The 226,742-nt window shown below is 52.1% G+C and overlaps 18 protein-coding genes and 2 long non-coding RNA genes across 108 annotated transcripts; 12 read left to right on the top strand and 8 right to left on the bottom strand.

Annotated features, from left to right (window-relative positions):
• Positions 1 to 1,888: 1,888 nt before the first annotated feature.
• Positions 1,889 to 6,269, bottom strand: KLHDC8B (kelch domain containing 8B). 4 transcript variants are annotated; one of them, XM_086846941.1, is made up of 6 exons: positions 6,124 to 6,269; positions 4,811 to 5,275; positions 4,090 to 4,254; positions 3,664 to 3,888; positions 3,307 to 3,420; positions 1,889 to 2,524 (listed from the first exon to the last, which is right to left on the bottom strand). In XM_086846941.1, exons 1-6 carry the CDS (start codon positions 6,140 to 6,142, stop codon positions 2,328 to 2,330), a joined length of 1,185 nt encoding a protein of 394 aa, XP_086703067.1. In that variant the 5' UTR covers positions 6,143 to 6,269; the 3' UTR covers positions 1,889 to 2,327. The 4 variants fall into 4 exon arrangements, with proteins under 4 accessions (XP_086703067.1, XP_023791039.2, XP_086703066.1 ...); XM_023935271.2 differs by having other exon boundaries at positions 3,319 to 3,420; positions 6,124 to 6,194; XM_086846940.1 differs by lacking the exon at positions 6,124 to 6,269 and adding an exon at positions 5,952 to 5,998.
• Positions 6,270 to 6,493: 224 nt separating this feature from the next.
• On the bottom strand, positions 6,494 to 10,618 carry LOC147650985 (uncharacterized). The gene is made up of 5 exons (XM_086846943.1): positions 10,388 to 10,618; positions 9,929 to 10,314; positions 9,177 to 9,337; positions 8,648 to 8,780; positions 6,494 to 7,195 (listed from the first exon to the last, which is right to left on the bottom strand). The coding sequence occupies exons 1-5, from the start codon at positions 10,539 to 10,541 to the stop codon at positions 6,989 to 6,991; spliced, it is 1,041 nt and encodes a 346-aa protein (XP_086703069.1). The 5' UTR covers positions 10,542 to 10,618; the 3' UTR covers positions 6,494 to 6,988.
• Positions 10,619 to 10,712: 94 nt separating this feature from the next.
• Positions 10,713 to 21,013, top strand: CCDC71 (coiled-coil domain containing 71). The gene is made up of 2 exons (XM_086845540.1): positions 10,713 to 10,839; positions 13,212 to 21,013. Exon 2 carries the CDS (start codon positions 13,273 to 13,275, stop codon positions 14,455 to 14,457), a length of 1,185 nt encoding a protein of 394 aa, XP_086701666.1. The 5' UTR covers positions 10,713 to 10,839; positions 13,212 to 13,272; the 3' UTR covers positions 14,458 to 21,013.
• Positions 21,014 to 22,522: 1,509 nt separating this feature from the next.
• On the top strand, positions 22,523 to 36,698 carry LOC111935032 (laminin subunit beta-2-like). Of its 9 annotated transcripts, none has more exons than XM_086845373.1 (36): positions 22,523 to 22,662; positions 23,063 to 23,175; positions 24,681 to 24,863; positions 25,348 to 25,523; positions 25,628 to 25,751; positions 25,850 to 25,923; positions 26,030 to 26,218; positions 26,297 to 26,360; positions 26,433 to 26,638; positions 26,715 to 26,835; positions 27,043 to 27,231; positions 27,357 to 27,536; positions 27,907 to 28,019; positions 28,127 to 28,206; positions 28,432 to 28,588; positions 28,768 to 28,920; positions 29,019 to 29,177; positions 29,254 to 29,375; positions 29,499 to 29,619; positions 30,170 to 30,356; positions 30,536 to 30,679; positions 31,096 to 31,327; positions 31,684 to 31,847; positions 31,935 to 32,159; positions 32,562 to 32,776; positions 32,862 to 32,958; positions 33,399 to 33,777; positions 33,859 to 34,043; positions 34,115 to 34,344; positions 34,431 to 34,634; positions 34,985 to 35,129; positions 35,215 to 35,422; positions 35,515 to 35,656; positions 35,870 to 36,046; positions 36,137 to 36,293; positions 36,439 to 36,698. In XM_086845373.1, the coding sequence occupies exons 3-36, from the start codon at positions 24,833 to 24,835 to the stop codon at positions 36,570 to 36,572; spliced, it is 5,484 nt and encodes a 1,827-aa protein (XP_086701499.1). In that variant the 5' UTR covers positions 22,523 to 22,662; positions 23,063 to 23,175; positions 24,681 to 24,832; the 3' UTR covers positions 36,573 to 36,698. The 9 variants fall into 9 exon arrangements, with proteins under 9 accessions (XP_086701499.1, XP_086701497.1, XP_086701496.1 ...); XM_086845371.1 differs by having other exon boundaries at positions 22,548 to 22,662; positions 24,814 to 24,863; XM_086845370.1 differs by having other exon boundaries at positions 22,548 to 22,662; positions 24,631 to 24,863.
• An 80-nt stretch (positions 36,699 to 36,778) lies between these two features.
• LAMB2 (laminin subunit beta 2) lies at positions 36,779 to 47,093 on the top strand. Its single transcript, XM_086845530.1, has 33 exons — positions 36,779 to 37,063; positions 37,228 to 37,391; positions 37,483 to 37,618; positions 37,800 to 37,873; positions 37,962 to 38,150; positions 38,226 to 38,289; positions 39,164 to 39,366; positions 39,454 to 39,574; positions 39,886 to 40,074; positions 40,145 to 40,324; positions 40,401 to 40,513; positions 40,601 to 40,680; positions 40,758 to 40,893; positions 41,067 to 41,222; positions 41,335 to 41,462; positions 41,543 to 41,660; positions 41,777 to 41,969; positions 42,044 to 42,187; positions 42,293 to 42,524; positions 42,600 to 42,763; positions 42,843 to 43,064; positions 43,588 to 43,802; positions 43,895 to 43,991; positions 44,062 to 44,434; positions 44,505 to 44,689; positions 44,763 to 45,004; positions 45,071 to 45,274; positions 45,367 to 45,511; positions 45,814 to 46,021; positions 46,102 to 46,243; positions 46,333 to 46,509; positions 46,586 to 46,745; positions 46,830 to 47,093. Exons 1-33 carry the CDS (start codon positions 37,006 to 37,008, stop codon positions 46,964 to 46,966), a joined length of 5,349 nt encoding a protein of 1,782 aa, XP_086701656.1. The 5' UTR covers positions 36,779 to 37,005; the 3' UTR covers positions 46,967 to 47,093.
• A 280-nt stretch (positions 47,094 to 47,373) lies between these two features.
• USP19 (ubiquitin specific peptidase 19) lies at positions 47,374 to 68,491 on the top strand. Of its 50 annotated transcripts, none has more exons than XM_086845473.1 (28): positions 47,446 to 47,543; positions 51,254 to 51,353; positions 51,501 to 51,745; positions 53,463 to 53,522; positions 54,601 to 54,729; positions 55,279 to 55,412; positions 55,725 to 56,132; positions 56,457 to 56,724; positions 56,854 to 57,010; positions 57,112 to 57,183; positions 57,689 to 57,804; positions 58,123 to 58,337; positions 58,623 to 58,824; positions 58,911 to 59,044; positions 59,235 to 59,393; positions 59,474 to 59,584; positions 59,749 to 59,859; positions 60,011 to 60,112; positions 60,289 to 60,429; positions 60,611 to 60,729; positions 60,954 to 61,091; positions 61,181 to 61,545; positions 62,205 to 62,315; positions 62,824 to 63,040; positions 63,360 to 63,512; positions 63,620 to 63,783; positions 63,864 to 64,042; positions 65,859 to 67,009. In XM_086845473.1, the coding sequence occupies exons 3-28, from the start codon at positions 51,637 to 51,639 to the stop codon at positions 66,090 to 66,092; spliced, it is 4,308 nt and encodes a 1,435-aa protein (XP_086701599.1). In that variant the 5' UTR covers positions 47,446 to 47,543; positions 51,254 to 51,353; positions 51,501 to 51,636; the 3' UTR covers positions 66,093 to 67,009. The 50 variants fall into 50 exon arrangements, with proteins under 50 accessions (XP_086701628.1, XP_086701647.1, XP_086701645.1 ...); XM_086845477.1 differs by having other exon boundaries at positions 47,466 to 47,543; positions 58,129 to 58,337; positions 65,877 to 67,009; XM_086845474.1 differs by having other exon boundaries at positions 47,466 to 47,543; positions 58,129 to 58,337.
• A 769-nt stretch (positions 68,492 to 69,260) lies between these two features.
• Positions 69,261 to 75,005, top strand: SLC6A8 (solute carrier family 6 member 8). Of its 3 annotated transcripts, none has more exons than XM_086845527.1 (14): positions 69,261 to 69,475; positions 69,746 to 69,961; positions 70,313 to 70,444; positions 71,011 to 71,284; positions 71,362 to 71,494; positions 71,746 to 71,880; positions 71,967 to 72,070; positions 72,174 to 72,298; positions 72,378 to 72,490; positions 72,570 to 72,707; positions 73,017 to 73,119; positions 73,193 to 73,293; positions 73,507 to 73,677; positions 74,495 to 75,005. In XM_086845527.1, exons 1-14 carry the CDS (start codon positions 69,370 to 69,372, stop codon positions 74,624 to 74,626), a joined length of 1,983 nt encoding a protein of 660 aa, XP_086701653.1. In that variant the 5' UTR covers positions 69,261 to 69,369; the 3' UTR covers positions 74,627 to 75,005. The 3 variants fall into 3 exon arrangements, with proteins under 3 accessions (XP_086701653.1, XP_086701652.1, XP_086701654.1); XM_086845526.1 differs by having other exon boundaries at positions 69,743 to 69,961; XM_086845528.1 differs by having other exon boundaries at positions 69,263 to 69,475; positions 69,839 to 69,961.
• On the top strand, positions 74,999 to 77,669 carry LOC111935030 (epidermal differentiation-specific protein-like). Its single transcript, XM_023935253.2, has one exon. It carries the CDS (start codon positions 76,422 to 76,424, stop codon positions 77,478 to 77,480), a length of 1,059 nt encoding a protein of 352 aa, XP_023791021.2. The 5' UTR covers positions 74,999 to 76,421; the 3' UTR covers positions 77,481 to 77,669.
• A 431-nt stretch (positions 77,670 to 78,100) lies between these two features.
• QARS1 (glutaminyl-tRNA synthetase 1) lies at positions 78,101 to 84,851 on the top strand. 2 transcript variants are annotated; one of them, XM_086845525.1, is made up of 24 exons: positions 78,101 to 78,736; positions 79,090 to 79,237; positions 79,315 to 79,424; positions 79,531 to 79,606; positions 79,886 to 79,950; positions 80,178 to 80,231; positions 80,428 to 80,485; positions 80,590 to 80,661; positions 80,831 to 80,916; positions 81,133 to 81,219; positions 81,322 to 81,421; positions 81,540 to 81,618; positions 81,741 to 81,849; positions 81,931 to 82,061; positions 82,190 to 82,282; positions 82,411 to 82,548; positions 82,622 to 82,709; positions 82,787 to 82,930; positions 83,002 to 83,106; positions 83,462 to 83,554; positions 83,830 to 83,957; positions 84,166 to 84,232; positions 84,438 to 84,563; positions 84,666 to 84,851. In XM_086845525.1, exons 1-24 carry the CDS (start codon positions 78,443 to 78,445, stop codon positions 84,714 to 84,716), a joined length of 2,502 nt encoding a protein of 833 aa, XP_086701651.1. In that variant the 5' UTR covers positions 78,101 to 78,442; the 3' UTR covers positions 84,717 to 84,851. The 2 variants fall into 2 exon arrangements, 1 of the variants encoding a protein (XP_086701651.1); XR_015274822.1 differs by having other exon boundaries at positions 78,478 to 78,736; positions 84,357 to 84,563.
• A 492-nt stretch (positions 84,852 to 85,343) lies between these two features.
• On the top strand, positions 85,344 to 108,556 carry QRICH1 (glutamine rich 1). 9 transcript variants are annotated; one of them, XM_086845457.1, is made up of 11 exons: positions 85,344 to 85,584; positions 87,011 to 87,071; positions 90,529 to 90,858; positions 99,133 to 100,149; positions 102,346 to 102,523; positions 103,113 to 103,267; positions 104,029 to 104,143; positions 105,457 to 105,565; positions 105,921 to 106,072; positions 106,765 to 106,855; positions 107,623 to 108,556. In XM_086845457.1, the coding sequence occupies exons 3-11, from the start codon at positions 90,550 to 90,552 to the stop codon at positions 107,813 to 107,815; spliced, it is 2,319 nt and encodes a 772-aa protein (XP_086701583.1). In that variant the 5' UTR covers positions 85,344 to 85,584; positions 87,011 to 87,071; positions 90,529 to 90,549; the 3' UTR covers positions 107,816 to 108,556. The 9 variants fall into 9 exon arrangements, with proteins under 9 accessions (XP_086701583.1, XP_086701586.1, XP_086701580.1 ...); XM_086845454.1 differs by lacking the exon at positions 85,344 to 85,584 and adding an exon at positions 85,857 to 85,956; XM_086845453.1 differs by lacking the exon at positions 85,344 to 85,584 and adding an exon at positions 85,882 to 86,027.
• LOC147650984 (uncharacterized) lies at positions 87,221 to 93,084 on the bottom strand. The gene is made up of 2 exons (XR_015274818.1): positions 91,862 to 93,084; positions 87,221 to 89,862 (listed from the first exon to the last, which is right to left on the bottom strand). It is a non-coding gene; the product is annotated as an uncharacterized LOC147650984 (long non-coding RNA).
• Positions 108,557 to 108,644: 88 nt separating the features above from the next.
• IMPDH2 (inosine monophosphate dehydrogenase 2) lies at positions 108,645 to 127,721 on the top strand. Of its 4 annotated transcripts, XM_086845464.1 has the most exons (15): positions 109,716 to 114,277; positions 114,361 to 114,409; positions 114,505 to 114,606; positions 114,801 to 114,875; positions 115,324 to 115,530; positions 119,679 to 119,766; positions 120,345 to 120,544; positions 121,593 to 121,683; positions 122,365 to 122,460; positions 123,805 to 123,876; positions 126,050 to 126,193; positions 126,383 to 126,527; positions 126,613 to 126,756; positions 127,128 to 127,211; positions 127,464 to 127,721. In XM_086845464.1, the coding sequence occupies exons 1-15, from the start codon at positions 114,180 to 114,182 to the stop codon at positions 127,483 to 127,485; spliced, it is 1,617 nt and encodes a 538-aa protein (XP_086701590.1). In that variant the 5' UTR covers positions 109,716 to 114,179; the 3' UTR covers positions 127,486 to 127,721. The 4 variants fall into 4 exon arrangements, with proteins under 4 accessions (XP_086701591.1, XP_086701590.1, XP_086701592.1 ...); XM_086845465.1 differs by lacking the exon at positions 123,805 to 123,876 and having other exon boundaries at positions 108,645 to 114,277; XM_086845466.1 differs by lacking the exon at positions 115,324 to 115,530.
• A 1,168-nt stretch (positions 127,722 to 128,889) lies between these two features.
• On the bottom strand, positions 128,890 to 134,225 carry NDUFAF3 (NADH:ubiquinone oxidoreductase complex assembly factor 3). 4 transcript variants are annotated; one of them, XM_086845471.1, is made up of 5 exons: positions 134,070 to 134,225; positions 129,891 to 130,083; positions 129,738 to 129,804; positions 129,508 to 129,608; positions 128,890 to 129,387 (listed from the first exon to the last, which is right to left on the bottom strand). In XM_086845471.1, the coding sequence occupies exons 2-5, from the start codon at positions 130,038 to 130,040 to the stop codon at positions 129,295 to 129,297; spliced, it is 411 nt and encodes a 136-aa protein (XP_086701597.1). In that variant the 5' UTR covers positions 130,041 to 130,083; positions 134,070 to 134,225; the 3' UTR covers positions 128,890 to 129,294. The 4 variants fall into 4 exon arrangements, with proteins under 4 accessions (XP_086701597.1, XP_086701596.1, XP_086701595.1 ...); XM_086845470.1 differs by lacking the exon at positions 134,070 to 134,225 and adding an exon at positions 130,938 to 131,148; XM_086845469.1 differs by lacking the exon at positions 134,070 to 134,225 and adding an exon at positions 130,209 to 130,301.
• DALRD3 (DALR anticodon binding domain containing 3) lies at positions 131,102 to 139,424 on the top strand. 2 transcript variants are annotated; one of them, XM_086845462.1, is made up of 15 exons: positions 131,102 to 131,504; positions 132,972 to 133,301; positions 133,421 to 133,956; positions 134,083 to 134,372; positions 134,456 to 134,727; positions 134,844 to 134,902; positions 135,000 to 135,122; positions 135,246 to 135,316; positions 135,419 to 135,477; positions 135,808 to 135,890; positions 135,992 to 136,115; positions 136,204 to 136,262; positions 136,369 to 136,482; positions 136,698 to 136,766; positions 136,953 to 139,424. In XM_086845462.1, exons 3-15 carry the CDS (start codon positions 133,621 to 133,623, stop codon positions 137,070 to 137,072), a joined length of 1,779 nt encoding a protein of 592 aa, XP_086701588.1. In that variant the 5' UTR covers positions 131,102 to 131,504; positions 132,972 to 133,301; positions 133,421 to 133,620; the 3' UTR covers positions 137,073 to 139,424. The 2 variants fall into 2 exon arrangements, with proteins under 2 accessions (XP_086701588.1, XP_086701589.1); XM_086845463.1 differs by lacking the exon at positions 131,102 to 131,504 and having other exon boundaries at positions 131,741 to 133,956.
• Positions 137,399 to 142,288, bottom strand: WDR6 (WD repeat domain 6). 2 transcript variants are annotated; one of them, XM_086845451.1, is made up of 6 exons: positions 142,194 to 142,288; positions 139,710 to 142,125; positions 139,337 to 139,432; positions 139,028 to 139,144; positions 138,715 to 138,833; positions 137,399 to 138,633 (listed from the first exon to the last, which is right to left on the bottom strand). In XM_086845451.1, exons 1-6 carry the CDS (start codon positions 142,258 to 142,260, stop codon positions 138,146 to 138,148), a joined length of 3,303 nt encoding a protein of 1,100 aa, XP_086701577.1. In that variant the 5' UTR covers positions 142,261 to 142,288; the 3' UTR covers positions 137,399 to 138,145. The 2 variants fall into 2 exon arrangements, with proteins under 2 accessions (XP_086701577.1, XP_086701576.1); XM_086845450.1 differs by having other exon boundaries at positions 137,399 to 138,833.
• Positions 142,289 to 142,388: 100 nt separating this feature from the next.
• On the bottom strand, positions 142,389 to 160,111 carry P4HTM (prolyl 4-hydroxylase, transmembrane). 2 transcript variants are annotated; one of them, XM_086845448.1, is made up of 9 exons: positions 159,832 to 160,111; positions 159,680 to 159,761; positions 150,110 to 150,300; positions 149,038 to 149,134; positions 146,832 to 146,994; positions 145,037 to 145,222; positions 144,549 to 144,639; positions 143,990 to 144,113; positions 142,389 to 143,792 (listed from the first exon to the last, which is right to left on the bottom strand). In XM_086845448.1, exons 1-9 carry the CDS (start codon positions 160,078 to 160,080, stop codon positions 143,749 to 143,751), a joined length of 1,227 nt encoding a protein of 408 aa, XP_086701574.1. In that variant the 5' UTR covers positions 160,081 to 160,111; the 3' UTR covers positions 142,389 to 143,748. The 2 variants fall into 2 exon arrangements, with proteins under 2 accessions (XP_086701574.1, XP_086701573.1); XM_086845447.1 differs by having other exon boundaries at positions 142,389 to 142,710.
• Positions 150,407 to 157,359, top strand: LOC111935023 (secreted frizzled-related protein 5-like). 2 transcript variants are annotated; one of them, XM_023935247.2, is made up of 4 exons: positions 150,407 to 152,753; positions 153,497 to 153,669; positions 154,593 to 154,682; positions 155,845 to 157,359. In XM_023935247.2, exons 1-4 carry the CDS (start codon positions 152,428 to 152,430, stop codon positions 156,177 to 156,179), a joined length of 924 nt encoding a protein of 307 aa, XP_023791015.2. In that variant the 5' UTR covers positions 150,407 to 152,427; the 3' UTR covers positions 156,180 to 157,359. The 2 variants fall into 2 exon arrangements, with proteins under 2 accessions (XP_023791015.2, XP_086701575.1); XM_086845449.1 differs by having other exon boundaries at positions 154,596 to 154,682; positions 155,845 to 156,273.
• Positions 160,112 to 160,240: 129 nt separating the features above from the next.
• On the bottom strand, positions 160,241 to 196,933 carry ARIH2 (ariadne RBR E3 ubiquitin protein ligase 2). 7 transcript variants are annotated; one of them, XM_086845443.1, is made up of 16 exons: positions 196,627 to 196,925; positions 193,889 to 194,022; positions 192,101 to 192,448; positions 179,318 to 179,385; positions 177,586 to 177,649; positions 172,784 to 172,931; positions 172,146 to 172,267; positions 171,146 to 171,255; positions 170,207 to 170,324; positions 168,886 to 168,936; positions 168,764 to 168,785; positions 167,108 to 167,259; positions 165,897 to 166,040; positions 165,463 to 165,531; positions 164,420 to 164,503; positions 160,241 to 163,948 (listed from the first exon to the last, which is right to left on the bottom strand). In XM_086845443.1, the coding sequence occupies exons 3-16, from the start codon at positions 192,347 to 192,349 to the stop codon at positions 163,877 to 163,879; spliced, it is 1,473 nt and encodes a 490-aa protein (XP_086701569.1). In that variant the 5' UTR covers positions 192,350 to 192,448; positions 193,889 to 194,022; positions 196,627 to 196,925; the 3' UTR covers positions 160,241 to 163,876. The 7 variants fall into 7 exon arrangements, with proteins under 7 accessions (XP_086701569.1, XP_086701571.1, XP_086701568.1 ...); XM_086845445.1 differs by lacking the exon at positions 193,889 to 194,022 and having other exon boundaries at positions 160,241 to 162,511; positions 163,852 to 163,948; positions 196,627 to 196,878; XM_086845442.1 differs by lacking the exon at positions 196,627 to 196,925 and adding an exon at positions 196,242 to 196,515.
• Positions 196,612 to 207,841, top strand: SLC25A20 (solute carrier family 25 member 20). The gene is made up of 9 exons (XM_023935246.2): positions 196,612 to 196,742; positions 197,384 to 197,476; positions 199,412 to 199,539; positions 201,674 to 201,764; positions 202,717 to 202,834; positions 203,951 to 204,023; positions 204,620 to 204,729; positions 206,054 to 206,178; positions 206,679 to 207,841. Exons 1-9 carry the CDS (start codon positions 196,638 to 196,640, stop codon positions 206,739 to 206,741), a joined length of 906 nt encoding a protein of 301 aa, XP_023791014.1. The 5' UTR covers positions 196,612 to 196,637; the 3' UTR covers positions 206,742 to 207,841.
• Positions 207,842 to 220,493: 12,652 nt separating this feature from the next.
• Positions 220,494 to 221,427, bottom strand: LOC147650983 (uncharacterized). 2 transcript variants are annotated; one of them, XR_015274920.1, is made up of 2 exons: positions 221,245 to 221,427; positions 220,494 to 220,880 (listed from the first exon to the last, which is right to left on the bottom strand). It is a non-coding gene; the product is annotated as an uncharacterized LOC147650983 (long non-coding RNA). The 2 variants fall into 2 exon arrangements; XR_015274921.1 differs by having other exon boundaries at positions 221,329 to 221,427.
• Positions 221,428 to 226,742: the final 5,315 nt, after the last annotated feature.

The raw sequence follows: 226,742 nt of genomic DNA, 5'->3' as shown, positions 1-226,742 counted from the left end.
GAGATAGAAAAGAGTGAGAAATCCACACTTAATGAGGATTTTAATAAGCCCATTCCACTCAACTGGAGAAGCCAAGCCAAAAGGTACTCCTGTGGGTCAATGAGCCAGGAAAGTTTATACAGGAGGCAAAATGCTGTTGATAGAGGGGCGAACCCCTCCGGGGCAGGGATCATCAGCCTCACTGCTGGAAACACCTTCCGAGCTCCAGCTTCCCCCTCCAGCATCCTCCAGGTCTTGCAGCTGCCACCACCTTGAATTTGGAAAAGTAGCCTTGGGCACCCCATCAGCAGCAGGGAGCTTGTGAAGTTGGCACATAGGGATGTCAATTTGCCAGTGACTCAGCATCTTGATTTATCCCATTCATGCGATGCTCCTGCGGGAAAAGCTTATTAATCAGGCTTCTGTTTTCAATGCAGCTCCGTGATTTAGAGGCCCCCATGACTAAAGTTTTAGCAGGAGTGGAATTATTACATGCCTTGGTGGCTTCTGGAAAGAGCTGTCAGGGTGGGGAGATGTACCAAAGTGGCAGCAAGGGGTCTATCACTTTCCAGGACCCTGAGAAGGACAAACCCACCAGGGTTTGAGCACAGGCCAAACTCACAGAAATACTCACAGAAAGCTGGAGCACATTGTGCTCAGAGGAGGTGTCCCTCTGTCCAGCCCCCGACCACAGCACAAACCACTGACCTCCCTGGCTGCCAGCGCATCCTCCCAGCTCTAATTTGGGGCTCACTGTTGATGCTGGCTCTGGCACAACAGCGGTTTCTATGGAAACTTCAGAGGCAGATGCAGGGATGCTTCCAGCTGAGGTACCACCAGCCTAGGTATCCCAGGTTGTTCCTCCCAAATCACAGGCAAACACTCATGCAGCACATCAGGACGGACCCTGCAGTTACTGTGCCAGGTGGGCACCAGAGGCAATGGAGCAGCAGCAATAAAAAGTCTTCTTTTATTAATTTATTAATGTTCTTTTATTAATAATTTCCAACCTTTCCCATGCTGTGATGCCCCCAGGACATGGCACAGCCTGCCCCAGCAGTGTGTCAGATGCTGCCGCACTCTGATGGGATTCAGTCTTCTGTCTCTGCAGCCTTGCAGCCCACCCAAGACTCAAGCTGGCTGTCTTCTCTGAAAGGTCAGGCATCTGTACGTGATATTTACCTGGGCTTGTGAGATCTTTCTAATGTACCAATGAAAGATCAAATCCCACACCTACTTTCTGCTTTGGGTGTGGGACTGTGTGGAGCCAAGAGCAGCAAGGCTCAGGTGAGCCCATAGCAGAGGGTAATTCAAGTGTCATCTCCCCTTGATCTTGCAGTGCACCCCTAAACAGCACCCATAGACACCACCAGTACAAAGCTTGCATTCCCTTCCTTGTTGCCAGTAAGCAGGACTGCAGTGCTCCTGCCTACAGAAGCTGGACACAGCTGGACTCAGCTCTCCCCCACACCAGCTATGGTCCATCCTTTGAGATGGGGCTGTGGTGCTGGATAGGTCCCACAAGCCCTGACATTAGGCATCTCTTATTTCTTCTCAGCATCTTGGCAGCCCTCAACATTCCCTTCCTCTCTCACGTTTTGGGTCCCTTCAAAAAAGTCCCTCTCCTGCTGCTGCCTTCACCCCTCACAGCCTCTTCACCCACAGGAGGCCAAGCAGGAACAAGGCTGTGCCAAGGCAGGACAGCCACTGCTTAGTTCCACCTCTCCAAACAGGGACTGGATCTCTACATCACATTGCTCTGCTCACCCTGGAGGTGGGGAGAACTAGAGTTACCCCTGCTCCACAGTATGGGGTCACTGAATTCTGCCTTGGGAGGGATTTTCCTGACAGGCTGCAGCATGTGTCTGCCTGGAGTAGGATAACCAGAAAAGACATGACTCCAGTGGGATAAAATTCCACATGATTCATTTATTTGAGGTGCTACATCACCTCCCAGGCACTGAGCTACAGGCCACCTCTGTGCTACATGAGACATCGACTGGGTCTACGACGACACAGCACTCACTGCTACACACACGGCACGGATACGCCGTGGCACAGATGGGGCCGGACAGGGCAGTGAGGCCAGCGGCAGTCCTGCCACCACTGCTCCCTCCACACTGCCGGCGATGGCCATCCCACCAGGCAGGAGTTTGCCCTGGGCTTCATTGCCACAGCGCTGCAGGAGTTGGGAGTTCCCAAAACCTCAGCTGCTCTGATGCCTGGCATCATGGAACAGAGGTTTTTTTGGAGCCAGGTCACCCTGGGTGAACACATGGGTGCTCACACACCCTGTCCCTGTCTTCAGGCACTTGGTGCTTGGCCAGGGCTGGTCCGTGGGGTCCCACTCAGGGCACATCACGCAGGCACAGAGCCTCGACAGCGCCACTGGGACCCTGGGCCACACCGCCGATGATGAAGAGCAGGCTGGGCGCTGGGCAGCTGGAGCAGGAGCAGCGGCCAGTGGGCATGGGGGGCAGCGGCTCCCACTTCTTCTGCGACAGGCTGAACCCTTCCACTGAGTCCAGTGGGCAGGACTGGTTCCCTGTGGAAGACACAACAACATCAGCCACTGTTCAGCTCCCCACCCCCCACTCCAGGCTTTGCCTTTCCCCCTCCACAACCCTTTGATGCCTCAACAGGAGCCCTGAGCTCCACAGGCTTTGAGAGCCCAGAGGCAGTTAGTGGGGGCACAAAAAGATTAGCAGAGTCCCCATAGGGATAGCTGCTGGTACTAATGCCACACTTGCGGGCTCTGCCCCCTCAAACACTCCTCACTCTCCCCATGCCAGGATTCTGCAGGGATAAGAGAGGGCAGCTCCAGCTGCAGCAGGACTCAGGAGCAACACCATACTGCAGGGAAGCAGCCAGCACCATTCCCTATTCCCACAGCAATCCTGGGGGTCTGGCAGCCCTCACTGCAGGGCTGATGGTGCTGTGGCTGGCACCAGGCTCCCCAGGCAGCCCTTCCTGCTGTATCCCCTCTGCTGAGTGACGGCACTAACCTTTCCCCAGATCTCTCGGGAGAGGGATGCAGCACTGCAACCCTGCACAGCAGAGCTGAGCCACCATTGGCTGTGTGAGCCCAGCATGCTGCACATGAGCTGGGAAAAGCCTGACTGGGGGGTGAAAGGGGCAAGGGGCACAGTGGGTCAGCCAGTGGGACAGGGCAGTAGGGTCTCCCCAGCACTTGTGAGGGCACGGAGAGATGTTGCTGCAGACAGTGTTGCAGTAACCCCCTGGCTTTGCACAGCCGACCTCCCTGCTGCCCTACAGATCACTGGTGTGCCACAATGAATGGGGATGGGAACATGGCCACAAGCCTACCCCCAGCATTACCAAGGCCACCCACGGCCACCACTCTTCCTCCCAAGCACCCAGCCACGAAGTCGGCCCTCTTCTCTTTCATACGGATCGTGCGGTTTGGCTTTCTCCACACACCTGGGTATAAGAGAGTGAGCATCACCCACTGAGGTTTCCCCTTCTACCAAGGCCAGAACATCCCCAGGTTAATCACTCCCTGGGACCAGGGAGCACAGGGCAGGATTCACCATGGGTGCAAGGGGCTGATGTTCAGAGCCCAGATAATCATGTCCCTCAGGCACAGACACCCATTCCCAACCCACAGAGTCATCCTGGACCCACAGAAGATGTTCCCACCTCACCCAGAGACATGGAGCTCACCCTGTGCAGGATCAAACATCTCCACGGTGTTGACAAAATGGGGACGGGAATAGAAGTTGTGGGGCCCTGGCTGCTGCAGCCCACCCAGGCTGAAGACAACCCCATCAGCCATGGCACAGGCGGCGAAGGCGCGGCGGCTGGGCACACTGGGGTAGCGTGTCCAGCTCCTTGTCTCCAGGTCAAAGGCCTCGAAGGCGGTGACAGGCAGCTTGCCTTGCCGGCCTCCTATGCACAGAGGAGACGTAGCTGCCAGTGTCCAAACCTGGCACTACTGGTATGCTCAGCAAGCAGGATGGGGCCCACTGGCTGCAGTGCTGGGCAGCATTGAGCCACCCTGGGGTGCACCAGGTCATTCTCTGGCCTGGGAACAGAGGAAGGAGAGGGCAGAGGCACAGGGGATGTTTGGTTTGCCCCAGCAGCACCTACCCAGGACGAAGATCTTGTTTCCCTGCAGGAAGGCAGAGGCCCCATAACACGGAGTGGGCATGGAGGGTAGGGGCTGCCAATGGTCCTTTGCTGGCTCATAGACACGGACCAGTGCCTGGGGAGAGGTGTCCGCACCCATTCCCCCCAGCGCGTAGACAGCCCCATCTGGAAAAGAGGCAGCAGTGAGGCAGGGGGATCTGTGGGCAGCACCGAAGGGCTGGGAGTCCCCCCATGACCTCCAGGGCAGGCAGCATGGGTACTGCTGAGCCCTACAGCCAGACACTGCTCCAAGGCAGCCAGGGGACAATACGTACAGTCAAGCCTGAGCCTGGCAATGCCCTGACTGCAGTGGGACCCTTCTCACCCCCCTCTCCATCCCATCCATCAGGCACAGAGAAGAGCACAAGGCCATCCTCTCTAATTATTCTCGGCAGTATCATCTCCCTGGAGACACCATGGCAACACAGCCATACTGCCAAATCCTGCTCTTGCCTCCAGTGCGGCCGGCACCCCTGCCCGCTCCCACCACTGTCCTGACATCTCCTCTGCCCTGCCCACCACACTGCAGCCTGGTCCATGCCACAGCATCCCTGTCCAGGGTGCAGACATGGCTACTACATACAGGGACCAATCCTGGCTCCTGGCATGCTGCGTTGTGCCAAGACTCCAAGGATGCTCAGCAAACTTTGGGCAAGAGTCACAACATGCTCCTATCCCTCACCTCTCTGCACAGCTGAGATGCCCATGGAGGGCTGAGCCAATGCCGCCTTCTTTTCCCACTTGCCCTCATCCACGTGGTAGACCTCAACAGAGGCGAGTGGGCTCTGCGCCGCATCCACACCGCCCACCACCAAGATCTGCTTGCCCAGGGCAAGGGCGGCAGCGCCAGCCCGCGGCGTCGGCAGTGGTGGGAGCGTGGTCCAGCGCTGGGCTGGGACGTCGAGCACCTCAGCAGTTCCCAGGGCTCGCCCGCCGCCCCCGCAGCCGCCCAGCACGAAGAGCTGCCCGTCGCGGTGCGCGGCGCTGCAGTACACGCGCCGCGTGGGCATAGCGGGGAAGGTGGCCCACGCGAAGGCGCCCGCGCCCGCCGCCATGGGCCAGCTCAGCCGCCCCGGGGGTCTCCGGGCTCTGGCCCTGCCGTGCCGCCCATCCGGCCCGGCTCGCCACTGGTCCGGCCCACGGCCTCCTGCGGGGAGAGCATCCGAGTCAGCGCCCAGGCACCCACTGCTCTGCCAGTCCCAGCTAGCCAGCTCCCCTTGGCGGTGCGACAGCTCCTGCTCCGCGGGGCTCCGCACTGCATCCCGGGGCTGCTTGCCGACCCCCTCTGGGCTCCCGATTGCGCCCCACGGCTCCCTGTCCGCCCCCTCCGGGCTCCCACTCCCTGGGGCTCTCTGCCCGCACGTACCGGTGCTCTTGCTTCCCGAGGTTCCCGCACCCCGGGCTCCCGCTACCCAGTGCTGCTGGTACACAGCCCCACTCACTGGGACTCTCGCCCGCCCGAGGCTCTCTTATCCGCATCCCCGGCGTCCGTACCCCGCAGAGGCTTCCCCTTCACAATCCAGACCCCGCCAGGTTCCTGCTCGGCGCACCGACCTTACCCCTGGCGCTGCCCGCACTCCCGCCCGCAGCCCCCGGCGCTCCGGCGCGCTGCCCCGCAGCCCGCACCCACAGGGCTCCCGCCCACAGCTCGCAGGCACCGGAATCCCCCGGGCTCCCGCTGCAACGCCCGCGCCCCCAGCGCTCCCCGGACTCCCGCCCGCAACCCCGGACGGCCGCTCCGCCGTGCCCGGACTGCCTGCTCCGCTCCGCACCGCCGCCGGGAGCGGGACAGGGGCAGGGACCGGGACCAGAACCGCGCTCACCTCTTCGCCCGTTCCGCCGTTCTCCCCGCCGCTCCGCGCCTCCGCCCGCCCCGGGCCCGCCCGCTGCCGGTGGGGGCGGCGCCGCGTCCGCCCCGGCCCCCCTGCCGTGCCCCGCTCCCCTCCGGCCGGCCCTCCCGGTACCACCGGCCCGCCGTGCCCCTGCCGCATTCACCTGGCCGGGAAGGAACCATCGCAGAGAGAGGGGCTGGAGAGACCCTGGCTCTGCCCTCCCTTGCTGCACACTGCCGGTGCCAGAGCCACACAGTGCTGGGCTCAAGGAGTCGGGAACCCACCGTCCTATCCTGAAGAGAACCCCTATGCTGTCACCACTGCAGGGACAGAACATGAGCTCAGCCCTATTCTGAGCACGACCTTGGTGGGGTCTCTCAGCAGCGTCAGGAAAGGTGCACATGGGTCTAAAACCCTCCACCAACACTTTTGTCCCCACTTGGCTGAGCCAGGCAAATGAACACGCTGGGAAAGGCGCTTCCCACCCACCAGCACAGGCAGAGCCAAGGGCAGGCAGGAAACTCACACAGAAATGATCTAAAAAGATTTGCTTTAAAAACAGACAGAAGTGACAAGGCATCCGCCGAGAACGCCACACCACAAATGCCACCTGGGGATGCTGCTGATAACACTGCACTCATCCTGGCACCTGCTTTGCACCAGCCATCACTGCAGGAGCGGGAAGGGAGATGCAAACACTGTGAGGCTGCCTGTATCACAGTGTGGTGGAAGGGACCTGCCTGGTGACTACTGGGGTATGGTGAGCCCCAGCCCTCATGCAGAAGTGGGCACCACGGGCAACGCTGCCAAAGAATGGAAAACCATTTCCCCCAAGAATCCCATCACACAAGCTCCCAGGACGCTTGTGTTTGCTCATGGAAGCTCCTGATAGGACTGAACACCCACATTGCACATTGCACACTGGAGAGGTAACAGCTTGAAGCAGGAGCCCGCCTGGGACTTTGCCTGCATGCAGCAGGAAGCGGGTGGTGTCACAGTCTGGAGCCACTCTGCCCCATGAGGTGATATCACTGTCCATCCCACTGCTGGCTTGGAGTGTCCTTCTTCATGCAGGCCAGGTAGCGGTCGTAGTTCTCCTCGCACCTCCTCACACAGCGCAGAAAATAGTCCTCATCAGCAATGGCCTCCAGCAGATTGGTTTGCACCAGGCAAATGTTGTACAGCTCCGAGGTGGGCACACTCCTGGGACTGCTGCTGCCATGCTCCGAGAACACCTGCAGAGAGAGCAGAGCCTGGCAGCAATGTACATGCCCCATGGTGTGCCCTGCCTTCCCCTTGCCCAGGTGCCTCCATGCTGGCTGTGTGCTGGGGACAGAGGGCAGGGTGATCCTATCTCCACTGCAACAGCAGAAGGTGAAGTTTCTTGAGATTTTCCCCTCTCCCAGAAAGTGCCTTTGACTCTGAACCAGCATGTCACATATGTATGTACCTGGTGTTTCCTTAAGGAAACAGGCCATACCATGCATCTAGAAGAAAACAACTCTGTGGAGCAGCTGAGTCCAGGCAAGCATCTGCCGATAGCTTTTCCTTTAGCTACCACAGGACAGAACAGGGCCTTCACCTTCTGATCTTCACCATGGCCTGCTTAAAGCCAGGTGGCAATCTGTTTCACTCCTAGTGCTGCTCTGTCACCATCACTGACATGGGGACAGCCCTGCAGAGCTGGTGGTGCAAGAGGAGGGAAGAATGGCATTCTACCTACTGATCCTGGCTGCAGGACAGCAAGGTCCCAGCAGTGACGATGAGCCCTGCCGGGAAGATGCTTGGCTGCTGCCCAGACTCCCATGATGTCTGCTGCTACTATAACTGGATCCTACCTGTGTGATCCAGCGTGGGAGCAGCCCCAGGGCTGGCTGCATGGCTGCCATGAGATTAGCAGAGAGCCTGACCGACCAGCTGCGCAGGCTACCAATGCCAAAGGAGGAACTCCTTGATCAGACAGACAGCCTGAGGCTGAAACGCAGCAAGTGAAGCTGTGTGAGCCACGCTCCAGCTGCTGCAAATCTGTATGCAGCAGTCATTGCAGAGGTTCCCCTCAACCAGGCATGGCACAGACCAAAGCCACCTATTCCTGACAAGTCTGTCCAGGCAGTAACAATTCCTGCCACCAGCTACAAATGTGCAAGTTGTGAGAGCTTGTATGGAAGGGAATATCCAATGAGCATCCCACCCCTTGCCATTCCCAGGCAAACACTCCAGACAATTCACTGGCTGCTGCGTTTTCCCCCTGCACTGTCTCCATATGGATGGAAACAGGCAAGGGTTGAGGCTCACTCATGGACTCGCAGCTCTTGTTTGAGTATTGACAGCTGTCCAACGGCCAGTCACAGTTCTGTCTGCATAAACATTATGTTGGCCAAGTGTGTTCCCCACTAACACTGCCCTTTCATTCACATGGGAGACAGGGCTGGCAGCCCTGATATCATTGCTGCTGCCTCCAGGCACGGGGCTGACTCAGCGGGGAGCAGAGGCAGCCAGCACCTGCTGTGCATTGTTGATAGCTGATCTCACCCTCCCTGTGCATCGCTGCCACCGACACTGGTGGCACAGGATGTAGTGATACCAGGGCTATGCCTTGACCTCCCTTGGTAGCCTCATGCAAAGGGGACAAAATATGTCTGGACTTGCAGGGACACCCCTAGGCTGCTGGGCCTTTAGCCACCTACCTGGGGGTGAACAATGGTGTCTCCATCATCCAGCCGGATGTTGTCGTCAATGAAGATGTGGTGAATGTCAGGATCATGAGGGTCTATCCACAGGGGCTTCCCACCCTGGGAAGAGAACTGATTTCTGGCCCACCTGAAACAGTAAGCAGGAGAAGAAACAGTCAGGGGAGGGAGACGGTAACAGCTCCTGGATAATGGCAGACTACTGCAGGCCCAGGGCACCCTCTGAGCCAGGTATGCAGGACAGAGGATGCCCTGTCCTGCTGCCCATGGCCTCCTAGGAATGAGGCATTTTGCATCAACGTGACAAATCAGGGAGTCTTTGGAGAAAAGAAGGTACACCAGGGGATGGGGACCTCAGGTAAAGTGTGAGAGTCCCATCAGGCTGCCCACAGGCAATATGGGGACTGCCTAACTGATAGGGACCCCAACAACAAGGCTTCAAAACTATGAGCTATCCCACAAACTAAGAGAATCGCAGGAAAGGAGATAATGCCCGATCTACTTCCTTGATGACCTCTTTTCTCACCAGTCAAAGTGGTCTTGGAAGCCTCCAATTCCCTCAAAGGAGCTGAAATAGTTGTAAAGCTTTCTTCTGTCTTCCCGTGTGGCCAGACGTTCTGCACCCCGTGTTAGCACCACCTCTCGCTTGCTGCAGCGTATCTGGCCAGGGGTAAGGTCCACAGGGAGCTGCAGGACCACAGAAAATGGGGAAGGAAAAGTTTCCAAAGCAGAGAGGTTATTTCACACATTGGCAGACCAAGCAGCAGGGTGGAGACTCCCCACCACCACAGTGTGGGAAGATGACAAGAGGAGGCATGGAATGCATTCAAACAAAAATCATCCCCTCCCCAGGGATGTAAAGGAATGACCTCCTAGCTGCACATTGCCCCCATTTCAATCTCTGCTACCTGGAAATACTCCAAAGAATAACTAAAGCATCTTCTAAAGCTCATTCCCAGCGCTCCTGCCCAGTGTATTGCCAGTGGGAGGAAACTGCAGCTGTGATCGGCTCTGGGCCAGGGAGCCCTGCTCTGCTGCAGCAGCCCCTCCTTGGGAGAAGACATGCTCTGTCCAACACGGGATCCTCCAAGAGGAGACCATTCCACATAGGATCTGCACACACATGCTCCCCCACAGCTAACAGCTCCATCCAGAGAACTCGATGCTTTTAAAAGCAGTCTGGTCAAGCAGTTGGAGAGCAGTTTGACGAGGGGGGGACTCCGTGGGACCATCTGGCTGCCCTTCCCCATCACGACGGACCCTCAGGGCGCCACTCACCGCCACGTCCCGCAGGGCAGGGAACTGGGGGTGCTGCCCGTCCAGAGCGCTGCTGACGGCCTGCAGGACGCGGGGCAGGTCGGTGCCGAAGGTCCTGAAGACAATGGCGAAGGCCCTGCCATCGCGGTGCAGCGTGTCCAGGAGGTGGAAGAAGGAGGGCAGGATCAGGTGGTAGCGTTTGCCAGGCTCCCCTGGCACCGACAAGGCGTCCTGCGGCCGGCCCGGCCACTCCAGCAGCCGCAGGTGGCGGGCGTGGAGGTCGCGGAAGTGCCGGCCCGGGCCGGCCTCGGTGAACGCGGGGTCCCGGCCGTGGCGGCTGTAGTAGCTGAGAGCGCCGGGGCACGGGGGGCGCAGGGACGGGCGGTCGCTCACCCACTCCCACTCGCCTAGAAGAGAGGAACGTGCTCAGCCCCCGCCACCGCCACACCGCATCCCCCGTACCCTGGCCCCGGCGCTCACCGGCGGCCCCGGCGCGGCCCCAGGTGACGGTGCTGAGAAAGGTGTTGAGCGCCGCTCGCGGAGCCTGCCCCGTCACCGTGTCCGCCACCACCACCGTGTTGTTGAGGTCCACGTGCAGAACCAGGCGCCGCCGTCGCCCGGCCCCGCCGCTCATCGCCCCGACACCGACCCCGTTACCTGGTGACGGCGCCGCTTCCGCCCGCTCCGCTTCCGCCGGCGGCGCCCCCTGCCGGCCCGGGGACGACCCGCGCCGCCGTTGCCACGGACACGGCGGGGGCGGGGCGAAGCGGGGCGCGGGGGCGTGACCGAATCCGCTCCGTGACTGTGGGCGTGGCCGTAGCCCGCGGAAAGGGACCGGAAGGGGAAGCGGGCGGCGCTTCCGGCGCCCCGCGGGCGGCCATGTTGGAGCGGCGGGTGCGGCGCAGCGGCGGGCGCGGGTCTGGCGGCAGCCGGTAGGTTGGGGCCGGCGGGCCCGGGTCCCACGCCGGCTCCCGGGCGAGGGCGCTGCCGAGCCGCCCGCTGCGGCGGCCTTGGTGCGCTGGAGGCGGAGCCGTGGCTCTGAGGGCCCCGCCCCGGCCCCCGCCCCCCCGGTCTCGGGAGCCGGCGCGGGCCAAGCGCGGGTGCCGCACCCCCTGTCTGCACCAATCACCTCCCGTAGCCCCGCAGGGAGAGCCCAGGCGGCCTGTCCAGCCCGGGGTCCCTCCGGCCGGCGGGCCGAGCCTTGGGGAGGGTGCAGCGGGAGCGAGGGACGGGCGCTCGGGAAGGGCCATCGCCTGCGCCGAGGGACGGGCCAAAAGGAGAGGTTGAGCGAGGACCTGGCGGCCACGTCGAGCCCTCCTTGGGACTGCGCACCGGCCTCCAGCTCTACAGGCTGCTCCAGCCCCGCATCTCGGCCCTGTCGGCAGCCGCTTCCCTCTGCGGTGCACTCGGAGAGCCCTTTCCGTGCTCGGACAGCCGGGCCTCTAAACCGTGCCAGCATCGCCCTTCCGGTGCTGTGCTTGCACCGTGCCGGGAGTGCTGTGTTCCCGTAGCCCCCCGGGCCCCCAGTAGTGTGCCACGTGAGGGAACCTGCTGTCGGGAGGACAGACTGTCCGGGGGTGCGTCTGCTCGTGGCTGCCTTTTCTCCAATACAGCTGGTACTGCACCAAACAGGACCAAGTGGATGGATGTTGGAAAGTCCTGTCCCCATGAAATTACACAGCCAGAACATCCACCCTTTCAGATGTCCCAGCTGCTGCTGGGCTTGCTGCAGCCTGAAGATGATCCATTTTGCAGCTTGTTGAGCACATGTCGTTACTTGTGCTTCTTCGTTGGGCTCTGCCTCACTACTAGATCAGAATTAACATTACACCCTCTCTGGCATTCCTGTGCCTGGCACTGCTTGGTCACTTTGCAGGTGGTGACTCTCACTGCTGCCTGGTGATGCTGGCTGGGGCTCTTGTGGGAATCGCTTCCCTGCCTGCCTCCCCTCCTTCGTGGGAGATCCCCCGCCTGCCTCTGAACAACTGCATTATCCTCCTCCAAATCCCTCTTTGGCCATGACGTCTGCAGAGCACTTGACTGAGATTAGTCTGTCATGTGGAGGTTCTTACTCCCCCACTGACCTGTGCTTTCCCTTCTGTGGCTGCTCTTGGCTTGTGTCTCTTCCCTGCTTGTGCAGCTGGTGGCAGCACGGGCTCTGCTCCTAGGCTGTGGTGAGACCAGAGTTCTGGGGGAAACATGGGACATGAGTAGTTCCTTGTTCTGTCTGCTCAGGCGCTAACTTCTCCATCACAGCTTCCTTGCATGTGCACTGCCCTCTCCAAAACTCTGACACCTCTGGCATTTCCCTGAGTGGGGAAAATGAATCATTAGTATTTTGAGAAGTATCAATAAAACTAAAGATTTTATGCCATGTTGGTCTAGCACCCAGCTGTGGAGCTGTGAGGCCACTAGGATCAGAGTTCTCCTGGGTGCATTCTAAATTCCTGCTTGGACTGCCCTTCAAGTTCTGCCTGGACTGCCTATTTTTTGTTGAAAGCAATAATTGATGCTTTTATGCTGGGCAGGCAGCTGCACAGTGCCCTGAGCGTGATCCCAGTGTTGTCCCTCAGGCCTTTGTACACTTGGCCCTGGTGATGTGTGTTTCCTTCATACCGCCCTGCTTGAATTTCCTGCTTCCTCCTCACTTGGCAGCAAGTGTCCTTGGATCAACACCAGTTTGCTGTGACAGCAAGTTGTGGACCGTTGTTCAAACAAGGGAACAGCAAGGAGCAGTGCTGCCTTGCCACAGCATTCAGCATCAATGAAGCACAACTGGAACAGCCTCCAGCCCTGCTGCCAGGTCTCCAGGAGGAAGCTGTGGCTTTGGCAGGGACTCAGAATCAATTTTTGAGCAGCATCAGTTAAGCTGAGAAATTGAAGGTGGTGCTGGGATGCCATTGAAGTGCTAGGCATTTCTTAGTGTTGAGATGGCTCAATGGTGTGTACAGGGGAAAGGTTCCGTTTTTCCCAGGGAAAATGAGATCTGGTTATCCAAAGCTAGGGTGGGTCAAACTCGAACTGAAAACGAGCTGCAGATTTTGCCGATTTAGTTGTTGGAGTCCTTCATCCTGGGGTGGATTGGATGGGATTTCTTGAAATCTTTGTTTAGGTTGGAGGATATTTTTGTGAGAGATGTTTTAGTTTTATTTCAGAGATAAATGAGTGACAGGATTTTCTTGATGATGCTTCTAACTTGGCTTGACCCAGTGCGACCATCCATGCCTGGGCTTAATGGTTTCAGGTCCCGTGTTAGAAACTTGGGTAATTGCTGTAAGCTAACTGTCTTCTTTCTCCTTTTGAGGTGTCAAGGGTTGTTTTTCCAGTAATTTGGACCTTTTTGAAGCACCTGCTTGCCTAATGCCATGAATATTGCAGTGAACAATGAGGAAGAAAAAGCTGTCCATTCCTGGTCAAGAATTTCCTCTGCAGGGCAGAAAGTGCTGGAGGAAGCCCTCCGAGTCTTCAACCCGATGTCCAAGGACCTTTCGGACACAGAGACCCAGCTGGTGGCCTTCATCCAAGGCCTGAAGGAGGAGGGCTACCAGCCCACGATTCTGAGGAGTAAGGATGTGTACGGGTATAGCTCGTGCACAGCAGTCACACCGAGTCAGACAGAAGAAAACACACAGTGCAACTGTGCCAGCACCACTGAGCCCACTCAGAGTCCAGCCAGGAACTCAGGGGCAAAAGTGTCCCCTTTGCCCACCAGCATTCCAGTCAGCTCTTTGAAAGTCTCCAGTCAACCAGTATCCAAAGGGGATTCCACAAATCTCCTCTTGAGCTCCTTGAAGCAGACAGGATCTGGCACATCCAAGGCAGCGGCAGTGGGCTTTCCTACAAGTATGTATCCTGACGTGTATCCAGCTATGAGACTGTCGGTGGTCCTGGAAGCCCTGGTGCCACTGAAAACCGCAACATCCTGTTTGGAGTCCAAGTACACACAAGGGCGTCTTGGGATCTCTCCCTCAGACCTTAAACTCCTTAAGACTTCAAGTCCACCAAGGCAGTTTTCTTCAGGCAAGAGCACTAAAATAACCGAAGGCAAGGGGTACAAGCGTTTGGTTAAGAAAGCACCAGATTCTGCCACGTGCGCTTTAAACCTTCTGAAGGGACCAAAGGGTGGAGTGCTGCAGGAGAGCAATGCCTGCAAAGCCTCTGGAGTTCTCAACGGGAGAGTCACAGGCAGCTCATCCCAGGACTGCACCACAGCACCACAGCCCAAGACCTTGAAAATCAAAGATAAGGAAGCTCTGGTGGGAAAAACATGGAAGGACCGCAGCACTTACCAGGAGAGCACTGGGCAGAAGAAGAGAAGAGCTACAGAGGCAAAAGAAGCACCACAGAGGAAAAAAGCAAATACCATTCCTGTCCGAAAGAAAAGTCGACAGGCTCAGAGCACTTTGAACCTGCTGAAATTCCGGACCATCAAGGTGGGCAACTCTTCCTCCGATGATGAAGTGAGGAGGAGAGCACAGAAGATTCTTAGGGTCAACCTCTCCCCTGTGATCCAAATTCAGCCCTTGTCCCATTCTCATAGTGTCCCCTGAGTTTCGTCACTTTGTCACATTTTTTTGTAAGTAAGTAAATATAAGCCTGGCACCAGAGCACAGAGAGGTTTAGGAGTGACTCTGTGTCTCTGGTGCCAATATGCCAACTAACCTGCAGACAGAGCTGCCCACTCTTGTGCTGTTCCTGCCTGTCTGCCACTGCTGTGCAGAACTGGCTGCAGAAATCCAGAACCCTGTTTGGGAATGTGGGACTGTCACTCCAGCCAGCATCAAGCTAAGCAGGCCGGAGAGCTCACTTCCCACCACGCTCCCCTGAACGTGGCAGGCTGTGCTCTTGTGCAGGGGGGAACACAGGACTTTCTTATTACATTGATGCACTGTGATATTGCTCTTTTTCAAGCTGTACATTTACTGGTTTTATTTAGATCAAATTTTATAACTTTATTATCTCTATATCTATATATCCATATGTGTGCATATGGCCCAGGAACTGTGGGAAGATGCACTTCCTCCATCCCTTTGGGATTGGGTTTGATAGCTTTTGTTTCTCCTTCCCTTCAGCTAGTCTTTTGTTGAAAGTTGCCAGGATTCCTTTGTGGTTCAGTGTTGTGACAGTCTGTCCTGGGCTCCCTTGAGCAGCTCAGAGGCAGCAGTGTTGTAGCCACTTGTTTGTCTCCGGAATGCCAAACAATTTGGAGAATTACCAGCTGGTAGTTTTAATCCTGTTTTCGGTATTACCTCTGCATAAGAGTGGGGGAGTGTCACAGGGCTGCAAGTCTGTCTGACGTCTTTAGGGGCCTCCTCCCTTTGTGGGTAGCAGAAGTTTTGAACTCATGGTAGGGATTTGCCTCCAAAGAGGATTCCTCCTCAGCACCTAGCATTACTCTGCTCTCCTATACCCCAGGTGCAGCTATGGATCATGAACTGTGACTGTTGGAGCCAAAGGGCTGGAATTGTTAGCAGGAACTGTGTAGTGTCCTGCCCACCATGTAACTGCTTTGCTGTTGCTGAGTGTTCCAGGAGCAGATTCCAGGTGCTGGTAGAGAAGACTGTTGGTTTTGGCTGGAGTTAAACCACAACAGAGACACAGGCTGTGTTTGAATGTATTTACTACATCCTGCCAGTCCCAGAGCTCAGTGGGACACTTGAGCTTGAGTTAAAGTAGAAAAGTGAAAAATTTGGAAGGCATATACCAGTACTTAAACAGAGAGTCACTTTCCATGGTTTGTGGAGATGAAGCAGTAGGAGGGAAGATGGGCACTATATTGTGGTGGGTGGCAGCCTTGCTCTGCTATCAGGGATGTGTGAGAGGTGTGTGGCAGGTGTGAGAGCTCTGTGTGGAAGGAGTGCAGGCTCTGCCATCCCCAGGAGGCACTGCATAACTGCTGCAGATAGTTGCTGTCACCTCCCTGCACCATGGGCATGCTGTGGGATGGGAACACGGCTCTGTGCTCTCTGCACTCCACAGAGAGGGATCTACTAAACCCAAGAGACACACCTCGTAGGAGCAGTTAGTGCTGCTGCTGTCACCTGGAAGGGACAACCTGGTGTCCTGGGGAAAGGAAGAGGCATTGTGCTGGGCACAGGCAATACTCCGTATACTGCTGTATGCTCAGATCTCTGCAGCAGTAGTGTAATCCACTCATTCTCTCACCAGCTCAGAATGCCAGTTGTCTGACCTAGTAATCTCTGTGGACTTTGGCTGAAGGGATGGGCTCCCCAGCTGGGAGTCCCAGATCCTTACATTTAAGCCCCACCCCCCAAGTACCTGGTTGGATTTCAGTGGTTTATGAAAGGGGTCAATGTCTGATCCCCAGGGCAGAAAGGAAAAGTGTGGTATGGAGAAAAGAGAGGAGGTTCATGACAGTGTGAGAAGGCAGGGAAATTGAGCATTCTGAGGAGCATCTGGGTTCTCTTCTCACTCACATAGGGCAGGGTGGAGGTTCTCTTTCACTGAGTAACCTAGTTTAGTGGAAAGTGTCCCTGCCCATGGCAGGTTGGTTGGAACAAGATGATTGTTAAGGTCCCTTCCAATCCAAACCCTTCTGTGATTTTATGATTCAGGGGATGATTGCAAGCTCTGAACCCCACACTTGGGTTCTGAGTTGCTGTTAGAGATCATAACTTGCAGCGTTTAAGACTGACCTGTGAATGCCACTGCTTGGCTGCCAAGGAGGAAGAAATATTTTCTTCTGCTTCTGTGTTTTAAAATGCCCTGGCAGAGAGTTCCCTGTCCTGACCTGATGCTGGATGAACTGGGACTCTCCATCACTGTCAACTGGCCAAAAATTGCTTTGTTCCTTTTGTTCCCACTCCTTCAGACCTTTCTCATTCCCACGCTCTCAAATGCCAGGTCTTGAAGTCCTGCACTGGTGTTTCTCTTTTGGGCTGTTTCCCGATGAGGGCTCTGAACTCCTGCCTGTGGTATTGCTGTCAGGCTGCTCAGCAGCTTCCCCTGTTCCCAAACCCTTATAAGGGCACTGAGAGCTGTCTTTGGAGCCTCCTAATGCAGCACAGACATCCCAGCTGAGCACTTGGCCTCCGCTGGGAAAAACAACGTGCATCGACAAGGCTGAATCCAGGTCAAGGTCGCTTTTCCACCAGCCTGAGAGGGAAGCTGAGCACCTGAGGCCAACTTACCAGGCCACATCCCTTCTCATTGCTGTGTGTCATCCCCCAGCTGCACTGCTGTCTGCCTCCCCACTCTTTTCCATCACCTCTTTTCTTTTACAGCTTGGGTCTCTGCCAGTCAAGGACTTGACTTGTACTGTTGCTTAACACATCCAGCACAGCATCCAGCCTTAGTGCTGCCATGCATTTCCCAGCACTGAGCTAAGTTCTGTGCGTGCTTGGTGATGACAGCTTGCCCTGTGTCCTTCCCAGGCCACCAGCAAAAGGTTTTCTGCTCTCCACTGGGAGAGACAAGCTTTGGAAATGCCACTGTGTCACTGAGACTCCCACCAGGAAAGTGAGCATAGCTGTATGCTCAGGGACTTGCTCATCACCGGTCCCGTCTCTGTCGGCTCTCCTGTGCATCTCTAGCAGACCACAGGGCCCTGAGCAACAGGGCAGTGCTGGACCTCCATTCTCTGCCTTCCAGTTGTCTCTTCTTCCTCTTGCAGGTGCTGTGGGAGCTTGACTGAAAGGGTTGCAGGTAACAACAGAGGGGCTTTACAGCCTCTGTGCCAATGCCAGCAACTGCTGCCCGTTAGCCAATACTGGCAGAGGGGGTGCCTCAGTCTGGCACAGGTTGGCTCCACTGTCCTTCGACTCATGCCCAGGTGTGGCTGCTCCTGGTGTCCTGGACATGTAACACTGATGTGCACGAGGCTGCAGAGGGGCTCTGTGTGGATGCTGCTCTCTGCTGTTAGGGAAGATGAACGGTTTGATCAAACCAGAGCTAACTAAAACCTGATCTAACCAAAGGTCTCCCCCATATGTCCCTTCCATCCTGTGTTATTCACTGGCATCTGAGTAACACTTCCAGGGATCTGTGCAACGGTAACTGGCAGGGCCCATAGAAATGCATTGCCCAGAGCACTGTGGTCTCTGCTGAGCATGTGGTATGCACCTTGTTCAGACCTGTTTCTGTATTAGTCACTTTGAATTCATCCAAGTGCCTAACCTGGCCTGTGTTGTTCTGGGCACTGTGACAGCTGAGAGCTTTGGAGACTCTCCTAGGAATGCTTTTAACGCATGGATTCGTGCCACTGTCACTTCTAGAAACAATTCAACTAGTGGTCAAAGGGCTGTTCTTCCAACTGATTTTTTGGAAATAATTTCTTCTTTTATTCAGCTGCCAAGAAGCAGTTTATGCTTCCCCTCCACCAGACAAGGTTCTTGAGCTTCCTGCATGCTTCAGATGTCCGTCAGCAAGGTCCATGGGGAGAGTAGTTTGTCCAGCAGGCAGCTGAAGGGGAAGCTGACATCAGATACCAGTTGAAATCACAATGTTAATTGGTAGAAATGTTCTGAAGCTCATGTCCACTGTGATCACATTTCACCATCTGCCACTGCTTATGGCTGTAGAAGTTTCTCCTCATCCTCTTCCCTGCAAGCCATGTAGTGTGTTGCTGCTGCTGCTTCTAAATTATTTGCATCCCTCCTGAGCCAGCTGCTGTAGCAATCCTTGTACAGAATTTCTTAAGCACTTTTTTGCAAAATAAGAAGGATTATTTTGTTACTCCTGCTTGGCAGCCCACAAGTGGTATTTCATTGTGTGGAGGAGATGTGCTCCCTGGAGTGCTCACCTCATGGGACAGCTCTCAGACCAGTTCATACTAACAGGGCTGGGGTTCCCCCCATTGCCTGGTGCTTCCTTGCATGGAGTTCAGCCAGTTGCCCACTGAGAACATGGCAGGGGAATCTGAAGCAGGACAGCACAGATTGGTGATGGCTGCTCATGTGGCTCCATGGTCCTGCTCCCCACCTGGCCGTGTTTTGCAGCCTGTCCTCCAGGTCCCCCTGGTGCACCAGGAGCACTTCACCCCAGCTCCAGCTGTGGCAAGAGGGGCTAGGAGGCTCTGGGTTTTGGAATTGAGCACAGAGTTTGTGCCCTTTTAATTGTGACTTGTATTGTGTTCATGGCCAGAACTTGCCAGCATGTTCAGCCATCCCAGCAGTTCTTCCCCTTTGGATCCAAGTTCCCTGCCCTGTCTAGGAGCTGGGCCTTTGGCCATGGCTCAAGGGATCCCTGGGTAGGGAGAGCAGGTTTGTCTTTCAGCTCCAGCTGGGCAGTGTGACTTGAGCTGGGCAGCTTCCCAGGCAAGAAGGCAGGTTTCGGTGGGAGAATCCTTTTTTTGGCCACAGTTGACAGGGTTGGTGCCGGGCTGTGGAGCACCAGCTGCTCAGCCAGGATGGTTGGTTTGTGTGGAAGTGACAGTTTCTTTTTCACCCTTCAAAATGGCACTGGCCTTTTTGCTCCTGTGCTCAGATGGGGATGGCCTTCCAGGAGCTGAGATGGCCCATGGAGTGGACAGCCGTTTTGGGGGTATCTGGCACCTTCCTGATGATGTGCAGCCCTCAGCTTTGCCATCTGGGTGGGCTGGTACAATCTGTGGTGGGCACAGCAGGGCAGGATGCTCCTGAGCCATCACATTTGGGACTCCACTAGAGAGCACCATGCTAGGGTTTCCCTCTCCTTGCAGCCTCTTTTGCCTGGAGGTGGGTGTTATTAGGAGGGTACCAGGTGCCTCAGAGGAATCTTGTTGCAGAAGACATGAGAGGCCAGGATGACCTTTGTCACCAGGTCATCCCTGAGTGTGGAATGAAGCTTGTCTGTAGGTCTGACACTGCTGGATCTTGCAGGTTGGCCAGCAGTTGTTTGTTCCAAAGCCGTGGTGCTGAGGCCAGACCCCTCCCTTTGCTTAAGAACACCAAGGAAGTCTGGTGAAAAAGTGAGAAGCTGGGAGTAGGGAAAGTTAAAGATGCTAGCAGCACCTGGACAGCCAGCAGCCTGCAGCTTCTGTGTCTGCTGCAGGAGATGTGCAAACAGAGGAGCCGAGGCTCTGGCATTCCATAGCACTGTCTTCCCTCCATCCCTGCCTGGCCACAGAGCTTCCTCTGCCCTGCCTGGTAGCAGCACACAGGCACTGGTGGTGCAGGTGAGCGGGAGTCTTTTTGGAGCAGGCACCCCCCCCAACCCTTCATTTCCATCCTTCATCGGTCTCACAATCTGGCGCTGCTCGCATGGCCTCCAAAATACCTTCCCCAGGGAGTCCCTTAAAGGCCTTATTACCCTCTGGGGCTCTCTCCTTATTGTCTTAATTAGCCATTTCTGTTCCTGTGTTCCTGTGGCTACAGGCAGCCCCTGTGAGTGTCTGGTGATTCCCACAGACACAGTCAGGCACATGCTGCTGTTTTAAAAGAGGTGCTGCAAAGCTACCCCCAGAAATACCTCCCCTCCTGCCCCTGCTCTGCTGCACTGCCCAGGCCTGGGTTGGGACAAAATAAATATGGGTGGGTGTTTATGGTGGGGAAGGCACCATATGATGCCCTCCCTCCTCCTGGGTCCTGGTGCAGCACTTCTGAGGAGTAGCATTTCCTGAGCAGAGGCATGGCAGCTGCTCTGAGTGACACAGGGGCTCTGGGTGGGCACTGCCTGGCTGCTTTTGCTACTCTCTGCCAACCAGCATCTCCGTGAGAGCCGTCTCCACGCCACGGCATGACCAACCTGCTCCGGCTGAGACCAGAGCCACGGGCTCCGCTGTGGCATTCCCTGGTGTTTGGGCATCCCAAGCAACTTCTGGGGAGCAGCAACTGCAATTCGTAGGAGGGCGAGTAACAAACTTTGTATGATGATTTTACAAATGACCATCTTGTTCTTGAGTGAACTTTTTACCATTTCATTTGTTTGTGTAGAATGTTTCTGAAGTTCTAATAATATTTAATGTTAATATGAAGCTGGGCTGTTCCACACTTCATGTTGTATATTTTGGAATGGCATTGTTTAGTGAAAAGACAGCGTTAGTATTATTCCACTCTTTGGAAGGGAATGGGACAAAAAACAGACTGTCTTTTTCTTAAATGAAGTGAACTTTTTGTTATGAAGTCCTAGCAGGTGTCCAGCCCTTCAATAAAATGGTGCTCAGAACCACCCAATGTGTCCAGCTTTTCTTTGGGCTATGACAGACTGCTCCTCCCTGGGCTTCTGCTCCCAGCTCTGTGTCAGCTCCATGGAATGGTGTCTCCCGTGTGCCCGGAGGCTGCATGCTGCATGGGGCACGCTCAGCTGCAGACCACACCCCCAGCTCGTCTCCCCAGTTCTCCCAGGGAAGTTTGGCATTACTCAAACTCCATTAAGGATTGCCTGGTTTGGGGTAGGAAATACCCCGGATGTGTGTCAGTGGTGCTGAACCGGGATAAATCCGCATTCCTGGTTAGTTCCTAGAAACATGCACACTGTGCTGGCAGGTGCTGTGCCAGCCCCAGCCTGCCTGCCCACCCTCCAGCCTCTCTCGGAATCTGCCCACTCTGCATCCGGGACCCTCTGGCCGGCTAATTCAACAGAAGCACCATTGTTCCACGGTTTGCGATCTGGATCCAGTTTGTGCCACAGGGCTGTCAGTGCGCTGACCCAGCACTAATGGTGGTGGGACTGTGGCCCTGGGCAGACAGCAGCTCCGGTGCCGTGCTGGAGCTCATTCCTTGAGAAGGGAAGTGGTTAAGTAATTCTTTGCTCACTAAGGATGTTCGGGCTGCCTGCTGTGCGCACGGAAGTCGGTCCAAGCAGGGCTGGCCAGGAGTGAGAGGCTGCCCCTGCAGCTCAGGGGCTCTGCCGAGCATGGAAGGAGGGCCTCTGTGCTGCTGCAGGAGTGCCCCGATCGCTGCTGAAAGGTGCTGGGGGAGCGAGGCTGTGGGCGCCCGAGGAAGCGGGGGATGCTCGGCAGCGTTGAAACGCTGGTGACGGAGGGGAGAGCTGCTGGCAGATCTTCAGCCAGTGGAGCTGCCCACGGACAGGCCATCTCTCCGGGCAAACCCGGACCACCCCCACGCGTTCAGCTCTGGGGCAGACGAGGGGATTGCAGCTTGGCATGGGAAGTCAGAGCAGCCTTCAGGGAAGTGCCTGGACATGGGCTCTCTCGTTCCTCACATCCCACTGAGGATCCCTTCCTCCCACTTCGCTTTTCAAGGCCAGAGATCCTGTTACAGTTGCCTTTATCAGGCCTCTTTGGATCTCCTTGGAGCAGATAAGGTTTGCTTGGCAAGATCCCTTGACATAGACACCCTGGCCACTGCTAATAGCACTTTGTCAGCTCATCTCCTGTCAGCTCTCCCAGCTCAGAAGGTGGTGGTGGTGGTGCCTGACCACCAGCCTGCACTGCTGGAGCCTCACCGGGCACAGCCTGGCCCTTCCTTCAGACTTCCAAGTGCCTTGCATGGCTATGGGGAGCTGGTAGGGCACTGCTCACAGCATCTCTTGTCCTGCTGAGGTGCCTGGCTGTCTCAGGGTGTCCCTGGGGGTGTGGGTTTTGGCATCCCTATGGCCGAGAGCTGCTTCTTTGTCTGCCCATGACCTTGCTTGGCGGCGGGCAGCCAGAGCATGGCCTTGGTGTGGAGAGCACACGGTTCCTCTTCCTTCCTTCGGCCTCGGCTAATAAAAGGCACTATCCCTACGTGACAGTGAGGTCTCTGTGGAACCCGGCCCTGGTGCACAGCCGTGCTCCCTGCAGGGCTCCAGGGCTGCTGGCTGAGCACCTAGCCCAGCCAGTCCAGAGGATCCCAGGCAGCACCGACCAGCACAGGGTGAGTGGTGCATGGTGGTGTCCACAGTGCCAGCACTGGGCTTTAACAGGATCCATCTGGCATGGGTACTGGGGTAGCACAGTGCAGGGCTCTCGGTACCGCTGCTAGGGATGTGCCCTGAGGAGGCACAGACGGGCCTGTGCAGTGCAGGGCGAGTCCCAGCCAGGCTGCCTGTCTCAGCGGCCCCACGTGCTGCACAACCGGGCGCAACAGCCCTGTGGGAATGCTGTGCCTTCTCACGACCAGCCTAGGCACAGGACACTGCTGTGTCACACGTGGGCCACCGCCAGCGTGTACCTTCCTCTGCCTCACCTTGGCTGAAGCTCGGTGCGGGCAGGTCCCTCCCCTCGCCTGGCACGGCTGCCGGAGGAGGAGACAGGCACCGGCCGCCCTCCTCCAGGAACAGCAGCTGAGCCCAGCCCGAGCCCAGCCCGAGCCCAGCGGGCCTCCGACTCCGCAGCCCACCCGGGCCACCAGACACCTGCCCAGCACCCGAGGCTCCCACGGGCACAGGTAGGCGCCGGTGTGCCGTAGGGGAGACCCTGGGCACGGCACAGCTCTGAGGCATGGCACAGCTCTTGGCACACGGCACAGCCCCATGGCACGGGCTGGGTGCTGGCAACTGGCATGAGGCAGCACACAAGGAAGGGGCTGCGGGGTGCCTTGGCAGTGACAGGCTGGGTACCCCCACCCCTGCCGTGCGTTTCCTATGGCTGACGTGTGCCGGACTTCGCCCAGGGAGCTGTGGCAGTGGGGAGGTACAGGTACCTTGGGAGGGACGTTCCCACCCGGCAGCATCGTGGCCGTACCCGGGTGAACTCCTGGTGGAACAGATGCCCTGCACGGCTCCACCCTGCAGCGGAGCCGTGCAGGTGTCTTCGCCGTGGGACATCCCCAGGTGGGGCAAAGAGTGGTGGAGTGACCCCTGTGTGGCTGCACCCGCCGGTTCCTGGAGCATCAGGCACCCATCCCACCATACCGCCCCCACGCCTCACTGCCAGTGGCAGCAGGCACGTTCCTGCCGCGCCGTGCCGGGAGCCCAGGGAACGCGGTGCCTCTGGCTCGCCAGCCCACGAGGCGCCCTTTTGTTTGCCGGCGGGGCCCACCGTGCCGCCCGGGGGCCGGGGCGTGCCCGGGCTGCCGACGCCTGGCCGGCCTGGCCTCCGCGGGCGGGCGGGCGGCGGGGGCCTCCAGGCAGAAGGAATCGGCAGTGACATTCCCGTAGCCTGGAGACCGCCGTCCCTTTCAGCGGGCAGCCCATTTGAATAAGAATCGTACACGGGGAAGGGGGGCCACCGGCCGCCATCCCATCGCTGCCCTTGCCCCAGCTCATTTCTGCGCGCCCAGCCCAGGGGCAGCGGGTCCCACGCCGCCCTCGCCCCTGGCCTTGGTCCCGCCGGACGCCGCAGGACGCCAGGTACAGGGGGTTCGCGGGGCTCGGGGACCCTCGTGCCAGCACGTGGCTCTGCACCACCTTGCCTATCGTCCTGGCAAGGCTTCGAGCCGGGCGGGTGCCAGGACAGAGTCGCGGCTCCCCCCGCCGCCCCCGAGCCCCCCTGCCCTGGGCTGGCTCCGTGCGGGGGACAGGAGAGATGTGTTTGGGTAGAGCCAGGACCAGGCTTTGATCCAGCACTTTCGAGGCTGGGAGCGGGAAGTACCGGGAGAGAAGGAAACACAAAAGGCTCCTCCAACCTAAATTTAACAGCGGGACCCCGGCCAGAGTCAGGGACGCCCTTGCCCAGCCGGCTCCGGCATTCCTGGCTCCCTTCCCATGCTGGCCCTGGCCCGGTGCTGGTACCCCCCGGGGGCACTAGCGACCCCCAAAAGGATAGATCCATTCTGAGCCAGGCAGGATGGGGCATGGCACAGTTTGTACCAGCTCTGGTGGGACATAGCATGGCTGTGTGCCTGGGTGTGTGTGTGACAGTCCCCCAGAGCTGCTCAGGTGGGCACTGCATGTCATCTCAGAGGACTTTCAGACCCAACTGCCCCTGATTCCTCGCGTTGTCCCCGGAAAGAACCATCATGCCAGTGCTGGGGGGTGCATCCTGAACTGCACGGTCGTGGTAGAGGCAGGAGAGGACACCAGCTGCCCTGCACCCCATGCCATACCCTGCACCCTACTGCAGTGCCATCTCCGTGTTCCACCAGGCAGATCCCGTGGCTGCCCATGGACCTCTTGGCACTTGCTCTCCTCCTGGGTAAGCAAGGCCTTGGGGGCACCCTGCATACCCACAGTGCTGGGAGCTGTGGTGGTTCAGGGACCCCAGTCTGGGGTGGAGGGTGCTGGGCAGTGAAGGTGGTGGCAATGGCGGCGCTCCCTGCCTGGCAGCGACAAAACCTAGCAGGGAATCCGGGCTGCACTAAGCCCTGTCGGGATTAGCAAGCGCCTGACCTGACTCCTGACTCCCCCCCAGCACTTGTCGGCACCCTGGGGCTGCCCAGGCCCCCAGGAGCACAGACAGCCCAGCCCCCCACTCACCCTGCTCCCTGCCCCTGGTCACGCGGCCGCAGCGCTGCTGCCAGCACCTTTCCGGATCATGGAGCTTCGTGCTGCATCAGTGGGTCGGGATGCAGGGATGGGACGGGATGGGACAGCTGGGGGTGGGGTGGGTGCGTGGAGGAGCAGGGGGTGCCCAGGCACCCCAGCGCAGCCCCCAGCCCATGCCCTCATGCTCTCTGCAGTGGGGGGACTGGTGGCAGGAGGTGCCCAGGCACCTGACCTGAACCATGGCTGCACCCGCGGCAGCTGCTACCCAGCCACTGGGAACCTGCTGGTGGGGCGAGCCACCCGCCTGAGTGCCACCTCCACCTGTGGGCTGGATGGGCCCCAGGAGTACTGCATCGTCAGCCACCTCCAGGTGAGCCCACCCAACCCCAGAATGGCTCCTGCATAGACCCACAGAGCCAGGCCCTGGTGCAGCCTCCAGTCACCTATTCCTGATGGTGCCACTCCCTGGCACAGGACTCGGAGAAATGTTTCACCTGTGACTCACGTGACCCGTCCCTGCCTGAGAGCCACCGCATAGAGAATGTCATCTACCTAAGCAGCCCCCATGACCAACGGACCTGGTGGCAGTCAGAGAATGGTGAGGTGGCAGTGGGGTTGCCCCACATGCATGTGCTGTGGGCTGCGTGGCCATGGGGGTCTCCCCTAGCCTTAGGCATCATTGTCTCTGTCTCCCAGGTGTGGAGCATGTCAGCATCCGCCTGGATCTGGAGGGCGAGTTCCACTTCACCCACCTCATCATGAAATTTAAAGTGGGTCCTGGCACATGGATGCCTAGGATGGGATGGAATGGGATGGGACAGGATGGATCCAGAGGGGCTGTGGGTCTGGCCACCACCCCATCTGGGTGTCCTGCAGACCTTCCGCCCCGCGGCCATGCTGGTGGAGCGCTCAGCAGACTTTGGGCGCACCTGGAAGGTGTACCGCTACTTTGCCTACAACTGCTCCAAGCTCTTCCCTGGAATCCCCAACCACCCTTCGGGGCTCGTGGATGAAGTGCTGTGTGACCAGCGTTACTCTGAGATCGAGCCCTCCAGCCATGGGGAGGTGCGTGGGGATAGGGCAGTGCAGAGTGGGGCCAGGGGTCTGGGTGGAGTGGGATCACCCATTCCTTCCTTCTCACAGGTCATCTTCAAAGTGCTGGACCCCTCCATCCCTGTGGCAGATCCCTATAGCCCAGACATCCAGAGTATGTGGCCGGGGTGTGGGGGATGCGGGGCTGGCTGGTGTCGGGGCAGGTGCTAACAGTGACACACCCCAGACCTGCTTCGCGTCACCAACCTGCGGGTGAACCTCACCAAGCTGCACACACTGGGTGACAACCTACTGGACTCACGGCGGGAGGTGCTGCACAAGTACTACTACGCTGTGGATGAGCTGGTGCTGCGTGGGAGCTGCTTCTGCCACGGCCACGCTGCCCACTGTGCCCCAGCACCGGGTGCCCCGACACCCTCTGTCCCCGGCATGGTGAGACACACACCCACCAGCACAGCACAGTGCCCAGTGGGACCCGGCAGCCACACTGAGCTGGATGCTCCCCCAGATCCATGGGCGCTGTGTCTGCGAGCACCACACGCAGGGGCTGAACTGCGAGCGCTGTGAGGACTTCTACCATGACCTGCCCTGGCGCCCGGCCGAGGGCTCCAGCACCAACGCCTGTCGCCGTGAGTGCCAGGGCTGTCAAGCTGTCCTGTGCCAGGGGTATTGGGATGCTGCAGGCTGTACTTTGGGGAGGTTTGGGGTTGTGGTGCTGCATATCAGAGTAAGGGGATATGCAGAGAATCCAGGCAGGGGAGGTTTGGCACTGGGGCTGCTGCCTGCCAGATGTGGGCTGTGGTGCCGCATGCCGTGCCGCGGTGCTGTCCCTGCAGGCTGTGACTGCAACGAGCACTCACGGAGGTGCCACTTTGACATGGCCGTGTTCCTGGCCACGGGGAACACCAGTGGGGCTGTGTGTGATGGCTGCCAGCACAACACCATGGGCCGCCACTGCCACCTCTGCAAGCCTTTCTACTACCGGCACCCTCGCTCTGACATCCGGTCCCCCACTGCCTGTGCCCGTGAGTGTCCTGGGACCCCAGCCTCATGGCTTGTCCCAACCCTGTGGCTCCCAGTGCCACCTGCCCCAGCCTCACAGCTCCTGGTGCCAATAGCCAGAACTCCTCATGATCCCCTCTCTTGGCAGCGTGCGATTGTGACCCGGCAGGCTCACTGGATGGAGGTGCCTGCGATGGGCACACGGACGTGGCGCTGGGCATGATTGCGGGGCAGTGCCGCTGCAAGGAGAATGTGGCCGGTCCCCGCTGTGACCGCTGCCGGCACGGCGCCTATGGCCTCAGTCATGGCGACCCACAGGGCTGCCAGCGTGAGCTGGGAGCCAGGGATGGGGATGGGAGAAGGGATGGGGATGGGAATGGGGGGATGATGGAGGGGTAGGGATGAAGGGATGAACTTAGAGGGATGGGGAATGAAGGGATGTTGATGGAGGAATGGGGATGGGATGGACGAGGATGGAGGTAGAGGTATGGTGATGGAGGGATGAGGATGGAAAGATCTGGGATAGAGGGATGGAGATGGAAGGATGTAGGATAGAGGGATGTGGCATAGTTGTATGGAAATGGATGGAGGGATGGGAATGGAAAGGATGGATGGATGTGGAATGGGGAAGAAGGGCCATGAAGCATGTAGGCTGTGGTCCCACTGGCACCCTCTCACATGTGCATGTGTGGGGGCAGCATGCAGGTGTGACCCACGGGGTACAGTGGCAGGCAGCTCCCCGTGTGACCCCATCAGTGGGGACTGCTACTGCAAACGCTTCGTGGCTGGGCGCTCCTGCAGCCAGTGTGTGGTGAGTGCCCCAGCCTGCCCCACACCATGCCTGTGGGCCTGTGGGTCCCCAGCCCCACGGCAACCCCCAGGGCTGGGTTGGCCCTACATGTCCCTTCCTCACTGCAGCCTGAATTCTGGGGTCTGAGCTACGACTTGGGGGGCTGCCGGCCCTGCGCCTGTGACTTCGGGGGAGCCTACAACAACCGGTGGGGCCCAGCACAGCACCTGGAGGGGCTCTGGGGTGGGGGTCAGACATGGGGGGAGGGAGGGATGAGAACAAGGCCAGGGAGATAAAGGAGCTGGGATGGAGGGAGAAAGAGAGGGATCTCTATCCCCAGAGGTGGAGGGATAGGGATAGAGATGGAAGTAGGGATGGATGAAGACACAGACAGATAGAAGGACAGATGAAGGGACAGGACGGTCACCCCCAGGTGTTCCATGGAGGATGGTGCATGTCCCTGCCGTCCCCACATCATGGGGCGGCAGTGTGACCAGGTACAACCCGGCTTCTTCTGTGCCCCCCTCGACTACTACACCTATGAGGCCGAGCAGGCCACCGGCCATGGCCACAGCCACCCTCAGCTCCCAGTGAGTTTCCTTGGGGGTCCCTGTGCTTGTGCATGGCTGCCACTGTGCACCATGCTGCATGCATAGCTGCCACTGTGCTCTATGCATGGCTGTTACCCTGTCCTGCATGTGGCTGCTACCATGTCCTGTGCATGGCTGTCCCTGTGCATGGCCACTGTCCCCTGACCCCGTCCCTGCAGGGTGCCATTCGGGCGGAGGTTCCCCAGGACTGCCTGGAGTATGACACGAGGGAGCCGGCAGGGCGGAAGGGACGCTCACGGCATCAGCACAATCCCCCCCGTGCTCCCCAGCCCCCTGTCCCCTTGCGCCGCAGCCGCCAGCAGCCCCCCAAGGTGAGCGCTGGGGTGGTAGGAGTGGGCACAGTGAGGCACTGCAGGGCAGAAGTGGCTGGAGTAGAACCAGGGCCAAACTGTGCCGATGCCCTGCCCAGCCGGACGTGGAGGAGGTGGTGCGGGACAGTGCCGGGCGCATGGTGACGTGGACGGGCTTGGGGTTTGCCCGGGTGCGGGACGGGGCTGGCCTGACCTTCCGTGTGGACAACGTGCCCTACCCCATGGACTACGAGCTGCTGCTGCGCTATGAGCCCGAGGTGAGCACAGACACAACCATGGCCACGGCATGTATGGCACAGCACAGCCCTGACGCTGCCTTACCTGTCGCCACAGTCAGCCGAGGACTGGGAGGCCGTGGTCAGTGTCAGCTCCCGTGTGCTGCCCACCAGCTCTCGCTGTGGGAACCTGCTGCCCTCCGAGCAGATGTACCGCCAGAGTCTGCCCCACAGCCAGAGGTGCAATGGGACGGGCTGGGGTGGGCTGGGGATGGGAACAAGGGAGGTGGTTGTGTTCTGCTGCTATCCTTTTGCAGTCTCCATGGCCCTGCTGTGTCCATGCCCCAACACCTGACTCTACAGGTATGTGCTGCTCCCCCGGCCCTTCTGCTTCGAGCCCAGTACCCCTTATGAGGTGACCATGCGGCTTCAGCGGGCCGGTGTCACCCAGCGCCACCCTGGTGCCTTCATCCTCATCGACTCGGTGAGGGGGGGTCACACTGCACCTTGCGTCTGAGGCTTGGCGGATCATGGGCAGGGATGGGAAACCACAGTGGGAAGTGTTCTCCCTCTGGGGATGTACGTGGGGTCAGAATGGGGATGGGGATAAGTTGGGATGAGATAGGGTGGGATGAAGATGGGGATGAGATGAAGATGGGGATGAGATGAGGATGGAGATGAATGGGAATGGGAATGGGAATGGGAATGGGAATGGGAATGGGAATGGGAATGGGGAAGGAGAAGGAGAAGCAGATGATGGGGAAGGGCATAATGAGACTGGGGACTTAGATTTGGGGTTGGCATAGGAATGTCACAATGGAAGGGGATAAAGAAGCTTTTGGGGATGGCAGTTTATATGGGAATATCAATGGGGTTGGGGATGTCAGTGGAGCTGGGGCTATTGAGGGAGCTGGGGTAATTGACCACAGCAGCACTGGGACTGTCCTGGAGCACATGGGTCCAGCTTAGTGGTAGGTCCCACCGTGGAGGCTGGCTATGCCCCCCCAGCCCCATCTCCTCTTCTCTTCCCACAGCTGGTGCTCCTGCCACAGGTGTCAGAGTTACCAGGGTTCCATGGGGCAGAGGCAGCAGTGCGCCAGGAGGAGCTGGAGCGGTACCAGTGCCTGGAGGTGTTTCGCATGGCTCCCCCTCATCCCCTGGCCCAGGCCTGTGCCCGCCTGATCTGCAGCGTCTCAGCCCTGATGCACGGCGGGGCACTGCGTGAGTGGGGAGCCTGCAGGGATGGGACCCATGAGTGGGCAGGGGTGGGGCCCTGCCCAGGCCAGTGGGTCAGTATATGCCTATGGCATGGTGGGCAGAAGAGCAGTGGCAGGGTGTGGGCAGCTGCGGGCAGGTACAGACCAGGCAGCCCTGGCCCCACACTGGTCCTGCTCCCGCAGCCTGCCAGTGCGACCCACAGGGCTCCCGCAGCAGCGAGTGCCAGGTACAGGGCGGGCAGTGTGAGTGCAAGCCCCACATCATCGGCCGACGCTGTGACCACTGTGCCCCAGGCAGCTACGGCTTTGGACCCCTGGGATGCAGCCGTAAGTAGTGGGATTTTCATCTGCCAGGAGTTGCTGTCTCTCCTGTCTGTGTGTCCAGCCATTAGCACCTCCTTCATTGCCCTGTTCGCTTGTCTGTCTGTTCATTTGTCTGTGCATGTGTCCATCTCAGCCCTGCTGTCATGCAGCCCATGGGTTCAGTCACAGTTAGGCATCCATCCATCCATCCATCCATCCATCCATCCATCCACCCACATGAGCCTCCTGTGAGCATTGTGCTGTCCTGCACTCACTCCTCTGTTTGTCCACTCATTTCCTTGTGGACCTGTGTGTCCACATGAGCCCTTCTCTGCCACAGCCCATGGAGTGAGCATATTCTGGGTGCAGGTTCCCTGCCTGTCTGTCTGTCTGTCCATCCCTGTGTCCATGTGCCTGACCTGAGTTGTGCCATCCTACAGCCTGCACCTGCTCCCCAGAGGGCTCAGTGTCCCAGCTGTGCGACCAGGTGAGCGGGCAGTGCCGGTGCCAGCCTGGCACCGTGGGCCGGCAGTGTGACCAGTGCCAGCCCAGCCACTGGGGCTTCCCTGCCTGCCGGCCCTGCCAGTGCAATGGGCACGCTGAGGAGTGCGACCCCCGGACGGGCACCTGTCTGCACTGCCGCGACCATACGAGCGGACGGCATTGTGAGAGGTGAGCCAGCTCCAGGAGGAGGGGATGGCGTGGCATGGCGTGGCATGGTGTAGGATGAGATAGGATGGTATGAGAGATGTTGGAATGGTGGGATGGGTTGAGGTGTGGTGGCATGGATATGATGGGATGGGGTAGAATAGGATGGGATGGCATGGTATAGGATGCGATAAGTATAATTGGATGGGATGGGATGGGATGGGATGGGATGGGATGGGATGGGATGGGATGGGATGGGATGGAAAAAATTGGTTAGGATAGGGTGAGATATGATGGTATGGGATACAATGGAATGGGATAGGATGGTGGGATGGTATATGATGGATGGGAAGGACCCATTGGGATTGTTGTCCTTTCAGGTGCCAGGATGGTTACTATGGGAACCCTGTGCTGGGCTCGGGGCAGCAGTGCCGGCCCTGCCCCTGCCCCGGCTACCCTGGCACACGGAATTACCATGGGAACGCCTGCCATGCCGATGCTGAGACACACCACATCGTCTGCCTCTGTGCCCCTGGATATGCAGGTGAGGGGCAGAGTGGGCACAGTGCAGCAGGACCCCCCCTGCACTGGGGCTGGGGGACACCAGCACGTATAGCTGCCCTCTCTGCAGGGCCCCGCTGCGACCGCTGCTCCCCTGGTTACTTTGGGTCTCCGGAGATGGAGGGGGGGGAGTGCCGGCCCTGCCAGTGCAACAACAACATCGACGCCAGCGACCCAGAGGGCTGCGATCCCCGCACGGGCCAGTGCCTGCGCTGCCTGTACCACACTGCTGGGCCACGCTGTGCCCAGTGTCAGCCTGGCTACTATGGCAATGCCCTGCAGCGCAGCTGCCGGCGTGAGCGGGGCGGGGGACTCTGTGGGGCTGGGGCTGCACGGGGGTTTGGGATGCGGGGTTTGAAGTGAGCCTAGGGCTCAGGGTAGGGATGAGGTGTGGGGCTGTGGTTGGTTGTGGGGTGATTTGGGTTGGGTTGAGGAGAATTTTGGGGCGTTGTGGGGCTAGGGTTCAGCCAGGAGAGATTTGGGGCTGTTAGAAGGGGCATGGGGCTGTGCCTGTGTTGGGGCTGGGCAGGGAACAGGGGTCAGGGTTGGTCAGGGGTGTTTCGGCTGTGCAGGTGTTTGAGGCCAGGCAGACTGGGGGGCACTGGGGTCAGGCAGATTTGGGGTGCTGGGACCAGCAGCACACTGCCTGGGCGGTGGGTATGGGCTGAGCCCTACGTGGCCACCCACCCTCCTGCAGGATGTGTCTGTGACCCACGGGGTACACTGGCCTCCCACTGCACCGATGGCACCTGCGATTGTGACCGTGGCACGGGAGCCTGTGCCTGCCGCCCCAACGTCATGGGCAAGAGTTGTGATCGCTGTGCACCCCACTTCTGGAGGCTGGGGGGCCCAGGGGGCTGTGAGCCCTGTGGCTGCCACCCCACACATGCCCTGCACCCTGCCTGTGACACAGTGAGTCCCCTGGCACCCTGGTATCGCTTCTGTGCCCTCCTGGGGCCCAGTGAGCTGCACAGTGAGCATGGCACTGTTGCTGCAGGTGACAGGGCAGTGCCAGTGCCGGCCTGGCTTCGGGGGTCGTGTCTGTTCCCAGTGCCAGGAGCACCACTGGGGAGACCCCGAGCAGGAGTGCCGAGGTGGGAGCACATCCCAGGGACTGGGGGAGCAGGGGCTCTGGGATGCATGGGACTCTGGGTGCATGGTGAGACTCTAGGGAAATGGGGACATGGTGGGAGACTCTGAACATGGGACGCTAAGGAGACAGTGAGACACTGGGGATACAGGGGACTCAGGAGATCTTGGGAATGTGGTGGGACACTGTGGGCATGGCAGACCTTGGGGAAACAGTGGGATGTTGGGGACGTGGTGGAACATTGAGGACATGGTGTGTGTCTGGGGATGTGCAGGACTCAAGGGACCCAAAGTACTTGGTGGAACTGTGGGGACTAGAAGATGCTGGGGATAGACTGGATTCTGGAGACACAGGAGAATATGGTGGGATACTGGGATATGGTGGCAGTCTGGGGGCATGGGGCTCCATGGGAAGGCTGGGACACACTGCCAACTGTCTCTGCAGCCTGTGAGTGTGAGCCGCTGGGTGCTGAGAGCCCACAGTGCGAGCAGGACAACGGGCAGTGCCGGTGCCGCCTGGGATTCGGGGGGCTGCGCTGTGACCGCTGCCAGCGGGGCTACCAGGAGCCCTTTCCCCACTGCTCTCCCTGCCACCCTTGCTTTGGGCGCTGGGACCTGGCCGTGGGCAGCCTGCAGGAAGGACTGCAGCGCCTTGGGGCACAGGTGCAGGCCCTGAGGGAGGGGAGTTCCACACTCCCACTCAGCCCCCGTCGCCTGCGGGAACTGGAGGAGGCTCTGGGGCACGTGGAACGGCTGCTGGGAGAGGGGGACAGCCCTGGTGGTCCCCTCCTCGATGGACTGCCCAGGCAGCTGGGTGGCACCAGGCAAGTGTGCATGTAGGGCTGGGGTGGAGGGACCCCCTCTTGTCCCCTCTGAAAGTTTGAAGCCCCCCTCCCTACCCAAAGGATGGAGCTGGACAACTTCTGGAAGCACCTCCAAGAGTTGGAGCAGCATCTAGATCAGCTGGTGCAGACGGATATGCAGCACCATGACCGGCTAGCTGAGCTGAGCCGTGAGCTGGGAGGTCTCAACCGAACCACCTCCCACCTTCAAATCCTCCTCAGCACTGTAGCAGCAGCTGGGTTCAGCGGTAAGAGCAACCAGCAAAGTCTGGGTTTGGTGGCAGCCATCCTGGGCAAACCCTGACACCTGCACCCGCAGAGTCTTACCGCAGCATCCTGGCATCGATGGAGACCTCGCGGCAGGCAGAGGTGGTGGCCAATGGCACAGCTGGCGAGCTAAGTAGGGCACAGATGACACAGAGGGCAACAGAGCGTGCTTTGCGGCAGCGGGGCGATACTTTCCGCCGTGGCACAGCCGCAGCCCGGAAATCCTTGCGGGAGACACAGAAACGGGTGATGGGACTCAGCATTACCAGGATCAATGAGAAGGTAAGAGCAGGACTGGCAGAAGGGGTGCAGCTGTCACCCCCCATGTAGTGCTGAGCTGCCATTTCCACCATTGGAAATCATCACAGATTTGTGGGGCACCCGGAGACCGGAGCTGCAAGCACGCATCTTGCGGAGGAGCCTTGTGCCGAGACAGTGCGGGGACAAGGCACTGCGGTGGCACTGGGTGTGCAGGGGTACTGCCTATCTCAGCTCGAGCCCTGAGCAGTGCTCACAATGCCTCACAGCAGCTGGAGGTGGCATTAGGGCAGCTGGGTGTTGTGACACAGAAGGTAGGAGTGATTGCTCTGTGGCACTTTCTGGGGTTCCCTTGTGTCACCTTTGAATGTCCTGTTTGTGCCCTTTCCATGCCACTTTTCATGACCCCCTTCAATGTCCTGATTTTTCCCTTTCCATGCCCCCAAGTATGTCAATTCTGCATGCATCTCTTATGCCCATTCAGAGATGCCCTTTGTGCCACCTGTGTGGACCCTTGGGCCATTGCTATACTCTCTGTCCCCTGGTACCCCCCCTTGCACGCTCCTTTGCAGGCTTACATCTTGTCCCCTCGTACCCCCTGCTCACCCCAAAAGCCCCTGCCCGGGGCTGCCCTGTGCCCCCTGCTCAGCCAGGTGCCCCTCAGATGCAGGAGGTGCAGGAGCTGGCACGGGGGGCACGCAGCTGGGCAGAGGAGGCACTGGGGCGCTCTCAGGCCGCTCGCAGCCATGCAGAGAAGGCAACGGCCCAGCTGAGGGACTTTATCCGCCGAATCAAGGCCTTCCTGGCAGGTAATGCCAGCACTGGGTGGGCACATGGGCATGGCAGGACCCAGCGAGTCCATCCTGAACCCACCCTGTTCCCCTGTCCCTGCAGAGGAGGGAGCTGACCCAGGCAGCATTGAGCTGGTGGCCCGGCAGGTGCTGAACATCTCCCTGCCCAGCAGCCCCGGACAGATCCAGGCGCTGCTCTTGGAGATGCAGGAGAGCATTGGCCAGCTGGAGGGGGTGGACACAGTTCTCAACAGCACAGCGGAGGGGCTGGCTGTGGCACGGGATCTGCTGGCACAGGGACAGGAAGCCAGGCAAGTGGTGGGGGCATGCTGGCAGGGGCAGGCAGGTGATAGGGTCAGTCCCCCTGCACTGGCAGGGGCTGGAGCTGCCTGTGCTGCTGCAGGGAGCGAGCAGAAGGCGTAAGGGATGAGCTGGCGGGGACGCAGCAGGCACTGGAGGTGGCACGGACACAAGTGAGGACAGCGGGGAGCACCCTGCAGAGCGCCAGGGATGCCATCCAGGTGGCTGAGAACAGAGCCAGGGAGGTGAGGAGCATGGGCTGGGGGAGTGGAGCTGGTACCTCTGGGAGTAATGGGATCAGTGCTGTGGAGAGTGAGACTGAGGCCTTGGTCACATTATGGGCAAGGAGGCTTGCACTGGGGAAATGTGGTTGGCACTGGGCAGGTGTCAGGGCAGTGGGGCTGGCACCATGGGCAGGTGGTGTTGTGCCTGCTGCAGCCTGTGTCCACACCTGCCAGGCGGAGCGCAGGCTGCGGGTGCTGGACAGGAAAGAGTTGCAGGCTCAGAGGCGGCTGCGGGAGCTGGCACAGCGCATCACCGCCCTGCAGGAGCACAGCCGGGATGCTCGCCACATGGCTCAGCAAGCCAAGGACGGGGCACAGCGTGCCACCAGCACCTCGGGGACACTTAGCCAGGTGAGCTCCATCCCTACCTGGTTATGCATGGCACCAAGCAGGTACTGGGTGCTGCGGATGCTCAGCCTCACCGTGTCCTTGTGCTGCCAGGACCTGGCACAGGTAACACAGCGTTACGTGGTGTTGAAGAACCGGGTGGGTATGCTGGACAGAGTGTCTGGTGGGGCCCTGCAGCGCCTGTCACAGCTGATGGCAGAGGCCCAAGACCTCCTGGATAAAGCCAGCAACAGCAAGAGGAAGCTGGAAGGTGAGGGGGAGCACATGGTGGTACATTTTCTGCCACCTCCCCATACATCTCCCTGTGTCCCCCTGGGCCCGCCCCACCGGGCGTCCCGATGGTGATACGGGACGTGGTGAGAGGCTGCCCTGTGACCGTGTTGCCCGTCCCACAGACCTGGAGCAGCGCTTTGGGGCCAATGAAAGGACGATGGCGGCAAAGGTGACACGACTCCAAGCTTTGGAGCAGCAAGTCACCGGGCTGTTGCTGGACATCCGGGAGAGGGCCAACGCTTACGCCACTTGCTAGGGACCACTGGCGGGACCGGGGGCCGGTCCTGCCCCGCCGCCCCGCAGGTCCCCGAGCCCGGGAGTCCCGTCCACTCTGCAGGTGCCTTTAGTGCGGGCGCGCCTGCAAATAAAACCCTAAACTGTGTGTGCTTGTGTCCGATGCCTTCTGCCTAGCCTGCTCCTGCCTCCTCCCGCCTCTCTCGGCCGGCCCGCTCCCCCGCTCCGGCCGGGATCCGCCCCGCGCTTTCCGCGCAGCCCCGAGCGCTGCGCCTGCCGCCAGTTCGGACGGGCCGGGAGGGACCGGGAAGGGGACGGGGACGGGGAAGGGACTGGGAACGGGAACGAGAAGGGGAACCGGTGGTTCGGGACGGGACGGGACGGGACCGTCGGGCACCTGCCGAGCGCCCCCTTTGCGCCCCTTTCCGTCCCGTCGCGCCCCGTCGCGCCCCGCGATGCGGAGCCCGGCGAAGCGGAGCCCCGCCGTCCTCCTGCTGCTGCCGCTGCTGGCCGGTGAGTCCGCGCCCCCCGCCGCAGCGGGGCCGGGGGGCGCCGGGGTCCGGCCCGGCCCCGCCGTCCTGTTTCCGGGCGGTCGCGGAAGGGGCCCCGGGCGCGGCGGGGGGAGCCCCGGCCCCCCCTGCGCCCCGCAGCGCCCTCAGACACCCGCCGCTCCGCAGGGCTGGGGGTGGCCCTGGCCCCCGATTCCCCCCAGGGCTGTGCCCGCGGCAGCTGCTACCCGGCCACCGGGGACTTGCTGGTGGGGCGAGCAGCCCGCCTAAGTGCCACCTCCACCTGCGGGCTGCGCCGGCCCCAGCCCTACTGCATCGTCAGCCACCTCCAGGTGAGGGGGACGGGACCTGTGGGGACCGGACGAGGATGAGGGGCACGGGACAGGGTTGGGGACACACATCACTGAGCTTCCCAACTCTCAGGAGGAGAAAAAGTGCTTCATCTGCGACTCGCGGCGGCCCTACGATGCCCGCACCAACACCAAAAGCCACCGCATCGAGAATGTGGTCACCAGCTTTGCCCCCCGCCCCAAGAAAGCCTGGTGGCAGTCGGAGAATGGTGAGCGATGGGTGGGGGTGGTGGGGCATCCTGTCCTGTCCCGGGGGGCTCTCCTTCCCTTCCTCCCACACTGAGGAAGTGTGACTCAGCCTGTGGCCGCGGCCGCGCCCCTGGACCACTGCCGGCTGGGGGGACGAGCCCCCGGGACCTGTGAGCGGGTGCTTCCACTTGTCATCCCCAGGTGTGGAGCACGTCAGCATCCAGCTGGACCTGGAGGCTGAGTTCCACTTCACCCATCTGATCATGACCTTCAAGGTGGGTCCCAGCATGTGGGACGGGACACGATGTAACACGCCCTCAGGGACTGTGGGACTAGCCCCTATCCTACCTGGGTGTCTCACAGACATTCCGCCCCGCTGCCATGCTGGTGGAGCGCTCAGCCGATTTTGGGCACACCTGGAAAGTGTATCGCTACTTCGCCTACGACTGCGCTGCCTCTTTTCCCCACATCCCCCATGGGCCCCCACGCCACATTGATGATGTCGTCTGCGAGTCTCGCTACTCTGACATCGAGCCCTCCACTGAGGGGGAGGTGAGGCCCTAGGAGTGTCCCAGGAGAGTCAGGGGATCCCCTGCACTGCTCTCATCACCTTGCTATCCCTTCCAGGTCATCTACCGGGTGCTGGACCCTGCCATCCCCATCCGGGACCCCTACAGCCCTGCCATCCAAAGTGAGTTGCCAGCCATCTGGGCTCCTGCTTGGCTGCTCTATTTTGGGCGTAGCTATTTTGGCTGCTCTCTCCCTGCTCTGGGCCCTACACAGGGGTCAGGACCTGATCCAGCCTTCAGGGTCTTGGGCTCCTCTGCACCCTTCCTTATGAGAGCAGCTAAAGGTCAGGCTGCATTGGGTTAAATGGAGGAAGATGGCTGTGCCACGGCTGAGTCTAACACCACCTGTGGTTTGAGATAGAGAATCAGGCTGGGCACAGGACACAGTGGGTTAATCACTCAAGGCTAAATTTAGACTGGGAGCAGGAGGGGAAGAATCTGCAGGGCAGGGCTGCTGGGAAACTGCAGTTCTGGGGAAGCCATCCTGTCTTCCCAGGGCCCCCGGCTGCATCCACCAGGCACAGCCATCTCCTGGGCAGAGCCCCCAGTGGTGAATGCCCCGAGACATATAAAGGTGCTGTGCCAAGGGTGTTGTTCTGCACTGGTGGAGTCCCAGCCTGCCCCTGCTGTGGGAGTGCAGAGCCCAGCCCACGCACAGCCAGACTGTACACAACTATGTGTGTGAGAGCTGAACCCCTACAGCTACGTACAGCCCAGCCTGGCCATGTACAACCACCTGCCTCTGAACCAAACCTTGCACAGCGCTGGGCCAATACTGTGCGACACAGAAAACCACAGCAGACCAATCTCGTATCGTGCAGCCCTACATAGACGCCCCATGCTGTGCACAGCCCATCCCAGCCATACCCAGCTTCTCTGAACCAACCACAGCCTCCTGTGCCATGCACAGCCCAGCCCACCTGTGCCTGGCAGAGGTGAGCTGTGCATAGATGTGCCCAGCCACCCTGTGCCAACTGGGGTCTCTCCCTGCCCTAGACCTGTTGCGTGTCACCAACCTGCGTGTGAACCTCACCAAGCTGCATACGCTGGGGGACAACCTGCTGGACTCGCGACAGGAGATCCGGGAGAAGTACTACTACGCGCTCTACGAGCTGGTGATGCGCGGGAACTGCTTCTGCTACGGGCACGCTTCTGAGTGTGCCCCGCTCAGCGGAGCCCCCGCCACCACCGATGGCATGGTAGGGCAAGCCAGGACTGTGTGCCCTGCTGGAGCTAGGTAGCTGTGCCGCCTAGTCCCACAGCCCCTCACCATGGCATCCTGGCAGGTGCACGGGCGCTGTGTCTGCAAACATCACACGCAGGGGCTGAACTGCGAGCGCTGTGAGGACTTCTACCAAGACCTGCCCTGGCGCCCGGCCGAGGGCTCCAGCACCAACGCCTGTCGCCGTGAGTGCCAGGGCTGGCACCAGCCCCTGGCACAGTGAACCTGGTGCCAGAGCTGTCAGGCTGTGCTTTGCCAGGGTTTTTGGGGCACTGTACAGTGGGATGTGGTTTGGTGGTGACTGGCACCGTGCAGACTGGCTGGGGGTTTTGGGGTGCTGCAGGCTGTACTTTGGGGAGGTTTGGGGTTGTGGTGCTGCATATCAGAGTAAGGGGATATGCAGAGAATCCAGGCAGGGGAGGTTTGGCACTGGGGCTGCTGCCTGCCAGATGTGGGCTGTGGTGCCGCATGCCGTGCCGCGGTGCTGTCCCTGCAGGCTGTGACTGCAACGAGCACTCACGGAGGTGCCACTTTGACATGGCCGTGTTCCTGGCCACGGGGAACACCAGTGGGGCTGTGTGTGATGGCTGCCAGCACAACACCATGGGCCGTCGCTGTCACCTCTGCAAGCCCTTTTACTACAAGGACCCCACCAAGGACCTGCGGGACCCTGCGGTGTGCCGAGGTCAGTGCGGGACAGGCTGTGCAGGGTGGTGTTTTGGTGGTCACAGTGCTGACCCTGCCTGTCTCTCCAGCCTGTGACTGTGACCCTGAGGGTTCTCTGGATGGTGGGCTGTGCGACAGTGCTGATGACTCAGCCAGGGGCCTGATTGCGGGGCAGTGCCGCTGCAAGGAGCACGTGGCTGGTCCCCGCTGCGACCGCTGTAAACCCGGCTTCTTTGGCCTCAGCACCAACAACCCACAAGGCTGCCGAAGTAGGTACCAGGGTGGCACCTACTGGGGTCAGGCATGTGGTTTGGCATTGCTGGAAACTGCTGGCTCTCCATGCAGGGTGCCAATGTGACCCCCGTGGCACGGTGGCTGATGGCAGTCGGTGTGACCCTGTCAGTGGGGAGTGCTTCTGCAAGCAGCTGGTGACCGGGCGCAGCTGCAACCAGTGCCTGGTGAGTGGGGCTGTGCCACAGCCCATGCACAGTGCTCAGAACTATAGTACACAGACTGCTGCTCTCTAACACCCTTGCCCTCTGCAGCCCGAGCACTGGGGACTGAGCCATGACCTCCCAGGCTGCCGGCCCTGTGACTGCGATGTGGGAGGTGCTCGCAACAACCTGTGAGTCTTTGTGGGGATGCAGAGGGCAAGGGACACCCCTCCTAGCATCAGGGCTGATGGTGCTGCTGGGGTACCAGGTGTGCCATGGGGACAGGGCAGTGCCAGTGCCGCAGCCATGTGATAGGACGACAGTGTGAACAGGTGGAGACCGGTTTCTACCACATCAACCTGGATCATTACACCTATGAGGCGGAGGATGCACGGCTGCATCAGGTAAGGAATGAAGGTGTCCCTGGGGAGGACATCAAGCAGAGCAGGGCAGTGTGTGCCCCTTTGCAGGGTCTCCAAACCAGCAGGCAGTGGTCTGCTCCCTACTCAGGGCAGAGCAGTTCCTGCTGGCCAAGGCAATTTTTAGTGTCCCATCTCAAAACACCTGCTTCCACCAGGGCTCAGTGGTGGAGCGTGAGCCCCCTCCAGATCATCCAGCTTCCTGGACAGGGACAGGCTTTGCCCGCATGTTGGAAGGTGGCTGGGTGGAGTTTCACGTGAGTGATGTGCCTTTCTCCACCGAGTATGATGTTGTCATCCGCTATGAGCCCCAGGTGAGCACCAGATGGTGAAGCCAGCAGTGTGATATATTGCCAGACTGGGAGGTAGTGGTGGGATGTTCCAGATGGTGAGGCTTTTTTGACACTGCCCCTTCTCGGCTGCTAGCACCCAGAGGCTTGGCAGGAGGTAGGGCTGAAGGTGCTGCGCCCCAGCCCTGTCTCTGCCAGCAGCCCTTGTGGAAACACCATCCCTGCTGATGACCAGCTTTCCACCAGCCTCCCATCCGGTGCCAGGTAAGCACCTCAGTAGGGCTGGGCAGTGCTGGGGCTCACTGGGGGCACATGGCTGCCCTTGCTGTTTTACCCCCATCCAGGTACGTGGTGCTGTCCCAGCCCATCTGTCTGGAGCAGGGTATCTCCTACAAACTCCGCCTGGAACTGGGCTGTGCTGCTGCTCATCAGGATCCCACTGCCAGTGTGCTCATCGATTCGGTGAGGGGCAGATGGGCAGTGGGATTGGGGACGGCAGCCCTTCAAGGGGGATAGGATGCAGCCATAGAGAACACAGGGTGAGAGGGACATGACATTCCACTGACTTTGCCCTGCAGCTGGTACTCCTGCCCCGTTACTCCTCACTAGAGATGTTCATTGCGGGTGACCCCAGCTCCATGGAGCGCCGGGAGACCTTTGAGCGGTACCACTGTGCCCAGCCCTTCTACGCTGCAGGACCCTCACCTGTGGCCGAGCCATGCTCCAGCCTCCTGCACAGTCTCTCGGCCATCCTGCATGATGGGGCGCTGTGTGAGTACAGCCCCACACCGTGTCCTGCACCCTGTGCCACAGCAGCTGACACTGATCCTGCTCTTTGCCTGCAGCCTGCCTCTGCGATCCTCAGGGCTCGCTCAGTGCCGAGTGCCAGCCCCAGGGCGGGCAGTGCCAGTGCAAACCTAATGTCATGGGACGGCGCTGTCACCGCTGTTCACCAGGAACCTTTGGCTTTGGGCCTGGCGGGTGCCGACGTGAGTGCCAGTGGGAGAGAGGCCTGGGCATCCCGTGGCTGGGTGTGTGGGAAGGGATGCTCTCTACAGTTCAGGGGCAGACACTGTGGGTGCTGTGTTTTCCAGCATGCCAGTGCAGCCGTGAGGGTTCAGTGAGCACCATCTGCGACAGCACCACAGGGCAGTGCCCCTGCCGTGAGGGCACCCATGGCCCACGTTGTGACCGCTGCCAGCCTGGCCACTGGGGCTTCCCTGTCTGCCGGCCCTGCCAGTGCAACGGGCATGCTGAGAACTGTGACCCTCGGACAGGCAGCTGCGTGCGCTGCCGTGACCACACAGATGGTGAAAGATGCCAGAGGTAGGTGGGGTGAATGCCCGGACTGGGGCAGGGTGCTGCCAGCAGCCCCAGCTCCTGCTGACCTCCTGCCTGCAGGTGTGCAGCTGGACACTTTGGGAACCCAGTGCTTGGCTCTGGGCAGCACTGCCGGCCCTGCCCCTGTCCTGAGGGGCCCAGCACCCCCCGCCACTTTGCTGCCTCCTGCTACCAAGACAACCGTTCCCAGCAAGTTGTCTGCCGTTGCAACCCTGGGTACACAGGTGGGTACCTGCCACAGCACACTCGGTGCCTTCTGGCGTGCCCTGTCCCCCGGCACTGCCCAGCGCTCTGTGTCAGCAGGTTCCCGCTGTGATGAGTGTGCCCCTGGGTACTATGGGGACCCTCTGCAGGGCGGGCGCTGCCTGCCCTGCCAGTGCCACGATAACATCGATGTGACGGACCCAGAGGCGTGTGACCGGCGCACAGGGCAGTGCCTGCGCTGCCTCTACAACACAGCAGGGCCCCACTGTGCTGAGTGCCAGCCTGGCTTCTATGGAGATGCCACACGACACAGCTGCAGGCGTGAGTACCCACTGCCATGCCAAGACAGACTTGCCTCCAGGGCCTGATATGTACTTGGGGACCATGTGCACCCATGGCTGCCCCTGCTTGTGCACAGTGCTGTGGAGTCCCTGCCCTGGAACAGGGTTGTCTCTTCTGCCCAGGCCCAGAACTATGGTCCAGTCCCTGTCCCCATGTCCAACTTATCCTATTCTTATGCCCATTCTTGTCCCCATTGCTGTCCCATCCCCACTGCCATCCATCTCTCCTCATCCTGTCCTTATTCCAGCTCTGTCCTGACCCTGGTCCCATCTCCATCCCATCCCCACCAGCAGTCCTCATGCTGCTCCCATTCCACCTCCATCCAGTCTCCACCCCATCCTTGCCCAGTCTCTGTCTCCATCCTGCTTCCACCCTCATCTGTCATCATCCCTCTCCCGCTCTGTCCCCATCAGAACTCCCATAACATCTCCATCCCAATCTCATCCCCATCCTTGTTCTTATTCCCTCATCTCTATCGCTGCTCAGTGCTTCTTGGTTCCAGGTTGCTCCTGCAACCCCTTGGGCACTGATGCCAGCACCTGTGGACCCCAGCAGTGCCACTGTGACAGGCACAGTGGGCAGTGCCACTGCCTGCCCAATGTGGAGGGCCAGAGCTGTGACCGCTGCAGCCCCAACTTCTGGAACCTGGCCAGCAGGCAAGGCTGCCAGCCTTGTGCCTGCCACCCCCAGCACTCCCTGACACCCACCTGCAACCAGGTGAGATTCGACAGGGAGAGGGGCTGGGGGGATGGGATGGTGGTGGGGGTGTGCTGCAGCAGTGCCAGCCTTGCCCATGCCACGTCTGTCAGTTCACAGGGCAGTGCTCCTGCCGGCCAGGCTTTGGGGGCCGGACTTGCACCGACTGCCAGGAGCACCACTGGGGTGACCCGCGGCAGCAGTGCCGAGGTGAGAACCAGTGCCACAGCGGGGGGACCACAGAGGGCCCTGTGGTGCCCTAACACTACTCTCCCTGCAGCCTGCGACTGTGACCCCCGTGGCATAGCCAGTGCCCAGTGCCACCGCAGCAGTGGCCACTGTGACTGCCAGCCTGGCATCTCCGGAGTCCGCTGTGACCAGTGTGCCCGGGGCTTTTCTGGTACCTTCCCTGCCTGCCAGCCCTGCCACCCCTGCTTTGGGGACTGGGACCGTGTGGTACAGGATCTGGCTGCCCGTACCCGAGCGCTGGCACAGCGGGCCAGCCACCTGCAGCACACCGGGGCTGCTGGTGCCTTTGAGGGCACCTTCCAGAAGCTGGAGGAAAACCTGGCCGCTGTACGTGATGTGGTGGCCACCCGCAACACCACTGCTGCTACTGCTGCCCACTTGACACACACCATGGAGGGGCTGCGGTGAGCACTTGGCACAGGGCACGGTTCCCAGGGTAGCCGGGGGGCAGCTTTTCACCCCCTTCCCTTGCAGGCGGCAGATCGAGGAGGCAACTGAGAGGCTGACACGAGTGGAAGGGGAGCTGACAGCTGCTCAGGATGCCAACTTCAATGCCAGCCATGTGCTGAACATGGTGGACAGGGGTGCCCGTGCCCTCAACCACAGCCTGCAGGACTTGGAACAGCAGCTGCACACCCTCAAGACCTCCAATTTTCTTGGTGAGCCACACCACAGAGCCAGCCCGGGGTGGTCAGGCCATGGCCAGGGGTCTGACAGTGTCCCTGCCCCCAGGTGCCTATGACAGTATTCGTCAGTCGTATGAGGAGTCGCGGGAGGCCGAGTGCGAGGCGGACGCCTCCACCCGCGCCGTGCCCAGCCCTGTCAGCATCTCAGCGGACACTCGTCACCGCACTGAGCAGCTCCTGGCCAGCCACCGGGATGACTTCAATCGCCACAATGCGGCCAGCCGGCGGGCACTGATGGACCTGGCAGCAAGGGCATCGGCGCTCAGCCTGCACCCGCTCAATGAGAAGGTGGGACGTAGGGAAGGGACTGGGGAACAGCACCCAGAGCTGCCCTGATCCCATGCTGCCTTGCAGGTCTGCGGTGTGGTGGGTGATGTTCCCTGTGCCGAGAGCCCTTGTGGGGGTGCCGGCTGCCGGGATGAGGATGGGCGACGACGCTGTGGCGGTCTGAGCTGTGGTGGAGCCGTGTCCAAGGCTGACAGTGCTCTGGACCGGGCACGCCATGCCCAGGAGGAGCTGCGTCAGGCTGCCACTGACATGGCTCAGCTATCCCACAAGGTGTGTGGCACATGGATGCTGGTGTGATCTGGTGGCAGAGCCACGCTCTGCAGCCCTTGGGGCTGGCACCAAGGGTCTCTGCCCACTCTCAGGTGGCAGAGGCCAAGGGGAAGGCAGACGAGGCCCGGTTGCGAGCACAGGCAGCCCTGGACAAGGCAAACCAGACCAGGGCCCGTGTGGAGAGCTCCAACAAGGAGCTGAGGGAGCTAATCAGCCATGTCAAGGCCTTCCTGAGCCGTGAGTGCCGGCATGCCGGGAGGGCTGGCCACCCCTGCCCAGGGCTTTATGGCTCTGCACCTGCACCACACTTCACTGACCCTGCACGGCGCCACACTGAATTGTCCCAACACTGCATGTGGGCTGTGCTACCCCTGTCCCCATGCTGCATTGCATGGTCCCTGCCCTGCCCCAACCATCCTGTGCCCTCCAGCCATCTCTGGCCCCCCTGCCGCGTCCCACGTTCCCCTCTGCCCTTTGCTCTGCCTGCCCCCTCCACCCCGGCGTACTAGAGGGAACACACTGACTGCTTCCACCTGCAGAGGAGGGGGCTGATCCTGAGAGCATTGAGGTGGTAGCCAGTCGGGTACTGGAGTTGTCACTCCCCGCTGCACCGGACCAGATCCACCGCCTGGCTGAGGAGATCAAGACGCGGGTGCGCAGCCTGGCCAGCGTGGATGCCATCCTGGAGCAGACAGCCGGTGACGTGCATCAGGCTGGGCAGCTGCTGCAGGATGCTCAGCGGGCCAGGTGAGCCCAGGGACATGAAGACGCAATCCTCCAGGGACCCCCAGCCCAGGCTATGCTGAGGCCTTTCTGTCTGGCCGCAGGTCACGGGCAGAGGGAGTGCGGGGCACAGCCGAGGCAGTGCGGCAGGCGCTGGAGGAGGCGCGGCAAGCTCAGGGCATGGCCGAGCAGGCACTGCAGCAAGCTGCTGGTGACATCCAGCACAGCGAGAGAGCCCTTAGCATGGTAAGAGCCCCATCCCTATGACCGTGGGACCCCATCCCCACCATGTGGTCAGTGCAACCACACCAAACTACCATGCCACCAACCCCCAGATGCAGACCCAGACAGGAAATGCAGAGCAGCAGCTGGCAGATGCCATGGAGCAGATTGGGATCCTGGACAGGCAGACCGATGTCCTGAAGGTGAAACGTGCAAACAACAGCCTGGCAGCTACACGTGCCCAGGAGGCAGCCAGCAGTGCGCGGGACCGGGCCGGTGAGGCCAAGCAGGTGGGTGATCAGGGGCCACCAGTGTGGCAGCAGTGCTGCCCCAACGATCCTGCTGACCAGCCCCACTGCCCAGCAGATGCTGGAGGGACGACTTCGGGACCGGTACCGGACAGCACAGGAGCTGGTGGAGCACCGGGCGCAGGGTGCACAGCAGGCGGGCAGCCGGGCACAGCAGTTACGGGAGGAAGCCGCAGGGCTGCTGCAGGATGCCCAGGGCAAGCTGCAGCGGCTGCGAGGTGAGGCCGGAGGGGGAATGCTGGGGCGGTGGTGGGGGCAGTGGTGGGGAGCAGGGTTGACTCATGTTCTCCCTGTCCCTGCAGTACTGGAGGAGGAGTACGAGCGGAACGAGCGGGTGTTGGATGCCAAAGCAGCCCAGCTGGGCGGGCTGGAGGCCAGAATGAGGGAGGTGCTGGACACCATCAACCAACAGGTCCAGATCTACAACACCTGCCAGTGATCCCCCGGAGGGGCCTGGACCCCCCTGGAGCACCCAGCTGCCTGCTGCCCACCCTCCGCCTGCCCCCGCAGCGGGAGGCGGGGTGGGGGCTGCAGGGTACCCCCGTGTGAATAAAGTTACAGAGCAAGACCGCCTCATCTCTGCCCCGTGCCGTGGGCCGTCTGCCCCGAGAGCCCACAGCGGCTTCCCCCGGGGTGGGAGCTGGCCGCCACCGGGTGTGGGCACAGCGGGGCTTGGGGTCGAGCGGTGGGGCGGGAATCGGCAGCGGGGCTGGGGGGGCATAGCACACCCGGGGCCCCTACAGACCAGCTCGGCACTCCCACGGATCAAAGCCGGGTAGCACAGGCAGACCCGGAGTCTCCGCGGGCAGAACCGGGACGGCCCCGCTCCCGTTGCCGCGGGAACGCGCCGGCACCACCCCCGTTCCCGTGTCACGTGACGCGCGCCCCCTGCTCCAGTGTCACGTGGGCGTGCCCGCCGGCTCCCGGAAGTGCGTCACGGGCTCGGGCCTGTCTCCGTTGTCGGCCCGCTCGGAACTTCGGCGCGGCACAAACAGACCGGAGCGGCGGGCGGGGCCGTGAGTGCGGGGAGGGCCGGGCCGGCCGGACCGGGGCGGCGGCGGGGCCCGGGGGCGGCGAGCGGCGCCTGAGCCAGCGTGGGGTGAGGGCCGCGGCGGCGGGCAGGGCCCGGGGGCGGCGGGAGGCCGGGATGCGGCCCGTGGGCACGGGAGCCGGGGCAGCGGAGAGCGAGGCAGCCGGCGGATGGCGGTGGCGGCGGCCTATGACGGGCCCGAGTGGAGAGAACGTGCGGAGCGGCAGGAGCTGGGGCCGTGGGGATTGAGAACGGGGCTCGGCAGGACGGGCCGAGCGCGGCAGCCCCGGGCAGGAGCCGGCGCGGTGACCTCGTGCTCTGCCTGCCGGGGCCGTTCATACAAACACCGTTCAAACAAACACCGTTCACACAAACACCGTTCACAGCCCCTTTCCCCTCTCTCGGTGCCTGGGGCCGGGCAGCAGCTCCCGGGAGGCCAGGGGCCGCCGGCTGCTGTCTGCACGCCCTCATCACTGTCCCTACCCATGGCCGGCGGGTTGGAACTAGATGATCTTCAATGTTTCCTTCCAGTGCAAACCGTTCTATGATTCAATGATCGTACCCACAGTGAGTGACTTGGGCCTGCCGGGTTCCCCACTCAGCAGAGGGCTCACTGCTGTCACGATGCGCTGGGGGCACATGGCTTGTGATTTCCACATGGGTTTGGAAACATTTTGTTGTGACAGTGCTGGCTTGAGTAGCTGCCCCAGGGGAGGGACTCTGCTTTCTCTGGCTCCACCCGTGTGTCAGGCATGAAACTCAAGTAAAAGTCAAGCTTGAGCCTTGGGATTTCTGTTCCCTTAGGGGAACAAGAAACAGAAGGTGATGAAAGTATTTGTGTGCACGAGTGATGTGTTTCTGTTGGCTGTGTTTAGGACATAGAAGATCCAAAAGCCCATGGAAAGATGATGCTGTTGGGATAGCCAACCTTCTCTGCAGCTACCCCTGTAAAGGCCCTTGTGCATTGATGGGGAGTGCTGTGGACAAGAATCAAGGAGCTCGTCCTGCTTAGTGCTAACCCTGCCCCAGACACAGGGCACAAATTGCATCTCATTGAGCACCTTTTGCTGTCCTTCCTGGTCTGGTGCTGCTGTGGGGAGGAGTGGCCCTTCTCCTTGGCCTCTTGCTCCCTTGCTTCTGGCTAGTCAAAACATTTGCAGTCTCAGCATGAGCTGGGGCTTGGGGGGAAGACACACATAGGAGAAAGCCCTGGCTGCCATCTGGATCTGGTGCACACCACAGCACAGAGGCAGGAAGAGCAGAGGACAGGGAGGCACATTTGTTCCCAGCAGCAGCATGGCTAGGCTTCCCTGGCTCTGGGGATTGAGTAAGCTTTTGTAGGAGTGCCCAGCTCATCAGGTGCTTCCCAGAGGTTCACCTGGCATCTAGCCAGAGCAGCCTTTCGCCATCTCTCCCCTGCAGTGACTCCTACTGTGCCAAAAGGAGTGGTGCCAAAACCGCTGTGCACCCAGGGGCTGAATATGCTGCCTGTATGTGTGTTTCCTGGTGGCAGAAAGGCAAAAACTCTCCAATTTGCCTGCTCTAATCCCTGAGTAACCTTTGCTTTGCCTTCACTCCTCCAAAACCTTGAGGTACTTGCAGCAGCCTCAGGCTGCCATCAGTCTGGCAGCTGAAATGGGCAGAGCTCCAGCCCCCTTGGTTCCTGCCTGCCATGAGGGATAACTGTCAGCAAAACACCCGAGGGAGCTGAGCCCTCAGTGAGGCATGAGAGCAGCGGGCTTCTCCTGGAGGAGTGACAAGCAGGCACGCAACCCTGTCTCTCCTCCTCACCCCTTCTTGGGTAGAGGCCTGTCCTTTCTCAGCCCTCCAGGACCCTTCTCAGACCTTGCTTTCACCCTGCCTAGCAGTTACCCTCTGCCACCTCTTTGGAGGTGCAGGAAGGAGGTGACAGAGCCTCACCTGACCCTGCATGAAGCAGTCACTGCGTCTTGAGTCCCATTTCTCCTGGGGTTTTCACCCTAGAGGCAAAAGAAATAGAACAAAAAATGCTTTCCCATGTTTGCTGAGCCCAGGTGAGCTTCTTCAGCACCAGGAAACGTCTGTAATCAACCTGTTTGGGTGTTGGTGGGGACTGGAGCTGAGTGACAGCATGCAGCTGTCATCAGAGGCCTAGCCTGGTGAATTACTGCCACTTTCCCTGCTGTGGGGGCCCTTCCCTTTCACTCTAGACCCAAAAGTGCTTCCGCATTTTGGAGAGACACAGTGTGTGCAGCAGCATGGGGATGATGCTGCTGCCCTCCCACACTATTTCAAGCTCTTTGGGATTGATGCTGGACCCTGCTCAGTCTCCAGGTCACTTGGGCCTCTCCTCCATGGGTGTCAGGAGCTGTCTGTGCCAGGCAGTTGGGCTGAACTCAGCTATTCACTTGGCTTCAGTGGCTCTTGGTGGTGAGGGTAGGTTGGCCTGAAGAGAAGTGGTTTGGATGCAACACTTGTCATGGGGCTTGCTTTGGCAGAGCTGAGGCCAAGACCAGGCTGCTTTGCTGTCTGGGGTTTCTCTGTTTGTGGCAACAGCTCCACATTTGTGACTACTTGTTGCCCTGAACATTTCTAGAACACAAATGCCTTGGCAACATGGGGCCAGCAGCACAGAACTGGCCCTGTCCTTCCTCTGTTAGAGGAACCTTGGAGGTGCCTCCTGCCACTGGCCATGCCCATGCACGGCAAGGGGTCTGTGCTTGGTACATGGGTGAAGGCAGAACTGAGTGTTCCCGAGGGACAGCTTGCCTCCTGCTGAGGGAGAGGCAGGCTCAGTGGAGCTGGGCTAGGCCAAGGTGCTGTTGGGCTTGGCTCCATGTCCTCAGATGAGAGCCAGGCCGTGGGATGTGTGTGAAACAGTGCATGGGAGCTGTGGCAGGCAGCTGGCACCTGGGGGTGGGCAGGATCTGTACGGCTGGGCCCATTTCCCTGCTGCAAACCCCCACCTGCTGCAAACCCCCACGGGCTGGTGAGCACTGCCAGGGTCAGGGTGTGCAGCCAGGGCAGTGAGGGAGGAAACCCTCCCAGCTGTCTGCTCTCACTGCCTCCATGGAGACACCTCCAGTGGGACTGTTTTCAGTGGGTTGTTTCAGCTCTGCTCTCTCAAAGCCCTGAACACTGTAGAGTGACACTAATGAGTGCAATAGACCCTTGGGCCAGCAGCTCCCTAAGCCTGTGGGGGAGCTGGCTTTGTAGGGAGGGCATGTCTGAGGGGGCAGGGGTGAGCAACTTACATGCCTTGCTCAGCCTACTCTCTTCCTGGGGCAAAAGGAGCAGAGGTGTCCTGTTTCCAGGCCAGACCCCGCTGACGCTGTCTGTAAACTGGCTGGGAGATAAATATTCAAGGTTCAGTCATGCTGGTTAAGCTCCCAGCTAGTGGGTGAAGGGGGCGGAACTCTCCTTTTGCCAGGGAGCTCTGCTCCCATCTGTCATAGGAGACTGTCCCAGGCCTGCTTCCTTCTTAGGGTGTTACTGGCTCCTATTCTGGCGCTGTTACACAGGACACTGTTTGACTGAAATAGCTGTTGCTCCAAGCTGTGTGACAGGCTCCTCCAGTTGACTCTGGAGGCTCAGGTTTGCAGATCCAGGTCTCATGTCCTTGCCCTCGGCTGTGTCTCTGGGTGTTGTTAGTGCCAGCAGCTCCTCTGGGCCAGTGTTGCTATAGTGGGAGCCATGAGCATGACACTTGCTTTCCAGGTTTTTAATGCGTGCCACATACTGAAGACCCCTGGTTGTATGTTGGGAGCTCTGACAAGCCTATGCTTTTGGCAGTAAGCATTGTAGCAGCTGTGATGAGGTAGGTTTCCTCACTGAGCTGCATGGGGCTTCCCATAAACACCATGGTGAAGGTCACGTAAGGGTACTGACCCTGAGGCAAAGAGCAGATTCTGCTGCTGTTGGGCCTTTTTCACCTCCTGCTATGCTTGCTCTTTCCTCTCTTTAGGCCATTACTTCCTTGCCAGAGAGTTTGACCACAGAGAGTCGCCAAGATAGCTGGGCCAGGAAGAAAACGTCGCACCCCTGACCCAGACTCCATTACTGACCCCGGCGGGCTGTTTGTGTCCTCCAAACGGCTGAAAATGTCCAGCAGCACAAATGCCCCTGGCCAGAGGAGAGTGTCTCGGGGCTTGGATGATGCCACCAATAAGAAGAAGCAGAAGGATCGAGCCAATCAGGAAAGCAAGGAAGGTGAGAGCCCCTCAGCATCACTGTGGCGAGCAGGCCTGTGGTGTCTCAGCTCCACAGCCTCGGAGCCTCTCAGCCATCTGCTGCAGGATAAGCAGATTTGACTAATCACTTCCTGCAGCTTATGGTAACCCGTGTGATGTGGGATCTTCTTTGACACAGTGTCCTCCCTGGACCTGTAACCTCCTTCCTTTGGGTGCTACTTAGCCCCAGCAATGTTAGAAAGGCTGGGCTTGTGGCCTTATTAGCTGAAGTCTGGAGTTGGCCTTGGTGTTTGTTTCTAGACTCTGCTTTGGACTGGGTGTGGACTGCCCCAATCCAGTGAGAGTGGAACTGAAACCTGTGGGTGCTCTTGCAGCTGGAGGCAGTGCTGCTTCTTTCACATTGGTTTGCTGAGGCCAGGTGTTGTGAGGCAGTGACTGGGTGTGCAAGGCCTGCGGGTGGGGCTGGTGCTTTAGCTTCTGAGTCAGGGCAAGGTGTGGTTCAGGTGAAGTAGTTGCTGTAGAATAATTCCTTCTGTAACTACCATGTATCCTTTGGCAAAAATGATGCTTCAGGTGCAGGGAATGCCTGCGGGCAGGATGCCTGCAAGAGTTTCTGTGGCTCTGGAAAGCTGTTTGATTTCCGTGCCTGCTCTGTTATGATTATTATAACCTCAAAATCACGGGGTGTTTTATAGGCCAAGGTAATTGAGTGCTTGGCAAGGTCTCTGCCAGAGCAGCCGGGTGCTGTCTCCGATGCAAAATCCCATAGTACAGAGCACAGCGCTGTGCTTTCTCATAGGAGGAGTATGCAGGGGCCTTCTTGAGGGCAGCCATGCTGCCCCTGTCCCCTCTGTGAGAGGTGGTGAGGGGTTGTAGGTCCTCCAGGCAGTGCCACTACTATGCTTCTCACACTGCTAGCCCCATCAGCACCTTTGCACCAGTGGCTGTTGTGGTCAGCAGAAGTTTCCTACTGATTTGTAGTCGATCAAGGGAGGCAGTGACAGCCCTCTGAGTCTGCTGGAGTGGAGACCACAGCTTCTGTTGCCACTGTTTCTCTGCTTCAGGAGAAAGTGCTGCCAGAGTTCACTGTCCTGTGGGGGTAGAACAGGCCTGGAGACACTTCTGGCTGTTGGAGGTAATTCTGTGGAGAACAGGGATTAGGTGTCAGGTCAGTTTGATTCCCCACCCTGATTTGGAAGGAGATTTTCAGATGTGGATGTTGGCAGCTTGTGCAGGAGTGGAAATGTTAAAGTGCAGCTGGGCCACGTGGTTCTCTGGTTACAGCAGAATTGGTTTGAGCATGACCAAACACCAGGTTCTTTCTGTCCGATCAAGATAGGACTCCTCTATATGTCTGGGGGCTGGGACCTGGTGTACTGAGCTGGGCCACACAGTGAGCCTGAGTGCTGCAAGCTCACAATGAGATGTGCCTCAAAAAAGTACTGCCTACATGGTGCAGTGTTGTTGTATTGCTCCCACTGTGGTGGGATATGGTGGTATGGCCATAGCTGCTGTTCTGGGGCTGACTTGCTGCAGTGCTGCAGACAGGACTGGTGAAGGAGAAGAGTGAGAAAGCAGAAGAGGGAGATGAGCAACACAAGCAGGATGAAAGGCCTGGACACAGATTCAGGGTAGAAGGAGGTGATGTGTGAAATTTTGGGCATCAGCTTGCTGGCCAATGTTGTGAGGTGACAGAATGACAGACCTGCCCTGCGCTCTGCTTCTCTGCCCACCAGTGTCTCGCCCTGAGCTCAAGCAGGCTGAGACTGCTGAGGAGGAGAAGGACTCAGAGGAGGGTAAGTTGAGGTGTGTGCCAGCTGTCAGTGCATGGCCATGGAGTGCCCTTGCCAAGGGATCTGAAGCTCTCACCTTGTTGTCCAGTGCTCTGGCATTGAGCAGAGCTAACCTGAGCACTCCCTTGCCTCAGTGTTTATCTTAACAGTATGTGGCCTTTCCAGAGGTGGAGAAAGGTTGTCTGCAAGGAAAATGCCCTGGATATGTGGCAGCATACTGCTTGCAACTCAGGTGTAATGGTGCCACTGAGCACAGCCCTGGGACACCTGCTCTGCTTCTTTCTGAGCAGCACATTATGCTGGGCTGAGAACATCCCGAGCTGTGTCACCTTGTGGGCAGCATTGACTGGTTTCTGTCTCAGTCCAGGCCTGCTTTGAGGACAGAATAGGATGTCCTCATGCCCCATAGGTAGAACAAACCTGATTGAAATCAAGGTGATCTAAATCACTTTTTTGCCTTGAAGACTTCAGCGCACCACAAGACCACACCTGGAGCCTGGCAGGAACACGATGGAAGCTCTGCCTGCACCAGAGTATCAATGCTGCACTCTTTTCTCACCCGTTACAGCGTACTTGCCCGGCTTGCCGGCCTGTCCATGTTTCAGCCATGCTAGCCACGTTCACCTGGCAGGGGTACAGTGCTTTGATGGTTCCAGCTGGGCTGCTTGGTTTGCATATGCAAAAGGGAAGTGGCAATTTCTGATTGTGGTCAGAGTCCACTTAAATCCCCCAGAGTAATTCTGTGGCTTCCTTGTTCCTTGGGAAAGCAGTAATTGCTTTGTCCTTGGCAGGAGCCACCCCTTCTTCCCAGCTGCCACTGCTGCGTGTGGCCATGCCAAGAGCAGCGCTGCCTTTCTGATCTCTCTGGTTCCCACCGGGATTCATCTGCCCTGCTGCAACACGTGCTCTTGTTTGTGGCCTATCTGATGAGGGCAGGTCCCATTTTAATTGTCATGATCTGTGTTCCCTGCACTGACCTCCTTAACTGCGTGTGTGTTCAGGCTTGCGTTCCCCAGCCAAGGAGTGGGCACTTCAGGCTCATTCCCCAGCAAGTGGGTAACACTTCCCTCCCTTTTCCTAGAGCTGCTGCTGGACTGGAAGCAGAATGCCGATGAGATCATTATCAAGTTGAACTTGGGCAGTGGAGCTCTGAAGGTGGAGGATGTACATGCTGATTTCACCGACACAGACTGTGTGGTCAAACTACCAGGTATGGAAATGGAGCAACTGCTACAAGTATTTCTCCATCTGGACTTGGCACAGCTCTGGGCCAAGCACGGGGTTGCTGCAGGCAGACATCAAACTTCTCCCTCAGAGGCAATGCCTTGCTCTCAGCTGGCACACACTCAGGCAGCAGGCAGAGCTGATAGGAGAGCATTGTAGAGCTGGGGCGGGCAGGAGCTGGCCTCTGTGCCAAGTGACCAAGTGCCCACTGCCGCGCCAGTGTGTCTCTGTCCCCTGCTTGCTGGGATGGCTGAGTGAGTCCCGGGTATCCTTTGGAAAAGTGACTGTGCCCCTGAGGGCAGGGAGGCCCAGGGCCTTCCCGCTGGGAAGGAGGCCAGCCAGATGTACAAAGCAAGTTCAGGGAAGCTGGCTGGAGCCCTGGAAGGCTTCTGGGGTATGGTGGCAGCCTGCCTGCAGCCTTCTTGGCTCTGAATGAGTGCTTCCTTCATCCTGGGGGCAGGTGAAAAGGGGCTGTGGGTTAGGTGACAGCTGCCTGGAGCACTGCCTGAGGCGCTGGTTCCCCTCTGCTTTACAGACGGGCGCCAGTGGAGCTGTCAGTTCTATGAGGAGATTGAGGGCTCCTGCAGCAAGATACAGTGCAAGAAGGGCAACTTTCTACAGCTTGTGCTTCAGAAGAAAATCCCACTCCATACTTGGTCTTCACTTCTGGTAAGGAGGGAATGATCTGTCTTTTAAGGGAGCTTGTGGAGTCCTGGGGAGCTGGGATGAGCTCTGAGCTCCCTGCTGTTGAGCTGCCCAGGGAGCAATGTGGGGCACATCCTTCATCCACATGCTGCATGAGCCATCTGCCACTCTCCCAAGGACTCTTAACGCCTGTTTCTGCCTGCCATGCATTTCCAGGTTCTGGAGTAGAGTCCTGGTGCAGTCTGGGAAGAGGGAGTGAGGGTGAGGGATTGATAGGGAGCCTGAAAGATGCTGCTACCTGAATACCTTCCCACCACGCTGCATTGCTTTTTACAGAAGAAAAGGAAAGATGGATCCAAAGAACTGGCCAAAGGGGCTGCGTGCTGGGAGAATGGGAAGGAGAAGGCTGCTTCTGCAGAGTTGACCCCTGAAGAGCCAAGGGTTGAAGGCACAGAGCCACCAAGATCCCGGCGGGAGCCCTCCAACCCCAAGCGTGCTCCAGGAAGAAGCGAGGCCCTGGGAGGGAAAAGCCCAGCCAGCCCAGGGACACAGAGTGGCCCCAGCGCCAAGCGGGCAGTATACCTCAAAGTGGCTCCCACTGAAGAGGAGCCAAATGCCAGAGTCACTGGGAACACAGAACCCGGCAAAGGGCACAGTGGGAGGGCCAGCAGCCGCCGCAATGGCAGAGCCAGCCAGGTTGATGCACCTGTGGCCCTTGCAGACCTTGCACTGCCACTCGAGAAGGTACCTGGGGACCTGGCTGGACAGGGTACCCCTGCTTCCTCTGCCCTCTGCAGGGGATGCAGAACCCATCCTTGCTGATGAGGATGAGGCAGGCTTCGGGATGCTGAGGCCTGACAGGAGGACCTGTGGTGGAGGAGAGGGTGAAGTGAGGATCCTGCTATTGCTGTGCTGTGGTGCTAATGGGGCTAAGCTGGCATGGGATGTGTGGGGGAAGCAGGTGGTATGGAGCTGTGCCTGACCATCTGGCAGGAGCCACAGTGGGTGGGCCAGGGCAGCTCAGGGGTGACAGTGTCTGTGTTTCACTGTGTCTTTCTGTATTGAAAGGCTGTGGTTTTGGCCAAAGAGACTGTTCCCGTGGAGATGCCACCTCTCGCAGCTACCACAGAGGTGTTTCCCCACCGTGTTGCCACCTGTGTTGAGAAGAGAGTCCTGCAGCCAGGCAGCCCTACTGAGACCTTGCGGGGCCGGGACTGCCTGCCTATCCTTGGAGAGAGCTCTAAGGTCATCCCAGTGGCCACCCCACCAATGGGCAGAGATGGTGAGAAGAGGGACTGGTCCAAGGACGATGTAGCTCTGGAGGCAGCAGCTGATGGTGAGTGGCTAGAGCCCATGAAGTGAGCCTGGTCAGGAAAGTCCATCTGCTCAGGACCTTTCCTGGGTCAGCTTGCAGCCTCAGCATGCATGGAAGATAACCTCTCTCTCCGTGGCTTTCCTTACTCAGAGCCAGAGCCTTTTGTAAGCCTGACCTTTGTCAAGAATGACTCATACGAGAAGGGCAATGATCTGGTGGTAGTGCATGTCTATGTGAAGGAGATCCACAAGGAGACATCCAAGGTGTTGTTCCGGGAGCAAGACTTCACACTAGTGTTCCAGACAAGGTACAAGTTTGCCTCAGGATGATGCTAGGCCGCTGCAGATCTCCTGATTGCGGCTGGGCTACTTGTTTGTTCACCTCTGCTCACTCCCAATTTCTCTGCAGTGATATGAACTTCCTTCGTCTCCATCCTGGCTGTGGGCCCCACACAGTGTTCCGGTGGCAGGTGAAGCTCAGGTATGACTCCATGTCATTCTAACCCACACCAGGACAAAGGAAGTGAAAATGCGAGCTGGAGCAGGAACCAGTCCCAGTTGGTGGTTCTGTGTGGGGAATGCTCGTGTCTGCATCTGGAGATTTCACTTAGATCATGCTACACTAGTGCCCTGAACCTGGTCTGCCTTGGCTGTGTGCTTCCTTGCAGGGGAGGAAATCCCAGTGTCTCCTTGCCTGCAGTTCACCCCAGACTGTTCTAGCGCTCTTGGGGACAGAGACCAGCCTGTGTGCCCTTTGGGTGGGATGTGCAGCAGGAGAGTGCCAAGCAGAATGCATCTGTCAGAAAAGGGGCACTCAGTGTGGCCAGGCTTGAGGGTTTCCACCCTGCTTTGCCAGGGCTACCTCAGGATGAGTGCTAGGAGGGTCCCTACTGCCTGAAGGCTGTGGGTCTGCCATGCAAAGGCTTTGGCTTATCTGAGGCTGCTGCAGGGTCTGGGGCCCCTCTGACTTGCTGTGTGCCTTGCAGGAACCTTATTGAGCCGGACCAGTGCACTTACAACTTCACTGTATCTCGCATTGATGTCTGCCTGAAGAAACGCCAGAGCCAGCGCTGGGGGGGGCTGGAGGCTCCAGCCACACGAGGTCTGCACCCTGCCTTCGTGTCCTGCCTGTCTGCTGCACTGCAGTGGGGCATGGGCCCTTCTCTGGCCCACTGCCAGCTGGGGCTGGATCCTCTGGCATGGAATGGTGGGGAAAGAGAGGGGCTGAGTGGGTGCAGGTAGGAGGGATGGGAGGCAGGGTGTGAGCTAAGCGATAGGGGAAAGGCACTGCTGTTTCCCTTGCTTATGGGGAAGAGGGGTAGGAGAGAGCCTGTGTGCAAGTGTGGACTGTGCAGTTCAGCCCCACTGTGGGCAGCGCGTGGTGCTGCTAACCACAGGCCCACCCTTCCCCCTTTTTAAGGTGCAGTGGGTGGTGCAAAGGTTGCCATGCCTACAGGCCCTACCCCTCTGGATAAGAACCCTCCGGGCAGTAACCAGCACCCCCTCTCCAGCAAGGAAGAGGCCCGAACCAGTGACAAAGAGAAGCCGCGTGTGGAAGATGGGGCTCTGGATGGCGTGGCAGCCCGTACAGCTCCAGAGCACTTGGCAGTGAAGCAAGAGCCACACATTCCTTCGGTGAGTGTGGCCACAATGGATCTGACCTGGATAGGGGAAAGAGGGACACCTCCTCAGTGTCACTCTGGAGACTGGCAAAGTATTCCTTTGGAGGAGGAGGTGGTGTCCCTCAGTCATAGTTGGCAGAATTAGGGGCAGCTGTTGACGTGTCTGTCCCAGTCCAAGCTAGAGATGGTGTGATGGCTCCAGCCCTCTCAGGGGGTTTTCTTGGGTTTCGAGTTCCTCTGGTGTTCCCAAAGAGACTCCCTGAGTGCCACACCCTCACACGTGCCTCTGCTTTGGCAGCCCAAACCAACATGTATGGTGCCACCAATGACACACAGTCCGGTGAGTGCTGAGAGTGTGGAGGATGATGAGGATGAGGATGAGAAGAAGAAGGTCTGCCTGCCCGGCTTCACAGGGCTGGTGAACCTGGGCAACACTTGCTTCATGAACAGTGTCATCCAGTCCCTGTCCAACACCCGGGAGCTGCGTGACTACTTCCACGGTAAGCCCGCACTGGGAGCCCAAGCAGAGCTTGGCCACTCAGATGATGAAGACAGCAGCCACCCTGAGCTTCTGTATTTCTTACAGATCGGTCCTTTGAGTCAGAAATCAACTATAACAACCCACTGGGGACAGGTGGACGCCTGGCCATCGGCTTTGCCATGCTGCTCAGAGCACTGTGGAAGGGTACACACCATGCCTTCCAGCCCTCTAAACTAAAGGTAGGACCCCTGGCACTGGTGCTCAGCAGGAGCTGCTGTGGGTCCCCAGCATTCCCCTGTGGGCACCTGGCTGTCCTGCAGGTGCCATAGAGAGCTGTGAGTGTGGGTGGGTGCAGCCAGGGTTTGTGCATGGGGCAGGCAGTGCTGCCAAAGGTCTGCTGACCAGCCCTGACTGCTGTGCTCCCCACAGGCAATTGTGGCCAGCAAGGCCAGCCAGTTCACTGGCTATGCCCAGCATGATGCTCAGGAGTTCATGGCCTTCCTGCTTGATGGCCTGCACGAGGACCTCAACCGCATCCAGAACAAGCCCTACACAGAGACTGTTGATTCAGATGGGAGGCCTGATGAGGTGAGGGTGTTCCTCCCCGAGAGTCAATGGGAGAGCAGCCTGGGTGGTTTAGTGAGTTGCTAAGCCCTTTTTTCCTGCAGGTGGTAGCTGAGGAGGCTTGGCAACGACACAAGATGAGGAACGACTCGTTCATAGTAGACCTCTTCCAGGGCCAGTACAAATCCAAGCTTGTGTGCCCGGTGTGCTCCAAGGTAGGGCAGCCCTGGAGGTTCTGTCCCTGTCCTAGTTGTGCAGAAGTAGACTCCTGACCCTCAGAGAGCACAGGTCACAGGGCGAGGCTGGATCTTGAGTCCACTGGATCTGCTACTCATCCACAAGCACTTCCCACAGCTGAGCGTGTTTTTGTTATCTGCAGGTGTCTATTACCTTTGACCCCTTCCTGTACCTCCCCGTGCCCCTCCCACAGAAGCAAAAGGTGCTGACTGTCTACTATTTTGCAAAGGAGCCACACAAGAAACCCATCAAGGTAAAGGATACCTTCTACCCTGGGGAGGAAGCCTAAGAAGGCTCCTGGAAGTGCCCCAGGCAGCTGGTCATGTGCCAACAGGCTAAGCCGTGTGTTAAGTAAAGGCATGCCTTAGTGTGGTGTGACTAATGTGGCACTTTCTCGGTGGCAGTTCCTTGTGAGTATCAGCAAGGAGAACTCCAGTGCCATGGAGGTGCTTGACTCAGTGGCCCACAGCGTGCGTGTGAAACCAGAGAACCTGCGCCTGGCAGAGGTGAGAGTGCTGGGCAGATACCTGCTCTGGAGGGTTAGGCCACCACAGTAGGGCCTTGTGAGGTGGTGAGCTGAGCACAGCATCCTTGAGCTGCTGCTCTTCCCACAGCTCACTGTGGCTCTCTGAGGAGAGGACACATAGAGCAGTCCTCACACAAGCCACTGCTTTCCTGGCAGGTGATCAAGAATCACTTCCACCGTGTGTTCCTGCCATCTCACTCACTAGACACAGTCTCGCCAACGGACCTGCTGCTTTGCTTTGAGGTGCTGTCCCCAGAGCTGGCCAAGGAGCGTGTGGTGGAGCTTCAAGTCCAGCAGGTAAGAAGGCATATTGGGACTACTGGGAGGAATGCAGGAAGGCTGAGCCATAAGTGTAACTGAGCAGGAGGGGCAGAACTGCACACAAGGGCGGTTGGCTACAGTGAGCATGGATGTCTACCGAGGCTGCCTTGTCCTGCCCAGGTGCCTTTCCCTGTCCAATGGGTCCTTTCTCCTGCAGCGTCCGCAGGTGCCCAGTGGCCCTGTTGCCAAGTGTGCAGCCTGCCAGAAGAAGCAGCTGCCAGAGGATGAGAAGCTCAAGCGCTGCACGAGGTGCTATCGAGTCGGTTACTGCAATGTGTGAGTTGGCTTGGTGCCTGGCAGGGAGGGAGGGTCTCCTGCTGTGAAGGGCTGAATGGGAGAGCTCTGCCTGCTGGAAGAAGGTGGGATGGGACTGCCCTTTTGGATGGAGCCTATTGAACTCCTGGTGTTCCCTTGTCCCCAGCACACCCCGCTGGCCCTGCACTGCTCCTTCCCAGGCTGTCCAAGGATGCTGGGTTCAGCAGGGGCTGTATGTGTTACAGGGCATGTCAGAAAACACACTGGCCAGACCACAAGGCTTCGTGCCGTCCCGAAAACATCGGTTTCCCCTTCCTCATCAGTGTGCCCGAGTCCCGCCTCACCTACGCCCGCCTGGCCCAGCTGCTGGAGGGCTATGCAAGGTAAGTGTCCAGGGAAGGAGGGTGCTTCTACCCCAGAGCTGAATTCAGCCCCGTGTCTGGCCAGCTCTAACTCCCACCTCCATGCCCAGGTACTCGGTCAGCGTGTTCCAGCCTCCATTCCAGTTGGGCCGGATGTCACCGGAGCAGGGGCTGCAGCCTCTGCACTCAGACAAGCTGGAGCCCCTGGCCAAGAGCAGCTGTGCAGCCATCACTTCTGCCCCTGAGCTGGGAGATGGGGACAGGGTTTCCAGCCTCCCGCAGGAGCCCCCGCTCTCACCAGCTGTGCCTGAGCTGCAGCCAGAGATGGGGGATACTACCACTGTTCGGAGCAAGGTCCTGACAGCCAGGAGTTCCCTGCTGAGCTTGGATTCGGGGTTCTCTGAGCACATGGAGTCGCAGGGTGACAGCTATTGTGAGAAGGAGCCGTCCTATGAGAGGGCACTCAAGCCAGAAGGTAAGAGGTGCTGAAGTGCTGGCTGTGTCTGTGTGAAGAGCTCAGGCAATTCTCCCTTCTTGGGATCACCTCCCAGCACAGCATCTCTTCTCCCCTTGGGAGTTTGGTTGGAGACTCTTGGGAACATAGATGAGGCCCTGGGAGCTTTGTTTTGGCACTGTTGCCTCACCTGAAATGCCTACCTACCCACGCTCTGCCCTGCCCTGCAAAGCCCAGGGTGTAGAGCAGAGACCTGATGAGGAGAGAGGCTGGAGTTCTGCATTGTTGTGGGAGAGGTGGGAAGGCAGGGTCTGGCAGAAGTCCTGTGGGAGCAAGGCAGAGCTGGTGCAGGCTGAGCCCCTGGGGGCTGTGATCAAAGCACTTCCCTCGCTCTGACTCAGCTGCATGGGACCAGCCTCTCGCGCTCGGCTGCCTGGCTGTCACGTTTCCAGACACTCGTCTCAGGATGGCAGCAATGTGCAGTGAAGGGGCAAGGCAGGCAGAGGAGCACAGCTTGCCAGGGGCAGGCGCCTGCTAAAAATAGTCAAGGACACGGGCACGTGGTTGTGTCCCTTCAAGGCCGTAGCATGTGAGGTGGGGGTGGGGGCGCTGCAAATTCTCGGCCCCTATGCAGGGCAGACAAGCAGTGCCACCACAAATCTGTCTCTGCCTATTCACAGCTGCCATCCCTGGGTACCAGCACACTCCAGACTCACTGAGTGCCCGTGCCACACAGTTCTACATCACTAAGATCGACACTGCCAACCGAGAGCACAAGCTGGAAGACAAAGGTGAGCCAGAGCCCTGTAAAGCACCAACTTTGTCTCTTACAGCCTCTGGCAGGGTAGTGGCCAGGGTGGCAGAGGCTGCCTGGAACAAGATGAGCTCAGGTGTCCACACTGGACAGTAAAAGCTGCATCTGACAGAGGAGGGAAGGGCTCTGCTGCACAGAGCCTCTGTCTAGAATCTCTTGTTGGGCATTACATTCCTGCTCCCCTCAGCAAATAGGCAGTTCTCAGAGGGTCTGTGATCTATGGGTTATCTCTTTGTTTGAATGGGATGCCCACACCAGGTGCTGGTTGTGAGGGTGCTGCTGATGAGAGGGCTGTGCTGGTGTTACGCTCTGCAGGCTGAGGGGCTCTGCTGCCCCAGCATGATGAACCTGGCCAGGGGGCACCTGTCCCTTTCTGGCTGCACTTTTTGATCTCTGTATCTAACTGGGATGGACAAGTTTGCTCCAGCAAGGTGGTGTGGTCCAGCCACGTGGGGTAGGTGTGTGAGGTCTGTGCCCCTTCACAGGTGACACCCCCCTGGATCTGACAGATGACTGCTCCCTTGCTCTGGTGTGGAAGAACAATGAGCGCCTCAAGGAATTTGTGTTGGTAGAATCCAAGGAGTTGGAGTGTGTGGAGGATCCAGGCTCAGCGAGTGAAGCAGCCCGGGCTGGCCACTTCACCCTGGAGCAGTGCCTCAATCTCTTCACGAAGCCTGAAGTTCTGGCCCCAGAGGAAGCATGGTGAGGAAGGCAGCATGGTGGGTTCCAGCCAACAGGCCCAGACAGCAGCAGGGGTTTCCCAGGAGCTGCCCGGGCCTGCATGCTGTTTCTTCTGGCAGCCAGGAACGATGGGCTGGCCTTCCCTGTGCACTGGGAAGGGCTAAGCCAGCAGGGAGCAAAGCTAGTGCTCTGTAGAACTGTACTGGCCTGCCCTTGAGAGAAGGGGCTGAGCCCTCCCACATACCCTCTGCCAGTTCTGCATGTGGGGACCCTGGGGCTGAGCTGGGCTGCAAAGACTGAGGTTCTCCCCATGCCAGTAACGAGCACACTCTTCCCACAGGTACTGCCCCAAGTGCAAGCAGCACCGCGAGGCTTCCAAGCAGCTGATGCTGTGGCGGCTGCCTAACGTCCTCATTATCCAGCTCAAGCGCTTCTCCTTCCGCAGCTTTATTTGGAGGGACAAGATCAATGACATGGTGGACTTTCCTGTCCGGTGAGAGCCTGGGGGACGATGTGCCTGAGTTGGCGCTGCCTCTGCTGACCTGCAGCCCAGCCTGCATAACATTGATCACCCTTGACGGTCACTGTGTCTCTCCACAGGAGCCTGGACCTGAGCAAGTTCTGCATTGGTCGGAAGGGTGAGCAGCAGCTGCCTATGTATGACCTGTATGCTGTGATCAACCACTATGGAGGTATGATCGGAGGGCACTACACAGCATACGCCCGCCTGCCCAACGACAAGAACAGCCAGCGCAGCGACGTGGGTGAGCATCTGTCACCCTCGCCACCTCTCTGCTCCTGCAGCCGTGACTCGTCTACTTGCTTAACCCTTCCTGCTTCTCAGGCTGGCGGCTCTTTGACGACAGCACAGTCACCACCGTGGATGAGAGCCAAGTGGTGACCAGATACGCGTATGTCCTCTTCTATCGCCGGAGGAACTCTCCTGTGGAGAGACCCCTGCCAGGGCATCCCTCAGACCACCGCACCGAGCGCACCCCCTCTGCCGAAGCTGCTGCCAGCCAGGTGAGCACTTGCGTCCCTTTCAGCACTGTTGAAGCCACAGAGCCTTGAAACGTGTTCAGGGACCCACATGCAGGGCCCTGCCCGTCTTTGCCTGGTGCAGTTGTAGTGCAGTGCCTGTACCGTTTTGAGACCAAAGAGCTTGCACCAGCTGGGCATTGGAGCCTGTGTTGCCTTGTTCTCACTGAGGGTTTGGGACAGTCCCTGTCCTGAGGGATCACGGGAGAGCTGGTTTTCATCATCATTGTGGAAGTGCTGGTGGGGAGCACTGGAAGAAGGGGCACAGCCTCACTGGGGTCTGCATTGGAGGAGGGGTTGTGAGCAATGCAGTAGGATCTCGTTGTGCCAGGGATCAGTAAGAACTTGCCCACAGGAGCCATTTTCAAGGCAGGGTGGGGGACACTTTCTGCTGGGCCCCAACTCAGGGCCAAGCCAAGTGCAAAAAAGGTAAATGCCAGTGCTGAGCCAGAGGCCTGGCAGCCTTCACAGGGTGCTGTAGAAAAACCTGCCAGAGCGAGCTCTGTTGCTGGGTGGCCTGGGAGGGAGGGACTGGGGATGGGCCAGACGGCAGGGTGCTTTCAGAATGCAGTGGTAAGAAATGGCTACACTGATATTCTTGTGAAAGTCAGGAATGCCAAGGCTGGTGTCCACCTGATCAGACACTCCGCACCATTGTGCTGCAGATGTTCCCTCCATGCTCAGCACCTCTGTGGGCTCACGGAGTCTGAGGACATTGCTCACTTCATCTCTAGCATGACCACACATGTGTGCCCTGAGGGGCCCTTCTGGCCTGGCCTCCCTGCCCCTCTGGCTCATCCTCCCCTAGGCCCAGTGCTGGTTAGGCATCCAGCTCTGCCCTCTTGCCTGGGGACAGAAGCTGTCTGTCTGTAAGGCCGCAGGGCTGTCTGGCATGTTAGTGTCTGCCTGCCTGGGTTGTTCCTGCCCTATGTGCGTGTCCTGGAGCAGCTACACTCACTGAGGGCAGCCTGAGCAATCAGAAAGTTGTGCTGCTTTTCGCACACTGGTGGCGAGAGCCTTCAGGGACCGAACTGGCACTGTGGCTCACTGTATGCCCCATGGCACTGGGGTTCATCAGGTTGGTCTGTGGCACTGGGGCTCATTGGGCCCCTGGCAGCACCGGTTTCCCTGCAGTAATGGGATGCATTGGATCCCAGTGGGGCTCAGCAGGTCCCCAAGCACTCTGGACCACCTGCACCCTCCCTGGCACTGGGTGCCCTCCAGAGACCTGCTCCCTGACTGGCTGCTCTGCATGATCACCACCATGAAGGGCCAAGCTGTGGTTGGCTGCCTGTGGAAAATCCTTCTGGAACTTGGGCTACGATTGGTTGTCAGAGCATTCCTACCCAACAAAGTGGAGCTGTGACTGGCTGTACTGGCACTGTGCCTCCTGCTCCTGCTGCACCAGCTGGCTCTGGATTGGCTGTCATTTGAAAGATCCTGTTGGGATCACAGAAGCTGGTTTGTGATTGGCTGCTGCCTGCTCCCCTGCCTCCTGGACCCACCAATGCAAGTACATCTGCTCCATCGGGATCCAGCTGCTGGCTTCACTCCCTGCAGTCCCGTGAAGACCCTGCCCGGCAGCTGCCCATGCTCCCTCCCACAGAGCCACCCACTGGAGCCCCACACACCAGAGACCCTGAAGAGCTGCGGGGGCGGGTGCGACCGTGACGGTGCTGCATGGGGAGGCGGGCTGGCTGGGCACGGGGCTGGGCTTGCAGGCAGCCGCCTGCCCCAGGGGATGGCAAGGGGTGTTGCCCATTGTGTTCTCCAAGTGCTGACGCAGGTTTCCACATCGCAGGCTTCTCTGATCTGGCAGGAACTGGAGGCTGAAGAACAAGAGCTGCAGCTTGAGGCACCCCAAAGGCCTGCAAGAAGCTCCTGGAGGCCCTGTGGCCAGAAGCGGAATCCGAGCACCCCCCAGCACCCAGATGAAGGCTGCGTCAGATACTTTGTCCTGGCCACCACGGCCGCAATTGTAGCTCTCTTCCTGAACGTCTTCTACCCGCTCATTTACCAGCCCCGCTGGAGATAGGCCCAGGCGTGTGGCCAGCTGCAGGAGCAGGGCCGCCAGGGCACGCGCCGTCCTAGGACGCTATGAGACGAAGACATGAGGCAGCAGGACAGAAAACGCTGGGAAAGACTCGCCAAGGGAAACATGGGGCTGTTGGCTCCTGCCTGTCTGCTCTGGTATCTCCTGTGCCAGCTGGCAGGCCTGTGTGGCCAGCCTGCTACCTTGCCAAGGCACAGCCCAGAACCAGAAGCTCTTTTGCCCTTTCTTGCTGCCCACTGGGAATGGGGCAGACGTCAAGGCTACCTGCTGCTCAAGAAGGGACATTGCTGCTGCAGTGAAGCTGGGGTCTGAGAGCCCCATGGGCACATCAGCCATCTCTGCTTGGCACCCAAGAAGGAAGTGTGGAGACCTGCTGGGAGGCTGCAGCAAGGGCAGGATGCCCTGACACGGGCCCTGGCTGGCCACCTCTCTCAGCTGTCCTGCTGCAGGAGCCTTGAGCTTCCCTAGAGCTGGGACTGCCCATGGTCCTTGGCCAGCCCAGTCTGCCCTGCTAGCCTTCTGCTGAGCCTTCTGGTGCCAGCTGCCTGTGTGCCTGTGTGTGCCATGCTCCTGTGCTGGGGCTGGACAGGCTTGTTACCAAGGGCCTGTGAGCTTCCCTGCTCCAGTCCCAGACAGCTGCTGGGGAGCCTGGCAATCCAGACTGGGGTGCCCATGGTGAGCATTCATCTCTGGTCACTGGCCTGATTCTGTGTCACTGCCTCCCACCAGTCTGTGGGGCTGTGTGCTGGGAGCAGCTGGGGGAGTTGGTCTCTTCAGGGCAGCGTGGTGCAGCACCTCATTTGCGAGGGCACCAGCTGCCCATGCTGTGGGAGAGGCATGGGATCAGGCAGCACAGGTATGACTGTGGTGCATTAATAAAGCCAGGTTTTCCAAAGAAATGCAGCATTCCTGTCCTGTGTGCTGGGACTCCCACACAGAGGCGAGGACTCCACACTGAGGTCACTTGAGGCCACTCTGTGACCCAGCTGGCACCAGGACCATCCCTTGGGCTTTGCTGGGTGCCTGGTGCATGCTGTGTGGCAGCAGGCGCAGGGGAGAGCTCTGCCTGCCCATGCCATGGGGCACAGGCTGGGCTCTAGTTCCAGCTGTGGAGTGGTAGCCTTGTGGGACACGTGCAGGGCGTGGGGAGCCCGGCAGGGCCAGGAGCAGGCAGTCCCCTGAGGCTGGGGCACAGGCTGCAGTTCCAACCGTGTCTGACATTGAGACGTGTTGCCCTTGGCTGTGTGTGGCTCAGACAGCTCTGGCATATTTGGGTGTGAGAGGTGACTTCAGAGCCCTGTGACTTTCTTTTCCGTCTCCACTGCTGTTCTGCTGGCAGTGCCCTCAGCTGGCTTGGGAGGGATGCTTGGCAGTGAAGGGGTTCATCTGTGTTTTAGGCTGGCATCTGAGCTGGACTCCCCTACCTCTGTCCCACACCCTGCCTCCACGTGCTGAGGTTTACTCCCCTCCCAAGCAGGTCCCAGCTGGGGAGCCCGGCAGGGCTGTGCGGTGGTCATGAGGTGCCTGTCCTGGAACAGTCGCCTCATTGTCTACAGCGCTGGGTCTCAGCAGCTTCCCCCGCTCACCCACAGTGCTGGCCTCGTGGGTCTGAGTCAGTGCCCGGCGCCGGTGGGCTGACCTCTGCTCCAGCTGGTGCTGGCACCCCAGGGGTGGTTGGGGCCCACAAGCTGCTGCCTGCACCTGCCTGTCCTCACCGGTGGTGGGTGGCCAGCAGTGAGGCCTGACAAGGTGCTCTCAGCCCTGGAAATCCCCTCTGGCCCTACTCTGTTCCTCAGACCTCCGGCAGGCACTGGCAGCCTGCCTGAGGCCCGTCACTGCCGCCCATGCTGGGCTGCAGGGCTCTGCTCCGACCGCCAGTGGCTGAGCAGCCCTGGGGCAGGAGTTGTGCCGCGGCCTGGCTCTCCTGCTGGGCCGGAGGGGCTGCCTTCTGAGGCCCTGGGCCTGCTTCCCTTTGCCCTGCCGTGGGGTTTGCTGTCTAAGCCCAGGGGCTGCACATTGTGCATGTGGGGCTGTGGGCCCCCTGGGCACCCCTCCAGCCCCCCGGGAGCAGGGAGGGAGATGGGTGGGTAGGGTGCAAGTCTCCCTCTCATGCTCACCTTCTGCTTGCAGGGACTGCCCCAAGTGCCGTTCGGATCTGGCCTGGCCCCCGAAGGAGCCCCGCCGCTGGCTGCGGAAGGCCTCCCCGAGCGTTTCGCCAGCCCCGCCGAGCGCCCAGCCCCCTCCTACAGCAGCATGGAAGAAGTCGACTAGGGTGTCGTGGGGGGCCTGGCCTGGGGGTTTGGGCCAGGCCGGGCACTGGGGGGTGGGGGGATGGGGAGAATCAGGGTTTGTCCTGCGCTCATTAAACTCTCTGAACTCCACTCGCCTCTGCTGCCTGCTATCCCTTAGGACCCTCTGCCCCCCTTGTGAGCCAAGGCATCGTGTCCCCAGTGTGCTGTTGGGACTCCCAGAACCCTGCTGCCCCAGGTGCCCTTGTGCCCCACTGTTGCCTGGTGTGACTTGGTGCTCGCTGTCCCCTAAATCCACAGCAGCAGGGGGGAAAAAAAGAGTCTTCTGGTGCTTGCTGCCTCTCCCTGTGCTGCTGGCTGCACCCTGTTGTCTCGTGTCCCCCGGTGCAAATCTTGCTGCTTTAGTGCCTCGTGTCTTCTCCTGTGCCCTTGTGCTGGTGGGGCGAGACGTACAAGTCCCGGAGTTCTAGTGCCTGTTGTGCGCTGAAGTGCCTCGTCTCCCGCTGCCTGTCTTGTCGCCTGCTGTCCCTAGCGCTCCGCTTCCTGGGGTCCCCGGGTGTGTCCTGCTGCCTTGTGTCCCTTGTGCCCGGTATTCCCCGTTGCCAACGCCGTCCGCCGCTGTCCGTAGTGCCCGGAATCCCGCGGGGTGTGCCTTGTCCCCCCCCGTGCACCCCGCCTCGCCCCGGGGCCGGTGCCAGTGCGTCGGGACTGCAAGTCCCGTCAAGCCGCGGGCGGGTGGCGCGGCCAATGGGGCTCGGGGGGCGGTGCGGCCGGTCGCTGCCTCCGCCGCCGCCCGGTGCCGCGGCGCAGAGAGCCCCGGAGCGGCCGCGCGGCGCCGGCCCCGCAGCCCGGCTCTGAGCCGCCCGCCCGGCCCGGCCCGCCCCGCCGCGCCCCGCCGCCCTCAATGAGGTTCTTCCGACTCACCTTCAAGTGCTTCGTGGATTGCTTCTGAGGCCCCCTCGGCCACGGAGCCGCCCCCGACCCGCCCCCGCTCCCCGGCCCCCCGCGACATGCCCCCCGTCCCCACCGACACGGCCGCCCCACAGCCGCCCGACGCCCCGCGACGCGACGCCGCCGCCGCCACAGCCGCGGCCGCCGCTGCCCCCGCGGGCTCCGGTAAGCGGGGAGCGCCGGGGAGGGAAGAGCTTGGGGAGGGGGAGAGGGGGACCCACGGCCACGCGCGACCGCGGCGCGCCCCCTCCCGCCGCCGCGGGGTGAGTCACCGCTCTGCATTGTGACGTCACGCGCCGGCCTGACATCTGACGTCACGCCCCTACGCGCGGAGAGGGGCGCGTGGGGGGGGAGGTGCTTCCCCCCCCCTCCGCGCCCCCACGGGCGCGCGTGACGGCGGCGTGGGCATCCCCACTCCCCCCGTCTCGGCAGAAGGCCCCGGCGGGGCGGAGGGCGCAGAGCCCCCCACGGCGGGTGAGGAGCGAACAGTGACGGCACCACTGGTGCGACCCCCTGGTCCCCCCAAAGAGGCCGCCCCCCAACGGGAAACATGGACCCGGCAGATGGATTTCATCATGTCCTGCGTGGGCTTCGCCGTGGGGCTGGGCAACGTCTGGCGCTTCCCCTACCTGTGCTACAAGAACGGCGGAGGTGAGCCTCGTGCTCGCCCCACGCCGCGGGGGAGAGCCCCGCGGCGCGGGGGGCACCCTCTTCCCGCCCCAGAGTGTGTGCCTGGGGGTCACCCCACGGTGGGTCAACTCGCCCTGCGCCTTCGAGGGCATCGTGAACCACCCCGCGGGGGTTCGGAGTCACTCACGGGGCGAGGGGTCGTGGGAGCCCCCCACTACTTGCCCCTGCTGACCTACATCGCGGCAAGGGGAGGGCGCGGAGGCGCCTTTGCCATTCGCTGCGTCCGGGCGGGCGGCGCGGGGAAGGGGGGGAGCAAAAGGGGGGGCCGGGGGGACGGCGGCGGCTGAGCCGGCCCCCTGCCCCCGGCCCCAGGCGTCTTCCTCATCCCCTACCTGCTCATCGTCTTCGTGGGTGGCATCCCCATCTTCTTCTTGGAGGTGGCCCTGGGACAGTTTATGAAGCAGGGGGGCATCGCCGCCTGGAACATCGCCCCCCTCTTCAAGGGTAATGCCGCGCCCTGCCTGCACCCTTTCCGTGGCCCCTGCACCCTGCCCAGGGCCCCCGGCACCCTGCCTGCACCCTGACTGTGCCTTGGCTGCCCGCAGCCTGCTGGGGCTGGCAGCACCCTGCCCACGCCCTGCCTGCTCCCCTGCACCTTGCCCGCGTCCCACTGCCGCCCTGTGCTGTGGCCAAGGATGGCAGCTGCCTGCACCTGTGCCCCATGGCACCCTGTGCTGCCCTGCCTGCCCCTGTGGCTCCCTGCCTGCATGCTGCTGGATCCCAGGCGGCTGCTGGATCCCCACCTCAGAGGTATCTTGCCGGCTCCCTCCTGGTTCTGTGCCATGCTGCCAGCTGTCCCCACCCTGTCCTGTCCTGCCTGGTGCTGCCAGCTTCCCTGTCCCATTCCCACCAGCTCTCCCCTGTCTTGTCCAGGGCTGCCAGCTTTCCCTGTCCGTCCCTGTCAGTTCTCCTCTGTCCTCCCCCATCGCTACAACACCCCACATCCCACTCCATGCTGTCTGCCAGTTGCCCACGGGTGCCTGCGGGCTCTGATCTTCCTCGTGCCACAGGTTTAGGCCTGGCCTCTATGGTGATCGTCTTCTTCTGCAACTCCTACTACATCATGATCTTAGTGTGGGGGCTCTTTTATCTGGTGCATTCACTGACGGACACCCTGCCCTGGGCCACCTGTGGCCACTCCTGGAACACAGAGCAGTGCACGGAGCTCTTCAACCCAGACCTGTGCCACAATGTCAGCACTAATGCCACTGCCAGCACTTGGACCTCTAACTTCAGCTGCACAGACATGACCAACAAGCGCTCACCCGTCATTGAATTTTGGGAGTGAGTATGGGAACCAGGAGGATGTTGTGTGGGGCTGGGGGTGTCATGCTGGTGCTCAGCACAGCCCCACTCTGCAGGAACAAGGTGCTGCGTCTCTCTGGGGGCCTCAGTGAGCCAGGGGAGATGAACTGGCAGATGATCCTCTGCTTGGTTACCACCTGGGTCGTTGTCTACTTCTGCATCTGGAAGGGTGTCAAGTCGACTGGGAAGGTAATACTGGCAGAGGGAACATGCATCAGGGCCACTGGCATGAGTGAATGGGACTGCAACACGCAGCACTGCTGGCTCCTGCTCTTCTGTGCCACAGCCCACAGGGGTGGGAGGCCCGTGTCCCACATCTGTCCAGGAGGTGCTACCAGCTGCTGGGGACATTCCCAGGCTCTGGTCCTGCTGGGACACCTGTGGCACATGACTGAGAGACCTAGCCTGGGGGGGTCTCATGGCCACCCACTGCTCTTCAGATTGTCTACTTCACGGCACTCTTCCCGTATGTGGTCCTCATCCTGCTGCTGGTCCACGGAGTAACACTGCCTGGCGCGCTGGGTGGCATCATCTACTACCTGAAACCTGACTGGTCCAAGCTGGTTGAGGCACAGGTGAGGGCAGTGGGGAGAGCAGCAGTTGGGTGCTGCATGCCCCCCTGGCACCCCCATCACCGCCTGACACCCTCCCTCACACCCAGGTCTGGATTGATGCTGGCACCCAGGTCTTCTTCTCCTACGCCATCGGGCTGGGTGCCCTGACCGCACTGGGCAGCTACAACCGCTTCCACAACAACTGCTACAGGTAAGGCTGTGCCAGCTGCAGGCAGTCCCCATGGCATGTCCCAGTGACCCCATGGTGTGTCCCCCAGTGCCCCCCAGCACTTCCTTGGATGCTGTGCCCACAGGGATGCCTACATCCTGGCTGTGATTAACAGCTGCACCAGCTTCTTTGCCGGCTTCGTTGTCTTCTCTGTGCTCGGCTTCATGGCCTCTGAGCAAGGCGTGGACATCTCCAAGGTGGCCGAGTCTGGTGAGTGATGGACGGTGGGTGCCAACTGTGTTTCCTGTGTCACCCTTTGAGTGGCATCTCTGACCCCAGTCTCCTGCAGGTCCTGGGCTGGCTTTCATCGCCTACCCCAAAGCTGTGACGCTGATGCCCTTGTCCCCCCTGTGGGCCACTCTCTTCTTCATCATGCTCCTCGTGCTGGGGCTGGACAGCCAGGTGCTGTGGCAACCAGGGAGATGGGGAACAGGGAGCGGATGGGTGGCATGTCCTCACTGAGCCCTGCTTTGTGCCACAGTTTGTCGGTGTCGAGGGTTTCATCACGGGCATCCTGGACCTGTTTCCCCAGCCAGGGGCTGGCTCGCTGCGCCGTGAGCTCACCGCTGCGTTCTGCTGTATCATCTGCTGCCTCATTGACCTCTCCATGGTCACACAGGTGGGGAACGCAGCAGGCACACTGCCGGCCAGCCCCACACTGGCCACCTGCGCCCGTTCCTGAGGCATCACCTCCCGTGAGGTCCCACTGTGGGGTGGGAGCTCACTGGGGCTGTTGCTCTTGTGTCAGTGGAGCTGCCCATGTCATGAGGGTCTCTGTGGCATAGGGGTGCTGTTGGGAGCAGGGTGCCCATGGCACGCAGGGTGCCAGGAGGGGTACCGGTGCTGGCAAGGCTATGGCTGCCAGTGTGGTGGCATGCGGGGCAGCCAGCACAATACAATGCTGGTGACGCGGGCACCTTCCTGGCAGGGCGGCATGTACGTATTCCAGCTCTTTGACAACTACTCAGCCAGTGGGATCACGCTGCTGTGGCAGGCTTTCTGGGAGTGCGTGGTCATTGCCTGGGTCTATGGTGAGGCAAGGGGACCGGGGAGGGGGACACGGGGGGGACAGATGTGCCCCAGCTGACGCACCCCTCCCTGCAGGAGCTGACCGCTTCATGGACGATGTGGCTCGTATGATCGGCTACCGACCCCTGCCCGTCATGAAGTGGTGCTGGGCTGTGGTGACACCGCTGGTCTGCGTGGTGAGCAAGGCCAGCGCGCGTGGGGACACGCGTGTGCCACCGCCCCGGGCTGTGCCACGGGCACTGAGCGCCCCCCGGCGGCCGCTGTGGGCACACGCGGGTCACGACCGTGGGGCGAATGCTCACCTCGGGGGCTGCGGCGGTGACACGCTTCAGGGGTGGGGACCGCCAGCTCCCTGCCCCGCGGGACCTCACTTCCCTCTCTCCACCCAGGGCATCTTCGTGTTCCACGTGGTGAACTACAAGCCGCTGACATACAATAAGACATACGTGTACCCGTGGTGGGGGGAAGCCATCGGCTGGGTCCTGGCACTCTCCTCCATGCTCTGCATCCCCTGCACTGTTATCTACAAGCTCCTGCGCTGCAAAGGCTCCTTGCGTGAGGTGAGGGCAGTGCGGTGGGATCACTTCTGCCTCTGTCTCCACCCCACTGTTGGCCGTGGTTGTCCCACTCTTAGTCCTGTCCCCAGCCCAGTCCCGGCCCTATTGAAATTCCACCATCCACATTGCCATCTCAGTCCCATCCATCACCAGATCTCATCCTGGTTTTTATTGCTGTCTGATTCACATTCAAATGCCACCACTGTCCACATTGCCATCACAGGCCCATCCACAGCAAGGTCCCATCTCTGTTTTCATCTGTCTCATTCCCATACAAATAATGTGCCTGTCCTCATTGTCTCACTCCCACCCAAATTCCATTCCTGTTCCCATCACTGTCTCATTCCCAGTCTTACCTGATTCCCACTGATGCTTACATCACTGTCTCAGTCCTATCCCTATTGCAGTCAAATCCTGTGCACATTCCCATCGCTGTCTCCTTGCAATTCTTGTCTGTCTCTCAATCTCATTTAGTCCTTTTCCCATCCTAGGCTCACCCCCATCCAAGTCCTCTTCCTGTCTTCATTGCTCTCATTCCTATCAGATTTCCATCCCCACTGCTGTCTCATTCCCAGCCTCACCCAAACCCCATCCTTGCTGACATCACTGCTTTAATCCTGTCAGTGTCTCAGTCCCATCCCTGTCCCCATGCAATCTGTGTCCCTTTCTCAATCCCATTTCAATCCCTTCCCTGTCGCAGTCTCACCTCCACCCGCATCGGAAACCCATCCCTTTCCTATCCCTGTGCATTGCGGGGAATTCACCAACGTGGGTCCAGGCAGTCCCAGTGTCCCTGGGTGCTGACATGATGTCCCCACAGCGCTGGCAGCTCCTGACCACTCCAATCTGGGGCCAACACCACCTGGAGTACCTGACGCCAGAGGCAGAAGCCAAGCTGCTGGCCCCAGAGCCCCCCAAGGAGAAGGCGACGCTCTTCGAGACTGTGATCTGAGCGTGGGGAGGGTCGCGCTGCTCCCGCCTGCCATAGCAATAATGCCAGCACCGCCTCCCACCCACGCTGCCCCGTGCCCCCCGCACCGCCCTGGCCGCCGGCCTCGCTGCAGGGGGGTGAACACAGCGAGGTGGGGGGTGCTGGGGGCCACGGAGCCAGGGCAGCCGCGGGGCACAGGAGGGGTCCCCGGCGCGGGGGAGCGTGGCGGCCCGGGGGGAAGGCAGGGAGGCCGCCGGCTGGGGGAGTGAGTGGGACAGCCCTTCCCTGGCCCCTGCCCGTGGCCCCCATGGCCCCCCACTCACTAACTGCTTCCCGTAGCGTTTGTCTGGTGTAACCCCAACCGCCCCGACATCTGGCAATAAACTGGGAGACCCTGGCAGTCCTGGCACTGCAGGCAGGGGAAGCGGGGCACTAGCAGCGGACAACTGAGGGGTGAGGTGTGGGGTGGCACTGGCCTTTGGGGGACAGAGGTTTGAAGAGAATGGGCTTCAAGAATTCAGGGATACTTGGGTTCCTCTCTTGGGTGACTTGCTGTTGAAGCAATGGGGTCTCCATCCTTCTCCATCACAGGATGTGAGTGCCCACAGGCTGTACCAAACCCCTGTGGATCTGGGGGACCCTGTGCAGCCAGGGCTGACCTTGCTTATCAGCCCCAAGAAGCAGATTATAGTTGAGGCTTTTGAGGTCCTGACTGTCCCCAAGGGGTGGGTCAGGATCCAGCTGTACCGCACTGGGAGCTTTTCATATCGGCTTTGTGGCTCTCCACTCCATGCACTGTGCCTTGGAAACAGCCCTGGGCTGGTGAGGGCTGTGTGGACAAGTGGATGGGCATGTAGCCAGAAGAAGTCAAAGGCTTAGTGTGCCCCAGAACCCGTGAGCTGCCTGAGCCCTGTCTCAGTGGGGTGCCAGCTAGGGAGTGCACGTGCCCTGTGCCCCACACCAGTAGCTCTAGGAATGCCAGCTCCAGTTTGTGCCATGGGAACCTGCATGGAGCCTGGAGGAAACCACCAGCATGCTGTGCTTGGAGTGGCTGCCTTCCAATGCCTTGATTTGATGTCAGTGTCCTGCTGTGCCCAGCGTCCCATCCCAGCAGTGCCTTGGCCCCCCATGAAATGACAAAGGGGGAAGAAGTGTCCCCGTCTGCCCCAGCCATCCTCAGAGACAGAGCCGGAGCAGTTGCACCATGCCAGGTGTTCATATCCAATTGCTGGGATCACCAGGAGGCTTTTGTTTTGGGGTGCCCCACCACGATAACCTTTCACCCTAGTGGGGTGAGCCAGCAGTTCCTGCCCCACCGGCAATGCACGCTGTAATTAGCAGGGGCAGGGCGGAAGCATCACTGATAATTGGCAGTGACTCTTCAGCACAGTCTCACCTGCCTGGGGCTCGGCAGGACTTTCCGGCAGGGCTGGTCTGTGGGACCGGCTGGCATCCCGGTGTGTCGCCTGCCGTGTGGGGCCTGCCTGGCTCCCCAGCACCAAAGTGGGGACACGGTTGGGTGCAGAGCGTGGGGGCGAGCACTGTCATCGCCTTCGCTTCGTGACGCAGCACGCCCTGGTCCCACCAGCCCTTCCTAAAAGGCTCAGCTGCAGGGTGTTGCCAGCGCAGACGGTGAGAGCACGGGGACCAGGCGGAGGTGGGCAAAGGAAAGGCAGAGGGCAAGGGCTAAAGGGGCGCCGAGGTTTGCCTTTGCTGGCTGGGCTTTTCTCACGGGTCTCCTGTAGCACCGGCGTGACCCCACAGGAGGGGACGTGGCCCACGTTGTGCCCTCACAGGGGCAGGCACCCACAGCACCATGAACCGGATCACGGTGTACGAGCGTGCCAACTTTGAGGGGCTGAGCCGCGAGTTCACATGCGACGTGCCTGACCTGCATGAGCTGGATTTTGGGAACTGCATCGCCTCTCTGAAGGTGGAGGGGCAGCCATGGATTGCCTACACGGACCCCAAATATGAGGGGGAGTCGTATGCCTTCGAGGAGGGCGAGTACGCCTCTGTGGATCGGCCCAACAGCTTTTCGGCACTGCGCCTCGTGCACCATGACCTGGGGGACCCCCAGATCACCCTCTACGAGCACCCTAACTTCCAAGGTGCCTGCAAGGTGGTGACAGAGGAGACCAACTTGGCGTATGGGTACTTCAATGACCGGGTGGCCTCCCACATGGTGCAGCGAGGCGTCTGGCTGCTCTACCAGCATCCCGGCCGGGGCGGCTGGCACTGCCTGGCATGGCCTGGCGAGCATCTCGCTGACTACAAACTGGAGCTGAACTTTCAGTCTCGGCTGTCCCACCTGCGCCCGCTACGGCCCGGGCGGCCCCTGGTCTCAGCACGTCTCCTTTGGGAACAGAAGCGGGTGGAGGAGGAGCGGGAGGTGCTGGTGGATGAGATTGAGGGGGTGAACGAGACAGAGTCGGAGCAGGCGCTGGCAGCCAGCAGCAGCCGGGAGTACGGCACCACACTCTGGCAGAGCTTCCACTTCAGCAATGCCACCAGCCTCAAAGCCGGACTCTCCTTCACGCTGACCGTGGAAGCCTCCAACATCTTTACGGTGCAGAAAGGGCGCAGCGAAACCAGCATTCGCCGGCAGCGCGTGGAGGTGCAGCTGCCGGCGAAGATCCCCCCACGCACAGCACTCAGCATCCAAGTCCTTCGGAAGGAGGTGACGCTCTCCGTCCCAGTCCTGCTCACCATCACCCAGAACGAGAATGTCCGCACGGAGATGGGCGAGTACCGCAGCGTCTCAGGTACCAACATCAGTGCCCGCTATAGCTTAAAGCCATTGCCAGCTACGGGCAGGGAGCAGGCAGCCACCAAGGGGACAGACACAGTGCCTGGCACCAGGATGGAACTATAGCTCCGTGCCGGTGCTAAGCAATGGCTGTCCCCTCCGTGGTGTGGGACTCAGTTACACCAGCGTTGACTCCAGCACCCACCCATGGAGGAGCCAGGACCTGCCTTGTCTGGTTGTGTCCGGTGGCTTTGGCTGGCAGGACCTGCCAGTGCCTCTTCCCACCCAGTATTTCCAATAAACCCTCTTCTCCAACCACTCGAATCTGCTGCTACTCGGGCTGAGGTGGGAGTAGGATGGATGCGACACTGGGCTAGGGAGGCACTGAGCTAAGAGAAGACTTCAAGCTGGGGAGGGGTGGATATCGGGCTGGGGCGGCGACTCCCGGGCTGAGGCAGAAAACGTGAGGTTCTGAAGGACACCGGGCTGGAGGGGGGCACGGGGCTGGAGGGGCACCGGCCCGGAAGAGCTAGAGAATATCAGGCTGAGGAAGCTGGCGGAGCAAAGGGGAGAGCTGGGAGCTGGGGGTACCAGACTGAACAAGACATCAGACCTGGCGGGGGCGGGCAGGAGGACACTGGTCTCAGGCAGCCAAAGTTCCACGGGTCTGGGGAAACCTGGGGACACTGGGATGAGGGGTGTACTAGGGCAGCGAGGGGGGCAGGGGAGGAGGGAAGAGGACGGACGGTTTGCTGGCGGGGCCAAGTGACCACGCACGACCCGGGGGAGCCGGGGACACCGAGCCGGCCTGGTTCCGCATAAAACGTGCCGAGGCCGCCCCCGCGACCCGCTCTCCACCCCAAGACCTTGGGCACGTGGGTCCCCTCGGGCCCTTCGCAGGGCCCGTGCCCGGGGCTGTCGGGGCAAGCGGAGATACAGAGGGCACACCGGAGGTGCGGGCGCCGGCCGCGGAGCACAAAGCGCCGGGAGACGGGAGCACCGGGGGCGGGATCTGACACGTGCTCCGCCCCCGGACCCACCTCCAGCCCCGCCCCCCACGTGGCCGCCGCCGCCGCCGGTCTCTTTAAATGATGCAACCGGCCCGCGCGCTGAGCCCGCCTCCCGCGCGGCCATTGGCCCGAGCGGCGCCGGTGCCCCCCTCCCATTGGCGGGGACGGAGCGCTCTCACTGCCGGTTGGCTGGACACGGAGCCGCCCCCGGGCGGCGGCGGCAGCATGGCGGCGGCGGCGGCGACGATGGCGGCGGAGGAGGCGGAGGAGGCTCTGGGGCTGTTCACCGGGATCGGCCTCAGCGAAGCCAAAGCGCGCGAGACGCTACGCAACGGGACACTCAGCGCGCTGCTGCGCCGGGCTGTGCTGCAGGTGCGTCCGCCGCGGGCCCGCACCTTGGTCCCCGGTTCTCGATCCCCAGTAGCCCGTCACTCCGATGTCAACTCGGGACCCGGCCACCCTGGGAGCTCGCTACCCCGGTGCCGGTATCACCGCCGGGACCCGGTACCCGGATCCCCGGTGTCACCCGGGTACATTGGCACAGTGGTCCCGCTGTCACCCCCTCGACCCCAGCCTTCCCGGGACCCCCCGGCTTCGCCTCCTCCCGATCCCGCCGAGCGGCCTCGGCCCTCGGCACTCCCCTGTCCCACTCCGGTGCCCGGTGCCGCCGGTTCGCCGGGGCTCGGGCCCATATCCTGCCCTGACGCTCCCCCGGGCGGCGACAGGCTCGGAGCGCGCTGGGCCCGGCGCTGGACAAGGCCACCGGGACACTGCTGTACAACACGGCCGCCCGCCTCAAGGACCCGAAGCACCTCGGCTTCCTCGTCGGCTACATCGCTCGCAGGGAGATCCTCACCGACCTGCAGCTCAGCGGTACCGTGCGGCCCCAGCCCCGCTTGGCCCCGGCTCCGGTCCCGGGGCCCCGCTCTTCATCTCTGCTCTGTCCCAAGCTGCCCTGGAGTACGTGAGGAGCCACCCCTTGGAGCCTCTGGACGTGGCAGACTTTGAGCGGGCTTGTGGTGTGGGGGTCTGCATCACCCCTGAGCAGATCGAGGAAGCGGTGAGTGGGGCTGTCACCCTGTGGAGACAGCACAAGGGACATTAGACTGGCTCCTGCTGTGCTCCTGCCTACCTTGCTCATCCTGGTGTCCCTGTGCTGCTCATAGGTGGAGGCTGTGATCAGCAAGCACCGAGCGGAGCTTCTGGCAGAGCGCTACCACTTCAACATGGGGCTGCTGATGGGTGAGTAGTGAAACCAGGGCAGCCCCTGCCTGGTGCTGGTGGCTGTCACATCCCTGTGCCTGACTGCCAGTGCCACTCTCTGCTCCCCTAAATCCTGAGAGCCAGCCCTTTGCCATGGGGAGAAGCCATCCTGCCAGATCCCCGGCACAGGCAGGGCCATAGCATTCAGCAACAGGGACAGCCCTGAGGCAAAGGGTGTGGCATTCTGCATCGGTAGCCGGGCTGAAGCTCCCTCGGGCTTGGGCCCTGCCCCTTGTCCACTGGGTGCCCTGTCTGCAGGGGAGGCACGGAACCAGCTGCGGTGGGCAGACGGAAAGACCATCAAGAACGAGGTGGACCTGCAGGTAGGTGCGAGGTTACTGCATCAGGTGCTGCTGTGGTCCCCTGGGTGTGCTGTGTGTTGTGACTGGTGTGGGACCTGTCAGCCAGTCCCCTAGAGGGCCCACTGCTGGGGACAGCCTGCCCCACCAAGGTGCAGGCAAGGTGAGTGGAGTGGTGGCTGGACAGGACACTTCCAGGCCTTAGAACACAGGGAGCCTTTTTGACTCCTGACTCTGTCACTCTTCTCCAGGTGCTACATTTGCTTGGACCAAAGACAGAAGCTGACCTGGAAAAGAAGCCAAAGGTAAGGAGAAGGGGAGGCTGGAGACTTGGATGGTATTTTCTTGCAAAGTGTCCAGGCAAGGTCCCAGGTACCTGCTCTGGGCTGAGCTGCCACCATGGGTAGAGGTCTGAGGGAGCTCTGGGGACAGTGGGCTGGGCCAGGAGGGGAACGTATATGCCACAGCTGGGCTCTCAGGATGCTGTGCTGGTCTCTGCAGGTGGCAAAGGCCCGTGCGGCCCCAGCAGAGAAACAGAAGGTGCCGGTCGTGGAGAACGGTAAGAGACCATCCTCTTCCCCAGCCCTTTGGTTCCTGCTGGGCCTGCTTCTGAGCTAGGCCCTGGGACCTGTGATCAGGGAGCTCAGCCCCATCTTCCTGCAGGTGACATGGGCACAGAGACACAGTCGCTGCTGGAGCAGTTGCGGGGAGAAGCCCTGAAGTTCCATAAGCCAGGTGAGTGTGAGGAGCTGCTGCCGTATGTGAGGCCACTCCACTGGCTCTGTGCCTGGTCCCAGCTCTCCATGCGCCAGAGGACTGGACAGGTCCTGTGTCCTTTCTCCCTGGCTGCTGGGCTTGGCACTGTTAGGGCAGTGCTGCAGCCCTGAGCATCCTCTGCCTGCAGGAGAGAACTACAAGACCGTAGGCTACGTGATGACACCCAACACAATGGCCCTGCTGAAGCAGCACCTGGCAATCACGGGTGGGCAGGTGAGGCCATGTCCCACAGCCCAGTGGTTTCATGTGAGAGTGACACAGTTGAAGTGGGTGAGGAACAAGCAGTTCACAGAGGGTAAGGCCAGAGGCAGCACCCACACAGCACAGGATGCTCTGCGGGATTGCCAGGGGCTTGTGTCAATGTCACTGATGTCAGGGAATGTAAAAGTCTCCTGCTGAAGGACAGAGATGTCCCCTTTGCCTCTTCAGGTACGGACACGCTTCCCTCCTGAGCCTAATGGGATCTTGCACATTGGCCATGCCAAGGCCATTAACTTCAACTTTGGCTATGCCAAGGTAAAAAGCACCAAGCCACCCCTGCTTTTCCCTGCTGCTTTGCTGCTGGCCTGGCCCTGTGGTCCCTCAGGGAGCAACTGCTCACTATCTCTTCATCCCCAGGCCAATGGTGGTGTGTGTTTCTTGCGCTATGACGACACCAACCCCGAGAAGGAGGAGGAGAAGTACTTTACGGCCATCCGGGAGATGGTGGAGTGGTTGGGTATGGCTCGGGATGAGGAGGGCAGCATCAAGCCAGGTGCCAGGGACACCTCTGCATTCAGGTCTTGCTGCTGGGCCTTTGGGCCCTCCAACCTGTTCCATTTCACCCATGCCCACAGGCTACCAGCCTTATGCAGTGACACATGCGTCAGATTACTTTGACCAGCTCTACACCTGGGCCCTGGAGCTCATCCGCAGGTGGGCATGTGGGGCAGGAGAAATGTGCCAGGGTTGTATTGATGTCCTGCACTGTGGCCAGAGCTCCCCCTTGCCCAGGGGATGGGTCACTCATGTCTGGTGATCGCATTTCCCTTCTGCAGGGGTCAGGCATATGTCTGCCATCAGAAGGTTGAGGAGATCAAGGGCCACAACCCACCCCCCTCACCGTGGCGGGACCGGCCTGTGGAGGAGTCTCTCCTGCTCTTTGAGGTACTCCTGACTGGGGCAAGTGCTGCATGCCTATGGGCGCTGGATCTGTGGCTCAGCTGACAGCTTTCTTCCTCTCCACAGGACATGAGAAAGGGCAAGTTTGGGGAGGGGGAAGCCACACTGAGGATGAAGCTGGTGATGGAGGATGGGAAAATGGATCCTGTTGCCTACCGTGTCAAGTTCACTCCACACCACCGCACTGGGGACAAGTGGTAGGGAGAGCCTGCTGTGTCCTGGCACATATGGTGGGGATGGGTCTGGATATTCTGGGAATGAGGAGGTGTCAGGAGTGGAGCAGCACGGTGCTCTGCCCTGAGCTGACTGTGTCTGTTCCTTGCAGGTGCATCTATCCCACGTATGACTACACACACTGTCTCTGCGACTCCATCGAGCACATCACACACTCCCTCTGCACCAAGGAGTTCCAGGCCAGGTGAGCACCGTTCATATCATGGCCCAGGTCTGAGCTAGACCTGGGAGCAGCATCTGGTGGCTGCCACAGTGCTGGGGGACAGCATGTCCATGGGGCTGAGCTGGGCTGTGCCTGTACCTCCCTTGCAGGCGCTCCTCCTACTTCTGGCTGTGCAATGCTCTGGATGTTTACTGCCCTGTGCAGTGGGAATATGGACGCCTGAACCTGCTCTACACTGTCGTCTCCAAGAGAAAGATCATCCGCCTGGTGGAGACAGGTGCTGTGAGGTAGGTGCAGGGCCAGCTGCCATGATGGGGCTCACCCAGAGCATGCCTGGTTGTCACACCAGTCTTTTCTCAGGGACTGGGATGACCCGCGTCTCTTCACACTGACAGCCCTGCGCCGGCGAGGCTTCCCTCCCGAGGCCATCAACAACTTTTGTGCACGGGTAGGCTTCAAATAGGATGGGACAGGGCAGATGGCTGCATCCCCTGGCCTGCATGGTCACAGTACCCTGTTCCCCAGGTTGGTGTGACAGTTGCCCAGGCGACAATGGAGCCGCATCTGCTGGAGGCTTGTGCACGTGAGGTGCTGAATGAGCAGGCCCCCCGTGCCATGGCTGTCTTGGAGCCCCTCAAGGTCACCATCACCAACTTCCCTGCTCCGAAGGTGAGACTGCCATGGGCTGTTGTGGGAGTGGGATTCCTTGAGATCAGCATTCACGCCTTCTTTCTCCCCAGGCACTGGAGGTTCTTGTGCCCAACTTTCCAGCTGATGAGAGCCGTGGTTTTCACAAAGTGCCCTTCCACCAGACCCTCTACATTGAGGAGACAGACTTCAGGGAGGTAAGCCAGGCCCACTGGACTATACTACCTTCACTCTTAGAGCTATAGCTTGTGCAGCAGGAGCCTGGCAGCACTGGAAGTGGTGTTGGTGCTGCAAACAGAGGTCACAGGTGGGTGTTGAGCACTTGACTGTGACTCCCAAATGGGCCAGCAGCTCTGATGGGCACTGTTCAGATTCTGCCAATGTTGCTCAACCTGGCCTGTCTGTGGGAACGTCCCACAGCAACATGGAAGTTCAAACAGCCCTGGGATCACTGATTCCTGGGATGGCAGGAGTAGGGGCAGAGAGGCGTGCTGGAGGGGGGACCTGCTGCCCATGCTGGGACCCCTCATGCAGCTGTGAACTCTCTTACAGGAGGCAGACAAGGGCTACAAGCGCCTGGCCCCCGGACAGCCAGTGGGGCTGCGCCACACTGGTTATGTCATCACCGTCCAGAATGTCATCAAGGTGCGTGGCTGTGGGTACTAGTGACATGAGGTTGGGCTGTGGAATGTTAGGATATGACCATGCCCCAGTAGGGAAGAGCAGCAATGGTCATCTAACGCTGGATGCTCTGGACACAGTGAGGGCTCAGGCTGCCTGTGTGGCTGCTCTCTGCCTGTCCTGTGTCTCACAGTGGAGAACAAGGTGTCCCTGAGCTGTGGGGCTGGGGGTTCAGGCCCAGGCCTGCCATATGGGATAAGACTGCTGCCTGACAGCTTAGCTCATCTCCTCTCCCTCAGGATGTCAGTGGGCGTGTCATTGAACTGGAGGTGACCTGCACCAAGTCAGATGTGGCGGAAAAGCCCAAAGCTTTCATTCACTGGGTGTCGGTGCCACTGGCCTGTGAAGTGCGGCTCTATGAGCGACTGTGAGTATCTGGCTGCCAACTGAGGCCAGCACAAGCTCAGCAGTGATGGAGCAGCAACGCAGCTGTACAGCAGCAGGCCCTGCTGGAGTCTGTCCAGATCTTTGGTGGGGAAGGTGATGCTCTGGGGTCTCATGAGTGGCACCATTTGGCAGTTCTCAATCTCATTCTCATTTGGCAGTTTTGGGATAAGACTCTTATCTCATGACAGGTTTTTGCACAAAAATCCTGAGGATCCATCAGAGGTACCTGGTGGCTTTCTGAGTGACCTCAACCCTGTGAGTAGTGGCAGCTAAGGTTAGGGGTCTGGGGGGAAAGTAGGGACCTCCTGCACCCAGTCCTGAGGCACCCACTTCCATGTACACCCTACCTCTCCTGTGGCAAGGCCTTATTGTGTCTCAGGGAGAAGAGGAGCTGGGGGAAACTGGGCTGTGGAGAGGACAGAAGGGTAGGTGTGCTGGCTGAGCTGTCCCCCTCTGCCAGGACTCCCTGCGTGTGGTGCACAATGCCCTGGTCGACAGCTCTGTCCACTCCGCTCGACCCTTTGACAAGTTCCAGTTTGAGCGCCTGGGCTACTTCTCCGTGGATCCTGACAGCGAGGAGGGGAAGGTGAGCCCTGTGGGATGGGGGCAGTGAGGCAGCCTGCACACACTTCTGTGAGCACCCCCTGCCCGCAGTGGGGCTCTGAGCAGACCCTCTGTTTCTCCCCAGATGGTGTTCAACCGCACAGTGACACTCAAGGAGGATCCTGGCAAGGCCTAAGGGACCCACTGCTTCTACACCACCGTGGTGTTGCTTCCTTGGGGGTCCTTGCACACCCCCAGTGCCACCGTGCCTTGGTGCAGTCCCCTGGGGTGCCCCCCAGCATCGCCTCAATAAACAGAGATGCCAGCCCTGTCCCTGCCTCCTATTGTACTGTCTTGGGGTGCTGGGGTGGGGATGGTCTCCTGTCTGCCCCCCTGATGAGCCTTGGGTTGGCAGGGTGTGTGTGTGGGGTGTCTCCCTTGTTCTGGGTCACGGAGTCTGCTCCTATCTGCTGTGTAGCACTGATGAGACCCCATAGGAGCTGCAGCTCCCCCAGCCCGCACCATAAGGTTGGACTGGGGTCAAGGGTGTTGGGGTGGAATGGAGAAGTGTCTCGGGGGGGTGCAGGATGGGGTGCAGGCAGGGCACAGGGGGTGCAGGCAGGGTGTGCACACTGTGTACAAACACCGCCGGAGCGCCCTCCCCCCTTAAGGTGGACTCGAGGGGGTGGTCCCTGCTCGGCCCCGGGCTGGGGGTCAGAGAGGTGTCCCCGCGGAACTGGCATGAACCCCATCCCCTGAGCCCCGTGCCTGTGTCCCTGGACCTGAAGTAAGTGGAGGGAGACCCTGCCCAGCCCCACGAGCCACCTTAAGCAGGGCCGGGGCTGGGGAGGCCGCGCCGAGCACATGGGCACGTTAAAGCAGACTCGGCGCGGTCCCATGGCGCAGGGCATCCTCCGTCTCCATGGGGAAACTTCGCTCCGCGGTGCCGCCCGGGGCACGGCGCAGCCCCTCCGGTACAGGCCGCGCAGGCCTCAGCCGTTCCCGGGGAGCCCCTGCACCGAGGTCTGGCCCCACACGGGCGCGACTCGGAAGCTTCATCCCAGGTGCTGTGTGGGGATGGGGGCCGGGCTGCACCGGCATGCCGCGAAGGAGCGGGGCGGCCGCGTGGAGCCCCTCGACCGGCGTCGCCACACAGCCACGCGGTGCTGGTGGCGTCCCGGGTATCCCGACTGCCGAGGGTCTGTCCCTGTCCCTACGTGTCCCCACCGCGTTCTGTGTGTCACCGCGGCCGCACGCACCACCCCCCCGCTCCCCCCCGCAGGGCGCCCCCCTGCGGCCGCACCCTCCCCGCACCCCGCCGTGGCCAGGCCCCTTTAAGGCGCGGGGCGGGCCTAGGAGATGAGCTCTCGCGGGACTTGTGAGCCGCGCTCTCGCGCGGCTAGAGCAGCGCGGTGATTGGCTGCAAGGGGTTGAATGTAAGATGGCGCCCAGGGAGCTGTGAGGGGAAAAGACTCGGGGCCGAGGCGGCGGCGGCGACAGGGCCGGGGTGAGGCGGGGCCGGGTCACGCCGCGTCGCAGCCGGGCCTGCGGGCCGGGGTAGTGCGCGGCGGCGGCGGGGCTGGGTGGGGCCTCCCTTCGGGCGCGGGCGGAGGAGGCGGCGGTTCCGGGGGCGGCGCGGGCCCGGCGGGGAGGGGGAGGGGGAGGGGGCGGCCCCGCCTGCCGCGCGCGCGCTTTCCCGGCCCGCGCGGGCGCGCCCCTTGCTCTTGCCCCTCAGGCCCCGGGCGCGTCCCCGTCGCCCGTCTCCCCCCGCCGCCTCGGGCAGCGAGGCACCGGAAGGCGCGGCCTGTGCGCGGCCCTCGGTGGCCCCGTCCTCGCGGAGCCCCCGACATGGCTCCTGCCGGGGGGGGCGGGGGAGGCGGTGTCACGGCGCCGCCTGCGGGCCCGGCCCGGCCGCCCCGCCGACAAACAAAGGCGGCGGGAGCGGCTGGGGCAGTGCCGGGTCCCCGCGGGCGGGGGAAGCCCCATGGGTTCCGCGTCCCCGCTCGGGCAGGACAGAGGCTGAGCTGCGGCCGACGTTCTCAGGGCCAAATACGGAGCTTCGTCTCGTCTTGGCTGGGTGGCCGAGCGGTCCGTAGCGTTCCCGGCTGTCTCTCGGGGCAGCACCGGGAACACCTGCGGAGGGGAGCGCGGAGGGGCTTCTGGATACGGTCACTGCTGCTGCTGCCTTGTTCTAAGTTCTGTGTGCCAGTAACTCCGGTGTTACCCACCGTGCCGCGCCAGTCGCCGCACGTCGCTCTGTGACAGATGTGCTCACACAGTCGTTCTCAGTACCACCAGGCTGAGGGGTACGATGGTTAGAAATTGGGCATCTTGCAATTCCTCAGTAGGAGCTGCTGGCTGCGTGGATGATCATATCTTTGTTTCCTGATTTTTTTTTTTTCTTAATGGAACACATATTAAAAATAAAATGACTTAATAAAGAAAGAGGAACTGGGGATGGAAAGGGCTTCTTTGTTCTGTCTTCTCCAGAACGTTACAAGTCTAAGAGCTCAGGACAAGAGCAGCAGAAATACATGCAACATGGTGACTGGTGAGTCCAGATTGTCCACATGCTGCAAGTTGTGTGTGTGTTTTCAGTAACCTCAGTCTTAAGTTTTATCAACTAACCGTATGTGCTCATAATCTTCAAAGAATTTCTTGAACTTACTTCCTGAAAAAAATGCACTTATGCTGCACAAAGAGGAGTTGCCTTCCTTTATTTGAGAAACTTATTGCCTAGATGCTCTTTTTTTTAATTTTAAAATGCAATATTTAAAACATGCAGCTGAGATCCAGTGAGGGTGGGCATTTGCTGTTTCCAGAGTGTGTCTGTGGGATAAATGGAATGCAAAAGTTAGTGTGCTTTAATAACTAACAGTAAAAGTGGTGACTGCAGCAGCAAGCTGTGTGTGTTGCCCTACAAAAGCCTGTTGAATGCGCCCTAGAGCCTTATAGAGGTTTTCTGCCATAAATGCAGGTTGGTTTAGTTTTAATAAGTAAAATTTCTGTGTGTGCAGCGTTACATTTCTGAATCTTTCTCTGAACCCGGTACCTCTACTGATGTGTAGGGTCTTATGAAGTGCAGTTTTGGGTGGTTCAGTGCTTCTAGTTAAATAATCCCAAGCAGCCTTAAAACTGATATGAACGATACTGACACTGGGAGACACTGTTACCTACAGGGTCTGTAACTGCTGCTGTAGAGAAAACCCAGGGAGGATCTTACTGCTTTTTAGGGCAGGAACAGATGCCTTGTGGCATGGTGGGGCTCTGGTCCATGCCTGGCACTTGGAATACTGCAGGGGCTCAGCTTAGTGGCTATTAGTATAGTAACTTTAAGAAAATGTAAAGGAATTTTTTTTTTCCATGGTAGAAGAAATTAAAGAAATTTCTTCTGACAGCTTGTGTGAGCTTGTGTGAGAGGAAGATTTACTAATAGGGGAAGACTGGCCTAGTAGGCTCTTGATTTTGATGCTAACAAGAACTAATTGAAATGGATCAACTGAGCAGGGTCAAGGATTTGTATTTAAGAAATTAGTGGTTGCTTTGTTCTGCTTCCTGGTGGTCAGAAGAGGTTGGTGATGGTTTGGTGGCGGATCTCTGCTGCTTATGCTTCTGGGGTTCTTGTGGCTTCTGGTCGCTTCTGTGGGAGAATGATACAGCTTGTGAAAGAAAGGTTGGAGTTTCAAAAGTACAATTGAGGGCTAACTGCTGCCATTGGAAACAGCGGCCCTGCTGACTTCCTTACTCTCTCCTTTTACAAGATTAACAGAAGGTGGATAGCTATTCCCTGAGTTGTTACAACATAATAAAAAACAGTGCAGGAGCAGGAAGGGAACACCTGGGAGAGGTGAGCCCATCCAATTCAGCAGCAGCTGCTGGCTGTCAAAGAACATCTGTGGCATTCATGTCTGGGATCCCAGCATGGCATCCTTGAGGCTTATTCTTCAGAAAAGTCTTCCCTCTCAAAGCTGTATCTGCATCTCAGGGTGGACATGGAAAATAATGATGCTCTTCTGAAAACCTCACTGTAGTATTGAAGTCAAATACTTGCAAGTTCCAAGAAGAAGACTGGGACAAGTTAATTGCTCCAAATCTGTTTTCCAACCTCAGAGTATATAATGGATCATCATGCAGTTAGGTGCAAAACACATTTCAGTGTGCCTGCTGTAGGTCTTGTCTGAGTCCTTGTGGATGCATTAACATCATTGTTCCTTGGACTCACCATGGCCATATGGTCACCTGGGAAGGGGTTAGTAATGTGTGCTGTAAAGGTGTAGGGTACTCTTGGGTGGCTCCTGGAGGAGTGAGTAGTCTTACTGGCTCTATCCCCCAGAGTGGGCTTGAAAATGTCAGATTGGTGTCTCTGAAATAATGTTTTTTCTGTCCAGATGTGGGCTCTACAGGAGCTTCTGTATGCTGGTATTTACAGAACTATTGGATTTGCTGTGTGAACACTATTCTCCTGTGCTTTTCACTAAACATGCTGCATATTTTAAGAATATCTTCTGTGGAAATTTCATATGACAACAAATGTGTCTTAAAGACTTCAGATACCATAGATAGAGTGCAGGCTGCCTCACGTGGGTTCCCCTTGCCTTTGATAGTAGTTTTTTTTCTCTGTGAGCCTAGTCCAATGCACTAGCCATGAACCTCCATGTAAACAAAAACTGTATGTTTGGACTGCTGTCACGTAACAGTGAAGAGGGGTTAGCATTTGCTTCAGCTCTCCCAGGATTTGGTGATAACTGGCACTGGACTTGTGCAGTGTGCTTGAGTGCCAGTGAAAGCCTAGAATTTTCACTCAGGCAGACTTTTGCAGTCCTATGTTCAAACATAACCCTGTCTCAGTTCTATTTTGTTAAATCATGCTGAAAGTATGCATAAAGCTGTGGTTTTTTTACCTGTTCTCTTTAGACCTGCAGTCATAATGTACATAGTGATGTCTGTCTGTTTTTCCTCCTTTATGCAGCTTGATCTAGTAGTGCTGAATCACTTCTTCTAGTCCTGATCTTGTGTTGTTTCACATCTTTTCACGATGGTCTCAGTATCTGGTGATGCTATAGCTCAAATGTATTTATTTCAGCCTTCTGTCAAGGCTAAGTAGTGCCTTAGAAACAACCAGTATACTCACTGCGAAAACAATTTGTGGGTTTAAACAAGATAAGTCAATAAGAGAAGAATGCTATCAGAGTATACCCTAGAGCTGTTTGATGTTCTCAGGTGGAGTCATCTTTGGTGGTGGTGGTTTTTTTCTGTGCTTTCACTTCCGCCCTGATCATCTTAACTTCTTTTTCTGTCTTTCTTTTGTCTTCACGCACGGCATGTTTCATGTTAACCTCTTCCTATATTAAAAGAAGATCAAGAACTGATGCTGCAGTTGCCTTTGTCATTTGCAGAGCTCTGCTTCTCTATGTGTGTAGTTCAGTTTGAGGAAATATCTCAATTCCAGCGCTCTCCTTTTGCTTGCTCTGTTCAAATCGATGAGGCTGTCCTAGTCCTAATAGCAATGAGCTGAATGCTGCATCTGTTGCTCTTGTGCTTCCCATTAGCTGCCTAGAATAGAACTGCACGGCCTGATAGAACACTCTGCTCAGTTTCCCACCTCTGCGGCTGCAAAGCAGGGCCGCAGATATTGATTTCTGAGCCTCTCTTGCTAACAGTGCATGCTGCAAACAAATGGAATGTACGACTGGATTTGTCTGGTACAGGACTTGCCTCGTCTGGGTGCATTATAGAGCTGGGAGAGTTTACATGGCAGTGAGCTCTGGGAGGAGGAGTCCTCACACCTGGGTATCATTCAGACTCCCCTGAGCTGCCGAGGGTTAATCTGAGAAGTGTAGTAGCACAAGATGCCTCATAAAACTAAAGCATCTGTCTTGGGCATCTGGCTGTGCATGTTTGCCAGTTTTCGTACAGTACTTGGTATGAGAGATTAGTTACTGGAGTTAAGAATGTCCTTGCATCAAGGGAGTGCTGTAGTTAAGACTTTTACTTTCTCTTTCCTTAAGGAACCCTGAGGACCTTGCAATATGAATAATTCTCTGGAGAACACCATTTCCTTTGAAGAATACATCCGTGTGAAGGCGCGAACGATCCCCCAGCACAGGATGAAGGAGTTTCTAGACTCCCTTGCTTCCAAGGGGCCAGAAGCCCTCCAGGAATTTCAGCAGACAGCCACTACCACAATGGTGTATCAGCAGGGTGGCAACTGCATTTACACGGACAGCACAGAGGTGGCTGGGTCTTTGCTTGAACTTGCTTGTCCTGTGACAACCAGTATCCAGCAACAAACTCAGCCAGAGCAGCAGATACAGGTTCAGCAACCCCAGCAAGTCCAGGTAAGCATCTGAAATAATCTCTGAATGTCTATATGAATTGCTAACTGATGGAGTGATGTTCAGAGCTGCTGTCTAACCTTAAGCCTCAGACAAGTACTTAAGAGGCAGGACAAATTAACTTTATACAGAACAGCAATATTTCCCTTTTATTTAAGGAATTTGTTAGTAAATTGGCTCTCCTGACTGTGCCGCCCTCAAGCCCTGCTGTAGGAGGAGCCACGTACATAGCAATGGAGTGGTGTCACCTATTGGAGAAATGGTCGACAGTTCTGGCATGTACACAACTCCCGAAGCCTTGTGCTCTGAAGCTGCTATAAATACCAACCCCCTCTGACTGATTGTTCAGGGTGGCTGTGGGATGGAGTTTGCCTTAAGGATTATTTTTTTCTTAATAAAATCAATAATCTTTAAATAGTTTTACTTGAACATTCTAAAAGTTGTTCTTGAACTGACTTTTAAGTGAGGGAGAAATGCAAGAGTCAGCTTTAGCGTATGAACCAGGGGAAGATACATTTCAGGAAAGGAATTCTAAAGCATGCATATGTGTCAAGGTAGATTACCCATTTGCACAGTGGAAAGTTTTTGGTTTTTTTTTTTTAAGTAGATATTACATTATATATTTTATTAAGTTTTAAGTAAGCAAATCCAGTATCAGAGGAAAAAACCCCAATTTTATAACTTAGGAAACTGCTTTTTTCCTCAGATATATTTTGTAATTTGAAGAGTTCATGGGTTGCAGGGCATTTACTAAGGTTTTTCTATAAATCTCTAAACAGCTGAGCTCTGGCTATAGCTGTCATTCTGATATGCTTGAGATATGAATCTTTCTGGTTTCTGTAGCAGAACGTAAAACTGCGAGCTCTTATTTATTTTTTTTTTTAACTATAAGTGAGGTTATGGAGTCACAAATGACTGGAGATAAGGTAGCGTGTACTTGCTGCAGTGCAGTAGACTTGTGCCAACAGCTCACTTGCATGTTTTTATCCCACAAAGACAAACTTACCTCCTTCACTGGTAACTTGTCTCCAGTTACTCTCTATTGAGTAAATGAATGCTTAACCGGGACTTCTGTAACCTGTTGGCCTGCAGTAACTTGTGTTGAAAGGCTTTTGAAGAACAAAAACCTGAAGTCTTTCAGGCATGACTTGGATCTCTGCATGAGCTATTAAAGCTGATCAAGAGTAGGTTTGGCTTTTCCAGCTAGTATGTTTTCTGGAAGAAGTTTTGCTTCTCTGTAGAAGAGCTAGGAGGGTTGGCTTTTGAGGACTTCATCCTTGAAGATGTGGAAAGCCCCCAGATCAATTGTAAAAGCCAAAAGGATTTTTTTTTTTTTTTCTTCTCTCATTTTTTTCCTCTTGCTGCCTCCTTTCAGAACTACCCAATGTTCAGGCTTGACCCTTGCAAGTCTTTAGTTACAGAGATGGGGAGGGAGGTCATATATCATATGCTTCAGAGGAAAATAATCTGGCCTTGTAAATAAATATGGAGTTGCTGCCAGAAACCAGTTCTTGATTTTTGAATGGAATGACCTGTACCCTGAATATGAAAAGCTTCATGAAAATTAAGATTTCAACAACTTTCCTAAAGAATGTTTTCTACTCTCGTCTTGTTTTTGACATGCCTCTGCTTCTAGATACCTGCTCTCCTATCTGTACAGATCATCATTACTGTTTGTATTGCCTACCCTGCTGCTCACTTTAGGTGACAGAATTGGTGCTAGATGTGGCTGCAGCTTTTGTGTATCAAGCAGTGCAGCTGAACTCAGGTGTATCTTAGCAGCTAGCTCAGAATTACCTTAGTTTTTCTGCAAGAATAGGGTGGAGAAGAATATCTTTACCCCTTTGCATGAATATTTTTCTGTCTTTCAGGATTTCTTATTGAGACATAATTTATGTTAAACCCATGATTGAGTGTTCACTTATCTCTGCACTGTCACTGTGGCAGCAGTGGCAGAGCACATCTTCTGGATAAAGCTGGATTTTCTTGTGACTCTGGGGAGTGACAGTGTTCCACCATAGCCGTGCACCCGGTCCAGCTGGCTCCCTGTACTAAAATACTGCTTGTGTTGTATTATGATGAATTTTGTTCATCTGCCGAAGCCTCTTAGCTTTTGATTAAACTTGTCATCCTGGTACTTGACTCGGTAATCTGTTTAGTTCTTGCTAATCCAATTTCAAATCAGTGGAAGACCCTTTGAATAACTATGCTTATGTCTGGCAGTGTGACAGTGCTGCTGAAGGTGACTAACAGTATGACCAGTCAGATGACCTCACAGTTGCAAGTGCTGATGATCTTACAATCATAGAGATAGACAGTGCTCAGGTTTCATCCTGGATTTTACTTGCTGTGAACAGCTAAAGACAGAGTGTGACTGCTTGCTGCTTTTATTTATTCTGGCAAAATAAATTTTTTCTTTGAAAAAGTTGTCACCTTGAGGTTTTCTTGCCCAAAAGGTTCAACAAAGTCTTATCATATGTTTATTTTACAGGATGAGTGGATGCAACTGTTGGGTTATGTACACTGGTCATTTCTACAGTTAAAGTGTCCTGGAGCTCCTTTCGTGCCCAGTATCACAGGGGTGCCATAAGTGACCTTCAGAAGGAGTTTAGTATGTCAAGTTATCGTACTTTGTTGTGCATCAGGGAGTGGCAAGGAAAGTCTGTGTTTTGCTCCAGTCAAGTAAAGTTTTATCAGCTCTGCTTTTGGTGAGATTGTTGCTTGTTGGTCCTGTGCATTGAGGCCATTGAATTGTTGGTGCCAGTGAGGTGTTTAGTGCTGACTTGCTTCCCAAATATGGTACTTCTGCAGATGTCAGTGAACCTCTTGTGCCCCTTACACAAGAAGCTTTAACTGAAAGAATATCAGAGAACAGAAAGTATCTTTGCTTATGGTGAGTGTGGAGAAAATCTTCAGCTTCAGCTTTTTATGAACAGTCTGATGTCTGGGTGGCAAGATTTTCTTGGGCATGGCTTGAGGGGAGGTTGCTACATGTGAGCAAGATCACAGAACTATATGGGAAATGGTTAAATACCTGAGTAAGGTATCTTTCAGTTAATACTTGTGCCTTTCTAATTGCTTAATTCCTTATGTGCTTACTGTTCATTCTATTCTGTGACTTCAGACTTTTATAAGAGGCTAGACATTATTAATGACACAAGGCAGGGAAAGATGCCCTTAAATAGCATAGAAAAAAGTCTTATCTCTGGCTCTGCACAGAATACATCTTTCCTTTGCTTCTAATGCATGTACCTTCCTCTTGCCTCTGTACTGGTTTTGAAGTTTAGCTTGGAGGTAGAGTTCCTATTTGCTTACATTTGAAAAGCATGCCAATATGATTTTAGGGTAGCAGCAGGTATTAATTAGTGTTTCCTAGGGCTGAGTGGGACACTTGGAAGTGTGGTTATAGTCAAGAGTGGTGTTTTCGAGGTAGCATCTACTTGTATATGGAAGTAAGCTTCTGCTAGAGAGGTAAGCTGCTTTTCCTTGGTTCATGTGTTTTAACTGTCTTAGACCTAAATCCCTCCCCAGTGTACAGCTTGACAGCATAATCTTGATAGTGTAACTGTTTAAACACACCCAAGGCCTAATTTAGCTGATGGAATTTTCTCTCTGATGTTGATGAATGAGGAGAGTAAAAACCTGGAGTGAGAGTCAGTCTGGCAGTTGTTCTGAAAAGCTGACTTCTGCCCTTCCCGTAGACCTTGTTTACTTAGATAGCAAAGTACTTCCGGTAAAATAGTTAAATAACAAGTTCTGACATTTCCTGCTACTTCATTGATCAGTCTTTTCTCTTACTCTTCACTTACACTTTTCATACCTGTTTTGTACTTGCATGTTCACTTTCTGGTGTAACTTTAGAAGGCATGCTTTGTAACAGTGTTAGTTTTTAGTGCTGGGCTTGCTTTAGCTTAGGGCTGTTAAAGGAACTGTATTTTAAGTCTTCTGTCCTTAAATAGGGCTAAAAACCCTGAGATTACTCTTCTCGTGCTCTCACTAACTTTTTCCCAAGTATTTGACTTTGTGTGGGAGGTTTGAGATGCATCTACTTTACTCCTGGGGGCATACTTCTTGCAGCAACTTGGCCACCTGCCCCCTCTTATCTCTTGCAGGTTTGGAGCCTGTAATTTGGGGTTCCCTCCAGATGAAACTAAGCTGTAAGATGCAGTTCTGTGTTTTGATGATGTCAAGCTTGTGTTTTGATGATGTCAAGGTTGGCTGGTGGGCAAGATTAGAACTCAGTTTGAAATAGCCTTCTGGAAGGTTTAGTGTGGACATGTTAGTGCATCTCCAGTCATGCCCTGGAGATCGGCTCTTGGTGTATACTGCTGTTTGCTGGTTTACATATAGCTTCAGAAACCAAGATCTCTTTGTGAAGAGATGCATTTAAGAGCCTGTCAGGTACTCTGGGACATATCAAAAAAGTCAGGAAAGAGTTGCTGTATGTGCTCATTTAGAGTTAGGTTTTGGGAAATATTGGATAACCCAGTCAGTCTGCAGATGAAAGAATTGACAAGCAAAGAAAATCTCAGTTGTTTCAGAACTGCAGTTCTGAAACAACTAAGTCTGATTCCTTTTTGGTCAGAGAATCCACATAGGGCAGACATGTTATGACTCCTACTTGAAAGTTTGTCTATCAACCAGTAGGAAAAAAGTTTTGGCAACTAGGCTTCAGATGTTCTCATGATCCTGGGGTTATTTATTTACTCTTTGCATGTGCTCAGTTCAGGACAGAATATGTTTTTGGGCTTGATGTGACAGAATATTTCCTTTAAGGGAATTTAGTTCTGCTCTCCTGTTAAAATAAAGGGTTGGTTTCTGATGCTTTTGATTTTCTAGGCAGCTAGTACTTGATCCAGCTTCCATCTACTTTATGGTGAAAAGGCATTTCTCTGTGTCATGGTAGCCTGCTGGGAGGTCATTCTTTCATGCTGTTGGATCCAGACCTTTGGCAATAAATAGTATTTCAGTACTGGTAACTTGGCATTTTCCTTTCTTGCACGAATAACCCAGGAATTGCCAGCATAACTTGTTTTTGCTTTGATCTTCAGCATAAAGTGAAGATTTAAAGTCTGCCCTGTTGGTCTTGGCCTGTAAATTTAAAACATTCCCCTTTGTACAGAGTCTTTTATAAAGTCATCTGCTGCTGCTTAGTGTAATTCTTTGTCTAATTTGCTATCTGAGGAAAAAAAAGGACAATGAGGTCAATATAAGAAGCCTCTGGTCTCAGACCAGGTTAAAGCCTGTAAATCCGAAATGGATGCTTCTTGCACTCTTGGATACAACCTGCTTGAAAGTAGGGAGGGATCCCACTGCAAGATACAGTTATTAAAAGTGGATATGTAAATTCATGGGGGATGTTTAATGTGTGGCAGGTAGAGCTCTGATATGCCTTTAAATAGGACCATCCTATAGTCAGAAGCATGATGTCTGCAGTTTGGAACATGGAGACCTTCAAGTGATTCTGGAGTTTGATTTCATATTGTTTGGGCCTGGACTCATTCTTTGGGTGTTAGCAATAACAGGGTGGACTCTAAAGCAGTAGCAAGACATCCCTGTTGTAGGAGTCAGCGTTTAGTACTTGGATAGTTTCAAAGGGCCTCAGGCCATGGCTGCTCATTTGTTGAAAGTGGGGGAAGTTGCCACTGACTTTCTGTAGGCTCAGGCTCCAAAATGGTTAATGGTTCAAAGGTGTGCTAGGGGAGGTTTAGAGTAGACATTGGGAAGCATTTCTTTACCAAGAAAGTGGTCAAACATTGGAACAGGCTTCTGAGAGGTGGTTGGTGCCCCAAGGCTGTTGTTATTTGAGGGGCATTTGGGCAGTGCTGTGAATGACATGCTGTAGCTTATGGACAGCCCTGAAGTGGTCAGGCAGTTGGACTGGATGATCAGTGGAGGTCCCCTCAAATTGAAACCATCTGTTTACAAGAGCAGAAGGGAGCAAATGCTGTCTTGTTCTGTTTGTTTTATACCATGCCTCTTGCCAACAATGTCTCTTAAACCAATTCCATTACCTTTCTAGTTATGCTTATGTGATAAAATTGTTTCAGCACAGAAGGAGACTTTGAATTCTTACTGCTAGCAAAAGAAAAAAGTCTTTCCTTTATATAGGTTACAGCGCTCACAGGAGCTGTAATGTAACATTTTCTGTGGAAAGAAGGTGTGGGTGCTTTTAAAGTGCTCTCAGTCAACCTGTGCAAATTCTGAAAACACTACAGAAGTACAGAACAAATGACACATTTACCTCTTAACATAATTTTGAATTCTAGCAGATAAAGCAAATGTTTCTTGTCTGAAACTGAAAATATCGGTGCAATAAAGCATGAAGTTTGTTTAATCTTTGGCCTTTGCCTTGCAGGTAATCTTTTGAACAAGGACTTAAATTAATAGTAAGGACCATATTAGTTATTTTTAAAGTGGAATATTTTGGAGAATTCTTGCCTTAGGGGTGTGATTGCAACTGGCTTTCTTAAACTGAACCCTTCCTTACCTGGGATCCATGTTTGGGCCTCTTTGCCTAAGGCAGTAGTCATGCTCCAGAGTAGAACGGTATCAGATAGAACTGAGGAAACATCCCATAGGTGAGTTCATCTTTTTCAATTGACTGCCTGATCAAATCACGCATTGATGCAGCTTTTTAGCTGTCATGCTGACAAAAGGTCACATGCTTCTTGTTACCTTTCAGGAAGTTACTACAGAGTCACCACATCATCTGGATTACAGTACACTTCACAGAGTTCCCAGAAGGAACTATACCCTGTTCTTCCTGGAAATAAATTAATTCTTAACAGGAGGTGACTTATAAATCTGGCCTGCCAGTGGGGCATTTTGATGCCCCAGTTTTTTCCTTAGCAATTCTTAATTGGGAGTAAATGAGTCCTTAACATTTTTCAAAACTTCTTAGCAGTGGTCTCACTGGGAAATGAGCTTCTGTGCACAGCAGGCCTTCACTGTAGTTCTTTTTGGTGTTGTCAGTCTGGCTAGTCTGCTGTCTCTCTGCAAATGCTGCATTAGCCTGGCTCCAGGAAGTGAGGTAGAAAAAAATGAGAATTGTGAGTAGGAAGACATTTAGTCTTGCAACTAAATAAGTTGCTGTGTTGGCTCCAGGAAGAGGTGTTAAGTAATTAATTCCCTCAAGATAAGGTGTTAATGAAGCCTAGAGAAGCAGATAGATGATCATGAGTACCTGGGATATTGCTTCTAGGACAAGGCAAATGTAACAGGTCGTCTGTGTAAATGTGAGAAAAAGTGAAGTGTCTGGACGAGGCATGTGAAGCTATTGGGACCTGAAATTTGTGCTGGGGGCTACCTTTGCTGGCTTTCAGTGTGCTGCTGGACTTCTGCTAGGTATTATGGCAGACCTTGAACAAATGAACATTAGTATGAGAGAGTGTGGTTTTTTTTTGGTTTTTTTTTTCCCCTCTAAAAGAAAAGAAACTGGTTTGGAATCAAGTCAACAGATTTTGACTGTGTTATTCAGCATTGTCTAAGTGCATGAGCTAGAAAATACAACTGAGTAGTTTGGACAATAAATGGTATTAAATGGAATAACTAAATAATGAAAAAAGGGTTGTTTTAATTAACATTGCCAAAGAGGTTTTTCTAGAGTTTAAAAAAACATGCTGCAGCATAGGTCATTAATGCATGACAAAGATTGAGGGTGAACTTGCCATATTCTGTGTTGACACCTGCTTGAGTAGTGTTACTATTAATGATAGGTTTCAAAGTAATATTCCTGTGCTTTATGAGGACAGAGTCAAGCGCTGGTTTCGACTTACCCATATTTCTTGTTGCCTGTCACCAGCAAGTGGTCCTGTGGCCATCTTGGGACTGGGATGGGCAGCAGTAAAACAGTCTTTGGAGCATGGTAAGAATAAGGCAAGCTCCTATGATTGTAATGTGAATGACTCTAAAGTCTTGGTATTGTGAGACCTGTGCTAAAGTAACATTTTAGCAATGCAAACAGCTTTGAAAACTCTTGGATTCCAAGAATGGTATCTGTTGGCTTGAGCCCATAGAGCTTGGAGGGTGTAGATGTAACTCACGTGCTGGGAGTCCTGTGCAATGCTGAGCAAACAGATCTACTGTATCACTGTTACCAACCAGGCACTTCTAGAATAACTTGGTTTCATTTTCCTGAAATATTTATTAATGGATTAATACATGTAATCGAAAGTGAGTGTAAAAGACCCGGATCACAGATCTTGAGTAACAGACCGTCTCTGCTGAATCACTGACATTTGCTGGTCTCTAACTAGTGGCTTGGTGTCGTTGCAGGTTCAGGTTCAGGTCCAGCAGTCACCGCAGCAGGTCTCCGCCCAGCAGCTCTCTCCACAGCTCTCTGTCCATCAGGCTTCGGAGCAGCCAATACAGGTCCAAGTGCAGATCCAAGGCCAGGCGCAGCAGCAGGCATCCCAGACAATACAGAGTCAGTCTCTTCAGAGCCCCAGCCCATCGCAGCTGCAGGCAGCTCAGATCCAAGTGCAGCACGTGCAGACTGCCCAACAGATCCAGGCTGCAGAGCTACAGGAGGAACACATACAACACCAGCAGATCCAGGCCCAGCTTGTGGCAGGACAGGCCATTACTGGTGGCCAGCAGATCCAGATCCAGACAGTTGGTGCACTGTCACCCCCACCTTCTCAACAAGGCTCCCCACGAGAGGGAGAGAGGCGGATCAGCTCTGCGAGTGTCCTTCAGCCAGTGAAGAAACGTAAAGTGGATATGCCTATTACTGTATCGTATGCTATTTCAGGGCAGCCAGTTGCCACAGTGCTGGCCATCCCTCAGGGCCAGCAGCAAAGTTATGTCTCTTTAAGGCCAGACTTGTTAACAGTGGACAGTGCCCACCTGTACAGTGCCACTGGGACCATTACTAGCCCCACTGGAGAGACGTGGACCATCCCTGTTTACTCTGCTCAACCACGTGGTGACCTTCAGCAGCAAAACATAACCCACATTGCCATCCCTCAGGAGGCCTATAATGCTGTCCACGTCAGTGGCTCACCCACAACACTGGCTACAGTGAAGCTGGAAGATGACAAGGATAAGATGGTGGGAAGTACTTCAGTAGTGAAGAACTCTCATGAGGAAGTGGTGCAGACTCTTGCTAATTCGATCTTTCCAGCACAGTTTATGAATGGCAACATCCACATTCCAGTGGCAGTGCAGGCTGTGGCAGGGACATACCAGAATACAGCACAGACAGTGCACATATGGGACCCACAGCAGCAACAGCCACAGCCCACGCCCCAAGAGCAGGGGCAGCAGCAGCAGCTACAAGTCACTTGCTCTGTAAGTTAAAACTGTCTCGGTCTCAGTTTGTGATTAACAGCTTACAAATGTTGTGGAGAAAGAGCATGCCGACAGACAGCTGGTGTCTGGGAAGCAGAGATGCATCTGTCCCAGAAGCCTGAATGTGACACAGGGCACTTGACTCCTCATGATTATAAGACTTTAATGTGAGAATGTTGGTACATGGTTACAGGATTCAAAACTTTCCAAAAGAAAGTAGTCTTGATCTTTGTGTTAAAAATTAATATATACATACTGATTGCCAGACTCTTTACAGCAGGTATTCTGGGATCTGCAGTATTTTCCTCAGCCGTTCCAGGGTTGCAGTAGACAGGCAGGGATAATTGCAGCCAAATAAGGTGTGCTGGTATGTACTAGTCATTATCTGTTACTTTGTGTTATGTTGCACATGGAGTCCACAGCAGATCCAGTGTCTGGCTAAAGTATTGAAATCTGACTAGTTGTGAGCAAACTTTCTGCATCAAGTGTACTTTAGTGTACATAAGGTATTTAAAATAACATACCCTAAATACATATAAATACATAGGCAATTCCAGGAGGGATGTACTCTCTCTAGGGGGGCAATAAAGCTACAAGAGGTGAACATCACACTTTTTGGAGTTGACCCTCTCAAAACTGTGAAACTGAGAAGGAATTTGCCTGCCTGCCTTGTGCTGTCCTCTGGCATTGTGCTTCTAGGGAATCTGGGCAAGTTGCAGCAATTTTGCTTTATTTGTGAAAAATATAAGTTTGTTAAGAAGCATATGCCAGTTCAGCAGATTTATGTCAGCCTATGTCCAGCCTTCACACTGGACAAGGTGTCTGTGAGGTCAGGGTAGAAAGCTGTCCCTTGGATTGGGCTGATGGAGGGAGTTGGCTTTGGAAAGCTTTCAGCTCTCTGGAGAGTAATGTGGCAGAACTCTGGAGGAAAGCAGAGGCTCAGTCCTGGCTGCTACAAAGACAAGGTGTCAGTTCACCCTTGGATTCTTTTTAAGACAGAGAGGCTTAGTTTTACAACTTTGTCACCATCTGCTTTGATTAAAGCTGGGCCTTTTCAGTCAGTCTCTCTGCAGCTGTGCTACAGCTTCATGGGCTGATAAGCAAAAAGCTAGTAAGAGCTGATGCAGAGAATAAAAAACCAACCAAAGGCAGTTGGAAGGCTCCAGTCTAAGACTCTTGCAGACTTTGCCTCTTAATCCGTTGGTTTTTTATACTAAGTAAGGTACAGGTACTAAAAGTCTCTATGCTTCTTAGGAAGGAAAAAAGCAAAACTGTTTTGATATTAGACTTGCTATTTCTGTAACATTCAGGGTGACAGTGAGAGTTGGACTAAGGTCTGCAAAGCTGTTAATTGAGGTAGCTTTGAGACTTTGTGGCATGGAATTGAGAACCTGTAGTGAAGAATGCAGAGTGAGTGCAGCTGAAGGGCCTGCTGCAGGTTTTAGATTGGTGCTATTGGTTGCCTGACAACTAAGTTTCAGTTTGAGATCAAAATTCTTGGTGACCTAAGATCCTACTGCAAAGTAAATTTTCAAAGGGTCTGGAGATGCTTTAGGTCTATAATAAGTCACGCAGTCACTCTTCACACAATAGTAGCTAGTCTCCATTAGTAGTGTTTGGTATTTTGAGAACAGGGCATCAAAACATCAATTCAGTTTCAATGCAGTATTCTAGTCTTGCTGCTTTATACCTTTTACAAGTGAATTAATCATCATTGATGATAAGAACAGAATATATTTATTCTGTGTACCTGTTACGTACTTTTTAAAGAAGGGAGTCTGGATAGGGATGGATGCCAGTGGTGTATGGCATGTGATTGTACCCAGGACCTTCTGCAGGGCAGTCTAGGTGTGCAGCAGCAGTGGTGAGTAAAGCTGGTGACACCTTCCTGTTCAGGGGATGATGGTCTCTGTGGGCTCTTGTAGTGACACAGACTTCAGTGGTGAGTCAGAGTGACAAGTGAGCTCAAGATAGATCGGTCCATTCAAACTGAAAGAGTTTTTGGAGTGTAGAATATTCTTTTGTGAGCACCAATTCAGGTTGGACAGCAAAAGTTGCATTCCTTGGCTTAATTTCTTGTTGGGAGTGTTGCAGAAGGTTGGTATCCTGGGGCTACAGGTATTGTGGGATTCTTGTTTTTTGACCAGCTGTTGCATACTGCAGTGTATATGTAAACTGAAATGTTTTCTTTCATAGGCTCAAACTGTTCAGGTTGCTGAAGTTGAACCACAGCCACAGCCACAGACTTCACCTGAACTTCTACTTCCAAACTCTCTGAAGCCAGAAGAAGGTCTTGAAGTGTGGAAAAGCTGGGCACAGACCAAGAATGCAGAGCTGGAAAAAGAAGCTCAAAATAGACTAGCACCCATTGGAAGTAAGTGTAGTGACAACATGGCCTTTGTTTCCTTTCAAGTAGAGTTAGGAATTACTAAAATGTTAAGTGTTTACTGCTCTGGAAAACTTTTGTTTAATCAGTGGTTGTTCCTAAATTTAAATTTTAATTTACTCTGCAGTAGTAATAATTGTGTATTCTCACTGCCACAGGACATGTATTAGCTTGCTCTGTGCTGAGCCCCCTTGAGCACCTGGGCTGATAGCAATAGAAAAGGGCACTGCATGACTGTAGTGCACAGACAAACTGTCTGGCCAAGCTGGTAGAATAGTGATGGAGCTGTTGTTTTCCTGTTGCTGCAGGGCAGCATTTCACTGGGGACATGGTAAAAGAAGGCAATAGAAGTGTATTTGGTTGGATAGAGGATCTTCCTAACAAACTCTTGCCTGTTCTTCTACTGTTTCTGACAGCCTAAGATCTGGATTTATTTCAACTTACTTTACTATACTGGGAGAATGAGGTAATGCTGGACCTGCCAGATAGAATGGAGATGTGGGAAATCTTTCCTGAAATGTTAGGAAATAATATGGCTTTATGACTTACATAATATAGCTTTGTTTTGTTTTTCCAGGGCGTCAGCTGCTGAGGTTCCAGGAAGATCTCATCTCTTCTGCTGTGGCTGAGCTGAATTATGGTCTGTGCTTAATGACACGAGAAGCTCGGAATGGTGATGGTGAACCCTATGATCCAGATGTGCTCTACTATATCTTCCTATGTATTCAGAAGGTAGGATGGGACAGCTCTATGTGCTGCAGAACTGTCCATGTTGTCAGCATGTGTAGGGGGACTCTTGAGTATAAAAATAGAGACTGTGGCTTCTATTAAGCTTTTCAACAATTTTATATGAAAAAAGTCTCTGCTTAAAAAACCTTGAAAACATCAGATGATTTGCCTGTCCTTAGTGCAAGCAATGCTTTCATCTATGAGTTAAGTTTGTGAGTAACTGAGTTCAGTATCAGTGAAAATACTAAATCCATTTAGCTTTTTTTTTTGTGGGGAGAGAAGGGTTGGATGATGTTTGAAGAAGTTGTCAGTGTCAAGACTTAAATCTAGTTGAAGCTTTAACAGGCAAGAACTTAGCTTTATGTGCTATGGGAAGTATGAGCTTTCTGGAAGAGCTGCAGGAACAGAGCTAAACTTTGACAGGGAAATAGAGCATCCTTATTGTTAACTTGAAAAAGTAGTGTCCTGTAGTCATGTGAAATAACTTGAAGTGAACACACCTGAAATAAAAGGTGAAATCCAATCACCTTTACTTTGTAAATGTTTTTTTCTTTTTCCGTCATGGCATTCCCATGGTAGTAATGGGGATTACCTACCTTGTATTTGCCTTGGTGCAAGAGTCCTCACTCTTCAAGTAAACTATATTAGTCTCCAGTGCTATGCTGTAAAATGGTTGACTAAAGATGTGGGCCCTTAGAATGAGATCTGGTCTGAGGAACACACTTGCTTCCACTGTACTGGCCTGTGTTGTGAATCTCTTACAGTATCTCTTTGAAAATGGCCGAGTTGATGACATCTTCTCAGATCTCTACTATATTCGGTTCACTGAATGGCTGCATGAAGTTCTTAAGGACATACAGCCCCGTGTTTCACCTCTTGGTAAGGGCTATAGTTTAAGAACTGTAAAACTTTACAGAGCTTGGAATGTTTTAACTGAACCTACAGCATGTGATAGTCTGAATAGCAACCCTTTTGAAGTATTTAACATCCCTAGGCTAGCTAATGCTGGTCAGGGAGAAGAACGTTGTGTTTGCAGTGAATGCTGGGGTTACTGCAGTTGTCAGGCTCTAATCCTGATTGTCATATAGCATTATTTGTCTGTCACTTGTCACCAATCAAAAGGCACATTGTGGGGACTTTGTAGTGTCATGGAACCAGCTTACTTGGCAGCCAGCTGATCCTTGATTTGAATCAGGTTTCTGCATCTGAAGTGGTACCTGCCTCTAATATGTATTGTTTCTTCGGGAGATAATACAGCACTATCATAGTGCCATGTAGCCAGATGGATACTGTCTGCAGGACCAACTGAGTGTCAAAGGAAAAACAGTGTGAGATTTAAGTGTCCAGTGCTGCACTCAGTTGCAGCTCAGCCTCGTTTAGGAGATCATGGCAACAGGGGTGGGGGGAGCAGTTCCAGAAGAGACAGATTTTGACAGAGAACTGTATGAGAACTAGATAAGAATTGAATTTTCAGAGCTTGGAAACCTGGTTTCTCATTGCTTTATTTCCTTTGATATATTTGGACATCAGTGAAGAAATTACTGCTTATGTTCAGAAAAGCAGCTGATGTTACAGGCTAGGTGGCTAAGTAGTACCATGAGTTTTGGAATCCTTTTGTTTCCAGTCTGGCTGTTTGAACAGTGCTTTGACATTCCATAAACCCCAGAGTTCATACTGCTGTCTGTTTTCCTGTTTATTTGTGTATTTGAAGTGTAGTATTTTTCTTCTACACAAAGGGGAAAAAAAATCTGGGTATCAAAGGATTACTCATGTGTCCAAGGACATCACTTGGCACTATGCGCTGACTGAAGCTGTGCACAGGGCCAAGAACTGATTTGTTACACTGGCCTGCCTGCTCTCACATATTATTGGATTAAAAGCATCTGCATTGGAGTTGAGCCAATAATTAAAAGCTGTTTAAGTGCATATTCTTTTCTCTATGGGCTGGGATATATGTTGCACGAACATACTCTCCACAACTAGAGGTTGATGGATATGTACAAGTGTTTCCTAATTGTACCTACTATTTAAAAAGTTATTTGCAGAGCTCTGAATCTGGACATTAGTGAGAATCTCCTCTTCCTCCCTCTGTTAAGATATATATGCTCTCCAGTACTTACATACTGTAAAATGCTGCCTGTGTTCATGTTGTGTGTGTCCCCTGGCATGATGCTGACTTCTGATTATTGCAGGTTATATCCTCTCCAGTCATGTAACAGAAGAGATGCTGTGGGAGTGTAAGCAACTTGGAGCTCACTCCCCTTCCACCTTGCTCACTACACTGATGTTTTTTAACACAAAGTAAGTACTCAGGTCTTAGGGAATCTTGGGCAATAAAAGATCTTCAGATACCTTAACAGGATTGATGTGTAAACTGCTGCACTGTGTAGGGCAAAATCATGAGTTTCAAATGGTTGCACACAGAGCCCACTTGTAGCTTCATCAGACAAAGAAGATGCAGTATGACAAGGAAGTGAGATAGCAGAGGGCTGACTGAACCTGTGGCTTTTGGATGTTTTGCTGCTGGAACAGTCCTTAGCCCAGTGGTTGCTTTGAGCTTCAGCCTGCTGATGATGACTAAAGATAACTACCTTGCTGTTGTGACTATGTCCCTTACTTGCCTCTGAATGTGCTGCGTTCTGTTCTTGCTGCTCAGATACTTCCTGTTGAAAACAGTAGACCAGCACATGAAGCTGGCCTTCTCCAAGGTGCTGAGGCAGACCAAGAAGAATCCTTCTAATCCTAAGGATAAAAGCACGAGTATCCGCTATATGAAGGCTCCAGGCATGCACCAGACAGGACAGAAAGGTAGTGTCTAGGAGGTTTCTTTGGGAATATTGTACTTATTTGGGCTTGAAGAAGTGGATGAACCTGGAGATGTTTGAAGGTAGGGAATCAAGGCTCTGTCGGTTACCTGTAGCCTGGCAGTATGTGTTTTCCATGCATTCTATCCAAGAGAGGATAGTACCTTCTAATCATAACCCTGGGGATATACCTTAACTGAGGTGTGTGGGACTCATGAAGAACTAAGGATAATTTTTTTTGTTAATTTTGTTTTGTTTCTTTATGGGCAAAGAGGCTGTTGGGTGTAAGTGCTTATGAAGAGATGGAGAAAATTCTTTGGGAGGGCTTCTCTTACCTTGATTCATGTGAACTCATACATAATTCCTATGTAAGTACAATGTACCCTCTTAAAAGCACAGGATGCAGCTGAGGCTTTGCAGTCTCAGTAGTGAGATTTCCCTCATTTTGTGCCCTGGTAGAGGAAAATTGGAAAGAAGGATATGGATGAGTTGTGATCTTCAATAGTCTTAGCATAAAGCAAGCTCTGTGTAATGTGTAAAGCATTTATAGCCAGGTACCTCTGCCCTGGAACACCCATATGTCTCTGGCCAGTTCTTGTATGATGACAAGGTGCTGCAGTGTTGAGGCTCTATGGTACTGCTCAGTGTGCTGTACTTACACGGTGTCTGACAGATTTCTGGGGGGCTGGTTTGTAGTTACAGATGACATGTATGCAGAGCAGACTGAGAATCCAGAGAACCCCCTGAGGTGTCCGATAAAGCTGTATGACTTCTACCTCTTCAAATGGTGAGAGCTCTTTTCTCTATGTATGGTGCTCGTTTTCTGTGACTGGGGAGCTGCACCCTGTGCCTGGCCTAGTTTTCAGCACTGTGTGATATTGCTGGCAATTTCTGTATTTCCATAAATTTACTTAAATGGAGAGGGGTGTTGATGTGAGAGAGTGGGATTAACTCTGGTGGCATGTAAATTGAATTTTTGGGGTATTTAAGAGACAAATCCTGATTTGTGAACTGGCTGCTCTTAATCTTGGACATTTGCTGTGTTGGCATGAACTTGTTCTTCTGCTTGTGAGTTACAAGTCATCTGGAAGCATCCACTACTGAAGCTAGGATTAGGGTCCTATTCAAACCAGCTTCTGAACAAAAATAAGGACTTGCTATGGAGATTGGAGGGTGCCACAAAGGACTCATCTCTAAATTACGATGATTCTGAAATTTAATATAATGGTTCATCTGCACGGATGGATCTGCAAGTAGCCTGAATGTGAGAATACCCCATCCTTTCTTAACTCTGAAAGACCCTTAAAGCTGTGTGTGTTATGCTTACCAGTGTGAAATAGAAACTACTTTCTTGTAGTCCTCACCATGGCTTTTTAACCTTGGCATGTCCTAAAACTTTGGGATGAATGTTGCCCCTGGATGTATCTCTACCTTCATGTGTCATCAGCCAGATGTTCACTGTCAGGATTTGTGAAGCCTGGGGTGAGGACAGTGGTGGTGTCTCTCTTCCAGGATATTTTGTTAGTCTGGTTATTTCTGATCTTCCTCACACAGCCCCCAGAGTGTGAAAGGCCGGAATGACACATTTTACTTGACACCGGAGCCAGTGGTGGCCCCCAACAGCCCTATCTGGTATTCCATCCAGCCGATCAGCAGAGAGCAGATGGAGCAGATGCTCACCCGGATCCTGGTGATACGAGAGATTCAGGAAGCTCTTGCCGTGGCTAATGCCAGCACCATGCACTAAGGCATCCTTCGTGGCTCAGATGGGGTGGGGCAGGGTGATGGGGGAGGGACAAGCAAAGAGAAATTGTACAGACTTTTACACTAAAGGAGATGCCTAAGTTTTTGGTTTTTTATTGGTGTAGTTATGAAGCCCTTTTAGGCTTCTTCTCTTTAAAAGAATCTAAAGGAAAACCTACCCATTGTGTATCCTACCCAACACACCAAACTGTTGGAACCATTGGAGGCTGCATATCCCCTGCGAGCTGGGAGCTATGGAAAGCTGCTGGTTGACTCTGGGTTTTTTTATGATGTAGAAAACATGAACTACAGGATGGGCCTGGTTGGCTGGGGCCTCTGTCTCCTTGGAGCACGTGCAGCCTAGAGGGCACAGAATGATGGATGGACCTGCTCAGCCAGTGGAGGAGAGGCAGGCATCTTTTCTTGTGCTTGGACGTTAATTTGCTGTTATCTTGGAAGAAAGAGGAGAGAGTGAACTGCAATTATGATTTATACAAAAAAAAAAACAAAACAAACCAACAATTTCTATTCAGACCTTTAAGTGACATTTTTAGATGTTAAAAGTACAAACTTTACCACACTCTTCTTTTTTGGCCTAACATTGAGGCCTTAAACCTTGAGGCTTCTGTGCCTGATGGAATTCTTGTAACATACACTTGTGTATCATATAAAGATACCACCCTGTTTCTCTTATGTATTCTTACTCTAGTTGTTTATTAAGAATGACGAGCACGTCTTTTCAACATGCCATTGAACAATGTGTCTTTATTTGGGGAAGAGTGAGCTGTGAGGGTGGGGGGGTCATTATACAAAGATCAGTATGCAAACTGGTTATTTTCATGCTTTCCAGCTCAACTCTGCTGGATTTCTTTCACCCCTACAACTTATGAAGGTAGAAGGGCATACACTTCTGTTGAAGGACCTGAATGTCTGCTTGCTGATGGAAGCTCAGTGCCAGGCTAGGAACATGGGATTTTTGAGACCAGATCAGACTGTCCTAATGTTCTGTGGCTTTATTCCATGGCAAATCTCGTTCTCTCCACCTTTTCAAATGCATCACAACAGCGGCATGATGGAGGGGTAGTGGAGGGAAAAGGCCTTCCAGGAGCAGCATATGGCTTACTCCTGCCATTTAACAGCCTTTTCACAGTTTTTAACACAGCTGTGTAGCTTTTGGCATTGTTCATGATCATAATCCCCAGCTCTGTAGCCTTGCCTTGCTGCATCTTAAATGGTTGCTGTATTTTATATCATTAACAAATAGTCTGCTCTTTTGAAGCCAGCAGGTAGCCAGCTGTGCTTGAAATGGGAGATCACTTGCCAGGTTTGTTACTTGTGCCATCAGCTTCTTGTATGCAGAGAAATTACTCTGCTTCTTGAACTTGTCTTCCCTGCTTCTCCACCTCATGTCCCTTCCCTGTTCCAAAATACACAGATAAATATTTAAATATATATTACAGTAAAAGAACTTAAACTTGTGTACAGGCAAGCAACTTTCCTGAAGCCTCTGTTGTCCAGCACCTATCTGTATAAGAGAGAAGGAAGGTGTGCCCTCTCTGTTGGTTGTGCAGAATGTAAATTGATAAAGAGTAGCCAGTGTTCCCTGTCTTTGTGCTCGTGAGCAGTGTTGAGGTGTGCAGCTTAGAGATACTTCCCAAGCCCCTGATGCTTCATATTGACATTGGTGTTCCTGAGGAAGCCGGTGTGCTTGAGCTAGCTGTCAGTATGAGCAGTTTGTTCCCTCTACAGGACTCTGTGCTCAAGTGTGTTGCAGAGAGGTGAAGTAGCAATGCACTGTTGTTTTGTTTTAGACTCTTAGCTCAGTGTCTGCCCTCAGACCTAGGCCAGAGGAAAACAGCCCCAGATCAGTGCCCTGATCCTAGTGGGTAAGATGGGAAGATGGTGGGTGTAGTGTTGGTAGCAGGTACTGTGACCTTAGCTTGTCTGCTGGGAGCCAGCAGTTGCCCCCTTCTAGGGTGGCTCTTGGGATCACTAGTACTGCTTCAGCTGTCAGAAGCCTCTACTCCTTTAACCATATTGTAGTGACTGGCATGTCCATCTTTGGCCCTATTTAAGTCTTTGAGGACATGGTTGGGGCAGGCTCCCACTATTCCAAGCAGTTGCATGTGCCTGCTGCACAGGGTGTGCCCAACAAGCATGCACAGAGTGGTTTTCCCTTCCTTTTGGGCAGTTTGTCCCATCATCAGAGCAGAGTTGGAAACCCTGCTGCCTTGGCTATCTCCATCAGAAATACAGTGGATATTAGAAAATCTGCCAGATACACACTGTACCAGTTGCTTTACTGGGCTGCCTTGAGAGCCACCTTTAAACACTAAAAATTAACAGAAGCTGCAATACTTGACAGAACTTGAGGGCAGTTGCAGTTTGGGGACAAACTGGAACTTCAGCTGAGCTTACTGGGGAAACAAAATTCCATGTTACCTTAAAATTCTAGATTGCGCACTTTCCGTACTACTCTTAACTGCAAGATGATCTCAAGTCTTTGTAGGGGGAAGAGTTCTTGGAGGATACTGGTTAACAACAGGGAAACTAGGCACATGGTGAGCTGTGGAGATCTCCTGATGATTGATTTTGTCCTGATGGACTGGAGTGTTTCCATTCCTTTCTCATTGTCTGCATGTACATAGGAGAGGATCTGCTGATGCAGAAGTGGACTGCTGCACTGTTCTGTACTGTCTCATCAGAATGTCCACTGTGTTAACTTCATTCCCTATTTTTAGAGACAATCGATATACTGTGACTTAAGGATTCTTTTCCTGGATCTGGCTTCTAGTCTGTCTCTCTGGAGCTAGTTTAAAAGGTACAGTATTTCTAGAATATAAATACTATGTTCTTTGATAGTGAAGAACATGATCTGCTCCCTTGTAGGGGCTTGTAAGAAGATGTGCACAGAGTAGCACAGAAGAGTGCTGTGGCTTAGGGTTGCTGTCCACATTCTGGGAAATGTTCCCAGTCAAACATGTAAAATAGCTTTTTAACACTTTCCTATAACCAGCTTGACTGCTGCTTAAAGGGCATTCCCCCTTGGCTCTGAGAGTGCCAAACTGCTTGTACTGCTCTTATATGCGTGTATATATTGACAGGAACTCTCCGTGCCCTATGCCTTGTATGAGACAGGCTGAAAATGCATCGATCTCTAAATAAATAGAGCTGAGAAGTCAAGCTAGAGACCATGTGTTGTTGATTTTGAACTGTGCCCATCTTGTCACTGTGGTATGAAAGGAACCATAGAAAGCAGAGACTGACTGTTGTAAAGCACCTCACATTCTGACATGAGACTCCTGTATTGTCCAGGCTCTTGACATTTAACAGTGTTGCTTTCTTTAAGAAACTTGTAGCCTCTATCACATGTCCACAGCACCATTAGATTTTCATTTGCTTTCAAGAGGTCAAGTATTTCCTCTTAAGTGGTAATGGCTGAAGCAGCAGACAGCAGACTAGAGAGTGGCTCTTCACTCCTGTCTAGAGCAGTGTATAAAGGGTATGGTCTGAGAACTTAATAGGGCTCTCATCTGTTGGCTGCCTCACCCCTAGAGGTCTGGACTTCAGAGGGGTCACAAGGTCTGAAGTAGTTCCAGAACTGTTCTGCCTTGGACAATACAAAAATACTTAATCTGATCTCTGACTAAGAATCCTCTTCTGCACTGTTGCTGCTAGGGCAGAAATTAAGACAGTCTTGTTCTCAGCTGCATCAGGGCTACTGTCTACCTTGGCATACATAGAAGGGATGAGGCCTAGAATACTCCTATGCTGTGATAAGGGCAGATCCAGAAATGGTAGAAAAGAGCCCCCTGAGTGTACAGGGGGTGGAGGACTGCTGGTACTGTAGTTGCTCATCCTCTTGCTGGACTGAATGCTGCTGGACACTGAATGGCTGTGCAGCTGTCCAGCCAAACCATATTCTTACATTAATTAAATACTGACTTGGAGTTAGTGCTTGGACTCCTAAATCACTGTTAAAGTGGGATATCAACTGTCTTCCACCCTATATGGGGCTTTTCTCCCCATCTTATTGCTGGAGCTGCTCCTCTCAAACATTACAGGGAATGCACCTTATCCTGATGATTCAGCCTCTCCTGTTTCATTGATGCCAATGTTTCAGAAAGAGCCCTTCTCCACTTATACCTCTTCCTACCTTAAGGAACATCTCAATTCTTCCAGAAGTCTTGCTGACATGCTGCCCCCAAATCTCTGAAGCGATGGCCGTGTCCCTGCTTGTCGCTTTCCTTTGCTGCGTGGCTGATGCTCTGTTCTTAGCACTGCAGTCACGTTCCCTGTAACTTTGTGCATGGCAGCTGTGTTTGCCTGCTTCTCCTTTCTTGTTGGAGCTCATCAGAACGGGAAGGCAGATCGAACCCACTTACAGCAGCAATAAACCATGTCTAGAACTCGAGGGAACTGCAGGAGAGAATGAGGCTGAGGGGATGTCTCAAAAAGGCAGGGTCCAGTTGCAGCCCAAAACCTCGCTTGATAATGAGTGTGCAGCCTATATGCAAAATACATCTTGTCTGTCCCTCCTGTGTTGACCCAGGTCTAAACAGCACATGTGATTGGCATCCTGCAAAGTGACCTTCAGAACTCTCCAGTAGCTTTGCCCCGTGAGTAACTCACACTACAAATCATTTTAAAGAGATGCACTCAACTATTTTTTTAATTTAATTTTACTCTTATATTCTCTGCTCTTTGTAATCTGCTTGGAAATAAAATGTTTTTCCCTGCAGCCTTTGTTGTAGTCTGTTTGAGAACCATTAAACTTTGTCTAATGTTTCTGTTGGAACAGAAGCCAACATGCCTGTTTACTGCTGTGCCAGTGCTGTAGCACGACAGTTCAGATCCGTGTGTGCCTCCCAGATAGGCTCAGCAAACCTTTGTTAGCCTGTTCTTTTTTTAAATAAGGGTAGAGAGACCTGTCACACTGATCTTGGTCTGGCATGACACCTCCTGTTCTGCTGATCCTGTGACAGGTAATGCTGGCTCAAGAGTGCATGTCCGTAGCAGGAGGCGCTTTCTGATCTCTGTTTGCGTTTTCTGTGTCCTATGGGGTAACATGAGTAACACATTTCTTGAAGCTGCTTTCTGATCTTTGGATAAGGAATGAATATTCTCCAGCAGGGAGATGTAGGCACAGGAGCACTTTACTCCCTGACCTAGTTAGTGTTAGATAGGGGGTTGCCTTGGACAGCGTGTTGTGGGGGAGCATGTGAGAAGGGGTGTGGTCATCTCACGTCCCTGGTGCTCTGAGGCTGGATCTGGAATGTCAACAACAAGCAAACCAAGAGGAGGAAGTTTCTTTGTAACCAGCAGTACAGGAACTTCTGATGCTCAAATGGAACTGCAGGGATGGGAACATATCCTGGAAAAAGCCAGCTGCTGTGTCCTGTAAGGCTCCTCTGATGCACATCTGTGTTTATGCCTGCTCTGCTCCTCTGGGCACAGTCCTGCTACAGCTCTTCTCCAAAATCCTCCCTCCAGCCCCAGTCTGTGGCACAGACCTGAAGGTGCTACACCGCATCCCCAGTGTGTAGCTATCCTCTTCACACTGCTTGTTTGTACAGCCTGGCCTCGTAGCTTTGGGAAGAGAAGGCTAATGCCTAGCTGGCATCACCTTGGATCCTCTGGTGAGACTTCTCTCTCCTTTTCATTCCCCTCGAGGTGCAAGACTGGCCTCGCTCCTGCCTCTTGACTTTCATCCTTCGTGTAGCTCCCTTTGACTTACAAAATTGCTTTGGATTCTGCTGGTTTGTCCCAGCTCTGCTTTCACCGTGGACCCAAAAAGCCCATTCTCATCTTCTGAAGCTGCAAGAGTACCCGGTGTTGGACTTGGCTCCCATGTGACATGCACAGTGTCTCTTAGTGCATGTCACCATGTTACCCGTAGCTGGGCTTTTTTTGGTGGTCTTCTAGCAGGTATCACACTGTACTGGTGCCACAAGTTGGTGCCAACCAAGCCAGCGACCGGCACGCAGGGCCCTACTGGAGTTCAGCTCTCTCTTGTTGGTTGCCTCCTGCCGGTACACGAGCCCGGCGGCTAGGCCTGAGCAGAAAGCAGCCGCGAGGATGTCACCAGGCTGAACACGTCCGGGCTCGGTGCTGAGAAGCTGTTCAGGACGTGCTGAGAGCGACAGCCGGGCCCGGTGTGTCCCCGCTCCCGCCCGGCACAAATCAGGGCGGGGGACGGGGCTGTGCTCCCTCTGAGGCCCTCCGTGGCGCCAGGGGGCGCTGTCGGCGCCGGTCCCTGCCGGAGTCGCTCTGTCCACGCCGTCGCGGGGCGGGCACAGCGGATCCCTCCCGGCGGCCATCGGGGCGCGCGTGCGCGCGGTGTGGCGGCGCGGGCACGCGGCGGGGCCATGGCGGACTATCTGATCAGCGGCGGCACCGGCTACGTGCCCGACGACGGGCTGACGGCGCAGCAGCTCTTCAGCTGCGGCGATGGGCTCACCTACAAGTGAGTGCGGCCGGCACGGGGCGGGGGGACCGGGACTCGAGGCCGCGGCGGTCGCTGACGCGTCTCCTCTCGTTACCCCGTAGCGATTTCCTCATCCTCCCGGGATACATCGACTTCACGGCGGACCAGGTGGTGAGTGGCCGGGGCGGGGGAGCGGGCCGGGGGCCGGGCCGGCGGTGGCGCCGGTGCCGCCGCTCACCCGCCGCCGCCGCCTGCCTCCCCGCCAGGACCTGACCTCGGCGCTGACCAAGAGAATCACCCTGAAGACCCCGCTGGTCTCCTCGCCCATGGACACAGTCACCGAGGCCAGCATGGCCATCGCCATGGCGGTGAGTGCGGCCACCGGGCTGGCGGGGCAGGAAACGCTGCCTGAGGCGGCCGCGTGGCTGTCCTGGGGTCCCCGCAGCCTCTCGGGGCGAGGCCGGGCCCGGGAGCTCCATCGGTGCCGAGCCCGCTGCTGCACCCCGCTGGTGCAGCGCCGGGCAGTGTCTGCAGTGACTCACAGCCGCCTTTGTGTCCCCAGCTGACCGGAGGAATTGGGTTCATCCACCACAACTGCACCCCGGAGTTCCAGGCCAACGAAGTGCGGAAGGTGAAGGTAAGTGGCTGGAACGGCAGCGCCAAACCGTGCTGGCATAGGGTCCTCTGTGGAGGTGGGCAGCGGGTCTGGCCTCGCTGAATGAGCTGTGTGAGGAGATTGCTGACGTGTGCCCGATCTTGGTGTTTCAGAGCTGTAGTGCTGCCAGGCACAGCCCTCTTGTTGTGTGCCAGGCACTGTCTGTGGTCGGCCTGGGACTTGAATCCTCCTGGTATGGGAATATTCCTCGTCATTTCAGCTAGGAGGTTAGCCTGGAGACTCTTGGATTTTAACATTATTTGTATTAGCCCTGTTGCTCGTTTGAGAGTTGTCCTGTTGGTGAGAATGTGGCTAGGCTGGGTGGTTGCAGACCCGTGTGAGTGGCTGCAGTAGCCTGCAGGCATGTGCCTTGCTCCTGTGTGGTTTGGCAGTGCCACTCAGCCTGGTTGCTGGATCTGCTTCCTTTCAGAAATACGAGCAAGGATTCATCACAGACCCCGTGGTGCTGAGCCCAAATGATCGAGTGCGAGATGTGTTTGAAGCAAAAGCTCGTCATGGATTTTGTGGGATTCCCATCACGGACAATGGGAAGATGGGGGGCAAGCTGGTTGGGATCATCTCGTCCAGAGATATTGATTTCCTGAAAGAGTCAGAGCATGACCTGCCCCTCGGTGAGGTGAGAAGTGCTCACACCTGATAGGTGTGAACACTATGTTAGGAAGGCGTGTGGCTTGTGAGAAGGACAAGGGGGAGTGTGTGGCTGTGAGGGTGTTCTGCCAGTGGGGGGGTGCAGCTCCAGCTTAGCTCTGCAGATCTGTATTTGAGTGTATTTCCAGGCGAGAGTGTTGTGCTCATTTGCACTCTCTGAGCGACTCCTTCAGTGCAGTTTGTATGATTCATGGGGGTTATCTTTCAGTGCTGTGGAGACTCTTCCCCTGCTTCACTAATTAATTGCTGTTATTTGTGGCTGCTGCTGTAGTCTCACATGCTGGCACTGGCCAGCTTGGTAGCAGCTGTGTTCTGCCCAACAAACCCTCCAAGTGCTGAGCTTCCTTTTCTGGGCTGCCTTTCCCTTTATGCCTCATTTGGGTTACTTGCTCTTTCAAATAACCTCCTGAACTTGCAGTCTGGCAGTTTGGCCTTCATAATGCTTTACTGTCAGACTCCCCTCATGCAGGAGAACGTTCTGTGACTCTGGTTACACAAGCTGTAACTGGAGATCTGCGGTGCTGTCAGGTTACACCACCAGTGCCTCTTGGCCACGCTTTGCTCTTGGCTCACAAATATTTTTAGCTCTTGCTGACCAAACCTGGTGTCACATGCTGATCCCTGTTTGGTTTGAAATCAGCTATAAATACCTGATACAAGAGCCTTAAACTAGGAGTAGGTTGTAAAAGTGTCCATGGCCCTTTGAAGAAATGCTGCCCATTCAGAGGAGCCAGATAAGAATCTTCCCTCATATTTTCTGTGGGTCATTCAGCATGCAGAGCAGAAAACTTCCTGCTGACAGTATCTGTTGCTTGTCCCTTTTACCAGTCAAGGCCAGGGGAACGAATGGTCTCTTCAATCTTCTCTCCACTTGCAGTCCAGCAGTCCTTTTACTGAGCCATTTGTTGCCATCCACTTAAGCACTCAGGTCTTCTGTAGCATGGGAAGTGCAGGAATCCCACAGGCTTAGGATGTGTCACCAGTCCTTATCCTTGTAGGTGACTTTAACCTTCCAGACATCTGCTGGGAACTTGATAGGGCAGAAAAGAGGCAGTCCAGGAAGTTTTTAAGAGTGTGTGGAAGACAACTTTTTGTCGCAGCTGGTGAGTGAGCCCACCAGGGGAGGGACTATGTTAGACCTGTTGTTTGCAAATAGAGATGGGCTGGTGGGAGATGTGGTGGTTGGAGGCCACTTGAGGCACAGTGATCATGAAATTACAGAGTTCTCCATATTTGGTGAAACCAGGAGGAGCATCCATAGGGGTTTTGTAATCTAAGGGGGTTGCTAGGGCATGTAGGAAAAAAATTAGAGAGGCCAAAGCTTAGTTCACACTTAATTTGGCAACTTTTGTAAAGGATTATAAAAAACATTTTTACAATTATATTAATGGTAAAAGGAAGGGTAAGACCAACCTTTGTTCTCTAATGGATGCGGGAGGGAGCTTAGTAACTGCAGATAGGGAGAATGGAAGTGCTCAATGCCTTCTTTGCCTCAGTCTTTATTGGGAAGACAGCTTGTCCTCAGGACAGCTGTCCTCCTGGGTTGGTAGATGGTGTCAGGGAGCAGAATGGTCCCCCTGTTATCCAGGAGGAGGCAGGCAGAGAACTACTGAGCTGCTTGGATGTTCATAAATCTGTGGGACCAGATGGGATCCATCCCAGGGTGATGAGGGAGCTGGCAAATGAGCTTGCAAAGCTCCTCTCCATCATTTACCAACAATCTTGGCTCACTGGTGAGGTTCCAGATGAGCGGAAGCTGGTCAGTATGCTGCCCATTCACAAAAAGGGTGGGAAGGAGGATCCAGGTAGAGTTATAGGCCAGTATCTGGTAAGGAAATGGAGCAGATTATATTGGGTGTCATCACACAGCACTTCAAAGATGGGCCAGACCCAGCCAGCATCAGTTTAGGAGGGGTAGGTTGTGTCTGACCAATCTGGTCTCCTTTTATTACCAGGTGACCCACCTGGTGGATGCAGGAAAGGCTGTGGATGTTGTCTATTTGGACTTCAGCAAGGCCTTTGACACTGTCTCCCACAGCATTCCCTGGAAAAGCTGCAGCCCAGGCTTGGACAGGAGCACTTTCTGCTGGGTTAAGAACTGGCTGGAGACCAGGCCCAGAGAGTGGTGGTGAATGGTGCTGCGTCCAGCTGGGGGCCAGTGACCAGTGGTGTCCCTCAGGGGTCTGTGCTGGGGCCTGTTCAATATTTTTATTGATGACATGGATGAGGGTATTGAGTCTTTCATTAGTAAATTTGCAGACGACATTAAGCTGGGAGTATGTGTCAATCTGTTGGAAGGGAGGAGGGCTCTGCAGAGAGACTTGGAATGGTTGGATGAATGGGCAGAGTCCAATAGGATGACATTTAATAAGTCCAAGTGCCAAGTCCTGCGTTTTGGCCACAGTAACCCCCTGCAATCAGCACCCAGAAAGGGACCTGGCAGTACAGGTCCATAGTGGGCTGAACATGAGCCAGCAGTGTGCCCTGGTGGCCAAGAAGGCCAACGGCATCCTGGCCTGAATCAGGAATAGTGTGGCCAGCAGGAGCAGGGAGGTCATTCTTCCCCTGTACTCTGCATTGGTGAGGCCACACCTGGAGTTCTGTGTCCAGTTCTGGCCTCTCAGTTTGGGAAGGACATTGAGATGCTTGAGCATGTCCAGAGGAGACAACGAGGCTGGTGAGGGGCTGGGAACACAAACCCTGTGAGGAACGGCTGAGGGAGCTGGTGTTGTTTAGCCAGGAGAAAAAGAGACTCAGAGGTGACCTCATCACTCTCTGCAGCTCCCTGTAAGGTGGCTGTAGGCAGGTGGGGGTTGGTGTCTTTCTCCAGGCAGCAACTGACAGAAGGAGAGGACACATCCTTAAGCTGTGCCAAGGGAAATACAGGTTGGATATTAGGAAAATTACTTTACAGTGATAAAGTACTGGAATGGTCTGCCTGGGGAGGTGGTGGGGTCACCATCCCTCAATGTGTTTAAAAAAGACTAGATGTGGCGCTCGGTGCCATGGTCTAGTTGAGGTGTTAGGGCATGGGTTGGACTCAATCTTGAAGGTCTCTTCCAACCTAGTGATTCTGTGATATGTCTCTGATGCCTCAGGTTTCTCCTGAGATGTAGGTTCTGTCACAGACAGCATTTTGGGTAGATGTAGGCATGCTCAGCCTCTTTCCGACACAAAATATCTCTTCTTATGGTATAAATAACTAAAATGTTCATTCTTTGTGTGCAACTGATCTACCGTCCTGAGGGGTTAAAGAGTGTTCCCTTTTAGCTTTGTCCAGCCTTCTCAAATAACCTTTCATGGGGACTTGATGATCATAGAACACTGTGGTTGGAAAGGGACTTGGAGGTCTCTTGTCAAGCCACCTGCTTGAGGCACTTTGAGCTGCAGGAGGTGTTGTGGGTTTGTGTCTAAATCTGCAAGGATGGAGATTTCATGATCTCTTTGAGCTGCTCTCCCAGTGGGCAGCCACTGTTGTGGTGAAGGCTACCATACATACCAGGTCAGATGTTCCCCTGTTCCTCACTGTCCAGCACTGCCCTTTGCTTTCCACCGTGTTTTGGCACTTGTTTGTCAGAGTGAGTGTGTGTGAGCATATTTGGATTGATGCAACTCCTTTGCCCCAATGACCTTACCAGTAGCAGCAGTAGGTTATTCTGGGCAGAGCCCTTCTAGGGCCTGTGCACTGGAGATGCTGCCTGAAAATGAGATTGAGGGCACCATTTATGCCAGAACATAGACTCTGAAAGGGTCTCCAGCCCTTATTTGCATGTGCTCCACTGAAAGGGAGAGATGTTAAGGTGATATCCCAAATAAGGGTCATCTGAGAGTTGTCCTTTGTTTACAGGTGCTTTCACTTGTCTTCTTGAGGCCTTCTGCCATCTCCTGTTTTCAGTGTACTAATGGGCTTGGGGCCTGATGCCAGTGCCCACATGGGGACAGCACACTGGAGGCTTTTCCTGTGTGTTTCTGGAGGCGTGTTGCTGTGCTGTGGGCTCTTTTGTGGAGCACTCCCGCACAGCCACTGTGGAGCATTTCACGTGGGCAGGGGGGTTTGATATTTTCAGATCAGTGTGAAGGAGTTCTTGTGACTTCTTATCTTCTTCCACCCACTAGATTATGACAAAACGGGAGGATCTTGTTGTGGCCCCAGCTGGTGTAATGTTGAAAGAAGCAAATGAAATTCTGCAAAGGAGTAAAAAAGGTACCTGTGACTGTCTGTGGTGTGAGGGAGAGCCATGGAAGCGCTGGGCTGGGGCAGCAGTGGGTGAAAATATGGGCACACGGTCCCTGTGTGGTGAAACATGGGAGACGACACTGAAGAGAGTGCCTAGAGCCCTCTGCCAGGCTACAGAGTTCACATGCCTTCATTTCAAATGTGTTTGGAGTTGAAGGATTCTTGGTAGCCCGGTGTTTGGCTGTCCAGCCACATGTCTTTGATTTTCTGTCTTGGCTTTCACATTTCAGCACTCAGTTCAGGTCTCTTAGGGTTTCGTAGTTTGACTTCTAATAGGATGTTGTGCATCTAATTATTTAAAGAATGCACATGTTTTCTATGGTTGATATAAAAATACTGAGTCCTTCTCCAGTCCTACAAAAAAAACTCCTTTCTTTGTTTCTCAAGCCAGGGCTGCTAGCATCCATGGCCAAGCAAGATTTGGTAACACACCTCTGAGTCTCCATCTTGTAGCAGTTTCTGACACGGCTCCTGGTCTGCTGCACTGCTCTGAGCTAATGTCTGTCTCCTGCAGAAATCTGCAGTAATGTTCTTTCTGTTTCCAGGCAAGCTGCCAATTGTTAATGAAGATGACGAGCTGGTGGCTATCATTGCCCGCACTGATCTCAAGAAGAACAGGGACTACCCTCTGGCTTCTAAGGACTCCAAGAAGCAGCTGCTCTGTGGTGCCGCTATCGGGACCCACGAGGATGACAAGTACCGGCTGGACCTGCTGGTGCAGGCTGGCGTGGACGCTGTTGTGCTGGTGAGCACCCATGGGGAGCCATGGGCATTGTGGTAGCCTGGGACACTGTGGGGTGAGTCCCTGGACTGGATGAACATCTCTGACAGTGTGGCACTCACTGTCTTTGTCACAGGCCTTTCTGTGTTAGAATATGGCAGTTTGTTGACCTCTCAGTCTTGTTCAGGTTAGAATCCTCAGAATGGAGGGATTACTCTTGCCTGGAGACTTAAGTGACCTGGAGGGAGTTTGTAGGGTGCATTAAAGCCCTGAAGAAGAAGAAGAAGAAAGGAGAAACGTTGTCAGTTAATACAGAATCTTCTACAAATACCTCTTGCACTCTGCCACTATCTTCTCTAATATTCCTGACTAAGTTTGGATATTGGCTTTATCCCTTTGGTGTTTGTTACTGTGCTACTCTCTTAGTGATGTTCAGGAGTGATCAGTGAGCCCAGAGCTGCTCTGCTGGTCTCCCTTTCTGGCCTGTAAACTTTTAGGCACAGTTGTCACTGCCTGTATTTGCGCATGGGTTTCTCATCGATTGTGATCCTGTGAGTTTGCTGTGCTCTGAGGGCACATGGGAAATGTTTAACAGACATGATTTCACTGCGTCACAGAGATTGGCAGGGACTGAGTGCTCAGTGCTCGACATCTGGTATTTGAGCTGCACAGGGGAAAGATGCATTCCTCCACCAGCCCTCCTGGATTTCACAAGGAACATTCTCCATTTCACCTGTAGTTTGAGACAGGGCTGACAGTGTCCTGCTGATAGAGACAGATGGTTCTTATTCACAGTCAGATGTTCTGCTTGTTGCCTTCTGTAGAAGCTACAGGATTAAACATGAAGGATATTACTGAAGTCTTTACAATAAACTGCCTTGTACAGGGAAGGTACATTCCTGTCCTGACAGGAGCTTCTCCTGGTGTTCTGTGCCCGATGTGGAGAGTAATTTTGCCCGTTAACCACCTTAGCAGGAACCCCAGCAAGCAGAGTGAAGATCTGAAGCTTTTTTGAAGCTGCATTTGTAATCTGCAGAAGTTCTGGTTGAAATTGATTTTCTTTCTGTTGCAGGATTCCTCTCAGGGGAATTCCATCTTCCAGATCAACATGATAAAATACATTAAGGAGAAATATCCCAGCCTACAAGTTATTGGAGGAAACGGTAGGCATGTGTTGAAGACTCCTCTTGTCTTTAAATGATATTTATTTCTCAGACGTATAGGGAGCTGCAGGGATGTGAATGAAATGGTCATTTTGGTAAATTTTTATGAACTTAAAATGGTTTCTCCTGACTTGTGGAATGGAGCAAGACCACTGTAGACACAGGACAGTACCTTACTGCTGCAGATACTTAGAAACCTTTGTTCTGCATCACAGTGTATTGCAGTCCTCTGTAGCGCATTGCGCATTAGGCTTATTTTACACACCAGTTTAAAATTTTGCATAATAATTAATATTGCTTGATGTGGAAATCTAATGGCAATTTCCCCTGCCTTTTGACGGCAGAGTCCAGTGGTCTTTGTCTTTACCTGATGCTTCTGTTACCCTGTACTCTGCCCTCCCTACCTCATGTGGCCCAGAGTGCTTTGGACCATGCCGTGACTTCTGCTGCCTCAGCCTTTGGGTGGAAGTGTGTTCCAGAGTAGCCTAAAGGGGCAGTGTCACCTCACCCACTGGGACAGCTGGGGCAGAAACTCACTGCTCCTCCCAGATAGGCCTGGCTCTGGCACAAACTGTTGCCCTTGGTGGGGGACCTTGGCAGCTGTGAGGGAACCTCTAGGGCAGAGAAGTGTTGTTTGCAAAAGTGCTTGTCTGTTTTCAAACCGATTTCTGCTCCCCACAGTGGTGACTGCGGCTCAGGCCAAGAACCTCATTGATGCCGGGGTTGATGCCCTGAGGGTCGGGATGGGCAGTGGCTCCATCTGCATCACACAGGAAGGTGAGAGAGATCAGCCTCCTAAATAGGCTGAAGACATGTGTTTAACAGAAATTCCCTGCTGAAAAGCAGCATGGCTGGGATGGAATGAATTCTCCCATTGTGAGGGCAGTGTCCAGCAGCAAGACTTTCACCCACTTTGTCCAGGACTTCCAACCTTTGGGGTGGCAGCAGCAGCAAAGGCATTTCCCAGTACTGACCGAGACTGAGTAGAGCCAGTGTGGCAGATGGTGGCTTTGCCTGAGGGGAGCTGTTGGCTCGGTGTGGGATGGGGCTGGGGGCTGGCAGGCAGCTCTTCAGAGAGAGGAGCTTACTGGATTCCCAGTGTTGAGTGGAATGCACTGGACTGTCCGTGCTTCCTCTCCTTCTGGCAGCAAGCGTGCATGATGCTTGAGTATTGATCTGGGCTCAATGCCTTTGCAATTTCGAGGCCAAAATGGGATTTTTTGTTTTTGTCTCTGCAGATAGACAGAGCTTGTGTGGGGCAGAGGCTGTGTCACCCTTAGTTAAAAGGCAAGAGGGGCATTCCTCAGGTCCTGAAGAAAGTCTGTCTTGAGGACAGACTCAGTCTTTGCGTGCTGAACCTCAGGTGGGGTGCAGAGAGGTGCTTCAGCAAGTTGCTGCAGTCCACAAGCACAGCCCCTTACTGCTTTGGTCCTTGGTCTGTGCCACAGGAGGCAGAAAGTGAGCAGCTGCTGGCTGTAGGAGCTGCATTAGCTCTGCCCTTTCCAGCATGGAGTCTGTGAGCAGCCCTGGCCCTGTGCTGTGTTCCTGCTTTGCCTGGCTGCAGGGGCTTCCCAGTCAGGGCAGTCTGTCTCAGGTCAACTTTCTAAGGGGGGAGCTGGTGTCCTTGGGCTGACACTTCCATAGCCAGAGCAGAGCCAGGACACACATGTCCTATCCAGGCTCTGAGGCAAAGGCATGCTCTGATCTGCAGAGTGTGAATGTCCCAGGGGTTCCTCCAGCTGCCCCAGGAGATGGGGTTGGGTGCTGGTCTTGGCGAAGGAGCAGAGCAGAGGTAGGATGTGGCGCTTCACAGGAGATGTGGTTGCAGAATTCTTGCCTGCAGCTCCCCAGGATTTTGGCCCTGTTAAGGGCAAGAGCTCTGGCTTTTTGGGGTAGGGGTCACCTCTGTGGGTGGCTGCTGGGATAGGGCGAGCATGCGCTGTGCACAGCCGGGCCTGGCTGCCTTGGATCTGGACTCTGGCTTGGCTCAGGCTGGGAAGGATCTGCAAAGTCAGCTCTGTCCCACACTCTATGCTCTGCCCAGTAGTAGGTCACTTCTGGGGTCCTTTGTTCTGCTGCTGTTCTTCTGTCTCTAAAATGTGTGTGTTTGTTTTTGTTTAGCTGCTCCAAAGATCCCTCCAGACCTAAAGTCCCACAGCCCCAAATGCCCTTCTACTGTCACGGGCACCTATAGTAAGTCACTTGCCCTGTTCCCAACCCTAATTATGTGTCTTGAAGCAGGACCCTGATTTGGCTGCACATGGCCCTTCTGCTTGTTTGAGAATAATTTAGCTGTAGATGCACTTGGGGTTTTGTGGCTTTGGATACTGGTTTTGAATCTGAAATGAACTCTTGAGAAACTTTCCTGATTTTGTAAAGCAGAATCTGAACTGTCCAAGCTGAGGGAACTCAGGCCTGTCCTCTCTCCACTCCAGAATCCAGTTAGGAACCTGACTACACCTTTTGGATCCCTAGCCAGGCATGCTTCTGCTGATCCAGCACTGATCTGCAGATTCATCACTGATTCTGCTGATCAGGGAGGCAATCCCTGAGCAGTTCTCGATCGTGCTCAAAATGTAGCCCCAGTTCTGGGGAAGTTGTGAACTGGCCAAGCTTCCCATGGAGCTGGCTCCCCTGAGTTACAAAGGGACTTCACTACACTTGGCCACCTTGGCAGCTGCATTCTGTTTTTTCCCCACCAAGTTCTGTGGAGAGAAGGGGCTTTTGCCTACCCAGCACAGGGTGCAGTGTTCCCTGCTCTGATGCTCTGACCAAGCAGCCCCTGCAAGGCAAGCCTTGGGCTTTGTCCTTTCTCCTATTTCTCACACACCTCAAAGGGAAAGGCTTACTCTTGCAGATCCTGGAAGGTTTTCTCTAGCAGATGATTTTGTAGGGCCACCCTTTGTGAATACACAAAAGGACAAACCCTCCCCCTGACCGTGTGATGTGTGTATGTGCTCAGAACCCTGCTTGGGAAGCCTGCACTCTGGGGCTGTGGCACTGGGCACTGGGACAGTTGGAGAGGCACGATGCTCCCAGTGGCCCTGAGCCAAGCTGTGCCTTAAAAGGGCTGATCTCTGTTGTTGTGCTTGAGAGGTTTCTGCAGGCCCTGCACTGTCTATGGCACAATCCTATAGACCTTGGACTCAAAACCCTTCAAAAATTGGTGTTTCTATCCACAGAGCTCTTCCACAGCAGCATTTTGCAGCTGCACTGTGGCCTTCAGCAGTGCAGAACTATGCAAGACCATCTCTTTAAGGGCATTGATGATAAATCTGGCAGCCTCTCCCTGGCTGGCTGAGCCCAAGCTGAACGCTGGGGTCTGATTAAATTTAGTTCTGTCTCAGTCTGGAGTCTGGCTGCCTTCCCTCATCAGCTGCTGCTGAGTGCTGGGAGTACAGAAACTGTAGCCTCCTGGCCCCGCAGGCCTCTGCCAGGGACATGCTGCCATCACTGCTGCCATGCAGGCTGAACCACACCTGGAGTTCACCAAAGTACTAATACTGTATGGCCTTAATCTTACCCAGTTTATGGGGCTAACCATGACTGGAGAAAAGGCTTCCAGATGATGGTGGGGAAGGGACGTCTCCCTGAGAGAAGCTTATCTCAGTGTTCTTGCATGCCTGTGGCTGACAAACACGTTACAAAACGTGCCCTCTTCTGGTTTTCCTTAACTGCTACTGACTGGGAAGAACAAGTAAATCCAAAGCTAATAATTCTCTCCTCACGGGGCAACTAAACTTGATGGAATCCTTGCTATGTTGCAGGGCAGGAACATAAATTATTATCAAACCATTCTGCCTGTTTCCTTTTCCACTGCTGCATGTGTGTTTGTGTGTGTATGCAGACCTGTATGTATAGATATATTTATATCTATACCATATACAGTCATACGAGCTCTCTCACAGCCAACTGCCTTTCCATTCAAGAGGCGCATCATAGAGATGCTGGGTGTATGGACAAGGGGTCTGGCAGCTCCAGGAGAGAGCCAGCAGTGGGACATTGCTTACATGCCAGGGATGCTTTGGAGAGGGGCTTTTGGAGTTCGCTTTATTTCCTTCCCAAGCTCCTCAAATCTGCCGTGCACCAGGATTGAGCCACAAGTCTCGTCTGATCCCAGGCATCTGATCAAAAGACCCCAGTCCCAAGGTCACTCACAGCTTTTTGGAGCCACGGGCTGTGAGGACGTCTCAGCAGGCATCTCCCAGGCATCTGCTTCTCTTGCAATTCAGCCTAGGGAAGGAGTATCCAGGGATTTGTGCGTTCTGAGTGCTGGAGCATGTGTGTGCTGGAAGCCTGAAAAAGCCTGCTGGGACACTGGTGTGGGGCTGCATGGAGCTGAGCCTGTGTGTGCTCTGTCCCGCAGTGCTGGCGTGCGGCCGTCCCCAGGCCACGGCGGTGTACAAGGTGTCCGAGTACGCCAGGAGGTTCGGCGTCCCTGTGATCGCCGATGGAGGGATCCAGACGGTTGGGCACATCGCCAAGGCCCTGGCACTTGGTGCCTCCACAGGTGAGCACCACTGTAGGGAATCTCCAAGGAGGTGTTTCCATATGGCATCACACTGGGCGTGAGGGAATTTACCTGCAGGTGGCTGGGGGCATGGGGGTTGCAGTCAGTGCTGAGCCCAGGAGCCCTAAGGGATTCTGCATCCACTGCCACTGCTGCTGACGTGCTGTTCCTGGTGGTATCTTGTGCCAGTGATGATGGGCTCCCTCCTGGCTGCCACCACGGAGGCCCCAGGCGAGTACTTCTTCTCGGATGGCATCAGGCTGAAGAAATACCGCGGCATGGGCTCCCTAGATGCCATGGACAAGAACTTGGGCAGCCAGAATCGGTATTTCAGGTCAGAGACGGTGCTTTGGGGCAGCAGATCAAGCTTTTGGGGATTCTCTGCTTCACAAATACCCTTGATTTGTGCTTCCATGCAGTGAGACAGACAAAATTAAAGTGGCCCAGGGGGTCTCCGGTGCAGTGCAAGACAAGGGCTCTATCCATAAATTCATTCCATACCTAATTGCTGGGATCCAGCATTCCTGCCAGGATATTGGTGCCAAGAGCCTGACGCAAGTCCGGTGAGTGCTTCCCCATGCCTGTACTCGGGTTAAGTCATGGTGCTGCTGTCTGGAGTCCCTGGGCAGCTGTACTCGAGCTGTGGTGTGTTCTGGATAGTTTGTAGCTCTTCCTCATTTCCAGTGGGCACTACATAATGTCTGCCAGCCCCAGGGATGCAGGAGCATGGTCTCTTGTGGCATATTCAGCTGACTGGGCTCAAAATGTTGGGGTTACATTACCCAGCCTGGTTCTTGGGAGCACAGCAAAGACCATTCTGGCCACAGCTGGAGGAACCAGTGACCATCATCCCAGCTGCTCCAGCTGAGCATGTGCCAGAGCACTGTCTTTCGTGGACTCTGCCTGACTTGTGACAAGTGTCCTTCCCCCTCAGAGCCATGATGTACTCGGGAGAGTTGAAATTTGAGAAGAGGACAACGTCTGCCCAGGTTGAAGGAGGGGTGCACGGCCTTCACTCGTAAGTGCTTCTGGCAGGATCCTTGTCACCTTGGGGTTGGTATTGGGGGTCAGGAATAGCCACCCTGTACCTCAGCTGCCATGCCCTTGGCTTGGTGTGCCATTCATTGGCTTGCCCTGGCACAAGCCGTGGCAGGGTGCTGAGGCTGGTCCCCTCTCTGGGCTGGCAGAATCCATTCCATACTGCACCTTTGTACCTGCCCCGAGTGAGGTGGGTCAGTAAAGGGGCACCCTGGTTCTGCTTCCCTGGCAGGTATGAGAAGCGCCTCTTCTGAAAGAGATCCGTCTGTCTGTCCTTGTGCCACTCAGCCCTGCGCTGCTACGCGTGGGAGCTGCTCTTGCTGCAGAAGTGCCATTATTCTGGGCTGCCCGGAGCTCCCGCTGTCCCTTGGCTGCTTTCGACCACCCATGGGGCCCACCTTCCACCCAGGAGCTGTGACCCTGGGCTGGAGCCTTGCACATGTTGGCCATGTTTTACAATAAAAAAATAAAAAATGTGCAGTTGGTGTCAGCCTGGAGCCCCTTTTCCTTCTTTACCTCCCTTGCTCTCCTTCTTTGGCTCTGTCCCTTGCTTCCCACACTGTCAGAGGCAGCTGATAACTGCAGAAAGGAACTTCATGCATGTGAAGGGCAACCTGGAGGGGAGAACCCTGAGACAGGGCTGAGTGGGTAACACGGCATGGCTTCTTTAAAAATCCTTCCTGAGAGCAGAAAACAAGGGCTGAGCAGCTAGTCAAGAAATCAAACCATTTTACGAGGCCATTATCTGCTGCTGGGAGTTGCCCAGCCCAGCTGTGGCAGCAGCCAGGATGCTGCAGGCCACCCCTGTTCCTGCTTTCTTCCCCTAAACCTCTTGCAGCTGCCACACATGCAGGCCCAGTGGCTGCACCACCCTGGGCTATTCACTGTGGATTACCTGCCCGGGCTGCAACAGACCAATTTTTTGCTGGAAAGTGAGCAATAATGCACTGGGAGGGGCACAAGTTTATAAAGGAGCTGGTCTGTATTTCTGCAGGCCTGAGCAGTGCTAACTTCCCTGGCTTGGCAGGTTTACCTGTGCTTGCAATGCCAGGAGCCAAGAAATATTTCACACCTCTATCAATTGTACATATCCCACATATCACTGCTGCTGAAGAGTGTGTCAGTGGTTTGGGGATGTCAGATTTGATTTATACACTAAAACCAGAGCCTTGACTACAGTGCCACAGAGCTGGTGTCACACACTCATTAGGACACTTGCTAAGCAAAGCCACCCTAACCTTGCACCTGCACCCCCTGCCTTTGCCTGCCAAGGTGGCAGAGTTCAGGCCATGAGCCTTCCATTAGGTACATGTACTCTTCTCCAGGGGTGACATCCCTAAGCATGAACCAAACAGTGGGGTACAGGACAGGGACCCTTTCCATGTCTCCTGCTGGAGCTGAGCCTTCAATCAGAGTGGGTGCAGCACCCTTGGACCCACACTGCCCAAGGGACATTGGTGCTGGGGTAGTACAAAGCCCCACAGGAGAGCACAAGCCAGGCCAGCACCAGCTGGGACATACTAGTTGTTGGGCTGGCTGCGCTCAGGAAGCTGCTGGCACATGGCATCCCAGCACCACACACGCTGCCCCGTGCCCAAGGTGAGTACATGCCCCATCAAATTGTTACAGCCTCAGTCTGCTGTGCATTAACCACACAATTTCTTGTACTTCCTATTTACATATATTTTCCTTGTAGAGCCCCAGATGTGCCTGGGGGGTGTACAGCTTACCCCACCACCCTTCACCCTCCCTCAGGTGAGACTTCTTGCTGCCAAGGTGTGGGGCATGATCTTGGCAGGGCTGTGGGAGCAGTGCTGCCAGCAAGGCCTTGTACTGTGCCCCACGGTCCCCAGCCCACACTGGGCAGGAAGGCCAAGAAGCCAGGGACTGCAGGGAAGAGGTAAGCCCGTGTATTTCACAGCCCTCCTGTTCGCAGAGCCATCACCCAGCCGGCAGTTCCACAGAAACACTAGGCAGCGTTTCTCAGTTGAGAGCAGTGACCCTCGGGGGCTTCAGGCAGGCAGGGGAATAACGGCTCAGCCCATGAGCAAGGCACGCAGTGCCTACATCCCGCTGGTGCCTCGCGGGGGGATGAGCCCAGCAGCCACCAAGCGCCTTTCATTCATTAGGAAGTTGAAGGTTGCACATGCGTTTGCCTGTGAATAGAAAAGGGGGTGAGTGAAACTCTGTCCCTCAGAAAGGAGTCGGCTCTTCCCCACGAGGTGACCCCTTCCCTCCCTTTCAATGGGGTGCTGCCTGTGCTCATCCGTCCTTACCGTGTCCTGCACCTCCACAGCAATCCCGCACTCCCGCATCTGCTTCAGCGTGGCGGGGTGGAGCCGCTCCACCCTGTCCCCTGTGCCCAGCACCAGGATCTCTGCAACCAGGGAACGACAAAGGTGGGCAGGGCAGCATTCGAGCTGCCTCGGCCCAGACCTGCCCTCCCTGGAGGGACCAAGGGCTCCGGCACAGCCACCCCGACAGGAGCCCCTCCTGCGCCGCGTACCTATCTGGGGCTCCAGCAGCCGGAACAGCGACAGACTCTCGTACGAGATGTCCCGGTGGGAGCCAACCTGCGGGGACACGGCGGGCGTTGAAGGGGGCTGTCCCCGGTGCGCGGTTGGGAACGGCAACCCCCGCCCCGCCGCCGGGCACTCACGTTCCACTGGAGGATGCTGCGGGGCAGCACGGCGCAGGGCCCCACCACCACGTCTCCGCTGATGGTGAAGCCGCGAGTGCTGTAGCTCTCGATGAACATGATGTTGGGGGACTCCGGCTCCAGCACCATCACCCGCGTCCGCTGGTACATCTCATCATCCGCCGGCGTGAGTCGATGACCCCGGCATGGCGCTCTGCGGGGAGAGTGAGCAGCTGGGACACGTGGGACCCACGGACAGGCCCCGGAGACCCTACGGCATCCTACAGGCACCTTCCCCGGTCACAGGGCAACCGCGGTGCCGGTTGTCGGTGCCGGTACCTGCCCGCGGCTCGCCCCACCGCCGGCACCAGCCGCCGCAGCGCCGCCACCGCCGCCATGGCCGCGACACCGCCGGAACCGCTGAGCGGCCCCGCCCCCGCCGCTACCGCCCCCCGGCGGCCGGGGTCGGGATAGCGCCACCGGGGGAACGGGGTCGGACCGGGGCTCCCGGGCAGCCGTCGGGGTGCCCCCGCCCGCGGGTCCTGAGGGGCGGGAGGGCAGCGACACTCACGCACCCTCTGCCCTCGGCTCCGGGCGCGCCCCGACCTGCAGAGCCCAGGTGGGCGCCGGAGCGAAACCGAAAGCGGCGGGGCGGGAGTGGCACGGCGGGAGCGGGGTGCGGGGTGTCCCGCTGGAAACCTCCCCGACCCCGCCGCCGGGAGGGGCTGCGGACCGGCCCGGGCTGCTGTGCCGAAGGCTGCGGGGCCGGAGGTGAGAGGGGAGCGGGAGGCTCCCCGGGCGGGAGGGAGCGGGCCCGGGTCTCGGCTGCGCTCCTGGCCCGGCCCCGCCGGTGTCCCGGGGCTGCCCTAGGCTCGGCACGGCGCCCCGGTTCCCCGTGTGCCCCACTACGGGCAGCTGTTGCCAGTCGGGGCTGAAACCCCGAGCCGCTGCCGGGACCTCCCGCTGGACCCTCCCCCCTCCTGCCGCGCTCGGTGAGGCCGGTGGCACTGCGGGCTCAGAGGTGCCCTGAGACGGGGGACGGACGTCCTCTCCACCTGTGTCACCCACCCAGGGCCAGCCGTAGCCTGACAGTGCGGGGACTACCGGGAAGTTCCCCGGCAGTAGCGGCGGAGCATTTCCCTCCACCGTGCCGTGCCGGAGGGATCAGGAATTCCCACAGCCTGCAGCCTTGGCCAGCGCGGGGTCCCAGGGATCCGCGAGCGACACCGCGAGAGCTCCGCATGGGGCCGGTGGGGTTCCCCACGCGGTCTCAATTCCCCCCGTGGCGGTGCCGAGGGCTCCTCGCCGGGGCCGGGGGCTGGAGGCACCGGTAGCGGCGGGGCCGGACCGGGCTGTGCGGTCTCTGGGCGCAGGTGCCGGGGCAGGTGCCCTCCCTCGGGGCCGGCTCGTGTTTCCGGGCCCCGTCGGGGGCTGATGGGTTGGCACCAGTTGCTCCAGCCCCACCGGGGCTTTGTTCGGAGCCGTTTCCTTTTGGCTCGGCCGTGCCGCCCTCCCCTTGGCACCCGGCCCGCGGCGCGGGGGGAGCCGGCAGCACAACCCCGATCTCTGCCGGCACCCCCGATCACAACGGCCCGGCAGTGGCTCCCACGCATCTCCTCCGCCCCGTCCCCGCCGGTAAGTCGCCCTCTCCCCTCTTGGCCCACAGACTGTCCAAGGGTCGGGGTGACATGGCCGTGGTGCCTGTGCCCCATCCTTCCGCGGCGCCACCGCGGGCAACGGAATCCCAAAAGCAGCTGTCCCCGCTGTGCCCAGCTGCCCTGGGGTTTCGTTACCCGCGCTCCCGCCACCGCCTCGCCCCACACCCCCCGCCCCTGCCCACCGCCCTGTGCTGGGCAAGAGCCGCGTGTCCCACTCCAGCCGTTCTGGGGCTGGGGCAGCGCCTAGGGCCGCACTGGAAGAAGGGTGGTGGCAGGATGGGCTCAGCGTGTTGACTCAGCCCCTGAACCGGGCTGGGGGCTCTTCTGTTTCTTGTGCCCCCAACAGCTAAAAATAGCAGCTGGCTTCCTGGGAGAGTACGGGGAGCACGGCTGCTGGGCCACAGGGTGGATGTGGTCCCGTGCACCATGGTGGTGCAGGCTGTGTGATACTGCCAAACTTCCTGCCCATGCCGGCTCTCCCTGGCCGCCCCAGCACCCCAGTGCCTGCCGGGGTGGGCAAAATCCAACCCCTGGAGAGAGATGGCTTTGGAATGACACGATCACTCCCGCTGAGCGGGCAGCCAGAGAGCCATCGGGGATGTCGTGTCTTTCCAAAGCTCTTTCGGCGCCTCCGAGAGCCCTCCCCAAGCCGCTGCTCGGCCAGGGCCCACGTGGGCGGCCTGCGGGGACGCTCTGGGGACGTGGAGGATCCAGCCTGGACCCACCTTGAGTGGCAAGGTCCAGCAAGTCCCCCCGGCCGGGCAGGGGTCCTGGGCAGCTCCTGCACTGCGGACAGTCAGCAGTTGGTCTGGTGTGAGCAGCGATTCTCAGATCACCTCTTGGCTGTGGGTGGTGCAGGGAGCACTCCACCATGGCACGGCTGGGGGACATGTTCTCACGCCTGCCCTGGGGCTGCAGATTATCACTGACTGTGGGCTGCAGCCTTGGGGCGCCAGGGCTGCCTGAGGAGCCCCAAAACGTGTTGTTGCGTTCCTGGAAGAGCCCATGCTGCAGGATCTGCCCTCGCCCTGCTCCCCCCTCCCTTTTCCCCCAGGCACAGAAGCCCTGGAGGAACCGGTTTGGGGCCTGCGGGCAGATCCCTCTTTCCCCCGCCACCCCCCTCCCTCGCCTCCACGGGGTGGGCAGGAAGGGCACAGTACAGAGGGAGGTCCCTAGCTCCCTGCTGTGGTGGGGTTGGGTGCTTCCTGCTCCCTACCAGTCAGGTTTGGTACCATGGGGCTGGGGATGTGCTGGGTCCTTGCCCTGTACCCAGTTCAGCAGCCACTGGCACACTTGTCTGGGCAGACACTGTCACACTCAGCAGCGTGAGCCCATCTGCGCTTAAACCATCGCTGTGGAGCAGCTCAGCTCTGCAGATGTAATCACGACCATGATGATATGATCTAATAATTTCCACTTCCTTCTTCCTGTGGCTGATAAGCAGGACACTGCTCTTGTGCTGGAGAGGAGAGCAGCCCTCTGGGGCAGGCCTGGAGAACATCACACCCACAGCTGCTCATCGCTGTGCCCTGCAGAGCCCATACCAGGAGCACACGGTTGCTGCTGGTGTTCCTCAGCCATTATGTCACAGCCCAGCCAAGCCCCGGGGCTTGTGGAGGACAGGCTGGACTGGCCAGCCAGGGTCTGCCAGTGACACCATACCCACAGCTGTGGTCTGCCTCACACACTGCCGCCCATCCAAACCTCCCTTCCCACCACAGTTCAGGCTGCTGGACCTCCCAGGGACCCTTGTCCCCAACAACCCAGGGACCAGGTAGGCTGTGCTCTGGGGTGGGCCATGCCCACAGCTGTGCTGTACTCCCTGCCCCGGGCAGCCCATTTCTGCCCAAGCCACGCTGACCCCGTCATGGCCTCTGGCTCCTGCTTCCTGAGGTTTTTTAGATCTGGGCTCCCCAGTGTTGGAGAAGAGGGGACACCACTCCTATGCACCTTAGGATGACACCATGGCCCTGCTGGGGTGAGGCTGAGTAGGACTGAGACCTTCTCGGGCCATTCGGGATGCCTGGTTGCAGCCCTATGGTCCTGACCCAACACACCCATCATGGCGGCGCCCGCTGTCCGCCACACCCACCATGGTGTATCCGCGCCCGTCCCCCCAAGATGGCCGCCCTGCCCGGCCACCCCGCCCGCCACCAAGATGGCCGCCCGGGAGCTCTGCGCGCAACATGGCGACTGTCGGGAGGGCGAGGCGGGACGTCACTTCCAGTGGCGGCGGCGGAAGCGGCGGCTGGGCTCCCATGGAGATGGGCGAGGGCCGCCCGGAGGTGGCGGCGACGCTGCGGGCTCTGAACGGGGCCCTGGGGCGACCCGCCGCTCTCTGGGTGAAGGAGAGCGGTGCCCGTAACCTGCGCCATAGGGATTTCCTGGCGCCGCGGGCCGCGCTGAACGCTGCCTTTCCCGGCGGGCAGGTAAGCCGCGGCGGCGTGGGCAGGCCTCGGTCGGGAGCGGGGATTTGCGGGAAGTGTTTGATGGGGACGGGAGTGGATTGTCCTTTGTACGTGCAGTCCGGACCTCTCCTCACCCTCCGGCCGCAGGTGCCCCCCGAGGCCGTGTCGGCGGTGCCGTCGCTGCGGGGCCCAGCAGTGCTGCCGCTGCGGGTTTGCCGGCAGACGCCGGCGGGGCTGGCGGTGCAGGTGCGGCGCCCTGAAGCCTTCCAGCGCCTGCTGGGGCCTCTGCCCGGCCCGGCGCTCCCCGCCGCGGGGCCGCAGACGGGTTGCGTGGTGCTGCACTGCCCGGCCCTGCGCAGCTCCGCTGCCCTGCGGCCCCGCCACCTCCGCTCCGTCCTGCTGGCCGATCACCTGGCCCAGCTGCTGCGCGCCCAGGGGTGAGTGCCACCGTCCCGACCTGCTCCCGGCCCCTCGCCACAGCGCCTGCTGCTCCCAGTGCCTGTCTCACCCTCTCTCGCAGGGTCGGCGTCCGCCTGGTCCCTGCCCTCAGCGAGGAGAGGAGCTGGGACGTCCTGCGACAGCTCCGCATCTGCTGGCCCTCCGCCTCCGGTAGCTCGTCCCTCACTGACGCCGTCTCAGCCTTGAAGGCAGCGTTGGGCCGGTGCTCCTGTGCCTCAGCCTGTGATCGGGGGCCGGGCACAGCCCAGGGTGTCATCTGTAAGGTGCACCTGAAGAGCTTCGTGGAGCAGCAGGGCTTGTTGGGTTACGACCCCAATCTAGATGTGCTGCTCGGTGAGCCTTAACAAAAATAAGGCGGGGGGGATGTACACAAATGGCTTTCCCCTCTTGTTCCCAGTGGTGGGGGGGTGGAGAACCCCGTGGCTCACTGGTGTCCCTCCTTCTTTCAGTGACAGAGGGGACACTGCAGTCCTTGGCTGAGCTGCAGGAAGCTGTGCTGCAGTGCCCAGTGAGTGACCCCATGGCACTGCCTGCCTCCCACTTCCCAAGTGACCTTCCCTTCTGCCAGGCAATAGGATTGAGCTTCCTGTTGTGCTCTACTGCAGGCCAAAGGCCAGAGCAGTTGTTGCAGCATTGTGCATGTGGTGAACTGTGAGGAGGAATTCCAGCAGCAGCAGCTGGATGTGCTCTGGAGGATTTTGGATCCAGGAGCTCACACAGCTTTGCAGGTGAGCAAGAGCAACCTCTGAACCTCCTCATGTGGGCCCCAACCTCCACCCTTGGCTCATGACTAGGTTTAGAACAGGGCTGCATTTCACTCAGTTCCCAGCCTCAGCCTCTCTGTCTTTCAGAAACACCTTGTCTGTGGGCCAGTGAAGGTGACCAACCCCTCATCGCCCATTGGGGCAGACCAGTACTTCCAGTAAGTTGGTGTGCAAGGCACCTGCTGTTTTCTCTCCTTCTAAGGCTCCCTGTGGGGCAGCTCAGCCCACAGTGGGTGGTTCTGTCTCTCTGTTTCTCCCAGGCTCCGAAAGCGCCAGATGCATGAAGCCTCTGTGATAAAGTATGGGGAGCTTGCACAAGGTGAGAGTTTGCTCTGGGGCTCCATGCGTAGATGCTGCTCCATCCCATCTCCATTGTTCCTGTTAGTCCACAGCCAGGGGTGGCTGCACCCCTGCGGGCTGCTCCTTCTCCCCTCCAGGATCAAGCCAAGTGCTGCCCTTGCTTTGGGAAGGCATCTAAACATCCAGGGCACTGGCACAGAGAAACTCCTTCCAATAGGAGCCAGGGCCAGTGGTGTAGTGGTCCACAACTACTACCTGGTCCTGGCAGGGGTGTCCTGCCTGGGTGCTGGGGGTATCAGTATATGGGAATGGAGCGAACTGTTCACGATAGCATCTACATTCTCCACAGATAAGGCCTGGACAGAAGTGATTGATACCCTGACAGTGGCTGCCATCAGGTTTGAGATGCTGAGCACTGCTCACCGGAGTCAGGTAGGACAGCAACTTGCATGGAGCCAGGGCTGGCAGGTTGTGGGAACAGCGGAGTGGATCTGTGCTGAGCAGCCTGGACTGTGACTTCTCCCTGCCCTCAGATCACCCTGGACCTGGAGAACAGCAGCATCTCCACAAAGGGAACAAAGAGCGGTGCCTTTGTGATGTACAACTGTGCCCGACTGGCCACACTCTTTAACACCTTCCAGCAGGCTGTGGAGCAGGGTGAGCACCAGCCCCACCACCCTCCTCTGACAGCCACACCTGGAGCCACAGGGGCTTCTTTGGGCACAACAGTCTCCCTGCTTTCCAGGCACATACCCACCTCTGCCACCACCATCTGAACTGAATTTCTCCTGCCTCCGAGAAGAGGTGGGTGCTGAGAGAAGGAATGGGGGGATCTGTGCACCCTCAGCTCTGGTAATGGATGCTATGGGCCCAGGAGGATCTGACACTGAGACACATGATCCCTTTACAGGGAGAATGGCTCCTGCTCTTCAACTATCTCCTCCCCTTCCCGGAAGTCCTGCAGCAGGCAGCACAGCTGCCCCCACCTTCCAAGGGGATCCGTATCACTGCCAACACAGAAACAGTAAGTACCATGTGCTATAGCATCTGTGGATGCTGCTCCAGCAGTCCCAGCCCAGGGAAAAGCTCCATGCCAGCAGGTGCTGCCCATCAGTGAGCAACACAGGGCCAGTGCTGATAAAATAGATTGCAATGCCCCTGCGGCATTCCTGCTGTGCTTGGGGTGGGTTCAAGACCAGCCAGAATTCACTGTGCCATGAGAATGTCTCTGCCTTGCAGGTGTGCAAGTTCCTGATCCAGCTCAGCATGGATTTCAGCTCTTACTACAACCGGGTGCACATCCTGGGGGTGAGTTAGGTGTCTCAGCCTGCAGCTTTGTGGCCCTGCAGTCCTTTTGGGGCTGCACTGCAGTTGGGGGGAAGTCATGTGGGGAATGGTGCCAGCAGTGTGATGGCCCCTTGTCCCATCCTCCAGGGGTGCACAGGCACCAACAGATTCAGGGCCAGCCCCAAGCTGCCGCCTTTCTCCCTGCAGGAGCCGTTCCCTCATCTCTTTGACCAGATGTTTGCCCGCCTCCAGCTGCTGGGAGCAGTCAGGGATGTGTTCCACAGCGCATTGGCAACCCTGCACCTTCCTCCTCTCAGCCAGATCTGAGCCATCCCTGAAGAGCTGTACCATGCTGTAACAGTCACCTACATACTACATGTGTGAGGAGAACGAGGCACGTTCTCCTGGCAGGGCAAGGGGCTGCCCCAGTGGCAGGCAAGGCCAAATTCAGCCCCACACAGGCCCCTTCCTTCCCATAGCCCATGGTCTTTGGGGCTAGGTCTGTGCTCTCTGCAGCTGTGTCCAGTGTGGGACATGGATATACCTCTTCACACCAGCAGAAAAGGGCTCCTGTGGCACCCCAGGAGCTGTGCTGGGAGTACTGGGGAGGTGGCACTAGGGACCAGATGCCACAAAACCAGACAGACACCAACTTCACTTCCTTCAAAACTTTATTGAAGGGTGCTCCGTGCTGGCAGGGAGCTCCTGACGCTCCAGGCCCCTACTGGGCTCTGAGCCAGGCCCCAGCACTGGGGTCCAATACACTTGTTGCTGGACAAAAAATCTGTGTGTCTGACCTCAGGGTTGTCTGTCTTTCCTTCAGTCTGACTGCCCTGGGTCCTGCTGCTGTGTCGGAACAGCCCACTTGGCCTGAGATGGGTGGCATTTGTCGTCAGCCCAGCCATCACTCATGCCACAGGGTGCTGCTGTGGAGAATCAGCATCCCTGTCCATTTCAGCACCATCCTGAGCACTGCAGGGTCAAGACTGTCATATAGGGCCCTGTCCCAGGACACACAAGGCTGCAGCCCACCATGTGTCACACCAGTGCCTGACCCTTGCTGGCCACCTGCTGCTCTCAAGCTCCCAGGGCCAGGCCATGTCCTCAGTGCCCTCCCAAGCAAGGTTCTTCTCTGAGACCAAGTCTGGAAAGCTAACATGGGTCCTTCGTACCTTGGAGAGGAAGAACTGCTCTTGGGCAGTGGGGATCCACAACCCCACTTCTTTACTGCATGGGGAAGCCCCAGGCTTGTCCAGGAGGGATCATACCTGCCTTCTTCTCAGAGACCACTGGCCCTGAGCACCACAACTGTGGCATGTGCCACAGTGATGGGCAGAGCCCAAGTGCAAGATGCCCTCCAAATGCAGGCAGGGACCTGGATGTGTCACACACCTGCCCCATTACTGGGGAGCCTCTTGAGGAGGAGGTTTGGAGGAGGCTGTGCCACACAGCATCTCCAGGCCCTGCCCACAGAGCACACAGTAGTACCACAGCTCCCCCCCAGCCTCCACCTCCCAGCAGTCCAGCTCGGCTAGGTCAGGCACATGGAAGAAGGTAGTGCTGAGGGGCACCAGCTCGCCCGGGCGCTGGTTCCACAGCGTCAGGCGTTGGTCCACTGAGGCAGAGAGCAGCAGATCTGGCCGCAGCACCCGGATCCCCGTCACATGAGCAGCATGAGCACAAGGCCTGGACACTCGCTCCAGGACCTGCAAGCAGGTCCCTGCTATAGCCTCACCCCTGCCCAGGGCAACCTCCAGCAGGCAGACATGGATGGAGCCATCATCACTGCCGCTGGCCACCAGGTACCGTCCCTCGGGTGTCTCGTGGATGTGAAGGCTGTTCACGCCGCAGCTGTGGGCCATGACGGTGACCAGTGGGGTGTCCAGGGCTGGGTAAACAGGCTTGGTCAGGAAAGCAATGCTCACCTTGGTCAGAGGGAGCAGAAGAGCTGCCAGACAGCAGCACTCACCCAAGGGCTGCATCTCTCCCTCTGCTTGGTGCAGGGCATCCACCGCATCCGTGATGGGGCCGGTGATGTCCCAAAAGGCAATGCTGCCATCAGTGGCTGCACTGCACAGGAGGTGCCTCCTAGAATGGGGGTGTAGGGGGATTCTCTGGCTGCATCCCTGAGGGTCCCACTGAGATCCATGGAAGTGGCAGAACAGCCCCTAGGGATTAACTTCTCCCTTCCCTCCTCCTACTGAGCTGCCTTTTGTGACGCCTGTGATGACAGACATTTCTCCCCAGAGCCCATCAGCTACAGCCCAGCATTTGGGGCTCACCTTTCCCCTCCTGCCCATGTGTGCAGGAACGCCTCCACCTTCAGCACACAGCGCTGGTGGTGAAATGACTCTGCTACCAGCACCAACTTCCGAGCAGCCTCCAGCAGCCCAAAGATCCTGTAATGGAGCAGAGGGCAGTTGGCTGTGGGAGAGTAGGAGATTCTGGCACCACTGCCCCATTTCCTACCATGTGCTGTCTTATGCACAGCTCAGAACAGGCCACATCCACAGCAGCAACGTCCTGTGTGGAGCCTGCTCTGCTGCCATCACCAGCTCCATTCTCCATCAGGCCCCATGATGGCTCCTCACCGGACTGATCCATCACTGCAAGCAGCAGCCAGGAACTTCCAGGATGTTGGCAGCTGCTTGGTGCTGGTCCCAGGCACAACCGACAGGGACATGTACCTGCAGCAAAGACACAACACTCACCAACACCTCTGTGGCTCCATGGAGGTGGGTGGCCCAGGAGAGCAGCCCTGAGTGTTTCCCTAACACCAAATACCCCTGGAGGCCCACAGGACACTGTACAGGAATCACACATGAAGCCACGCTGGCCCTGTCTGCCTCAGCTGAACCCGCAGCTGCACAGAGCAGGTATTCCAGTGGAGGCCCATACAGTTCCCAACACCCTCCCACACTGTGATCACTACTGACCCTGCCTTGGGCAGTCCCTGAGCATCACCTCGTCTCTGGGTCCATCTTGATAAGCTTGTGCCTGTTCTTCTTCTGCTCCCAGTGCTTGTCCAGCCGGTGGGAGGCCACATGGATGACCTGGCAGGCCACAGCACTCTCAGACGCTGTGTCTCCAGTGCACAGCAGCCGGTAGCACTCAATCTGTGCACGGCCGCCCGCAGTGAAGAGCAGGGCAGACAAGCCCTCATCACCAAAGCCCTCATCTCCAGGTCCTGTGGCGAATGCCAACGTCCTTACACTGGAAATATGGTCACTGATGCGGGCAAGGGGAACAGCTGCCCGCGAGTTCTCACTGAGCACCAGGACACAGGCCGTGGTGTCCTCACTGCCAGTGACAAACACATTAAAGGTGGGATGGCCGGGCACCTCCACAGCCCCCAGGCGCCGCACGCAGGTGATCTCCCGTCCGTGCAGGGATGCCAGCAGCACTTGCTGCTCGCAGGGCTCAGCCTCACAGTGGTACAGCATCACATCCCCAGACTTGATAAAGGCAAACATTTCGGCCAAGGGACTGCTGCAATAGCTCCAGGAGCGGTGCCCACCCCCACAGGGGATGCGGTGGATATTCTCGCCGATCCTGGTGCTCCACACTACGAAGTGGTCAGCATGAAAGCCCAGCACAAGCAGGTCTCCATCTGAGGTGAAGCGCAGCTCCTCAATCCACTGCAACCCTTTGCAGGGCCTGTGCTTCTGCAGGACCTCCAGCTGATGGTCCCGCAAGCGGAGCTGGCGGTAGACACCATCCCGGCCAGTGCTGTAAATATAGCCCCCATGGATGGTCACTGAAGTAACTCCTGTCTTCCCGTGGAGTCCAAAGAGCACTGACAGTGGGGACTCAAGAGGAAAAGCCTCTTTGTGCAACAAGCAAGAGGGCTCCAACTCGTTGCTGGAGTCCTCAACAACCGGGTCACTGCCACCATTGACAATGCTGGTGCTTTCTGCAGCCCACTCCGAGGAGCTGTTGCAAGAGAAAAGGAGAAGGGAGCCCCGGCGGTCCCCGCAGACCAGGAGCCTTTCCTGGGGCAGAAAGGCAGCACAGGTGTGCCAGCGCTGCCTGCAGGAGGGCAGCAGGTACCGACCCATGAGCCGCACCCAGGGTGCCTGGCCTGGGCGGTGGGTGACGTCCAGCCAGAGCATCTCCCCGTCGGGCCCGGAGGCCAGAAGGGCAGCAGCGGTGTTGGGGGGCACTCCGGGACGGGGGGCCCAGCTCAGCCCGTGCACGGGCCCCTCGAACAGCCTCAGTTTTGCGGCGGCCCCGGGGCGGCTCAAGGCGAAAAGGAGAAGGCGCCCGTCGCCGCCGGCCACGGCACACAGCGTCTCGTCCCATCCGTCCAGAGGGGCGGCCGCCAGCACGGCACGGGGCCCGCCGGCGGTGGGGTGCAGCACCGGCGCCCAGCGCCCCTGAGCCACCTCGAATGTGGCCAGCCCGCCCGCCTCGCCAAGCGCCAGCACCCGTCGCGGCCCCACCAGCAGCACAGCTCGCGGCCGCTCCGGGGCCCCCAGCGCCGCAACGCTGGGGACCGCCTCCGCGGCCGCCCGCCGGGGCTGCCAGAGCCGGACACCGCCGTCGTCGCCGCCCGTGGCCAGGCGGCCTCCGGCGGGGCGCAGAGCAAGGGCGCGCAAGGCCCCGCGGTGACCGCGCCGCGCCCGCCGCACGCCGCCTCCGCCGCCCCACTCCAGGCATGCGCCATCCTCCCCGGCGCTGACCGGGAGCGGCCCCCGCAGCACCACGGCGGCCACTCGCGCCCCGTGCCCGTAGCACACCAGCAGGCAGGTGCCGGCCCCGTCCCCGCCGCCCAATTCGCCCACGGCCCAGAGCCGCACGCTGCGATCTTCGGAAGCGGAGGCGAGTAGCCCCCGCGACGCCGCGTAGCAGAGCGCCAGCACCGCGCCCCGGTGCCCGCACAGCTGACGCTGCGGGGCCTTCGCTGCCGCCGCCCGCCACACCACTACGGCCCCCGTCGCCGTGCCGGCCGCCAGCGCCAGCCGCGCCCAGCTCACCCCCGCCAGCACGGCGCACCGCAGCGCCCCGGCCCCGCCACAGCTCGCCTGTCGCAACCAGCGCCCGCCGCCCCGCCACTCGTAGAGCGCCACGGTCCCGCCGCCCAGCCCCAGCGCCAGCCGCCCGCCCGGCGCCCAGCGCACCTCCCACACCCGCGCCCCGAGCTCGCGCGCGGCCCCGCCGCCGCACGCCGCCAGCCGCGGCCCGCCGCCCCCTCCGCCGCGCAGCACCGCCAGCACTGCCAGCCAGCGCCCACCGAAGACCGCTACTCTCGCTGCCGGCCCGGGCTCCGGCTCGACCCGCAGCCCCTGCACGCTGGCCTCACGCAGCACGCTCCGCCGGCCCGCCGCCGCCGCTGGCCCGCTGCCGCTCAGCCGAAACGCCACCACCTCCGGGCCTGTACCTGCGGGACATCGCGTCAGCCGCCGCCGCTGGTCCCGCCTCCCGCCCCGTCCCGGTCCCAGCGCTCACCCGCCAGCAGCACGTTCCCCGCGAACTCCAGCGCTGTCACCGGCGCCACCAGCGCTATCGACTCCATCTTAGCCGCACCAACCCCGCCACGGCTCCCCCCCAGCGCTCATTGGCCGAGTCGCACGTGCCACCGCCCCGCCCACTGCCCATTGGACAGCCCCCATCACCCCGCCCCCAGAGCACGCGGAAGCGGCGCCCGTGCCTTCACGCTTTATTGGCGCGCGACGCGGCCCCGCCCCCCGCCCTGCGCGGGAAAAGGTCACGTGCGCGCGGTAGCATTCCCGGTGCTACAGCTCCAGGTGCACCCCGCTGTAGGCCTTGTCCACTGTCCATTCGCCCGGGGCTCCGGCCCCAGCCCCCGCCTCAGACCCCGCAAAGCGCTCCATCTCTTGCTGGAACTGTTGCTGCCGCCGGCGGTTGGGGTCCACGTTGATCCAGTTGTTTGCGATCCACTTGGTGCCTTGGGTGACCAGGCAACCCCCGTGCAGAGCAAAGTCGTCCAGCTCCCCTACCCAGCCTGCAGAGCAGAGCCCCATTAGACGGTGGCAAAGGAGGGCAGGCCCCGCTGGGACCACACAGGGACATACAGCCAGCGAACACCAATTCCATCTCTCCTTCCTGCACTACCTGCTTGGATTTGAGCTCAGATACAACTTACAGGAGTTACTTTTCCTGGCACCCCTCCATTTTAGTGCCATCTCACCCTAGTGCCTACAAGGAATTAATCAGGCTCCCCAAGTGCAAAAGGCCCACTGACTCCAATTCTCCACTCAGCACAACTGGCTCTCACAATCCAGATCACAGCATCTGTTTTTCTCAGCTCTTTTGGAAAAAAGAAGGCTGTCACAGAAGAGATGGGTACTGCCACTAGAAGGCCTGTGGAAGCCAGAGGCTTGCAGCTGTTTTAGAGATTGCATTTCAGCAGTCCTAAATGACCTGTTTACAATGATCCTATCGTTTTTCTGTGGCAGACTTGCCTCAGCAGCCACTTTCCATTTAGGAACAAATTGCTCATAAAAACACAACAGGGCTCTTCTCACAGGAGAGTGATGGTCTTGATATTACCATACAACAGCCCCAACACTGGTCTTGTGACCTCCTCTGTGGATTTTCCTAGAGATGGAAACATGGGCTGCTCTCAGGGGACCTGAGATGCTACACTCCCTTCCTCCCACCACAACTCAAAATCTGCCATGGAAACCCTCTGGAGCCATACTCACCAGCAGCCTTAAAGATTCATGTCAGTTCCCAGCCTGTCAGGGAAAACCACACTGCACTTCATGACAAAAACAGCCTCAAGGACACATCATGGGGCTGCGGCTGAGCTACAAAGCAGGCATTGGCCCCAAGCATGGCATGGGGTGGCCCATGTGTCCTCATGCTGCAGAGCTGATGGCCGTGCCTTTGTCTACCTCCCCTCCCCACCCCTTTGGGCAACACCACATCAGTGACACATTCTGAATTGCAGACCAAGTTCCAGCAGGAGTTTCAGCTTGCACAGCAGGATGGAAGGCAGCTGGTGATGGCGAGTGCAGCCAAGGTCTTTGTTTGCTAGCTAGTCCTGTCCCCCAAAGACATCAGGAGCCACTGACCTACTGCCTGTAAACAAAGGCCTTTCAGAGTCAGGAAGCTCCTACTCAGCTGGTGACAAAAAGACTTTACAGTTCCCACTAGCTGGCAGCTACCACCCTTTTTTTGGCTGTTCTTTGAGCTCCCAGCTGCAGCAAGGAGATGATTACTGTCACCTACTGCAGTCCCACCCCTCCCAAAAGCTCAGTTTTAAAGTGAGCTTGTACCTTCTCCATCTGACAGGTAGTTGTACCAGAAGACAGCAGTGCCTTGCTGAGGTTTCACTCGCAAATTGCCCTTGTCACAGTTTTTCCGAGTATCTCGCAGGTCAATGTCATTTTGGATCAAAGACTGGAGAGAAACCATAGGGAAGATGTCACAAACAGGGCTGGAACCAGGCATATGCACTGGGTTGTCCTGCTCCTCACCCTTGCCTGAGAGTCTCACAGCATGGCTTAATGTTGATGCAGGGGCTTTCATAACCCACCTGGAGCAACCAGTTTCAGGCCCCAGGAGGTTCATAACCTGTTTCTGAGCAGATGCCATTTCTTAACACATTTCCTGACACCTCACACCTCTGAGCAGGGAGAGCTGAGCTGTCGAAGCCCTGCCCCTCCTCTCCTGTCCTCAGAGGAAAGACTTTAAGTGGAGCACGGTTTCCCCAATGCTCTAGCTACAAATGCTAATGCATACCAACTAAAGGCACCAGACCCCTTCTGCAGCCACAATAAACTCAAGGAGGGACTCAGAATCCCCAGGGGTAACATGTAGTTGAGGTTCATTTACCATCTCCTCATAAGTCCTGTTATCAGCAATAGGAAAGACTGTTTCACCTCCTCCAGTCACATTGTTCAGGTAGAACAGCACGGTCACGTACCTGCAAGACAGAGGCTGTCAGAAGACACACCTGGAGCAAGAGGAGATGCACACGGGCTGTCCATGCCCTGCCCCTCCACCATAAACACAGTGGCTCCTCCAAGACATCACATGGCACAAGATTTACACTATCAGCTTTTCTCCAGGAGTAACACAAGGACAACAAAGAAAACTCCTACCGAGAGTAGTGAATGAGCTTGTAGGCTCTGCTGGGGATGGCCCACCCACTCCATCTTCCATGTGTGGACCCACAGGATTTGCTCACCTCCCCTTTAAAACCCCTTCATGTCAGTGATGTCCTGAGCTGGTCTGTGAGCCCACAGAGTCCCAGGTGAGATGAGATGAGGTGAAATGGCTCCTCACACTCCTTGTCTTAACATGTTCAGGATAAAGCTTACCGGCAGGAGGTCTCAAAGGGAGCGCTTTCATTGGCAACAAGCTTTGTGTGGCTGCAGGCAGTCTCAGGGAACACAGGGCCACTATCCATGTGGGCGTGGTAGTGCCCTCCTTGGTCATACCGCACAACCTGGAGGGGCTCGCTGTGCTCCACAATCTCGGGGGGCAAGCGAGTCAGGCGCATTACCCTGAGGAAGAGCAGAGCAGATGAGTGGAAAGCCACCCTCACCCTAGTCAGCTGCTACCCCCAAGCAGATAAACCCAGAGAAAGAGAACCCCCTTCCCCAAAAGACCGGACAGACGGATGGGCTGCAGCGAGCATGCCAAGAGACAACCAGGTCCTTACTGTCTGTTGGACCATCAGCATTGGCTCAGAAAGCCCTCATCAAGGTTAATGAAAAAACAAAACAAAACCCAAGGAAGCATCTCTAATAGGACTGCTCTCAGGAAGACTTTGCTTGCTCAGCAAGATCCCTTTTGTGCGTGTCCCTGGAGCATTCATGTGCCATCTCATCACTTCTCTGGACTCCTGCACACCACCTACAGACCTCAGGGACAGTTAGAAAAGCACAGGGCCCCTGCTGAGAGTGAACGAGAGACTAGCTCTAGGAAGTCTTGTCACCTAACTCACCTTTCCCTGTTGCTTTTTCAGCAGCCTCCCCCAGGGCAGAGGGGCACTGGAAGTGATCAAGGAGACCGGAGCCCTCCTGCTCTGGGATTTTTCCACTGCTACATCTGAGATCATCCCCAAGGCAAGCAGGTACGTCTTGAGACCTGCCAAAGAACACTCAGAGCTCTGAGAATCTGGACCGGTGAAGCCCTTGGGGCAGGTGCAAGGAGAACGTGGCACCCGGGCAGGATGGCAAAGCCTCTGCAGGCACTGCCTGGTTCCAGGGAGGACCAACAGCCTCCTTCAGTGCTGTGTCTTCACATCCTCCTGACAGCAGCCAGCTGGAGAGCGTATAATCTGAATGCTGATGCCTATGTGTGCTGGCTAGCTGGCACAGAGAAGGTGGCAGCCACAGTCTGCTCTAATCAAGGCAATATGTGATCCCATTTTCCCACTGGAATGCACTGAAGGAGTGGCCAACAGCTGTTTTTCAGGGCTCAGGACAGATTTTACCCACCCATATTCTGGGTGAGGACCAGCACCACAAGAACAAGCCAGTCTCCAGTCAATTATCTGAAACTCACTACAACTACATGATTTAGCCTTCATGCTGGGTTTCAGCTCTTCCCAGTATCAAATCTGAGATGAAGGGAAGGGTAAAAGGTTCTCCCATCTGCCATGAGCTGCCCTACAATATGTGTGTTCAGAGGATTAAACTATCTTGACTAGTTTAAGGTGAAGTCGTGCTTTTTAAAAAGTCAGCTCCGAACAGCAAAGACAGATTTCAGTGAAATGCATGAGTAACTAAAGCAAATGACAGTAACTGCTGGCACACAGACAGCATTGGAAATGGGCAGTTTCTCCCAGTAAGCTCAGTTACTAATTAGAATGAATGATTTCATATACTGCCAAATCTTCCTGGTTTTATAGGGCTGTTCCCAAAAGTGAATAGAGATGCTGAAAGGCTCGATTTTTCTTTTTCCCTTTCCACAGGACAATACAAATTCTTGTTCTAATGAAAACCTCCTCTCTCCATTTTGTGTCTGTTTATTGCTCTTTATACTCCAATGACTTTTCACACAATTAGAAAGTGTGACTATTAGCAGGTCTACCACTGCCTCTCGCAGCACACAGGTGATGCTTGTGCCTACCCAAATCCAACCTCCCCTCAGCTGCCTGGCCCTTACCTTTGCCGAATGGCTCTCATGACCTGGTGTGCCCCCTCGCCCTGGTACAGCCAGGTGTGCTGGCTGTTGCGCACCAAGTCACTCATCTTCACTTTCTGGCTTCCCATGTACTTGTGGAAATCACGGATATTCAACTGCTTGAACTCCTCCAAACTTAGCACACCTATGGGAACACAGGAAAAACCACCTGAGTCTGGTGCAGGTAATTGATGCAGCTCTTGCATCCTGTACTCGGAGAAACACCAGCTGAGGGCTCTGCAGAAACTGCCTTCCTCACACACACCCCAGTCAGGGTCCAGTGTGTCCACCACAGGGTGCACCCCTTCTGCTCATGATCACGGGCTCCAGCAATGCTCTTGCCTGCAGCAGAGGACACAGAGCAACCTGCCAAAGTGAATTTTGCAGGGTCACAACTGGGACAGGCAAAACACCATTTTAAACTTTAAAAAGCTCCTGAAACACACAAATCAATATATCAAAAGAGAGAAACAGACACTATAGCTTGGATACACACAAGAAAGTCTGTGCCACCCAATGTCTTGAGGCTTATTAGTTGGACATTTAGATCAACATGTTTAAGGACAGAGTGGGACCTCAGATCACATTTTCTGTATGACCTTGCAAGGCAATTAAGAAAAAGCCAAATCAAAAATAAGCAGTACATTCTCCTGCATTTGTGTAATTGCAAAATATAAATGAGGAATACATGACAATATGGTCTTGTGTAAATAGAAATAACAGAAAAGCAATAGGTAAAATAATAGAAAAGCAGTTTCTCCTAAAACAGGTATTTCTTCTTTGCACTTAACTGGAATCAGCAAGGGATGTCCTTGCCTTTGTCAGCTTCAGGAAAATCTTCACATTTGTTGTTTCCTCTTTCTGGAGAAGGGAAGCCTTGCACAGGTCTCTGATACCAGCATGCAGTGCACTGCCCTGGGCTGCCCACCACACACCATGGGCTGGGAGAGGAGGCACTCAGGCAGCAAACCCAGTGCTGCTGGGTGCCAGCTCTGCTCCCTGGGCACCAGCACCCCCTGGCAGGAGGAAGGACCAGACACAGTGGTCAACCAGGGACAGCTCTTCAGGTGCCATGTCCTCAGGTCATGACCAAATGATCCATTGTTATTATTTCTAGTGTCTCTTTGTCCCCACTTCCCCTTACTCCCCCACAGTCTTTGATGACACAGTGCCACATCCAGGTTGTGACCTGGTCTCTCAGTGTCATGTACCAATCTAACAACAGAGGGACGCAGCACTCTGGAAGCAAGGTCCTGCCAATAGCCCTTTAACAGGACCTTTCATTTGTTAATGTCCAGAATGGTGGAAAAGCCATTGAGGACTCAGTCATACCCCTGCCAAGAATGCCACCAGCCTGGAGGAGAGTTGCACAGGGTGCCCTCCGGATATTTATGCATTCACACTGCTACTGCTTCAAGTCCAAAGCAGCTCCTCCTAGGCAGCTCTCAATGCCAGGTCACTGGAAGAGAGTGTGTAGAGCTTGTGCATTCACTTAATTTGATTAGGAAATGGAGTGCTGCTTAATTGAGGCCACTCTAATTAGAGCAGTAGAGGTTAGAGTGTATGTCCGGACCAGCAGGAGCCCTTGGGACACCAGGGGCAGGAGGGGCTGAAGTGGCCTCATGGAATACAGAGAGGTCGCAGCAGCAGAGTGAGGGGACAGCGCCAAAGGCTGACAGACAAGATCACCCCCACCTTCGCTTATTCCACTCTCCCCTCATAGTGATACAGGCCACTTGGCCTGCTGCAAAAGTCTCCCTGAAAGCAGGGGGGGAATGCAATGTGTATCTGAACATGTGCATCCCAGATAAGAAGCGCTCTGTAGTCAGAACCTGAGCAGACTCTCAGACTAGGGGAGCGGAAGCACAGCCCTAAGATCCTGTTACAGCAGTGCATGAACCAAAGCTGATGTGACAGTGGGGAGGGAGTGCAGAATTGTGGTCTGGTCCTGCTCCAGCAAGATCCAAGCCTAGGCAGTGGAACCAGTTAGCCACTACAGTGGTGATGTAGGGGCGGGAGTGCTGCATCTACTTCCCTGAGAAGATGTCTAGGGCAGTGCTACTTCCCTTCAAAGAATTCAGCTAGAGAAAAAAAGGGACAGGGACATGGCTCTTGCCCTCCCCCAACATGGCTGTGAAAGATGTCCAAGGTACTGATGGTGAAGGGATTCCCATGGAGCTGCTCTTACCATTTCCATCAGGATCAGCTTTGACTGCTGTGTACATCTCCCGGATGTTTTCAGGGGTCATCCACCTGCCGTTCCCAAGTCGGGTATGGGTCAACACCTGAAATTCATAAATGGATCAAAAAACCCCACTGGTTTCTTGCACTCCTGAGACCCTACAGATTCCCTGCATGAGGCCTGGTGGGATCTCCTTCATGGCACATTAGCCAGACAGGCATCGGCAAACTACTGCAGAAAGACGATTGGATTGAGAATCATCAGTGTCACAAATGAGTGCTATTATTTCCACTTTAGGTCATGGCAAATGACCGCTGGGACTTGATTAACCAGCCCTGAGGTAGAAAGAGCACAGCTGTTTTTTCACTTGTCTGAGGTAAGGGCTTGGAACAAAATTCTTGCCTTCAACATGTACAGAGAGATGCAGAAGCCTAAACAGCTCTCAGCAGGCTCTGACCTTCAGAGAAAGTAGCCTTGCCCTGGGCTGTCACTGGCACAGCTCCCCATACTCCTCAGTACTCATGGTGCAGAGGATGGCTCAGACTCCCAGCTTCACCTGAAATGGGAGCCTGAGGAGGGACACTGTCAGTACTTGTCCTGATGCACCCTGCCATACAGGGCAAGGGTGCTGAAGAGCTATGGACAAGGGGCTTATTATCCCCCATGGCTCATCAATAGGGGTGGCTTTGGTGGGGTGTGTGAATTCACACAGTAAGTTCCCCACAGGCTGCAGAAAGCAAGGCATACGTGACAAACTCACTTCCCAGGACACACAGAAAGAGGCAACAACCCACAGCACAGGAACATTTTATCCAGCATATTCAAAACACATATGTTCTGCCAAGGACTGTTGCTGTCTCCCAATAGCATGATAACTGTTGCACATTGACCAAGAAACTTCCATTCTGAAGGCCAGCACAAAATTTGAGGCATAAAATTAAGCAAATTGGTATATTGGCAATTGGTATATCCTGGGGTCTGGCCCCACCCAAACACGCAAATAGTCAAGAGAGCATCTGACAAGGGGATGTGCCAGAGGGTCCCCAGCAAACCTTCCCCAGTCTGTCCCACGTTCTACCTCTTTGAGCTGCAGCTTCCCATCCTGATTGTGATCCAGAAGATTGAAAATGTCCATCTGGCTGATTTCGATCATTTCCATGGCTTCCTCATAGTCCTCTGTTGGTAGGATCTGGCTCTTCTGCAGCCCCTTTAGCTTTGCCAGATGGACAATGAGCTTGCACTCCTCCTCTGTCAGGAAGTCAGGGATCTCTGCAGCAAAAATGTGAGCAGCAACAGAGACTGAGGAACTGTTACAGTGGGATCCCATGCTGGTGGCAGGAGACTCAGGAAAAAAAACGATACAGGTAGCGGGGAAGTTTAGAAATTATCTAAGTCTGGGATATTCAAAAACATCTACCCTTCCACCAGAAGGGCTCTCAAAGAGCATACACTACACACTTGAGCTGCTGGAGGCAGGTATTTTTATAGCAGCAGTTCCTAAATGTTTGGATCCTGGGGTCAAGCCCTTAAACTCTCTCACAAATACCACAATGGACAAAGGAGTGAACAAACACATGCATATCACCGCATATTACCATTTCAAAGGTGCCATGTGGATCACAGTCTGGGAACTGCTGCTTTACCGGAAGGGAGGCCAAAAATCTTTACAGGGGGCAGTGGTGATGGCCAGGGTTTCAGACTTCCCTGCTCTCATGTGGACAGGATAACACTTTGCACAAAATCAAATCCCTTTCAGGGGAGCATGGCACAGTGCTCTACTGTGAAACTCAAACAGAAAGGAGAAAAATTCTAACTTACTCACACTCATTCTCTTGATCCCCCATTGAAAGTGGTCTTCAAACGCAATATTAAAGAGGAAAATACTGGACATGAAGGATGCCAGGCTCCATACCCAAGTAGCTCCAGCTTTCCCTTGCAGCACAAACCCAGCAGCAATCAGGTAATTCCACAAACCAAACAAATTAAAGCACAGAGAAATCCACTGATGACCATGAGACTAGGAGACTTCTAGCTGCATGCTACACTGGGCACACACTCGGAAAGCACTGGCAAGGTCCCATTGCATAGCACACTTAGACTGTGGTCCAGGAGGTTCAGAGGATCCTCCTGGCTGGTGTCTGTCACACCTATGGTGACCTTGTTACCAGCTGCTGAGACTTGAAAAGGGAAAGAAAAACCATCAGTGTAGGAGTGGTTAAGTGCTCCTAGACCCAAGGTCTTTCTCTCCAAATTGCAGCTCCTAGAATTCCTGCAGGTATGTGCCAAGGACACATTATAGATCAACTACAGCAGCAATCCTCAAATGGAGGGAAAAAATTAATTACTTTCATGACCTGAAATCAACCCTATCGGCTCAAGCTATCAATAAGCAGTTGGCTTCCTGCTAAGCACAGACCAGAACCAGCCCTGTAGAAAACGAGCTGTTCCTGGGAAGCCCCAGGAACACAATGCAGCCAGCTGTATCCTTAACACACTCCGAGGAAACAATTTCCGCCACAGGCAGCACAGGGTCCTTGTGCCAGAGGATGCTTCCGAGCTGGAGCTTCTACTGACCAGTTTGAATCTCATGGCACAGCACCAGGTCCAAATGAACCACATACACTGGCAACCAACGCCCCCAGTATTTCCAGTTCCCCAAACTGGGCTACAATAATGATGGCTTATGGAACCTTAATTACGTGCTGGAGGAAGGACAATTCCACTCTTCAGAGGTAGTAACGGGATTTCAGAATGAAGCAGAAATTCTGTTAACTGGAAAGTGTGTGGCCATGCAGGTTGCAAGGTGAGAGGGTTTCCAGCTGAGTGCTGCCAATCCCGTCTGCAAACAACTTGGTTCCACAGCTGTAAATTAGTTCCTCTCTGCCCCCAGCTCTCCTAAACGGTTAACTTGTGGCTGTGAGACCATCCTATCTCCCTGCCTGCTCAACAATAGCTCCAGCTAAACAAATGCCTCCTAATTGACTTTAAGCAACACTTGATTGCTTTCACAAAAAACAAAAGAGAGGAAAACATTAGGGTTTATGAAATAATGACTAATCCTGGAGCAAGAGAAAGGGGATGGGTTGGAGCACTGGTGTCAAACCGAGATTCAATCTTCGCTGAAAGAGCTCCAAGACACATGGGCCAAGTCATTCATCCCTTCCCAACTGCCCTCATTTCCACACCTGCTGATCTAAGCCAAACCCCTGCTAAAATACAAACAATCAGGGCCGCTGGCAAATGAAAATTGGAGCATTGTCTTCCCCATGAGGGCTCTGAAAGGGCAGCACTTAATGAGGATGGATTGACAAAGAGGTGGCTGGTAGGCTATAAAAGGCATTCCACAGTCAGGAGGAGTTCAGTCTGCAGTGTGCTGTTGGTTCACTTGCTCCAAGCATGGTCACGTCCCCTCGCAGGCACCCCTTGAGGTTGGGTGGCCCGTGGCTACTGGGTCTCCTGGCACGCCTGCTGCTCTGGGGCTCTCCAGGTGCCTGGGCAAGCTACCTGAGGAGATCCTCCAGCTGCATGCCCATCCCACACCGCATGGCCTTGTGCTACGATATCGGCTACTCCGAGATGAGGATTCCCAACCTGCTGGAGCATGAGACCATGACAGAAGTCATCCAGCAGTCTTCCAGCTGGCTGCCCTTGCTGGCCAGGGAGTGCCACCCAGATGCTAGGATTTTCCTCTGCTCCCTCTTTGCACCGATCTGCTTGGACAGGTAAGATGTTTTTATGAGTTATTTCAGCTGTAACAGTTAACTCCCTGCAGGAGCACAACTACATGTGCCTCCCGAGAGAAAATGCATTCAATGGGATCTGTGCGGTCCCCAAGAAGCAGCACTGCTGCTCTCGGCAAAGGACAATTGGATTACTCAGCATGGAACAACCCTCTGAAAGCGAAACATGAGCATTTCATACCACAGGAGCAGAAATACGTTCCCTCCTTGGGATTCTACTGCTCTTTCACCCCAGGCACTGCCGTCACATGCCCTGGCCAGCCCCTCATACACTGCAGTAGCTGCTGGAAAACACCAGCTTCACCTCCTACCTCCTGTGCAGCCCCTCACCCCAGCTCCTAGCCCAAGTATATAGTTTCTCAGTTTCCCAACTGTTTCCCAACAGTTCCAGCAGCAGAAGGAAATCCCCAACTCTGAGGTGCAGCTCTCAAAGTATAGAGCTGCAAAGGAAATTTGGTGTGTAATCAGGCACCTGTAAAGGTAAGCAGTCTTTGCACAACTAGAGATCACTAAGGAGGTGAAGGGCTTCTGGCAACTTGCCTCATCCCTCCTGTCCTGAGAAATTCCTTGCATTCCTGGACTTGAATGCTCACAAAAAAGTCAAAGATCCCAATACTGCCTGCTAACCCTTCCACTCAGCCCTGTGCAGCAGCAGTGGTGCTAGGGCTCGACCCTCAGCCTCCTGCCAGGCACACAGAGGTGCTGAATACCTATCCCCTCCCCAGGCTCATCTATCCCTGCCGCAGCCTCTGCGAAGCTGTCAAGAGAAGCTGTGCGCCCGTCATGGCTTGTTATGGCTATCCCTGGCCTGAAATCCTGAACTGCAACAAGTTCCCTGCAGATCATGAACTGTGCATTGCAGCAGTCTCCATGGATGAAAATTCCTCAAGCAAGAGAAGTAAGAGGTTTTTTTCTTTATGTATTTTCCCATACGTAACATTGAAAGCTCAAAAGGATGATCCTATGACTTGTTTCTATTCTGCTTATTTCTGGTTTTAAGCTGTATTTAAAAACAAAAAAAAAATACAAATTCTAGTTTTGTTCTCTCTGGGAACTGTGTCTAGAAAATTAGCGTAACATTGACTGTGGCTTGTTCCTCTCTCTGCTGTATTCATTAGCTCCCTGGGTGCCCTTAGACCCCACAGGACTTGGGGCAGGGGAAGGGAAAGGCTGCAAAGCCTCTGGCCCAGGCACAGTGGGAGAGCTCATGGAGTGCAGACTCCCAGCAGCGAGATGTGCTTCCACTGGAGCTATGGAGCTGAAGCCTCGATCTTTCAGCTGTGTCCAGGGTTTAAAAATACAGAAAAAGAAATGTTTTGCAAGCCTTCTCTCTAAACATTAGAAACACCACGAAGGGACATAAGCCTCTGCAGACATGAGTTACACTGGAAAAAAGTCTATCTGAAGGACTCGATTAACACCCATATACTGATGAACACTGGGGGAGATTCAAGAGCAGTTAAGGGGAGAACAGACATTTCAACATAATTTCAGCATCACTGGATGGCATCTGGCCATACCACTGGTTTGGCTGTTTCATCCAAATTAGGAGACCTTCATTAAGTATTTTCACTGATGCTTTAACATGCAGCAACTCACACAAGCCCGAACAAAGCACGACAAGTGGTGTCTGCCCCAGTCACAGGAAGGAGAGTCTAACACTTCCCACCCTGCTTGTCTGAGGTATCTCTCCACAGCCTGCGTAGCTCAGAAAGATGCATCACTAAGAAACAGCAAGCCACCACTTGCAGATCTCAAAAGTTCATTGTGCCTTTTCCAGTGAAGCTTGACAAGGGTGTTATAACCTAATTTCTATTGCAGCAGTGCCCCGAGCCAGCTGCAAGGACTGTGAGCTTGAGGAGGCCAGCACTGCCAGGGAGATCCTGGAAAGCCTCTGTGCAAACGATTTTGGTGAGTACCCTCCTTTTCCTCTCAATTGCTGCCATTCCCTCCAGCAGCCAAGCTGTGGCATGGACAGAAAATAGCTTTGCCATAACATACTGACTTGGAGAAACTGCAGCTTTTACAGCAGATCCCAGGCAATTTCAGTTTCTACCTTACTTGTGAGGTAGCAGGAGGACCCAATTCCTGGCAGCACTGGAAGTGAAGACCTGGGTTATTTCTGATTTGGGCTCTGATTTGGTTTTGGTCTGTGACTACTAAAAACAAGCAGTATTCTGGTTTTCTCTTGCAGACAAACATTTCAATCAATGCCTGTAAGAATCTTTAGCAAATTCCATGTCAGCTATTTCAAACTTTAATAGTGTCATTCTAGTATTGTGACTCTCCCTCTCATAGTCCAAGCAAGTGGCAGCACTGGCTCTGCTCAATCAGATGGCACAGAGTTTTCAACATATTGTCCTGAATTCAGGCACACATACTGGAAAACAAAGACATTTTTCAATAAAAGAGGAAAGGTTACAAATCCTGAACAGCTGTCAGTCATGTCACTTCCTGAAATCCCTGCTTAGAGAAAAGTCAAGTAATTTGCACAAGACCAGGAAGGACTTTGATGCATGTGCTTGCTTGTGCCCATGATTCCTCCAGAATTTCTGCAGTGATGCTGATAAATCTTCACTACTCTTAGGAGGTAAATGGATTGAGAAGGAGAAGGAGGTCTTTTCTCCCACAGAACAAGAGGAAATGGCTTCAAACTGCAATGGAGACGTTCAGATTGGGTAATAGGAAAAATTTCTTCACCAAAAGAATTATCAAGCACTGGAACAGGCTGGCAAGGGAAGGGCTTGAGTCACCATCCCTGAAGGTATTTGAAAGACATGGAGATGTGGCACTTTAGATCATGGCTTAGTGGTGAACTGGGCAGTGGTTGAACTTGATCTTTGAGGTATTTTCCAACCGAAATAATTCAGTGATTCTAAGAACAGTGTTCAGTACTGGAAACTAACCTCAAACGAGAACTTTTATAAGTTCACTGCAATTGCAAAAGCTTGGACAGATACCTCCCCACATTACAGAGACAGCAGAGAAGCCTTGGGCTTGGCTCTATGTGTTGAAGTAGGTTAGAACTATGAAAACTAAACAGAACTAACAGCTTTTCTCCCAACCCCTGCAGCAGTGAAAATCCGAATCCTGAGGAAGAACATCACCACCACCATCTCGGACTTTGACCTGGACCCCTCCAAGGTAGAGGTGCTGAAGCATGGCCCACTCCTCAGAACTGAAATCCCTGCCAGGCTCCAGCAGTGGCTGAACATAGATGCCACGTGCGCCCACAACATCATGCGAGGCACTCACGCAGGAGTCTTTGTTGTATGTGGTGAAGTACAGAGTGACAAAGTGGTGGTGAACAAGGCCTATGCCTGGCAGAAGAGAAACAGGAACCTGCACCAGGCAGTGAGGAGGTGGAAACATCACCGCTGCCCCGAACAGGCAGGATGGAAGGTCTGAAAAATCTCAATTCCAGCAGTAAGAAACTTCTCCCTTCCCTATGGCTAGAAAACTCCTTTTCCTGGCAGGTGGCATTTTGGAGATGTACAGTCATATTTCTAGGTGATTTGAAGCAGTCATAGTGCACAGACAGGGCTTCACTGCAGATCCCCGTTTTACCAAGACAATGCTTAAGGGTGCAGGTTTAACATGTTCCTCTCACAAGGCTCTGTAGATCCAGGACGTGCTATGTTCAGCTTTGCGTAGGATCCAACATCACAACAAAACTTAACTCTGCAGGTGAGGACAAATTAGAAGAAACCTTTAATAACAGTTCCTTCTAGTTCTCAGTATCAGAGCTGGTATTTCACATTCGTTATTTGACCCCAAGACATTGATGCTGTTCAAGTGCCTGCTTGCTTTCTGTCCAGAGATTACATGCAAGTCTCCCTGACTGTGAAGCGATACTTTTTATGTAATGGAGGAAATACTTTACTCTTGAACAGACTGAGGTAAACTGATGGGGAGAGGAACCCACCCCTGCTGTGCCCAGACCCTTAAAAACTGCAGGCTGAACTCTGCTCTTGAGTAAGGCTGTCCCTTCAGCTTCTTGCACTGAGAGCTAATGAGCATCCACCCACGCAGAAGGAAACAGCCATTCTCAAGCAGGAAGGGCACAGAGCAGATAGCTGAGGGTTTCCATGTAACGGGGAAAACTATTTTTCAACATCAGAAATTCAGTCAGAAGATTCTGGTAACTGAGGATATCACAAGAACCTTGAGAAAAGCAGAGCATGAGTGAGACATCAGCTGTTCAAAGCTGCTTTGGTGTAAAGAGCAGCTTGCTCAGGACTGGGAGTCCCAGCCCCAGCACAGTAGGATATTGCAGTTTTCATATGGGAGCAGGGGAGAAACCTTCCACAGCTACCTGGCCTTCCACTTGTACATAAGGAAGATAATACATATGGGAAAACTCAAGTCTCACCAAGTTCTCCGCAGCTCACTCTCTCACTCAAGTGGGACTGTCACTCCTTGCAGGGGTACACACTGTGCTCCAGACCACACAGCAGAAAACAACAAATCCCCAAATGAGGAAACAAGTTGGATTTCTACCACTTAACAAAGCACTGTCCATGGAAAGTTTTCTATATTGGTTTAAACCTGTGGCTGAAATAAAAAAAACACACAATCAGAAAAAACAGCCTTTGGGAGGAATGCTTTCGTCCCTGTTGGTGATGCCTGCAGCATTGGCCGAGCAGAGACAGCCAGTCTGCTGGAGACATATCGGTCTGCTGGAGACACATTGCCTCCCCGTGTTCACAAGGCACACCAACAACCCACGCTGCAGGCTCCTCCTCACACTGGTGTGGGCTGAAACAAGCATTCACACACACACACTGCAATTCAGCTGCGCCCTGACATTTGTGCAGTGATTACTTCTCTTCCCCGAGGCTCAGAAGAAAAACATAGCCAAATTTCCTATTTTTATTCCTCCCCACTGTCTTCTTAGAAACTGCTGCCCAATCCACAGAATCTGCTGTCAGGTGGTCCTTGCAATGGCAGTATCTTCTGAACAGACTGCATTTGGAAAAAAGAACACATAAAAGCTCTTGAAGGTTGAAAAGGCTTTGTGTTATTTGTTTTCCATTAGTAGGGCTATTTGATTACTAGTGTTTCCCAACTGAAAACTGCACAGATGGTCTGACTTACAAGCTTTAGAAATGATGCCTTGTAGCCAGAGGGGGAAAAAAAATAGGGCAGGGATTTTTTCATAGCTCCATAAAATACACTTGGGTTCCATGCAGATGTGACTTACCTACAATTAAAAACCAAAACCTAAAGTTCCCCTATGGTGCACAGCCCATGCTCTAAAGCCCAGAGAACACAGTAAATAATTCATGAGTGTCTGCTGCTGTGGTCCCACTGCAGCCTGCTCTGCTGAAAGGAAAGATGATACACCAGGCAGTGTTTCCTTAAACTGGTTCTTGTATGCTGCAGCACTTTGTACTAAATCCCCAGAAACTCAAGAGTCTTTGCTAAGAGCTTCTGTATTCACCAAACACAACTAAATTAAATACACACTTCCACTAATTTAAGCAACAAAGATGCAATGAATTAAGTTGTTTTTTTAAAACCAGTTGAATTAGATTGGTACTGCTTGCATAGATAGAGAAGTCCCTGGAAGTCTTTTAAAGTCAGAGCTGGCTCCTGGCAAGTTCATCCAGGAGATAAAAACTGTCTTGCAACTAGCAGTTTCTAAATAAGGGACTCCTTATCGGAGGACAGAGGAGAACACACTCATGGCATCTCAAGTGGTGAAAGTGTCACTGTCTGTGATGGCATCCTCAGGGAGCAAAGCTTTCCTCAAAACCAATGGAAGTGCTGGAACAAGAAACTAAAAACTGCAGGATTACTGCTGCCAGGACAAACCTGCCTTTTATCAACTTCAGCACCTTCCTTGCTGGCCAGGACCAACCATTTCACTTCAGTGGTACTAGAAAGGCAGGGAAAGAGGAAAACAGGAGTTTTCCTGAGTGAAAACCAGAGCAATTGCCACAGACTATGGTTCTGGTAATAACAACAGTTTTGTGATGTTACGGGGTTATCAGCTCCAGGTTACTGTGTCTGTTTAGTGAATGTCAGACAGAAATCCACTAAGAAATTAATGGTGAGGTTTTCAGTGTATATGATCTATTTATAAAATGAAAAAAAATATATTTATCTCTATTTATATAATTGAGAAAGCATCTGAAAGATTCTCTACGCTGTCTTTTCAGAAACAACAGGTTTTCTCTGACTTTGAAATAGTAGGAATTTTGTAATGATTGATTCCCCCCCTCAAATTATTTAGCATATTGTCAGTGACTTTCCAGAACACTGAGTTCAATTAGCGAGACTTGACCAGTGACAGCAAAACATGACAGAAAGGTAAAGAAGAGGCAAAAATATCTGAAAGGCTAGTGTTGTGTGGTTGTGTATCAGAGAAGCCGAAAATAAAGATAAATCTAGAACAGGACACAAGATGGTGGAAGACTTTAAAACTATCAATTCTCCTGTTACTCATTTCCTCAGTGTTGAAGCAGCAATACTAAATTTCTTATTCATAATTTAACAAAGTTTGGATATCTCTTGTCCTTTCCTTATATTGAGCAGCTTCTTCAAGGTTCTTGCCAGTGATCTGCTGTCTATTCCTAGTATTTTACAGAGAACCTGAAAAACCTAGAAAGGTTAATCTTCCGAATTCTTCAAAGTGGGCCATCCAGAATACGTAACCTCTGCGACTTTTACATCAACACACCTTAAAGGACACTACACTCTTTAACGCAGCCCCAAGGAACAGCAGCACGGGGAGGTGATGCCAACACGAGGGAAATCATTTTCCCCCGAGTGGGTGTAAAACAGCGGGGGGTGTCAGACAGACAGGCACACACCCCCGCCGCTCCGCCGTCAGGGCGGAAACCCCCCCGCTACCGGCTCGCCCGGGCCCGGCAGCAGCTGCCCCCGGCGGGGCCGGTACTCACCGAACAGGAGCGGCTTGAGGCTGAGGGTGCGCACAGCGTGGGCCCTGCCGGGCACCAGCTCCACCCGCTGCGTGTGGCCCACCTGCGGGGAGAGCAGCAGTCAGCGGTCAGCGGTCAGTGGCCCCGGTCCCGGCCCCCGGTCGCGGCCTTGCCTTGATGCCCTCGAGGCGTGGGAGGGCGCGGGCGGGCGGCGGTGGCGGCGGTGGGGGGGCGGCGGGCGGCCCGCCGGGCTCGCCGGCGCTGAGGTGCACGAAGAGCAGCAGCCCCAGGACGTTGAGCACGTAGAGGTGCGCGAAGATCATGAGGACGAGGAAGTAGGGGCGGGAGCAGACGGGCCGCGGGCGGCCCCCCGGCGGGCCGGGCAGCGGGGGCCCCTCGGCCCGCGCCTCCGCCGCCGCCATCGCCCCGGCCCGCCCGGCCCCGCGTCACCACGGCAACGGCCCGGCGGGCGCTGCGTCACCGCGGGGCGGGGCCAGAGGCCGCGGGCGGGGCCAGCGACACGAGCCCCGCCCCCCACCCCTCCCCATCTCACTGCCAAGAAGAGCCAGGACACCGCCGAAGTTAGAAAGTCACAATTTATTTCAAATAAACCACGGGCACACCTCTGGCAACCGTCTCCCGGGCGGTTTCCGCCGCCCCTGCCCCTCTCTGGTGCCTGCGAAGAAAAGCGAGGGGTGGGAGCAGTCCTGTGCCCTCCCACATACCTCAACGCTGTCCCAGAACCCCAACCAGACCGAGGCCGAGAAAGGAATTCCCAGAACGAGTGCCTCATTTAAAAATAAAGTTCTATTTTTCACCTGCTTAAAAAGTCTAAAATTTAGAGTGCAAGACTATAGTACAGAAACCTCCTGCTGCCCCGTCTGTGGGCGGGCACAGAGACTTCGCTGCACAGGGCAGCAGTCATGCAGTTTATGGTGTCAGTAGAAAACGTTTTGTTACAGTCTGGGAAGCCTGAGGACGAACAGAGATGAGGCAGCCAATGCACTAACACAAGCAAAGCCCAAATTAAAAGAGTACCAGATGCAAGGATGGAGAGGTGTTGGGCTGGCGCAGGAGCTGGAAATAAGTGCAAAAAAGAAAAAAGAGAGCAAACATTCCACGTCTGTAGCAGTAATGCATCAAAGGGAAACTTGTACCTCAGAATTAATGGCTCCTGAGCCACACTTTTTATTACCTACATCCATATAACCTTGCTAACACAAAGAGGACCATGTACTTATTATGGGGGGGAAAAATGGCCTTTTCTTGTGGTGCTGAGAATCCTCATTTCCTTCCTGTCACCTGCCTCCTGAGCAGTGTCATTCACCTTACACACACAGCCAGCAGCCCTTGTGCCTTGCACATTTCATCTTGAAGTCCATGACTTTCTGTACAGAAGTGGTCCTGCCTGCACTGCAAAACCAAGTCCTGTTGTTTTCCCAAAGTATGGCAATAGGATCTGTGGGTGCAACCCAGGACTTGCACCACTTTCAGAAGGGATGTTTTGTTTAAAAAGAAATGGAACTGTTGACAAAGCTCTAGTTTCAGAAAATTTGAAAGAATTAGTGGGTGCGCTGTGCAATCCTTATTCCTGTTCCTCAGCCAAGCATCTCAGCCGCCTGTTCAGTAAGCCTGGCCACAGCTATATGGTCTGGCTTGTCTACAAACAAGGATTCATAGCAAATATTTTGTGGGGGCACAGAAGAGGGAGGGAGGGAAGGAAGGAGGGAAGGAGAGAGACAAAACCTCATTCTCATTTAGCTCAAAGCTGGACAATTACGTAACAGAAGTGAAAATTCTTTGGGATTAAGAAACTCCACGTACATGTTCTGCAAAGGCATTAGGTGTTCAGATAGTTATGTTTAGACAACAAGAACACCAGCTTTTATCCTAATCAGTACTTTGCACATTACATTTTTAAATAATAGTTTAAGCATTGGTTTTATTCACTGCAAACTGCTGTGTCTCAGCAAACCTTCCCCCCTCCACTATCCCTTCCCATGGAAGCAGCATGCCAAGACATTTGGGAAGGGGAGAGGAAGAGAGACTGACCTCTAGGATATATCATGAGGAGGGCACAGAGAGGCTGCTGCTGGGTGCAGAGTGGGAAATGAAGTCAAGAGACAGTGGCTGGAGCAAGGTCAAATCTATCTCTACAGCTCCAGCCTCAAGGGGAGCCAGAACAGGACAGAGCAGGAATGCAAGGAGCCATGGCTATGGAGATCTCTTGCACAGCAAGCAGTGCTGCTCCCAGAAACCACAGACCCCTTCCCTGCTCCCTGACTCCAGCCATCTCTCCACAAGCCTGCCCAACGCTTTTGCTGTAACACTCACTCCACGGCCAGCAGCTCCTCACAGCGCATCCCCTTGTTCCCTGAGGATAGATCCCACACCAGGGATGGGAGGGAGGAAGGAAAAGGCCTCTCAGTTTGAAATTTTCTGCTGTGTACAACAAGCATGGCCACAGGATTAGCTCCTGTGATAGCTACTCCTTGTTTAAACTAATGCATCAGTCTTGATAAAATCTAGGAGCCCAATTACACCTGCTGCAAATACCTGGGTCACATGTCTCAGGTACATGAAAGAGGTTAAAACAGCAGTTAGCTTATTCTGACACACAGGGATTTAGCACTTTTCCCCCCTCCAGTTTAATCTTTATCAAGTGACATTGCATAAGAACAATACAGGGATGCATCAAAGGCAACACTTCCAAATACAGCATAGAAGAGAATCCCAAGAGTTCCCCACAGAGGTGAAAATTTCCTCAGATCAGACTCCAGCTGCACCTTACCAGCTGCAAACAGCAAGCTCCTGGTGCACAGATATCTGAAATCCTATAAAGTGGCCTGCTTCCTGTAGCAAACAGGCAAGAGTCAGCATTTAAGTAACCTTTTTCATGTTAACCCCTACTAAGATGAACTAGGTTTTAATATTTTTATTTTAGTGTATATTTTACATTAGAAAAGAGAATGTTAATAAAAAAGCTCCACATGCTCCTAACAATCAATTTTCTGATAAGTTCCCACCAGCATCAATACTAATATACAAATAAATTAATTTTGCTAGGTAATTTTCTGCCTGGCTTTGTGCAGGCTCTGCACAAGCAGTGCACCTGTATTCAAGTGCCTGTCCACATTGCCAACACGTGCCAGGGAGTGTGTCGTACATAATCTTTTTTCCTCATAATGTAGTGGTGTTTAGTCTCACTTTGATGAACGAGATCAATTTTTCTCAGCCATGCTACCCAGCAGGCACAAATAATCTTTATCAGGCTGCATGGCACTGTTATAACATGGATTCTTTCACTCTGCAAAAGCCCCAAGCCTTGATTAACAACTGTATGCTACTACTCCCTCATCACTCACTTTGGCAATACAACATCCTCCCCACAAAAACAAGTAAAGCAAAAATCTACATGGAAGACCTAAAATTCATCAAATGCAGAATCTGATTTCTCTCAAACTCAAAGCATATCCCCCAATGTTAACCTGGTCTGTCCCCTGCAATTCCTCTGTTTGCTTTTGTTTGTATAGCTGGATTTTGCACAGCTGATTTACAAGAAAAAGAGATGTCACATGTGATCATACTGAATCATGGCCACTGTGGTTACTGTCAGGCCAGACACAGCAGCAGCCACCCTTAACACCAGCCACTCTCCTCATGCAATGCCAATGCTGCAACGTCCTGGTTAAAGGAGCATTGGAAAATCTAGCCGAGATATTTTTTAACCTCCTTCAGTGACTAGGAGGATTTTTGGGTCAGAGGAAGGGAGAGGGGGGGAAAAGCCCATTAAATTTACAAGCAGATTAAGGAAAAACACTCCACTGCCAATTTATTTTTAAAAAGGGTTTTGTGTTATTCTAAGGTTTGTCTGTATAATTGTACAACCATTGAAAATTACATAAACTGTAATGATCTAACACTATTAACAGCCATTCAGAAAAAAACTCCCTCCTCTTCTGAAACCATCAAGGGCAGGAGGAAAATGGCCCAGGATATGCCAATCTGAGCTCTGGCCTCTAGCCTGGCAGAAACAGAAACAGAAAGATAAGAGAACAAACTGGACTAAGAGGTGGTGTTTGCATGTGTCTGACTTGCAAGGGGAGGGGTGGCTTTGTCCTTGGCCGTGTTCTCCCAGAGGCAGTGCCTGCTTATCCCAGTGAAGTTGACATCACTTCACTCGCTGCTCTCACCCCTGCACTGTCACTTCCTCCTCTCTTATGTGTCATGGAAGTCTTTCAGCAGGGTCCTCCGTCTCTGCTCTGCTATGTGCATTTGATTCTCTAAGTCCTGGTAAAAGAGAAGGTACAAACTGTTAGCATAGAATCTCTGAAGAAGACCTTATTTTCCTCAGGGAGACACTGAACTCCAGCTTGAGAAGCACCAACCATTGCACACTTCCTGCACACTCTGGATTACAAGATCCCAGATCCTTTTCCTTTTTATTTGGGCTCCCTCTGCAGTTACCTCTGCTCTGTCTAAAATGCTACACACTTAAGAAACCTGCTTTTCACCAGAAGGCTGCATGCAGTCTCCTCCAGAGCTCTGTGGGGCTTGTTTCATTTTACAGGAATCCCTGAAGCCCTCCCTCTTCTCCCATAAGGCAGTGGACACTCTGCTTCTACATCATCTGCTGGCTAAAGATGGTTTCTGGATCTGGTTTCTCAGAACCCTCACTTGACAGCCTTAGTGCTCATGCACTTAGAGCTGCTCCCAACAAACAAAATCTGGCCAACAGGCTCAAGCAAGCAGAACACTCACCCCTCTGTCATAGCTGTCTGCTCGCTCCACCTTCCATGAGAGATTTTCAATTTCAGCTTCCAGCTGGGCCTGCTGGTATTCAAACTGCAAAGAGCAAAATAAGAGACATCAACAAGAAACTAATTTAGTGGAGCAGTTTCATTATGCTTGAGGAGCAGACAAATGTGTTCTGCTGACAGCAGTGGTGGCAGAGCAGGTTTGTGTCTCCTCCTTATCCACCGTCACCTAGATAGGATCACCCCTTTTGGGCATTTCTTGTGTGAGCACTCCCCAACCTGCATCACTCAAAATTAACCCAGTCAGCCTAAAAACACTGCACTTGACTAATATATCCTAATTCAGCTTATTTTGCCTTAAACAGGTCACAAAATGCTCCCGTAAGTAGCACTGCAGGCAAAATGGAGGGATTGTTAACCACTGCTGGGAGCAGCAACTTGTTCCACTGGCACAGTCAGATCCAGAAGAGAACATCTATCCACAGCCTTAGAGAACACATGATGAAGAAAGATTCTATAACAGGTTTTACAGGACAGCTGAGTCAAAGGAAAACCTCTTCACTGAATTCAAGTTTATTTTTGTACTTTTTCAGCCCATGAGATACACCAAGCCAGCAAGGAACTTATAGCAGGAATAAAAAGCAAAGCTTTTTAATTATTAATTTATTTTTATTATTTTCCTATAATTTTCCTGATCCAAGGAAAAGCTCTCCTCCAGCAGCTCTTCACAGGAAATATGACCCACAGCATTGTGATAAATCTTACCAAGAAATAAAAGCACACTTCCAGCCTCAAAACATTCTGGATAAATGGCTTGTTAGTGAAAGTGCAGTGAAGTCCCCTGGGAAAATAATGTAATGTATAAGAGGACAGAGCTGCAGGTCGACTTGAAGTGAAGAAGAAAGGTGCAAACCCACCTATTTATCCTGTTCTTACCCTAAACTCAGGACTAATATTTCAGACACTGCCCAGCTCTGGAATTCAGCCCAGCATGCTGCCAGCTATACCCCAAAAAGTCATCAGCAAAAAAAGAGCAGAGCATCTTACCAGCTTCTTTCTGGGACCAGACTCCATGTAGTAGGCATATGGATATGTGTACTGCAGGGTGTAACGACACTGTCCAAGAGTGGGAGGAAGAGAGAGAGAGAAAAGGACAAGAGTCTCAGTCTTGGAAGTCAGCACAGTCACATTTATGTGATCACTACAGGCTAAGAAGCTACCTCCTGACAACTGAACACTTCCTGGTAGAATTTCCTATACCTTCCTTCGAAGAACTTGTGCAGGTCTGTGTATTGTGGAGTATGACTTCACTTCTAGTGACCTTCTATGAGGTCACTTCTAGATCATTTTTGGTTAGTTCACATCCTAGACCAGAAGTACTGTCCCACATAACCACAACTCTTAAATTCCTTTCCTTACTTGATGTTATGAATTTAGCATTCTGGCATATAGTCTCTTCTCTGTGCTAAACAAGACACTACCTTTGCAAGTAGTTTTGCAGCATTCTGTAAGTATTGCCAATCTATCCATGTTCCCAAGTTGTTCATAACTCTTTCTTGGATTTTCTCCTGGATTCGTTGGTATGTCTGTGCCTCCAGCTGTAGGCTTTTGTTGTGATTCTCCCACTGGAAGGGGTGGGGAGAGAGGGAAAAGAAAAAAACAGCATGAGAACAGAGTACTACTGCTGTAAAAGCACAAGCACTAGCAAGCAGAAATTGGAGTGGGGCAGGAGTCCAGCAAGGCAAGACATGCTGTGGGAAAGAATGGCAAGGCAGCACCTCCAGTAGCAAGTGGCGGAGGCTGTACACAACAGACTGACAGTAGCAAGAGCAGGGGCAAACCCAGCTCCTCCAAGTGGGAATGCTCTCTGGTCACACAGTGACCTTGTGTCTAACAAGGGGGAAAGTCGTGGTGATTCCTCTACTTAAAGGATCTCTATAGGAAGGCCAAGAGTTTAAATTAACATTTGACATGGGCTGAGTGAACTCCAATATCCACGTGTACATTTTAAACATGGCTATTTCCCAAAGCCTGTTGGACTGGAGAGACAGGAATGAAGACATTTATTTTATGACAGGACTTGGCTCATGCTGTGAAGCACAAACTCATGTTAATGGGGAAACTGAAACACAGCAGTATTTAACCTCTACCACATTCTCTTCTAGAGATGCTGCTGTAGAGTTGTTCTGCACGGCCAGGTGCATGGAACCTGCTGTGTGGACAGAGATGCTGATAGCAACTTTTAAAAATGTGATTACATGAAATCTTAGTAAACCTTTGCTATAGCAAATGGAGCTTTGAATATGGTAGAATTTATTTAGTTTTTATCTGTATAAAGATGTACTGGAGAGAAAGGGAGATCCCAAGTCTTGAAAAGAAACGATTGGAGCAGTATCTATCTACTGCAGTAGCATTCAGCCTGCAGGTACATGGTACAGTGGCACACAAGTAATACTGATTTTCTCTAGCACAAGGGAATACAGGAGTGAATACAATTTGCTTTGGGTATGACATCACTGGTTTGGATGGGACTTTCAGGGCAGGATTTTGAGTGAAAAACAACAGGGCCTGAAATTTCTGCACAGATTCTCTTTGGGCAGTTTCTTGCACGGAGATTGCTGGCAATGACCTTTGCACCAGGCAGGGAGCATTAAAAGGCTACAGCAGCTCTGGCCAAGGAGATGTCTCCTACCCTCTCAAAATAGAACAAGTACTTCTTAAGGGCCTCCCTGGCCTGTGCTTGCTGACTCTGGTTTACAATATCAGGATTCTCTTTGTACCGACTGCATTCGTAGTACTCGCTGCCGTGAGTCTTCCAGTCTCCCAGACACATCCAGCAGAAGTCTGCAGAAAACAGCAAAAAACCCACTGTGATGCACAGAAAAAAACCTCTGCGAAAGAAAAGCTTCAGGAGATAGAGCCCATCTGTTTTCAGATATTTCTGCTAAGCCAAGAAACACACACATTTTGTATCATCTTGCAAAACAGAACTCAACAGTGAGCCAAAAATACCAGCCTGTCTTGAAGATTTTAATTGCACAGCCTCTCATTCAACTATGGAAAGTAAACCTTGAAGCTCTGCATCCTGTACACCAAAAACCACCGGGCAGAACTGCACTTCACCCTGCACATACTGTCTTTAACTTTTGGTTAAAGAGGCTGCCAGTCTCTTTCGTGCACCCTCCCCACCATGGGCACACTGCCCCATGCAAACCTCTCTCTGAATAAAACACAAACAATCAGATCCTAAAATGAGCTAAGTAATGCAAAAGAAAGTCTGCCTTTAGTTCTCTCCAGGAGGGAACAGCCCAGGCAATGTCAGATGTCAGTGGTTTATGATACTTCGAGTTAGAAGATGCTGAAATAGGAAGAAGGCAGAGTAAAGACAGCAATAGTAAAAATAGCAAAACATGACAATTTTCTGATTTTGGAGTGAGGCTGTGAGTGATCTGATGCGAAGGAAAAAAAGAGGGAGATTAAGTTGCTACAATAAGAATCCCTTCTGTGTTACTTATGATAACGAGACCGAAATCTGTAATTCCTGAGTTCATCAACCTTCTCAAGTGCTAAGTCACCATGGTATCTTGGCAATTGCCTGCTCCCCCTTGTCACAGAGCTCCATCAAAGCACGTCCAGTGCTGCTGAGAACCCCAAAGTGAAGAAAATGAGAGAAGACAGTCATCTTTAATAACCTTCCCAATAAGGTTCTGGTATTACAATAGTTTCTAGTGGTACACTTAACTCAGAGGGCTGAATACAGCTATCTCACTCCAAGGCAACAGAAATTAATTCTGCCATGAAAAGGTAAGTGCAAGAACATGTTGTCATTTTGAAGGGCCACAGAAAGGCTCAGAGACACTTAGGCTGCTAATTGCACAGGAGTAGACTGAGAAGTTCAACACCTGCTGCTACATATAACAGTGCACAGCTTCTGCAGTTTCATCTGGGTTGAAGCTCATTATTTCCATCACTAAGCAGAAGGACTTAAACTGATCTGAGTAAATGGCTATGTTTGACAATATTTTCAGCTGATTACAAATACAATTACATGGAAAGATCTCCTGTGATATGGATTCCACTGTTAATATTTTGGAGACTTCTCTATCCAATAGACATGTCAGGGGCAGAAGCCAAACCAGCACTGAATCAGAACACAGCTGAGATCACAGCCAGTGGGGAAAAAAAGCTATCACACAGAAATCTGTAATTAATATCCTGTTCAGCTTTTACTAGGGGGAAAATATTTCAGCCTGTGTTCACAATTTATCTTAAAATCACAAAAAAAAAGTGAAGGGATCATCACCACTTACAAACATTGCAGAGAAAACAGCTTCCAAGCCCAACTTACCATGCTTGCATTTGGAACATTGCTGAAAAAGAAGAGACGAGAAGCATTTGGTGAGCAGAAAGTGTGGGAAAAAAATTCCACTTAGAACAAGGGAGGTTTGACGTGTTCAGGGAATTACTCACCATGTGATTGCAGCCTCCATTCTTTTCAATACAGATATTGCACTTGGGACACTGAGGAAACAGACACAATTGTTAAATCCAACTCTAACAGCCTTCTGAAGAATGACAGCACTTGTGTCATTATTTCTCTCTGCCTTTTTTTCTTAAAAATATGCATTCATGTATGAGAAATATTCTCATATGAGAATATTAGCATTTATACCCTGCTTCCCACCAGTTCCTGACAGCTCCATTTAAAAGACAGCAGAAAGGCAAAATTAGGAAGTTACACTGCAGCACTGGACTGTTTCCTCAAGAGAACAAATTTACTGTTGTTACTCCTTGTAAAACTGAAGGTCTTGCTGAGTTACCACTCTGCATTTACTCAGGCACAGAGACACAATTAGTTTGTGTATGACAGTGTATCACAGCTACTTTGACGACAGATAATTGTCACTATATTCTGCCTTCAGCAGCCACTAACAAATGATGTCTCAGCTACCTGCAGAAAATTTGCCTAACCACAAGAGATGCACACACCCTCACTCTACAGATACCCAGGTGTCCAGATACATTTTTTGAGCTGCATAGGTAAAAAGGAGGAAGTGAGTTTTGCTGCTTTGTATAAATTTTCATGTCAGGCAAAATGTGTGCCAGGACAGTGCTCAATAAAATAGAGTCTTATTTCTACAAACAAGCATAGCAGGAACAATACCATCACATGCTGACATCTTCTCCCGAGAAGGAAGGGAATTTGAAATCCCTGGTCCATCTAAATACCTCCTTTCCTAACATAACTGAAGCTTGCAGCTAATCACCACTGTCACAATTGCCCCTGGCTCTGGTAGCACAAATGTAGCCAAGAACTGTTTTGAAGTCAGGCCACAAAATTCCAAAAAGACATTAAAACTTCAAATCTTGGAATAGTACTGACTTTGCACTTATGACACCCTCTCCTTGCATTTTAAATACACCTCCACTGATCATTTCATTGTAGTCACAATTCTTTTGCCTGTGGGAGGACAGCGCACCTGGCAGTCAAAGACATTCACGCCAGGTCTGGAGTAAGGACCACCAGGTCCTTACTGCAGGAGGGCAGCTGAGCTTCCCACACAAAGCATTCCCAAGGCATTCAGCTGAGTTCTATCACTGCCATAGGGACAAAATTAGTTCACATATGACAGTAGCTTCTGACAGAAGCTTCTTGACAGTCCCTAGGGAGCTGTGAGAATTTGCAGTCTGTGAAAAAGAAGAACACAATGCTATGTGTGCATAGAATTATATCCTGCTTTCCAGGCAGGGCTAGAGAACAAAAAAATAACATGCAGGTGCCTGTCCTTACATCTTTAGTGTGAGCACTGATGTAGTTGGCTGTTTCAGAGTCATCTGCACACTTGGTAAGCCATTTCCGAATGGTAGCGCAGTCTGTGGGCGCGTGGTACATCTGCCGACACTTAAAGCTTAATAGTGGGGAGAAAAAAAGAAAAAGACATATCAATTTCTACAGAAATGACTCAAGGATTGAGGTTTTCCTGACCAAAATCTGGAGGCCTCAGTAAGGGATGGAAATGCTCTTGTGTATTAGTAGAGTGTGAAGACCAAGACTGAACTCCAATTCCCCCTTCTTGTGTAAAAGCCAGAGTCAGGATGAAAGTGGATTCAGGCCTGACAAATCACGTGTCTGAGGGCTGATGTGTCCCTTCCTAGAGCCTACCTATGTCTCTTCGAACATGACAGCAGAGTTCTGGGGTAGACCAGTCACTTATAAGTAGCCTGACTCCAGTGGCAGGTATCAGGCACCTGTATTAGCATGACTTGACAACCCCAGGTGAATAAGGGCCATTTGCATGGAGATATGAGAAAGCTGAGTCTCTCTGACTCTAAGGGAGTCAAATGTTTTTAATAAACTTAAACACTCAATGCCAGCAGATAGCAAGGAGAACTCCATGTTTACTACCAGAATCTATATCAAACACTGTGTAGGAAAATCTTTAACCTAGCCAAAATGTGAGAATAGTAGATTTGTAATCTGTTAGTTACTCAAGCTCTGTGTCCCCTGGTGTCAGAACACCCAAGTTCCCAGGAGTTTAAGAAACAAGAGGACGTCTGACCACCTGCAGAAGTTAGATCACAAGCGTCCAATTACTCAGGCTAACTCAAGTTACAAACAACTCTAGCATTTCAGAGACTTCCACAGACCAAAACTGTTGGCAAGCAAAAGGATTGACTCTGAGGACAGCACACACTTTCCCTGTAATCTGTAAGCTTCTCTGTTTCTTACCAGAAGACCTCATTGCAACGATTGCACTGCACTCGCCGGGCTTTTGGCTCTTGTACCTGTATGACCATAGGGCAATCTGCACCAGGACACAGCTGCAACTGGTAATGGCTCTGTGGACACAACAAGGGAGTAAGATCAGCACTGGGTGCAGGAGACCATTATCTGTTCAACTTTAACTATTCCTATCCTCAAAAACATACAAGGCAGTTATTTTGTATTATAAAAAAGTGGAAAGTGTCACCAGGTCTTGGCTATCAAAACAGACCCTGCATCTCCTAACATGGAAGAGGTTTGTTAGTTACTTACAGCTTCTCTAGTGGGAATTCAAATGCACAGTTACAGGCTGAGTCAGCACAGCAAACAAAACCCCACAAAGACACTAAACAATTTTACTCCTTTTGAGCTCTTCCCCCATCTTCTCCTTATTTCCCAGAACCTATTCAGCTGCTCTCCTGTGCTGGCCATTTCTTCCCAAAGGGTCTCTTACTGAAGTGACACCATGCTTTTATATTGCTTTGCTGCTTTTTTAGTATTCCCTGTCTGTTCCCAGTTATCAGAATACTCCTCCATATTTAACCTTAACAACTGCTGCTTTAATTTCAAGAAAGCTCACATAAAATGTAATTGAGCAAGCCAATTCAGCTGGGCTAACGTAAGCTGAGGGACCTATTTTTCTGAACCTAAAAATATTTATGTATGAACAAGAAGGACTTAAATAATCAGATTGAAGTTTTGAAATTCTCAGCTGCAACACTCTGAGGATTTTGAAGCACCAGCCAAGGAGTTAGTGGATGACCTTACAGCAGAATTTACTTTGGCAACCTGCTAGAGCATTTTGTCAGTGAGGCTGTCTTACAGAAGCAGCCACATCATGCCTATTGAGGAAATTTTGCTGCAGCTACTGCAGTTCTAATCAAAAATGCAAGACATTTCAAACAAAATTTCTGCAAGTCGTTGGTGACTTGACCCACGGTATTTTAAAACTGAAAAAATCTACTACCTCCACATAGTCCCTGAAGAGGTAGCGCCTATATTTGTCTTTCAGCTCTTCACTAGGCAGCAATGGAAACACAAAGTCTTCTGGTGTCCGGAGTAGACAGTCCTGAGCCATGCAGGACACCCCTAAGAAGAGAAACCAACATCTCAGAACAGTGCAACTTATACTAAGGGGTGAATGCACAGAGAGTATTGAACACAGTTTCCTTGGAGCCATCTGTTGTTGTGGCAAGAGGGATACAACTGTGAAACAAATCTGGGCTGCTGAAAAGCTGAAGCCCAACTGTCTTCACCAAAAGATGACAGGGCACATGTGTATCCAGGACCAGTGAGTGCTTCAACCAGCATTAACAAGGTCAGATACTTAAATTAGAAAATTACAAGTTACTGCCATGCCAACATGAAAGATAGGCTCGGAAAAGCCCAAAGCAACTCTGGCAACTACTGGCTTCTCCCCAGCACAAAGGGAACAGATGCTTGCATCCACAAGCACTCCAGGGGCATTGCAACAGTCCATCATCACAGATGCAAATTCTATTCAACAGATTTGCAGTTTCTAACTTGTTACAATCTTGCTCTTGACTCATCATCATGGCCAGTGGGGCAAATACAGACCCAGCACCACATCCACCTTGAACTCACCAACTCCAACACCATCCTTGACGAGCACTGTACAGTGCTGCTCCCAGCAGCTGCGACAGAACTGGTGCTGACAAGCCAGGGAGAGCAAGTTCTCCTTCCGGACAAACTGCATGCACACTGCGCAGTGGTGGGAGGAATGTACCATTGCCTGGGAGAGACACAAATCAAAGTGAAAGCGTCCCAGACCTCCTAGAGCATTTTCAGCTCATCCACAGACACCTGCCCCACCCTCACGGTGACAGTGGTCTCCACAGAGGTCCAGAACAGGTTCATAAGCAGCTGGTGTGCTAAGGTCCTGCACTGCCCCAAACAGTCAGTCCTTCCCAAGAACCTCTAATCCCACAGTGCACAAGTTAACAGTTGCTGAAGAGTTTCTGCTTCTCCTCTGTTGCTACCCAGAACTCACCTTTACTTTTCTGGTTCTTACTCTCACCTTGGTTGAAATATGTCATTGTGTTAGTCCTTGCCTGGATTTACTAATATTCTTTGTTAACTGGGCCAGACTATCTCCACAGGCTCTGGAGAGCAGCTGTCACTGCAAACAGACTTAGCACTGCCCTTGTACCAGACAGTAATTCTGGGTAATGGGAGACGCAATTGTAGAGTGTTTATACAGAGAGGAAAGGGAATTCACAAACTATCACCTCCCATCTCTTATTTTCTGCCTATTCTACATTTGGCAAAATAGGCATCGTCCCTTCAGCTGAAAAGGATTGAGAGGGCTTGTTTCAAATCAGGCATAACTGCTATTGCTTCACCAAACCACTGAAAGTAGTCTGGTTTCCCCCTATGTAGTGCAAAGCTGATCTCTAGACAGCATATCTAGCCTGCAACACATCTCCACTCACCCCTGGGACCTGCAGAACTAGGTCTAGCTCAGCATCATCAAAACCAAGGCTCTACAAAGCTGTCAGCTGCAGTTTATGTTCCAGTTTTTCCTTTCACAGACAAGTCATATAATCACTTTGCAACCACTTTGCTACTCGTGGAGAAGCTGGTGTGAGCCTGCCATCAGTTTCCACACCGATCTCTGCCTGCCAGAGATGCAGAGCAGCAGCCCCATGATATGCAGCCACATGACTGACAGAACTTGATTTATGGCATGGCCACATGAAAGAGGAAGCAATGTAAATCTGTTCTAAGTGGCTTCAGTTACAGACCAGAACAAGATTCACTGAGTCTGTAATTGCACTGATTGCCTGGATCAGCTGCTCAGCCTGAAGACACGTGCCACCTCAAACCCCCACAAGCTGCCTCTCTGAGCTCACCACTGCAGTTTCTCCCTATGGGGTCAGTCCCTCTACAGACACTCGCTATGAGCATCTGTCCCCAGAATCATTCTGCATTACAAGCTGAAGCACAGAACACCTTGCTCTAGCACACACAGACTGTAATGAATCGCCTAGAAAATCAAGTTTAAATTAACTTTTTAACCATAGCATCTTTCTTCCTAAAACAAAATCACCATTTCTAAGAGACTGGAGAAATTATTAATGGCTCAAAACAACTGAAGTGTGTGTTTGGGTGTAGCCACTGCTCCACATCCCACCCACTGGAGCCTAGAGCCTCTGGTCCAGGCCCAAAGTGGACCAAGCCACTGGAACACTGAAAGCCACACCTGTGGCAAGGGATCAGAACAGATAAAAGGCTGTAATTACAGTGTGCAGCCTTGATGAGCCCCACTGCCTTGGACCTTACAGCAGCTAAGACTGACTGGATCCAAGGTGGTTACCATTACCTCTCTCTCTTTTTCTTTTTTCTTTCTTTCTTTCTTCTCCTAACTTCCTTTTCTTGAAACCTGGATGGATTAGAGTTCGCTAAGTCAGTGCCTTGCCTTACTTTAATTGGATCTTGCTTTAATATTTGCCAAGTTCTTTATGGTCCAAAGTTTGTATGTAAAAGTTTGCTATTTAACCTCCCGAGAAGTTTGTTGTCTTCTCCTGCACTCTGCCCAGGGGTAGCAAAGTAGCTAAATCCCTTTCAAGCACTTGAGAGCACTCAGGGTGTGACAATTTTTCAGGTGAAGTGAGCAGGGTGTCCTTGAGAGTGGTGAGGAGCTACTTTCTACTGGGACAACACAGTGCTGGACAAAGGAGAACTGTCATTTAGTCGAAGATGAATTTTCCAGCAGAGAGATCATGGTAACCTGGGAAAAGCACAATCTCAACTGCTACCTTCAGCTAGACTTGCTAAAAGATTATAAAACTTGTCCAGCTTTGAATGGACAGAGCTGGGCTGAAGAAAATTAGCAATCTCTGCCTGGCCTTGTGGAAAAAATACAGTATTTAACAAAAAAGAAGAAAATCAAATCAGTAAGGGAAAATCCATAGTCTGCACACTTTTGGGAGCTGCTTTAATAGTTGTTCAAAGAGATAAGCACAGAGCTAAGCAATGAGATAAGGAGGTGAATGGGTCGTTGACTGAATTGGCTAAAATACTGCAGATGACCTTGGAGGCAGAACACAGCGCCCAGCAGAAAATACATAATGAGCTAAATGCTGAAAAGACACTAACAGAAAACTTGCACGTTTGAATAAACAAATCTCTTGTAAGAGAAAGAGAATTACATTTGCAGATTGCCTGCTTGAAGGGGAAGGATTTGGAGAATGAGATGGAGCTTTCCAGACTCACTAAAGAGGTGGACCTTACTGATGATGATGTCACCTGCCTTTATCCTTGGGAGGAGCTTGATACAGCAAAGCCAGAACCCCAACCTCTCCCTAAACTCTGCCCATAAAGACCAACGCTGCTTATGAGAGGGAGTGTGAGGAGGCAGCACCCACTGCAACAACTAAACAAATGCCCTTTTCTGCAACTGAGCTGGCTCAGCTGCAAGAAAAATACAGCAGGCAAGCAAAGGAAACCAAAACAGCATGTATGGAGGATTTCACTGATGGTTGGGGGCAGACAGCATAAAGCTGTTGGAGGACAAAACACAAGGACCCTGGGGTCCCAGAGTGTCTTTCACAGTGCATAATGACAGAAAGCCCTGGTCTCTGACTCAAAGGACAGCCTATTGGGCAGGAGGTTTAGACCCCCTGGAGAGGAGAGAACCCATCCCTATCCCTACTCCAGCATAGGGTAATCTCATTGAGAGTGTGCAATAGACTGCTTGCCTCCAATTGATACACGAGAGGGGTCTTGCAACCTTTCAGTCCTCTCATGCTGTTGTTTGCTGAGACAGAGAGAATAAACTCTGATTAAAGGACTACCTGACTCATGGAAGCTTTAGACAACTCAATTGCTTAGAGCTGCTCATGGGGATGGACTCCAGACAGGACCTGGTTTTAACATGGGGGCAGTTGGTAACCTATGGCAGGTAGGATTTGCTGCAAATGAAGACTCAGACTGCTGTACAAAGGGCAAAGCTCAGGGATCCCATGGGTAGCCACAGATGCCCGTAGCAGAGAACACAAAATTAACACCAGATGGAGAGTTCTTTCTTTTGAAAACCAGTCCACGAGGGACTGGGTTTTCTTTTTTTCTCTCCTCTTACAGGTATTTCATGAGAAGATGATTGGCCATGAGCAGATGGAAGTGGCAACAGGACTGAAGAGTTACACTGTTCTTCATTGCATCAATTATTTGCACGCATTTTGTCTCAGTAGTTTTGTCATGTTTATATTTGTAATGTTTTGTCTCAGTTTTGCAGTATGTATAGAAGTTTGCCTCAAGCATTGTTTTGAGTTGCCACATTGGGCGAAAAATATTCCTATACTACTTCCTACCTCCTCAGAGCAAAATATAAAGTTACTGTAAATTAAAGCTGGGAAAGTGTTTGGTCCAAACCCAGGACCCTGACTGAAATGATGTGCCGGTGGTCTTCACCTTACCTGCCAAGGAGGTTGGAATGGCCCATTGTAGGGGGAATACTCAAGCAACAGCTGATACAAGACTTGGATAAATCTTGAAATACATGGGACTAATTTGCAGGTAATATCAATTTAGAATTTTTTTTTCTGGACTTTAGGCAGATTATTTAGCCAATGAAGCTTACACTTCTGTCAGTTTAGCTTTTGCACTATCTGCTAGTTATAAGAGAGCTCAGATGCCAAATCAAGCTTTTAACATCTCCTCTCCCCCACAACCCAGATGCAGTATTTTATCACTCAAAATCTGACACATGGCAATGTGTTCCTAGGGTAATTCTGCATTGTACCAAGACACCCACCATGAATGAAACCTATAAACATGCAACAGGAAGTTTCTATTTAAAGGGGAGGGGGGAAGTATCTGAAGATCTGTGTAGCCCTGGCTACAAAAAACAAGTAGTTGGTTCAAATATCAGCACTGACTGACTCAGCAGCAACACAACTCACTGGGAGATTTGGCTTAAGCATCCCTGAGCTGTGCAAATAGATAAAAAGGTAAAAAAAGCTAAAAGAAAAGATAAAATTTTAAAAATCTGTTCCAGACACAGACAAGCTCTGTTCACTCTGTGCTGCCAGAACTTCCTTTCAGTGACTTTTTACAGAGAACAGAATTGGAAGAGGCAGCCAAGCCCATGCACTCTGCTCCTTCCATCGTCTGCCATCACTCATGCCAAAAAATGATCCTAATTTTCTTGAAGAAAGTAATTATTGAACACTACCTGCAAGCCAACAGCAAAGCTGCTACTAAAATATAAGAGACCTCTTGAATGCATTCTCATTTCAGAAGTAAATCCAGCAATGAATCAGGGTGTAAGACCGGAGTTTATAAAGGGTTAACATTGGACAGAGTATGCTATTAGTAATGCAATCCCCGGGATGGGGGTCAGATGTGTCTGCCAAGGGAACAGACGGGATAGTTTGCATACTTACATGTTTGGATGAGGTGGGCTGAACTCGTGCTTCTACTAGCAATTGGGCAGCATTAGACTTGTGCCTGAAAAGGCAATTGAAGAATGATCAAATCAAGTTCTGAATACATTTTACATTGTTAAATTGATCCTTCTTGCCTGAATAAACAGTTGTCTCTGTGCAAATAGTAGGGTAGGTTTCAACAAGGAAAGTAGAAATATCTCCTGTGTGAGGCTCCTTCATATACTGAACTGAGCTCCCATCAACAAAACTTAATGAGAGTTTATTTGGAACCAGAAATACTACTTCTCCTGGTAATGGATTGACATTTCCCTTATACATCTTGATGAATGTTTTTCTACAACTACCTCCCTCCCCTGAAAATTATTTTTAAGCTAAGATTTTCCATCCACACTCCTAGACTAGTCCTAAGCAACTGTCCACAATAACACACACCCGTGAGGCTCCAGACTGTCTCCTATTCCTCTGTAAAATTAAGCTGTCTCTGTTAAGTCTCACTTAAACTCCAGACTATTTTCTAGTTAAGCAATTACTCTACCACCCTTTAGGCATATGAAGCTGTCTATCAGCAGCCATGGAATTATGCAACACATTTTGCTGTTTGTGATTTCCTTTGCAGATGAATGTTTGTATCTCACTGAATTCAGAAACAGCAGCATCACTGTTGTGGCCCTGCTGCAAGTCCTCCCTCCTCACCAACACTTAGTTGTACTAGGGAGCTTTCTTTTGAGAATGTCATTTTGTATCAAGAGAGCAGTTTGATAACTAGATGGCTGGAGAACAATTTGCAAATTCATCATTTTAGAAGTAAACCCTTCCCCAAATTTCCTCATGTTTAAGTCTCATCAGTTAACCGGCATGATCACCCTGAACTGCTATGCAGGAATCTCACCCTCCTTGAACCCCAGGGAAAAGCTTTCACAGGATACAGGGTAACCAAGGAGGCAATAGCATCCATACACAGGATGCATTTTCCATACATTCTCTGGATGAAGTTGCTGGCTACAGAGCCAAAAATGTCTGAGTATAATGAGTCAAGCTGATATGCTCTCTATTTTCAGACAATGTTCAGTTCTCAGCCAGTATTTTGTGGAGGGGCTGCCAGCCAGCAGTGCCTCCCAATGCACTTCTCGCATACGTTTAGGCCGAGTCCGAACCCTCTTTCTGAAATCAGTTGGAGGGCTTTGTTACAGTGACACTGACCAAACAAGGGAGCTGCAGTGCTCAGTTCTCTCACATTATCTTCTCCTGGTCTCCAAGTGCTGGCCAGCTTGGAAAAAAATATCACTTAATGTCAACAAAAACTTCAGTGTGAATGTACAACCGAAGACTACATCAGTATAGGGCCAGTGCTCCTTTATTATTTATGGCTCCTATGTTCAAAGCAGAATATATTATCTTTATGTCTATTAAATAAATACAGATGCAGCACTTTCAATCTGTTACCTCAAAATTTAAGATAAATCTATCTAGAGTGTTCCCAGCATAACAATAATTTCTAAACTGAAAGACATTTACCACTACTACCCTCTCCCTGTTTAAAAATTTCTTACAGGCAGTGCAGCCTCAACAGATCAGTAGTTTTCCTCTGCTCCCTAAAATGGACTGCATGTCCTGCTTCCAGGTCCAAAGATACTTGCCAGAAAATACACCTATGGAGCACCCTGAGCATTTTTGCAAAGCCAGGGGGGAAAGCACTAAGCAAAGACGAGATAAGACTATTTACACTTACCTTTCCAAAATCTCTGAGATTTGCCAGTGGAAACTAACTAATACTAGCTTTGCAACAGCATGTGATACCTAGGTGGAAAATAAAAGAAAAAAAAAAAAAGGTCAAACTTTGCACATTTTGAAGCCACACTCTGCTTAGGAGTACGATTTTCATATCAAAATTGTACAAACTCAGTAAAATATCCCAGTTATAATCAATGCACATTAAATTGCTAGACATGATACTCAGAGCCAGTACACCTGCAATACAAAAGCTGGAATGAAGAATGGGTGTACCAAAAACTAACTCACATACTTTGTTACACCAGCACAGAGAGGAAGGAATCAAGATTGGATTGGACTGGATTAATTTAATGGCTCATAGAAGCCCCACATCCAGTCCTGACTGTCACCACCACTCTGGAGAGCCAGACTAGACTGCCATTGTGTCCTCACCAAAAATGCAAAGTAGGAACTCCAGGGCAGACAGATACCACTTACTGAGGTGGAGAAGAAGCAACAGGCTGCAAATACAGGCAAACTGTGACAGCAAAGGGTATGAGGAAAATACAAAACATTTTGACAGTCCTTCACTGTAGAGAAGAAAGTTACACACTGGCGTGGAGAGAAGACAGAAAACTACTATGACAGGGTCTGTTTCCATGCAGAGCTGCTTGCATTACGTGGACTCTTGGCAAACACTAGCACAATCCGTCCTAGCCTGAGCACCATCAGAGTACTGCAACATGACATTTAAATAATGCTACAAGGGTACAAGCAAACAAGTTCTCCTTCATTTTATGTATTAGTTTATTTCAGAAGAAAACAGACTTCTCTGCTTGCACAAGAAGACTCCTACCCACCAAGACGACAGACATCTGCTGAGCTGATAGACCTTCACCTTGCTTCTCAACCCTTTCAGGTCCTAAAGTTCAAACAAAGCAGGTGTCCTCCAAACAACAGACCTTTTCCAGGGGAATTCAGAGGGCTGGCAATGCCTGTCTCCCACTGCTATTTGTGCTAGGAAGCACGTGGGCAAGTTTGTTGTCTGTACATTCTGCATTCAAACCTCCTCTGACACTAAAGGGCTCTGCCTCCCGCACTCCAAGACGAGCTATCACCAAGGCATCTTTCTACTTTGCTCACAGAAAACAACTCCTTCTGTTCTAGGTGTAGGAAGAGTTTTTTTTTTTCTCCTAGAAAAGCTGTCAGTCCAAATCACTGGCTGAAATGCCATAGGCCTTCTTGAACGCTGCTACAGGTGAATCACAGGATGTGATGCAGTACAGACAGCACACCAACACTATCCTGGAAGGAAAAACAAGCAATGGTCACTCCTACAAAAACAGTCAGGCTCTCCACACCTAGAAGCAGCATATTCATTACTCTTCTAAGTCAACCTTGCTGAAAAGGTACAGTTTCACAACATAACTGACCTATTGCTGCCACATGATACTGCCCTGGTCCTGCACTGACATTTTTCAGTGCTGGATGGTTGTGTCAGAGAATTAAACCAGGGCAATACCAACACACAAAGCAGATGTGGTCTTTAACTGACTCTTACCCACCTCTATATTCTGATGTGCCCACTTTGCTGGCCACTAAGAAATCCCACTAATAAAACAGTAATTTTCAATATACAAATAACCCTTTTTCTAGGAGAACCAAAGCTTTAGTTCATGCTGTGCAAGATCTGGCATGTTACCTTCCTCAACTTTATCAGCAATGTGATGTGACCCTCTGAAAACAAAGGCTTCCAGGCAGCACTGCCCTCCCTCCCAGCACAGAAGCCTGTGATTAGATGAAGCGTGGCACACAGGGCTGCTGCTGCCAACACACAGTCTGCATGGATGAAGTGACACTGCCAGCCTGGGATGGGTTGTTATGTTAAGCCCCCAGCCTGGCAGACCCAGACAGACACCTCTGACTTGTTTGTACAAGGAAAACATCTGCATTTGAGTCTGTAAAACAAACAAGCATCAGGAATGTGGTCTCTACAAGACTGGCTTCCTACAAATGCAAACCACATGCTAATGAATCATTCTTTAGCAGTAATGAAACTATTTCTCAGTAGCAGTAAGGAAGAACTGACAGAAGAAAACAAACCCCTGGACTTAAATGGGAAACTAATTTGTAACATAGGAAAATGAATATTTTTCAGTTGGATTTTCAGAGCCTGAGGTATAGCATTTGTTGCAGCATCACGATTCTATGGAGTTACTTGTTCCCTGAGGAGGAGTCAAGTACATCCAAGACTGAAGACGTACAAAGAGAAAGACAAATACCAGCAGACATTTCTGAAATCAAACAAACTCTCCTAACACAATCAAATGCTTTTGAGCCAAACTTCATGTCAGGCAAAGTGTGGAATTAATGCTCCAGAAGGATGCCAGACTAACAGATCTAGAAGAGTAACAGTTTCTTGTGACTATTCCTATTTAACTCCAACTACAAGTGTCGACTGGATCAGCTGTAGTGCTAATTTCAGTATTTTCATCATAAAAGCACAGAAGAATATAAAGCACACAAGAACTAACAACTATAAATTTTCAATTCATAAAGCCTGATCCATGACATTAGATCACTTTCATAAAAGCTCTGAAGCAGAAAAGTTTTTGATACTACCTGATCGGAGCGCAAGTGATCTTGTGAAAGAGAAGTTCCAGAGTCAGTCAGTTGCAGCAACATAAGCACAGTCCCCTTGGCACAGAAGTACCACATCTTATAGATTAAAGATAGGTAACATTCAAACTGTAAGAAAGAGGGATGGGAGAGGAGCAAGCAACTGATGACGCTGGGGCTGTGCCTGCTGAGTGGAGTCTCACCACATGCTATGTCCTGCTAATCAACAGCAAGGCTGGGAATTCAGAAGACAAATGTAAATACCATCAGGGGCCAACACTACTGAGGAGATTCCAGAAAACAAATGTGAGAAGAAAAACAAATGTTTAACAAAAGCCTACTTCTATGGATTAGCAGCACTCCCCAGCCTCTCTTCAATGACTGTACACTCACAATGACTGAATGATTGTACCAAGTCAGACAGTTTTTCCACAGTAACATCCCAGAAAAGTTAAAATATTTCTTTGTAAGCAGGAGCAAAACCATGCTGAACACAGAAAAATACCAAAAATTGCAATCAGAAGTTTGGTCCATGTTTACATAATACATTATCTTGCACTACTGAAGAAGCAATGTACAGAAGCTGATACTGCTGGCACACTGTCCAATGAAGCATTTCCTGGACAGTGAGAAGTTTCACCCAATGAAGTACCTCAAACTTTTAAAACACTTCAGAAAAAGCACTGATTCAGTCTCCTACCAGTCACTGGGTGCCACAAGATCTCAGGAACAGTAATGCTTTGTCTCAAACACAAAACACATTTAAAAAAACTTATGCCTCTGATAAATTGTCTGCTTTGTTTAAACTTTCCTATTCTCATTTTAGAATCCCAAGAACCAAAAAAGGCAGTAACACACCCCATTTGGCGTCTTGCTGGCAGCAACTTCCTTCAGTGAAATACTTCTACAGACTCCAGTGCAAAGGGGAATGCATATTCTATATGTTGCACTATTTAGTATTTGCCTGCAACCCATCAATTATGCCAGTGCTTCTACACAGCCTGATTTCTCCAGAACTCCTCTATCTGGGATTAAATTTATTAAAATTTAGAAGCTGAAAGCAATAGTCATGCTAACTTTTTTCTTTTCCTCATTCTCATTTCTCCACAACCAGCTTAAAACTTTAATATCAAAATATCAGTCCAAATCTGACCCCAGAAAATTTCTGACTGAAGACCAGACTTCCTTCTCCATGATGTGGCAGCAAAGCTGAACAGACAGAATCTCATCCAACCTGCCATTTCTGGTTTTATTTTAAAACAGGAACTTTATCACCTCCAAAGCCTCTTCCAAACCTCCAGTTCAACTCTGATTTATGGAGTGCTTCTGATTGCCAGAAATGGGCATCAAATGTTGACCAGTGCATTGGAAAAGGGGCACAGCACAGAGCAAGGGTGCCAAAAGGAAACTGCTCTGCATAAGGAAAAGTAAGGAAAAGACTCCACAGGAGTTGAAAAAAAAGTGTAGATTTTACACAGTGCTGAACAAAATCAGATGTTTTGAAAGTGGAACAAAATAGTAATGCCACTGCATCAAACACAAATCCATCCATTTTCTGGAAGAGTGCACAGTATTTTTTTTTTCCATTTCCATCTCCATTTATCTCCTAGGTACTTTAGTCTCTAAGATAAGCAAAATTCTTGCACTTCTGAAGTGTGAAAGAGAGTCTGGCACTCTTTAGGACAAAACAGTATCAAAAGAATTTGCAAAGAGTCCCTGCAGGTACCTTGCTGTGTTCAGAGGGCTCAAAACAATTGTCTCAACTTGCTTCCTTAGATAAGCCAAGGTGTTTGGAGAGCTGATGTTTCATCTCTTTACAGAAAATCTTTTCAACCATGCCTCCTTGACAATTGCTAATTCAGACAAAAATGTTTCCTAAAAGCTAAAACACACCATCTTTTGTAGAGATTATATTCTACGGAAATTGCTCAAGCATATTTATATGGCATGCATATTTCATGAGTTCATTTCACTTTTCTCAAAAGGAAGGCCTACTTTTTTGGAGGTGCATTTCAATCCTCACTTTTGCAGAGGTATGGTATGAGGAATTTAAAACAATGATCATCACATGATTCTCAAAGAGATTCAATTCAGAACGAGTTGGAGATTATAGGGTCTGGTTGGAGCTGACATCTCATGGCTTTGCACCAAGCTGACAATTCCTGTTAGATCAGAATTGCACTGAAATGTCTGCCCAAGAAGAACACAAATCTGGCATAAAGAAATGTAGCTTCCATTTATTTTATTTTCCCTAATCAAAGGTTTTTATACAAATAGATTTAAGCAGATAGGATTAATCTTGAGAAACATTTGTTTTAATCCACAAATAGTTTTTGTTAGTTCTACAATGAAAGGATGAACTTCAAAAGATACTAGTTTGTGTATTGCATCCAAACCTCTAAAAACACACTAAAATTCTTTACAACAGGAAAGGCACACACAGAAAAAGCCTCTGAAATTGTTTCTGTTGGTGAGAAATTATGGCAAAATAGAGACTGAGCTGAGCTGGCAATAGAGTAACACCTTAGAAAGAAACCATCATTTGTATTGAGTAATTTCACTGAAGAAAAAAATCCCTTCACACATGCTTTACTTCAGTTTGCTGAGGTAAGGAAAGTGACCCATAAATGGAAAAAAAATCCTTTTATACTTGTTTTTCTTCTGGAAAGTAGATCTGACTCCCTCCATGCTCCATTGGAAAAATTATGTGGCTGTCCTGTTTTTACTGGAGGGCTTCTCAGAAAACTGCAGAAGTATCAAAAATTAAGAAAGGGCAACCCAAAGCTTTTTTTTGGACCACATTTTGTCCTTTGATCTACCTCTTATAAGCAGACTTCCAATATGTAATCTAGTAGAAAACTCAGGAGGTTGCAGGGGCTTGAGATATGATTCACATCACCTGCTGTAAACACCCGAAATGTTCAAAGTCTTGTAGCAAAATCTTTCATATCAGTTACAGGTTTCTGAGCATAAGAAGATTGTTTTCAAAATTGAACTAAAATTAATTTCATCTAACAGGAAAACCAGACAGTCTTACAACAAAATCATATATATTGCATTTCTTTTTTTTTTTTTTTTTTTTTTTTTTAATTTACTTGACTGAACACAAGAAAAAAAGTGAGAAAAAAGCCCTCCACCTTTAGGTTTCACACAGAGGATTGGTTATGATTTGTCTGATATTTCAGGCGCTCTCCTGATTACAGACTGCAGGATGCAGCAGGTAAGAAATGCCACTTAAGAGACTGTAGCTGTACTCTCAATACCATGGAAAGGTTCTGACAAACAGCACTTTGTAAACTCTGCTTCATCACAGGGTTTTAATCTGTACCCCATCACTCACCTTCTGGCATGCAGAGACCTGGTGGCAGTCTGCAAGATTAGAAACATATTTAGGAGGCAGACTGCAGTTTGGGAATGACAAACACTGCTGGTGTCACACCAGGGTTGTGAAGCTGTCAGTGCCTAACCTAGTTGGCCACATACTGAAGAAAAGGGGATCTGGGGTTAAATTCTAGCTCTTTCCCCACATTTACACATCGCTTTAATCCATCCGCTCTCCTACACAAGGACAGCAACAATTTCAGCTGCAGCTGCCAACAAACAGGATCAGTAGGACTCAGCTAGGAAATCTCAACATACGTATTTCTCAAGCTGTTAGGCTATTCTTCCTGAGGAAATTCAGAAATAAATATTAAAAGAACAGAAACATTTAAGCAAGCTGGTATGCCAGAAGGCATTATTACAAAACAGCTATGAGATCCCTTCTTTGAGAGATTTAGAGCGAAAGAAATGCAGCAAGAAAGCTGTAAAACAGAACACGGATATAAGATTGACATGAGATTCCCCAGCTGTCCTCCCTGCAGTTATTCTTTCCAAAGCAACACAGTGTGAGAACACCAGTGCCCAGCACTTGTGCTTGCTCCCTGAATGCCGCCAACACCCAGCAACACGCCCCACTGCATAGACCCTGCTGAGGTGCTTTCCCTGCAAAACACAGGAAGAGTGGACAATTCCTTCTGGTTGACAGAGAGGATGATTCAGAAGATGCACAGGGAAGAAGCAAAGGTCTGGCAATAACCTGAAACCACACAATTGTGACCAGTGGCTCAGAACACTGCGCAGCCAACCCAGACTGGGAGCGCTGGTGTGCACAGAGCCACAGTGGAGCAGGGCTTAGGTAACCTTGTAATGAGTAATACCTGCTCAGTCCCAAATAACACAGTCCTTCACTCAACAATTCCAGCTCTAAGGGTGTTTTACTTTTGTTATACAAAGATGAAGAGGAGGAACATCTGCTCTGCACAGTATTTCACAATGCACAACACAGCTTGTTTCTGCTGCACCATCCTTAATAGGCACAGTACAAATTTGGCAAAGTGTTCAACTGCTTCATGCTGCTCCTGTGATCATGATGTCCAGCTTTAAGCTTGCAACATGAAACAGTTACTGAGAGATTGTTTTGGCATTTTTCTTGACTTGTGTCTTGCCGCTACCTCCCACCAAGATCACACTCATCAACAGCTGCAAACAGATTTCTTTGCTCACTGCAGTCATATTGGCTGTAAGATACACTTAAGGTGTGAATCACAAAGAAATGTGTGGGCTATAATCACTTTCCACATTTGCAGCTCATTTTTCCAGTCAAGTTGAGAATTTCAGCAGTCCTGGGCAGTAAGTAACGAAATTGTTTTCTCTCCTCAGATGACTCCAGGAAGGTGTCACAAGGTTGTAAAGTTTGGGTGCTCCAGCCAGCTCTTATTCTGCTGACCAGAAGTCTACAAAAACTTAATACTTTTCACAAAACAAAAATACTTTTATGAGCCAAAACAAAATACACTAAAGACAGTTACACTGAAGTTAGACACACTCATGTCCTCTTGATACCACTTAAGTACAGACATTGTGAATGTGTAGGCAAAAACGAAACTTTTGCATTGTAGAACTTCCAGGATCTTTCTGTTTGGGAACAAAAAGCAGGTAAAGGACAAAGGTATGTCTCAAACCTGAGTGCTCCTAAGGGTTACAGCCTCAGACTGGATGTCCCACATAATGTTGGCTTGGTGTTAAAATACAGAACACAGTATAGATATAAACCTAAATATGGCCTGACTAATCTAGGGGTTTGCAGGTACTTTGAAGCAGTGTGTAATCTTTGCCAAATAGCACCACAGGGGTCCTGTGAAAAAGTCAAATTTGCCTATCAGGTTCTGCCATTTATAAATAATTATATTTAAATATTTACTGCTTACTAAGACTTTTCAATGTTGGTGCTTATGGACTTGAACTTTGAACACATATTTTTGAAACCCTGTTTTTAGTACATGCATTTTAATACTTCAAGGGGCTTTAATCCCTCTCTGCACCTGAGGTACCCAGGGCAGAGTGAGGCTTTAACACTGCCATTTTGAATTACAGGAAGTTCCATGAAGTCATTATGGCACTGAAAGGATGACACTGCAGCACTGCAGGTTAGTTCAGATAAGCAGCACCCTATAGCACATTCTGGGCCATGGTTTGAACAGCAATACAGCAGGGCACAGACACACCAGGGTCCTAACATATGGCTCTTTACAGACACTTTTGTGATTGCAGGGAACAGGCTCCTTCAGGAAGGGCTGCTCACACAGGCTGCCAGTCCCCACACACATGACCCTGGGTCTGCTGGAGATGGTATTTGCAAAAGAGCACTGCCAGCTCTCACCATGCAGCTCTACAAACTAACTGCTCTGTGTCAGCGCAATTTGAGTGTGTGGAGCAGCCTCAGAGGGCTGTGTTTTCATGAGTAAATACTAATCTGGTTCCATGAAAAGATGCAACATCAGTCTGGTGAGCCAGAATATATGCGAAACTGGTTTATCTCTGAAAGATCAGTAGTGATGACACAGATTAACAGAATTATATCATGATATCAAATACTTTTTGCATCTACTAAGATTTACTCTTCAAGGGACAGAGCTAAAAAAACCCCACATCACAAGGCGTAATTTCAGGAAGCAAAGAAAGTAAGCTTTTTGCTCTCTGATAAATATTAGCAGATCACTCAAATTAGTGAAGTGAAAAGTATAAGTTCTTCAGTCTTACAATTCCTTTGGTTTTAGTGGAAAGACATCAGTACCTGTAGAACAACTTGACTATCTTCCCTTGCTAGCTTGCATATGCAGAAAGATCACAGCTTCCTCATGACTGACAATCAGCTAACACCTAAAGTCAACCTAAATTTTTTTTCATACATTCTAATTGCAATTGTTTTATCTGGTGGTTTATATCAAACACATAACAAAACAAAAAAAGAATAACACTAGAAAAATCTGCCTTATCACTGAAACAGAGAAACCATTGCCAGTTATTTGAAACATTACAGATACTCCAGACATGTATGGAGACCCTCAGCAGAGCCAGGAAGCATCATTAACAAACAAAAACAAAATGACATAATCATACACTTAATTGCTTGCCAGTGACAGGCTCAGCTTTGTTTGTACAACTGCTGAGGATCACACTGTTTGCATGTACTGATAAGCCACTCCAGGACCCACAATCACCCAATGACAACTGACAGAGTTATCTCAAAAGCAAAGTTACTACTATACTGTTTTAATTCATTATTTTTGAAAGATACTGTATCTTATAATTGTATGTATTTCTTAAAAAGAACCTTTGTGAATTCATTTGCTGGTCTGAAGGCAATATGAGCTACTCTGCTTTTGAGAGCATTGTCCTTCACAAGTGCTGACTGTGGTCAAGTGACCTATTGAGGAATTAAAAGTGACCTACTTCAATTCACAAGCCTTTTGGTCAGAGAACCACAGTTCTGGGTATTATTTTGAGATTGTCTTCTGGTATGCTTCAGTAGAGATAGCATGTCCTAATTTTAGTCAGGGTATTAACAGAACCTTCCTTAGATCTTCATATTAACAGCGCTAACCAAGCAGCAAAGACTTCATTTTCTTTTCCTTGAAAACCAATGAACTCACAGTTCTTACTAAAACCAAAACGAAGAAGAAACTTTCAGAGTAACACTTATTACATCTCTCTAGCTTCTGTATGGCTCTGGAATAATCACTAATGTAGTGGCAGGCCTGTCACACAGCACAGCTGGTTTAGTCTACTGCTGCCTTGCTTGCACTAATGTTTATATTCAGGTTTTCACACCTGACAAAAAGCAAGTCAGGAGAATTTGAGGCAAAAGTTTCCCTCAACAGTAAGAGATACAAGGACATAAATTTACCTACATGTAGGGTGTCACGCTTTTATCAGACTTCAAATTTTAACTGTGCTGTTTCTAATTGGGATAAACAAAACACAAGCATTTTGTTGAAGAGAGTTTCTCTTTCAATGTTGCATATAAACTTTTAAACATGTGCAGGGTGTTCACACCTGACCTGACATTAACCAGCTAGTGCAAGGTTTGCTCAGTTCAGTGCCTTCAGCAAGAATGAGAATAAGGTCAGCTATAATTCATGGGGAATACAAAAGCCAAGAAGGTGTCCAGAGACCACTCTTTATGCTACACTTTAAGATAAAATAGGAATTTAACAATCAGTCTGAAATAGCTGAGCAAAGCAGTTTGAAAAACAAATGCTGAGGGTTAATGTGCAGAACAAATTAAATACTATCTATTTAAACTGTTATTAGCCACTAACTGCACAGATTGCAAATATAAAAATGTAAAGCTCTGAAAATCTGTTTCTGGTCTTTCAAGTGTATAGACAATATGTCACAAAGAAAAAGCCACTCAATACACATGTATGTGTCCCAGAGTTAACCTTCAGAAAGTGAATCAACTAATGAGAACAGACAGTGGCAGAACATTCCAACACAACTTTAAACCCATTCACTGCATTTATTTTTTATTTGCTTTAGGGAATTGTATTCATCTATTAATTTGTGATAGTATATCACTCAGATACCAAGTCATCCAGTGGCTTCAACTTTGTACCTCCTGAAGATAATCTTTAATTTACCTTCAGCCTTCCCTGCTGGGGCAACCATTCTGCTTTAAATATGAGCTAATGCAGAAAAAGCACCACATAATCAGTACCTACCATAAAGGATTAAAGGAGAGAAAGGAGTAAAGGAGATGAAATCAAAATTAACTAGATGCTCCAAAAGAACAATCATCACTATCCAGACATTGTGAAAGGTAGTTTTAAAAAGAAAAAGCAGTTTTTACAGCTCAAGGAAATGAATAGAAAAGGAGGTTATATGACTCTTTAAGAAGTCTACCCCTGTTTACTCATATCCATTAAGTCCATGGAAAATAGTGATTATAAATAGCTCAGCATGCTCCATTCAATTTCTTTCTTCTCTGTGCTCACTAATTCAATACTAATTCTTTCTATTCCATTTTGTCTCAGAAAACTAACAAAATCACAAGTTTCCTTGGTGGGGAGAGAGGGGAAGGAAGACAGGTTGTTGAAGAACTGCAAGCAAGTATGCCAGGAAACAAAAAGCAAATGCTGCAGATACACAAGAGATACCCAATAGAAGTGCAACTGTGAGAATATTGTTGCTGGAGAAAAGAGAGTTAATGTGGCACTTTGAGGGCCAAAGCGTGAGTGTGTGGCTTACAAGACCACATCTTTCCAAACCACTACTCAAATTCAATTTCATCTTCTTATGCATAAACCGAAGTGTGTAGCATTTAATTTTAAAAGTAAATTTACAGGCATATTCTTGATATAAAAGAAAACTAGATTTTCTCTCCTTGGGTACTACTTGGGATGAAATTTGAGCTAGCAGGTTGGTATAGTGTGGGCAACTATAATATATGCTCAATGAGACCTTCAGAACTCCTGAAAATTTTATTTTAACACTGGAAGCCTGATTTTAAAGACTAAAAATATTGCTTTCTGTAATTTAATTCAAGAGAACAATATGGCAGGGGTCACCTTTTAGGAGGGTGTTCCATTTGAAGGCAGACAATAAGGTACAGAAAAGCTGTTCTAAATCTTAATTGCTAAGAACCAAAAGCAACTGGCAGCAGGATCAGAAGTGCTGACCAACTATTCTCATTTGTACTTTTCTGTTGCCTCCAGTTTCTGATCATCTGTAGGGAACTGCAGGCATTCAGAGCTCAGAATGCACATTTTGAAGTAATTACAGAGAAGTTTAAGAGCAAGAAAAAGTAAAACTTCATTTTCTGAGGTGGTAAATGCTGGGAACAAGCATAACAGATAGCAAAACCATCAGATTATGGGTACCCTTTAAAGCCTGTTGTTTATGGTGCATACTCCTCAGGCTTTATGGTTATACTCTTTCTACACGTCATTAATGTGCAAATAAAGATCAAGAGATCTCTCTCATTTTAAAAACTAGATTTGATTCAGACAGAATGAATTGGAATTAAAACCTACCCAAGACAGTTTTTTTAATATGCTGCAGTCACCACCTGTCCTGCCTTCAGAGGCTGTTCCAGAGAAGAGCAAGCACTAGAAGATCTGGTTTGTTACTAGGTAGAAGCAGCGGCAATTTCAAACCACTGTCCACATCTAGAGCTTAGAAAACTCTGCTTTCCCCTGGCCTGTCTCCTCTTCTGACTGACAGTAATTAGTTACAAAGAGAAAGAAAACTTCACAAAAGTCTTATTGAGCATAGTAACCATAGAGCTGACTCCGAATGTGACTTTTCTGTGATTAATTAAGTCACACTTGCCCCAAGAGGTGGCAAGTTCACTGTACTTGAATTGCTATCACTGCAACAGTAGGGTTAAAAATCGGCATGACAGCTAACCTGTCTTTGAAAGTCCAGGATTATTCTCAGAACCAACCAAGAAAAGTGTTTTTGTTAGAATTACAGAGTTTTAGCATTCCTATTTGTCAGTTATCTTCTCAAACACAGGTGTACCAAGCTGCACCATTTATGGTTTGATTTGTTTCTTTTCTACATGCCCTCTTTGCATTGTGTTAATACAAAGAGTTATAACTCAGGAATTTTGGTCATGAAGCTCAGCTCTGCAAAAAAAAAATTCAACATTCAGTGAGGAAGATTTTTCAGGCCCCAGTATGTAACAATTGTAAACCTTTGAGTCAGTTTCAAACAAGGGACCTTCGATAATGCTCCTCCAACCCCCCCGTAACAGCAATGTCGCCACAGCTTTCATTACAACTGTATTATCAGCATTTGCCTGTTCACAACCACAGACTTGTCTTGCACCTGTGTTAATGCAGAAACCTTTCCTCACCTTTAACGTGGCAGCCAAGCTGGCCATGTGTTCATTCAGAGTGCTCTCCGACTCCTTGTAAGTCAAGCAGGTGAACTGATATTCCTCTGGATCAAAGGCATCTGCTCCCTGCTGCTCCACGTCGTTAGCTACCCCATCATAATAATCCTCAATATCCCCAGGATCCTCATCCTCTTCCTCCTCCTCGCAATTAGGGTCATAATCCTCTTCATTGCTGTCAGAGCCCTGGCTGTTCATGTCCACGGACATCTTAATGCCCTGCCAAACTGCAGACCAGGGAAGCAAGCGCAGCTTCTTTTTTTTCCTCCAAACTTTATTGTTCTTTTGATTTCATCTGAGCTCTGTCTCCTAAGAGAGGAAAAACAATTTTTTCTGTGCCTAAGAAATTGTAAGAGGTGCCAAGTCAACAACAAGTAGATGATCAAACAGCTAGGAACAGACCAACCCAACGGCCCAGTAAAGAGGATTCTGCTGTGCATGTCCCTGGTTTGGATCCACTGTGACTGTTGCACCTCCAAAGCCAAGGCTGCTCTTACAGGACAGGTCCAAATCCTTGGAGACTGGGTTATTACACTGCATCCTAGTCCCCAGTGCAGGCCCCGTGACTTCTGACATTTGGAAGCTGGCTGCATAACCTTCACTACAGATCTTCTCAGAGATAAAACGGAATTTATGACAAAGTTCTTTACCAACAGCCTGAAATGCTTAAGAACAGCATCCTATCTATTTAATTAACAGGAAAAACACAAACCTCTTACCTATGACCACAGCAGCTAGAAAGGCAACCTGTGATATCCTGTACAGCTTGTAATATTCTGAACAAATCCATATTACTTCAGAACTACAGACATTAAGCGGGACTTAGGAAAATAAGACCAGCAAACAGATCTCTCACATGCACAATTTTACAGTCTTCAATACCATCTCAAAAGAAATTGTGAAACTAGTTCATCCCTTTAAATTGGTTCTACTGGATATGATGTGGCTTGGGCCTTATATCTGAAGGGGCAAATAAAATTATTATTTATTACCTTCCCAATATATATACTTATTACTTTTTGAATGTAGAAATTTATGCTCAGGTGTTGACAACTGTTGGAAGAAGAACAGCTAACTTTTCTTGTTTTTTAAGATTCTCACTTGTTTTGGAAAATTCACACATCTGATACTTATCTGAACTACAAATCTTCTGTTTGTGTAATGGAACCATATGAATTTGAGTTCTAAAAGATTCAGCAGTAAAGCATGAATCAACCTTGAACTATGGTCATCTCATATCTAGTCAAAAATTTCCATTTAACTGAATTATTTAGTTTAGAGAGACTATATTAAATACAGAAGAATTAAAACAATGCTGTAACCAAATTTTACATATAAAAACATGTATTGAAATCAAAGCTCTATTTTCCACAAGCAGCACATATTCGGTTCCTTAAATACACTCCCATTCTGCATTACTATGTTGTCAGCTCTGCCACTCAAATATATTCCCTCAGTATTGCAATTTGTAGCTGCTGGGGAAACCATAAGCAAGCTTTGATAATCCTGACTTTACAGTACAGGAAATCTTAACCACAAATTTTAATTATTTTTCCTCAACTCTTGTTTTTTTTTGTTTGTTTGTTTTGGTTTTTTGTTTGGGTTTTTTTTCCCTGTTTCCAGTCACCTGACCAGGCAGCAGAGAATAACCAGGAAGAGATGGGATGTACAATTAATTTGAGGGGCTTCAGTGATTTCAGGAGATACAAACCTCCAGAGAGGCTGAAGACTAGTACCTAATTACATTACCTCCTGAATTCTGGTCTTCATTCCTTTCACTGCCTCTTGATTCCTTAGCTATCCACAGCACACGTAGCACACAAATAATTTATAGCACTGCTTTCCACAGGACTTCAGAGGAACAGACACACAGTCCCTCCATACTGGAAGGAGACAGATGTGAAATCTGATTTGGCAGATACAAGGCAAACCCTCATCCCTCCCTCTACCCTGCTTAGAGTCTGGGCTTAATCTGCATTGACACTGAGCTCTTGCATAAAAGAATGGATCTTTACCTGCTAAAACTTATATTTAAAGAATGACTTATTTGAGCCTCTAACCCCAGTGTGGACTATCAATAGCCCAGTGTGCGACAACTTTGTTCAGCCACCACAAAGCCTGATCAAGTTTCACAGGCCAGGGAACTTCTCAAACTCACTCAGATCATTCCACACTCTAGAAGGAGAAAAAAAAAAAACAAAACCAGGAGAACACTGGGTCCTCTGCTCTTCCAACACATGGTAAGTCACATTCAAGCAGTGAGATGTTTGTAGATATCCAGGTAGAATAATGGGCCTGCCCAGTACCTCCCAATTACACACCAGTCACTGGGGAGGGGGTGAGAGGAGTGCAGAGATGTCTCTCTGTGCCACTAGCACATTTTTGTGAGCAGAGGAACTATTTGCACAGGCAAATGGACATATGAATTTATCAAGCTGGAGGACTGGGTGACTTCTGTGACTCCTGTCCCAGCTTTCTAGGAAAGAGCTCATTTCCAGTATAACTGAACATCACACTGACACAAGTGAAGGGAGAAGAAGCACAAGGCACAGGCTCTGTGGACAAAGCAAAGGAGGATACTAGGAAAACCGGGAACAAAACTCACCTATGTTCAGCCCAATGCCCAAATCAAACACTTTGAATACATAGACAAGACAGCCACTACTTGATAGCACTAATTTTTAAGACATAAAGATGTTAAGTTCAAAAGATAGGGTCAAAAAAGCAAGGATTATTTAGATTAAATAATGACCATAACTCCCAAGACCAAATTATAAAATTTTAAACCATATTTAGATCACTTTCCTACTTAAGGGAGGATGATCTCCTCCTTTATCACCTTTATCCAAGATACTCCTGTATCTTCACTAACACTGATACAATTTAGTCAGCTCCCTTGCTCCAGTCTCTTGCAGGAACTCCTAAACACACCCACCCCTACACTCTGCTGTCTATCATCTCCAACCGTGTCCTTTCCCTGACTCCTGCTTTGCAACACAATTCTTAACAAGGTCTTTTGAAACAAAATGCCTTCCATAGTGCCACCACATTATGTGATCCCACCTCATTCCTTGTCCCACTACATCACTTTTCTTATTTCCTGCCAACCCTTGTTGGATTCCTCTAATAACTCTCCTCCAATTGGAGAATGCTCCTCCTATTTTTTTGTTGATATTTCACAACCCTTTCATACGTTTTTTTCTTCTTTCACCTCTTTATTTATGTGAAAAAGAGAACGTGCGACTTAAGTCTATCTCCTAGACTCCTTATCCACATAACCTTTAAACTGGCTAACACTCTCCCTTTTCCCTCAAACTATCCATTAGCCTCAGCTCCATGCTGGCTATCGATGCTAATTGCATCTTCATCTATGTCACCCAAACCCATAATTCGTGGATCATCCCCAACTGCCTCCTCACATATGCAGGGCACACCTCACCGTTTCTTCTCCACTGTTTTTAGGTAGGAATTTTTTCATCCAAGACAGAGAAACCAGAAGACACCCTATTCTTTTCACCACAGACGACCCTGTAGGAACCTCCTTGCAGCTGTATCACACTCCCCCGGGAACACACCCTCTTGCCTTTCTCTTGCCTGTCTTGGTTCACACTATCACGTCTGCCTTGTCTTTCCCACTTTCCCAACTCATCTGATCCATTTCACTCCTGTCCTTTCTAACCTATCGTCGCTTTTAACAAGTTGTTTTACGGATAGCTACGTATTTCACAGCACCTCTGGCTTCGGGCAGAGCGGTACCCATCGCATTTAAATTACCTCGGGTCCATTCTTTTGGAATGCGTGAGACCAGCCCCTGCGCTTGTCCCGCACAGCCAGAGCGCCGCAGATTCGTGGAGGGCGGAGCAGGAACACCGCGGGAGAGAAGCCGTGCGGGGAAAGCCCGGGCGGCGGCAGGGCGAGGAGGGGCCCCCGCACGGCCGCCTGGAGCCCGAGAGCTTCGGGCTGCGGCTTCTGCCGGGGCGGAGCACCGAGCTCAGCACCGGGCACGGACAAGCGGCCCCGCATCCCCCCCGCCGGTCTCGCCCCAGTCCCAGCAAGGCCCCACCGAGACCCCCAGCACAGCACGGCCGGGCCCCGCACTTACCGGGCGGGCAGGCGGGCGGCAAGAACAGCGCCCCGAGCTCCTCCTGCGCGCCGGAACCGCCGGGCCCGGTGCGTCACCTCCGCCGGGCGGGGCGGGGCCGGGCCGGGCCACAGCGCTGGAGCGGGGGGGAACGGCTGAACCACTGCGGATGTGCGGGGGGAAGCGGCCCCGCGCCCTCAGGAGCGGCCCCCGGGCCGGCCTCGACCGGTGACAGCACCCAGTGGCCGCGCGCGGTGGCAGCGCCGGGAGCGGCCCCTCGCACCGCCGCGGTCCCGGCCCGCCCCGTGCCCGCCTCCCGGCGTGCCCCGCACTGGGCTAAAGGTCGCGGCGCGGAGGGGGCGGCATTGGCTCGGCAGGGACGCAGAGCCCCGACCCCGGTTCTCACCCGCCGCCGCCATGGCGAAGCAGCCGCAGCCCATCAGCCCTTTGAAGAACTTCTTCGCTGGCGGTTTCGGGGGCGTCTGCCTGGTGTTCGTGGGGCACCCGCTGGACACCATCAAGGTGAGGTGGCCCGGGACGGCCCGGGACAAGGGGGGCGACCGGTACTCGGTGTGGGACACTGGAGGGTGGACTACAGCTCCCGGCAGGAACTGCGCGGGAGCGGCGCGGGTCCCGGCAGGTGCCATGGCAGAACTACAGCTCCCGGCAGGCACTGCACGGGAGGCGGGACTTCCGGTATGCGCCGCGCGTAGCTGCCTGGCTCCCTGAAGTGCTGTAGGGCGCCCCCTGGCGGCGCGGCGGCCGGGCGTCTCGCAGTCCCGGTTTTTCGTGAAAAATCGGGAAAAGAGCGTCCGTGCTCCCGGTGGAGTTGCGAGCTGGGATGCGCCCGCCAGCCCCGTCCCGCGACGGGACCCTGTGCCCCCGCGCCACGGGGAGGCCAGGAGTGACCCTGTAGGGTCCAGGGAGCTGGGGTCGTCATCCGGACGTCATCGCCGCAATTAATTATCTAAATACATAAACAACTCATTACATTAAAAATCAACCCCTTCCCTTCTGCAAAGGGCTAAAATGATGTCAGTGTTTCTATCAATATCTTCAGGTCCGGTCACAAAACATGCTTCATAACAGCCCGAACTGTTCTGACAATCAAAGTTTAGATTGTAATATTTAATAAAATAATGTTTTCCTCTCCCTCTTACTAGGTCAGACTGCAAACCCAGCCTAAGCCACAGCCTGGCCAGGCCCCACTCTATTCTGGGACCTTTGACTGCTTCAGAAAGACTCTTGTTGGAGAGGTACTGTGACACCTGCCACATCTACCAGTTGTTTCTGTACATTGTAGGAATGGAATCGTGTGCCCCTCAGGGACCATACAATTCCTGGGTTATCGGTTAAATTGATTCTAATTAACTTTTGTAAGCAGATTACAAAGCTTGGGGAATACTTAGCATGCACATGCTCTGGGTTCATGTATCTTTGTTTTGCTAAGAAGTGTTTTTGGTTCAAAATGGCATGATATTAATGTCTGAAGTTATAGACTGGAGTGAATGTTGGCAGTTGTTTTTTGGCTTTGTTGTAGTTAGTGAAATTTTGCTGGTATTTGGAGTCATCTCTGGAAATTCTAAAATGGGTAATAACTTTTGTTGATACAAGCAGTACTTTTACTTTCTTCTGTAAGATGTTATGCCACCTATAAGAGGGCAGAGGATCTTTAATTTATAGATTTTTTCTCCCAGAGTGTCAATTATAGGAGCTGTTCAACCTTCTCTAGAAGGTGGACAGTGTCTTTTACTCCTGAATCATCATGATCATGTTGTTGAGCTAGTCTGTTTTGTTTTTACAAAAGCACACAGCCTTGTTTTAAAGTCTTTAATTAAAAGAGAGTCCAGTTTTGTGCTTTTAAAGTTTTCTCAGCAGCTATTTACCATTTGGAAAGAATGGTTGTAAAGCCCAACTGTTTATCTGCTTGCCTGAAGTCTCATTTCTAGCTGCTGGATCTTGTTAGGTAACTCCCTGTTGAATGAAAGATCTGCTTCAAATCTGAAATCTACTTCCAATGTGGTATTAACAGGTTGTTATATAACCAAAGCAAATCTTGCTCCCCTGGTCTCTCCCACAAAAGACTGGAATGCTGTGCCAGCTCTGAATCCCTGGCAGTTTTTAACACCCCTGCTGCAGCACGGACGTCAGAGCTGAGCCATAATAATAGCCTTGTGATGGGAAGTTCAAAAGCAGTGCTGCTTCTCTACTCCTACTCAATACTCATCCATTTCTGTAAGGAAAACTACTAAACCTCTCTGCCAAAGCCTTTTGCTTTCCAATGCTCATGGGGAGGTTGAGCAGCAGTGGTTAATCTCACAGCCAGGTGTAATTTCATGGCAGAGCCAGTTGTGCCTGTAAAACTTCAGTATGTTCTGGGATGCACTGGTTTATTGGGGCAGGGGGAAGAAGGGGGTGCAGAGACCAGCAAATATTTAATTGATGTGTCTAGCCTTTATCTAGGAAGCTCTCCTTTTTACTGGGAAAAGTTTTTATTGGAAAAAGTTCAGTTTAAAGGCAAGAGAAATGAAATAAACACAGCTGCTGGGGTATGCATTAAAGCTCTTTCATATGTGTAGTGTATGAAATCATATATCAGGAATGTATAAAATGTGATGTGTGGGGAAAAAGTTTGGATTTAGGGTAGGAAACAAAAAATTATTTGCTCTTGAACCTTTTCCAAAGTGAATTCATGTGGGGGGTGAAGGCATTCCAGTTGCTCTCCCTGGCTCTTCCTTTAGTTAAAGAGTGAATTAGTTTCAGCATTCTTAGGTTCAGTGTCAAGATTTTACACTACTGGATTTGACAAGTTACCAATAAAACACAGGTGCATTTCTGTGTGTAGGCTCAGAGTGTTCTCTCTTGACATAATCTATTAAGGCTCTTACTCACATGGCTTTTAACTTCACTTGCTCATACTTGAGATGTACATGCAGGTGATGGGTATTGTTACAGAACGGTATCAGTGGTGCCAGTGTTTCCCAGGAAGGATAACTTTCCTCTGCAGCAGTCCCTGAGCCTCAGCTAAACATGTATAACTGCAAATAAACAACAAACCATTTTATTCCTCTGATCAATTTGACTGTTAGATGGATCCTATCCTGGATTGTTGCCTTTCTCTTCTCAACAAGTTGAAATGTGTGCAAAATTTATGCAAAGCCAAGTAATTCCTGTGATAATGTTTCTTGCAGGGAGTCCGAGGCTTATATAGAGGAATGGCAGCTCCTATCATCGGAGTGACACCCATGTTTGCTGTGTGCTTCTTTGGATTTGGCTTGGGAAAAAGACTCCAGCAGAGAAAACCTGACGATGTTTTGACGTGAGTTCCTGGTTAATCAGACGGTTGGGAAAGGCATCCTGAGGCTCTTACTGCATTGTCACACGTTGAGTTGTGGTGTAAATTTGTGTCTTCTCCTAGGTTATAAATATAGTTCTGAAAAATAAAACACTCATGCTTTAATGCTTCTGGAAGCGTGGGACTGATAGCACAGGTTAAAAAGAGACATTGTGTGGGCAGGTGCGATGCAATTCCCTTTCTACGCAAGAAGGAGCCATTAAGGAACAATTCCGGTTTACATGAGTACAGTGAGAGTTATGTAATGATTGCTGCCAACACTCTTGCTGTTAACAGAAACTATGGGAACAATAAATTCATGGTCAAGCAGTCTTGACAACATTGACAGCCCTGATTCTCTTTTCCCTGTTAGTTATGAATCCTCTTGTGTCCCTTCATTAGGATATGAAAACAGCCAAAAAAAATGTTCTATTGTTATTTCTGAAAAGAGGTTTTTTTGAGCAGTCCTTCTCTCAGGCATGTCTGATCTTCAGAAACAGCAATAGGAAGCTGAGAAAACTTGGTGGGGCTTTCTACAAGCCAGCGTGTGCATGAAGAAAGCCCCCCACCCATGAAGTACTCCTGCAGTGGCTTTGCCAAGCTGTGTTTTACAGGGATCTGATCTGCAGGGACTGGGCAGTAGCTCAGCAACATTTTATTCCATTATTTGTGTGCTAGGTAGGAGCTCTGTCAGAAAGTAGGAGCCCATCGTATGGAGCCAGCTGTTGTGGGGTGTTTTGGTTTCTGTTGGAGCCTTCCCTGCACAGGGCTGTTGTGAGCACACCTTGCCCTGCAATACAAGCCTCTGCCAGCACGGCTCCCATTGCTCAGAGGGAAGCAGTGAGGTGCTGGGGAACTGCTCACATGCCCTCTGTTATACCATGGCAGTGTCCTCACGCAGGCAAGACTGAAGGGAAAGGCCAGGGGAACAGTAGGGACTGAACAACAAATGCACCATTTACTTATTCCCAGCAGCCTGATCACCTCAGTGCCTTGTGTTTTATACACATGGTGGTACCAAGAGGAAGTTTTAAAGAGCAATCTGGAGAAGGACAACGTAGCTTTTTGAGTCTTTATGTAGAATTCCTTTCTAGAAGAGCAGTGGGAAAGAACAAATAGTGTATGTACTGTCACTGTGCTCAGCTGTGCTGTTCTGTGGGTGCAGACCTGACACAGTGAAGGTCCAGTGGGCTTGGGATATGAGACCCAAAAATAAAGATCAGACTCCTAGTGCTGTGGTTTTGGGCCTAGAGGCAGGCCATGCTGATTTTGAGGGGAAGTTGTAGAAAGAAAAAGATGGGGAGAAACCTGAGGAGCCCATCCTGCCTTTTCTGGGGCTGAATAATCCCAAGGTGAGCTGAAAACCTCAAAACCTAGTTTGAGTAGGAGGTGCATGTGGAGTGGCGAGGGAGGTCTGGAAGATATAATGGGAATTTGAGTAGAGAAAGCTGTAAGAAGTGGAATAGAATGCCATCTCTTGGGCAAGTGGAGAGAAGTGGAAGGTGTGGAATTTACTTGAATCGAGATGTTACGTCATCTCACTAGGGGAAGTAGCAGGAGGCTGGATGTAAAGATAGTTTTGTGATGGAGAAACTCAACTTGTTTAAGGGATTTTTGTCATGGAGAGTTTGCCACATGAAAGCAGGTGCAGAATGTTTGGGATCATGGCAGGTTGGTAGGACAGACTCAGCTTTGGCAGAGAGTGAAGGAGTGAGAGGTTATGGAAAGGAGGCTTCTGTCTGCACAAGCAGGAATATGTGTGGAATCTGGGGTCACTGAGGAGAGTATGGGAAGAATGGAGGAGGAAGAGATTTGGGAATGAAAATGAATGGGGAATGCTATAGCAAAAAATGCAAGTAGGTGGAATATTAGCAAATAGAATGGATATGAAGAGCTGAGTTGTGGTTGCTGTAGGAACTAGTGCTTTGAGTCCCAGAGGTCTTAAATGTTTAGCTCTGCACTGACAAGGCACTTCTGCACTGATAAAAGCAGTGGATGCATTTCAAGTTCCACTGCCATGTTCATGTGGAACAGCACCATCTGGTGATGCAGGGGTATTCTGCCCTTCGTTTCCTGTGTGCTGTGTTGTGTTAGGGTCTTTTCTGTTTCCTTGGGGCAGATATCCTCAGCTGTTTGCTGCTGGCATGTTGTCAGGAGTGTTCACAACAGTAATCATGGCTCCAGGAGAGAGAATCAAGTGCCTTTTACAGGTAAGGCATTGGATGGTGGTGATGGGAATTTAATTTTAGGGGTCTTGTCTTTCCATAGCAGGAATTTCTTTGGTTAGTGCATTTACTCTGTTCTGTTTTTTGACAGGACTGAGACAACTGTCATTTTATGCAGCTGTGTCATGAAGAAGCATTAAACAAACTCAGCATGACAGTATGAGTACACACAGCATTAATTACTCTATTCATTTTACAGAGCTCAAGCCTTATGCTATGGGACAGTATATGAGGCATCCATGGATGCCTCAGTCTACTTCAAAGTATGGAAAAGTCAATTTTTTCTGAATGAAACTTTTCATTAAAAAAAAAAAGTGTAAACATGCTAGATCATGAGATACTTTCTGGTGTAAAGAAGTTCTGTTACCTTGACAGCTCCTCATGCAGAGCTAAGGAATGCACTTCAGAAGAGTGTTCTGACATTTGTGTGGCTGTTAGCTCTGCACCTCCTGCGGGAGTTTTAAAGTATTGTTGGAAAATGTAAACCTGAACAAATGAAATACCATCTTTAGCAGGTGTTGGAAGCTCTGCTTGTTTCAGACTGTGTTGAACTCTGTTAATACGGTGATGGGTGGTCACATGTTAGTTCTGACAGACAGGATATTATCCTGGGAGCTTTTATACACATACAAATGGTTTGAATTTCACTGAACTATTTGAGGACTACTTTTTGTCTGGAATTACCTAAGTGACTCGAATTGTTTCAGACTTACACTGTGGAAAAATAAAGGAGAATCTGTCCTCTGCATGAAACAGTAACCACAGCCTCAGCTTCAATGTGAGAGCTGCTTGAGGAAGTGAGGCAGAGGTTCCCTAGGCAAGAGCATGTGCTCCTTCCTCTCTAAAAACACATGTGAAGCTTTCTAAGCCTTGGCTGAACGATTCTGCATTGACCAGAAACCTTCACTGGTCACAAACTCTCACTTTGATCCTGCAGATCCAGGCAGCTACAGGTGAAACCAAGTACAGTGGCTCCCTGGACTGTGCCAAGCAGCTGTACCGCGAGGCCGGGATCCGGGGCGTGTACAAGGGAACGGTGCTGACCCTCATGAGAGGTAAGGGACAGTCCTGGTCCCTGCTGGGGCGGGGGGACTGTAGGATAAGGAACCAGACACAGTATGGGAGATCTCACAGTCCCTTTAGCCAATTGGAGGGGCTGTGTCACCCATTTTCTTTCTTTCTTTTTTTTTCTTTCAGTCTGCAGAGCTACTCCAGTGCCTCAAAGGGCCTGAGAAATAAACATGAGATTCTCAGTGAGTGAGGAAGAGATTAGATGACAAGGATCAGAGGGATATAGGAAGTAATTAAGATCTGAGAAGCCAAGAGGAATGAGAGACTTCAGGAGAGGAGCAGAGAGAACAAAGAGAAGAGAAAAATACAGAAGTGGGCTTTTTTTAAAAATAATTTTCTTCTTTTTTTCTTTTTTTTTTCTCCTTGAGAGAAGGATTGTGCCTATCTGTGACTGCTTTAAAATATGTGGTGGCAGCAGTTATGCTTTCTACCCTTTTGAGTCTGGGTTATTTTGGACTGGGATGTCATGACCCCTCTCTCAAATACAACAACAACTAACAGACCCAGAACCCTTTATGTATTTTAGTAATTCCCCTTTGAAAAACTGAAATTTCTGTATTTTGTTACTTCAGTTTAGGAATTTGTTCTATCCTCTGCTTCTCACACAAGTGTAGCAGCCTGCAGTGTAATTCTGGCAGTGTCCCTAGGCAGGGGCTTGTTCTTTAGTTTAGGTATGGGATAAGAATAGGCTGTGGGAATAGCTTTAAAAAACACAGAAAAAAATCCCCAAATAGAATCATTAGAATTAATAGTGTGTAAAATTCATGAAGTTCCTGTGCTGCTGTGATGTGCTGTGCAGAAATTTGGACAGTTTAGAGCTGTCTCATCATTAGTGTAATGCAACCAGATTACAGTCTGGTTTGAAAGGCTGCTGACAGAAAAGTTATTTTCCCAGTTCTTGCCTTTAGCACCTGCTCTCCATGGGAAAGTTCAGACTCCTCTCTCTAAGGCAGCAGAAGATTTTTATTTTGTTTGTAGAAGAGGTTCAGAAAAAGAATCTGTATGTACTTAGTGGTGTTGCTGAGCTGGCATGGAGCTGGTGTGTCTCTGTGCTTCCTTTGGTTTCCCACCCCTCACAGCCTTTGTTGTTTACCCACCAGACGTCCCAGCCAGTGGAATGTACTTCATGACGTACGAGTGGTTGAAGAACATTCTGACCCCTGAGGGAAAGAGGTCAGTGAAATCTCACAGTCATCACTTTCTGGACTTCCCAGACACTGCTGATTAATCTCCCCAGTTACGAAGACATTTAGAGCAGTATCATCAAAACAAATTAAAAAAAAAAAAAGAAAAATGGTTGCTCATTGAGTTGAGCTGGTTTGGTCTGGAGTTAACTGACAATTAAAACAATATTCTGAGTTTCTCTCAGATTCCAGTTTGGGCCAAGTAAGGAATACTGAAAGGACGACTTCACTTTCAACCCTCTATGTGCATAACATGCTGCGGGGCTTTTTTTGATTTTTTTTGTGGAGGTTTGGTTGGTTTGTTGGTTTGGTTTTTGTTTTTTTTCACAGAGCATGTATGTGTGTGCTGCTGAATAAAAAGATTTGAATCTTTAGGATGGAGTTGGTCCATCTTGGAAAGGTTGCTCAGATACTGCACTCTCATATCACTCAGATACTGTCTGCAGCATTGTGCTGCCTTCTGGCTGTCAGCCAGGCTATCTTTTTGATTGTCACATTGGTCAAAACAGTGAGTTTGACTTTTTTTTTCCTTTTAAAATATTTTTTTTCACTTTTTCCTCCCACCCCACTCTGATCCTGCCACAGTGTGAGTGACCTCAGTGTGCCTAGGATCCTCTTTGCTGGGGGCCTGGCTGGGATCTTCAACTGGGCAGTTGCCATTCCACCAGACGTGCTGAAATCACGTTTCCAGACTGGTGAGTTGCATTCCAGTGTGTCACTCAGTGTGGTGCTCCTGGGAATGAGCTGGGCACTGATGGAAGATGCCTTCTGGGAGGCAGCATGTCTTGAGTGCTGCTTGAGACAAGTGCATGAAAAACCCAAGGGTGTTCCTAGCGTTCCAGTTGGTTTCCTCATAAATTTGTGGCGCATTGGGCTGCACAGCTCTGTTTCTGCCTCCTTGATAATATAATGATCCTGACTTGAGACATCTGATTTGAAACCTAAGCATAGAACTCATAATAATAGAATTGTCATAGCTGTTTTGTTACAAATGTAATTCTTTGAGAGGTTTTATTATTTCACTTCAGACATAATTGTATAAATTGTAGCCTATCTGCAGTTTATAGTAACAGGGTGTGACTTGCTGAGAGCATTGCTTTCAAACTGGCAGCTCTGCTCTTTAATGTCTGTGGCCTAATTACAGTTAGGATGGGCCCAGGTCTTGTGCTTCAACAGAGTTTGTCAGGTTTTCCCTTGGTTTCTCTGCCAGTCCTGACAATGAATAATTTTGTTAAGGCTCCCCATTGTCTCTGTGGACTCAATTCTCCACTGGACAGTGACCATTTTTCTTGAGTCACAAATTATGATAATCAGTGAAGGAAACCTCATTTCTTTTTCTCTGAGCAATGGCTGCTGTAGTTGTTTGTACCATACCAAGGGCTGTGGGGTAAAACACATCACAGCTTTGATCCTGTTCCACTGAGCCAGTCCCCAGTGCTGCTGTGTGGATGACGTGGGCTCATGGTGGTTCTGTTTAGCTGGGCTGATCTGTGGATTACTTCTTCAGAGGGCTGGCAGAGGCAATATTTCCCAGGGCAGTGTCAGGAGAAGAAAGAAATTGTTTTTTGAGTAGAGTAGCTTTTAAAAAACACCTCAGCATATCCATGTAACATCAGCATTAGAACATCCTGTGCTTTTCATTTGAAGTCTGTTGCTGTTCTTGGCTGGGGCATGTGATCATTTTCTTATTAAACAGCTTCATCAGTTTTTATATCTGACATTTCTATCACCTACGTGCAGCTCTTTGGAGAGCTGTGATCAGCAGTGCAAGTAACAGCTCAGACTTCCAACCCTGACAAAAGTTACTCTCCTTTCTTCCCTGCCTGCAATGACTTGATGATGTAAATTCTTTGGTCATGGTGAGCACCTAACTCCTGTTCAATGAGCCTTTACTGAGCTGTCTTCTTTGTTTGCTGTAGCAGTGTGAACCTGTTGAAAATCCTGGGCTGTTATATGGCACATCCTTCAGCCCTTGTCACTGCCACACATTTGGGCTAATGCTTTGTGCATCCCTTTCAGCTCCTGCAGGAAAATACCCAAATGGCTTTAGAGATGTGCTGAGGGAACTCATCAGAGAGGAAGGAGTTGCATCTCTGTACAAGGGGTTCACAGCTGTGATGATCAGGGCCTTTCCTGCTAACGCGGTGAGTACATTGTGATTCTGGATGGGTTTTGGGGACATGGCCGCACTCAGTGAGTGTTTGCAGTCTGCAGGGGACACAACTGCCTGTTTACTCTTGTACCATTTCAGTGAGGTTCTTGTCACTGCAGGTACTTTTGACTGTTGGTGTCTAGATTCTAAAATGAATGCTCTTTAGGAGCAACAAGTAAATCTTTCTTCAAAGCTTTGCATGAAAGCTCTTTGTTGGCTTTCTCTGATAGTTTTTATCTACTGGTTGTACATTCAGCTGTAGAAGAAGGAATGAGTTCCCCTTCACTTCACTTCCCCTTCAATAAATAAGGAGCCTAACAGAGCCAAAGTTCAGCTTTTGTGTGGAGGGATACAGTAGAATTCTTGCCTCTGGTTCAAGACTTTTTATGTCCTCTTCCTCCTTCCATGTAAACCATGTTAGGTTTTCATAGTGCAGCCTTGTTTGAAACAGATTTTTAGAATCCTTATTTGTTCTGTGTTCTCTTTTTCCAGGCATGCTTTCTTGGTTTTGAAGTTGCTATGAAGTTTCTTAACTGGGTTGCACCTGGTCTATGAAGACTAGGAAGCCTGGAAACTAGAGAGAAGGAAGAGAGTGCAAGTCTGCCTCAAAGGAATAAATTAATTATCACTTAATATTTCAGGAATGATTGTTTGCCTAATACCTTTCTGCCTTTCTCATGTTCTTTAGGTGGTGCTATATGCCAGTCAGAAATGCAAGCTGTAACTCTGACAGAGTTGGTGAGGAGTGAGGGGTGACAAATCTTCTGAGCCAACCATAGCAGTGACACTGCTAACACACAACTGTCACTATCACGTGTGCTACCTTAAGTACTTCCTTATGGAAGAAGGGGACACATCTTAAAATGTAATTCTTTATTTACTGAAGAAACATGTAGCTATTAACGCTGAAAAACTTCCTTAAAATATTTTTTTGCCAGCCTGTACTTAACTCTCAGGGCATAAGTCAGCAGCTGCACATGGTTGTGTCTGCAAGAAATGTCAGACAATGTCCTCATCCTGTAGTTTTTCAGTTGTGGCTGTTTCTGTGTTAACACTGGTTTTAATCTCCTGTGCATGTACAGCAGAAAACACAACTCAGCAGGGGTGGCCAAAGCTATGTCTCAGTGGGTTGAGGGGTGTTGCAGGTACCATATCAGGTCTTGCACACTCATCTTTTCTGTGGAACTAGGACACAAAATGCATTATGTTTAACATTTGTGCTAAGCTTTACTGAGGGAGCCAGTGGGGAAATGTGTTTGATTAACCTGAACTTTTCTCTCAAATCCTTTCTGTCCCACTGAAAAGAGCCCAAATGTGATTTCAAAAGTACAGCACAGCTCGTAGCAATCTGTGATATATTTGATTCATCAAATACTATGTCCTGGGATTCAATCCCTGACACTGATGTGAGAAAATTTAACAGCACTTCCAAGAACTGAATTTCTCTGACATGAGGGGGACACATAAAGAGGACACTGGCTCCGCAGTCTTGTCTAATTTTATTCTTTCTCCTGTTCCTTGGTTTTCTCTTACTAGTATTGAACATAATCACATTTTCATTTGAGAAGTGACTAATACTGAGAAGCAAAAAGCAAATTTTGTTTGTGATGCAGTGTTACTGGAACTCAATAAAATGAGGTGCTGCTTGGCTAGAATCTGTGCCTTGGTTCATTTACTTTTTGCATGGTCATGCATGCTTAGTTTTGCAAAAGTTTTCCAATTCTTAATTCTAAGATTGATTGGGAAATAAACTGTGCTGTGGTGTCTTTGCTAATCCCTTGCTTTTTAGCTTTTCAATTTATGACATGAGCTGTGGAAAGGAATATTCTGCACTTGGCATGTTTGTCCTACAAGTCCTTTAGGTGTTGCATTGTGGATGCAAGTTTTTAACTCTAAAGCAACACAGTAAATAACACATCTTGAAACAAATAACACATTGTGGGTAGTACTTGGTGTGGTCTGTTGACCTGTACCAGGAGGACACTGCCTTCACCCTGCCCCTTCCACAGGCAGGGGCAACCCTAAAGACTTCCCACTCCATGCTGCTGAGAAGCCTTGAGTCCTACTTTCCCAGTTTTTATTTTGGAAGACCAGAAGGGAACCTGTCTTCCTCAGAGTCCACCTCTTGTGTTTTACAGGGCAGGAGGAGTGGCCCCTGGTGTAGGAAAATTTGAGTCACATGAAGCTTCTTCCACCCTCTCGCTGTGCCACCAAGGGCCTTCCCTGTTCCTCAGTACTCAGGAGTGGCTGCTGTTCCTCCTCAGATGAATGCAATACTTACAGTGTGAACACTGAGTTAGTACTGGTTTGGGGGAATGATTGCAGGATAGAAACCTCTCAAATGGTTTTAAACATAGTTCTGGGTTTATTGAGGCTAAATCCCAGCTAGTTTCAAGCTGATCAGGTTTGCTCTGTCTCTGTTCTACCTCACCACAAAATGCTGCCCTGTGCTGCTTTGGTGGCTGCTCTGGCCTCTTTCTGATCTTCATGCTGGGCTGTGGTACCTAGAAGCAACTTCCAACTTTAAGAAGTGTTATAAAGCTGAATTTTTATTTTCAATTCTATTTATGTGCTCAGAAATACTGACACTTCTTGGGAGGGACAGAAGTGCATATTCTTTCCTAAAATTCCAGAAGGTAATGCTTAAAGCTGCCTGTTGCAGCTGCCCTGTCAACTGCATCCTCTTGACCTCCTAAGCCCCCAGAAAGCTGTGAGGAGCTGAAGCAGAGGAAGGCTGAGATCTCCAAGGCTTGGTTATGAGCTGTGCACTATGGTTAGTGCTCTCTCCCACCCCAATCCTATTAATCCTAAGTGTTCCAGACTCTGAAGAGCATACAATTCTTGAAGACCAAAACAGGGATGAGAAATGCCCCGGATTGAGCTGCTGGGTTTAAAAGCACAGCTCCTGCATTTGAGCAGCAAGGAGCCCACCCTCAGTCTGTGTCTGGCCTCTGGCTTGGTGCTAGCACTTTACCTTGGCTCTGCTATCACCAGCTGAGTCTCTCCAGTCTGTGGCCTTCTTGCACTGGAAGACTGAAATATTCCCTTCACTCTCTACTGCTTCAGTTGTTACTAATAACTGTAGACTCTTCTCCTTCTGCCAAACTATCCCTTTTAACATTTTTTTCTTAAACATTTCAGATCCTGACTTATCCTAATTATATTCTATATTCTCCCATTCTAAAGTTTTTGCAGAGCTTTGTATTTTGCATGATAACCTTCTGTTGTTTACCATGGTTGATGTCATTTGGTGCTTTTAGCTAAGTAAAATATGGCAGAAGATAATCAGGAATGAGGGGCTGCTTTCCAAGAGCAGTGGCAGGAGAACAAGAGCTTTGCAAAGGCTCATCAGACACATCTGCTTGCTTATTCAAAAACTGAAACCCAGGCACCCTGGAAATATTTTAAAAGCTGCTCATGTCTCTAAAGATTCTGCCATACAAATTTTGCCAATTCCTTGCCTTTAATGCGTGCAGCCTCGGAAAGAGAGAAGGATTTTAACACAGGCATAATTTCCTATACCCTGAGGACTCTTTTGCTTTCAGAGGCCTAGATTTGCATTCAAATGTTTTTTTTCTAATTGCCCGGCTTCTTGAGGGAATTCAGGCAGTGTATCTGCAGGTTTAGAGCACACAATAGCAGCTGGTACACTGGTGCCAGCCACTGATACCGATGATATTTTTCTTTATGCTCCTTCTGCTGGTAACATCTGGGTTTGCTATACCAAAATCAGCATAGAGTGCCTCCAGACTCTTGTGCTGTACATCCTCCTGGCCCCTTCTGCTTTGGTGCAAGTGATTTTTCCAGTGGTGATTCAAGGTGTCTGGAAGCATTCCAGAAGTAATCCATGATAGATAAATCTTTCCATGCTTGCATTTCTCTGCCCATTGTGTACAATGTGCCTTTTGTGCACACTCAGCATTGCTATACTGACAGAAAGGTCCTTGGAACACCCCTGACAAGTCAGTCCTGATCAAATTTGTCTAATTAAAGGAAGCTGCCTGTGGGAGGCACATTCAGTACAGACTCTCCAGTTCAGAAAAGGGCATTGCAAGGTAGATCTTAGAAATGGTGAGCAATGTCAAGGGGGTGCATTTGCTCATATTTCTCATGGGACAGGATGTACAGTGAGGAGATCAAGCAATATTTAAACAGAATGAAAGAAAACAAAATGAAACAATAAACCCAAATCAAAACAAAAAAAACCCCACAGAACAGTTCATCAAGATCTACTGAAAATTGATAGGGCTGCAAAGCCTTGGCACAGGATGTTCCTGAATTGCTGGTAGATGGGATTTGGAGGATGTGCTAGGGAAGACACAACTAGTGTTTTATTTCTTGTGTTATTTCTGTAAGCATCTGCTGCTGGACACTGTTGGGCAGAGGAAGAGACTGACTTCAGATCTGATCTTCATCAGTTTGGCCAGTGTTTATACAAAATTATAGGCAAACTGACTAATTTTGTGGGATCTGCACAGAGAAGGGTGGGCTGGCCAAGTACCTTCAGGTAATGACATACACTAGGACACAGCACCACCTATAGCTTTGCATGTGCCCAAATGGCCTCTAATGGTTGTTTTCCATTTCTACATTCTTTTTATCTGCTGCCTCTCGGATAAGAGGACTCCTATGTCAATATCCTGTGCCAGTGAGAGAACAGCCTTGTGCACAGCTTGAACAAAGTGGTTTTCACCACCACATAGTTGAGAGGATGACAGAGCAGTTGAGGCTGGAAAGCACCTCTGGACACAGTCCAGTCTAGCCCTCCTACTCAAAGCAGGGCCCACTGGTGCAGGTTGCCCAGGACTGTGTTCAGTCGGGTTCTTAATATCTCCAAGGACAGAAACTTCACTTCTTGGGGCAACCAGTTCCAGCTTCACAGAAAACCAAGTTCTCTTATGTTTAAGAGGAACTTCATGTATTTCCATGTCACTAGATACTACTGAGAAGAGCCTGGATCCACCTTCTATACCTTCTCTGATCAGGCATCCATACACATCAGTAGCCTTCTCCAGGCTGAACAATTCCATCTCTTCTGGTCTCCTCATATTGCAAGTGCTCCAGTTCCTTCACCATCTCTGCAGTGCACACTGGACTGTCCAGTATGTCAATGCCTCTCCTGCACTGGGGAGCCCACAACTGGACCCTGCCCTCCAGCTGTGGCCTCACCAGTGCTGAGAGCAGGGAAGGTTCATCTCCCCAGGCTGGTGGCAATGCTCTTCCTAAAGCAGCCTAGCAGCTGCTGGCCTTCTTTGCCACAAGGGCATATTGGTAGCCCATGTTGCTCTCCTCATGACATCCTGCTTCCAACCGTAGCCTGTGACCGCAGTGCTGGCTTGTCCAGGCAGGCTGAAATGCCTGCTGAGTCAGTGGCACGAAGCCATGCATGCTGTGGCACTGTGACTGTGGCACTGAGTGTGCTCTGCACTGAGGGGTTTTGATGGTGCTGCCCAAATATCCCAGCTGAAAATAGATCCGGCTGCCCTGGCAGCTGCATCCCGGGGACTTTTGCTTCTGACTCAGATGATGGCAGGGAGATGCCTGCCTTGCAGTCGGGGGCTTCCCAAGAGGGTGGGTGTAGGGATTGCTGGCATTCCTGTCTCTTCTCAGCTCTCCAGGATGCCTTTTGGGTGGTTGGATCACAGGAGGCTGTGCTCATCCACAACCTCGGGCTCTGGACGTAGCTCTGCCTGACCCTATATTACACCACACTTTGTCTTTCTGCCCAGCAGACCCTGCCCTGAGAAAAGTGTCCAGTGAAGGGGAGAAACAGGCTGCCTGATGCTGGATGCTTGAAATGGAAAACCATTTCTAATTTAGGGAGATTTGTGTATAAAACTGGGGACATTTTCCATTACCTCAGTGTATTAGAATAGTTCTGCAAGTGTATCTCAAATCTGGTAAAAATGTAAACGTTAAGGAGACATTGGACAGGATTTTTACTAACATCTGTCTCTGAATTCAGAGTTCAGACAGTTCAGTTTAAGCTCAGACAGATCCATTTCAGCACTTCATGGTGCACAGGTTGTCCCTAGGCTTACTAGAAACACGGCCATAAAGATCAGTATCAAAGTTTTAGCAACAGGCCACAGATAAGCTCCACTTCCCTTTGCAGGTGACAGTTTGAGTGTTGCTTTGCTGAAGGACACAGTGCTGCTGCTAACCCTTGGCACGGAGGGTGGAAGCCTGAGATGTTTGTCCGTGCAAAGAGCTGACTTCCCTTCTTCATCGGAGACCTGAGCTCAGGCTTCTCCCTCAGCACTGCTGCTGCTGCTGCTCTGGGCCTGAGAGAAGCTGCACGCAAGCTCTGGATACTAAAGCAAATGTTGAGCTGTCTGGATATGGATTCCCCAAGGCTGAAAGCATATCCCAGCAGCGACATTTCTCCTTGGTACTATTTCCTAATACTGTTTCCTAATAGTTATTTATTACTGTCAGCTGCTGGCTCCTTCTTCTCTCCACCCATGTCATCAAAAAAATTCTAAACTGTGATTTAGCTTTGAATGTTTGTCCGGGAGACCAAAGGCAAGGAAATCAGCTCTCTGTCCCTCCCCATCTTTAATCCCTACGCAGATTTCTGCAGAACCAGCTGAAATGCTAAAAAGGTGTAAAATTACAGCCAGTCCTCCTTCTCCTGGGGCTAAGCCCATGTGATTCAGAAAAGCTCCTGAACGCCTGCATAGACAAATCCTAAAAAAATACTTCCCTCTGAAACATAATCCTCCCGCTCATCCCCCGCCCCTCCCTGCCCGCTCACCCTTGCCTCCCTATCACTCCCTGCCAGGCAATTATCTGCTTCGTTTAGTGCCTCCTGGCCGGAGCCAAAGTTCAGGATCTGGCAGTGGGTGCTCGGGGGGAACTCGCTGTTCTCCCGGCCGCACCGCCCATTTCCCATCGGAGCTGCGGGCCGGCCCTGCCTCCCACCGCAGGGCTTCTCCTGGGAAGGAGCCCGAAGCCGCTTCTCCTGGGAAGGAGGCCGGAGCAGGGTCTCCTCTTGCTCTGCCGGCATCCCAGGGCCGGCATTTGCCGCTGCCGAGCCGGGGAATGTGTGTGGGCAGAGCCCTGGGTCCCCCTCCCGATCGCCGCCCTTGCCCACCGCAGCCGCTGCGGCCGGGCTGGGCTGTGCCGGGTCCCCCAAAACTCCATCCAACCACGGAGTTGAGTTTCCCTGGGCTGGGGAGGCTCCTGGGGGCGCCTGCCAGGGACAATGGATGAGGCACGGTGACACGGCACCGGTGTGCAATGTCTGTCTCTCCCGACACGAGCAATTCCTTGTGATGTGGATGAATCTCTTAGGTGCTGATGACAAATTGTTGGGGGTTTCCCCATTTTCTTCCCTATGGCTCCAGCTCAGAGGATGAAACATCCACACACCGTTGGCCTCAAAAGCACAGACTGTTCTTGGCATTTCTCTCGTTAATGCTCATAAAATGCAGCTTGCAGCTGTTCTGCTCTCCAGTGTGGGCATGTCCAGAGATGCCAGAGCTGCCTGCTGCTTTGGGAGAGCAGCCCTTCCCAGGAAAGCAGCCCTTCCCTAGGACAGGTCTGTGCTGACCTCTCCTCTCTTCCCCTGCTTCATTCCTCCTCCTCCGGGCACAGGGGTGGGTGAGAATGTCTGTAGGGACCTGTCCCAGAGGGAACCGGCTTGTGAAGCACAACCCTCAGCAAACAGAATTTAACACAGCTAAGGGTACCCTTTCTGGAAAAGACAAAAGAAGGCTGTGTCACTAAGAATGGGGTTTGGGCCTCAGACCGAGGGTCTCTGCCCAAAGCTCTGCCGGCAGTGAGGAGAGCAGAGGGCACAAAGCCCCGAGCTGTGCCTCCCCAGGCTGCTGCCACCAGCTCTGCCACCCACAGCCGCCAGCTGGGATTTACTGGGCTGGAGCCTGCGCCCACACCCAGAGCTCCAGGCCTGGCTTTAAACACAGTTACCTTTCACAGTTACCTTTCTGGGCTTGGCCTCTCCGGTATCTGCTGGCTGTGAGAGGCACTGTTTAATTATGTGCTGCTTTGTTTCAGATTGACTGCATGGTTTCACTGACGTCACTTAAATCTTGTCTTGTGAGAAATAATAACAAATTGTTCCCCTTCATCTTTCCCGCAATAGTTTTTGACTTTCTCCTTTGGGTTCTCTTCCAACCTGATGTCTTATTTAGCTATCCTTATATAATGCCTTTCCCCTTATTTTGTAGTTCTTCTGAATACCATTTCTAAAGAAAAATACAATAGTTTCTATCAGCCATATTGATATATTCTGTGCTATTCTCTATTAGTTTCCTCTTGCACTGGCACATCTGGTTAACAAAATGGGTATTGATTTCTAAATATGCTTAAAAGTTTCTTTATTGAGTATCTGGCTGATAATGTCTTCTATAGGTTCCTCTATAATTAAATTTGACTGATCTGGAATAACCCCCCAACTTTTACTATATTCACAGAGCATTCTTTGCTGAAGGTGGTGTACACATTGGGAAAGGATGAGGGGTTTAATTTAATCCATATTGCTTAGCAACATTTACACCATCAATAAACAAGCACTGTTTTTCTGAACAAAAGACTGCTGGGACTTTCTCCATCCTGACTGTTGCTGGCAATGGCAAAACTGACAGTGTCCAGCCTGCTGCATTTGGGGTGTTTCCTTCTGGCTTTGTGTCCCTTTTATTCACTCTTCAACTCACCTGCTAAAACTTTGCTCAGAATAATGGTAAGATCTTGAAGTGAGGTGTCCATGGAAAAGGCTCATCTTGCTTCTCATGTCTAGTGTTACTTGCTGACAGAGCTGCTAACCACATTTGTCCCATGGCTGTTTTATACTCCCTGAAACATGATTGCTAGGAGCCTTGAAAACTGTTGAATGTTTTCCCACAAGTGTTTTCCTAAGTAAGATCTTGGGCAATTGTGTGTCACTTCAGAAATTTCTTACGATTTAGCTTCTAAGGGAAAGATCTTTCCAAAGGCACTGGTATTCTGGGATGCATGTGTTCAGGAATGTGAGGGTGAAATGCAGTGCCAGCCCCACCTGAGCGACCTGGTGATGAAAACAGGAAATTCAGCTTTGCTATGTATATAGATGATTTCAATGGGACATGAATAACTCTGAGATTCATAACCCCTTCGGTCCACAGAAAATCTGGCTGAAGTCTTGTCAACCAGTGACCCACTTTGTCTGCATCATTTAATGATGGAGAGGCTGAGGAGGAAATTCCCTGGAGGGAACTCTGCCCACAAGCTCTGCCCCAGCCCTTCAGAGCCTTTTCTGTGTCAAATGTCAGAAACATCCTTGGTGATGTTTCTCTTCCCCTGTGGGAAGGACCTGGCCCCTGCCAGCTCTGCACAGCCAGGCTCAGCGTGTCCAAAGCCAGGTCACAGATTGCAGCTCCTGCAGGGGAGATGTGACCCCTCGGCATTCAGCTGTGGTATTTGACTCTGGCAGGACACAGCACTTTCTAAGACCCCAAAAAGGGCTACAAGTAAATAAGGAGGTTTCATACTTTGGGGGAAAAAGGCTCATTTTCATGTGTAAGCTTGCTTCGCACAGGATGCCAACTCAAGTGCCCCTCAAAATTTAAAATGCTTGGTAGAATCCAGCTGGGAAGGCACAATCCAGAACTTCCTGTGTTCTTATAACATTCTAGATTTGTTTTTTTCTTATTTGCCTCTGAGATTCTTTATTCTTTGTACATTTGACTAATGTAACAGTTGACAAACTGTTACATCATTTTTGTTTATGTCAAAACATCTCAAATATAAACTTTTTTTTGAGTAAGTAACCAACACCAGTACGCATTTTGCTACAACATATAACTATCTTACTGAAAACACTGGTGCTCTTCAATGTTGACAGTAATGATCCTTACCACTTGATTTCCATTTTCATAAGAGAGCAGATTTTCTTGTCATATGCCACGAAGCTCAAATTAAATTAATTCTAAATATACTTTAAAATATTTCTGATTTTAAGAATTTATTTACTATTTAATTCTTCTTCTTGATTACTCTTATTTTTTCTCTAAAAAAAATAAGAACCTTCTTTGCCCTAAATATTGCTTAAGCAATTTTTCTTCATACAAGTAAATAAATAAGTAGGTTTCCATTTACTGAAAGCATGGAGCAGCCATCCTTAAATTCTCTAACTCCTTCGAGTGACTGCAGTATTCATTTCCAAAAGAATCTTCCCTGAGACTTCATCTGACAAACAAATACTGCTTCTAAGGTTTGGCCATGATTTTCCTCCTGTTCCAGCAGCTCTTGCCTAATCGGTTTGAATATGAATTTAGAGATAAATGAGAAATCTGTTATTCTATATATGTCAGAGGTAAAGAATAATCTCAATTCCCTTGAGGGCAGTTTGTCTCAGTCTGGGAGCCTGAATTGCTGATACAGTGAGTGCCTGCTGCCTCCTCTATTTTTCCTTCTTTATTGGGCCTTTTCCTGTAAAAAAATATACTGCTCAGAATTCCAAAAGGAATTTGACCTTTCCCAAAGTACTGGCCTAGTTTAAAGTGTATTTTAAACTATTTGCTTTTGACTGTGAGCGGAATCCGAATTCTATGATAGGGATAACTGGGCAAGCAACTGTCCTTTAACATGTGATACCATCACTTCCTATTCTTACACACAGCTTCATTCTGAAGGCCACTACTACAGTGCAAGTCTTTCCTTTGCTCAAGCTGCAGAAAACAGCAACTGGAGCAGACCTTCCATGTCTGGCACTTCATCAAATACTTTCCTGAAGTAGGGTAACAGTTTTTCAATTTTGTCATTTTTGCCCTCATTGTTTATTTCTTTGATCTTCAACTATCTCAGTTTAAAGGTAACTAATAATTTTTATTTATTTTTTTTTAAGCTTCAGATGTGCGGTTTTGGATAGAGACAACCCCTGTGGGGGAAGGGGCTGCCCCATCCCTGTGGTGGGGTCCAAGGAGGATTGTGACAGTGGCAGGATGCTGAGCAGCAGAGCTGGACCTGTGCCCCCAGCCACACCTCAGCCACGGCCACGCTCTCTGCTTGTGCTCGGCTGCAGCAGGACACACTCTCACTCCCAGCACTGGCCCCTACTTCCATTCCATTTTATCCTTTCCATTTTATTTAACTCATCTTTCCTGGACTCATAATGTCTGTATTTCTCCACCATGGGAATAGCCTCTTTCCTGTTAAACCAACCTTCTTGCAGCTTTCCTTCTAAGCACCAGCACTGCCACTGTGCAACCTTCAGCCTCACTAACTCCCAAGAAATCCTCCCATATAACCTTTTGTTTATTCCCCACATAGTCAAATCTCGTGTTTTAGCTGTGCTTTTGCTGCTGCAAGAACATTTTCTATTGTTTTGTCCTTTTTTCCCCTTCACTTTACATTCCCATTGAGCTCCTCATTTGCCATGGCTTTTTTCAGCAGCTTCTCCCTCTGGACTAGGCTTTGTGAGTCTGAGACTTGGATTTTGATCCCAAGCAACTGGAATATATTTTCCCCTTGTTTAAAGCCTCTCTGTAGGTAAAAACAGTTTTGCAAATTGAAACAAGATTTAAATCAGCATTTTTTCTGTAGCAAATTTCTCTCTTTTGAGTACTGCTTTGATTTCCACAGCATTTCTTCTAAACTTCAGCAGCAAAGTCTTGAGAGATTAGCAGCTTATTGCTTCTGTGATAAACTCTTATCTTTTTTATGATTTACTAACCCTGCCACTAAGTGGAAAACTTCTCTGTCTCTGTGCATGTTACATAGCCTGGGAAGCAGCAATAACACTTACCCTGTTGGCTCTTAGGAAAGCTCAGAATAAATAACTTTGCAATCAAAGTGTTTACATATTAGAGCCTCCTCCCTCCTTCCTCACTTCAGGCAATTTCATCCATCAACAGCCCTCTCACTGACTATTTTTCTGTGGCTCTCTGGCAGGGTTCAGTCAGGCCTTGGATGTTTCTCCGTGGTCTGGTTGAACACCATCCCTCCCATCAGGATCCTGGACCACCTCCTCCTGCTGCCTGCCCAAGGCCTCAGCCTGGGGTTGGGTGGGTCAACTCATCCTCCTCTGCCCTTTCCAGTCATTTCTTGTCTTTGCTATTTTAATTTCAGCCCAAGGCCAACCAAAATTTCAAGCTTGAAACACCCTTTTCAATGAGACATTTCCAATTTTCAGGATTCTTCAGCACCAAATCTTTCGTAACCCTGTGCAGGGCTTTAAAGCTGTTGGTAGGTTTAGAGCACAAATGAAATGAGTTGGCCTTGAGATACAAAGCTGAGCAGACAATAAACAGCTAAAATAACTAAATAGAAAAAAAAAAATCTATTTCTGAGACAAGACCCCTTTTGAATCTTGCATCCTGAAATCTAGTAACTGCCTGAGGGTGTTTTCAGATAAAGAGAAACCAGTCAGCTATTGAGGGGGACAGTGAAGCAAGCTGGGCTGTCAAAGGTGCAAAGAAAACCAAGAGCAAACAATGTGCTTCCAGCTTTGATCAGATTTTGGTACTTGCAGTGCTGTTTCTAATGGCTATGTTCCTTCATATAGGAAACTGCTCAGAGGGAAAACGTCGTCAAATGGAAACTGTGGAGTGATGGGGGCAGAATCATTCCTGATACGCTTTGGGCTGCACTTCACTGTCAGGAAAAGCTCTGTTTCCTTTATCTCAAAGGGCTGAAATACTCTGAGGCAGGGAGGAGATTGAGGGAGACAGGCTTTAATTACACTCTTCTTTCTTGTATGATTAAATATGAACAAAAGAACTACTGCACTGCACATCCCCTGCACTGAGATCCTACTGCAAATGCAGAGACAGAGCCAAACTTTGCCAGCAATCTTCTCATTTCATCAACAAGCTTGTGTTCTGCATGTCAAAGTCTGCTCAGGATGACAAGAGAAATAAACTCTACAAAATCCAAAGAAAGGCCTGACAGAGCTCAGCCAGACAGGGGATTTTATTAATAATTAAAAAGAATACTTTGAACACTAAATGGTCTTTCATGTTCCTCTGAGCCGTAGTATAAATCTAGACTGAATCTTTTCCAAGAAGTTTGTGTTAGCTGTGACTCAGAAAAACCAGTCCCCTTTAAAGAGGTGTGAAGAGAGAGAGGAAACAGGTTTTTTCTCTGAGTGCTGCCTACAGCTTCTTGCTGACTGCAGGTTAACCTCAAGGACCTGACATTGCTTATGTGAGTTTGAAAGGGAATCCCCCCACACATCAGCAGATAATGTGGAACATCAGTGTGAGGACTGAGTGGCTTTGAGGTGACATCAGGACCTGAAATGTGTGGGTTTGGGGTGCACTCCTGGCTGTCATTTTTCACTTTCTCAGAGTGCTGAAGCAAAAAAGGCATTTCTCAAGGCAGTTCACTTTAAGTATAAGTGAAACACGGCAGATGAATCCCCTTAACAGGAGGGAGCATGTGGTACCGTGCTGGTCTTTGTGCCCCAAGCCCTCTTTGCAGATGTTTCTAGAGAGCTCTGCCCAGCTGTGGTGGGGAGGTGTGGCAAAAACACTGACACATCTGTTTGATATGGTGTCAAAATGCTGTCAGAATTCTGGGGACAATGCTGTCAGAACAAATGCTGATGGACCTGGCTGAAGATTGGTTGTAAAGGATGTCAGTGGAGAAGATCAGAAATGTATTTGGTGCAGGAGAGGAGAAGAAAGACTGAGAAATTCATAGAAAAGTAGAGTGGTGGAAATGATGACCCAGGAAAGTGGCAGAGTTTATTTGGGACAAGGGTGAAACAAGAAGCCGGAAAAAGAGCTGGTGTGGTTGAGCCACAGAAAACAGGAGGGACTGGATATGTGATTCTGCTGAGAAAGGGTAAGGAAAGGTTGGATCTTGCCTAGATGTGAAAGGAAAATGTGACCCCCAAGGCTACTGATGCAATTACCAGAGTCACTGAGAAAAAACCAACAAGAGGTCAGGGGAAGCAGCATCCTTTCAAGGCTAAATGATGCAAAACCGCACATTCTGAGAGACATTTCCCACAGTTCAGGAATCCTTTGTAAACACAATTAACCATAGCTCTGATTGTGAGAAGGAAGACAGCTAATGTTGTGTGGAAAATGCACACAGAATGGCTCAGAGACAGTAAGGCTAATGTCAGAAATACAAGGATAGAGCAAGTAGTAGGGTGTAGCTGCAAGTACAGACAATATCTTCTTAAAGCCAGATATGTTAACACCATTGAGACACAGTTCTGCAGTATATGGTAATATTTCCAGGGGCAAAAAGTAACACCAGACTCCCTGGAGCAGGTTCTGCTCTCCTGCAATAATTAGTGTAAGGCTGAAAAAAAGGCAAAGCACTGCGAACTCACAAAATCAGGACAACAGAGGGTTGTGTTCCAGAGATTGTGTTTATTCAAGGGCTAATTACAGTAGGCAAGAGGTTTCTTAATGCAACAGCGTGAAGGGAGAATAGATTCCTACAGGAACAGACAAATTGCAAGGAATTTACCTGTCTTGTACAAATTTGTCTGTCCTTTATCATCTTCCTTCTTCTCAAATAGCTCTCCAAGTGCTGTGGATAACTGATGTCCCTAAGTGATGTCCATGCCCTGAGCTTTGAACCCCCTCTTCTTACTGGCACTTATACAGAGGGCTCCAGTGAATTCTACAGAAGGTCTGGTGCAGATATCCAAAACCCCTCTTATGACAAAGGGTCTGGGGGCTCTTGAGATCCTGTCACTGCTTTCCTGTGGGTTGGGGCTGGTCGCTGGAGTGCCTGCAGACACACAAGAGAGAGGCTGTGCGCTCACAGCATTAACACAGGCATTTGCCTATGTAAATTGATCTTTAATCCACTGCCTACATGGTGCTGAGTACTGGATGTGACACAGTGAAAAGCAGCACTGGACTACCCTAAGAACAATGTACAAGTTCACCTCTGTTCACAGAAGGACTGTGCACCAAGAGGCAATGACTTCTAATGTTGTGTTATGTTTGCAGGTTCTGATCATACGAACCAAGGACAGTGGCCCCAGCATTTGCTCCCTTCAGCAAAACCTGTTCCACTGACATTGGCTTCCCTGCTATCCATCTGATTTTACCACACTAGATGTAGTGTGGCCGTAGCCTTGTCTCAGTACCTAAAGGACCACACACATGGGTCACCCTTTCCTGGCCCAGACCCTGCTGGGAGTGCAGGGTCCTACATGTGCCAGTCCACAAACCTCTGGGCTCCCAGGTTACCGGAGGCCAGAGCTGTCCTGCTTTCCAGGGGGCAGCTGCTCTCAGTCGATTTGATCCACCGGCATTGCCCGCCCGATGTCGCCGAGGCAACATGATCCCCAGGGAAGTGGGATGCGTTGCCATAGCAACACGATGCTCTTGGCTCCTGCCTCCTTCCATTGACGCCATGGAGGGAAAATCTGGGGCTGCTGGAAGCACTGAGTCCTATCGGGGATGGAAAGTTGGGGTGGCCAAAAGATCATGGCAAAACCAGGCATAAACACCTCTTTGTAACCCTAATTATGAGCAGTTATAGTTAAAGGCTCCGGCTGCTGTTGCAGAAGCTTTGCTAGTGCCTGCATTAATGCACTGCTCTGAATGAAATCATTTATGTCACATTCCTTTATTACTCATGATCACATGTTTTGCTTTATAGTTAAATTATGAATAATCTAAGCAGGATACATCTTAATGATGCTGTCATTCTTATTCTGGATGTATTGATTCAGCAGGTTCTTTCAACACAGACTCTCTGACAGTTAATGTAATGAGCATTTTTAAATAACAGAACACTGAAAGGAGAAAGAGGGAAAATATGTGACTGTCCATAGAAACTGATGACTGCTCCTTTTCCAGAAATGATGGAAAATACTGATTCACTCTCCTCTGACCTTCACAGGAGAAGTTCAAGGCTGTTCTAGCTCTTTTACAGCAGGTTTCCTGCTGTTCCAAGGCAAAGACCTATTATTTTCACACCAGTAACTTCCACCGGCTGGCAAGGACAGGACCCCACTATGTCAGGTATCACCAGCTCAAGAGAGAGCTTACCTAGGGCTTATGAGATATTGAGGAAAGGTTGGAAAGGGATGAATCATAAAAGAGTGCCAAGAAATGATGGAGTCCATGAGGCCCCTGGATACACAGAGTCTATCATGGACAGAAGCTGTGTATGGTGTGCATCCTTGAACCAGCTGTCTTTTCCTGAAGCTGCAACACAAATATTAGGACAACATATCTCATTAAGTTTCTGTAACATAATTTATTTAGAATAACTGCCTTTGTGAGCAGATAACAATGGAAATGATCCAGGTATGAATGTACAGGGTGTTTCCAGAGTAGGGAAGGACTTCACATTAGTCTAGGACCAAGCATGGTGTGGCTGTGACTCTGGCACAGCCCCTGTGTGCACACCCCAACAGAAACACTTCAGGCTGACTGAAGGAGCAGGAGGAAGTACTGCAAAGGAAGAGCTGCTCACAGAGCAAAGTGTACAGTAATGACATGATTAATTGCTTGCTGCCATTGTTCAAGTTTTTACAAAAGCAGAACAACAAATCCTTTTGGAAAAGCTTAGGATTTCTACAGTATAAATAAATAAATAAATAAGAAAATATCTCTCCTTGTTTGAAGAATAAAGACACTTCTTTATTTATCTTTCAGTGATAAAATGGAGTGTAAAAAAGAGATTTGTATCATTGAAAAGACTCTTCATTAACTAAATTTAACTAGAATGTCTGACTGCAAAGTACAATACTTCATAAGATCCGTATTGAACATTTATTGGTTCACAATTGTTTGTATGCTCTGAGGAAAGAGATACAGATTTAAAATATTTTATAGGTATTTACAGAAAGAAATAGAAAGGGATCATATTTTTGCACTGCAAAGCACTGAAAAGGGTTTCTGGAGCCATGTCAGAACATGGACGGACATAGATGTCTCTGATGTCACTGTTAGGAGTAGGGAGATTGCTGTGTTTACACACTCAGTCTCACCTACTGGCTGACCTGGTATAATCAATAAGAGCTCTTAATAACTACACAAGGAAAAAATCTTAAAAAATTTATAGATAAATATTGCCAGCACGGCTGTGAGGAATCTAAAGATCTTCCTGTACGGACACTAGATGTCAATGGAGAGACACTTCAAAGCAACTGCAACAAAAGGCAGTGCTGCTGCATTCTCTAAAATCAGATTCTTCTTTTCCTCTCTTTCTAATGCAACCCTTCTGGGCTGATAGCCTTGAGAATTAAAGTCAAAAACTCCCTCAGGAGCAGCACTTTACACAGAACACCCATTCAATTAGTTTCCTACACAGACGTGATTTAAGTCCTAGTTGAAGGCAGCAAGCATTTTTCAGCTCTACAAACCAATCATTTTTTGCAGAGACTGACAAAGAGGGATCTGGACATGGTGAGGTGGCCTTATAATCCTCTGCCTTGGATGATAAGATCACTTGTTTCCTTGAATGAAGACATCCAAGCTGCAGTCAAACATCAAGTACTTACATAGAACTTAAGAACCTAAAGTGAATTGGAAAACCAGACTAGAAGTGAGAAGTTTCATATCTCCATTATCCTCCCCTGAGATATAGAATCCTCTTCCAATATTTTCATAATGTACACCAAAGCACAGGATGTGAAGAACGACATTAAAATAGAACAGGAATTGCTTACTAATTTTCTCTGGAAACTGGTTAATTTGATCTTCATGCTGCACTATGAGTTTAATTAAAACAAGTGCTAACAGCTATAATGAAGCCAATAAAAGGGTTTTCAGAGGGAAATATAAAAATTTGGGGATTTTGTGGATAAAGCTAATTTTTACTGTTGCAATTTACATTTAATACTGCAATTTCAGCACTTGGAATTACTTAATGCACCATGCTGACCTGCAAAATGAGCCCTTCATCGTGGTGTTGCCCAATGTTTGTGTACAGCACTTCTGTGCCTGGGATGGATCTGTGAACACCAAAGGGCAGGACACAAACACTGACAACAGTGGAATGTGTCAATGGCTTCTGGTGGACCCCAAAAAACACGGCCAAAGAGCAAAGGCACTGTGGCTTCTGTCTCAGCAAGGGATCAGGTGCTGCAAGAGGAGAGAGAAATTGAGTCTGGAAGGAGGCTCGAGGTGCCCCACCAGGGGAGACAAGCAAGATGGGGTGAGGGATAGATTGAGGATATAGGGTAAACCTTGGAGGTGAAGGGAAGGGCAATTGTTATTTGACATGCATCTAGTGAAGATACATGACAAATGGCCAAATGCCAAGTGTGAGAAATGGTTAATACCATTCAGTCTACAAAGGTGACAACAGAAGATGTGAAAACAGGAGCTGTAGCAACAGTGACAGAGCCATACGTGTCTGAGTAGTAGCAGATTGGGACCCAGTACAGAAATGCTCATAACCTGAACTGTGTCAGGTGGAAATGTGAGAAGATGGGGAAGGGACAAGTTTGTACATACAGCAAAAGACAATTTCAGATTTGCAAGCAAAGGCTCAAGGAAGAAATAAATTTCAGAGCTCTTTGTATGGCAAGCCCCTCAACATCAACAAACTTGTGTTTGAACAGGTTCTTCTGGAAAACACAGAGAGCAACTGATAGCTTGGATTCAGATTAGTCTTTGAACAACTCACAGAGAAGATAATTTTCTTTCTTCTCTTAAAATGAAACAATCTGAAAACCTTCTACTTTTATCTAGTAGCAATGTCTGTGTACCCTAACGTAGCCCTCCAGTAGGATCAGGGCTACCCAATGGGTGACTGGCTACCACAGGACACACACAAAAGTCTGTTCCCACCAGTTCACTCTGCCCAGAATTCATACCAACCTCTGTGGAGAAGGTCTTAATGTAATGTTTTCAGTGCTGGAGCCAGAAACTAAAGTACAACCAAAACGGGTACAGCTTCCACTTTGTATACAAAAGAACCAAGTGCTTGTCTAAATCCTTATTTGAATATCCCCTGTTTACACAGCAGTGCTGTTGCTCAGGGCTTCTCTGACGTGGGAACCATAAACTCTACATCTGCTATACAGTGTTGCTCAGGGTAGTTTAAACAACGTGGTCATCCCACACGTCTTATGTCACAGATACTACTTTTATCTAGATTCAAACATGTGCCATTTTACATCACAAGTATGACACAATAGTCAGAGGTATTTATTTTTACATCTAGGTAACACCTAGGTCAAATGATTAAAAAAAAAAATCAGGTATTTTAAGGCTGGTGTTTTCTACTGCCTGAAAATTTTTAATTGTTACCAACAGAATCAGTGTTTTCTGTCAATGAAAATCTGGGCATTTATACAGATGTTTCTTCCAACTTGATACTTTGGCATTTATCAACAAATGCAGCAAGGTATATTTCTGAGAATTATCCAAAATATTTTTGATGGACTAAAGGTAGTGTAAAGGCAAAAAATTTCAGCTGATACAAGCATTTATTTGTATTTATTTAAAAAAAAAAGTTGATTTTTTTCTCCTGTCTTTGTACTACTGACAGACACTCCCATATGATTTGTTGAAGTTTACAGTACTCAAGATATTCACTCTAAAGGTTAACAAAAATACATACTAAATCTTGCTTACTGTCACAAGCAAACCAACTGGTTAGAGCACCAAAGTTTGGTTTCTGAGGTTTAGCACTTTCCTGAGGAGGAACCAAAGAGAGGCAGGAGAAGCAGTTTCATCTTGCACACGGTGTTCAAGGATCTCCACATCCTGCTTGTTAAGCTCAGGATCACTTGTTTGTTACTATTACTCCTGGTAAAATGCAAACTCAGAAGGTTTGTGTACATTATGCACAAATTTATATGATGTTTATGCACATTTGCAGCAACAGGAGCAAGCAGTGGGCAGAAAAATATTTGAACGTTAAACATAGAAAACTTAAAATGCAAAACTCAGCATGTTTTTTACAATGAGGGTGGTCAGCCATGGGAGAAACAGAGCAAGAGAAGTGGGATTTTTTTCATCTCTTTATATCTTAAAATGAAGACTGGATACATTCAGTTCATAATGATGTGGCAGCCAAAAAATCTAAGGAAAAGTGTTAGAGAACAAAACAGACAGAATAATTTTTCTGCTGTGTAAAGCCAGGGTGAGCCCACATTTTGGGAGGAGGAGACCAGAACAGCACACAGTGCTCATGAAAGACACAGAGAAAGCAGCTCAGAAAGGAGCAGCTACAGAAAGAAGCATCATCCTGGGGAATCAGCTGCTTTTGGAGGAGATGCTGGTAGGACCGTGAGACCTTAATTTTGAGAGGGCTGTGGTAAGATCAAAGTTTAAAAAAATCACAAAGCAGTAAATGAAACACAGGCAGAAACATAATTTGTCAAATCCTGCGATACCAGGAGTAGGGGGCATTTGGTAAATCTGGGGAGAGTGCTCCAGAGCTTAGAAAAAGAAGTGCTGCTTTTATCTAACAGGTATTTAATGTCTGGAACTTGCTGCTGTGACAAACCTTGGTCACTGGCTTCAGCACCAGGGGGATGTTGAAAACGTGAGGCTGTGTTCACTAATAACTGTCATCAGAATATTTAGTGTTTTCTTGCATGATCCATGTACGGAATTTGAAGGCAAGTGTAATTAATCCAAGATGTACATATGTTTATATAGTGTCTGAGCTCTG

This window comes from Cyanistes caeruleus, chromosome 11 (genome assembly GCF_971803275.1).
Source record: "Cyanistes caeruleus chromosome 11, bCyaCae1.hap1.1, whole genome shotgun sequence".
Taxonomy (NCBI): Eukaryota; Metazoa; Chordata; class Aves; order Passeriformes; family Paridae; genus Cyanistes; species Cyanistes caeruleus.
Note: the sequence above shows the minus strand (reverse complement) of the source record. Positions and strands in the feature narration are given on the sequence as shown.

What these genes read in the sequence shown, in the direction of transcription:
- LOC111935032 (XM_086845366.1), top strand. Translation starts at nt 22,886, where the DNA reads ATGCTGTGCCTTCTCACGACCAGCCTAGGCACAGGACACTGCTGTGTC. An exon ending in GCCGCCAGCAGCCCCCCAAG is followed by an intron (nt 28,921 to 29,018) that starts GTGAGCGCTGGG and finishes TGCCCTGCCCAG; the next exon opens with CCGGACGTGGAGGAGGTGGT. An exon ending in GATGCACGGCGGGGCACTGC is followed by an intron (nt 30,357 to 30,535) that starts GTGAGTGGGGAG and finishes CTGCTCCCGCAG; the next exon opens with CCTGCCAGTGCGACCCACAG.
- LOC111935030 (XM_023935253.2), top strand. Translation starts at nt 76,422, where the DNA reads ATGAACCGGATCACGGTGTACGAGCGTGCCAACTTTGAGGGGCTGAGC.
- WDR6 (XM_086845450.1), bottom strand. Translation starts at nt 142,260, where the DNA reads ATGGAGTCGATAGCGCTGGTGGCGCCGGTGACAGCGCTGGAGTTCGCG. An exon ending in GGGGAACGTGCTGCTGGCGG is followed by an intron (nt 142,126 to 142,193) that starts GTGAGCGCTGGG and finishes GATGTCCCGCAG; the next exon opens with GTACAGGCCCGGAGGTGGTG. An exon ending in ACATGGGCAGGAGGGGAAAG is followed by an intron (nt 138,834 to 139,027) that starts GTGAGCCCCAAA and finishes CCCCCATTCTAG; the next exon opens with GAGGCACCTCCTGTGCAGTG.
- IMPDH2 (XM_086845464.1), top strand. Translation starts at nt 114,180, where the DNA reads ATGGCGGACTATCTGATCAGCGGCGGCACCGGCTACGTGCCCGACGAC. An exon ending in GCATGGCCATCGCCATGGCG is followed by an intron (nt 114,607 to 114,800) that starts GTGAGTGCGGCC and finishes TTGTGTCCCCAG; the next exon opens with CTGACCGGAGGAATTGGGTT. An exon ending in GGGGTGCACGGCCTTCACTC is followed by an intron (nt 127,212 to 127,463) that starts GTAAGTGCTTCT and finishes CTTCCCTGGCAG; the next exon opens with GTATGAGAAGCGCCTCTTCT.
- LAMB2 (XM_086845530.1), top strand. Translation starts at nt 37,006, where the DNA reads ATGCGGAGCCCGGCGAAGCGGAGCCCCGCCGTCCTCCTGCTGCTGCCG. An exon ending in CCCGCGGCAGCAGTGCCGAG is followed by an intron (nt 43,992 to 44,061) that starts GTGAGAACCAGT and finishes CTCTCCCTGCAG; the next exon opens with CCTGCGACTGTGACCCCCGT. An exon ending in CAAGCTGCAGCGGCTGCGAG is followed by an intron (nt 46,746 to 46,829) that starts GTGAGGCCGGAG and finishes CTGTCCCTGCAG; the next exon opens with TACTGGAGGAGGAGTACGAG.
- QRICH1 (XM_086845457.1), top strand. Translation starts at nt 90,550, where the DNA reads ATGAATAATTCTCTGGAGAACACCATTTCCTTTGAAGAATACATCCGT. An exon ending in AGCAACCCCAGCAAGTCCAG is followed by an intron (nt 90,859 to 99,132) that starts GTAAGCATCTGA and finishes GTGTCGTTGCAG; the next exon opens with GTTCAGGTTCAGGTCCAGCA. An exon ending in TCTTCCTATGTATTCAGAAG is followed by an intron (nt 103,268 to 104,028) that starts GTAGGATGGGAC and finishes AATCTCTTACAG; the next exon opens with TATCTCTTTGAAAATGGCCG.
- SLC6A8 (XM_086845526.1), top strand. Translation starts at nt 69,370, where the DNA reads ATGCCCCCCGTCCCCACCGACACGGCCGCCCCACAGCCGCCCGACGCC. An exon ending in CGCTGCCCCCGCGGGCTCCG is followed by an intron (nt 69,476 to 69,742) that starts GTAAGCGGGGAG and finishes CCGTCTCGGCAG; the next exon opens with AAGGCCCCGGCGGGGCGGAG. An exon ending in GGTCATTGCCTGGGTCTATG is followed by an intron (nt 73,120 to 73,192) that starts GTGAGGCAAGGG and finishes CCCTCCCTGCAG; the next exon opens with GAGCTGACCGCTTCATGGAC.
- LOC147650985 (XM_086846943.1), bottom strand. Translation starts at nt 10,541, where the DNA reads ATGAGCGGCGGGGCCGGGCGACGGCGGCGCCTGGTTCTGCACGTGGAC. An exon ending in GGGCCGCGCCGGGGCCGCCG is followed by an intron (nt 10,315 to 10,387) that starts GTGAGCGCCGGG and finishes CCTCTCTTCTAG; the next exon opens with GCGAGTGGGAGTGGGTGAGC. An exon ending in TTCCAAGACCACTTTGACTG is followed by an intron (nt 8,781 to 9,176) that starts GTGAGAAAAGAG and finishes TTACTGTTTCAG; the next exon opens with GTGGGCCAGAAATCAGTTCT.
- LOC111935023 (XM_023935247.2), top strand. Translation starts at nt 152,428, where the DNA reads ATGGTCACGTCCCCTCGCAGGCACCCCTTGAGGTTGGGTGGCCCGTGG. An exon ending in GCACCGATCTGCTTGGACAG is followed by an intron (nt 152,754 to 153,496) that starts GTAAGATGTTTT and finishes TCCCCTCCCCAG; the next exon opens with GCTCATCTATCCCTGCCGCA. An exon ending in AAATTCCTCAAGCAAGAGAA is followed by an intron (nt 153,670 to 154,592) that starts GTAAGAGGTTTT and finishes TTTCTATTGCAG; the next exon opens with CAGTGCCCCGAGCCAGCTGC.
- NDUFAF3 (XM_086845468.1), bottom strand. Translation starts at nt 130,267, where the DNA reads ATGGCGGCGGTGGCGGCGCTGCGGCGGCTGGTGCCGGCGGTGGGGCGA. An exon ending in TTGCCCTGTGACCGGGGAAG is followed by an intron (nt 130,084 to 130,160) that starts GTGCCTGTAGGA and finishes CTCTCCCCGCAG; the next exon opens with AGCGCCATGCCGGGGTCATC. An exon ending in GCAGCATCCTCCAGTGGAAC is followed by an intron (nt 129,805 to 129,890) that starts GTGAGTGCCCGG and finishes GTGTCCCCGCAG; the next exon opens with GTTGGCTCCCACCGGGACAT.
- QARS1 (XM_086845525.1), top strand. Translation starts at nt 78,443, where the DNA reads ATGATGCAACCGGCCCGCGCGCTGAGCCCGCCTCCCGCGCGGCCATTG. An exon ending in AGGAGACAGACTTCAGGGAG is followed by an intron (nt 83,107 to 83,461) that starts GTAAGCCAGGCC and finishes ACTCTCTTACAG; the next exon opens with GAGGCAGACAAGGGCTACAA. An exon ending in CCGTCCAGAATGTCATCAAG is followed by an intron (nt 83,555 to 83,829) that starts GTGCGTGGCTGT and finishes CCTCTCCCTCAG; the next exon opens with GATGTCAGTGGGCGTGTCAT.
- KLHDC8B (XM_086846941.1), bottom strand. An exon ending in CATCTCAGCTGTGCAGAGAG is followed by an intron (nt 4,255 to 4,810) that starts GTGAGGGATAGG and finishes CCTCTTTTCCAG; the next exon opens with ATGGGGCTGTCTACGCGCTG. An exon ending in AAACAAGATCTTCGTCCTGG is followed by an intron (nt 3,889 to 4,089) that starts GTAGGTGCTGCT and finishes CTCTGTGCATAG; the next exon opens with GAGGCCGGCAAGGCAAGCTG.
- USP19 (XM_086845472.1), top strand. Translation starts at nt 51,637, where the DNA reads ATGTCCAGCAGCACAAATGCCCCTGGCCAGAGGAGAGTGTCTCGGGGC. An exon ending in TCTGGAGGCAGCAGCTGATG is followed by an intron (nt 56,725 to 56,853) that starts GTGAGTGGCTAG and finishes TTCCTTACTCAG; the next exon opens with AGCCAGAGCCTTTTGTAAGC. An exon ending in ACACTAGTGTTCCAGACAAG is followed by an intron (nt 57,011 to 57,111) that starts GTACAAGTTTGC and finishes ATTTCTCTGCAG; the next exon opens with TGATATGAACTTCCTTCGTC.
- P4HTM (XM_086845447.1), bottom strand. Translation starts at nt 160,080, where the DNA reads ATGGCGGCGGCGGAGGCGCGGGCCGAGGGGCCCCCGCTGCCCGGCCCG. An exon ending in CACGCCTCGAGGGCATCAAG is followed by an intron (nt 159,762 to 159,831) that starts GCAAGGCCGCGA and finishes CTCTCCCCGCAG; the next exon opens with GTGGGCCACACGCAGCGGGT. An exon ending in AGCTGATCCTGATGGAAATG is followed by an intron (nt 146,995 to 149,037) that starts GTAAGAGCAGCT and finishes GTGTTCCCATAG; the next exon opens with GTGTGCTAAGTTTGGAGGAG.
- CCDC71 (XM_086845540.1), top strand. Translation starts at nt 13,273, where the DNA reads ATGAATATTGCAGTGAACAATGAGGAAGAAAAAGCTGTCCATTCCTGG.
- SLC25A20 (XM_023935246.2), top strand. Translation starts at nt 196,638, where the DNA reads ATGGCGAAGCAGCCGCAGCCCATCAGCCCTTTGAAGAACTTCTTCGCT. An exon ending in ACCCGCTGGACACCATCAAG is followed by an intron (nt 196,743 to 197,383) that starts GTGAGGTGGCCC and finishes CCCTCTTACTAG; the next exon opens with GTCAGACTGCAAACCCAGCC. An exon ending in GGGCCTTTCCTGCTAACGCG is followed by an intron (nt 206,179 to 206,678) that starts GTGAGTACATTG and finishes CTCTTTTTCCAG; the next exon opens with GCATGCTTTCTTGGTTTTGA.
- DALRD3 (XM_086845462.1), top strand. Translation starts at nt 133,621, where the DNA reads ATGGTGTATCCGCGCCCGTCCCCCCAAGATGGCCGCCCTGCCCGGCCA. An exon ending in GCACTGCTCACCGGAGTCAG is followed by an intron (nt 135,891 to 135,991) that starts GTAGGACAGCAA and finishes CCCTGCCCTCAG; the next exon opens with ATCACCCTGGACCTGGAGAA. An exon ending in CCAGCAGGCTGTGGAGCAGG is followed by an intron (nt 136,116 to 136,203) that starts GTGAGCACCAGC and finishes CCTGCTTTCCAG; the next exon opens with GCACATACCCACCTCTGCCA.
- ARIH2 (XM_023935245.2), bottom strand. Translation starts at nt 192,349, where the DNA reads ATGTCCGTGGACATGAACAGCCAGGGCTCTGACAGCAATGAAGAGGAT. An exon ending in AGCCCACCTCATCCAAACAT is followed by an intron (nt 172,932 to 177,585) that starts GTAAGTATGCAA and finishes TGTCTCTCCCAG; the next exon opens with GCAATGGTACATTCCTCCCA. An exon ending in TCTTCAGGGACTATGTGGAG is followed by an intron (nt 171,256 to 172,145) that starts GTAGTAGATTTT and finishes TTGTGTCCACAG; the next exon opens with AGCCATTACCAGTTGCAGCT.